At 45.0% G+C, this 211,929-nt stretch overlaps 1 protein-coding gene and 1 long non-coding RNA gene across 7 annotated transcripts; one reads left to right on the forward strand and one right to left on the reverse strand.

The window, feature by feature from the left end:
- Positions 1-4,637: 4,637 nt before the first annotated feature.
- On the forward strand, positions 4,638-208,267 carry CBFA2T3 (CBFA2/RUNX1 partner transcriptional co-repressor 3). 5 transcript variants are annotated; one of them, XM_020989144.2, is made up of 13 exons: positions 4,638-5,125; positions 161,266-161,406; positions 169,679-169,756; positions 170,508-170,609; positions 176,907-177,148; positions 179,082-179,171; positions 188,120-188,301; positions 190,414-190,664; positions 192,875-192,960; positions 194,295-194,493; positions 195,142-195,210; positions 197,272-197,462; positions 199,636-208,267. In XM_020989144.2, exons 1-13 carry the CDS (start codon positions 5,053-5,055, stop codon positions 199,930-199,932), a joined length of 2,001 nt encoding a protein of 666 aa, XP_020844803.1. In that variant the 5' UTR covers positions 4,638-5,052; the 3' UTR covers positions 199,933-208,267. The 5 variants fall into 5 exon arrangements, with proteins under 5 accessions (XP_020844803.1, XP_020844807.1, XP_020844802.1 ...); XM_020989143.2 differs by having other exon boundaries at positions 4,639-5,125; positions 161,263-161,406; XM_020989145.2 differs by lacking the exon at positions 4,638-5,125 and adding an exon at positions 86,859-87,392 and having other exon boundaries at positions 161,263-161,406.
- On the reverse strand, positions 76,763-89,665 carry LOC144455773 (uncharacterized). 2 transcript variants are annotated; one of them, XR_013484516.1, is made up of 2 exons: positions 89,503-89,665; positions 76,763-79,962 (listed from the first exon to the last, which is right to left on the reverse strand). It is a non-coding gene; the product is annotated as an uncharacterized LOC144455773 (long non-coding RNA). The 2 variants fall into 2 exon arrangements; XR_013484517.1 differs by lacking the exon at positions 89,503-89,665 and adding an exon at positions 86,399-86,488.
- Positions 208,268-211,929: the final 3,662 nt, after the last annotated feature.

Here is a 211,929-nt window from a genome sequence, read left to right on the forward strand (position 1 = left end):
TAGGCCTAGATAGCCTTTGGTCGGCCCAGCCCCTGAAGTAATTGTTAGAGACAACGCTTAACCTTGGTACACCCAGAAATCCTTCTCTTTTCAGAGATGAACTGAAACACCTCTGGTCTGGTCTGCGGCTCTTCTCTCCCCTAGCAGCTCTTCCTGATTCACTGCCCGATGGGGATGTGAGAAATCTCTGGGCTCCCCTCAGGAGCTAGAAGTCAGAGAGAAACTGGGGCTAGAAAGAGGGGCTTCCTGGTCCGAAGGAGAGACTTCGACAGCAATGGACTCAGTCAGCTGGATAAAGCCAGACTGAAAGGGTCCTTCGCCAAGAAGTGTTGCCCCCAGGACAGACCCAGCCGCCTGTGGGGCAGATGCCCGAAGCAGGTGCTGAGGGGTGAAGAATGAATGAATGAGCCCTGAGGGACTGCTCATTAGTGACTCATGCTCGACAGGGCAGGTGACAGGGCCAGCAGAGGCCTCATCACTGATAACTCCACCCCACCCCAACCATGCATGCAGGAATCACTCCATCTCCCACCACCGTCCAAGGATCCCCAAAGCCTTTGCCCAGGTTCACCAGGTACTTTTCGGGGGGAAAAGTACCCTGTGGGTGGAGAGGGAGGCAGTAAGTCTTATTTTTCTCCTTGTCGACCATCCCCAGAAACAAAGTAACCATAATAACTCACATTCTTATAGCACATCAGAAACAGTACCAATTCAGCAAATATAGTCTATCAGTTGATAAACATTTATTAAGTGCCTACTATGTGCTGTTAGGAGCCAAAGACGAGAATGAAAACAGTCCCTGAGAGATACAGTGTGCATTAGTATGAGTAAATACAGGATAATGTGGGAAGGAGTGGGAGTGGGGGGTGATCATTAGCAGCTGGAGGAATTGGGAAAGGCTTTATGTTAGGGGCGGCACCTGAAGTAAACCTTGCTGGAAGCTAAGCATTCTAAGGGGCAGAGGCTTAAAGGTGCAAAGGGATGGGGTTAGAATGCTACTCTTTCACAATAAGGCTGTGAAGTAGGAAGTGAAAGTCAGCCTCATCTCCATTTTATTGGCTGAAAAAACTCAGTCCCCTGGGGTTATGTGACTAGTGAACAGTCAGAACTTACGTCAGGGTCTTCTAAATACAACAGTATTATACTATATGACCACTCTCTAGTCTAACTCCCTTACTTGACAGAAAAGAAAACTGAGGTTGTGAGAGAAAGGAAGTGACCCAAGGTCACTACGATAGTCAATGGCGAAGAAATCAGATCATCTGGCTTTCATTCAGTCCAGCTACACCCCTGCGTCAATGTCAAGACCATCTTCTCCAAAAAGTCAAGGGCAATCCCAAAGGTTTCAACTCCCCTAAGAAAAGCAGGCTAGGAGGCTGCTTCCCACAGTCCAAACAAAATTCCACCACTCCTTTTCAGTCATCTAGAAAGCAAGAAATGGCCAGCGGTGTAATTAGGTTCCTCTAGCAAAGAGCTGGGGAGGATTACTTGGGGCCATATTTTCAACATCCCTGTTTTCTTCTTCCACTCCCATTAGGTCCAACCCAACCTTTTTTTTTTTAAACCACAGAGCAGGAATCTTCTGAAAGAGTGACAGAATTACAGTTGTGAGGTGGGGAAGGGTGGGGAGAGAAGAGGGAGGTCCGCACACCCAACTGCAGCTTAACGCTCCTTGCAAGCCCCTGGTTCTCTCACCATTTCCTCCCACAAACTATTATCAACCAGAGGCTTAGCGGCTCTAGAAAGCCACAGCCAACGTCTGCATCCCTGCTAAGAACTGACTGTCCTGAAGGAATGGGAGCAGAGAGTCCTGAGGCTGCCTCGGGGGAATGAAACATAAGAAGGACCACAATTCAACTTCTACACTCCCCTTACAAATTTACAAAGCACTTTCTATGCAATAACTTTGCGAGGTAGGTAGTGAAGACACTATTATTCCCACTTTACAGGTAAGGAACCAGACCCAGAGATAGGGTATGACACTTGGCCAGGGTCATAGACTCATGATGCTGAATGTCTGATTCTGGAGACCAGAGTTCTTTCAAAACATCACTAGGACCAGAACTCAGAAATGATTTCCTTCTCTGGTTCCCAGTAACCTTTTCTTTTTTTCTATTTTCTTCTTTCTTTTCTTTCTCTTTCCTTTTTCCTCTCCTCTCCTTTTCTTTCCCTCTCATCTCTTCTTTCTTCTACTTTCCCTCTCCTCTCCCCTCTTTACCCTCTTTTCTCTCCTCTCCTCTCCCTTTCCTCTTCTCCTCTTTGTTTCCTCTTCTCTTCCATCCTTTCCCTCTTCTCTTCTTTCCTTTTCCTCTCTCTTTTTCCTCTCCTCCCCTCTCCTCTCCCATTCCTCTCTCTTCTTTCTCTCTCTTCTTTCCCACTCTTCTCCTTTCCCTCCCCTCTCTTCTCCTTTCCCTCCCCTCTCTTCTCCTTTTCCTCTCCTCTCTTTTTCCTATCCTCCTTTCCTCTCTCCTCTTCTTTTCTCTTCTCTTTCTCTCTCTTCTCCTCTTCCTTTCCTCTTCTCTTCCTCTCCTCTCCCTTTCCTCTTCCCTTCTTTCCCTATCCTCTCCCATTCCTCTCCTCTTCTTTTCCTCTCCTCTCCTGCTAACCCTAACCAAGCTCACTCTAGCCCTAATGATGAGAACAGAAGGCAGGTCAGGAAAGGAAACGCTGAGACCTCGTGAAAGTAGAAGTGCCCTCCATCTGCAGGGGAAGGCAATCCCCCACAGGTGGTTATGGAGAGCTGAACATCTGTCTGACCTCCTCTGGGAAGAGGGTGGGGACTGCCCCAGCTAGAGAAAGGCTAGTTACTATCCTATGTTTAGTACAGGGAGTTAAGCAACTATCCCTAGTGCCCCACCCTGCCCTAAATACACACACACACACACACACACACGCACACACACACACACACACACACTTCAATGTCATGACTATTTTTCTTCACTCAGGTCGTATTCTCTCAGCTCTGGCACCCAATGATCCCTGTCACCCCCCACCCTCATCTCCTGCCTTTTCTCCCTCAGTGTCTCCCTCCTCCCCATTCTCTTGCCACTCCTCATAGAGAATATGGGCCATGTCATGGAGGGCTGGGGAGGCCGAAGGAACAGAGAAGGAAACTATCAGGAAGTGATGCTCCCTGGGAGGGCAATCCCAACATTCTTCCCTCCCAAATGGCAGAGCTACAGGCAGAGGCCCATCACTAGCCTTTCCAAAGCCAATAGCTCTGCTGTCCTCCTGGAGCAGCTCAGAATAGTCGCCCAAACACGTCGGAGTCTATTTCTTGTTCTTGCTGTTTCCATGGCATTTTTGGGAAGCCAGACTATGTTCAGGAATCATTCGCTCATTCAACAGGTATTTTCAGCACCCTTAATGCTACACAAGAGTGGTCATTTTGGGGCAGAGGGGTTAGGAGCCCCAGAGAAACTAGGAAGAAACTCCAGGGACTCCCGTGTGACCTAGAGGCTGCAGGGACACCAGTTTGGGTGGTGGCAATACACACTGTGAGGGTTTTTTTTTTCTTTTTAAAGCAGGATGAGTTAGCTCCCTCCCCCTCCCTAGCCAGCACCTAGAGCTCCTTCTCTCTAGACTATAAGATCTACCGTGATGCCTAGACAGAAACAAATGAGAGCCTTTCTTTGCTATCCATGTGTGTAAGGATGATATGAGGCAGGAGGGTCCCAGGAGTCCTACAGGAAAGGGGTGGGGTGGGAAAGGGAGGGAGGCTGGAGGATGAAAATATGTGACTATCACTGAGTACAAATAACAGCCTGAGAGAATTTCTTTAGCTCTAGTTGAAAGCTGGGATACTCTTGAGATGGAGGGCCAAGAATTAATAAGGCAGAACTTTCCCAGCATGCACCACCATATCAAAGATGCAGGCCCTTTGGTGGGAGTAAGGGACTTTGATAGAAGGCTGGGGGGAAGTCACAGAGACCTGGGTGGGGCACTGAGGAGAGGATGGTGTGGAGGAGGGGCAGAGAGGGAGAGATTGTTCTAGAGCCTTGGCTGGGCCAGACTTAGGGTGGAGTCCAGGGTTGAATAACATGGTGCCAAGATTTGGGGAGTGGAGGGAAGAAGACGGTGTCAGAGTGAGTAGAGTAATGGGTAAAGGAGACAGCTGAGTTGCAAAAGAATGAGAAGAAACCTGGGGCTCCGAGATCAAGTTCAAGGGCTCCTACAGCCTTCACTATGTTACTGAGGGCAGATACCATCCTTAGAGAGTCCTGAAGGCTTCCCATGCAAAATGGTCCCCTCTGGCCATGAGGGGGAGGTCAAGCTGCTGCTGCTGAGGCTGTCGCTGCTAAGGCTGCCACTGCAGCCCTTAGGCTCCTGCTCTGAGCTCGGGGAACCAGAGTTAACGCTAAGAGGAAGTTGTTGGAAAGTCAGACCGGAATGGTCGATAGGGAAGGCAGAGCAGGGCTTGGTCACAGATGGTTCCTGTTGGGGGAAGAGCAAGGGTGCAGCTGCCCGTTTCTGCTTTCCCCCTCACTCCCCTCACTGCATTATCACTGAGCCACAGCTGGCTGCCTTCCCCTCTGGCCGGGGGAGACCTCTCCCTCCACAGCTTCCCCTCACCACCCGCCCCAGCTGTCACATGGGCACCCTGCAGCCACCCACCCCTTCCCCAAGACATCGAGCCACTGAGTGGGGCAGGCTGAACAGCCAGGAGTACTGGGAGGTGGGAGGGACTCCTATCAGTCCTCAAGTTTTTCATCCCACGGGGGACTCCCCTATTGGGACTGTCCTGCTCAGTTCTCTGAGACCAAAGGACCCAAAATAGTCCAAGGAGAGAGAAGAGCAGGGACTCAGCTTCTGGAACAAGACCTCTGGTTCCAGACTAGGGTCACTGCTTTGTGCCTTGCAAGAGCCTTGAGAGCTCAAGGTCAGGATTGCAGCCTTGGGCATTCTGCCTAGAAAGGCTCTCCTACATCTTTCTCAACTCCACCCCATATCTCTGTCTCTGCCTCTCTCTGTCTCTGTCAGTCAGTCTATCTGCCTCTCTCTCTCTTTCACACACACACACACACACACACACACACACACAGGATCCTCATGTCCCGAGCATCTTCCATGCTGGAGAGCTGCATTCCTCCTCGGCCCAGAGGTCCTAGGAAAAGTGGCCCAGGTAAGCACATTAAAGCTTCAAGAAAGTGGGAGGGAGCTCTGGGGGAGAGGTGAGGGGTGGGGAAAGAGACCAGCAGGAGAGCAGGGCAGGCCAGGTGGGAGAAATACTCCCCACCCACAAGCCACCATCCCCAAGGCTCTCAGCTTTGTTGACATCCCTAGAACTCACCCCAAATATCAACAACAATGTCATTGGAATGGAATGGTCCCTGACAGCTGGGGCAGGTGTTCACTGGCAAGGGTGCCAGCAGGTGCCAGGCATGTATCCTCCCTTGCATTGGCCGAGAGGCAGATGCTAAGACCAGAGAAGGGATGGGGCCACTATGAGGCATGAATCTGAAGAGGAAGATGAGCTCATGCATGTAAGTGGATTCTCGGGTGCATCAGGCTGGATCCCTGATGCTGGATAAACCAGAGGCAAATAACCAGTCCTCCTTCCTAAGAAGCAATGACAAATGGGAGAAGGACTAAGGAGGGGAGAAAATGGAAGGCAGGACAGGAATCATGTGGAACTGGGACTAAGACAAGCCCTCTCTGGTCTAGGCTTTGTGACTAAGGGCAGGTTGGAACCATACAACACAGAAGAGATTCCTGCATAGGCATGGTACTTCTCACTGTTGTCAGTGTGTCTGTTTCTAGTCTTAGAGGCTGTGGAAGGTTGACTTGGTGGTATGGGATGGGAGATGATCTCTTACGGCTCTAAAGGCTCTGTCTCTAAGGTCCCCTATGGCTCTAAATCCTATGAACCTATAATCATGTAACAGACTCCTCCTGGGCACTCCAAGAAGGGGGTGACCCCAGATGGCTGGCCATGCTCACTTACCTGCTTTCCCAGTAGCCACCACCTTCCCTAAGCCCAGCTTGGCTCATTTATTCATTCATTCATCCATCCATCCATCCATCTATCCATTCAGTCACTCATCATTTATTAGAATCTACCATGTGTAGCACATTCCCCTCCTCCACTTCCATCCCTCCCCACCCCATCTTATTAACAAAAGTCCCTGGGATCTGTGCAGGTTGGAGGGAGATAAGGCCTTTAGCCAGTGGCCGAAGGCTAAAGCCATTATTGAAATAGAAGCAGGGCCCTGAGCAGTTGGGGTAGGTAGATAAGAGTCCCCTATGGCTCTAAATCCTATGAACCTATAATCATGTAACAGACTCCTCCTGGGCACTCCAAGAAGGGGGTGACCCCAGATGGCTGCCACTGCTCACTTACCTGCCTTTCCCAGTAGCCACCACCTTCCCTAAGCCCAGCTTGGCTGAATTTGAACTGAGGTTTTTCTGACTCCAGGACCAGTCTAGTTCTAGTTGCCAAGAGGATGGCCAAGTGAGAGCAGCAAGCCCAGGCCAGGGTCCCTATCTCTTCCAAAGATCCAGGCACTTGGTAGCCTGGCCATATCAGAGTCACTTTCACAAGATTGTAGATTTTTAGAGTGCAAAAGATTCCAGAGAGCATTTTCTCTAACCCTCTCATTTTAGAGATAAGGGAACAAGCCCTGGCAGGAGGAGTGATTTACCATACTGGGATTTGAAGCCCTGCTTTTTAAATCCAAATTCTGGACTCCTTCTGCCAGTTCAGCTGAAGAGTGGGAACTTTCACCTTGGACAACAGTCTCTGAGCAATTCCAACGCAGAACAGGAGAATCCTGAAGGACAAAGATGTGTGAGACCCAGTGTCCCTAACCCTGTTCTTGGGAGAAGAGGACGTGGGCAGTGTTGGAACTAAATCATCACATTTTAGCTGGGCTGGGTAGGAGGTTTGAAGCTGGGAGGCAACCAGCCTGATTCAATCCAACATCTCAAAAACTGGCTGAGATAAGTCAGGAACTGAGCATGTCGTAGCTTAGGGCTATGAATGGGAATGCACCACTAAGGGCCAAAGCATCCCCATTATATTGACTTGTGCACATAAGGAAAGATCACCCATATGGAAAATGGTCAAAGTTGGATGGTCAATGGTAATGATGTCAATGATAGGTAGAGAAGTTGGCAGCATTTGAACTGTGGTATGCCAAGTTTCTGGCCCCTTGCAGGATGGGGCTGGACCACATTCTGGCCTTTGCCCAAAGACTAGGAGAAGAAGAAATTGAACATACACCAACTGCCTGATTTCACAAGTATATGGGCAAGGGATCAGAAGACAGTACTGGACTTCTGTCACATGGTAGGAAGTAAAATGGAGCAATGACATCTGGTGCAGTCACCAACAAATGGGTCTGTCCACGTGCTACCTCTGCCTGGCATGCCATAAGTTGCTGGCCCCTGCTGTACATGGGTGGATCTCAAGGTTGATTCTTGCAATAGAAGAATAGTGAAGTGTTTTTATATGGGGTGTTTCTATTCACCTATATATTCCCTATTTCTATATATTCACTATTCACCCCTTCACTATATAAAGTGAGGCTTTTTAGAAACACCATAATCTGGGAACAACTGTATAGCCATGGAGACAGGGACAATAAGCAAAGCTGAAAACTCTAGATTCGATTCAACTTACCCATTTTTAAGCACTTCTTCTATATAAGGTACTCTCCTAAGCACTGAAGATACAAAGACAAAAGGAAAAATAGTCCTTGACCTCAAAAAGCTAATATTGGAAGAGAAGGGTACAATAAGCACAAAGAGGCCAATGTAAGATAATGTGAAGAGAGGGAAAGAGCTCGGATTAGGAGGTGGGAAAAAGGATGGGAAAGGCTTCCCATAGAAGGAGGCCTCCCAGTTGAGCCCTGATAAGGATTCCAAGAGACAGAGGTGAAGAGGGAGCACATGCCAGGCACAAGGTACAGTCTATGCACCAAGTTCAGGTCATAGCAAGCAATCCCTTCTAGTAGTAGAATAATGGGAAATCATTTTAGAAAGGTAGGTTGGAGACAGAGTATAAAAAGCTGTAAAGGACAATCTGATGAGTTTGAATTTTATCCTCAAGACAATTAGGAGTTGCTGAAGATTCTTGGGAGGAAGTTTCTGTCTCTGTCCTCATCCCAACATAGAGCTGATAGGAGGTCACTAAGTTGAGTTTCTGATAATAGGTGCTAGCAAATTCCTTAGCCAGTATCATGATATGGTAGAAGGAGTTCTGGATCTGGAGTCAGGAAAGACCTGAATTTAAATCCTGCCTCTGACATCAGTGTGGATGACCATAGGCAAGTCTCTTAACCTCTTTGGGCCTCAGTTTCCTCTTCTGTAAAATTAGAGTAGTAATACCCATAGTATTGACCACATAAGGCTATTGTGAGGATTGAATTATTAAATGTGTGTAAAGAGTTTCAAAAATCTTAACGTTCAATATAAATGTCAGCTGGCCAAACATCTGTTAAGTTTCTGCCATGTACAACTATGCTAGATGCTGGGGAGACAAAAGGATTCAGTCCCTGCCTTCAAGAAGCTTAGAGTGTAATGGGTAGGGGATAGGGGCGGGGAAGATTTCCATATGCATACATAAGTATGGCACAAGGTAGAATCACAGATTTAGAGCTGACAGAAACCTTAGAGGTCATCTAGAACAACCCCCTTCATCTTACAGATGAAGAAACTAATGTCTCTACAAGTCAAAAGACTCACTCAGCTAGAAAGAGTCAGAGCCAAGATTTCCACACTGGCAAAAGAAAGGTCCAATAGAAATATGAGGAACCTGGGAAGGGAATGATCCCCACCTACGCCAGCTGGGGTTAAGGATATTGGTAAAGTGGAGGAAGTGAACCTTGAAGGAAGAAGAGGATGAAAACAAGCAGAACTGGGGAGGCAGGGAGTTCCCAAATACACAAGGCTGGGCAATAAATCTGTTTGGTTGGGGTGTGTGAAGGGGAACAGTGTGAAATAAGTCTGAAAAGGGAGGCCAGAGCCAGACTGAGAAGTTAACAGAGAAACGTCCAAAGGGAAAATGGATAGAAGGAGGCGGGGAAGATGAAGAGATGTGTGTAATCCATAGACTGGAGCATGAACCAATGTATCATTAAGAACTATTGGTTTTACTACAGTGAATCAGGGATTCTGGGGTCTCTGAACTTGTGTGTGTATGTGTGTGTATGTATACACATATATATGCACATACAGACACATAAATAGTATGCATCTATATTTACTTATGCATATATACACATTATATAGACTATTTTACATATACATATACACACATGGTTCTGCTCTTAACACTTGTTTAGAAAATACAAACTTGTTCCAACATGACTGATATACTAAGGAATAATTCTAGTATGATGTGAATTTTGCATTTGTTTACACACAATTTCATGGTGAAGGAAGACTGTGCCATAGTGAGGTCTGGGCATGCATGGGGTGAGGTTGTGGGGTGACTGCTGGTGATGCACCATCAGAATGTGTTGGCCACAGGGCCTGTAGAAAAAGGAGATGTCTGGCTTCAACTGAGGGAAAAGCATTGTAGTGGTCATCTCCCTTGATCCAGGATGGCATGAGAGCTACCAGGAGGTGGGGAAAGGGTGCTAACACTGAATGGTAGAGATATGGTGTCCTGGCTAGGCCAGCAGATGACCTGGCCCTTTTGACCCTCATCATTCCCAACCCATCTGCCTAGGGAAAAGCCCCAAAGGAGATGGCTCTTGTTTGCTGCCTCTGTGGGCTAGTACCATTCAGGCGGTGGTCCCTGAGGTGCCTCATGGAGGAAACGATACCACCAGTCTCTGATTCCTGGTCACAGGGCATCTATGTTAGAGGTCATGTCATCTAGGTCAGAGGTCATCTATGGCCCTCTTGGAGCAGGGGCCAGTGTTACTGATGACCTGGATCCCAAGGCAGGGATTCCTCAGGTCATAGCCATGGTGGCTTCAAGTGGGTTTCCACTGCCCACTTCCAATTTCAGGTCATTGTCAAGGTAAAGTACCATGTTTATCAGATATCTTCTGGATGTACTTTAAAAAAAATTTTTAATTTTATTTATTCATTTATTCATTTATTCATTCATTCATTTATTTATTTGCTTGCTTATTTATTTATTTGTTGTTTGTTTAATTATTTATTTATTTGTTTGTTTTTTGGTGAGGCAATTGGGGTTAAGTGACTTGCCCAGAGTTGCACAGCTAGTAAGTGTTATGTGTCTGAAGCCGGATTTGAACTCAGGTCCTCCTGACTCCAAGGCAGGTGCTTTATATTGGATATCTTCTGGTACAACTTCTTATCCTTCTTCCATTCCCACCCCCCCAACTTTCCCAACTGTGGAAGCAAGCCAAGCAGCAAACCAAGGCCAAGCATAATTAATTGTTTTATTTATATGTATAGATTCCTTTCTTTTTTCTTTAATTTGTCACTGATGAAGTGTTTTGAGTGTCATGACCCTAACTCCATTTTCCTCATAAGCCCTTTGGTTTTTATTGTATTTTGCATAGTTGGTGATTTTTAGGAACACATGTGTTGTTATAGCAGAATTGACTGCATATCTATCCGTGTGTATGTGTGTGTGTGTGTGTGTGTGTGTGTGTGTGTGTGTGTGTGTGTGTACATAAGGCAGCTAGATGGCACAGTGATAGAACACTGGGCTTGGAGTCAGGAAGACCTGAGTTCAAATCTGGCCTCTGACACATACTAGCTGTGTGACCTTGGGCAAGTCACTTAACCCTGTTGGCCTCAGTTTCCTTATCTGTAAAATGAGCTGGAGAAGAATGGAAAACCACTCTAGTATCTCTGCCAAGAAAACTCCTAAAGGGGTCTCAAAGAGTCAGAAATGACTGAAATGACTCCATGACAATATGTGTACATACATATATACACTAATATGTGCAAATGTATACATGTATGTGTGTATATACATATACACACACATATATAATTATATTTCACTATGATTAATTTCCTTTGTAATCCTATGCATTTTATTTTATGCATTTTAAAACATGATCCTGAGAAAGGGGCCCTGGGCTTCCCCAGAAGGGGCCCAGGACACACAAAAAGGTTAAGAACCCTTGTATTAGAGGAATCCGCCATTTGAAGAGGAAGTAGCTCCCCAAAGTGAAATGAGTAGTACCACCTTGGAGAGTAAGACCAGCTCCACCCTCTCATGGCAGACCACATCAGAGGAAGTGTCCCAAGAGGCAGAAAACCTGGATTCAATAATAAAGTAATAATCAGAGTTCACATTTCTATAGGGCTTGAGGGTTTACAAAATGCCTTCCACCCAACTACCCTGTGAGCTCGGGAATCTAATTATTATTATCATCCCCTTTTTATACATGAGAAAACTATGGTTCAGAGCAGTTGAGTGTCTTCCCAAGTGAGTCATCCAGGGTTAGACCCAGGATTCAAGTTCAATCTTTCTGGCTCCCGGAACAAGGCTCTTTCTCCTCCATATTGATGCTTTTCAGTCATCACAAGAATGGGGATCTTGGGAGATTTTCCCAGTGACCCACTGGGTATTGAGAGAATCACCCCTACTAATGCCAATAGAAAACTATTCTGCAATGTAGAGTCTTACAGTCACCTGAGGCACTGAGAGGTTGAGTCATTGGGAAGAATCACCCAACCCAAGAGTGTCCCAGACAGGACTTAGTGTCCTTGAGGCCAGCCTTCATGCATTCCACCATACAACGCTGCTTGTCTTCCTCATCTGTACAATGGGGATGATAACTTTCATACTTATTCCTGTGAGACTCAAATGCTATTCTATACATAGGTAAAGCCCTTATTGTATATATAGGTAAAGCCATTTACAAACTTATCAGCTCCAGCTACCGTTGTTATGACAGAAGTGCCCAGCCTACCCTGACTTCCAGGGACAATTGAGGAAAGGAGCAGGAGCTTTGTGGGGATGTTTGAGCACAAAGTGGGCCCTGCCGGGAGGGGATAGTTCCTACAAAGCAGGCTAGGCCACTGTTCAGAATGGCAGTCTTCATATCAATCAACAGGCAATCAGTGAGCATTTATTATGCACCTACTGTGTGCCAGGAGCTACAAAGACAAAAATTAAAACCCTTGCCCCCTCAAGGAGTTTCAATCCATCTATGGGTGTGGCCTAAGGTAACTGGGCAGAGTTTCCAGGGGCTCAGGCTACTGAGCCCCCTCAGCTGTGGGACACCCATGTTTACTCCATAGGGAAGATGCCTTATTGTCCCCCAGGGAGAGTGAGTCCAAATGTGGGCACACAGGAAGACAGTCTGACCATGATATGGTTTCATGAATCTCTGAAAACAAAGCCAAAAATTCAGGGCCGCCCCCACTATGAAAAGCATCTGCCGTCCAATTTCCTGCCTTTAGCCTTCTGTGGGGAAACTGGGGTTTCCATTGAGATGGAGCAGAGAAGCTTGTGATTGAAGTGTGAAGAGAGTGGGAGGGAGGCAGGAAAGCCAACTTTTCATATTTCTCCACCTACTCAATTTCACATGTGCCTCGTCTGTCTTGCTCACCCTCTCCTGGTTCTCCCTTCCAGGATTATTATTATTAGTGTTGTTACCATTATCATTCCCCTCTTGGTTTGTGATACTTACCTAACCCAGTTATGAAATTCTGGGAGCCATAGGGCAAGCTTGTACCCAGGTTCCATTCTTAGAACCAGGCTGGTTAGATTAATGGATTGGACCATTCAAGGACAACAATGGCTAATGGGTGTGGCCCAGGAGTCGAGGATCTGGGGTTAATCAGGTCCTGCAGCGTGTGGCTATGTATATTCTAACTTTTGAAATAGGGGTTGTCATATTCAGTGGGGAGCTTTTGTGGGTTCTTGACCAACGGAGTTGCATGCATGATGAATGTGATGGTTTACGGCATAGATTAGGAAAAAAGGAAAGGAAGGAGCCTGGGAGGTCAATTGAAGAAGGGGTAAAGGGGTGGGGGAGGGGAGGTAGGAAGACGTGACGCAATGCCTGAACAAGGTCATGTAAGGTGGCTTTGGGCAATGGCATTGATCCAGATGCAAGGCAACATAGGTTCAATCTAGAGAGGCTGAAGTAGGAATAAAAGAGAGAAGACAAATCCAAAGGAGAAATCAACAATCCTCAGAGACTGATCAGATATGGGAAAGAAGGAAAGTGAGGAGATTGAACACCCCTCTGACATTGTGAGCCTAGGGACAGGGACATCCATGAACCTACTAGAAAGAGGAAGTCCACTGTGTAATGTGATTGGAGGGGCCCGACGATGGTCACCCAAAGATCTCCCCTGAAATTCCACATTTGGAATTTTTGGTTGGCACTCTATTTTAAAATGCAAATACCTCTGGGAGGGGCAACATTTTATCAGAGACTCATAAGATCTTAGAGAAGAAGGACCTTAAAAATCATCTGAGGTCACCTCTTACTCCCCACAAATTACCTTAGCAATCAGCCCTAGTGGTAGTCTAGCAGTCTCTCTACCAGGAGTTCTTAAGCTTTTTTGTGTCCTGGCCCCATTTGACCATCTGGTGAAGTCTATAAACTCAAAATCATGTTTTTAAATGCATAAAGTAAAACACATAGAATTACAAAAGAAACATCATAATAAGAGATAGTTTTTAAAAAACAAACTCACTCAGACCAAACACTTGACGCTTACTAGCTGCATGACCCTGGGTAAGTCACTTAACCCTAATTGCCTTAAAAAAAAAAACCAAACCGAACTCAGGCTAAGAACCATTGCTCTGGATGAACAGCTCCAATGATGGTGAGCTCAGTATCTCACAAAGCATCCTATTCCATAGAAGGCCATTAGAAAGCTCCTCTTCCTCTTTGTTGTTGTTATTCAGGTGTGTCTGAGTCTTCACGACCTCATTTGGGGTTTTATTTGGCAAAGATACTGGAGTGGTTTGCCATTGCTTTCTCCAGCTCATTTTAAAGATAAGGAAACTGAGGCCAACAGGGTTAAGTGACTTGCCCAAGGTCACACAGCTAGGAAGTGTCCAAAGCCAAATTTGAACCCAGGAAGATGAGTCTTCTGAACTTCAAGCCTGGCACTCTATCCACTGTGCCACCTTGCTCACCCCTCATCATTAAATGATGCCAAAATCTGTATCCTTGTAACCGGCCAAGTTCTTCTTCTCCATTGGTCTTTTCAGAGCCCCAGACTACAGACTGGCTTCCTCTTCCACATGAGAGAACTATCATTTTACCTAGGAGGAACGGAGGCCTAGAGAGGCATGTGACTTCCCCAAGGTCACACAACTGGAGAGCTAGGGATGAGACCCAGGTCTCTAGGCCAACAGTCGAGTTTTTTCTCACCATGCCATGCATACTTTAGGGATTGGGCAAATTCTCCAGAATTCCAGTCTGGTGCTTAAACTTTGCTACCTGGCCATCTGGTGGCATCCAAAGAGAAATGTAAAGGATGGAAGAGTCAAGTGTGAATGTAAAAAAAAAAACAACTGAACCCTGTTTTATTTGCTAGAGATGCCCATAAGGAAGAGGCAAAGTGGTAGAGGGGTGCTTGTAGAAGACCTGGGGTCAAATCCTGCCTCCAACACTCACTCACTGCCTGTGGGACCAGGGAAAATCACTTAACCTCTTTAAGACTCAATCTCATTATCTGTAAAAGGAGGATAATGATACCTGTAGGTTGTGAAGCTCAGACGAGATAATGTATGTAAAACCCTTTGCAAAACCTTCCAGTTGCCAGGCATCCTTGTTATGGAGAGCCAGTGTGACCTGAGCAGAGTACCTGGAGTCAGGAAGCACCGGGATCAGCTTTGTGATTTCATTAGCATAGGGAACTCGCCAGTGAGGAAATTCCCCCCCACCAATGCAGGTCGGCACCTTCCTTCTCTTTGGGACATCACTAACTTAAGCTGGGTCACGTGTCTTGGATGTGTCAGACCCTGGTTTTCCTGGCTTCGGGTCCAGCTCTCTGTCTATTTAACTACACTTCGTCTCTGGGAGCCAGGAGGCTTGGTTCCAGTGCCAGCGCTGACCCTTTACTAGCCGGATGACCTAGGGGCAAGCTGCCACATCTCTCTGAGTCTCAGTGTCCTCATCTCCAAAATGGGGCAGATGATATGTGAGGGTTGTTGTGGAAGGCTGAAGAAAAGGGGAGTTGTTATTCAAATATGTTTCTGTGATAGAGCGACTGTAAACAATGCTGGATTGACTTTTGTTCATTCATATTGATTTTTCTCCCCCCTCTCCCTTGGGGATGAGAGGTGGTAGAACTGCAGAAGAGCTAATTAAATTCCCATCATTAAATAGCCGTATGCAGCTAGTTCCACCCCAGCAACGAAGCCATGCTGGCAAATGGCCTACTTAGAGAGACTTGGGTGGGGGAGGGGAGGAAAGGGGTGGCAACCTGGAGCTGACCCCCCCACCTCAGAGGGGCTGAGTGTGCAGTGGGGGGAGGAGAGCAATGCTGAAGTCCAACAAGGTTGTGGCGGCGGCGCCCTCGCTGGCTATAGGAACCTTTAGAAAAGATGTTAAAAAAAAACAATAAAAACTACCATTTAAATACCCTTTTAAGGTTTATAAAGTGCTTTACAGAAATTATGTCAGCTGATCCTCAAAGACCCAGGTGAGGTAGTGACTTCTCTAGGCTTACTGCGCCTCTTCATCAACTCTATGGTCCAGCCAATTGACCTCTCTGGCACGCAGGCCATTCCATCCTCTGTCTGCCTACCTTTGCACAGCTGTCTTTTCCGGCTTGGAATGCCCTCTCTCCTCATCTCCACCTCTCAGAAAACCCTCCTTTCCTTGAAAGCATAGCTCAGTCAGAGCCTCTTTCATGAGATCTTTCCTCCACCCTTCCCCAGCTGCTGGTGCTTCTCCCTTGAAATGACTGGCCTTAGAGTCAGGGAGACCTGGATTCAAATCCTGCCCTGTATAAGCATGGGCAAATCGCAATCTCAGTGCTCCAGTTAACTCTTTAAGACTATAATGTACACGTATATAGCCTATGTGAGATTACTCGCCATCTTGGGGAAGGAGAGATAAAACAATGTGGAACTCAAAATCTTATAAAAGTGAATGCTGAAAACTATCTTTACATGTAATTGGAAAAAAATAAAATACTATTTTTAAAAAAGACCATAACGTACTTCCGTACCAATCTGCTTTGGTAAGGAAAGTTTCCCTACTGGGTGTTCCATATACCAGTTGAATCATAGATCTCATCCAATAAAGAAAGCATCTTATATGTATTTATATGGATGTCTCCCCTAATAGAATGGAAATTCTTTGAGGGGGGTTGGGGGATGGAGGTTGTCATTTTTGGCTTTGTATACTCAATGCCAAGCACAGGGCCTGGCCCATAGGATGTGCTTAATGCCCGCTAGCTGATTGAAGAAATGATCAATTACAATTTGACTCCCATTCCTGAACATGTAGTCTGATTTGGTCAGGTCCTGAGTTTCCCAATTCTCTCCCATGAAAGCACTTTCAGCATGAAATTCATCCTTACCATGAAAAGAGGAGAGGGCAGGATTTCTGAGGAGTGATTGTGACCCTGCCCAATCAGATCTTGGAAGCTATCCAAAGGGTGTCTATTATTTGCATTCTGCTCCACAGCCTGTCAGTGTTCTGCAGCCTTCTCTGATCCTGCAGCCTCTCGGCAGTGTCAGTAGAAGGTCAGAGAGAAGGAGGGTAATTAGAAGAAAGGTTTGAAGCAGGGAGGGAAGCCATTTATAGAAGTGTGGATTCCCAGAGTGCCTATGTTTGAGGGAACCCAGAGCCCAGACCTGATTGCTTCTCACCTTAGTACATGCCTTGGTCTGATAAAGAGGCCCTAGCCAGATGAACTCTGGGTACTGCCTGAGGGGCCTGAGCTCTGGAACCTCAACTGTTGGAGGAGGGGTGGTCCAGATGGAAAGGTGGTTGAGGCTGGCCTGATGGGCTTGGAAAACACAGTATCAGTTGAGCTCTTTGCTCTGGCCTTCCTTTAAATGGCCTGCAGTCTTCAATTTAAGCAGGGGGTTGTGTGCCCAGATCGATTACTGTGAGGGAGATTGGGAGGAGGGGGAGGGAGTGTTGCTGTGTATCCCTCTTTATAAGGGCACAGAGCCGCTGGATGACCTGGCCAAGGTTGTCCAACATGTGTCAGGGGTGGGGCCAGGAATAGAACAGAGGGCCCTTCCGCTTCCCGAGCCCAGAGTTCCATCCTCCTGTTCAGGCGGCTTCCCGCTGGAACAACACGGGCGGCTCGACGCCCGAGCAGGAAGAAGGTTCAAAGTGGCCCGTCTGGCCGCTAGATCCCGGCCCCATCCTCAGGGGCGGCAGGCCAGCGCTATCTGGGTGGCGCAGGAGGCCGAGGAAGCGGCGGCGCCCAGGGTTAAGCCTCCGGCCGGTGGTCACACGGTCCGACGGTCGGGGCCAGGCCCGGGACCCCCAAGATCCTGACGCCCCACCCTGGGCCCGGCTTCCTGTGCAAGGATGTGACTGGGGCTGAGCCACAACTGAACTGGGAAACAGACGGAGGCTGTCAGGTCCTCAGCGTGCACCCAGCTCTCCCCCCTCCCTTCTCCGGCCCTCCCTCGACGGAGGGGTGGAGGTTAGAGCAGGAGCCCCTGATCCTCCCCCCAAGTCCCTGTTAACAGCTTGCCATCGGTGACTCAGTGACTTCCCAGAAAAAGTGGCAATGAGCATTGAGGAACTATCTCCCGAAAAAGGGAGGAAAAAAAAGAAGGGGCGGCGGAAGGTGGAGAGACAGAAACACACAAAGAGGGATAGAGAAAGAGAGAGACACGCACACAGAGAGAAGACAGAGAGAGAGAGACAGAGAACAGAGAGAGTGAGAAAAAGAGACAGAGAGAGGAGGAGGAGGAAAGAAAGGGGGAGAGAAAAGAGGTCGAGAGAAAAGAGGAGAAAGAAAAAAAGAAAAGAGAATGCGAAGAGAAAGAAGAGAAAGGCAAAGCTGGGGCAAAGAGAGAAAAGAGAGGACAGGGAAAAAAGGAGAGAGGAGAGAGAAGCTGCGAGAAGGCCTTTCCTGTAGAACAGATGTCACCTCGGTGGAGGCAGCTGCGCTGAGTGATAACTCGGGAGCGGGTGAGCCGTCTTTCCCAGCCCACTGGTGCGCACCAAGCCCCTTATCTCCATAGTGCATTCCGCATTGAATTACAGAACTGGAAAACCTAGGCAGGCAGAAGGGGGGTGGCGGGGGATGAGGGGCGGAAGGAGCGCTTCCCTTTCACACGAAATTGAAAAGAGAGCGTGGGGCTGCCAGCAGACCAGCTCCTGGGAAGATCTGAGCTGCAGACTGTATTTGAATCCCGGAGCTCGGGAGCCTGGCCCCAGAGCTCACGCGTGGATCTGCAAGAACGAAGAGATTCGGGCCTGTGGAGAAGGAAACCCATACCCACCCCCAAATCCTCACACACACCCCAACACCAGAACAGGCACAAACTAGTGCCCGATGCCGAGGAATTCCATCACACAGCACCCTTGGGGAGAGGAGGGAGAGTGGGGAAGGGGAAGCCCCCTGGAGTGGGGGAGGGAGGGAGAAATCTATAGGACCTTGAGGAGGTAGGCTAGAGTAGACATCAGGATCTATAGAGGCTTTCCCTACACCCACACTCCATCCAACCCTCCTTCAAAATCCTTTCCTGGTTCCCCAGTCCTCTGCTCTGGAAGCATTTAGAAATTATTTAGTATATTTGAAGCATGGCACTAGATCTGTAATCTCTGGGACCTGGGTTCAAATCATGGCTTCTGGGCAAATCTTAGCCTATCTGGGTCTCAGTTTCTTCATCTATAAAATGAGGGAGCTGGTCTGGTCCCTAATTCTATAATCCTAGTTATCCTAGGATATACTAGAAAGGGCTAATGGATATTCCTTCCTTGAGTGGAAGAAGGCCACTGTCTTGACTGTCCCCCCTCCTCCACTCCCATTCTCTGGATTCTATTTCCCCCTCCTTTACCCCCTTTTGGATGTCCAGAGGCCCTCACAAATTAGTTTTCACCTAGAGGTGAAGTTTGCTTTTCATTTCTAATCCTAAACCTGATTTCTTGTCCCTAAGGACTCACAAAATTTCCAAATTGAAAAGCTCCCAGAAGCCATCTCATCAGACTCCTACCCGAAAAGAACCCCTGGACAATCAGCTATACAAGCCAATTCCTTCCTTAGGGAACACACCCTACCAGTTCCCCAAACCACTCCAGAGCCAGACCTTCTAAGTTGTTCTATTTCTCCTCAGAATCTGGGAACTATCAAATTAGGAGGCCCATTAGCAATACAGGAAGTCAGGCAACTAGGTGGGAGAATGGATAGTGTGCTGGAGTTGGAGTCAGGGAATCTGAGTTCAAATCCTACCTTAGATGCTTCCTAGCTTTGTGACCCTGAGCAAGTCACTTACCTGCTGTTGGCCTTAGTGTCCTTATCTACAAAATAATGGGGTTCAACTTGATGGCTTCCATTCAATCACTGTTAGTATTTTTTGTCAGAAAGAATTATGTCTTAGTAAGCACCTACTATGTGTTAGACACCACTGGGGAGATGGAAGAATGTAGAAGACATAGGTAGCCTCTGTCTTCAACTCAATAAACATTTATTTAAGCTCATACTATCATGCAAGACACCATGCTAGGTCCTAGGCTCTCAAGGAAGCCTCTTACAGCCTACTAGAGGGGCTGGGACATCTACACAGAGACACATATCTACACAAAGCCTAGTGTACTGGGGGAAGGGAGCTGGGGGAAAAGGGGTGAGGAAGGGGGATGGGGAAAGGGAACGGGAAAGGGAGGAGTTTGTAATCTAGTTGGGAGACAAGACAGACATGTGAAATGATTAGAGACCAATGCTTGACAGTTAATGATAAAATGCTGACCCGAATATCATAAGCTCCAAAATGCACGGTAGAAGATAAGTCTCTTGCAACCATGAGGATGGGAGAGATCAGTGCATTGCTGTCTGGAACACTCAGGGAGAGAGAGCTTCATGGGAGAGTGGGAAAGGGCAATGGGGAAGGATGAGGAAGGCTTCAGGTGGGAACTGGAGGGAGAATGGCTCACATTTTAAGAGTCCTCCAAGGGGCAAGGGGCAAGAACTGGTGAGGGAGATAGTGCAAGTGTCGTTAATTAGTCAACCAGCACTTATTAAGTGCTTAATAATAATAATAATAATCAGTAGTATTTATGTAGAGCTTACAAAGATCTTTACATTTATGTTCTCATTTCATCCTCACAAACAACCCTATGAGATAAGTAAACACACACTCACATATACACACATACACATACATACCACACACACATATATATATATATATACACACACACTCATACATCTACCCCCACACACAAATGTGTGTGATATACAGAGGTGTATGTATCTATTTATACATATATATATATATGCATATATACACAGACACCTGTCAGGGATCATGCTGGGTATCATAAACAAACAAAAACAAAAGGTAAAAAAGTGCCTGACCTCGAGGAGCTTACATGCTAATGGGGAAAATAGCATGTGAACAATTAGGTACAATCAAGATAAATGCAGAGTAGATGGAATTAAGTGACTAGCTTGCTCATGGCACAGTGATATTTGGGGAGATCACTGGATTGAAGTCAGGCAGACTTGGGTTCGAATCCTGCGTCAGACATTTCCTAGTTATGTGACCCTGGACAAGTTCTTAACCTCTGGGCCTCAGTGGCCTCATCTGTAAAATGGGGGTTGGGCTTGATCACTAAGGGACTTTCCAGCTCTAAATCTGTGCTCTTATGAAGTATAAGAAGCAAGATTCCAAGCCAGGTTGCCCAGCCTTCTTCTTACTTCACCATGACTGCCTTTCTGAATTCCTGTGGAGAGAGACCATTTCAGCTGGGCAGAATAGCATGCCCCTAGGCAGCCCTGTGTGCTGCCCCATCTTGTGAGATGGTTTTTCAAGCCCAGGAAATATCTGGTTCACCCAGAATGCATGGTGAAGATCAGCACACACCCCCAGCTTTGTATAGAGTGTCAAAGGCCATGCCACAGAAAGAATGTTGAGGCCCCCCCAAAGCAGAACTTCCTTGCTGTGTAGGAGGCTTGGGACAGATTTGCAGTCCTGATTCCAGGTTTAGCCACTGGCCTGGTTTCCACGCCTAAACTAGAAGCATAGGACCTGACTGGCTCTAAAGTCATTATGTCTCCCTCCCACTGGAGGCAATGGCCTACAGTTCAGTATCCTCCCATCCTGGCCCTTAGGGTTTGTCAGTGTTTGTCTTTGCAGCCAACAACCTCTCCTTCTGTGCCCTTCACTTCTCCTCCCAATAAGCCTGTTCCCACTTCAGGGGCTCTGTGCCCTGATGCTCCCCTCCCCCCTCTCTCTACTCTATCAAAACATGCTCTCCGGAAAGGATCTGCTCTCCATCACTCATTTCAGCCCATGTGTGCCTCTGAGCCCCTTTGCTCCCTCTCCCAGGGGGAATTTGTAGGGTGAGCCTTCTCTTGAGCTGTGGAAGGAAAGACTTTGCAACCTCAGAGAGGAATTTCAAGCATCAGCTAAGTCACTGGGGGAGGGGGGAGTATTTTTCTGGATGGGGCCCTAAAATCATACCTTTTAGGCAGCCTGGCCTGCCCAAGTGTAAGTGTTATGGAGCCAGGAAGACGGGAAGGCTTGAGGCGGATTAGCAGAGAAGGATCAAAAGCGTCACTAAGTAGCCTCTCCCAGTTCTAGGGCTGCCAGGGATGGAAGAAGGGAGCTACCCCAGGGATAAGCCTCTGCTTCCTGCCTGAACTGAGGCTTGCTGGAAAGCACCCAGCCCTCAGGTGCAACTGGGGACACCTATGACCCAGCAGGGCCTTGCCTTTGACCCCATAGTGCTCTCCTGAACCTGTTTCCTTCCTCCCAAACCCCCCAGCTACCAGTCAAGAGTGGCAGGTTCTTACTGAATGGGATTGGGGTTCAATTTTGTGGTGGCTTCAAGTACCAGATGTTAGATTGCCATCCAGATGTGGGAATCACAGCATCCCGGAGTGGGGCATTGCCTAGGCTACCTCACTGTCTCTAGGTACAATGAACGGAGACAATCATAGGAGCTGGCATGGATACCAGAGAAAGTATAGTATAAGTGCCCCCCCTTTCCTTTTTATAAAGGAGGAAAGTGAGGCCCAGGGAAATGTATCAGGGAAGATGATGCAGCTAATTGAGTACTGAGAAAAGATCATTCATAGGAAGTATTGTGATCTGATCATGTCTAATACTCTCTAAACACGTTTTTACTTGCCATCAGGCCCAAAATTTCAGAGTTGGAAGGAACTTTCAAGTTCATCTAGTCTGACTCAATTCTGGAAAATCAGAGAAAGCCTGTTCTCTGACTGAGGCACTTTGGTGGTTCAACAGATAGAGCACCAGCCCTGAAACCAGGAAAACCTGAGTTCAAATCCTATCTTAGATACTTACTAGCTGTGTGACCCTGGATGAGTCACTTTACCTTTGCCTACCTCAGTTTCCTCACTTGCAAAATGGAGGTAATCACAGAACCCACCTGCAAGGGTTGTTGTAAGGTTCAAATGAGATATTTGTAAAGTGCTTAGCATAGTACCTGGTATGTAGTAGGCACTTAATAAATGCTTATTCCCTTCCCTTGTTCCCCCTTTCTGAGGCAACTCATTCCACTTTTAATAGCTCTAAGTATTAGGAAGTTTAAGCTTAAAGTTCCCTCTTTGTAATTTCCCATCATTTTAAGTTATGATCTCTGAAGTCCAGTGAAAAAGTTCAATCCCTCTTCTAAGTGATAACCCTTCAGAACTCAAAGACAACTATCGTGTTCCCCTGCTCCAGGTTAAACTGCCTTAATTCCTTCAAATGACCCCACAGGTCACTAGCTCTAGGCCCTTCTCCAGCCTGATTGCCCTCTTCTGGGTGTTCTCGAACTTACTCAATGTCCTTCTGAAAATATGGTTCCCAGAACTGAACAGAATATTGCACTGTGATCTGACTTCGAATACAGAACAGCTACTAACTCTTTCTTCCTGGATGCCCTGCCTCTCAATAATGTGACAACTTGTTTGCTGTATCACTTTGATGATTGCTGTGAAATTTGCGATTATTTTTTAGGTAAACTGCTATGTAAGCACTCTAACGCCCCCTTTGTTCTCACAAAGTTGATTTTTTGGACCTAGGTATAAGAGTTTTACATTTATCCCTATTATGTTCCATCTTTTTTGAGCTGGCCCAGTGTTGTACATAGCCTGTCAAGATCTTCTTAGACCTTGACTCCCCCACGTAGTGTATTGACCCTCCCCTCCAAGCTTTGTGACACCTGCAAATTTGCTAAGCATTCCACATAACCCTTCATTCAAATCACAGATACAAATGGTAAATGGCAAAGGGCTGTCCCCTGGAATCTTCCTCCCAAACTGGCAAACTACTCTGGGGATCTGTCCACCCAGCTGGTACTGAAGCTATCTGCTTGGACTTTCATTGGGCCCACATCTCTCCATATCTTCCACAGGAATGTCAGGAGAGGCTACACCATGTGCTTCACCAAAATCTAGGTGAACCCTCTCGAAACCACCACCCAACCTATCATTGTAGCAATACTATCGAAAAAGGAATAAGTGGAGTCTGGCCTGTTCTTAAGGATGCTGAACTGGCAACTTGTGATCACTATTTCCTGGTCTAACCTTCCTTACAATAATACATTCTAAGATCTGCTCTGGACTTGGGCAGACTTAATATGCTAACACAACGTTGGGCTGAGTTGATAGTGAGAGCACCTAGGAGTAAGGAGTTAAGCATCCTGCTTTATTCTGCCCTACTTAGACCATAGCAGAACCTATAATTTGAAGACATCATTCTCTTCCCTTTTTTGAAAATCAGAGCTTTTGCTATTGGTGGGCTCTCTTTAGAGATTGAAGAACCCTAGAACATTAATACCAGAAGAAACATCAGGCCAAGCACAAGGGTTCTGAACCTTTGGAGCACCATGGACCCCTTTGGCAATCTGGTAAACCCTTTTCAGAATAATGTTTTTACAACTCTGAGGTACCACATCCCACCTCTCAGATTGGTTAATATGACCAAAAAAAAAAAAGGAAAATAATAAATGTTGGAGATGTGGGAAAATTGGAACATTAATGCATTGTTGCTGGAGTTGTGAACTGATCCAACCATTCTGGAAAGCAATTTGGAACTATGCCCAAAGGGCTATAAAACTGTACATACCCTTTTATCTAGCAATACTACTACTAGGTCTGTAACCCAAAGAGATCATAAAAAAGGGAAAAGAATTCACATGCACAAAAATATTTATAGCAGCTCTTTTTGTGGTGGCAAAGAATTGGATATTAAGAAGATGCCCCTCAATTGGGAAATGGCTGAACAAGTTGCAGGATGTGAATGTGATGGAATACTATTGTTCTACAAGAAATGATGAACAGGCTGACTTCAGAAAAACCTGGAAAGACTTGTATGGTCTGATGCTGAGTGAAGTGAGCAGAACCAGGAGAACATTGTACACAATAATAGCCACGTTGTGCAATGACTAACTTTTGATAGACTTAGTTCTTCTCAGCATTGCAATGATCTAAGACAATTCCAAAAGACTCATGGTGGAAAATGCTGTCCACATCCAGAGAAAGAATTATGGAGTCTGAATGCAGATCAAAGCACACTACTTGCTCTTTTTTTCCTTTCTTGTGGTTTTTCCCTTTTGTTCTGATTCTTCCTTCATAACATGACTAATGTGGAAATACATCTAATAGGATCGTACATGTATAGCCTATATCAGATTGCATGCCAGCTTGGGGAGGGGGGAAGGGACAGAGGGAGAAAAAAATTGGAACTCAAAATCTTATAAAAATGAATGCTGAAAACTATCTTCACATGTAATTGGAAAAATAAAATACTGTTAAGTGGGGGAAAAGGAAAAAAGAATAATGTTTTTAAATGCATAAAAGAAAATACATAGGATTATAAAAGAAATTAATTATATGGAAATACAGTTATCAAAATATATATTTTAAAAAACACAAATTCATAACCCCAGTTAAAAAGCCCTAATGTGAGTGCAACCCCCTAATTTCACAGAGAAGAAAACTGAGACTGTCTGGTCACATAGCTAGTGGTCTGGGACTTGAACCCAAGTCTCCTGGCATAACCCCACTGGTGGCATAAGGAAAACCTGCCAGCAAGGAGCCTTCGCTGACACTGTTCCTCCCAGCCTGTGAGAGTCTGTCTTCTTATGGTGAGATAACCCAATTGCTCCAAGAAATCTGTCAGGCAGTCAGCAGCAGCAAAGAACAGCCTGTACAGAATTTAAAAGCCTGCTCTGGGCACATCTGCAGTACCAAGAAAGCCAGGGAGCCTGGTAACTGGAAACTCAGGAAAGCAGACTAAGAGACTCCCTTCCTGGGAAACAGCAGAAAGGCTGAGGGAAATTCTCAGGAAGTAAGGGGGCAAAATTTGTGAATAATTCCCCAGGGTCCTTTTTGCTTTAGTCAGACTAAAACAAGAGAGAGGGACTTGAGAGTGGTAGTATATTTCTGAGTAGTTAGTTAGGGGGGAAGGGAACGTGGCAATAAGAGCACTCATTCATTCATTCAAGAAACATTTAATAAGTTCCTGCTATACAAAGTGCTGGGGGAGACAGATAGAAGAGGTAAAACACTGGTCCCTGCCCTCACAGAGCTTACAATCGATATGGGAGATATGACCCATATACAAGTTATCAGAGGCTAGAATATGACATAAGTGCTGTATTTTGTCTTACAAAACAAAGTGTCAGCTGAGGTCTGAGGGGGAAGATCATTCCTAACTGGGAAGATGAGGGTGGAGGAGCGAGGACATTCCACTGATAGCAGATAGCATATGAAGTGAGAAAGTTCAGGGCATTTGGGGAGACACAGAGTAGCCCAGTCTTACTTGAGTATAGAAGAGTATGTGATAAGGTTGGGGGAAGGAGAGTAATAGAGGATTATAGGATATGACCTTAGAGGTCATCTATTCCAACTCCCTCATTGGACATGTGAGGAAACTGAGGCCCATTGAGGTTAAATGATTTACCCAAGGTTATACAGCTGGTAAGTGTTAGAACCAGGTTTTAAACCCAGATCCTTTGACTCCAAATTCATCATTTTCCCCCTACTAATGAATGAATGAATGAAAAAAAGAGTAGTCATTAAGTGCTTACTGTATACCTCAATATGGGATAAGACCGGAAAAGTTGTATTATACCAGATTGTGGAGGGCCTTGAATGGTAGGCACATTTTGGGGGGAATTTTTTTCAGAGTCAGAAGGGTGCTGCTTAAGATTTTTAAGCACTAGGGTGACATGACTAGATGTAGTGAAAGGTAGTTTGGAGGAAGGAGATATTGGAAGTCCTTAAAGGCTGAGGTCAGAGATTTGGACTAGAAATGAAAGCAGAGAGAGGAACATGGGGGAAGAGAGGGGGTGGTAAAGTTTGAAATAATGTGTTCTCTTTCCTTTAAAAAAAAAAAGGGCAAAAATGGACTTTTTTTTCTGGTTAAGAGTATCCTTTCTGGGTCAGTAAATCTCTCATCGTATTGGAATTCACTAGACCACAGTCCAAGTAGTACTATGGCTCAGAGTGTATCCCCTGAGCTTATGTAGTGTATCTCACTCACTAACACAGAAAGTCTGTGAGGTAGGTGCCGTCCTCCCCCTATGGAGGCAACATGCATTAGTGGAAAGAGAATTGGCTTTGGAATCAGGAAGACCTGGCTTCAAGTCCCACCTTGGACACCTATTGATTGTATGACCCTCAGCAAGTCACTGAACCTCTGTCAGCCTCAGTTTTCCTCATCAGTAAAAATGGGGATAATAACAGCACCTAGGTTAATGTGAGGACTAAATCAGGTAATATGTGTAAAGCGTCTTGTAAACCTTAAGGCATTAACTGTTATTATTAACCTCTCAGAGCCCCAGGCAATTCTGTGAGACTAGAGGTTTCAGAGAAAGTGTTGATTGGCATTGGTGAAGGGAGTTTCCTTACTGGGAGTTTGTTACGTCAATGTAACCACAGATCCAGTAAAAAATAAATAAAAACAAATAAAATAAAAGCAAAAAAGCTCCCCTATGCATCATAACTAGACTAGGTCTCTTGGCTGTTCTCCCAGCTCTGGGCATTCTCTCTGGCTGTCCTCCATACCTGGAATATTCTCCCTCCTCTGCCCCACCTACTGACCTCCCTGGTTTCCTTTAACTCCTACCCTCTACAGGAAGCCTTCCCCAACCCCTCTTAATTCCAGTGCCTGCCCTCTGTTAACTATTTACTATTTATTCCTGAATATAGCTCACTTTGTATATACTTGTTTGCATGTTTTTTCCTCCATTAGATTGTAAGCTTCTTGAGGTCAGGGACTGTCTTTTGCCTCTTTTTGTACCCTCCCCACACCAGTGCTTAATATGTTTATTGACTGAATGTTAGATAGATGGATAAATATCTAAGAGAAAGAAATATTCCAATACTTTGCTGATTTGTGATTTCATCAAGTTGTTCTCCCTGTATCTCCATGCTTTAGGAGATGCTTTCACAATGTACTGTGGCTGAAAAAAGTCATCACTTGGGGGCCAACCCCCTGGTGGAGGACAGGTTTGAGCCTGTCCCTAGGCTGGTACTTAAAGCCTTTCCCAGTTGGTAGGATTTAAGACACAGTGTTTGGCTGTTAAAGCCAGCAGGGCCCCAGGATCATCTTCCTTCCATACTGAGGCACAGGAATAAGGCCTTAACGAGCAAAGTTTAAAAAAAAAAAACAACCTAGCACAGTTTTAATGCAAAGCAAAGGAGTAACAATAATGAACACACAACCCCAGACAGGGGATAGTGTCAGAAAACTCATATGTGAATCCCAGACCTGTTTCCTTTATCCGGCCCTAGACTACCCTTCCTGATTAAGTAAAATAACAAATGTAAGACTGGCTTTGAGACCTGGGAAGGTCCCAAGGGCGTCAGCTTTTACTGCTGTACAAGCGCAGCAGGAATTTGGGAAGCTTGGCACAATGAAGAATGAGTGAATCTTGGCCTCTGGCAAATCTGGGTTCACATCCTGCCTCTTCCATACTGGCTATGTGACCCTAGGCAAGTCACTGAACTTCTCAGGGTCCCAAGAGATTTTCTAAGGTTGTTATGTTGCAAAGCCCAGCTGATTTGCCACCTTTGAAGGAATTTTCTCATCTGAAATTCCCTATACCACAGGTGTGGACCTGTTTGAAAAAAAAAGTAATAATGCAAGGTATAAAGAGATGTGTGGAATATTGTAAGGTATACAGAGGTATATGCAATAATGCAAGGTGGGTAGAAATGAATGGAATGATGTAAGTGTTAGGGTCTGCTTTCACGTGGCAAGAGTGAGAGGCAAGAATGATGGCAGGCAGCCCAGTTGCTTCTCTCACATTCAGTCCCTAGCACACTGGGTGCACTCCCTAAGGCTTTATAAGTTGGACAAAAACAAGAGTCAGACAGAATCAGAAGGCACAGAAATGTCAAAATGTGTACCAATGGAGGGTAGGCCCATGTGAGTGAAATCACAGATCCATTGAATCACTGAAATAGGGACATAGGGTGAAAGGGAAGTTATGGTTTGCCATCCTCATTGATGGAAATTCCAGTGCTTTCCTCCCCCTAATGAAACCACAAATCCATTACGGCAAATCAAATTGAAATCACTTCTTAATAATACTTGGGGAGCGGCTATTTAAAGGAAGTCTTTGGTGAGGGGGAGATCCAAGACTCAATTTTCTCTTTTGTAAATCTGGGTTTCCATTGGTCAGATTTCCTCCAAGTAAGATGTGCTTGAATTCAGATTTCTACACTGAGTTGAACGGCTCCTCGTACAGACTGCCGGTCATCCTCACCATCCTCCTCTATCTCGTATAGCTCTGTCCCAATTGTGGGACCAGTCTGACTCTCAGAAATGTCTTCCTTCATAGGTCAATCGGTCAAGAAGCATTTATTAAGTACTTACTACGCCCCAAGCGCTGTACTAAGCAATCTGGATGAAAAAAAAAGAGAAAAGAAAAAACAGATCCCACCACCAAAGAGTTCACATTCTTATGGGAAAGACAATGTACCCATAAGTATGTACATACAAGATCTCTAATGGGAGAGAGGCTTAAAGGCAAGGCACTGCTAAGGTCAGAGGCTCCTGACCTAATGTCCATAGCAGTCTATGGATAGATTTCAGGAGATGCAGGAACTTGGATGGGAAAAAAAAATAACATCTGGATTTTCACTAAGTGATTCACTAATTGATTCATTAATTGATTTCCTTTGAAATCCTATGTAATTTATTTTATTCACTTAAAAATATTCTGAGTAGGGAGGTCCATAGACTTTACCACATTGCCTAAGGAGTCTATGATCCCCAATAAATGTTAAGAACCACTGGGTTTAGGGGACCAGGGAGGCCTCCTGCAGAACGTAGATTTTGGGCTGGGTCCTGAAGGAAGCTAGCAGTCAGAGATGAAGGAGGAGGGTGTTCCAGGCATGGAGGGCAGCCATTGCAAAGGCATGGAGTTGGAAAATGGAGTATGATGCATTCATGTAGCTGGGGCATAGTGCTTGGGGAAGAATCCGGAAGTGTAAGAGAACTGGAAGGAGGAGGCCAGGTTTGGAAAGGCTTTAAATACCACGCAGAGGATTTGATATATGATCCTGGAGATACAAGGGAGCTCCTGGTGTTTGTTGAGTAGGGGAGGTGACGTGTTTGGACCTGAGCTTTAAAAGGAAGATCACTTTGATAGCTGAGTGAAAGATGGACTAGAGAGGCAAGAGTCTTGAGGCGGGCAGAGAAGGAATGGGAGAGGACTAGATGATTCCTAAGGTCCCTCCCAGGTCTGATCGCTACCATCTTGTGACTTTGAGAGATTTAGAAATAACTCTCAGGACAGCTGGTGGCTCAGTGAACAGATGCTAGACCGGAGTCAGGAAGACTTGAGTTCAAATCCGGCCTCAGACACTTCTTAGATATGTGACTGTGGGCAAGGCACTGAATCACTGTCTGCCTCAGTTTCCTCATCTGTAAAATGGGGAAAATAACAGTACCTACTTTCTCAAGGTTGTTGTAAGGATGAAACAGGATAATATTTGCAGAATTTTAAGTTCATAGGAGGGGCTTAATACATGCCTGTTGCTTTCCTCCCTGCTAGGTTTCCCTTTCCTGTACCCTCTCCTCCAGGAATCTCTCCTTTCACTACTGACCTATTCAGGAATCATAGGTTCAATACACCCATTGTCCCTCCCCGGGAAATTAGTAGTGGATCAATTGCAGACTAATGTTGGGAATTTACAAATACACATCCTAGCTTGCAAAAGAATTGGCTTTCCTCCTTTCTGTTAGAAATAGGTGGTACGTTTAGCATCCTAGAAAGTCACTAGCTCATAGGCCACATAGAGATGAGGAGTGTTGGGGAGGAGTGAGATAGAGGAGGTGAACCAGAGAGAGACCAGAGAGAGAGACGGAGACAGAGAGACAGAGAGCTTTCAGAGCCCCACCTACTTCTGCCTGCGTTCTTAAGACCTTTCCCCAAACTCCCTAGATTCTGTTTTTTAAAAATTAATCTGCCTGATTGTATTTAGGAAATCTAAAATCCTGCAGGGACCAGGCCTATACTTATCCAAATTGTCTCCTTCTAGGACTTCCCTAACCAGCTCAAGGTCTCTGTTGGCCAAGGATGCTATTAAAGGAATCAAGGGTGAGGACAAGTTTCTCATGACCTTTCACTGACTTATTTATATTTACCTCCATCTCAAAACAGAGCCAGTCCAAGCCCCCATTGAAGCATATCTAGGATACTTAAGAGATGTTCTCTCTTTGTGACCATGTACATGCTTCTCTTCCTCTTTTTAGGCCTCAGTTTCCTTCTCTGTAAAAGGAAGAGTCCCCACAATCTCTTCAAACCTTACATTTTAAACCCCCAAGAGAGACAAGACCTTGCTTTAAGCACCAGCTCTTGCCACTTAGCTACATGATCTCCATCAAGTCAGATTCTCTCTTGCCTCACTTTCCTTATCTGTAAAATGAGTAGTTTAGACCAGCTGATCCAACTCGGATGTGCTATGCCTCTTCCCAACAGGCTCAGGGCTAGCTGACACCAAATATAATTATCAGAGATTATTATCTGGTGGGAGTGGGAGGAGATAGTGGCAAGCCCTCATCTCTGCCCTGCAGGCTAGGGGAGATAGGAGCAGGCAGCTTCCTGTCGGAAACTGAAATCATCAGGTGTTTCCCTTCCAGGCTGGGTTGGGGCTACCCTGAAAAGGTGGCAGACAGAAAGTCATGCTCCCTCCTTCCCCTCTGTGACCTAATAGAGACAGCTGTGACTTGGGTGCATTTCACAACAACAGGGAGAAACACACACACACACACACACACACACACACACACACACATACACACAGACACACACACACACACACACACCCCCTACTCCCAGAGGCCACCTGCTTTTCCCCTCCATCCAAGAAAGGTTTCCACCGGGTGGCCTATGGTAAGCCTCCCAGGAGGTTGAGCCCCGGACCACCCTTGTAGAACAGATGGGTTTGAGCTGACCTATTAGAGGCAGCTGAGCTAGCAGAATTTACCAATCAGGAAGGCCCAGCTCACCGCACCCTCCCGGGGAGACCCCTTTGCCCTTTGTTGTCCTGGAGGCTGATGTCCTCTGGTTTCCTCTCCATGGTCACTCCTAGGCCCCAAACACACAGCCATCTGGGTTGGAAGGCAATGACCTAGCAGCTGCTGTTGCCCCAACTCTCCCACCTCGCTGGAGGAGTGAAAAGCCAATATCAAAGGTCAGCCTCCTTTTGGAGGCTCCCAAGACAGACAGCTAAGGGCAGTTTGCTTTTTGTCTGGGACCTTGGACAGGAAGGCTCTATGGATGTGAGCTTTCCAAGGCCCCTTCCCACATCCACTCTCAAGCCATCTTTCACATGTTGTTGAGGGTGGGTGGGGGTGGAGGAGAAGCACTGAATTTAGAGTCAGAAGACTTGGGTTCAAATCACATGTGTGTGACTAAGTCATTTCCCTCCCTGACCTCAATTTTCATGATGATGGGGTCGGACTAGATGACCCATAAAGTCTTCATGCTCTTTAGACTCAATTCCCTTCATAGAGCTGATCATGTTCCTCATGCAAAGTCCTTCAGTTCCCAGTTGCCTACCAAACGAAGTTCAAATTTCTTGGCTCGGCATTCAAGGATTTCAATGATCTGGCACCACCTTCCCAGTCTTATCTCTTGCTTCTCCTTTCCAAAGTGGCCTACTCACTCCTCTGTCCTGCCTCAGTGACTTTGTTTATTCTGCTCTCTATGTCTAGAATGTTCAATCTCTCTGCTTGTAGAATCAATGAGATTCTAGATTTCGAGGGAGGAACCTTAGAGGTCCAATCCCAACTTGTCATCAAGAGATCAAGATTCTTTGATTTGGGGCTGTAGGAGCCATATCCATATAGGTTGTCTGATTAGACCCAGCAGGATCTGAATCTAGGTCCTCCCGATGTCAAGTCTAGCATTCTATTCACTGTACAAAGTAAACATTTTATGCCCTGTCCTAAGCCTATGGAGTTGGATAATAAAGTTCACCTGCAGCAGGTGACAGATTTGTGGAGAATGTGCACCATACTTGGTATCAGTAAAAAGTACTAAAGGGCCACCTACGCCCAAATATTTCCCTTTCCCCAATCTAAAATCACCATCATTTGATATAAGTAGTAGAAATAGTGGTGTACTGGCAGCCAGGAAACCTGGGTTCCTTCAAGACTCTGAATGAGGCCATTTGGAAGCTGCTGGTGCCTTCTTCTCCATCAATTAAGCAATCAATCAACGAGCATTAATTAAGTTGGGGCCATCTCCAGTCCTGCTGATTTATATCTGGCCACTAGACCCAGATGGCTCCAGAGGAGAAAGCGAGGCTGGTGACTTTGCACAGCCCTCCCTCACTTCAATCCAATTCACTTGCATGTCGTGGCATCACTTTTCTGACATCACACTCCTCTTTGAGAACAAAGGACAAAAAACAATATTTCTTAACTGCCCGCTGTGTGCCAGGTACCATGCTAGGTACTGGGGACATAGATACAACCAATGAAACAGTTCCTACTTGCAAAGAGCTTAGATTCTAATGAGAGACATTACATTCTAATGTAAGTTTGAAAGTTAACTTGTATCAGCCTTATATGTTTTCTATATGACGCTGTCTGTTTTGTACATGCCTGTATATATATATATATATATATATATATATATATATATATGTGTGTGTGTGTGTGTGTGTGTGTGTGTGTGTGTGTCTATATACATATACACCTACATGTACATATACCTACATGCCTGTGCGCGCACACACACACACACACACACACACTCACACACACACACACACACACATTTTCTCCTCCAATAGTAAAAGGACTGTTGTGTCCTCTGATAGGGCAGGGACTATTTTACCCAACAACCAGCATGGTGCTTGGCACATGCATGGTAGGTGCTTCAAAGCTTGCCGACCTGACTTGCTTGCTTAGTGATTCTTGTCCTTAGCACGACCACTTCTAACTGTGTGACTTTGCACATGTCGCATTTCCCTTTCTCGCTCTCATTTTCCTCTTCTGTAAAATGAAAAGGTAGGATTTGGTAATTTCTCAGGTGCTTCCCTGTACCAGCATTCTTTAAACTCTGGGATTTACTTTCTGGGTGAAGACTTTGCCTCTGGAAGGGCCCTAACCTGGGAAGGACAACGTTAATTAAGGGAAACCTGTCCTTAGCATTGAGATAAGCAGGGAAGACATAATCTGCCCATCCCATGATGCTCCCGTCAGAATCGGACTCCTGGATTGGATTGATTGTTGACGTTGACCCCAGGTGACCATTCTGAACATGGTAGGCTGGGCCTGATTCTAACTCAGTCGTTCAGTCAACAAATATTTACCCACTAGTGTGAGGCTCTATGTTTAATGCTGTATGGAATACAAACTAGTACAAGTCAGGGTCCCTGCCCTCAAAGAGCTTCCAAGGACCTAGAGAATGTCATAAAATAGGAGAGTGAGCCCCACTCTGAGAAGTACCATTTCTCCTCTTTCTGTGCTGACTACCTCAAGGGTATAGTGAAGGAAGTGTTCAGGGAGCACACTCCCCTGGCCATTCTGCTGAATATATTGCTGTAGATGCTAGCTTCAAGTACGACCAGGGACAAGGTACCTCACCTTCTGGGCCTCAGTTTCTCTATCTGGAAAATGGGGGTGAGACTTATTGAGATGTTTTGGTTGTGTCTGACTTTTCATGACCCCATTTGGGATTTTCTTGACAAAGATACTGGAAGTGGTTTGCCATTTCCTTCTCCAGCTCATTTATTTTACAGATGAGGAAAATGAGGCAAATAGGGTTAAGCGACTTGCCCAGGGTCACACAGCTAGTAAGTATCTGAGGGTAGATTTGAACTCAGGTCCTCCTGACTCCAGAGCAGGGCTCTATCCACTGAACTATCTACCTGCCTCTGGGGGTAGAACTAACTGATCTCTCAGATCCTTTGCCCTGCTAAGGCTCTTACCATTCTAAGATGCTAGGTGCTTAGCTGGCACTGGTTTCTATAAGGTTCCTGTGGTGCTGTCCCCAGAAAATCAGGTGGGAGGTGGGCAGAGTGAGGCTTTCTTCTCCAGAAAGGTTAGTTGCTGGTCCCTTCTTTTTGTGCTTTTTTTTTTAGCAGCCATCAGGGTTAAGTGACTTGTCCAGGGTCACACAGCTAGTAAGTGTCTGAGGCGGGAATTGAACTCAGGTCCTCCTGATCCCAGGGCTTGTGCTCTATCCACTTCACCGCCTAGTTGCCTCCATCATTCCATTCTAAGCCAGAGAGAGAGAGAGAGAGAGAGAGAGAGAGAGAGAGAGAGAGAGAGAGAGAGAGAGAGAGAGAGAGAGAGAGAGAAAGTGTTATTCTACCCTTGGGACATGCCAACATCTCCCCACTCCTTTCTGCTGGTCTAGAGTATTTACTGTTTTTACTTTCACCTAAACTCTCCGGGGGCTGCCTTGTGACACACCAATTACCAGCATTTATTCTTAGATAACTGCCTTCCCCTCCCTGCCCCACCCCTCCTCAGTTTCTTCCTCCATGAAGTGAAGTTGTAATGGATTATCCCATGTCTGACACATGTATTCCTTGTGTGACCAGGGGCAAGTCATTTCACCTTGTATGGGGCTAATAAGAGCCAGAGTCCCCACCTCATAGGGGCTTATGAGGCTCAAATAAGATATAAGCACTCATCAAAGGTCAGTGATGGTGATGATGATGATGATGATACACATCCAGTTTTGACATTCTGTGCTTCTATGATATACTATTTGAATGAATGGGTTAGATAGACAGATGAATAGGGGAAGGAAAGAAGGAAAAATGAACTAGAGATGGAGAAAGAAAAGAAAGAAGAGAGGGAGAGAGGGAAGAAGAAAGGAAAGAAGGAAGGAAGAAATGAGAGGGAGGAAGGGAGGGAGGAAGGGAGAGAGGAAGGAAAGAAAAAATGAAGGAAATAATGGAGAGAGGGAAGAAGGGAGGAAAGAAGAGATGAAGGAAGAAAGAAAAGGGAGGCAAAAAGAAGAAAGGAAGGGAGGGAGAAAAGAAGGAAAGGAGGAAGAAAGGGAGAGAGGCAGGGAAGGAGGAAAGAATAGTGATCTACTACCATTAAGACATGTGCTTCGAGTACGATTTCTGATAGTGGTGACGGATTTCACTGAGTCATTCATTCATACTGGTTTTGCTTCTTGTCTGTAGAAACTTGTGAAACAGCTGGCCTGATCTCAATGGTTGCTCCACCCACTCCCTTCCCCACCTTCTAACAAGAATCTGAACATAGGATTTTAGAGTCCAGAGGGCATTAGAGATCATCTCATCCAGCCTCTCATTTTACAGAGAAAACTGAAGCCCCAAGAAATGAAATGACTGGCTCCAGGTCTCACAGGTAGTGGTGAAGGACAGAGCTGGAGTTTGACCCCAGGTCTGCAGACTCTAGACCCAAAGTTCTTTTCACCATCCTGTAATGTCCTATTGGCCCCGAGCTTTGACTATTAAACTGTAAGATCATGGATTCAAAGCTGGGTGAGATCACTGGATCTGAGACTTGAGCTGGAAAGGATCTCTGAAGGCATCTGGTAAAATCCCCTCATTTTAGAGATGAGAAGCTGAGGCTAGGAGAGATTGAATGTCTTGCCCAGACAGCTAGCAAGTGTCTGGGGCAGGATTTGAAACCACATCCTCTCATGTGAAATCCCGGGCTTCTTCCACTCTCCCACACCTGTGATGGGTCTTCTAAGCAGGTTCACTGCCTAGGTCTTCCTCCTCACTAATGAGGCGCTCAGTCCCACCCACACTTATGCTTTGACTGAGCAGACATGTGCAACTCACAGACAGCCTCTATTTGCTAATAATAACTGTTTGTGTTTCCTGCTGGGCCAGCATGATGCCAGTGAAACCAGACCAAGACATCATCATCATCATCAATATGCATTATCACCCACAGAGTATTTGACTCTGCTCTTGGCATCCTGGAGTGTGGGGCCCAGGCCAGAAAGAGGGCACAGAGCCTGCCCGCAGGTTGGCCAAGAAAGTCAGAACATCGTTTCCCTCTCATGTTCTCATCTGCTGATGCAGCTATATGGGGCATGGGGTTATAACACAGATGCTATGCTGTACCCCCAAACAACTCCCCCCAAACTGGCCAGGGGTAGGGAGAAACATGGGGTCACATATGAAGCTTTAAGCCTTAAGCAAAATTGTGGAGCAGGCAATGAATTCAATAAACATTTACTAAGCACATACTATATTTCAGGCACTGAGCTAGGTACTAGGGATACAGAGACACAACCGAAATGGCCCCTGCCCTCAAGGAACTTATTATCTGTTGGGGGCTGGAGATGGGGATGGACCCTTGAGGTGTGGGAACACCTTCTCATGGGCCATCAAAACTTACCCAGCACTCCATTGTCAAAATCTGGATGCCAATATCTTACTTAGGTCAGACTGTCAGTAGGACTTATTAGCACAAATGTGAAATAAGGGGGCAGAGAAGATCAACCTTTGCCTTGCACTAGCCCCTCTTTTTAAATTTAAATTTTCTTTTTTATTATGAACTTAACAATCACAAACAGTTTAACACACAAAGAACAAAACTGATTGTATGTGAAACCACAAGCTTCTGCTAATACAGTTTGTTTTTTAAAAGTGTAAATTAAATTTAATGGTAATAACAAGTGTCTCATTTGCATCTTCTTCTGAACTTATTTTGTGTGTGAATATACAGGCACATATATACATATGTGTATATGTGTATATATACACAATACACATTAGTATATATTTATATATACTTTTACACACACACACACATACACACACACACACACACACACACTAGTTGAGATGCATTATGTAACTAGCCTTAGGGTCAGAAGGTTCTGGGTTCAAGTCCTTTCTCTGTCACATACTGATTGTAAGACCTTGTGCAAGTCACTTAATGTCAGTGTGCTAGGAAATTCACTAAGATTGTAAGTTGCGTAGAGGTGTCAACCTTCCTTCCTCTGTCATTTCCTTCTTCCTTCCTTCTTTATGCCTTCCTTCTTTCTTTACTTCTTTCCTTCCTTTCTTTTTTCCATGCCTCCCTTCTTTCTTTCCTCCTTCCTTCCTTCCTACTTTCCTTCCTTTCTGTCATTTCTTCCTTATTTCTTTCTTTACTTCTTCCTTTCTTTCATGCTTTCCTTCTTTCATGCCTTCTTCCTTCTTTTCTTTTTCCTTCCTTCCTTCCTTCCTTCCTTCCTTCCTTCCTTCCTTCCTTCCTTCCTTCCTTCCTTCCTTCCTTCCTTCCTGCATCTTTATCACCAGCAGCATGGTAGAGTAGTTAGAAAACTGACCTTGAAGCCAGGTCGCTTCAAGATCCATGTCTGACACAGACTGGCTATAGGATACTGACCAAGTCTCAGTGCCTTATATAACTCTAACACTGTAAGTTGCAGATGCCATGGCCTGCATTGACTGAGAGCTCCGTTACTCAGGTATTCCATACACCAATACAATCTTCGGTCTAGTCCCAACCCTTATTACCACCCACAAAGTGCCATTCCCTGATATACACACAAAGAGAAGCCTTGCATTTTAATTAATAAGTTTAGTCAGGCAAAATAAATCAACACATTAGCTGCATCTGAAATTCTATCCCCACTTAAGAGAGATGGAGAAACCCAGCCAGCAAGCTCTGAGCCATCCTGCTGGGGACCAGACAAAGATGAGACCTGGTTTAACAGTTTAGAAAACATGACCCATGAGCAAAGGTTAGGGGAGTCAATGTCATGTAGCCTGTTGATGAGAAAGCTGGGCAGCAGGGGCGACTCACTGTGCTCTAAGGATGTGAAGGCAGTGTGGCATGGTGCCCAGAACTCCAGGCTCGAGGTCAGGGGGCCTGAGAGAAATCTTTAACACTCCCAGCTGTGAGAACTTGGACGAGTCACTGTCTCTCTGAGCTTGAGTGAGGATAACCACAAGCCTATTGGGAGGACAGCACGTTGTCACCCTTAACGTGATACAACATCACTATTATAAGGTAGAGACTGATCAGTTCCCATGTCCAGGGGAGAGAATCAAAGGCTCTACATTGTAGCAAAAGGACCTGCTGGCACTAAGAAGGCCTCCAAAGTCCCTTCAAGCGTAGGACCCTGGGTAAAAGGGAGACATTGGAAATCCTGTCCTTACACCTCTTCTTGATGGACATAAGGGCCAAACTTAGAAGCTAGGCGCCCTCCCTGGAAGACCCAATCTGACATTAACTCCCAGCAATCTAGAGAGATGGAGACAGATTTTACCATAGCATCTTGGGCCTGGCCTGTTGGATAAGAGCACAGGGTCATCTCAAGACTCTTTTAAACTAAGAAAGCCACTAGTTCTCTCCCCATCGGCACACGTGAGAGTCAGTCAATGAACAAGGATTTATTCATTGCTTACCATGTATGTGCCAGGCACTGTGCTAATCACTAGACATGCAAAGAAATGAAAAACCACATATTTTCAGTTAGGAGAAAAGGGAGAGAAAGCACATATGGGAGAAATATTTCCTCCAAGGACAATCTATGGTGTCTTCAACAACTTCATGATCCTCAGTTGTAGGGGGAAGTTCTTGATTTGGAGTTGGGAGGTCCTGGGTTCAAAGCCTGACTATGACTAGCTTGTAACAATGGATAAGTCTCTCTGAGAGCCTCACTTTCCTCTTCTCTAAAATGGAGACAGTAATACCTATAGCTCCAACCTGACAGGGTTGTCATAAGAGTCTAATGAGAGAACGTAGAGTACTTTGCAAATTTAAAAAAAAGACCTATATAAATCTCAGTTATAACTATTTGGGGATGTCAGTTCCTTTAGAATCAATGGAAAGAGCCATTTTTGTCAGAAGGGTGGAGGGCATACTAGTCGGGAAGATTAATATGCTAGTAGGAGATTGACATTTCTGATCAAGGGTTGGGCCAATGAAATCACAGGTCTAGGCTCTATCCTTATCACAACCCACAACAAACACCACCTTTGCTCTCTGGGGTCCCTTCCAATTGTGGGTTATTATGATTCTTTGGAACAAATGCTTGGTTGATTGATCGATTCATTCATTCTTGGGAAGATTTGAAGATGTTGGCATAATGGCTGAGACGAGAGGAAATGCTGTCCCTTTAAAAATTCCTTCTCCCTCCCACCCCTCCTTTTTTCAATTGACATAACATGTGCCTTTAATCCCTGGAGCTCAGGTAGCTCACACAGAGCCATCAATCAAGTGTCCCAGTGACTGACAGAAACTCATTAGGGCATCCTCTCCCCTGGCCATCCATTGTCACCAGGATGGTTGGGGGGAGGCTGGAAGGGTGTGGATCGGTCAGGGTTGTCCCGGCCAGAGCTGCTTATCTCTTTCCCTGTGCTGATCTTGGCCTGATGTCTCCCTCCCAAGCTATCTCTACCTTCCCCCTCCAGATTTGACCTCCCCCACTGGGCACCCTGCCTGCCTCTTGCAGCAGCCTCCCATCCCACACTTAGACTTGCTTTATCTCTGAGCTGGTCCTCCAGTCTGCCTAATCTTCTTTCCCACAGCAAACAAAGCTGACAAGAATGAGGAAGCCAGCCATGGGTGGGGAGGAGGAAGGGGAATGTTCTCTCATACTTACTTATTCATTCATTCATTCATTCATTCATTCATTCATTCATTCATTCATTTCTCTATGGCCAAACCACAGACACCTCTTGCTTTTTTATTTTCCTGGTTATTCTTGCAATTGGAAAGACCCCAGTGGACAGCTTCCATGATAAGCACCAGAACTGAGCAGAAAGGCTCCAAAATGCAGGAGGGAGGGGGATCCATAAGAGCTTTAGGATTTGGGCTTGGTAGGGGCCTCCAATGCCATCTAGTCCAACAGATCTGTCAATCATCAGTTAGCATTTATTAAGCACAGATACAGAAATGAAAAAAAAAAATTCCTGCTCTCAAGAAGCTTACATTTTGTCTGGGGAAATTACAATTACATATAGACATGGATCTGACATTTGAACAGACCTGACCAGGGTAGGATGCTCCTGGTGAGAAGCTCTGTCTCCCCATACAAAGCCTTACCTTTTCTGTAAGTTATCATTTTAACAGGCAACGTAAACCCCTCTGGCAGCAGTCTGGTGAAGCCAACGGACCCTTTCTTGGAACGCTGTCTTTAAAGGCATAAAATAAAACATATAGGGTAAGAAGGAAACCAGTTATATGGAAATACCAAAATATTTTCAAAAACAAGCTCACAGAACCCAGGTTAAGAATCCCAGGGAGAGTTGCCTTAGACTAGAGTATTGAGAGATTAAGTGACTTGCCCCAGGGTCCTACAATTTGTAAGTGTCACAGGTGAAACTTGACCCACCAAGTCTTCCTAACTCCAAGGTCAGCTGTATAGGGACAAAATTTAAACTAAATAAACACTGTGTTTGTGTGGGGGGTGGTAGTTAGAGAGAGAAGGCGCTAGCAGCTGGGGGCATAGGGAAAGACTTCTTGTGGTGGCTGAACTTAGGGAAGGAAGGAAATGAGGAATTCAAGGTGGGGCAGGACAGGGAGGAGATGTCCCAGAAACATTTTTGACTTGCTCTATGACCTTGAGCAAATTATAGAATCATCCACTAGAAGGGACCTTAGGTAGGAATCATCTAATGCAAGCCCCCATTTTACAGATGAAGAAACTGAGGTCCATAGAGGGAGAAGTAACTTGTCCAAGGTCATCCCATGAATTAGAGGTAGGTGTTTTTCAGTTCAGTTCAGGTAAGACTCTGTGGCCCCATTTGGGGTTTTCTTGGTAAAGATACTGAAGTGGTTTGCCATTCCCTTCTCCAGCTCATTTGACAGATGAGGAAACTGAAGCAAATAAGGTTAAGTGATTTGGCCAGGGTCACACAACTAGTAAATGCCTGAGGCTAGAATTCAAACTCAGGTCTTTTGGACTCCAGCCCGGTTCTTTCTCCACTGCACCACGTAGCTGCAGAGGCAGAGTCCAAACATTGAGACTGGAATCAAGGTCTCTTGGCTTGAGGTACAGCGTACTGCCCCCACCTCCCCCACCCCCAAGCACACACTGGGATCATGCCTGTTTGATTTAAACACGAGACGCAGATTCTGGGAGGCTGGAGAGGTAGAGCATAGGGACATTACATAAAATACTTGGAACTTTCCTGCTTAAGTAGACTAGATGGGTTATTCTCAAACAGAGAAGCCAAGGGGTAACAACCCTAGGACCTTAGGATTTTAAAGCTGGAAAGGACCTTACAAATGGTCTTGTCAGGACAGACAACATGCAACCAACTGAGAACAAGAAGGATCAGTACAGGGTAAATTGGAAATAATGGGGGGGAGGGTCAGAGTAAAAGGAGAGGACAGAGATTTTAAAAACTCCAGGCCACGTTTGGAAAACGAAATACCACTAGAAGCTCTAAGTGGGACCATAAGGTTTAATGTGGAAGGGACCTTCAGTGGTCATCTTCTCTTCATTTTACAGATGGGGAAACTGAGACCCAGAGAAATGAAGGCCACACTGATAGCAGGTGGCAAAGCCAAGGTTTAAACTCAGGACTTCTGACTCCAAGTCCAGCAGAAAAGCTAAAATTATGGAATCACAAAATTCTAGAATTCAAGGAGACTTCAGTCCATTGGTTTCTAAAACATGAATTTCCTTCACAATGTTTCAGACAGGTTAGTAGGGTTCCACTGGGATCAGGGGAGTCTAGGGAAGTGGACCCGATCATCAGGAATGGGGGTTACTGTCACCTGTAACAGGGAGATGAGCCAAGCTATGAGCCTGGCACCCAATTCGGTGCATACCACCTGTTAGAATGCCTAAGCGCCAGAACTTGCTACCTGGCTGTCACCTCACACAATGCTACAGTGTCTGCCCTCAGACCAGAGCATGTGTATGTATGCACAGCTGGAGTATTAAGTTCCCAAGTTAAAATACATAAGCACTCTTCTCCACCCGTGTTGATTCAACTTGACAAAGATTGGACAAGAGTTTATTTCCTTATGGGTTTGGAAGTAAACATAGAGAAGAACAAGCAGCAATGGTCTCTATGTCATTGGAGTTACGTTCCAACCTGTATAAAGAAAGTGGTCATCTGTGGCTTACTGTTTGGGGATTTGAACATCAGCTCAGCCCAAATGTGGAAAACAGGAAGAGTCATTCAAAACCAAGTGAAACAGCAAGAAATCTTTCAAACAAATCTACTGGGAAGGAATATGGGAATTTTCTTGCATTGGTGATCGACAAAAATACCATTATTGCTATTATTAGCATTATTACATTTTTATGGGTGGTCAGATAAGTTCAAATTGAAAAAAATATATAGGGTGAGTCTAAGTAGACTATGGCATATTACCAATGAAGATTTGTATGTAAGAAAACATCAAGGAAGTGAATGATCAGAAAAGGAGGCAAGCTAGTCAAGAATAAGACAAGTCAACAAGCATATATAAGCACCTACTATGTGCCGTGCACTATGCTAAGCTGTACGAATCCATATAAAGACGAAAGACAGTTCCTGCTCTCCAGGAGCTCACAGTATAGTAGACAGATGAATAACAGATAGACTCCTTGATTGCTTCACTGATACCCACAAAATATTAAGGCAAATCCCTCTGGCATAACCCTCTAATCCTTCTACAAAGATCTAGTAAAGGACAACAGGCAAGAATTACCCAGGATGAGAGGGTTATAATCTTCATTAGCAAAGGGAATGTTCAACACTCATGAGAAACACAAATCTGGAATTAGGTTTAATTGATAATAGTATCAGACTGACTTTTGCTTAGGTTTGCTATGATTTATTACACTTATTAATCCAACTACCTTGTATTAGTAAGTTGTTAGAGTTTGACTTTCTCATTCTTGTGAACCTAAGCCCACTAAACCTCCTCCTCTTTCAAAGTTCCTCTCTTCTTAGTGTTGGCTAATTCCTGAGCTAATTCCTCATTTTGACTCATGGAAACTTACAAATTGTCCACATGAAGCTAAACTAAGATACTGATGTAGTCAATAGCCTACTAATCAATAAACTTGTGTAATGCCTAGCCAATCAGAGAAAAAGAGTGTTTACTTCTTAAGGATTCTAGTTCCCCATTCACAGAGCCACAGTTTCCCTATTCATGTCCTTATTCAAGGTACCTAAGGTGTGTTAGCCCACCTGGCTAGCATCCTTTGCCACCGACCAATCAGGAATCCATAAACACCCATATTACTGAAGATCTCGTAATTTGCCTCAGTTCCTCTTTATTGACTATAAGAAAGTGCTGTAAACTCTCCACGGCGTCCTTGGCTACTGAGGAACCTTGGCCCTCATTTATTGCCAATTGCTGGTTTTGCTAATAAGTTGATCATGCTGGAATTTTGTTGTCTCAGTTTCTCATTATCTCAGATTTCTACTGCAGCAATTGGCAAGCCAGTCAGGAGCTGAGTGAAGGGAGCCCAGACCCTGCGGCAGATCTCTCTGAGGAAACCCTTAGAGCATTCTGGTAAATAATTTTCACTGAGGGATTTCTCCAAAAGGGACCAGACTAGAGGTTGGACTCCCTGTCAGGAGACTCTTACCAGCAGAAAGGGGGGGGGGGTTATCATGTGCAGAGCAATATCTCCTAAAGCCAGGAGAATCTCTCTTTCAGACAGAGCAATCTCTACTATTAGAAAGAGGAGATCTGCCTCTCTAGTAAATTAGAGATTCCTTCTTACAAATGGAACAAAAACCCTCTTCCACATAGGAAAATCCCTGAAGTACCTAAACCACTATCTTGACAACAAGGCCTTGAAATTGATTTATGATTCTTTAAATTTAAGTTGTGTGCACTAACTTTTGGAGGTGAAAGCAAAGCTCAGAGTATAGAGTGGTTGAAGTAAGTGACTTCCTCTTTTTAAATTCTAAAGCCACTATTTCCTAAGATTAATCTCACACTATTTCCTTGAGAGCTTTTCGTAAGGGAAGGACCCCATTATCATTATCATTTGACAAAGGTTTCATTGAAAACTCTCCCAGCTAGAAGGGACTTAACCCTTGCCAAACTTTAGCGGGGGTTAGGGAGGAAGACTTGCCAATAAGGGCTTGATTGTCTTGTGGAAGTTGTTGTCTTGGGGAAATTCCCTAGGGTATACTCCCAGGGAAATTCTTTTGCCATGGAGGAACCCTTCTTTGGGGGTTACCTCAGGAGAGCAATAAGGTCTGGTAGTACTATGCCAAAGGGGACCCCTCCCCTGGAAAAATCTTTTGTGTCTTGGAACCAGGGGAAACTCCTGGTTCAACCACATATGACAAAACAGGGCAACATTAAATTATATGACCTTTGTCCTAAGACTGCAAGAGATTCAACTGATAAAATTATTTTGACCCAAATTGAGTATCTTTGATAACTGTACTTTGAGGAAATGAAGACTATTAAACAAAATCACCCAAAGCAAATGTACTATGGTTTGACTGGGCAACTCTGTCCAATGGGATGTGTTCACAACCTCCTAAAGGGCCCTTTTCTCTCTATCCTGCTCTGCCTTCTCCTTCTGCTTCTCCATCCTATTCTACTAGGATAGTAGTACTCTATGAATTAGTGGCAATTCCATTGGAGCAGGAGAAACTGGCTACAGGTGTCTTTCCTGTCCAAGAAAGATTTATATATAATATCACTTAGTTGGGAAATGGTGTGCTTTTAAGACTCCACCAAACTTTCTGTCTCTCTGACCACTCCATGTAGAGGACAGACACTCCTAAATTTGATGAAGATCTTGTGGCTTTCATTTCATTTCATTTCATTTAAAATTTTTATTTCAAATTTATTTCATTTCAATTAAAATCCATATTTAGAGTGTGCAACTCAACTTGAGGAGATGTGATTGGTTCAGTGGAAACCTTGTCCTACCCAGGAGAAAGGACTGCCATCATAGAGGCTGCTAACACAAGCCCCAGCAGGCACGGCTCGGCCAGCCCAGGGGTCCTTCCTAATTGGCTTTCCAAAGACCCCAGTTGGAACCCTAATAATCCAGCCAATTACACCAGGCTGTTACAAGATAAGGAATCCTTAATCCAGAGAATGGAGGCACGTGCCATCCTTTCTGATAACTGGAGCAAATTTCAGGAGACCTTTTGGGAAGAAGGGGAAACTCCTACCCATTTTTATGACAGGCTGTGCAAGAACACTAAGTAGCATACAGGATTAGAGCCAATTAATCCAAGAGATGCCAGGATTATTAATGTAGCCTTTGTGAACCAATCCATCCCAGAGATCCATCCATCCTTACACAAAGGCTGCCTTAGCTGGCATGAGAAGGGGATGGGTGAGCTTAAAGGCATCACCTTCTATGTTTCTGAAGGGAGAGACAAAGAAAAGAACAAAAAAGAACCCAGGCACAAAACTCAGACAAACTTGGCCATGGCCCAGATTGGCCCAGCTCCTCTTCATGCTCCACCAGGAAACCACAAAACACATGAATGTTTTCACTGTCAATCAATGCAAGAAAAAAGGTGGGACTCGAAGACTGCCAACAAGGGTAACCTGGAAGAAACCAAAGGGCACCTACTGTATGAAGGTGCAGGGGACCATCAGGGACTCTCAATTTTAATAAGGATCCTTTTGTTTTCCCTGATCCTGATGTCTTTAAACCTGTTCTCCCAGTCTGCCTCTCCCCACACTAATGAGCCCTGTGCTGCTGTTAAGGTCGGTGACACATTTTATGATTGCTTGCTAGCTACTGAAGCTTCTAGTTCAAGTCCTAACTGAGGTCCTGGACCCTGAGTGCCCTTCTACTGGATCATAGAATACTGTGGGAGTCACCGGACAGCTCCAGCCTGTCTTAAAATGATCTCCCCAAAAGGTTACCATTGGCCATGTCTCAGTAAAACGTTCTTTTCTTTGTATGCCCAGTGTCTAGGTAATATTTTAAGTACAGATCTCTTGCGGAAGTTCAGGGCCACTATTTCATGTTCCCCTGACTTTACATCTCCTGGAGGACCCTGTTTCCTTGTTTCCTGTTGCGATAGATTTTTCTGAGTACCCCAAAGATGACTCTCTAAACTTTCAAGGCCCCTCTGAAAAGAAGTTGCTGTCCTTGTTCCCTGTTTCAGGCCTGCCACCTGGCATCCCTGACTCCTTACGGGCCACATCATCCTCAGATGTGGTATTATTGAAATCAACTATCCCTGTCACTATTAAGACCAAAGGAGGGCCACCACCATCTGTGTCTTAATATTCCTCGTCTAGGGAAGCTATTGAGAGTACCTCACCTATTACAGATTCTCTGAGAGACCAAGGTATTATTGTTCCATGCAAATCACCTTGTAATACCCCTGTTCTGACTCTTAAAAAAAAAAAAGCAATTAACCTAGGCCCTCATGGAAAACCTGCTTATCATTTTTGTTCAATATTTCCATGCTGTGAATGCTTACATTATACCTAGACACCTAGTGGTACCCAACCTAGCCACTATTGTTTCTTCCATTCTTTGTGAAGCGACCTATTTTAATGATAGATCTTTGCTCAGCCTTTCTCAGAGCTCCCATTCACCCAGATTTACAATACCCCCTTGCCTTTACCTGGATAGAGACACAATGGACATGGACTTGCCTGTCTCAAGGGTCTCAAATCTTTCAATAAGACTTAGCTTCATTACCTTCAAAGGCTCTGCTGCAGCGCAGTGTATTGATGCTCATCTTCTAGCAGCCTCTGATATCAAGACCTGCCGAGAAGAGCATCATCATCTTCTCCTTCGGCTCCGTCGGAGAGACCATAAAGTCTCCAAATCCAAGGCTTACTGGTGCCTTCCTCAGGTGGCGCATCTTGGTTTCATTTTGTCGGCCAGCAATCCTTCTTTTTCCCCAAGGGGCATACGGGCTCTACAGCAGTTATCTGCCCTGAAGAACAAGAAACAACTGTGTGCTATTTTAGGAGCAGCCACAACTTGCCGACAATGGATTTTATCTTTTGGTGAGATTAAACTTCTGTTTTGACAAAAGACTTTGGTACAGAGTCAACTAAACTTCAACATCAGCCTTAACTGAACCTGAGGAAGCCTGTGATTGGCTCCAGCTTTGGGACTCCGGGATTCCTACAAGCCCTTTTCCCTGTTTGTTAATGAACATAAGGGGGTTGGCCTCAGATGTTGTAAGCCTCTCCTTGCCCAGTATTCTCTTACTCTGCTCAACTTGATGCTATGGCTGCTAGAGTACCACCTTGTCTATGGGCTGGGGCTGCCACCACCCTTTTAGTGGAAAAGACTTGTGATTTGGTTTTGGGCACCTCTCCAATGGTGGTATGTCCCCATAAGGTTGAGGTTCTCTTAATTTGCCATAGAACTCAAGCTTTTTCCGATCAGAGACCTGCTGGATGTGAAGTGACTTTGTTAGGCAAACAGACTATTACTCTGGCGTAGCATACAATCCTACCCTGCTACATTGCTCCCTGATTTACCCACCTCAGGGGAGCCACTACATGTGACATTGTACCTCTGCAGTTGATGTGACTGAAAAACCTCACAATGACTTCTCTGAGGTCATTGTCAAGTTCTGATTATGTTTGGTGTACTGATGGGTCCTCTTCTACGAGAGATGGCATCCAGTACTCAGGCACTGCTGTGCCCTCCAACCATGACATCACCTGGCCAGCCTCTTTGCCTTCTCATCTCAGCACCCAAACAGCTGAGCTAATTGCCCTAACAGAAGTCTGCCATTTTTGCTGATAGGCATGGTGCTACCATCTACACTGACTCACGGTATGCATTTGGTGTCTCTCACACTGTTGGGATGCTATGGCTGAAAAGAGGCTTTCTAACCTCTGCTGGCAAAGCCATTGCCAATGCAGACTTCATTAAGGAATGTTTATCATCAAGGAATAACAGTTAAGACCCTTAAGAGCCCCAGGTCCTCACCACATTTGAGATCAGTGCATCTTTTTTACAAACTAGAATGCTTCCTCTTTGCCTTAAACTGCCTTTGCCAATTTTCCGTCTCTGCATTAACAAAACAAGGAGCAATGATACATTTATATACTTAGGAAACTCAACACAGTGTAAGTATGCGCTCCCACTTCCTGACATAAATAGCACTGAATCATTCATTTGTGCCAAGACTGGAGTTTTCAATAGCACTAATGGCCCACCTTGAAACTACACTTTTGTTAATACTTACTGGCTTCTGGAACATACCAAAAAATTTGTAGATATTGTGGTGATCAGTGACTGGGGGCCAATTTTTCATTTGTGTATGAGAAACCTTTGCCTCTCTTCCTCCAGGGTGGTGTGGAAAATACAGGATTGCCTATGTGGACCCCCGTATCTGTTTTTAATCATTTTGTAGATTAACTTGGGAATAAAACTACTAGAAATCTAGGGGCACAGTGACTTAGACAAAGAAGAGACACATCTGAGACAAGCAGAAATGTATAGAATTGGGTATAACAGTGTAGCCATGGAGAGAGAATTCTGTGGATCCTACTCCCACAATTGGGCATGAATAGAATGTTTCAGTCAATAAGGAATATTTCTGCTGAAATGAAAAACCCACACGTTAGCTAAAACTTCCAGTCCCATCGCCTCCCTTCAGCTTGAAGTGTCCTCCATTGCAGAAATGGTGTTACAACTCTGTCCTGTATTAAACCTTCTCAGTGCTGCACAGGGAGGTGCTTGCACTATTATTAATCAATCTGGTTACTCTAACATTAATAAGTCTAGAGATATTGTCACCAATATCAATGAACTCCAACTAATTATGTCTGAAGCTCACCAGGTAGCAGTAGAGACGTATGGAACAGATAGTGGTGACTGGTGGGATCCCCCTTCGTGGTTTTCTTGGCTATTCTTCTGGTCTTGGGAGGGAAGGAAGGCAGATCTTGACTACTATAATCAAATGGGCTCTTATTATCTTATTATTACCTTTCCACCTTATATTCATCTACGTGATTAAAAAATCAGTCCTAGAAGAGCATTAGATGCTGCCAGAAAGGAAGGAAGGAAGGAAGGAAGGAAGGAAGGAAGGAAGGAAGGAAGGAAGAAAGAAAGAAAGAAAGAAAGAAAGAAAGAAAGAAAGAAGAAAGAAGAAAGAAAGAAAGAAAGAAGAAAGAAAGAAGAAAGGAAGGAAGGAAGAGAGAAAGGAAGGAAGAAGGAAGGAAGGAAGGAAGGAAGGAAGGAAGGAAGGAAAGCTCCTTTTCTACTCACAGAGGTTGTTGTTTGCCCTTCCTTTTGGAAGAGGACCATGACATTAGGGAGGTGATGCCATGACATGCAAGTGACTTGGGTGTAAGTGAGGGAGTGCTGGGCAAAGTCATCAGCCTCACTTTCTCTTCCTGAGTCTTAAAGAGCAGCCTTAATCCCAAATCACTCAGGCTCTCATTGATTGGCCAGCCAATAATAAGTCCCAGGCCAAGCCTTACTTGGTCATTGTTTGGGCCCTGATTGGCTCAGAATGAATGTAAATAGTAAATTGTTTCTATTTTGGCCAGAAACCCTGAGGGTCTTCCCCTCTCATATTGATTTTTTTTTTTTTTGTGCTAGGTGAAGAGGCCATTCTTTATCTCATTTCTTCCCTAGCCTTAATCATTGGATGGGCATCACCTCAGTCAAACTGAGACCTGTTAAAGACCTTAGTTGAAAAAGGCCAAGTTCCCCCACTGCATGCTATCTCCAGTTGTCCTGACGCATATCTGGCCACTGGACCCAGATGGCTCTGGAGGAAAAAGTGAGGATGGTGACTTTGCACTCTCTCACTTCAGTCCAATTCACTTGCATGTCATGACATCACCTCCCTGATATCATGGTTCTCTTCGAGAAGGAAGGGCAAACAACAACTTACGTGTGAGCTAATTCCTCATTTTGACTCATGGAAACTTACAAATTGTCCACATGAAGCTAAACTAACATACTGGTATAGTTAATAGCCTGTTAATCAATAAATTTGTGTAATGCCTAGCCAAACAGAGAAAAGGAGTGTTTACTACTTAGGGATTCTAGTTCGCCATTCGCAGAGCCACAATTTCCCTATTCTTGTCCTTATTCAAGGTACCTACCGTATGTTAGCCCACCTTGTTGTAAGCTGATACAACTTGTGATTAGCATACTCTGCACCAACCAATCAGATATCATGTTGCTAAAGATTTTATAATTTGCCTCAGTTCCTCTTTAGTGATTTTAAGAAAGCTCTATAAACTCTCCACAGCATTTTTGGCTATTTAGGAATCTTAAACCCTATTTATTGGCAATTGCTAACTTTGCCAACAAATTGCTTGGAACTTTGTTGCCTCAGTTTCTTATTATCACAGATTTCTACCATGACACTTAAGATCACAGATTCATTGAATTATTATTATTAATAATAACAATAAAAATAATTCTTGTCTTATTCAATAGAATTCAGATACAAGAAGTCCTGGGACAAGTCATTATCTTGCTATTTACTCCTTTATATTTAATGTTCTTCAGACTGATTGAGAACATAGCTACTTTTTATAGTTAATAAAAATATCAGGGGGCAACTAGGTGACACAGTGGATAGAGCCCTGGCTTTGGAGTCAAGAGGACCTGAGTTCAAATCCGGCCCCAGACACTTGACACCTACTAGCTGTATGACCCTGGGCAAGTCACTTAACCCTGATTGCCTCACCAAAAAGCAAAAAAAAAAATTAGTCATAAACTCATTCTTGGACTATTTTCAGTAGCAAATAAGATGATGAGGATATTCTGTACTTTATCCTGTTACCACAGGTACTTGATTTCTTCTACTAGATTTCTAAATTTTAGAAGCTTTCAATTCCATGCATCTTGGAGATTATGAGCAGTTTGACAAGATGACATCTATTCAAAACATTGTTCTTAAGATTTTCTGGATTAATGATATGCCTGAGTAATTGTGGACAACAATTTGTCTGGTGATAATGCTCCGATTTCTGCAGTTTATCGATTGAGTTCTCAACGATATTTTGAAGTCTGTATTTGTAATATGGGGATTTGTTATCTGCAAGTCCATGAAGGCCAGAATTCTTGTGATGAACAGAATTCTAACAACTGGATCCCATCTTGGTAGGGGATAAATTTTCATAGTAATTATATTTTAATAGATTTTACTGATATCTTTTGTTTTGATGACACCTACATTTCCTACTATGTCCTCACTGCTGCCCAAAAAGCCATCCTTTAGAACAAAGGACAAAAAAAAGGAAGAAAGAAAAGTTCAGCAAACTAATCAACATGTCCAAAAAAAATCCGATGTTATAGGTAGTATTTAGCATCTGTGGACCTCTGATTCTATAAAGGAGCAGGAGGAAGTGTTTTCTCAGATCTCTTCTTTAGGGCAAAGCTTGGTCATTATAGTTCCAACATTTGTTTTTGGTTTTGTTTTCTTGTTACTGTTTTTTACATTTATATTTGTTACATTTTTTACATTTGTTGTAGTCACTGTATAGATTGTTTTCCTGGTTCTGCTCACTTCACTTTGCATCAATTCATATACATCGTTCTGTGCATCTCTTTATTCATTGTAGTTATCACTTCTTACAGCGCAGTAAGATTCTATTACATCTACCACAATTTGTGTAGCCATTTCCCCAACTAATGGGGAAGGAGGAGGAGGCGGAGTCTGTAAAGGAGATTATCTCCATTTTAGAGATGAGAAAACTGAGGCTTAAGCAGGTCAAGTAATTTATCAAAGGAAATGGAAGAGCCAGGACTTACACCAAGGTCACCTGAATCCAAATTCTTCCTAATGGCAATATGTTGTCTATACCAGAAAGTTCTCGTGAGACATTCAGGCTTTGGGATATTCTTGACTTCTATGAAGTCAAAGAATAGTGGCGCTGATTCTTATTCAGGCAGTGGTTTACTCATCCTGCTTTATCTGAAATCAGAATCAACCATCTTAATGGCTTCAAAAAGGATGTGGGCTAGACCCATTGGCTCTGATTTTTTTGTTTTGTTTTTTCGTAAACTTTTTGCATAAGGATCTTAACGTATTGACACATTCTGGTCTTTACTGCAGCTATGATGCAGGCAATGGCTCGTAGAGTTAGATTTGGGAAGGTCCAATCATTCTAACACTTCCCAGGGAAATTCAAGCACTACTAGGTGAGGTGTGTGTGTGTGTGTGTGTGTGTGTGTGTGTGTGCATGAATGTATGTGTGTGTGTATAATAATTATTAAATAATATATACAAGTATACTAGACCTGGAGTCAGGAAGAGTTTGAATCCTGCCTCAGGCACTTATGAGCCTCAGTTTTTTCCTCTACACAATGAGAATAACAACAACAATAATAACCCTATGTCTTAGGGCTGTTATAAAGATCAAATCAGATAAAAATGCATTATTGTTTTCAATAAGAGCTCACATTTGTGTAACACTTTAAGGTTTGCAAAACTCTTTCCCTGAATTGTCTTATTTGATCCTCACAACAATCTGTGAGGTTGGGTCTATAGGCGTTATATCCCTATTTTGTGGATGAGGAAACTGAGGTTCAGAGAGGTTAAGTGACTTGGCCATGGTCATACAATTAGTAAGTGAAAGAAGTAAGATTTGAACTCAGGTCCTCCTTCCTTACAGTCAATCTTTAGTTCTAGACTTCCTCTCAAATCCACTTCGTCTTGGGGAGGGGGGAGGGGAGGGAGGGAGAAAAAAAGTGTGGAACTCAAAATCATACGAAAGTGAATGCTGAAAACTATCTTTACATGTAATTGGAAAAAATAAAATGCTATTAAATGGGGAAAAAAGAAAAGAAAAAAAATCCGTTTCATCATCTGATGATTTTGTAATTTTTTTTTATTGGAACAGTTGTTCCTAGGACAGCATCAACAGAAGACGTTTAAAATGAGTGCAAGTATTCTTCATTCACTCAGCATTACCTGTCTTAATACCTGACTGCATGGCACGCTATCTAGTGTCATTTCTTTTTTAAATCTCACATTTCGAAACTGTCACTTAAAGAAGAATTATTCATGATTTCTTAGCCTGAGGCTTTCCTCAACATTTCCCACTCTCATTTTTTCCCCCCACTTAACTCTCTAAAATAAAAACAATCCACATTTATATAGTACTTCAAAAAAGACCTGTAAGGTAGGAAGTGATAATGTAAATACTGTACTCCCATTTTACAGATGAGGAAACTGAGACTGAACCTTGTAAAGTGACTTTTCCAGCATCACAGAGATAGATAAGCATCAGAGGTAGAATTAGAACCTAGGTCTTCAGCCTCCAGTTTGCATTTTACCCTATTTACCTTGCACTACCCTCTATAGAAACAATCCCAAGTCTCTTTTCTAATCACAATTATGGATTTCATCCTGGAAATTCTCTTAGAATACCATTCTTAAGTCCAAAAATAATCAGTCTTGTGACTGCTCCCACAGTCTGTTAATCTTAGCAACATTATGTCATGGTCAAGCCACATCAGGAATGGATAGGAGACCCCAGGAGCTGGGTCAGCAGGACAAAGCAATGATCAGGGAGCTGGAAGCCAGACTGAGCATTCAACTAGAGCACATGAGCAAGGTTTGGAGTCTGAGTAGGTGGACTGGGGCTAACATTCAGAGGTCTGAGGTAGGGATGGAAAGAGAAGGAGAGAGACAGAGACAGGAAGAGAAGGAAGAAGTGGGAGGAGGGGGAAAGAAAGGGAAGGAAAAGGAAAGTCAGAAAGGGACAGAGACAGAAAGAGCCATTTAGCACTTACCATGTTCCTGGAAATGTGCCAAGTGCTAGGATTACAAATAAGACAGGTCTACCCTCAAAGAGTTTACATTCCAAGACAAAATAAAGGGGATTTGGAAAAGGAAGAGGAAGGGACCCCAGATAGGGGAAAGGCAGCTCATGGAGAGGTAGAGAAGTCTGGGAAATGAATTGGTTTGGGAGTGAAATGGGGCTGCCTTGGCTCTCCTCCTGAAATAGGGTCTGGTTTGGTCAAAGGAGTCACCATTCAGGAGAGTTTGACTTTAGGGCAGAAATTTCTGCAGAGACAGAAAGGTAGGGTTTTTTTTTTTTTTGGGAGGAGAATAAGAATGAGTCCAGTTGAAAGCCTAAGATTTGAAAATAGAAGACCTGAGCTCAAGCTCTGAGCTTGTTATTTATAAGTCTCAGCCCTCATGCTTTTCTCTTCTGTGAAATGAAAGAATTTAAATTAAATAACCTCTAAACAAATATTCTTAAGCTGGGGTTCATGGGCCCTCCCCTAGGGATCTACAGAAAGATTTCAGGGGGTCCATGAACTTGGGGGAAATTATATCTTTATTTCAATATGATTTCTTCTGTAACTTTGTATATTTGATTATATGTATCTAAAAATATTATTCTGAAAAGGGGTCTATAGGTTTCATACAACTGAAAAAGGGGTCCATGATAGTAAAAAGGCTAAGAATCCATGCTCTAAGTTCTCCTAGTTCTAAATCCTATGTTCCTAGGAGAACACTGGTTATCTGACTATACAGGTCAGTACTCAGGGCTCATGCAAGTCAAACAGCATCTCAGCTTTTGGAACAGGTTTGGAAGATGCTGGTTTGGGAGGCTGGGGTCTGCACTACAGTGCAAGGAGGGTGTAATCTCAGGGCAGGTGGTAGATCTGTCCCCTCCTTTCTAACACTGCTCCATAGCATTCCTATTTATCTTTGAATCCCATTCAAGACTAGAACAGTGTCTTGCACAGAGCAGGTGCTCAGAGAATTTTAGAATTTGGAGTTGGAAGGGAGATCAGAAGTCATCCATCTAGTTTAAACCAAGCTTGGGAAGGAATCCCCCTTCTACAGTATCCTGAACGAAAGGCAAGTGTTTGTAGAATGATGGATGAATCACCAACACCTAAGTGTGAATTCATAAGACTGACAAAGTAGAAATTGAGGAATAGAGGATAAATTGACTTACCCAAGGCCACATACACTGGGAGAGCTAGAATTAGAACCCAGACCTCTTTCCACTTGTCTTTCTGGTACTAATCGAACCCTATATTGTTAACTTTTTCAAGTATTTGTTATTTTAAAATAGTGAAGGGATGGGGTATAATCCATAGGAATGAATGTCTAATGGTGGAATTTCAGACTCTGATGCGTGTATGGAATAGGAGAAATATTTGGACACAGGAAGTCTCCATGATGCATTAAATTCATTATATAAGATCCCAATGTAACACCCTCGATCCCTCAGCTTCTCTTCTTTTTCATAAATGATCCTTTAAATTAGAGGTTGATGAGTTTCAGAAAGTGGTCAGTTTTGGTCCTCAGAAATCCTGGTTTGGGGATCTAAGCCCACCTTTTAGGACAAAGAAGATGGCTGCATATATATGTAGCCATAGAAACTCAGCACTTGATCAACACAGGACTATAAATATTCATTCAAATCCAATACAATTCAAGGAACATTATTAAGATTTTATTATTTGCAATGTTCTAGGTGCTGGGGGAGATGCAAAGCTAAGATATGACAAGGTCCTCAGCTCATTGAGCTTATAATTTAGTGCAGGGTTATGACACCTTCATAACTCTTGTCATTTTGAATGGCAAATAGATTAGAGAGGTGCATACAAAGTGCTATAAATGAGATCTGAGTGAGGGAAGATCATTAGTGACTTTAGGACAATATCAGGGAAGCCTTCCTGGAGGAGGAGGCACTTGATTCAGGCTTTCCAGGATAGGTAGGAAACCAAGAAAGCAAAATATATCACTACCTCATCTTCAGTTCAATTTAATTCAATTCAACAAATATTTACTTAAGGAATTATTATATGGAAGGTTCCCTAGCCCTGGGCTAGACCAACACAGATATAAAGGCAAGAGTGAACCATTCCCTATCAGGGGTACTTAGCCTGGGGGTCCATGAGCTTATTTTAAAAAATTATAACTGTTGGTTTCTTTTGTATCCTATGTATTTTATTTGACGCATTTAAAAACATGAGGAGTGGGCAGGCTTCACCAGACTGTCACCAAAAAGGACCGTGACACAGACAAGGTTAGGAAGCCCTGCATTAAATTCAAGGTGTTGATATTATAATGGCAGCTGGGGTGGTGGCTAATTGTAATAAGGAAAATCAGCTCTAAAGATTGAATGATGTCATTAATATAGATAGATCAATATCTATCAATAGGATCAATAGATCAATATGTAAAGCTATGGACTCCTGTTGAGCTTAGAGCCTCAAATCTTTTTTCAGACAAATTTGCTTAGCTAGCCTTCCTCCAACTTTACTTGCAAAGTTGCTTTTTTTTTTTAAAACAAAATGTAAGACTTACATTTGTTTCTACTGAATTTCATCTCTTAAGATGTATTTTAACTGGTCAAGGATCTTTTGGGATCCTAACTTTGTCATACAATGTCATAGCTATCTTGACCCTCTTTGGGTCAAGTGTGGGCAAGTGTGATAAACATGGCATCTAGGACCTAATACAGGTCACTGATGGAAATGTCATGCAGCTAGGGACAAGAACAGACCCTATGGGGACAGCCCACTCATCCTACCACATTGTCATCGAACTACCCTTTGGTTCTGGCCATCCCAGTTCCATGTTCATTATACTCTACAAGCATCTAGTCCACATTTCTCCATCTGATCCACAAGAACATCACGAAGGCATTTATCAAATACTTCGCTAATGTCTGAGCTATGTTCACAGCATCCCCCAATCTACCAGTCTGGTAACCCTGTCAAAAAAATGAAATATGCTCCATATGGCATGGTCTACCCCAATAAAGCCATGATGGATGGCTCTTTGTGATTCTTACTTTCTTTAATATAATAACTGATTTTATTGTTGTTGTTCGGTCATTTCGTGTCCAACTCTTCATGACCCCATTTGGGATTTTCTTGGCAGAGATACTGGAGTGGTTCACCATTTCCTTCCAGCTCATTTTACAAATGAAGAAACTGAGGCAAATAGTTAAGTGATTTGCCCAGGGTCCCACAGCTAGTAAGTGTCTGAAGCCAGATTTGAACTCAAGAAGACGAGTCTTCCTAACTCCAGGCCTGGCACTGCCAATAATAACTAATAGTTAACATTTAGAGTATCTAAGGGTTTACAAAGAGCTTTACACATATCTCATTTGATACTCACAATGACTCTTTGAGGTAGGTACTATTATTATTCCCATTTTACAGATGAGGAAACCGAGGCAGATAGAGGGTAAGTGACTTGCCTAGAGTCAGATGGCTAGTAAGTATCTGAAACTAGATTTGAACTCAGGTCTTCCTGACTCTAGGTCCAGCACTCTATCTACCTAGCTCCCAAGTCAAACTTAGTCACGTATAATTTATCAATTGATTTTTTTTTAGGAGGGGAGCTAGGCAACAGGGTTAAGTGACTTGCCCAGGGTCACACAGCTGGTGTGTCAAGTGTCTGAGGCTGGATTTGAACTCAGGTCCTCCTCACTCCAGGTGCTGTATCCACTGGGCCACCTAGCTGCCCCATAATTTATAAATTTCTTAGTATTTTCTTTTTTTTTTTTTAACTGTGGCCAACAGTTATCCTTCTCCAGTCCTGCTGAACATTGTCCGTAGTCTTTCAAATATCACTGACAGTAGCTCAGCAATCTCATTTGTAATCTGTAAAGACGTCGTGGCTTTCAGTCCCCTAGGATGGATGGAGTACAGCTGGGCTGGGGAGCCTGACGTCATTAAGGACAGCTAGGTACTCCTTTGTAATGGCCTTACTTATCTTGGGTGTCAACTTCCTTTCAGTCATTTTTGTTCCCTTCTTTCGAGTCCAATTATCATTATCCTTGGCAGAAAAAATAGAAACAAAGTAAGAGCTGCCCATCTCTGCCTTCTCTCTGCTGTCCAGACGTAGCTTTCCACCCACCCTCAGCCAAGGATCTGTATTTTGTATCCTTCTTTATCTGCCTTCGATTCCATCTTCTGTGTACGTCCTTTTAAAAAACCCGGATTGGTTAGTTCCCAGAACATCCCAATCATCTCTATAGATGACTCTCCCCTTTCCTCCTCATGGTCATCGTTATCTTTTTTGTCTTCAGATTTTCATTCCTGAGAGTTTTCCAAATCTGAGCTGACTTGTCCAGGATGATTCCAGGCCATAGGATCCTACCTATTCCTATCTTTGAACCCTTTCGAAATCTGTTCTCCTAAAACCACATTTACAGCTCAGTTTTTGTCTAGATTTCCTCTCCTTATCACAAATTCTAAAATGGAGTCATCTCTTTCCTGGGATGTTCCCAATATTTCCACTCCAGAAACCAGTTCCTTGCTGTGGGTGAGACTGAGGTTCAGAAGAGTTCACCTCGTTAGTTCTTCCACCTTGGAAGCACAAAATTATCACGAAGGGAAGTCTGCTTTTTGGCAGAGAGCTTTGACAGATCCCTGACGTCCTTCATCACTACCATACAGATTGTCCTCAAAGCCTTGGGTCAATTTTAACCTTTAACACCTGTATAATGTCCTTATGTATGGCCTGTAATCTGTTTCCCCAACCATTCATCTACTTCCTCTTTTGGTCCAGGTGGTTTGTAGTCTTTACCAATGTCAATATTGGTTCTATATCTGCCTCTGTTGATCTTCACCCAAACGCTCTCCACCATGTTCCCCACCCCCTCTGGTTCCTGAATTTCCTCATATTCCTTAATATACAATACACCCCAAGTTTTAACTATCCTATTCCTTCTGAATGCAGTACATCCTGCCAGTACCATATTCCAGCTATGGGCCTTATCCCCACGAGTCTCACTGATACTTAAGAGGTCAAATTTGCTTCCTTGGATTATAATAATAGTTAGCTATACAGCTAAAATAATAGCTAGCTATCTAGCTACATACCTATGTAGGCAAAAATCTATATATTATTTTGACCCAAGAAGGCAAATTTGACCTCGTAAGTATCTATTTTATCCTCACAACAACCATTGTGCGGATGAGGAAACTGAGGTTAGATGACTGAACAAGGGCCTTTAGCTAGTCTCCGAGGTTGGATTTGGCCTCAAGTCTTCTTGGCCTTCAGTCCAGTGCTCTATCCGTCACCATTCCATCCAGCTGCTCCAGTTTGCCTTGTTTGTTACTCCATACTTTGTACACTTATGTGTGGATAGCTGAAGATAGATTGCTGTCTCCTTTCAGGACACCTGGCTCTGGGGCTAACTAGCTCTGTGACATTGACTAAATCACTTTACTTTCTGGGGACTCAGCTTCTTTAAATGTAAAATGAGACGGTTGGGATGGATGACCTCTGAGTTTCTTCCAGCTCTATGAATCTACAAAAGGACAGAGTTGGGTTAGATTAATGTTACGTCTGGCCTCACAGGTGTTAGAAAGATCCAGAATTATCCATGCTAGAAATAACCCTTGGTTCCTTTCCAATGACATTGATATCTTCCCTGGGTTACAAAAATGGTCCCAATCCAATGACTATAAAAAGAAGAAAGCCTTCTCTGCTTGGAGACTTTTGTATGAGACAAGATAGGAGAAAAATGGGAGGAGGTCTTATAGAGGATTCAGGGTCCATGCTTATGTATCTGGGGACCTGCCTGGGACTTAGTGGTGCTCATGACATGAGGTTAAAAATAGCTCCCTTTATATGTGATTTTATAATTTATAAACTGTTTTCTTCACAACAAAACTCTGAACTAAAAAATTATTATCCCTACATAACACATAGGGAAACTGAGACTCAAAATGGTTCAATGACATACCAAGGTCATTTCTAGCATCCCTTCAAGCTCTGCTATTCTATGTTCTAAGGTTTCTCTCAGCTCTGACCATTCATTTTCTCAGATGCCTTCCAGTTCTGGTATTCTATGTTCCAAGGCCCCTTCTAGGTCTGACATGCTACATTTTAAGGTCCTTCTCTAGAGCTCTGTAATCTCTGATCCACATTCTTTGTTTAAAGGCCCTTCCATCTCTGACATTCTTTGTTCTCAGATGCCTTCCAGCTCTAAAGATGTTATAATTTGTAAGTTCAAAGTCACTTTAACTAGGGCATTCTATTCTCCCTTCTAGCATTGATATTCTATGTTCTAAGGTTCCTCCCACCTCTGACATTCAGGTATCTGAGATACCTTCTAGATCGATCTAACATTCTATGTTCTAAGGTCCCTTCCATCTTTGACGCTGTGTATTCTAAGGTCCCTTCCACTTCTGATGTTCGGTGTTCTAAGGTCTCTCCCATCTCTGACATTTCAGCATTCTAGGTCCCTTCCAGCTCTGACATTTAGTGAGTTGATAAGATAGAACCCATAGCTAAGAAGAGTCACTGAAGCGAATTCATTTCCCCCCAGATCCAAGGTTTTCTGGCTTTTCTAGAATCAAAGAATCTAATTAATGGCGGCAATCACTATTTCGCCATTTCAAAACAATCCCCCTTCCCCTAACCCACAACAAAATGGAGGATCTTTTTTTAAAAATGCTACAAAGGGTTAATTCCAGAAACTTCCTTCACTCTGGGGGATGATTTAAACCAGTTTCCAGACAGACAGAAAGCTGCTGTCATCCATCACATTAACAGCTAGATCATTGTGTTTTAAAGTGTTGGTAATTGCAGCAATACAGAAACTAAGGAGAAGATAAAAAAGCTGGGGAAGATGGAAATGATGAGAGGAGACTGTCATGTCCTCCCCTCCCCCATCTCCTCTCTCCCTCATCCCCCATCCTCCTCCGCAGGCCCCTCTCCCCTCCTCTCCTTCCTCTCCCTCCTCAGAGTTGGGAAGGATGCTAACCCAAACAGAGGTCACTGCATTCCCCAGAGTTCTCCTCTGCCCACTCTGTGCAGTGGAGAAGCTGGCCCAAACCCCATTAGCCAAAAATAGGAAGTAAGAAATTCAGGTGGGTCTGACACTCACACAGCTCATTGATTGCTTCTTTGGTAAAGTCAGGAACTGGGCTGTGATTTCCTACGTGTAGGGGAAGTCCCTTCAACCAAAGCAAGGCAGCCCCATCTCAGCCTCTTCTAGTGGTGCCTATGGTAGCTAAATGATTTGTCCGGTGTCACCCAGCCAGCCTGTGTCAGAAGTGGGCTTTGAATAAAGACTTTCCTCACTCTGGGGGTGGCTCTTTATCCATTGTACCATACACTGGTGTTCATATTCCATGACAGCTGAAATGAATATACTACTTTAATTACTCTGTATTGTCACTTTGGACACTTAGGACAACCTTGTGAAGAAGGTAGGGTGGCTTGGAGCATGTCCATTTTACAGATATGGAAACTGAGGATTAGAATCATTAATGAGGTCATAAACTAGTGACCGAGCCAGGATGCAAACCCAAGTGTTCTGATTCTAAATTCAATGTTCTGGAAATAGAGCTACTCTCATCATCAATTCTCCCAGGAGAATGACACTTTCTTGCCTTTGCCTGCCAGCATTCCAGGGAATAGCTGAGGTCCTCGAAATTTTCCACTTTCTCTTTCTCCTTCCATCACACTTATTTATTAATAAGTATTAATAAACACTTCTTAATAACCAAATGAATTTCACAGGATGTTGGAGCTAGCCAAACCCCTCATTTTATAAATGGGGAAATTAAGGTTCAGGGAGGACATGCTTCAGACTTGCCCAGTGTCACAGAGCCTGGACCAACACCTAATTCTCCTGAATTCAGTCCAGGATCCTTAGATGCTCCAAGAATTATGCTAGAAGGCTCTGCTGACCAAGCCGCAAGCACTTAGTAAGCACCTCCTATGTACCAGGTTCTGAGGATATAAAGACAAAAGTGAAATGGTCCCTGCCTTCATGGAGCTTACAATCTAGCCTGGACAATGACATGTAGGTATATAGACAGAGAGGGATATACTGGAGCCATTCTGCAACAGCTAAGAAGAGATTGCTAACTTTTCAGTGTGAGCACTTACATCTCAGAAATTGGCAAACACTATTGTCAGGGCCTGATTTATCATCTTGTTGCTTGTCAAAACTTAAGAAAATGGCGGGGGGGGAATCTTAATAATTCAGATTAAGCTTAAAGGTGAGTTGAGCTTACAATTTTTGGATGGGGGAAGCTGGTTGTTAAATATTTATCTGCACACCCTTACCCACTCCCCCCCCCCGTCCCCGCCTTTCCTTGATGTAGTAGAAATAGTACTGAATTGTATAGGCTTGGCTCTCTGGGAGAGGGAAAAGAATGTTGGTGACAAAAGAGATCAATAAACATTTATTTTTTCCCCCTTAAATACAGTATTGAGTTGGGAGTCAAAGAACCTGAGTTCAGACTTTTATTTGTCTATTTATCAATTGTGTGACCCGGAGTGAGTCACTTTCTCTCTCCAGATTCCAGTTTCTTCATCTAAAAAGAGAGGGGGGTGGGCTCCATGATCTTTAAGGTTTCCTCCAGCTCTAAATATGATCCAGCCTGTCAAGAAATTACTAAGGTAGAGATCATGTATAAATAGAAAAATTCCCATCTGACTGCCTCCTCCTCTTTCTTCCTAATCTCCCTCTCCATCCTCAAATTTTGTTCTCCCTTCATTAATGATTTTGCTTTCATATCTCAACTCCTCTGACAAGCCTGTCATTTCTAAAGATTTTAGGATTATTTCAAGTCAAAAGGGATCTTATAGATGATAAATTTCAACCCTGTCATTTTACAGATGAGGAAATTGAGTAGGAGGAAGGGAGAGAGGAAGGAAGGAAGCAAGGAAGGAAATGAAGGAAGGAAGGAAAAAAGAGAAGAAAGAAAGAAGGAAAGAAAGAAAGAAAGGAGAAAAGAAAGAAAGAAAGAAAGAAAAAAAGAAAGAAAGAAAGAAAGAAAAAGAAAGAAAGAAAGAAGGAAGGAAGGAAGGAAGGAAGGAAGGAGAGGAAGGAAGGAAGGAAGGAAGGAAGGAAGGAAGGAAGGAAGGAAGGAAGGAAAGGAAGAAGGAAAAAAGGGAGGGAAGAAGGAAAGAAGCAAGCATTTATTAAGTGCCTACTATGCGTCAGGCACTAAGGTGCTTTACAACAGTTCTGGGAGGTAGGTGCTATTATTATCCCCAATTTACAGCTGGAAAAACTGAGGCAGACAAAGATTAAGTGATTTGCCCAGGGTCACACAGCTAGTAAGTATCTGAGGCAGGATTTGAACTCAGGTCTTCCTGACTCTTCCAGTGATCTATCAACTCTAAGAACAGAAAAAACAAAACAAAACAGTGTTTGAAAGGATCTGAGCAGGGTCATCTGGTCCAACACTATCATTTTGTAGATAGGAAACTCATGACCCAGAGGAGCAAAGTGATTTACCCAAGGTCATACACTAGTTGGTAGCAGGGCCAAGGCTGAAATCCAGGGCTCCAGGCTTCTAGTCCTAGTGGCCTTTCACTACACCACGCTGGTAAGTCATGCATCTAACCAGGCTTCATCTTTGAGTGACGTGTAACATGAGATCTGTATCTCTATGAACAGAAAGCAGGCAGGTTTCAAATTATTAAAATTCATATGAGCAGTCAAACCAAAACAAACACAAATGTTTATTTTCCCAGTAGTAAATTATGACTTCAATAGGAGGAAATTGCAGTCCATGGGCACTGAATAGCAATGAAACACACATCACCATCCAATGTACACACACATGTAAAGAAAGCATAGAACTCCTTATCTTATAAAGCTCATTTCCCCCCCTCCCCATTCTGGATTCTAATCCAGCTTGCCCAGTTTCCCCACCTTGAGCCAGTCTCCCAAACACACCATGTGCTTTCTCCCAGTGATGCTATTGGAGAGTCAGATGCCAGCTAGTCCAAATCAGACCTGCACAAGCATGCCCTCTATAACAGGGCGGACAATTGGTCATCTAGCCCTTGGTCCCTAGTGAAAGGGAACCCACCACCTCCTGGGATAGGGGCAGGGGACACAGCCCATTCTACTTTCAGACAGCTTTCATTATTAGGAAGCTTGAGGTTGGTTTTTTTCCCCTTTTGTTGAGTCATTTCAGTAGTGTCTGATGCTTCGTGACCCCATTTGGGGTTTTCTTGGCTAAGATACTGGAGTGGTTTGCCATTTCCTTCTCCAGCTCATTTTACAGATGAGAAAATTGAGGCAAACAGGGTTAAGTGACTTGCCCAGGGTCATGAAGCTAGTAAGTGTCTGAGGACAGATTCGAACTGGTGACTTCAACTCTTACTGAGTCGAAGCGCTCTACCCACTGCACCACCTAGCTGCCCCTTGCATCAAACCTAAATTGGGCTCTTGGCAACTTGTATCAATTGCTCCTACTTTTACCCTCTGGGGCCAAACAGAACAGGTATAATCCTTCTTCCACATGACTGCTCTTCAAATATTTAAAGACAGCACCTCCTCCCTTCCCAGTCGTCCTTGTCCACTGGTTAAATATATCCAGTTCCCACAAACTGTCCTCATGTGACATGAGTTCAAGTCTCTTCATCATCCTGGTTTGTGCTTCCTTCAGATACTGTCTAGCTTATTGATATTCGTCCTAAAATGTGGTGCCCAAAACTGAACACAATACTCCAAATGTGGGCCAACCAGGGCGGAAGACATTAGGACCATTGCTTCCTACCTGCTTAAGAAAATGGTGAGGGAAAATCTTAATAATTCAGCTTTCTCACAGTGGTGACTGTTCTTGAATTTGTAATCCCCTGGTTGTTTCTCAGAAGAATCTGCCTGACTCCACCTCCCCCATCTTAGACTGGTGGTGAGCACGCCATCTCTGCCTTCATCCAAGTCACTGAGAAGAATGTTCACTAGCACAGAGCCAAGCACAGATTACTGGGGTGCTACACCCTAAGCATTTATTGAGGACCTACTATGTTCCAGTCACTGTGTTAAATGCTGGAGACCTCCTTCCAAGTTGACATCAAACCATTATAACACTCTTTGAGTCTGACCATCCCACCAGTTCCAAATCCACATATCTGTATGATTGACCGATTCATATGTCTTGATTTTATCCATAAGAATAGTATTAGCATTTGACAAATGCTTTCCTAAGCATTTGCTAAGTTGCATCTATAACGTTTCCTTCATCTTCTTCTTATTCAGTTGTTTTTCAGTTGTGTCCAACTCTCCATGACCCCATTTGGGGTTTTCTTGGCAAAGATACTGGAGCTGTTTGCTGTTTCCTTCTCCAGCTCATTTTATAAATGAGGAAACTGAGGCAAACAGAATTAAGTGACTTACCCAGGGTCACATCCTTCATCTACCAGTTTAATAACTGTTAAAAAGAAGAGATGGTGAGTCTTCTTGTTTTGTTTTGTTTTCCACTGTGGCTTGTTTTTCACAATGCCCTCCAGGCTTCTCTCTGCCTTTCCAAATCTTTCCATCTTTCCAAGTCTAGCTCATGTTTGACCTCCTCCTTGAAGCCTGCCCTGATCATCTGGGCCTGAGGTAATCTCTCTGTCCTTGAACATCAGTCATTTGTACCAATCATTGAACAATTGTCCAATTTGCCAACACTCTGTACCAATCATTAGATATCTGTCACTGGCCATAAGATCTAGAGACAGAGGTGACCCTAGCAATCATCTAGGCCTCTCTCATTTTGCAATTGAGAATACTGAGGCCTGCAGAACCCAGGTCACACAATCATAAACAATGATAGGTACCTTGGATGTCACTGACTACAAATTCTATCTCAATAAGGATCCCTTCTATGATATCCCTGACAAGTAATCATTGAGGTTCCATTTGAAAATCCCCATTGATGGGAAAGTCATTACCATCTTCTAGGGCTAAATCTTATATTCTTTGCTTAACAGTATGCTGCCTTGTATTATTCATTATTTCACATATACTCGGTTAATCTCCCCAACTAGATGAAGCTATGAGAAGGGTAGGATCAAGCTTTATAATTCTTGGTATCTCCCACATCATTGAGCTGGGTACATAGTAGGTGGCCTTCAACAAATATTTAAGTGTCTGTGATGTCCAAGGCTCTCAGGAATTCCATTTTTACAGACATGATGATTTTGAGAAAGGGCTTAAGACCTTGATGTAGCCACTGGAGAATGCTAGGCTTATGGCTCATCAGGTTGAGATTGTGTTCTGTTCTGGCCACCACATTTGGTCATTTCCTTCATCTTCTCACTCAGCATAGTCGGCACTGAGCAAGTTCAATAATTCAGTTCAAAGGATATTTAAGTGTCTGCTAAGAACCAGTCATTCTACTAGGCAATGGGGTTACAAAGACAAATTAGTCCCTGCCCTCAGATAGCTTGCAGTCTACTGAGGGGAAACAACAACATAATACAAAAATAAATAGGTAAACACAAGGTGCACGTGGGTAATTTCAGAGGGGTAGGGAGTGCATTAATAGGTGAGTAATGGGGGTGCAGTGGGGGAGGTCATGAAAGGCATCATGTAGGTATTTGAGCTGAGCCTAAAAGGTACTAAGCATTCTGAGAAGTAAAGAAGAGAAGGTTGAAAATGAGGGGCTTGGACCAAATCATCTCTGAGGGCAAGTCGCTTTTCAGCTTCTTCAGTTTCCTCATCTATAAAATGAGAGGGTAGAACTAGAAGGCCTCTGAACTCTTTCCTGGTTATAAATCTATTCCATGATTGAAGTTTTGTTTATTTGTTTTTTAACCCATTTGACAAGTAGGTAAGCTGAGAACTGAGGCAGAGAGATGTTGGTTGACACTGGCCAGGTCAAACAGTAAATTAAAGTGGTAATTGGAAGAGATCCTCCAGAGTAAACAGTCTGACATCAGGAGACCTGAGTTCAAATCTCAGTTCTGACACTTAGCAGAAAGTCACTTAACTCCACCATACCCACCAGGACCGGTTTCCCCATCTGCAAACTGTGGATAAAAATACTCGCATTATCACTTTGCAGCATTGTTGTAAGGAAATACTCCATGTGAATCTTAAAAGTGTAATAGAAATGTGAGTTATTAACAACACATAACCCTTTTGCTCTCTCTCTCTCTCCCTCTCCTCTCTGTGCTGTATTTTCATGGGAATCCATGTGTCCCCAGCTGTATGATGAGTGGGTTTGCTTGAGGCAGATGGCTACGTCTGGGTACCAAGAGGAGGCAAAGAGAAGTAGCATGATGTAGGATGGGAAGAGCCAGGCAGAGGAGGGGATGCTCTGGCTGAGCAAATACACATTTTTCCAGCTGAGTAGGTCTCCAGATATGGGGCCTAGGATTTCAAAAAATTCAGCCAAGAGGAGTCTTAAGCTATGGCTCCTTCTTCCCAGCAGGATTAGAGCATGCCACGTTCTCTCTCCTGCTTAGGGCTTGCCAAAATGAGTCTTTCCAGGATTGTGGGCGGGTTGTGTTTTCTTTATCCGTTTGTTTGGAGGGAGGACGGTTTTCTTTTGCTGAGGTGTGCTGGTGCTGGCTGCTGGGATTACAGGAAGCCTCCAGCGTGGGCAGGGTTCATCTGGGCACTTGACAGACTTCATTGTGGTTCTCTGGCATTGTCGATAACTAACTGTCAGTGGTGGGTGACGCATGTGGGGTTGGATATCAATCGATCCCCCCGGGTCATTTGCTGTTCTCTGGCTGATAAACGAATGTTCTCTCCTCTCTCTCTCTCTCTCTCTCTCTCTCTCTCTCTCTCTCTCTCTCTCTCTCTCTCTCTCTCTCTCTCTCTCTCTTTCTGTCTCCTGAGCTCCAGTACACAGGGATACATGTCCTCATTGCAAATACTCCTGGAACTAACTAAAACCCCCATACTGGCTTCCTTCACATCCCCTTCTATGTGTCAATCAGCTCATAGCTATGAAAACCTATCCTCAAGACTCCTCCTACTAAGTAAAATCCAGGCTGGGGCCAAAGGACGTATTTAGTTGGTGGGTTTGGAAGAATTGAAATGGTTTTGTATTATAGATTGTTTATATAGATTTATCATATGTGTGCATATATGATATATAACATACACACAGATATAGCACTTCAGATACAATGCAATTTAATGCACGTGCATGTATGCACATGTATGTATATATGTATATGTATATGTGTACATGCATCATAGACTGTGTTCACATACATTTATTGCATGTGTGTGCATACATGTATGTGCAAACATAAAATAAAGGCGCATGCAAGCGTGTACACACATGCATGTATATGTGTGGCCGTGTTGCACATACAACACATGCATGTATAACATACACATACATGTACATACACGTACGCACATGTATACACATACACATACATATACATAGTGCCATATATGCCTTATTGCCAAATGGTTCAAGGTTACAAACTATATGATTTCCTGCATGGAAATGTCACCAAAGAGGAAGTCTTAGCATCTGCTTTGCCCCTGTCCCCTAAGGACCATGGGACCTTTCCATCTGACTGGCAGCTGACTTGTCTCCTCTATTTCAATGCGAGTTCCTTGAGAAAAAGAACTGTCCCCTTTCCCATTTGTCCCCCCAGTGCTTAGCACAGTGATTTATTTGCACAGAATAAGTACTATTGATTCTCTAGCCCCTGTGATAGTGGCTGGAGAACCAGCTTTGGAATCAAAACCACCTAGGTTTCGAGTCCTTCCCCAATATACACTGTCTGTGTGACCAAAGACAAGGCATTTCACTTCTCAGTGGCCCAAGCAAGTCTCTAAGATGAAAACTTATAAAGGAGCCACAGAGCTCAGTCAGATAGAGGGAGTTTCAACACTGGGAGTCTCCCCTCCTGATGGAATCACGGATCTAGACCCAGACGTAAAGCCTGTACAACCCAGTGCAGCAGATAACTACACACAGGCATTCTTCAGCTTCTGGTGGGAGGAATGTTCCAGCCATCCACACACCTGACTGATGCAGCACCAGGCTCCCATAGAGTCCACCACTAAGCTCCCTTCTGGACAGAGAGCAAAAGGCCATTGCAGCAGCTTCTGGGCTGGAGAGTTGTGTTCCAGGGGAATGAATTCTGACTCTCAGTTCAGTGATATGTCATAGGTCACTGTCATCTGAGGTTAAATAGATTTGTGGAGGTTGACCAGGGCAGTTAACTACCATTGTTTTGATAGGAAAATAAGACAGACGATTTGCGAAGGAACTTTTGAAATATCTATCATTCACAGTATTCCATCTCCCATCTTCTTGCGTTTTTATTAGCAGTGTCCCTCTCCCCACTCATGTCTGCAATGCTCTCTCCTCCTTACTTCCACCTCTTAGAATTCAAACCCCCTGCAAAGCCCAGCTCAGGGGCCACCTCCTACAAAAAAGTCTTTTCCACTGCCCCTATTGTTAGTGATCCTGTCAGCCCATCTTTTGTGTGTGTATGCATGCATGCATGTATGTATGTATATAAAATATAGAAATATATGTTATATATTATGCATAAATATATGTTCTGTATTGCATATAAATATAATATATATAATATTTACATATCTGTGTTTGTGTTATTTCCTCTCAAGTAGAATATGACTTCTTCAGGGTCAGAAACTGTATCATTTCAATTTTTGTATTGTCAGCACCTTGAAGCACACAGAAAGTATTTAATAAAGCACGTTTAATTGAATTGCACACAACTCTTCTGTAAGTTAATCATGCTATTTTATAAAGAACACCCCAGGTCTTCTGATTCCAAGACCAGCGCTCTTTCCACTCCACTGTGGAGTCTTCCATAAATAAATAACAAACTCCTCAAGGTCAAGGTTCTATGCCAGGGGTGAGGAACCTCTAGGTCCTTGAGTGTAGCCCTTTGACTGAATCCAAACTTCATAGAACAAATCCCCTTACTAAAATGATTTGTTCTATGAAGTTTCAATTCAGTTAAAGGGCCACACTTGAAGACCTAGTGCTAGAAGGCTACATGTGGCCTCGAAGCTGCAGGTTGCCCACCCCCGATCTATGCTACGCTGGGTGTGGAGTCTGCTGGTAAATGTTTAACAACTGACTCTTCAGGGAGAAAATGTATGCATAATGCAATTTTAAATTTAATTGGCACTATTAACATTTTCTTTAGCACTTTCATAAATCTAGACAATCAACAAAACAATAAATCTAGCCTTGATCTGTAGCATTTGCTGATTGCCAAGGCGTAAACAATAACATTGAAAATTTAACAATAGGCTCTCCCAAGCAAGTTAGGTATGACTCCAAGCATACCCCTGTATCACCCACAGTGCCTAGCACAGTGCTGAGCACATAATAGGCACTTAATAGAAAACTAATCGATGACTTTCCATCAAATCTTGATTAATCATAATTTTTAGTGAATAGAGATTCTGGTTAATTTTGGTTTTTGATCAGTTGCAGATTGACCATAACGCTCTTGTGGCTGGAAATAAAAATGAAAACCTTAATTCACTTTTGTGCATTTACTAAACATAGCCTTTTGTACAGAGGACCATAGACAGAGCTGGAAGGGATCTTTTTTCGATGATGCCCGGATTTTTCACGAGCTGTCATTCTTTATGTTTGTTACTCTCTAAGACTGGACGGAGAGGGTGTAGCCCAGGACTAGGGGTTGCATGCATGCTGACCCTGGACCAAATCTGTGGAAGCTGCTTTTAAAAATCTCTAATAACAAACAGCATTCCCCCCCTCCATCATTTCCTCCCTTTCCATAAAAGCAGGATGCAGGGGGGGGGGGAAAGCTTGGTAGAGTGGAAATAACACTGCTTTCAGAGTCAGGAGACACAGGTTCAGACCCTGCTCTGCTAATGACTCACTGTGTGACTTCAAAAAAAGTCACATTATCATAGATCTGGGGAGAGAAGGGACCTCAGACTCATTACGTCCAATCTCCTCAATTTACAGATGAGGGATAATTGAGGTCAAGGGAGGGTAGGTGAATTACCCAAGGTCACACAGCTAGTGAATATCTACAGGATTCAAACCTAGGCCCACCCATAAATCTGTCACAAGGTATCAACCCAACTGCAAGGAGGCTTCCTCAAGTTACTTGAAATCATGAGGATATCAATGGATCACATGAGTCACCCAATGCCTATCCCCTTACTCTCACCACATACTCAGCCCATCTGATCTTTTTATCACATCTTTTTCCATACGTTTCATCAGTATATGCTTTATGCTGCTTCTTCTTGATAATACCTTGTTTTTAATATGGTACAGTCTATGCATGTCCACCATGCACCTCTCCACTGCCCTTTCAGTGATCCTTACTTTTCAATTCTTTGGAGACTATAGCGAAACATGATCCACAGCTATAGAAGTCCCTGATCTTTTACTGCAGAGTACACATTTCTATAGCATTTAAATGGAGACCAGCAAAGATGGTGGAGTAGGAAGAAGCAGGTTAGTCCATCTTCCTTTACAACTATTCCAACAAAGACCTAAAAAGGGCACCAGGCTAGGTTGTGATGAGTAAATCTAAGGAGGAACCAGAGTGGGTCATTTTTTCTAGCCTGAGATAACCAATTCAGCCCATGGGCAAGCGACCACGGCAGGAAAGGATGTACCAACAGTGTGGTTGACCTGCCCCCAGAGCAGGACCATGAACTCAGCCTGAGCTCAGCTCAAGGGCAGGTTTACAGTTTTATCATACTGAACCTAGAGTAGGACAGACTCAGATCATGAATAGGGAGACAGACTTGTCACTCTGAACCTGCAGAGCCTTCCAGTTACCTGACCAGAGCTGCTGGAGTCTACGGGAGCTCCACCCAGGGGCAAATCTAAAGCTGTGTTGCCTAGATCCAAATTAGGTGCTGAAAACTAGAAAATCCAGGAGGGCAGCAATCAGACCACATTGGGTCCCAAGGATCACAGGGGCAGCTCAAGCCAAAGCCCTGTCATCCTTGAAGAATGTAGCACTCAATACCCAACAAGTGTCATTGCAGGACCCCAAATAATACTGCCCAAGTTCACATAAGGCCATGACAGTTCCTCCAGAAGTACAAAAAGCTTAGCCCTAACCCAGAGTCCCAAGCAGAAAAGGAAGATTGGAAAAAAGAGTAATTTTTTTAAAAGACTTCCCAAACCAGTATTATGATGCCGGTGTCATTTGTGTCCAAGACACAAACTCATAAGAGGAGAATGACCCCAAACAGCCCCAGACAACGCCTCTGTAGCACTTTAGGGTTTATTAAAGCACTTTGCTCTTAATCACCTGTTAGTACAAGTATTATCCCTATTTTATAGATAAGGAAACTAAGGTTCAAGGAAGGGAAATGGTTTACCAACAGTCACCCAGTAGGATTGCTGGAGCCAGGCCTCCTGGTTCCAAATTCAATGTTCTTTCCATTACACCATGTTTCCTCTTTTGTGGAAAGGGATGGTCTGGCATTCTTTGGTTTGTTAAGGATCCCAACTGATTTGATAAGGGAGGCTGAGTAATCTTACTTGAAAAAACACAGGTTTCTCAGCTCTTTTATTAACGGAATCCCTAGCACTTAGCACAGTGCCTGGCACATAGTAGGTGCTTTAATAAATGTTTATTGGATTGAATTATTGGAGATGGACAAGATAATCTTATACATACAAAATGGACTCTTCTAAATAATTTGTAAAACACTGTCTGAACACAGTCCAGTCAATGGTCTCAGTTGTATTAAGTGTCAAGTCATGTCAAAAAAACACAACAAACATTTATTCAAGGTCCACTATGTGCAGAACACTCTATTATAAGATGGGAGGAGATACAGCTGGATGGTGCAGTAGATAGAGAGCTGGCCCTGGAGTCAGGAAGCCATAAGTTCAAATCTGACACTTACTAGTTGTGTGACCCTAGGTAAATCACTTAACCTCTGTTTGTCTCAGTTTCCTCTACTGTAAAATGGGGATAATAATAGCACCTACCTATAGGGGTAGTTGTGAGGCTCAAATGGGATAAGAGTTGTAAAGTGCTTAGCATAGTGTCTGGCACACGGGAAGTGTTGTATAAATGTTTAGCATTATTATTATTATTATTATTATTATTATTATTATTAATTCCTCTACTTTAAAGTGGGGATAACAATAGCACCTGCCTTCCAGAGTTGTTACGAGGTTCAAACGAGACAATAATTATAAAGCGCTTAGCACAGTGCCTGGCACATAGTAAGTTATATATAAATGCTAGTTATCATTATTAGTCTATAGGACATAGTCCCTGCCCTCAGGGAGCTTACCGTCTAACAGATGGACAAAACACAAATATAGATAACCATAATTTACCACCATCAAGCATTTATTAACCATCTAGTAGGTGCCAGGCCCTATGCTCAGTGCTGAGAAGACAAAAACAAAAATAAAACATTCCCTGCCTTCAAGGAACTTACATTCTATTGGGAAGGACAACTTGTTCATAATTATACCTTACTACAAGCTAAATGCATATGAGAGTTATGAAGTCTGAGGGGGAAAGTCTTTAATAACCAGAGGAGTGAAGGAAGGTGTTGAGAGGCAGCTAAGCATCTTACAAATACTCATTTTTATCCTCCCAACAGCTCTGGGAGGTAGGGGCTATTACTATCCTCATTTTACAGTTGAGGAAACTGAGGCAGACAGGGGTTAAGTGACTTGCCTAGGGTCACACAGCTTGGAAGTATCTGAGGCCAGAATTGACCTCAGGTCTTCCTGACTCTGGACCCAGAGATCTTATCTAACCTCTTCACATTAGAATGTGAGCTCCTTAAGAATAGGGAAGTTTTACTTTTCTACTTGTATCTGCAACACTTAGCATAGTGCTTTGTTCACAGTGAGTACTTAATAAATGCTTTAATAATTCACCAATTCATTCTCTGGCTTACTGTGTGACTTTGGGCATGTTTTAACCTCTCAGGGTGGGCGTCAGTTTCCTCATCTATAAAATGAGAGGTTTGGGTCAGATTACTTCTGAGCTCTAGATACAAGTTTCTGACATCTACTAAATTCCCCATGTGTGCGACTGGGGAAAGAACTCACATAATCTATACATTGGCTTAATCCTCATCTCACATGTACACAGTTATGTACCAGTCCTGGTTCTCAGGGGAAACATCTTCCAGCTCCATAGTGCTTAGCAGCCACTCCTGCCCCGCAATTATTTAGCACGTATTTTAACAATCGTTTTGACTAGTGCCCCCTCAGACTTCATAAGGACTTAACAGGTCAGCATCATAGAATCATAGGGGATAGGGGTGGGGATGGAGGTGGGTGAAGAGAGAGAGAGAGAGAGAGAGAGAGAGAGAGAGAGAGAGAGAGAGAGAGAGAGAGAGAGAGAGGGAGGGAGGGAGAGAGAGGGGGAGAGAGACAAAGACAGAAAGATACAGAGACAGACAGAGAAGAAGAAGAAGAAGAAGAAGAAGAGAAGAAGAAGAAGAAGAAGAAGAAGAAGAAGAAGAAGAAGAAGAAGAAGAACAAGAGAGGGAGGGAGTAGGAGAGAGAGGAAGAGAGAGAAAGAAGAGAGGAAAGAAAGAAGGGAGAGAGGAGAGAAAAGGAGAGAAACAGAGGGAGAGACAGATGGCAGAGAGAGAGAAGGAAAGAGAGGGAGGGAGAGGAAAAGGGATGAAGAGGGAGAGTGAGGGAGGGGGAAAGAAAGAGAACACAATGAATTTTCTATTCTGTGTAATCAGGCTGATGTCCAAGAATCCCTGGGGCAGCTCTGCTCACTCTCTTAGTCCAGATGCCAGAGTTGTATCTTCCCCCTCTGTGTTCCCCTCCGTAGCTGGCAGAACCCACTTCCATAACCCTAACCCAATTCTCAGTCACATAACTCAAGAACATTCCTGCAACTCATTCCTTATTCAGCTATCCACACTGCACTCAGGAAGGGACAAGGAGCCATCTCAGTCCCTTGACTCTTGACTATCATGCCGGCTTTGTGAATTGGGAGACTAAGGCAGAGTGAGCCAGGTATTTTCCCAAAGATGTAACTGGAATGAAAAGAGTTCAAATAGGAGATAAGTTCAGAAACCAGGGTGAGGGGTTCCTGGTGCCTTTAGTCTTGATGTGTAGACTGTCTAGGACACTGTGACCAAGAAATTGCTTTGTTCACAATTGAGAAATGGGATCTTGGCTGCCTGTCTCTGCATGTACAATCATTAGTTGTTACACACAGAGACCATTTGCTAACAGTTATTCTGACTTGAATTACAGACTAATTTTTAATATACCCAGTTTGGGGAAAAGAGTTTTCCTTCAGTTATGCCAGAGTCTCTTCCAATCCATCCTTCGCTCCTAGACTGACATGCTTTTCTCATATTCATTCCCTGCTCTAGAATATATGGGTGCTCCCCAGCACCTTAAGGACAAAAATCCTTTACTCCTTATCTCACTTTCAAAAACCTCAATGATCTGACCCATCTTCCCCCCCCGATTCTATTCCTTACTATTTTCCACCTGTGTAATCAATCGATTAATTATTTGTTGAATGGTGATAAAAAGAAAGACACACAGAACATGGAGTCAGGCAAGCTAACTTAAATCTGAGGTCCGCCTCTGATACCAACTACCCATGTGACCATGAACGACGCATGTTACCTCTCTAAAACTCAAATCTGTTAAAGGAAGTAATCACACTACCTATCTCATAGGAACCTAAATTTAGAGTCAGAAGGAACCTTGGAGACCATCTAGTTCAAACCCCACATTTTACAGATAGGGAAACTGAGGCCAGGAACAGTTAAAGGCTTTGCCCAAGATCACACAGCTGGTAACTGGCACATGTCAGGAACTTTGATAAAATTTCTAAGGGAGTGGTAATATGCCAAAGATATAGCACTTGGACACACAGCTAGAAGTGGAGAAGAGGTAGGCATACAATAGCCCTATTTCCCCACCCTGCCTCCACACAGCTGTCAAGGTAATTTTCCTAAATCACAAGTCTGACATGTTAGCCTATTCTTACTCAGTATGTTCCAAGGGGTCCCTATTGTTTCTGGGCTTAAATATAAACCCCTCTGTTTTACATTTAAAGCAAACTTGTCCCATCCTACTTTTCCATTTAACTACTATCCAACTACTCTATGGTCCAGCCAAACTGGTCTTCCTGCCATTCATAACACATGACAGGCCATCTCTTATATCAGTGCTTTCGCACAGATTGTCTTCCATACCTGGAACGCACTCGCTCCTCCACCTCTGAGAGTCCTTAGTCTTCTACGAGACTCAGTCACCTTCTCCATGAGTCCTTTCCCTGTCCACCCAGCTGTCAGTGTTTTCTCCCCACCAAGATTACCTTGTATTTGATTTCTGTGTGATACACACATATAAGTATACATAAATATGCATGCATATATATATGTATATATGTATATACATTTTATCTTGCCTATGAGAATGCAAGCTCTTTGAGAGTGGAGACCGTCCTGTTGTTGCCTTTATATTCTCAGCACCTAGTATATAGTATCTGGCATACACGCTTAGTCAGTGTTTACTTGCTTATCTTGTTGCCCAAGCTGCCACAAGTAGACAGTGGCAGAGCTGGGATTTGTCCCCCAGGTTCTCTGACTCCAAATCTAACTTTCCTTCTCCCTATCACATACCGTATTTGCTTAATTTCTCTCCCCAGTGATTAGTAGGTCCAATTTCCATATTGTTTTAATGTCTACAGAAAGCAATTTTCTCAAAATCACACCATGAGACCAGTAGTAGAAGTGTGTTTATTCTCCAGGAAATTGGCCCACGAAGGTGAAGCCACTTAGTCTGTGGTAGTGCCAGGACAGGATTTGAACCCAGGTCTTCTGTCCCCAAATTCCACATGCTTTCCACTGCACTGATGCGCCTTAGACCAGTGTAGTGTAGTGGAGAGAGCAGTCAGCAGGGGGAGTGACTTGTGGGGTGTGGGAGCAGTCACACTTTTAGCAAATAACACAGATCCACCTTCTATGTCCAAGGCTTTACTTACATGACATGTCACCTCGCAGGAAGGTCCTTGAGGGAAGAGATCGTTACAGCCTTCCTCTGGATCCCTCTCCGCCCCCCAGTACAGGCCTACGACCATAGTAGGCATGTGGCAAACACCTGTTGAAATTAATGGAATTGAATTGGATACATGGTAGCTTCACTGAGACTTTCTTTTAACCACCTTCTAGGAATCAGAATGTCACCACGCTCCCCTTAAAGGTCTTTGGCTCATTGAAAACAAGGAGGATTGCAGTCAGGAATTTTAAATGCACTGAGAACAGTTGATTGATGGCCCTTTGGAGCCAACATATAGTCAATTTCCTCTGTCAAAACAAATGTTTCTCGTCTCTGTGCTTCAGCCAGGGAGGAACAGTTCTGTTTTCTGGCAGGGCCAGAGGAGTGAAATGAGGATGGGGGGATAAGTAAATGGATCCTGATGGGTCAGATCTGCAAGGAAGAGGCTGATGATAATTCATTCCTGGCTGCGCAGGGGCGGTAGTTATCAGCCTCCGCTTTCAGAGAGATAACCGTCCTATCAGGCAGAGCCATTCCCTGTATCTGCTGCGCCGAGCTAGACATCTTGCCTTTGGTTAAATCTTTGGATCAAAGCTTTGCCTCCTCCTCCTTCACAGGGGCTAGACACGAAGACAGTGCCTATGTTTCTGTGGCTAAAGAATGTTGAACTACAAGGGAGACCTTAGAGATTGCCAAGGCCAAGGTCATACCAGTGGGGAGGGGGGTTCCTGGGTATACTCAACATTACCATTCCCACACTCCCATGTTTGAAGGGGGGTCATTCATTGCACTGGAAGATACCTGACCTGTCACAGTAGGATTTCCCCTGCTAGTGTCCTACCTACTCCCCTAGACAGAATCCATGCCCCAGCTTATCAGCATCTACACTCCCTCCCCAAGAGAACCCATGTCCTAGACCATTTCTTGTTCAGTTGTTTCAGTCATGTCTGACTCTTTGTGACCCCATTTGGAGTTTTCTTGGCAGAGATACTGGAGTGGTTTACCATTTCCTTCTCCAGCTCATTTTACAGATGAGGAAACTGAGGTAAATATGGTTAAATGACTTGCCCAGGGTCACGCAGCTAGTAAATGTCTGAGACCAGATTTTAATTTTCCTGACTCCAGGCCTGGTGGCACTGTATTCACTGCTCCATCTAGTTGCCCCTAGATCATAGGTCAATCTATAATCAATGCACTATATTTAGTCACAGGACCTGGGTTCAAATCCTGCCTCTCCCACTTATCATTTTTGTGACCTTGGGAAAATAACTTAACCTCTCTGGGCCTCCATTTCCTTATCTATAAAACAAAAGGGATTTACTAAAGTCCCTTCTAACTCTAAATCTCTGATCCTTTGAAGGGTCTTCTTCATCCCAAAAGCACTGGGTTGGAGTCAGAAGACCTGAGTTTGTATCTCAGCTCTGCTACTTACTAGCTGGCTAATCTGGGACAAGTTTCAACATCTTTGGGCTTCAATTTCCTCCTATGTTGAATTCAGAGGTTGTAACGATTGGGCGATTTTTATGGTTTCTTCCAGCTTTAAAGCCAATGGTACTATAGTATCCAATGCCAGGTCAGCTGAGACTGAAATAAATGCTGATTGATTGATTGAGAGGGCAGGTTCAGCTATTCTAGAATTCTGGGATTATATGATATTCCAGGGCATGATTGTCTCCATAGACTTTAGTCTACCCCAAGCCTAGAGTATGGGTTATGTAGGCTTTGAGGAACTCAAAACATCTCCCCTATTTGACTTACTCAGAAATATCTCCCCACTGGCTAATTATTTTGATTCAATTCATTTTACACATATTATGGACCAATTATGTTCATTTCTGTGCTAGGCACTGATAGGAGGGAGGAAGGAACAGAAAGAATTGAATACTTCCTGTAGTGCAACTGACCTATGTTACACAACGTTTAGGTAAGACAAATCCTGCGCTCAGGAAGCTGAAAGTCAAATAGGAATATGACCCAAACAGGGGGAATGACTACGATATTCAAAAATAGTAAGTTCATTAGAGAGGTACTAAATAAAGTATTATGTAAGGTTGAAGAAGGAAAACTGGGGCAGCTAGGTGGCACAGTCAGTAGAGCTCTGGCCTTGGAGTCAGGAGGACCCGAGTTCAAATCCAGCCTCAGACACTTAACACTTACTAGCTGTGTGACCCTGGGCAAGTCACTTAACCCCGATTGCCTCACCCCCTCAAAAAAAAAAGGGCAAAAAAAAGAAAACTGTCCTGAAGAAGGAAAACTGTTATAGACTAGAAGATTAGAGAAGACGTCATGGAAGAGGCAGCAATTAAGGGAACCTCGAACGTAGGGAATGGCACGAGCAAAGGTATAAGGGTTGGAAAGTCAAGAGTCTATTCAGGTGGTCAGAGAGTTGTCCAGTTTGGTTAGTGCTTAAAGAATGGGAAAGGGAATAAAATGCGATAAGAAGCCTGGAAAGGTAGGGTGGCGCCCATTTCATGGAGGGCCTCGGAAGCCAGGCAAAGGATGTTAAAGTTTACCAAGCAGGAAATAGGAAACCACTGAAGTTTCCTGAGCAGAGAAGTGATGGGACCTTTCAGGATAATGGTGGTGGTGATGATGATGATGATGATGCAGCAAAGGCAGAGCTCATTGGTCTCCATCTCACTTGGACATGTGGCAATTTTCTTTCTCTTCCCTTTGCCCATCTTTTCTGCTAGTGGTGGCAGGATGTATTCTATGCTCCAAGGAGATACTGGTGAATAATTTGGCAATGGTGGCATTTGCACGCATATAATCTCCTTTACATTTCTTCTCAAGAGTTAGTCCTCTGGGCCCAGGAAACTGAAGTGAACAAACACATCAGGAGTGAGGGCTACGGAGGGTTGCTTTTTGTTTTCAGAAACAAAGGTGGGTGTTGCAAATCTAGATGGCCCCGACAAACACATGCCTGAGAAAAAAAAAATTCAGATACCCATAACCAAGCAGTTCCAGAAGGGATGAAAAGTGTTTCATTGACGATGGGGACAACTCAGTCCACAGGACAAAGGTGATTCTAGGAATGTTGACATAGAAAAGGTTAGAAAGAAAAGAATTTGAGCTTTTCTATTTTCATGATTTCATGTCATTAATATATATCTGTATATGTATATATGTATATATATATTTCCCTCTACTAACAGATTACAACCCATTCGCCCCTTCTCATCTTATACAATTCTTGTCTTTATCATTCCATAAATCTTCCACTGATGACCCACCCAACATACTGGAGATTTTTCCCTGGTTCCCCTAATATCGTGGAGGTAACAGTTTGACACTGATGGAGTGGAGAGGGCACCGTGCTTAGAGTCAGGAAGCCCTGAGTTCAAATCCAACCTCAGACACTAGCTATATGACCCTCAATACGTCACTTAACTTTTTTTTTGTACCTTATTCTCCATGATCTTTTCCAGCTCTAAATGGTGGCACAGTAGAGAAGCTCTGGGCATAGAGTCAGGAGGACCTGAGTTCAAATCCAGCCTGAGATACTTACTACCTGTGTGACCCTGGGCAAATCCCTTAACCTCTCTGATTGCCTCAGTTTCCTCTACTGTAAAATTTGCATAACGATAGCACCTACCTCTCAGGCTTGTTGTGAGGCTGAATGAGATAATATCTGTAAAGCACTTAGCATAGTGCTTGGCACGTAGTAGGCACTTAATAAATGCTCATTTACCTCCCTCTCTTCTATGATCTGTTATCTCTCATTCTCAATGCATGACAAGTCCACCTCTATCTCTACTTTCACCTTTCCTTGCTAATGTATGCTATGCTTCCTTTCTTATGAAAATGATTATTGATAATGTACCATGGCTTGATGACGCTTACCCTATATCTCTCCATTGCTCTTTGGGTCACTTGGAATTTTGATTCTTTTGAGGTCATGATTCTCATCCAAAGAACACAAGACATAATAGGGACTTTGCATGTATTTGTTGCAATAAATCCTTTATGTCCCATAGAATGCCTGTGACAGGGTTAGGTTACTCAGTAAATGGTTGTTGATTGAATTGACCACTTCTAATTTAGGAAATTGATTAGAGCTGAAGCCATGAGAATTCAAGCATTTGATCAGCGTGCCTGCCCATGCTCCAGAGGAAAGCTGGGCATAACGGGAGAGAGAGAGAAATCAGGTAGATTTTATAAAGTCAGATCTATCATCCAGGATGTTCATATATTCCTTCTCCCCTTGACCTCCAACCTTTCATCTCTGCCCAGTTGTATGGATCTTCAATAGATGGGAGTGGCCCATAAAATTATAGGATGATGAGAATACATACTGACTATGGGACCCTGGGGAAGGCACTTAAACTCTCAGTGGCCCAGACAACCAAGATCATAGATTGAAGTATTGACCAAGGGAGTTCCTCAGTGGGAGCTTATACCAATAAAATTATGGGTTTGATTTTTTAAAATCTCTTGTAGGATCATAGGGTTTGGAGTTAGAAGAGACCTTAAAGATTATCTAGTCTACAGCTTTCATTTTCCAGAAAGGGAAACTGAGGCCCAGAAAGTAGAAATAAGTTCCTGAAGGTCACACGAGGTATTGAGTGGAGTAGACCCTGGATTCAAACTGAGGTATCCTCCAATAGAGACCTGTGCTCTTTGTCCTATACTACACTATCCATTTTGTAGCGCAGTTATAGATTCATAGATTTAGGGCGGAAAGGAATCTTGGAAGTCAGCTACTCTATTCTACCCCCTTTTGCAGATAAGCAAACTGAAGCCAGAGATTTACATGACTTACCTAAAGATCACACAGATAGTAAATAGTGAAAATGTCCCTTGAACCCAGATCCTCTGGCATGAAACCTAGCATATGTTTCCACTGTCTATATTTCTACTTTTTAATTGAAATACTCAATACGGTGATTCAGAGAGAATATTAGAGAATTACTCACCAAGAGGTCAGGGCTCAAACTCCTGTTTGCCCACTCTCCACTTTCTTTTAGGCATAGTTAAATTGCTTCAGGCCCTGGGGCTACAGAGCTGTCTAATTTTTATGCATTTTTGGAATGTGATGTGCGATGATTTCACAGTGGGTTTTTTTTTTAATTTCTCAGTTGTCAAGCCAGTGTTTTTGCTACCTGCTTTAATGAATTAAGTTGCAAACAAAAAAATCCAGAAAAATTAACTCTTTTCAAGATAAGCTTTACTGATCAAATTTATGTCAAAATTATGACTAATGATGGCAGGGAATTTTAAAATTGTATTAAATGAGGTGAGAGAGAGCATGGAGTAGTGAATAAGAGAGACCTCCTTGGACCCAGGAAAGTCTGACATCAAGCCCCATTTCTGTCATATGCTGGCTGTGTGATCCTGGGCAGGTCACTTAACATCTTAGTCCTAACAAAGGTGTCAAATTCCCCGGCACAACTCTGGAGTGCAGCCTGACCAGATTACAATATCATTTCATGCCTAGAGCACAATTCCTCCTGACTTTGATTTCCTAGAATCCTTCAAAGCTCAACTCAGATGTTCTGTCTTATGGGAAGCCTTTATTTATGGGAAGTTAATGCTATCATTTTCCTCAAAGTGTCTTGGACTTAATTGTTTTAGTGTATTGTGTGGATGGAAGCTCCTTGAGGGGAGAGCCTTTTACAACATTGTTTTTTTTTTTCCGTATCCCCCAGTGTCCAATAGTAACCCTACCAAGCCCTAGCTCTAGTCCTCACCCATCTCACTCTCAGATTATGGCAAAAGCCTACCCAGTGGGTCTGCTGACCAGGCATCTCTCGCCACTCCAGTCCACCCTTTACTGAACTGCCTAAGTGATCATCCTAAAGTGAAATTGTAATCTTACTAAGAAGTCCAGTGGTTCCCTGCTATCTCCAGGGTCAAATATAAAATCCTTTGTTTGGCATTCAAAACCTCCCTCAGTCTTCAGCTCTAATCACATTTACTCAGTGATTCAGTAACACTGGCCTCTTTGCTGCTCCTGAAATGAGACACAGCTCCAAGCATTTCTGCTGGCTGTCCTCCCTGGACATGGAATCCTCTGCCTCCTCATCTCTGGCTCCTAGATCCCCTGGCTTCCTTCAAGTCCCAGCTAAAATCCCATCTTCTGTAAGAAGGCTTTCCTCATCCCTCTTAATACCAGCATTTTTCATCTGTTGATTCTCTTCCCTTTTATCCTGCCAATGATTTGCTTGTACATATTTATCTGCTTGCTTCCCATAACCTCCCATAACTCCCATTAGATTGTAAGCTCCTTGAGGGCAGGGACTAGCTTTTGTCTCTTTTTGCATATATAGAGCTTTGCATAGTGCCTGGCACATTTTGGGCACTTAATACAAATATCATGAAAATAATGTATGAGGGGGCATAAGAGAGCTCCAAAGTGTCCTAGGAAAATGTAGAGAGTCAAGGCCATTGGTAGAATGGAAGCTCCTTGAAGGAATGCATTTTTGCTTTTCTTTGTATTTCCACAGTGCATATCTATACCTATCATCTAGCAAGGTGCCTGGCTCATAGTAAGTACTTACTAAATGTTTGTTGACTGACTGCCAGGAGGGAAAAGAGGAGGCTCAAAGGAGCATTTGTGGAGGAAATGGTGCATGAGTTGAGGCTTGAAGGAAAGAAAAGGATATGAAAGGCTGAGATGAGGAGGACATTGCTTCCAGGCAGAGAAAAAAGTCTGTGTGAATGCATGCCTTCATCCGTTAAAGGGGCAGGAATAGCCGCTGCCCTCCCCCTTTGTAGGGGTGTTGTGAGAATCAAGGGGAAAGATTTGAAGGTGTGTGGCATAAACTCCTAGCCAAACACCAGACACTGTCTGCCTGCCTTCCTAGGTTACTGTGATCAGCCAAAGAAGTAAGCAGCAGATCTTTACATATACCAGCTACTTAATAAATGTTTAAATTGAATTGAATAATGGATATGAAAGTGATTTGAAGACTGCAAATGTTCTATAACTGTAAAGAACTACTATTATTATTATTGTTACCACTACTACTATTACTATCGCTGTAATTTGGAACCGTCTTAGGGCCCACGGGAGGCAGTCCCTAGAATGACTTTTCCACATGAATTGTTGACAACCTCACTCAGGGCTCCCGGAGGTCACCATAATTCACCTAGGGTGGCAGGGACCGGAATCAGAGCTAATGGATGGACAAGGGGCCAGGGGACTGAGTCTCTGACCTACCCTGAGAAGAGAGAGAGGAAGGAAGAGGGCCTATTGTTTTGTTTTCTGTCGTGGGGAATTGGGGATCTTGGACCCTCGACTGCAGTTTTATGTCAAAGGATATGTAAATGAGTGACCTGCATCTCCAGCGTCGGTTATTTTTAATTTTAATTTTTGCACTGTAGCACTGAAACCCCAACCTCCCTCTGAGGAAGTGAGGGGGATTGGGGAGGGGGGGAGAATTGGAAGGAGAGGGGAGGCGGAAAGAAAGAGCTACTTCAGAGAAATGCAGAAACAAGACTACATTTGAGCATCTGAGATGGTGCCCACAAAATGCTTTGAGTTCTTCAGGGAAGGGAACCGAGGTTGTGGGGGGAGGGGAGGCTTTAGAAGGAAAGGAGGCAGGGCGGGAGGCACTGGGAAAAGAGAGAGCAGAAGTAAGGTACTTGGGAGACAGGGGCAGTGGCTTTGGGGGATTTCTGAACATTAAACGAATAACATGCAAATGATATGCAAAGTAATATGCAAATGAGCGAGGGCCGGAGGGCCATGCGGGGAAGAGAGGAATCCTGTATTTTTTTTTCCTTTTTTTTTTTTTCCTTTTTCACCATTAAAGCTCTGGACCTGCGACGCGACAGAGTATATTGTCTGACATCTGTTGTGGGGGAAGCAGCCGGCGGAGATCTGCCTGCTGCAGTGGGAGAGCGCCCTCTGCAGGCCCCACTGCGCAGAGGCCGGGGGCGGTCGGGGAGGCTGCCAGGGACCTGGGAGCGGAGAGGAGAGGGAGCCGAGAGAGGGAGACAGATAGACAGCGTGGGGAGCCAGCTAGGCTCCGGGGGGGTGGGGGTGGGGTGCAGAATAGGAGGTCCCGCCGCACCTAGGAGAAAGCGAGGAGGGGGAAGAGGAGAAGAAGAAAGAGGAGGAGGAGGAGGAGGAGGAGAGGAGGAGGAGGAGGAGGAGGAGGAGAATAAACAAGAAAAAGAAGAGGCAGGGAGGTGAGGAGGATGGGCGCCTGCCCTCCCCTCTCCTGCTGGACCTCAAACATTACCGAGAAATAAATGCCAGGAAGTGGCCCCGCAAAACTCCGAGGTGAATTTGCAAGACAGAGTTACACGGCAGCTCTGAGTGGGGCTCCCCCCCCCACCCTGCTTCTGCCAAGCTGACAAGCCAGTCCCCCCTCCAAATCCACCCGGAAAGGTGCAAAGAGAAGCCCACGAGGCGAGCGCCCACTAGCCAGAACCCGTCCCCTCCCTCTCTTCCTCCTCCAATCCTTTCGAAAGAAGCTGAGGGAGCCGCGTCGGGGGACAGGGTTGCAAAGACAGCTCGCCAGAAGGCCGCCGGGACTGCAGAAGAGAGCAAAGGTGGGGAGGGCTGGCGAGGACAGAGTGGAGACAGGCTTCCCTAGGGCCAGCCGAGGACTGGCAGCCTCGGGAAGGAGAGGGGGAGCTAGCCATCGCCAAACCTCCCCCTCCCAGCGAGCCCAAGGAGGAGGCGGGTGGGGGAGGCTCCCTACGCCCTCCCCCCGCCGCGCACACGCACTCACACACACTCACATTCACACACGCGCTCCCGCGCGCACGCACGCACGCACACACACACACACACACACTCACACTCACACTCACAGCAGTCTGCTGCCGACTGCCAGCTGCGATCTCCTCCGCTGTCTCTGTCGCCTGGACTCCCCGAGCCCCTCCGAAGGCTGGGGCCAAGCGCGCACGCTTCTGCCGGGGAGCCCTGCGGAGAGGCCGACCGCAGAGCCTCGGAGCCGGCCCGGGAGTTTAGCGTTCACCCGGCGCTGCGGCCGAGGTTCGAGGTACCCCAGAGCTAAAGGGGGCAGCTGCGGGCGCCTGGGCAGCCGAATCCCCGGAGCAGGGTGAGCCTGCAGAGGGGCGCGGGGCCCGACAGCGCCCGAGGCACTCCGAAGTTGCAGGGACACGCACCAGATGGCCGTGGCAAGAGGAACCGGAGGGGAGCGGTGGTGGCTACAGCGGCGGCAGCAGCAGCAGAGGCAGAGGCGGCGGCAGCAGCAGCAGCAGCCCTAGGAAGCTTCAGCTCTCCATGCGCTGAGCTGGACACCGCGGAACAGGCTCCAGCAGCGCGCACCTCCCCGGGCAGCTGAGCAGAGCGCTCGGAGCGCTCGGGACCCCCCCCCCCGGCAACCCGACCCCGGCTCGGGACGGAAGCCGAAGGCCCCCTCCCCTCCTCGCTCCAGTACCTGAGCCGACCCTTTGCTGCTTGACTGGGCCGGCCGCCTCCCCACCCCGCTTGCTGCCCAGAGGACTGAGAAGGGGGCACCGGCGCGGGGTCGGGGAGGGGACGTTCACTCTGTCCATGGCTCGGGAGGCCCTCCGAGCTTGACCTGGGGCGCCCAACCGCCCGCCCGCAGCTAGGGAGAGCTGATGCGCCCCGGGGAGGAGCCCGAGGGCAGGAGAAGGAAGGACCTAGATGGGTGAAGCTAGCGAGGCAGGTGGAGCAGCAACCGCGGCGCAGAGGGGAAGGCGGAGGCAGAGAGAGCGGGGCGGGCGCCGCAAGTTCCCGTGAGAGGCAGATTCAGAGACAGACAAACCCACACACCGACCGAGAGACACCCAGATACCAAAGAGCCGGGAAGCCCGAAGCGGCTGGTTTTGCAAAGCGCGCCCCGCCGCAGCTTCGCTGCCTGCCCAGCACGGGGTAGGGACTAACGATCGATTTTATTCGAAAATCTTTTGTATACACTTTTTTTTTTCCGCTTGGAAAGGGGAAGGGCGCGCATTTGTTGGAGAACCCTCAGAACAGGGCTGGCCGGAGCGGGTGGGGATACTGCAGAAAGAACCGACCTGCCCACCCGAGTCCTTCGCCTGGGGAGCTGGACAGACCGAGCTGGGCTGGGCCGGGCCGGGGCGAGCCCGGCCGGGAGGGGCGCGAAGGGGTCGGGCCACCGGAGTATGGGACGGGCAGCGGCGTCTGCTCTCCGAGCTTCTGACCTGCGGTTTTCCAGAACCTGAAGCTTCCCAGGGTGGTGAGGGGAAAAGACTGGAGATTTCAGCGCTCTCCTCACCTCCACCCGCCCCCCCGCACTCTGAAGATTAAGCCCCCCCTCCTTTTTTTTGTTTTTTGTTTTTTTGTTAACGACAATTGCAAATAAGTTAAGGAAAAAAGAAAAGCCACTTCTGGATTCCTGGTTGTGATTGTGAAGTTACCTCGCATCTCCGCCCGACCTCAGGACAGTAAGTCATCATCTTCTTCCCCCCCCCATCTCCTGTCTTTGCCTTCGTGCATACCCACCGGGAATATGCCCTCCGGCCATATTGCCGCCCCCCACCCAGCTACTTCAGATGCCATTGCTGAGAATGGGGAGGGGGGGAGGTTGGCAGCCTTACAAACTAGCTCTCCCTCCTCTACCACCTCCCCCAGCCTGAGAGTTTGTAAACTTTTTGTTTCCCTGGCAATGTGTGGAGAAATCGCTTGTCTCCCCCTCTCCTCGAAGACATGTGGGATGACCTGGTTGAGCTAGGGGCTGCCGACTACCCAAAGGTTGCCAGGAGAGGGCTGCTTGCCTTCAAACTTCAGCTGGCATAAACGTTTTTGAGGGGGGGCGTGGGAGAGGGAGGTGCTGGAGGGGACGGATGGGAAGGGTGCTTGTGCTGCCTAACAGAGATGCTCCCTTCCCCTTCCCTAGATAAGGGAGACCATGGAGCAGTACAGTGGGCACAGTACAGTGGGCAGGGAGAGGAGCTGGGCTGCCGGTTGCTGGATAAAGGAGCTAGCGCATCTTAGCCCTGGCCCTTCTCTGATTTTAGACCATTGGGCCACTGACACTGGGAGCTGGCTTCATGACCAGCCCTTCAAATAGGACTTCCTCTGGGCAAGATGAGGAAATAATTCCCACTGGCTGGAGAGTGGAGGCCCAGGCCTGGGCCTGACCCGGCATCATTCTGAAGGGTACTTGACAGTGGACAGTTTTAAAGGAGCCCATGAGAGGCTTGTAGCCCTCATAGGTGGGTAGGTTAGTACCTCCTGGTGACTCAATTTAGGTCCTGGTTTGGGGGGAGTATTCCCAGCGTCATTGGGCTGATGACTTTACTTTGGTAAACCTCTATTTGTGGAGGGCTCAGGCTTAGGATTGGGGATATGGGAGCCATGTTGAGGGAAGTCTGAGCAGACTCGGGACAGATGGTTGGGAATCCAGCCCCAGACAGCCCTTCACATAGCAGAAGGCATGGGGAAGGCTGGTGGCTGGTTGGGCTCTGAATACACAGGGGCTTAAATGTAGTACAGGTTTTCTCAAATAGAGGTGACACCCCCAAACTGAAGTCTCCACCTGTCAGGCTGAGAGGAGGTATAGAGGGAAGAGGGCTGACTTCTGATGCCAGATGGTCAGGGCTCAGTTGAGCACAAGGAATTTTTTTTAAATAGAGGTTTTCTTTGGAAATTATTTGTTTCTTTTGAGGGGGAATAGCAGAGAGAAGGCCATCTAGACTGAATAACCGGCAGGCCCTACCACCCCACCCTATAGCCTTCCTGGTGTTAATCCAGGGGTGTGTTCCCTCCCCTGGACATAGAAACAGGAGCCTGCAGATACGGCCAAGTCTCTTCAAGAACAGAGGTAAATGGAACAGGTCAGTCCCCAGGTCTATGATTGGCACAAAGTTTAAATAGCTTATTATAATCTTGGCTAAAACTCTGACTCTGAAAGAAATAGTTTGGTCTTGCTTTTAAGAGATTTGAGTCCCCTAGATGCTTCAGATTTCAGCCAGCCTGTGGCATCCTTTTCAAGATGAGAAAAAGACCAGGAAGTGCCTGTCAACAGTTATCGGGCAACTTTTAGGAAAGATGACGCAGTGAAAGGCCACAAGAGGATGTAAAAGCTTTGGATCCACTCCATGATGTGTCATTTACCACTCCCCACCCCCTTCCTCCAGTCCTTCCTTCCCCTTCCATGGTAGAGACGGGAATAACTCAGTTTGGTCCAATAAAATATCAAAGCTGGCTGCCTAAGAAAAGCTATTTGCAGTAAGAGTTTTGTTCTGGGCCGTCGCCGAAAGCATGTCTAAACTACATTATTTTGAGCTGGACGGCTGAAAAGTTGCCACTCCATTACACCCAATAAATTTAAAATGAAGGGAAAAATAAATTCTTAGAGTAATACCTAGGTTAGTAACAGATGTGCAAAGTCTGAGCAAGCAGAGGGAGAGAGAGATGGTGACAGACAGCAACAGGGAGGGAGAGTGGGGATATGACATTAGAACCAATTTACTGGAGAAATCAATCTCTCATGGGATGCTCCTTCATCTATCATGTGATAAAAAAAAAAAGAAGGAAGATTATGTGAGTTACCTAGAGCTTCAGAGCATGGTCATATTGCGAGAGAAAGCCAGCCATATCAGGCAGCAGCAGCAGCTCAAGACGGTGACCAGTTGGATTCTGTGCAGATGGTGGGAGAGCCAGCCAGGCAGGTGGGACTGAGGAAGACAGCCTAGGGCTGCCTCCCTGGAGCACAGCCCCCTCAAACATCTTACTCAGCTCCTGAGTTATTTGCATAATTGGGTTACCACCTCCAGGAAATATCTTTCATTTGGCTTCACATATTTTCATTTCTGCATGACTGGAAGAAATTCATTTTCCTTCCTACGCGACGATCTGGAGCTGTTGCTGCCAGCCTTGGTCACCTACCCTCTTCCTATCTTTGGCCAGTCTTTGGGGGAGGGGCTGCCAAAGCTGGGTAGCCAAGCCTTCCAGGGCTAATGCTTCCTCCTGGGCTGGGAGGTTTGTGGATTGAGGAAGAAGACAAGGGGACAACTCTGTGTTTTCATCTATAGAATTGCATACCCATTAACAATCTAATAAATGCTTACCTGCTTTTCATTTCGTGCTGTGCTCTTGTCTAGGGATCTTACTATCCTAGAAGGAGGCAGCGTGCAGTAATTCTGATTTCAAATTCTGGCGCTGACTCTTACCAGCTTTAGGACCGTCCATAAAGCATTTCATTCAAGTCTTGTTTGTGATCTGTAAAATGGGAAGAATGGTGTTCTCACCATGTACCTCACAAGGTTACCATGAAGGAGGTGCTTTGGAAACCTTCTAGTGTAATGGACTCTCCAAAGGCTTGGGGACAACTTGCTTGTGAGTGGCGCTGAGGAGAGTGTTGGTCAGGTGTGTCATAATTGAGGACTCTGGGGGTCCCTCCTAACTTTGTGGCTCTGGGCTAGAAATAAGAGTTGTAACTATTCTTTTTAGCAGCATCATAGAGTGGTTAGAGCTATAAGGCATCTTGGAGCTCTTTTAGCCCAACTCTTACTTTACAAAGACAGAAACTAAAGCCCTAGAGGATGAACTGAGTGAATAAATGGGGGGGGGGAAGCATTTTTTTTTTGGTGAGGCAATCAGGGTTAAGTGACTTGTCCAGGGGCACACAGCTAGTAAGTGGCAAGTGTCTGAGGTCGCATTTGAACTCAGGTCCTTCTGACTCCAGGACCAGTGTTCTATCCATTGCACCACAAACAAAAAGGCATTTTACGGTACGTAATGCTTATTACTACGTTCTAAGCAGTAAGGATTTAAATAGAAGGGCAAGACAGTCCCTGTTCCCAAGGAGCCCATATCCTCGTAGAGGGAAATAACACATCTAGGAGGTTGGCACAGCAAGGCAAATGGCAAGGCCCCATGGTTCTTCCGCCAAGCAGATGGTACCGCATCTTTTTCAGTGTCATTTCCATTGATAAAACTCTCTCTGTCACTGCTATTGAACCATTCGACAAGGCAAGGACCCTGGGGTGGCAGCTTTCTTGTCCAGGTCTTCAGCAGCTGTGGCTCCTGGGGTTGCCAGGGCTGCAGCCCCTGGCTTATGCTGCCTCATGCATCTTTCTCAGGATGCTCATCTGCTCCATCAGAGCACAGAGTGGGGAAGTCATCCCTTCTAGTCCCGGGATCACTACTGGTTCGTTTTCTATTTGGGAGCCAATCATTTGTTAAGCCATCAGCAAACCAAAAAGCATGGCTTATGTACTGTGGGCCAGACACACACACACACAAAAGACTAAGACCCTCAAAGAACTTACATTCTATTGATGTGGGGAAGAACAAATTTACCCAGATATGTAAGCTTGAGAGCCTCCAGAAAAAAAAAAATACAACTTGGATACTAAAGAGTCTTGAGTCACATGAGGGTCAGGTGAAGGACCTGGGGATTTTTAACCTCCAAAAGAGAAGACTCGGCAAAGTGGGCCAGAGAATAGAATGCTGGACCTGAAATCAAGAAGACCTGGGTTCAAATTAGGCCTCCGATACGTAATAGCTGTGTGACCCTGAGCAAGTCACTTAACTTTTGGCTGCCTCAGCTAATAAATGAGATGTTGGGAAAAACATTTAGCAGTGCCTGGCACATAGTAGGTGCCACCAAAATACTTGTTCCTTTCCTGTCGTCCCCTTCACAGAGGATGCTAGAACTAGCTTTGAGGAGTTGAGGGGCGCTCATACGGAAGAGAAAGGTTAGACTAGTTCTGGTCGGTCCCAAGGGGCAGAATCAAGACCAGTGGGTAGGAGTTAGAAATAGCCAATGTAAGCCTTGGTGTCAGGAAGAGCTTCCTAACAGATACAGCTATTCCACAATAGAATGGGCTGCCTCAGGAACCAGCGGCTTCTTCTACTTTGGACAGCTTCAAGCAGCGGTTGCATGACCACTTTTCATGGTCTGGATAATGCAGTAGGGTTCTCGATCATTGTGTCAGTTGAATTAAGCTCCCCTGGTCCTCTCCACCTTCAGCATGTTGCAAGAACGCATGAGATCATATCAAGAAAAGCTCTTTCTACTATTTGGAAGATGGCACGACACCATTTTGAGGGATTAGCTATTAACACATTGCAGAGGGAATGTTATGACTGGTTAGTACTGTTGATTGGCTAGTGTCTTAAGCTCGAGAAGGAAAAAGTTGGATATACTTTCTCAGCTATGCCATTGGCCCAGCTTCTGTCATTGGTGCCCCCAAAACTCAAAGGTGGGAGCATTGGGCTTCACTTACTTGGCTTCTGGCTGATCCCTCCAAACTGACAAGACTGTCTTCATCACAAATGCTTCTCCATTGACTAGAAAACCATCAAACATCAGAGCTGGAGGGGACTTTCCAAATACTCTATTGGGGTGGAGAACCTGCAGCCTCAAGGCCACGTGTGGCCCTCTAGGTCCTCAAGTGCAGCCCTTTGACTGAATCTAAACTTCACGAAACAAATCCCTTAATAAAAGGATTTGTTCTGTAAAACTTGGACTTAGTCAAAAGGCCACACTTGAGGACCTAGAAGGCTACATGTGGCCACAAGGCTGCAGGTTCCCCATCCCTGCTCCAGATAGACTAAACTAGTAACATGTTGTTGGAAGACTGATGGATGTGGGCTTGGGTTCACATCTCAGCTCTGATAATTGTGAGCCAGAAAGACCAGCGGTAAGTCACTCAAATTCAGAGTGAGAATCAGTTTCCTTGTCTGCACAATGAAGAAATAACAATTCCTTCCCTCCACCCGGATTGGTATAAGGCAAGTGTTTCATAAGCCTAAAAGCCCAGCCTTAGTCATTTTACAGAGGTGGAAACTCAGACTGGAGAGGGGAAGTCACTTGGCCAAGGTCACACAGAGCCACCTGCAGAACCTGAACCAGAGAACCCAGGTGTCCTGAGTTCTAGTTCAATTTATTTCCCCTAGCTCAAGCAAGAGGATATGTTGCCAAGCCTCTAGTCAACTCCATCCATACATCTCTGCAATTTTGCCACTAGAAGAGTAGAGGGAAGGAAATCCAACTGTGTATATTTTAACTGACATTTATTAAGCACCTACTATGTAGAAAAAGCTGTGTTAAGTTCTAGGGAAGAAGCAAAGATAACAAAACATGGCCTCTGCCGTCAAGGAGTTTTATAATCTCATAGGGATTGGAGAGGAAATGGGAAAGGTGGATTTTGGTGGTGGGGAATTCTGTTATAGCATAGTTTGTAATGAAACAAGAAGATAAATCTATTTCAGAATCAGCCAAACAGTCAGGTAAAATTACAGCAATTCCCTAACGTGGAATAAAAGAACAGTACTGATAATAACTGGTACCTCTATAGCACTTTAAGGAAGCCTTAAGACATGCTCTGGGTAGCCGGTCAACCCTCTCCCCATGCCTGTTTCAGGGTTGCCAAGCAGTTCTGTTGTGTTGAGGTTATGAAAGCATTTCTTATGGACATTCATATGGGACATTGCACTTTTTAAGTATTGAGAATCTTGGAAATCATTGGAAAAAAGTCAGGCTTCCTTCATAGAACCTATTTCTGTTCTCAAATTTGCCCTAGTTAAGCTGATGAAATTGTAGGAGTTAGACCTGAAAGGTTGTTCCCTGTTGTTGTCCAACTCTCTATGACCCCATTTAGAGTTTTCTTGGCAAAAATACTGGAGTGGTTTGCCACTTCATTTTCCAGATGAGGAAACTGAGGCAACTGGGGTGAAGTGACTTGCCCAGGGTCACACAGCTAGTAAGTGTCTGAGGCCAGATTTGAACTCAAGAAGATGAATCTTCCTTGTTCCCAGCCCAGTGCGCTATCCACTGTACCACCTAGCTGGGAGGTACTAGCAGTGGAGGAGACCAAGAAAGGTCTCCTGTAGCAGGTGTGATTTGAATTGAGTCTGGAAGGAAGCCAGTGCTGCTGGATCTGAGAGTGAGTAGAGGGGAGTAAAGGGTTAAGAAGACTCCAAAGGTAAGAGCGGGCCTAGTTATTAAGGGTCTTTGCTATAACTCTACCTTCCAGAGGAATGGTTAAGAATATGCTTTCCATTCCATTTATTTCTTGGCTAGAAATTCCTGGGGAAATGCTGCTGCTTGTCTTCTAGGATGTCCAAAAGGGAACTTGGAGAATCCTCCCTTCAGTCAAGTTCGACTGTTTGTCTGAACCTGACCTCTAAGTAAGTTCGATAGGTGGTATCAGTCTCCCAGAGAACTATCTTGGGCTTCAGCAGCCCTCACCCTGTGCTTGAGGCGGGGAAGGCCATAGTGGTCATATGATACCTTCTCTAGGGTGGACCACACAATTGGGGAGCCCCTGAGCCACCTGCCAATACTTGATAGTAAGAGCCTATTTTAATATTAAATATGATTTATTGCACCACATCCTGCTTGTATAGTGAGTGACTGCTCAGAGAGGGTGATTAATCAAATGCAGGTCCAGGTTCAAAATAGATATAGCTCCACTTTTATTTTTTTTCTGGTTCAATAAACCCTTTTCAATCAGTCAACAAATATTTATCTTGTGTGCCTAGCATTGTGCTAGGTGTTTGGAGGCTAAAAAATTGAGATAAGTCATAGCCTCTAGTAGGAGAGTGAGACAAAGACCCCTTTTTTAAATGAAATTAATTTTTGTCCATGAACACAAATTTACTTTTTCTCCCTTCCCTGGTGGGTGGTAGCATCGAAACCCTTGTAACTAATATGTATAGTCAAGTGAAACAAATTCTCACCTTGGCCACGTCCAAAAAATACATTCTGTGGCAGAGTCCTTCCCCTCTCTGTTAGGAAGTGGTTTGTTTATTTCATCATTGGGCCTCTGGACACTGTTTGGTTATAATGATGATTGGAGTTTCTAAGTCTTTCCAGGTCATTGAGATAAATCCTTCATCAGTTCTCAATAGAACCATATCAATACACAATCGTGCTTAAGAGGTGCAAACTACAGAGCTGCGTGAGGTCACAGGAGGACAGCTGTCACCCTGGGAGAGATCACCAGGGACAGGTTGGGGAAGGGCTGTATAGGGTAGGTAGAATTTCAGCTAGGAAAGAGTAGAGTGACAACATATCGTTTCCATTGCCAAGCTATGCAGTCAGTCAGCTCATATCAACTAACGTTTATTGAACTGTTACCATGTGCCAGTCACTGTGCAAAGCCCAGGCCAGTGGGATGGCACAGTGGCTGGAGCTCTGGGCTGGGAGTCAGGAAGACCTGAGTTCAAATCTAGCCTTAGATCTTTATTGGCTGTGTGAGCCTGGGCAAGTCACTTAACCTTTGGTTGCCTCAGTTGTCTTATCTGTAAAATGGAGATAATATTAGTACCTACCTCCCAAAGTGTTGTGAAGATCAAGTAATGTAATTGTAAAACACTTATCATAGTGCTTGGCACATAGTAGGTGCTATGTAAGGGCTAGCTCCCATCATCATTATAACAGAGTACTTTATAAACGCTTACAAAAACGCCAGTCTCCCCAATGCGAAGAGCATGCATAAGGAATGAGAAGAGCTGAGTTCTGGTTCTGATTCTGCCCACATACTACCCTTGTGATTGAGGGTGAAATCACTTAATCTGGATGACCCTTTGTTTCCTCTTCCGTAAAAGGTCAATAATAACACTTGTCCTGCACTGGCTCTGAAGTCAGAGAGAGGACCTGGGTTCAAGTCCCACCTCTGACCTTAACTGCCTCAGTGATCTCTGGCAGGACAATTCACCTCCTGGGCCTCATTTTTCTGACCTGTAAAATGAGGGAGGGAGGCACCTGAGGTCGCTTCCAGCTCGGTCTAGATCTCTGATTCTACGAAAACCTGAAAGCATGATTAGGAGCCATGTCGTCTGTAGAGAATGGGCTCTGGATCCCTAGTGGAAACATAGCTTGGGTGTGAAGCTTCAGTCTCCCCCTTCCCCAAGCTTTAACTCTAAGGTTTGGGGGTGAGGGGTCTTCCTTCACCAATAGGACAAAGCCATAGCTTTGTCTATCTTTAGCCAGAAACCTAGAATTGAAGTAGCCCTGGTAACAACAACCATGGAGAAGGCTCGGTTCCCACAGCCCTGCCATTTGAAATGGAAACTTATTTTGCTTAAAATAATAAATAATTTGTTCATGGCTTCCACTTCTGAATTCGCCGCTCTGGGAATGACTTGTCCCAAAGGACTGGGGGATGACTGAACCTCGGCTCCTGGACACACCAGCCTGGCTTGCAAGGAAAGGCTTTGGGGACTCTCCCTGTGTTTCCTGTAACATTAACACAGAAGTGAAGACTTCTGCTTTTTAGAATTGGTGGGATTTCACAGTGAGGCAGATGTCACTGAGAGAGAGAGAGCAAAGATGACATTTCTGCCATAAGGAGGAAAATGATGCTTTGATCCCTGCCCCCAGCCCTACAGCCTGGGCTCAGAAGGTTTTGACTAGTTCCCCATTGTATTTTAAGCACATCTTGTAGACCCCAATAGGCTGGTTCAGATGGTTCTGCCCAGTCAGCCATCCCCAGAAAGGCACGGCTCCAAAGGTGGGTACTGGGGCAGCAGAGAAGAAAGCTCTCGTCCAGGGAGGCCTTCGTAGTCACTGTTCACGGTGAGTTCTGTGTCTTTGGCCAGATTAAGGCAGGGCAAAAGTAGCTTCTCTTTGACATAACTGGAAAGAGGAGGGAATGGTAAACATTCCCAGATGCTGCCATGACTGAGGGTGGGAGCAATCAGAAGCCACCCTTAGGGCAAAGCCCAGACTCCCCTGCAATGAGTAAGGGCTACATGACTCATTTAAAAACACCTTGTGTAGGATGCACACAGCCCTTGGCTTTTGAAGATCACACTCTTTTTTTTCTTTTGTTCTGACCACATGCCAGGATATTCCCATTTCACAGGTGGAGAAACTGAAGCACCGGGGAATTAGGTGAACCCCGGTGGCAAATGATCTGCTGTCGACCCTGAGGCCCCAGGTCACAATTACTGCCTAGTAGGTATTAGAAAGTTCATTGTCATTTGGTCATTTCAGTCATATCCCACTCTTTGTGACTCTGTTTGGGGTTTTCTTGGCAAAGATACTGGAGTGGTTTGCCATTCTTTCTCCAGCATTAAGAATTTACTTCTGGGGGGCAGCTAGGTGGCACAGTGAATAGAGCTCTGGCCTTGGAGTCAGGAGGACCTGAGTTCAAGTCCAGCCTCAAATATTTGACACTTTCTAGCTGTGTGACCTTGGGCAAGTCACTTAACCCTGATCGCCTCACCGAAAAGCAGGAAAAAAAAAGAATTTACTTCTAGCTTTACCTCAGCCCTTACCCCTTTAGAAGTCACCTAGAGTGACCCTCAGTATTCTCTCTTTTGTGCAGAATCTTTAACTCCCATTTCCATAGTATAGTAAGACTCACAAAGCATTTTCCTCAGAGTAATCAGATCAGGTAAGTAGTGAGCGTGTTATTTCTATCTTACAGATGAGGAAACTGAGGGCCATTGAGATATTGATCCAAGGTCATGTGGCTAGTAAGTATAGAAATTAGGACTCAACGCTAGGCCTCCTGCCTCCAAAATAAGCAGACCCAGGCTCTGGTCCATTGGTTAGTCAGTCAACAAACACTAGGTTCTATAGCGAGGTGGCGCAGTGTATGAGCGCCATTCCCAGGAAGACTTGAGTTCAAATCCTTCCCTAGATACTTATTAGCTGTGTGATTCTGGCCAGACTGTAGAAGGCTTTAAATGCGAGGCTGATGAGTGTATTTTTTTTAGTCTCAGAAGCAATAAGGTATCATTGACATTTTTGAGTAGTTGGTTTTAATTGATAGAACTGACAATATCACCTACTCCAACAGCCCATAAGCTGTGTGGAGGATGGGTTGGAGAAGGGAAATATGGGAAATAGGGTGATCAATTAGGAGGCGATTGTAGTAATCCAGGTGAAGGATAATGAGGGCTCAAAGTAGGAAAAAGCTGTGTAAGTGGCAAAAAGGACATAGATGCAATAGATGTTGTGGAAGTAGGTTAAATATGACTGGGCAGCGGATTAGATATGGGGATTGAGGGAGAGAAGCTACAAAGATGACTCTGAGATTGGACAGGTGGTGGTACCATCAACAGAAATGGGGAACTTTGGAAGAAGGATAGGTTTGGGGGAAATAGAAGTTCCATTTTGGACAAGTTGAGTTGGAGACATCCAGCAGGCAGGCAGTTGGCCACTGGAATTCAGGAGAGTGATTAGGGCTACCAATAGAGATTTGGGAATCCTCTGAAGAAGAAGTTAGAGTCAATGGGAACAATGACTGTGATTTAATTGGAGCTGATGGATTGCTTGGTAATTATGCATCCAGGAGACAGCTGGAGTATATAGTGGGAAAAGCACTTTGGAATCAGGAGAACTGGGTTTGAGTCAAGTCAGTAAGCATTTGTTAAGCAGGTACTATGTGCCAGGCACTGTGCTAAGTGCTGGAGTCCTGACAATGTATAACTCTGAGCAATCCACTTAGGCTCTTAGAGCCTCAGTTTCCTCATCTGTAAAATGGGGGTGATTATGATGCCTTTCATGCTATTTACCTCAGAGTTATTTTGAAGAAGGTACTTTGTAGGGTGCCAGATAAATGAGTCATTCTTAGCAGGGCCCAGAGCAGTGAATTTGGAGTCAAAGGATGTGGGTTTGAAACCCAGAACAGCTACTTGCCTCTTGGAATGGCCTTGGGCAAAGCTCTCCACAGCTTGGGGTATTCATCTTCTCTTCTGTTAAATGAAGAATTTGGATAAGGTGGGCTCTAAGGTCCCTTCCAACTCTATGGAGAAGCTAAATGGGGAAGATTTAGAAAGCGCCACCACCCCATTCTTCTACATCTGCATCTTCATAAACCAGGCCTGATCCCCTGCCAAAGAGTTAAGGGGTAACATATGTTGAGCACAAACTCCCACTCTGCCTCACCGCCTGAGCCCTCTTCCTCTCCAACTGCAGTGTGGAAGGAACAAAAGTCTCGATACATGTTTGGTCAAGACCCATGGGCAAGCAGGGGTGATTTCCACAAAATGTTGTAGAGTAGGGGATGTCTATTGAAAAAAGAGACCAGGCATCTGGGAAACCTCAGACCTGTAGAGTCCTTCGTTAAGAGCAGACAGAGCCATCTGGATGCCACTAACAACCAATACTTTCTTTGTTGTTGTTATCATACAGTTGTGTCTGACTCTCTGTGACCCCATTTGGATTTTTCTTGGCAAAGATACTGGAGTGGTTTGTCATTCCTTCTCCAGCTCATTTGACAGATGAGGAAACTGAGGGCAACAGGGTTAAATGACTTGCCCAGGGTCACACAGGTAGTAAGTGTCTGAGGCTGATTTGAACTGGGGAAGATGAGGCTTCCTGGCTCCAGGCCTGGCACTAGGGCGCCACCTAGCTGCCCACAAATAGTGGCTAGCATCTATAAAATGTATCATCCCTGAAAAGTGACAATCCAGTTTTCGCTTGAAATCTCTCCATTAGAGAAGAAGCTAAGGTGGTCGGCTCCACTTTGGGGTCGCTCTTACAGTTAAAAACCTAAATTGGCTTCTTTAGCAACTTCCACTCACAGCCCTTATTTCTCCCCTCTGGGACCACTAGAACCAGTTTATTCTATCGTTACTGGTCATTATGGAACTAACTTGTCACACAGAGAAAACAGTATTAATACTCTACCCATCCGCCTCCCCAGTTAAGTAGGCTGTTTGGTGTGTCCATTTTCCATGGGCCTCTCTAATCCTTGAAGAGGTAAGGGGAGTGTTGGGTAACCCACCCACTCACAGTTAAGGGCCAGTCGTATGGAGGAGGCAGAGGAGGACAGCCCTCTACAGATTCACTTCTGCTCTTGAACAGGCCATCCAAAGTTCTCCAAACAAGCCATTCCCCTCAGGGATCCCTCAAAATTCGACTGAGACACAGCCTGTCCATGCTGACTCCTAGTCCTCTGGCATCAAAAGCTCTGTGCCTGTGGCAGGGGGTTGATAGATATACTGATGTGGTAAAAAACATAATTAGGCCTTCAAATGTGCCTGTGGCCCTCCATGTCAGGGAGAGGCCCAAAGCAGGCTTCCCGAAGCTCCTATTTGAGTAACAGAGAATTTCTTGAGGGAATTACACATTCCCAAGCCGTCTCCCACTTTCAGCTCTCAAATATGGTGCTGAAGAACAAAGAAATATATTTTCTAGCCCTTCGCAATTCTCCCAGGAGCTGTCTTCTAGGGTACTTTGTCAGGACCTCTCCTTTGCTCCCCTCACCCCTACTTTGTAACATATTTATCAGTGTGTATGTAGCGCTCATAAGATTTAGAGCCATGAGGTAGGTTATAAAACCAGCTAGTCAAACCTCCTGTTTTGCAGATTCAATTTAACAAGCATTCATTAAATGCCTTCTAGAACAATTACATTTATATAGCGTTTTAAGGTTTGCAAAGCATTCTACAAATGTTATCTCATTTGATCTTCACGACAGCCCTGGGAAGTAGGTGCTATTATTATCCCCATTTTAGAGATGAAGCAGAGGTTAAGTGACTTGTACAGGGTCACACAGCTAAAAAGTGTCTCAGGTGGGATTTAAATTCAGGTCTTCCTGACTTCAGGTCCAACACTCTATCCATTGCACCACCTGGCTGTCTATGTGCAAAACCCTGGGAATATAAAGGGAAAGAAAAGAAGCAGTCCCTGCTTTCAGGAAGCTTCCATTCTACTAGAGAAAAACTATATGTGTGTGGATAGATGGATGGTTGGATGGATGGATGGATAGATGACAGATAGATAGATAGATAGATAGATAGATAGATAGATAGATAGATAGATAGATAGATAAGCAAACACACAATCATTTGAGAAGAGAGAAAGGCCATGTTTAGGAGGTGGACCCTGAGCTAAGTCTTGAAGGAAACCAGAAATTTCAATGAATGAATGAAAACGTGTTTATTAAAACCTTACTGTATACTTACCATACAAAATAGTCCCTGCTCTCAGGGAGTGTACTTTTTATTTTTATTTTTTTTAATTTTATTAATTTATTTTGATTTATCAACAATCACTTCCATATGCTTTTGAGTTGAAAATTTTTCTCCCCCTTCCTCCCCCCCACCCTCCGCAAGATGGCGCACAATCTGATATCGGCTTTACATTTACATTCCTATTAAACATATTTTCACATTAGTGAAGTTGTAAGTAAAAATTAAAACCAACAGGAGGAACCATCAGAAAGAGGAAACAAAATAAGGAGTGTACTTTTTAATGGAGGCAACAACACACGTAGGAGAGTGGTGGCTATGGTGGGATATATTCTGGTTTGGAAAATTATAGCCTATATCAGATTTCGAACTGTCATGGGGAGGGAAAGAAAAAATTAAAACTCAAAAAAGTGATTGTTGACAAATCAAAATAAATTAATTAAAAAAGAAAAAGAAAATTACTGGGATGGTGAGTGGGGCCATGGACAAACAGGTTGACACATCCTTTCCAGGAGCAATGGAAAGATTGATCTGATTATGGTTCATTTTGGGAGGGGGAGAGCAGGAGGAGAAGGTAAGAGAAGGTAGGACGAGGTAAGAGAGGTTAGTCAAGTGAGGTCTAACTGAAGCCCATCTGCATATAGTGGGTCATAATAGTAGGGCCCCAGGTGGGAGTGCCAACCTGAAAGAGTTCAGTTGTCCAGGTCAAGGTCTCTTGAAAGAACAACTGATAAAATGATGAAGTACTCACTTGCAATCTGGCCGGGTCCCACCTAGATATGGTGGGCCAGCTGAGGGCAATCACCAGTCATGAGGCAAAGGTGAGGAAGAAGTGCATTCCGGGGATGAGGGAGCCAGGGAAGAGACAGCCTGTGTAAGGAACACAGCTAAGCAGAGAGAAAACTGAGGCTGAAGAGGCTGGCTGGCCAAGGCTACAAAGGTAGCTTATAAAAGCGCATTGGGCTCAACCTCATTAATCCACATTTAAGCGCCAGCCACAGCCCTATACATATTCTCAGGGATCAGAGTATATCATTTCACTCCCAGCCAAGGGAAATGTGAACTCCCTAAGCGTTCATGGTTTGGATGAGCAGACTAATTGGCTGCCTGAAGAATGATCGATGCCTTGTATCCAGGACTAGGAAGGTGATAAAAGTCCTGCTGGCCCTGGCCCTGGCCAGACCGCATGTAGAATATTATGTCCTCTTCTTGCATTCGGGGCTCTACGTTTTAGGAAGGACGTTAAGCTAGAAAGCTACCTAGGATGGCAAAGAGCATCTGGGTCATGCCAAATGAGAATTCATGGAGGGAACTGGGAATGTTTAGCCTGGAGAAGGCTGGAGGTTGACAGAGGGGAGCAGATAGCTGTATTTAACTGTCTGGAGGGTTGGTATGGGAAAGGGCCATTATACTTGTTTTGCTTGGCTCCAGAACTAAGTGCAAAGAGGGGAAAATTGCAAAGACACTGATTCAGGCTAGATATAAGAAAGTAAAGGTGGCACGGTGGATAGAGCACTGGCCCTGGGTCAGGAGGACCTGAGTTCAAATCCGGCCTCAGACACATAACACTTACCAGCTGTGTGACAAGTCACTTAACCCCAATTGCCTCGCCAAAGGAAAAAAAAAGAAACAAAGAAACAAAGAACCACCTAATGGGTTATTGCTATTCCAAACTGGAGTGAGCTACCTTGGGTGGTAGTTGCTAACCCCTGTAGAGCTTCAGAAGAGATGGGATGACCGTGCAGGAAGGTTGTCATGTTCAGGTAGAGACTGGCTCCGATGGCCTCAGAGGTTCCTTCCAGATTGTGTTAGGGGAGAATGACGAGGCCCCTAGGAAATCAAGAGGAGACTTAGTTTTCTTTGACAGAATTAGCAGCTTTGGTTTCCCAGAATCCAAAGGTTTCAGACTTCAGTACAGTTTTGTTATCGATCAGTTGGAACCTCCCATGTCCAAATTCAGTCCTTTGCTGAAAGGAACAAAAGGGTCAGCCCCTGGTACTCAGCCACTTGCAAAGTGAGACAACTCACTGCAGGTGTTCAAAATTAAAAAAAAAAAAAGGCAGCAGCTAGGGGGTGCAGTGCATACAGCTCCAGCCTTGGAGTCAGGAGGACCTGAGTTCAAATCTGACCTCAGACACTTGACACTTAACCAGCTGTGTGATCTTGGACAAGTCACTTAACCCCGACTGCTTCACCAAAAAGCAAAAAAAATTTTTTTTTTAATGCTTATTAATTGGATGTGTTTCCCACCTGCTCTATGAGGACAGAGGCTTTTACCTTTGTATCTCTAGACCCAGGATAGCGCCTTGTATACAGTAGACACTTAATAAATGTTTGCCAACTCAAATTTCATGGATGCGTTGGGGAAATGGTAGAAAAAGAACAAACCTATTCACTTTGTCCCTCAGTTTACATTTTTGCACAACTGGGATGAAACATCTTGCTAAATACTTGGAGATCATTGTCTGACGGGCAGTGTGCTTATCTGTAAGCCATCATAAAGAACACATAAGTTCTGTGTTAATATCAATAGATCCCATTTGTCCAGCTCACACATTTTAAAATGCTTTACTCATAGTAACCTTGTGAGATAGGTAGTGTAAGAATTATTAGCACCATTTATAGATGAATTAAAGTTACGTGTGCCCATAATCTTGCTCATAAGAATATGAGGCAGATTTTGAATGCAGATCTCCTCATTCCAAACCTAGCCCTGTTGCCACTAGACCAAGATGGCCCCTATAATTGGCTCCTAACTGATAGAACTGGGAAATGAACCCAGTTCTTCTGACTCCATTGACCTTTCTCATGCTCCTCCCTGTTCCTCCATGAAATGTAGGCTGCTTTTTCAAATGCTGTTCACCTACGTATGTTTACACTGGTTGGTCAGTGTTAATTAACTAAACAACTCTGCCCTCATTCAGTTTTTGAAACCACTTAATTGTGATTGCTACTGGTTTCTATCATGTTCGAAGGCTTGCAATAATAATTACAGCTAGCATTCTTAAGGGCTTTAGATATGTTATAGCATTTGATCCTCATAACAACCCAGGGAGATAGATGCTGTTATTATAACCATGGAACAGATGAAAAGAATGAGGCTAGAAGGGGTTAAGTGAGTTACCCAGAGTCACAAAGCTACTAAGTATCTGAGACAAGATTTGAACTTGGGTTTTCCTGATTTCACATCCTTCACTGCATCTACTTCACCTTAGCTTCTTACTAAGTATAAAGTACATAATACTTGCCCCAAAACAACCTAGTGAAGTAGGTCGTGTAAATGTTATTATCCAAATTTTACAGATGAGGTAAGTGAAGCAGTGTTTAGAGAAGTGATTTGCCCTAAGGCACATGTCTAATGTCTAATGGGCAGCTAAGTGGTACAGTGGATAGAGTGCCTTCAGTGACCAGAAGTCAAAAAGGACCTGAGTTCAAATCCGGCCTCAGACACTTAACTAGCTATATGACCCTGAGCAAGTCACTTAATCCTGTTTGCCTCAGTTTCCTCATCTGTAAAATGAGCTAGAGAAGGAAATGGCAAACCACCTCAGTATCTTTGACAAGGAAAACCTCAAATGGAGTCACAAAGAGTTGGTCACAATTGAACAGCAGCAACAAGATGCGTCTGGTGATTATAGTGCTGTTTCTGGGAAGTACCTACTATGTATAAGGCTTTGTGTTAGGTGCTGAGCTGCGAAGATGAAATTATACAGAGTCTGATCGCAAGGAATTTGTCCTCTGATCTTACAGTGGAAAGAACACTGGATTGGAGTGAGAGGAACTGGATTTGAATCCTAGCACTCCATTTGTTACCAATGTTCCCTTGGACAAGTCACTTCCTGTCTCTGGACCTCAGTTTCCCCATCTGTAAAATGAAGGGGTTGGACAGGATGAGTTCTCTTCCAACTCTAAATCCCATCATCTTCTTTATCCTCCTACTCCTCCTAATAATGATGAAATAACCTTAAGTGCTTTCTTATCAGCAAACCCATTTTTTTCTATTTGGGGATTTAGTGTTTTGTTGTTTATTTGTTTCAGTCTTCTCTGACTCATCATGACTCCATCTGGCATTTTCTTGGCAGAGATACTGGAGTGGCTTGCCATTTCCTTCTCCAGATCATTTTACATATGAGGAAACTGAGGCAAACAGGGTTAAGTTGTTTTGTTTTGGTGAGGCAAACGGGGTTAAGTGACCTGCCCAGGGTCACACAGCTGGTAAATGTCAAGTGTCTAGGGCCAGATTTGAACTCAGGTTCTCCTGACTCCAGGACCCATGTTCTATCTGCTGCTCCACCTAGTTACTACCTAGCTGAGTTAGACATTATTCTAAACAAAGCATATGTCTCAATCTATGCCCCAAATGAGTCTATACTCTCCAATGGACAATACTGAGGTGAATCAGCATATAGAAAGATGCATGGACACAGGTCATTTGGTTTTTCACAAAGATGTTTTTGAGTAAGACTAGGGACTAAAAATTAATAAACATCTACGGTTATGTACAAGTATGAGTGTTTGTGGGTTTAAAAAAATTCTCCTGGGCATCTGCTCATAAAAAAATTGAAACCCATTATAAAGTGAGATTGATTTGGGCTTGGGGCCTAATTGGTTGGGAGAGAGAATTTGAGTGGCTTTTCTGATCTCTACCTCACTCTTTCTTTGGATCTAGACAGGGGGCATAGGAGAAAACACAAGCATTCTTGACTTGGGCTCTTGTGGGAAGATGATGGTGATATATTATGAATAAGGACATCAACAAATCACATTTCTTTAGCACTTCAAGATTTGAAAAGCGTTTTCCTTGTATCAGTCCTGTGAAGTAAACCATGCAACTGTGATTATTGTCATTTTGCAGATGGAAAGGCCGAGGCTCAGAGAAGAGTGAAAGGATTTGCCCATATTCACACACTAATAAGTGGGAGAGGGCCAAACTGTAGAACTGGAAGGGAGCATGGAGATCATCTAGCCCCAGGGTTCTTTACCTTGGGTCCATGAACTTTAAAAAAAAAATCAGATAACTGATTTCAATATAATTGATTTCCTTTATAAGTCCTTATATTTTATGCCTTTAAAACGATGATTCTGAGAAGGCCCCTGAAAGGGGAGCCATAGGTTTCCCCAGATGGCCAAAAAGGTCCAGGATACCAAAAAAGCCAAGAACTCCCAATATAGACCAATTGTTTTATTTAACAGAGGCTTAAGTGACTTGCCTAAGGCCAAGTGGCTAATGGTAGAGCTGGTAATAATAATAACTAACATTTATTTAGTGCCAGCTGTGTTCCCAGGCACTACGCTAAGGGCTTTGCAAATATTATCACATCTGAGTGTCGTAACAATTCTGTGTAGGTAGGTGCTACTGAATATCCCCATTTTACAGATGAGGAAACTGAAACAACCAACAGTTAACTGACAGCTAGTTAGTGTCTGAGGCTGAATTTGAACTCACATGTTCCTAACTCCAGGCCCAGCAGCAATATTCACTGTGCCATTCCTGGTTTTCAGTCTATTGTCCATTCATTCATTCATTCATTCATTCATTCAACCAATATTTATTCAGCATGTATAGTAGACTATGGGATTTTGCCTCATGTCCTGATTGTATTGTATTAGTAGACTGGAACTGAGGTAGGGGCCAGGCCTACAGTGGCAAGGGGTAGAGATCGAGAATGTACTTACCCACTTCAGACTTATTTCTTCATCTTTAAAATGAGAGGGTCTACAAATCTCAAGTCAGGAAGACCTGAGTTCAAATGTGGCCTCAGACATTGAGTAGCTGTGTGACCCTGAGCAAGTCACTTAACCTCTGCCTCAGTTTCCTCATTTGCCAAATGGGGATCATAACAAGACCTACCTCCCATGGTTGTTGTAAGGATTAAATAAGCTAATAATTATAAAGCACTTAGCACAAGGCACATGGTACATGCTATATACATGTTAGCTGTTGTTAATGTTAAGGTTAGCATGAGTGTTTGGAGGTAGATAACTGCCCGAAAGGCAGTGTACTTCTCTGTCTGCTTGTTATCGCCCTGTGGCTGGGCTCTTGGGTGGTTCATTTCCTTCGGAAGTCCGTCCTGTCTGAGCTGGAGAGTTCTGTATGTTTGCTGCAGATTCAGTCTTTCATTCCCTGACTGAACTCAGTGAAGGGGGCATTGAGGGAGTGGGAGGAGGCACAGGGGAAAGGGAGCATCATTGCTAAAGAAGGTAGGGGCAGTGTAAATGCTGTGAAACCCCCCGACTCCCACACCAAAACTCACCATCTAAAACGAAAGCATCACTCAAGTATTTTTTGAGGCTGCCTTATGGGATTGTGGTCAGAGTCGCCCAACAGCCCAGGAAAAACCTCCTCTCCCTCTTGCCAGATGCTGGGGAATACTTAGAATCTTTCACCAAATGGTAGCTGAGCTCCTTTAAATCACATCTGCCTAGCCTTGACTAAGACTCTCCCGCTTCTTCTCCCTAGCCCTCTATCCCCGCCGCTCCACACACACCCCAATCCCCAAGTGGCAGCTGAGAGACATTAGTCATTTTTTCTGTGCAGCCAAGAGAGACCTGCGCTTGACCACATCAAAGCTGGAGACCTGGGCCAAATGTCCAGCCCTTCACTTCTCCCAGATCCCGGCCAGGAGGCCCAGATCCACAGCTGGGAGGCCAGACCCACCCAGCTTGCCTCAGAGTTGGGTGAGCTGGAAGATCTGACCTATTTGCTCCCTCACAGCTGGAGCAACAGCAGGGAAACTGTCTGGGTCTTCCCTTCCAACACTTATAATGATGTGGGGTGGAGGCAAGAGGGGGTGGAAAGTCAGCATTTCCAATATTATTATTTGGTTAGGGGGAAAACAAGCCAAAAAAAAATTGCTGCCCAGTGCCAGCTGAAACCAACTGCAGAGGCCTTAGCATCTACAAATTGCCTTTCTCCTCACCAGGCCAGCCTTTCATTAAGCTGGCCCAAAGACCCAGGGCTAAAGCTAAACAAATAGGTCTCCAATTTCCTCCTAGATCCCAGGGAGGGTTACACAGGCCTGAAGCAGCATCCTGGCTTGGGTTTATATATTTATTTTTGATTTTTTCCCCCTTAGTCGGAAAACAATGTTGCAGTTAATTCTCAACATATGCTCTAGTAACATAATAGCCTCTAGTTTTCTTTGACCTCTGGTTGCAAGGGGGGTGGCAGTAAACAGACAGAAACCATGGCGATCACAACCCAGAGCCTGCCCTGCGGTGGCCTCGGGGTTTGAGATTACTGATCGGAAGGCACCGATATATGGCAGCTCCACCGAGTGTTCTAACGGGCTCATCTTGGATCAATTTCATTGAGGTGGGGGTGGAGGTGCAGGAAGCATGAGGAAAGGAGGCTGGAGATGGGAGATGGGCTTCCTTGCCTTTCTGAGCTGGATCTGCATCAGGGCTCTTTCTCCTGGGCTTGGACTAATCCAAGAAGATAGGGCACTCAGGAACACTTTTGTAAGTATTGGTCAGTTATGACCCAGACTTGATTCTGAATCCCAGCTCTGTCACTCACTACCTGTGTGACTTTGGTCAAGTCACTTCCGTCCTCTGGGCCTTAATTTCCTCCTCTTGGAAATGGGTGGGGGAAAAAATAGATGATCAGTAAGGTACCTTCTACTTCTAACACTGTATGATCCTACTCATACTTCTGAAATAGGCAGATGGGAAGGATGCCTCTTACTTCTGAGCTCTCTGTCTCCTCCCATCCTATCTTCTATTCCTTCTCTCTCTCTCTCTGTTTCCCCCTCTCCCTTCTCTTCTCTCTTACTCTCTCTCTTTCTGTTTCCCCCCTCCCTCTTTCTCTCTGTCTCTCCCTCCCTCCCTCTCTTTTTCCTCTTTCTTCTTTCTGTTCTTCTCTCTTTCATAACACCCATATTCCCATCAGGTTGCAGATAAGGGAAACTGAGGCATGGGGTATTGATTGGACTTGTATCAACCTTACTTGGGAAATTACTTAAAGAATTTAGAAGAAAATCCTAGTAGTCCTGACCCTTTAAGCCATAGTTCTCACTACTGGACAACACTACTACACCAAATAAAATTTTCCTACTCTACCCCATCTGGAAACCTCAGCACCCAGAATTTTAGAACAGTGAGTTCAACAAACCTTTGTTTTCTACTGTGTGAAAGGTATTGTACTGGGAAATGATGGCATTTAGAGCTAGAATGCACCTTAAAGCTCATCTTGTCCAATCCCCCTATTTTACAGTGAGGATATTGAGGATCAGAAAAGGAAGTGACTTAACTGAGATCATGTAGGTAGTAATGGGTAGAAGTAAGATCTGGACCTCTGTCTTCTGACTCCAAGTCTGATGATCATCCCATAGCAGCATATTGGCTGGTGCCGCTCACGTTTCTGGAGTGCTTTCCTCAAAAAACCCCGTAAGGTAGTACAAGATTAGGAAACTGAGGCACAGAGGGGTGACATTATTATCCCAAATTCATCTAGCAAGTGGTGGAACTGGGCCTTGAACCAGGTCTTCTGGATCCCAATCCAGACATCCTTCTGCCATACCACACTGATTCTCTAGATGCCTGGTACATTTGTTGAATGAACAAACAACAAATAAATGAATGATAATGCTCAAGAAACTTGTATCCTGCAGTCTGACATTAAAGAATCTATATTGCGGATCCATCTCCCCTCAAATGTCAGTGTGTTTGTTTTATATTAAAACCATGCACATTTCATTTGATAAGTTTGTTGGTTTTGGGGGAGGGCAGGGGAGACAAGTTATTGCAATATATATGAGCAGTAAAGAAAGTGAGCAGGTCACACATAACCACAGGAGAGCTCTGGATGTATCACGTAATGTCAAGAAATTGAGAAGAAGGCCCACAGTATGTTGGATAGACTCTCATGGAGGATTGATGGAAGGATATGGACAGGATCGCCTGCTATGAGTGGGCATGGCTGACTCATGAGCTGCGTCACTGGGGGAGAGGGACGAAGAGAGTAGCCATATGGATGAAATCACATCCTTTGAAATATTGCCATATTGGCCAATGCAAGAATTTGTTTTGCTTGATTATGCATATTTGTTACAAGAGTTCTGTTTTTCTTTTTCTTTTTTTAATGAGGGAAGAGGTAGGAGGGAGAGAAAATAGATTTTTGTTCATTGAAAAAAATTAAATTTAAAAAAGAAAAATTGTCCTATTACACTGTGGTTTTCAGGTCACGGGTTCTAAGTACCATGGAAAAGTCTTGGTTATCTGACATAGCAATGGAGTGTTTTGGTTAATCGGAGTTTCTGGTTAGCCAGTTTGTGCCCTGAAAGTACAGCAGGGCAAGAACCCCTCTCCTTTTGTAGGATGATGGAATTATACCTATGGACTCCCTCTTAGGGGTACCTGGCAGCAGATCGTGTGTGGCACTTACCAGCCAGTAACTCATGTGCCCCCCCAAACTGAGAGCAATCAGCAGCAGTGGCAACTACAAGGTATGAAAGGAGCCTCACAAAAGCACCAAGTCAAGGTTTGGGGCTTTAGCCAGACCCAGTAAACCCAGAAGAAAATCCGCTGTTTCCCTAACATGGAGCCCAGGGAGAAAACTAAACTTTAAACAAAGCAAAATCAAAAGCCTTAAGAAACGACAAGGGTTTTAGTGCAGCAGTTTGATTAGATGTAAGAAGTTTGTGCGAACGGACTGTGGTCATTGGCCCTCCACCTAACCTCATGGTCCTCCCCGGTCCATGGGACACCCTTGGGGTCCCATGACCATGGTTTACCTCTCTCAAAGCCTGCCTCTTTCCCTAACATCGATCCAAACCTTTAGAATTAAGGACTGGACTATCTGGGGTCAGGCTGCCCCCTCCTGGGGTGACTATACCCTCGCACTGCCCCCCCTTACTCCCAAGTGAAAGAATTCCCAGCTGTTGCTCTTGGAAAGCATAAGGAAGGAGCTTATGAGTTAGCAGAAGAAACACTGTATACATGCATGAAATAAATAACAATGCAACTGTCGAAAGTAGAGGTCCAGACAATAAGTTCTATCACAGGATCTAAGACTGGAAGGGGCCTCAAGAGATGTTCTAGTCCAACCCCTCCATTTTACAGATGGGAAAATTGAGAAGAGGGACCTGGTCTGGAAAAGGGGAGAGGGAACACAGTGAGTTGGAAAGCAGCATGGTGTCATGGAAGGAGTGTTGGAGTCAGGAGACCAGGGTTTGAATCCTGGCTCATATATTAATTAGCTGTGTGACCTAGGACAAATTATATCTCCCCACTAAGCCTCAGTTTCCTCAACTGTGAAATGGGGATAATAATGTTATGTATACTATATGTATACTGTGTGTACATATATACACATATACATATGTACATGTTACATATACATGCATGTACGTAAATGTGTATGTATGTAATTTGACCAGATGTGATTTCATCCGTGTAAGGAGCTTCCAGTAATTTACCAGTATAGATTGACCTTGTCTTTGTAGTGCAGAAAAACTGCCTGGGGCACTTGCCTATGGCCACAGAGCCAGTATGTGATAGAAGGGAGGTTTGAACTCAGGTCTCTCTGGGTCTGAGGCCAGCCCTCTCTCTTTCTCTCTATCTGCTACACCTAGATCACCCTGGCTGTCATTGATTGGCCAACAGTAGGTCCCAGTCCTAGCCTCACTTGGTCATTGTTTGGGCCCAGATGGTTTAGAGTGAGTAAATAACAAGTGTTTCTGTTTTGACCAGAAATCCTGAGGGTCTTCCGCTCCCAGATTGATTTATTTTTTTAACTAGGTAAAAGAGGCCATTCCTTGTCTCATTTCTTACCTAGCCTTAATCACTGAATGAGTATTGTCTCATCAAACTGAGACCTGGGAAAGACCTTAGCTTCAAAAGGCCTGTGTCTCCTACTGCATCTGGGGCCATCTCTAGTCATCCTGACCTATATCTTGCCACTGGACCCAGTTTGCTCCAGAGCAGAAAGTGAGGATGGTGGCTTTGCACAGCCCTGCCTCACTTAAATCTAATTCGCTTGCAAGTCATGGCATCATCTTCCTGATGTCATGGTCTTCTTCAAGAACAAAGGACAAAAAAACCCCCCAACTATAGCACATTGCCTCTCCAATATTAATGTGTATATAGTAACAATTGTACTCCCTACTTAACAGGATTGTCAGGAAGAAAATATTTTGCACAGCTTAAGGTGATATACCAACATGTGGCACTGTTATTAAGGTGATTTCAAAATCATTTTCTTTTATATGAAGGCTTCAGACTTGTAGCTTTGGGTCCAGGAGGGCAGCTCTTTGATTCAGCAGAGCATATCACTTACCTCCAAGTACCAAGTGTCTGGGTCAGTCAGTCAGAAAATAAGCATTTATTAAGCACCTACTAGGGGTAGCTAAATGCTGAAGTAGATAGAGCATGGGACCTGGAGCCAGGAATACTTGAGTTAAAAACGGGTCTCACATACTTACTAGTTGTGTGACCCTGGGCAAGTCACTTAACCTTGTTTGCCTCAGTTTCCTCATCTATAAAATGAGCTGGAGAAGAAAATGGAAAACCACTCCAGTATCTTTGCCAAGAAAAGCCCAAAAGGGGTAATGAAGAGTTGAAAAATGACTACATAACAGGTACCTACTATTGTTAAGCACTATGCTAAGCCTAGGAGGATAATATTTAAATGTGTGTGTATGTATGTTTCTCATTATTTTCAGTACTGGATAATGGCCAGAACCATGCTGGTATAAGGGGTCCCAGCACTGCTCTGCTGGTCTTTTCAGCTCTCAAATTAGCAGTAACCCAGTCCATATTTGCAAGTCAATAATTTCTGTTTCTATATGATTGATAGCAACATCTCAGCCACAGGCTTAAAGCTCTTAATAGCTCCTTAAAGGAACAGAATGTACAAAATTCTGAATAGGGTGTCATGCCTCATGTGCAGACCTTAGGTTGGTCTGATTGGAGAGGTAACAGGGCTGAGAAGTTTTACATTTCATTGTGTCCCCAGCTAGCAATCAGCACAATGCCGGGTATATAGGAGGTAGTCGATGAATGCTTGTTGACTAAATGACCTGGGTTCATAGGATCTTAGATATAGAGTAACAAGGGGATTCCAAGGCCATGGCATCTAACCCCCTCATTTTACAGATGAGGAAACTGAGGTACCATAGAGAGCAAACAACTTGTCCAGCGTCACAGACACTAAAAGTGGTATGTGTACCCAGGTTTTCTGACTACTATACCACACTAGTTTGAGGCTCAACTTTGACCCTGATAGCTATGTTATCTTGGACAAATAACATTCCTCCTAGGTCTCACTTCTCTTTTCTTTAAAATAAGAGTTTAGACCTAGATGGTCCCTAAAGTCCTTTCCAGAACAAGTAAATTTCTTTCTAATGTCCTTCTGAGTGTTCTGCATTCTGGTGTGCTAGCTTACACATTCTGGGTTCTGAGGCCTAACATACCATGTTCAAAGGCCCCTTTGGGCTCTGACATTCTGTTCCATGAGTAAGACAGTCTCTCTTCCCAGCTTCCATTCTAGTTGGGAAAGTAGCACATACATAAGAAAACTAACAATACCAATGAGGGAGTTTACTGGAAATGCCCAATGTGTGCTAGAGACAGTAAAGATGGCGGATACCTCACAGTAGAGCAGCCAAGTGAGTATTGCCTGTGCCTCAGAGAGGTCAGCACTCCCTAACAGTGCCCAGGCCTCACAGCAGGCAAGTCCAAACACGTACAGAAGTCTTGGCATCCTGATCCCCCCCTCGGTGGACTCGGCTTATTTGTAGTACAAGAAGAAGGTGGCTGGGAGGGGGAAAGTTGGTTTTCAGCCCAGCAAATAGGAGACAGCTGGGAAATAACAGGCATGGGGTGCGCCTGCGCAAACCTCAACAAGCTGGATCATTTAATACGGGCCTGAACACCTGTTCCTATCAACAGTGACCTCATCCTCTGTACTGTTTGTTACCAGGTAACCACCAGCGAGACGCTGCTGGCACCTGGTGAGGTCAAGGGATGAAGGACAGTCACTTCATAAGGAGAAGCTTGTGATAGCCATCCAAGGGGCTTTCCAGCAGGGGATCCTTGGCCCTGCTTAAAAAGACACCTACTTTCACCCTCTCTCATTCAGTTCAGTTCAGAACCAAGAAGGACAGAGCACCTACACTATAGTGTGGTGCTGGTATTGCTGTTCAGTCATTTTAGTCACGCCCAGCTCTTCGTGACCTCATTTAGGCGTTTTCTTGGCAAAGATGTTTGCCATTTCCTTCTCTTGCTCATTTTACAGATGAGGAAACTGAGGCAGAGTTAAGTGCTAATAAGTATATGAAGCTGGATTTGAACCTGCCAAGTGCTCTATCTACCGCACCACCTCATTGCCCCGGTAGTTTGTGTGTGAACGTTGTTGTTTGTCCTTCCTTCTCGAGGAGACCAATGACATCAGAAGGGTGATGTCTTGGCTTGTGCATGAGGAAAGAGTGCGTTCCAGGCATGGGAGTTAAATCCTGGTAAATGAATAAATACTTTCTAAGGGTGATGGGATCCTATTAGTGATAGCCCACAGTGGCGGTGTATGTAATTAATTGTGGTCAGTAATAGTGTTTCCTTGGCCAAGTGGCTTTGGGGAGTAGGCTAGGAAATAGCAAGGAAAGGGGTCTCAGGGCTCTTTCTCTCCAGAAATATACATGATGCAACACAGGCAGGTGTCCTGCCCATCAGAACACTTTCTGAGTTCCATTCTTCCATAGTAGGAAAGGCATTTAAATTGAGCCATGTCAGGTCTCCTGGGGCGGTAGAAATGCCATAGAATTGAAAGTCATGCGCTTCTGAGCAAGATTCAGGCTCATAGACATTGATTCAGACTCGTAGCCCTTCGCGGTCATAGACAAGCCTATTCCAGCCATTTGTGCTGATTACAGCATCAGGTTGTCAGAGGCCAGAATGGAAGGGACCTAGAAATTCTTCCAGCTCTGACATCTGGGATTTTGCAGAAGAGGATTCAGAAAGATGAATCCAAGTGGATGCCGGAATCCCTTCAGCAGCATTCCTGGCAAATGAATAAGTACTTTTGAAAGATGATGATATTAGAGATATCAGAAGGATTTTCAGCCAGCTGAGCCCAAAAGCTGGTGAGTGGGATTGCTAGAGGTCACTGCCAGGGCAAGGGTAGACATTCTGGTCTCTGTCGCTAATGAGGTCTCACATGCTGCTGACCAGTATGCTAGGGAAATCCCATTTGTGAGATCCCATGACCTTGATTTATCTTTAGATCATCTAGCAACCTGTCCTCCAGATCACAGCTAAGAACTCAGAACTTTCGAGCTGTCAGGAGGTCCCAGGTGCTCAGGTAATCACAACACATTGACCATGACTCTGGCCATGTCTCCATCTACATGCTTGGGGTAGAGGGCTCCTGTAAGTTAGCTCTGTCATCAGCATTGCCCAGGATGGCCTTGTGCTCCCCATTCCTCTGGACCTTTCCTACTCTCTCTCCTGTTTTTTATGCTGTATTTATCAGCATCTCCTTTTTAAGGAGGCATTGTAAATGGGTAGATGGAATAAACACATAGAAGTGGGAACGTTATTATGTCTGAAGTAGTGAATGCATCTAACATTTCCTCACCATGCTTCCTGCATTCAGGCCATCCTCCTTTCTTGGAGTCAGGAAGACCCGAGTTCAAATCTTGCCTCAAATACTAGCTGTGTGACCCTGGACAAGTCACTTAACCTCTATCTTCCTTAGTTTTCCCATCTGTAAAATGGGTGGGGAGGGAGTGGACTTGCTGGCTTCTAAGGGCCCTTCCGGCTCTAAATCTATGATCTTCTTTATTCCAATCCCATTGGAACCACACCCCACCACACACACTCTTTTAGCTCCCCTTCATCTGTTATCCCCCATTAGAACATAAGCTCCATAAGGGCAAGAACTATCTTGTTGTCTTCTATTTGTATCCCCAGTACTTAGCCCAGTAGGTACTTAAATATTTTTTTCCCTTTGATCATCTTCTGAAGGTGCCCGCTTTACAGATCACTTTCATCTCAGTCTCTCTGGCAAACAGGTGCCCTCTAGATGAAAATTCCCATAGAGATGTGTTGACTCAGCAAGGTGCCCCAGGTACCATCCAAAGGTTCAGCCCCACACCGATTGGTGGAGTGAGTCAAAACATGGGGAGGGTTTGGTTCACACCTAGAGTTAGGAACAGCTGAGCACAGCCTCTGAGCAAGTCAGCCTGCAGCAGCTGCGGCTCCCACCAATGCTGCCGGCCGCCACCGCTCTACTTTCTCCCTTGTCCCATCTGTTCCCTTGGACCGCTTCCCAAGAATGTGATCCTTAGGGAGGAGGAGAAAGACAACGAGAAGCAAAAGGCAGAGGAGAGAGGAATTGCCCTGGAGGAATGGCGAATTTGAGGACACCATTGGCATACTTAAAGAATCTAGTGATGGGCTACAGTGGAGAGAAAGCCAGGAACTGAGGGGGGAAAAAGAGACCTGGGTTCAAATCCAGCTTCCACATCTGCTGAAATCCAGGCCACACACTGATGTAACCCTTTGTAGGTCACAACTGAGCTTGAGTTTCCCCACCTGCAAAACAGGGCAAAAATTACCTCCAGTACATTTCTCTTGTATATACATAGTTGTGTGCATATTGTTACTGCCGTTAGAGTGTAAGGTCCTTGAGGGCAGGGATTGGTTTTGCCTTTCTTTGTATCCCTAGTGCATTGTCAGGCACATGGTAGACACTTAGTAATAAATACTCATAGGCTTCATCCTATGGAGCAGATAGATGACTGGACCTGGAGTGAGAAAGAGTCAGGAAGACCTAGTTCAAATCCCTCTCCAGACACTTACTAGTTATGTGACCATGGACACATAACTTCCCTTCTCTCAAACTCAGTTTCCTCATTTGTAAAATGGGGAAGATAATACCACTAGGACCTTCCTCACATAGTTGCTTTGGGGAATATACATTCTCTCATGATAATTCACAAATGCTTTTGAATCTTAGAATACTATATAAATGCCAGTTACAGTAATAAAGTTGTAATAATACTGTCTCCCTCCCTGGGTGCTTTTGAAGGAAGGGCTTCGCAAACCTTAAAGTACCATAGAAATGTGAGATTATTGTTATTACATTAGACCCCACTGCAAGTATGTTGGCTCACTGTCTCTATGGCTGGGAGCCTAACGATGGGTAGGGTGGTTGAGAGCCATCTGAATCCAGTTAGAATCTGTGCTAGGGGCAGTTCCCTCTGCAGGTAGAAAATTTGGGGAAGTTTAAAGCCCTGTGGACATGATTGCACCCACCTGGTATAGTAGAAAGCCATCTCTCTGCCAGGCCACACATGCCAAGAGCGCCATCTGTGCCATCTGAGAGCTGGCATCTCAGCCTGTGAAACATCTTGTGGGCACCTTGGGGTGGATACCTTCAGGGCTTCCAGAGCCATCAGGGTGGATCCCACCCCCAAGGAACAGAGCCCTCCGCCCATATCACCTGAGCAACCTGTCAGAGAACAAAGGGGACAGAGAGGTGTTGTGAAGTTAAGTTGACCTGGCTTGGACCAGAATGTGGTCTGACACAAGGCTGAAGAGCATCCTGTAAAAGACGGTGTATTACAGTAGAAGAGGTGCTGGATTTGACAGAAGTGACACTGGGTTCAAAACCCGCCTCTGCTCTTGATACCTCTTGATTTTAGGTAAGTCATGTGCTCTCTCTTGACCCCAGCATCCCCATTTGTAAAACAAACTATTTGGATTTGATGACCTTCTAGATGGTCCCTCCTAACTCTGTACCAGGGATTCTTAACCTGGGATCCAAAGAGCTAGGTTCAGATTCAGAATCTATGCTTACTAGAATCTAGGTTCCATACTTCTATAACCCTGGACAGATCATTTCTCAGTTTTCTCATCTGCAAATGGGACAAAAATTACCTCCAATTTACCCTGCATATATTTGGTATGTATATAGCTATCTGCATGTTGTCCCCCCATTAGGATCTAAACTCCTTGAGTCCAGAGGCCATGTTTTTGCCTTTCTTTATATCCCCAGTGCTTAGCAGAAGTCCTGGCATTTAATAAATGCTTAATGGATAGATAATGTATAGATTTCAAACAATCTATGAATTTGGACGGGGAAAAATTACATCTTTATTTTTACTAACCTTTGGTTTCCTTTTATGCATTTATGCATGTATTTCATTTTGGAAAACATTTGAAAACATGATTGTGAAAAGGGGTCCATAGGCTTCACTGGAATTCACTAGAATACCCAAGGGGTCTGTGACACAAGAAAAGATTAAGAACCTCTATTCCATATCCTAGCAACCTAAGAAAACTACCATGTGTCCCCTACAACTAACAGTATCTTTCCAATCTACTGTATCCTCATTCAAGTAAGAGTACTGTCAGCACTGAGATCAGAAGAAACAGATACCAGAGGCTTATTCTAGGACGAGGGGAAGAGGAATAAAATTTTCTCAGCTTCTATTTCTTCCCCGCAATCTATTGCGGTCTGAGAATGAGTTGTACAGGGCCGCCTGCTCTTAATAATTCAGTCCCTATTCCAGCAATTATGGCGACAGATGAGTTTAATCCCTAGAAGTGGTTAAAAGGCCACAAAGTAACAAGGGGATAGTGTGTTGTTGGAGGAATGTTTCGAAGGAGCTACCAAGGAAAGGGCTGCAGAGAAATAAGACGATAGTTCTTATTTCTATCATACCTGAAGGTTTATGGAGTGCTTATTTCACAACTCATTGCAAGGTTTATTATTCCCATTTTATAGATGAGGAAACAGAGACTCGAGGGAGAGAAGAAAAATGAACCAAAATACATAAAAAAACATTTTTGTTCATGTTTGTTCTGTTTTGTTTTTGAACTCTTTTTGTATCATGAACCCTTAGAGCAGTCTGGTGAAGCCTCTCGACCCCTTCTCAAAATAATGTTGTTAAATGCATAAAATAACATGTGTGGTATTATAAAAGGAACCCAATGATTAGTGAAAGTGAAGATATAATTTTTCCTATCCCAAGTTCAGAACCCTAAAAATCTATCCACAGACCCCTTTGACTCCAGATTAAGAATCCCTGTACTACACCATGTAAAGTTGTTGCTATATCAGTTATAGAAATTACCTCTCAACTTTATTACTACTCTTCTCCTGGTAATACTTTGGGGCCTCCAAACCTTCAACCCTGTGACCTCCAAAGAATCCAAAGTATAGGTAATTGACAGGGCAGCAGAGAGATGCACAGTAGATGTAAATCAAGCAAGGATAGGCATGATCAAAAACGGTGAGGGCCAGTGGGAGTCATGGCTTGAGAGCTGACATCTGGCCAACCCATCTTGTACAAGTATCCATGAAACATTCAAAGAGGCAATGACCAACCTTGATGCCAGAGACCAATGGTAAAGCATGCTACCTACCTCGTGACAGAGAGGTCATGGACTCAGGGTACAGAATAAGACCTATATATTCCTGACAAGGCCGGTAGGGGAATTTGTTTTGCTCGACCATGCGTATTTGTTACAAGAGTTTTGCTGGGGTTGGGAGGAGGCAGAGAAAATCTGTTTTTGTTAAGCAAGGGAAAGGAAGAGGGGAAGAAAGAAAGGAGGAAAGAAAGAGGGAGAGAAAGAAAGAATAAGGTATGGAGGGAAGGAAGATGGGAGAAAGGAAAAAAGGGAGGGAGGAATCATTTATTAAGCTCCTATTATGTGCCAGGCCCTGCGCTAAGTACTTCACAAATATCTCAGTTGAGCCTCACAGTCACTGTGGGAGGTAGGTGCTATTAATATCCTCATTTTTCAGTTGTGGGAACTGAGACAAACAGGCTAGAAATATCAAAAGAGCCAGAGGAAGGCTCTAGCTCATTGGGCAGACCCTATATGTAAGCTTTTCAGAAGGGCATGGACAAGGATTACCCAGGCTGATAAGACGTGGATGGGTTAGGATCTGCCTGAGGGTGGGAGTGCCCACATTTACGAATGACTTCGTATGAGAGAATCTGAGAAACACTCTCTAGTGGAGGCTCAATGGTCCAATAACATCTGAAATCATCAGTTCCTAGCAGGAGCTCAGGGGATCCCTTTTTGAAAAGGAATCGTGCTTCTGTGGCGTGAATTCAAGGCAGTGAGGTGCTGAGGGGAGAATACTGGATGGGGAATCCCTAGTAGTAGATGGGGAATTCAAGCTCTACCATTAATTACCTGTTCAACCTGTTCAACCCTGGGCAAGTCAATCCACTCTTGTTTCTGTTCACCAGTTAAAGGAGGCTAAGAGTACCTCTAGCCATTTATTTCCTAGACTTGTTATAAAGCTCAGCTAAGGTAACATAGGCAAAAATGAAAGTACAAAACACATACAGATGAAAGGGATTATGACTATGAACATTGAGCTGCCACATATATAACCGTTGGTGGTTTGAAAAGCACAGTCTGGTGTCCACTAGAGCCATAACTAGGGTGAGGCGGTCTGGGCTTTGTCCCACAGCAATGAAGTGTAAAGGGCACCACAAGTACTTATACTTCTTTATTGTAGTAGAAACAGTCAGTTCAGCACCGAGAAGAGGAGATGAGGAGGGGAGGTCATATGTCTTTATATAGCACCTACAGTATAGACAGTATAGTGGATAGAGCACTATGCTTGGAATTAAGGAGACTTATCTTCCTGAGTTCAAATCTGGCCTCAGACACTTACTAGCTCTGTGACCCTGGGCAAGTCACTTCACCCTGTTTGTTGTCTCAGTTTCCTCATCTGTAAAATGAGCTGGAGAAAGAAATGGCAAACCACTCCAGTATGTTTGCCAAGAATACCCCCAAATAAGGTCCCAAATAGTCAGACACAATGTACCAAACGCTGTGCTAAATACTTTTAAAAATATCTCATTTAATCCTCATAACAACCTGGAGAGGTGGGTGCTATTTACAATTGAGGAAACTGAGGCAAACAGAGGTTAAGTGACTTGCCCAGAGTCACACAGATTGTGTATGTCTGAGGTTGGATTTGAACTCAAGTCTGCCTGACTCCAGGTCCACATTCTTTCCATTGTGCCATCAGCTGACTTGTTGAAATGGGGAATCCTCCTCCCGTCCTCATTGGCCATGCCCAGCATTAGCCCCACCCCTTTCAGCAAAGTGACTTTGCTATGTCCTATTTCTGTCTTCCTTTCTCCCAACTGAATTTATCCTAAGGGTTTATTGAGGGAGCTTTTTGTGTGGCTTACCCAGGGCACGTTTGTAAAGGTTGCCCGGCTCTGAAAGGGTGCTCAGAAATGCCTACTGGGCTTGGGCTCATTTGGGTCCTCAGTCCTTAGTGTGTTTCATGGAGCAGTGGCCAGTCATGACATCACTTGCAGGGACTACTGGTGATTCCAGGCATGGTGTGCATGGAGTCTGTTATGGTCATGCTGGTTCTTAAGGGTCTACCAGGGCAAGGTATGGCATCAGTAGACAGCTTCCCACCTAGGAATCTCCCAGGGTGGAGGAGGCACCCTCTAGAGAATTTCTAGATAGTAGATCCAGACTAGCTTATGTATCTGTGTAGCCACCAAAGTCTGATATTTCCTGAGGCGCTAACCTGGGTCCATCTCAGAGTCTCATCATGAGATGCTTCTAGAAGGGAGAAAACAAATATAACCTAGATCTTGGGGCTGAAAAGGCCTTTAAGGGTCAGTTTGGAGTCAGGTAATATGGGTTCAAGTGCTGATTCTGACATTTGATGTCACTGCTAACCTCTTTGAGATGCCATTTCTTCTATAAATACTGTAATGCTTCAACATAATACTTCTGTTACTTTCTAATACTTCTATGAAGTCTGACAATACTTTGCACTACTTACCTGGAGAGACAGAACAGGGTGTGCAGTAAGAAACTGTCTGAGTCAAGAGACCTGAATCTAAGTTCCCCACTCTGCCACCAACTAACTACTTGTGTTCAATCTCAACCTCTCTGGGACTCAGTTGCCTACTCTGTAAAATGAGGGTGTTGGGTTAGTCTGGGAGTTCTTAAATTTTGTGTGTGTGTCCTGGACCCCTTAGGCAATCTCTTTGTACATATTTGTTTTCTTACTGTCTCCCCTATTAGATTGGAAGCTTCTTGAGGGCAAAAGTTGTCTTTTGCCTCTTTTTGTATCCCTAGTGCTTAGCACAGTGCCTGGCACATAGTAGATACTTAAATTTTTATTACTAACTTGACTGACAATCTGGGGAAGTCTGAGGACTCCTCAGAATGTTTTTAAATGCATGAAATAAAATATAGGCTTAGAAAGGAAACCAATTATATCAAAATACAGTTATCAAAAGATTTTCTTTTAAAACAAGTTCACAGACCTTGGTTAAGGACTCTTGGATTAGATGGCTCCCCCCAGCTTTTCTATGAATCTACCTTTATCTCATCAGATTGTTATGAGGAACATGATTTATAACCTCTAAAGTGCTACATCCCTGTGAGTTACTATAATTATTATCTAGCTTCTCCTCCAAACAGACACAGGAATCCCTTCTATGGCCTTCCTGGCAGAAGAGGGAGCACTCTTTGAGGATGGCAGCAAAGATGATGAGATCAGATGGTACTTGAGCCAGCTGAGCGGGAGAGCTGGGCCGTTGTCCTTGACTCTGGACATTGGCAGGACCTTTTCCCCAAGAAATTCAGTAATCAGAAGCCACAGCTCTCTGACCTTTCTCCACAAAGGTGAGAGAAATTAAAGACATTTCCTGAGCTGTTTCAGAGACTAATTAATTCTTCTGCGGCTCTCTACCCACCTCACACGATTGTTTAAGGCTCAAAAATTAGATTATATATTTCAAGCATTTCACAAACCTTAAAGTCTATGTGAATGTTATATTATTATTATAACTCCTTTTAATTATTATTTATACCTTATTTTATTATTTACCTCCTTTTATGGGGTACAGAATTATTGTTATTTTATTATTATTGTAACTCCTTTTAATAAGGTACAGAATCTTGAAGTTAAAGAGGACCTCAAAGGTCAACCAAAATCTCTGTTCCATCCCTGAAAGAACAGTCATAACGATAGTAGTAGTAATAATAGTAACAATATCATTTATATAGTACCTGCTGTGTACCAGGCACTGTGCTAAGCACTTCACAAATATAATCTCATTTGATCTTTACAATAACCCTGGAAGATGGGTTCTATTATTATCTCCATTTTACAGTTTAGGAAACTGAGTCAGAAAGCAGTTAAGTGACTTGCCCAGAGTCACACAGCTAGTAAGTGTCTGAGGCCAGATTTGAACTCGGGTCTTCCTGACTCCAGGCATGGTGCTCTATCCAAGCAGCCCACATCACTCAAACTCCACTTGAAGACTTGCCATCCAAGGATCACAAGATTGCAGATTTAGAACCAGATGCAATCTTGGAGGTCGTGGAGTCTGACCCAGTAGATTTTACAGATGTGTAAAGTGATGTACAAAGAAGTTAAATGATTTGTCCAGAGTCACTTGGCTTGTGTCTAAGGCAAGATCTGAATGCAGGTCTTCCTGACTCTAAATCGAGTGTCCTATCCTCTAGAGTACTTTGACTCTCAGAAGGAAGCCACCTCCCCCCAGCAGCTAATTCTACTGTTGGCCAGTTTGAATTGGTAAGGCGTTTCCTTTGGTCAGGTCGTGCTAAAATGTGCCCTCCCTACCACTTTCCCTCATTGATCCTGCTTCTGCTTCCTGGATCCCTGAGTGTGGTGACCTCCCTGTAAATCAGGCTTGAAAATGACCGATACCAAGCAGGGTGTAAAATTTCTAAACACTGAAAGAGGAGCTGGGCTGGACAGAGGCCATTAAGGTGGAGACAGGATGTCATTATCTAATTATGACTGGAGAGCAAGGGGGAGTGAAGTTGTGAGAAAGAAAGTGGTACAGAGCCCTAGGAGATCGTCTGAAAGCACTGACCCATTCCAGCCCAAGCAATGGAACTCTCCAAGAGCGGTTTCCTGAAAGGGGAGGATTCTGGGCGGAGGGAAGAGGTCTCTATACAGCAGTTGTGAAGAAAGGCAAAATCCCTGGAGCTGGCTGGGAGCCATTGTTTTCACCAACCACCTTAATCCATCATTATCTAGGCATATTTCAGATTCTTGCCAAGCTTGAGGTGGGGAGGAGAAGAAGGGGGGGATTGCGAGCCCGGCTTCCCCTATTCCCATGCCATCCTTTCTGCTGCCTGCGTGTAATTAACAGAGTAATTAAAAACAGGATGAGTTAATTGGTATTCATTTATGTGGCAGATGTTTTTAATTGAGGCACGAAACAATTTACCTGTTTACATAAACAATGGCGAATGAAAGCTTGTAAAACAGAGATTTTTTTTAAAGAGAGAATTGAAATAACTTGTTCATCTCTCAGCACTGGCCTCCAACTTGTGAAAGACAACCAGTCCCCAGATGGGGGAGAAGAGTGATGGAGGTGGAGGGAAGCAAGATAGCATAATGCCAAAAGGAAGCATCTGTTAAAAACAGTTGAAATCCAAAGGAGTTTGGTTTGCTTTTGCTTTTGGTTTTCCCCCCTAAAAGCAGAGAGAGGATTTGCTGTTCCATATTTGTGTGTCTGAGGAACATGTGGTGTAGGCCAAAAAAAAAAAAAGGAAGACCCATATTCAAGTCCTACTACTAATGTGGACAAGTCACTCAATCTTATGATGGCCAAGGCAACTTTCAAAGACCATAAGTTATAGACTCATTGACAGTCTGCACTAGTGGAGCGAGTTTCTACACAAGGAGTCATAGATTTAGTTGAGGCCGACTGTGGCTGCAGGTTCCCTACCCCTGATTAGTCCATTGAGAAATTTTTCCTTACATCAAGCTTCATTTTGCCTCTTTGGAACCTCTACCCATTCTTCCTGGTTCTACCCTCTGGGCTCCAGGCTGAACGGATCTAGAATAGCCTTTTTGCACACAACTGCCTACTTGGTTGACATATGACCCTATAGACTCATATCGAGATTGTGGTCTACTATAACTCTCAGATCTTTTTCAGACAAACAACTGTCTAGTTGTACTTCCGCCACCTTGTGTGTTTAAAGGTGATTTTGTGAACACAAGCAAAAGACTTTACATTTCTCACTACTAAATTTCACCTTCTCAGATTTGGCCCAGTGATCTTGCCTCTCAAGATATTTTTGGGTCCTAGCTCTGCTATCCAGTATGTTAGGTGCCCCTTCCAGCTATGCGTCATGTATAACCCTGATCGGTGTGAGCTGTTTGAAGTCATGCTGGCTCTTGGTGATGCTTTCTTCCTTTTCTGCTTCTTTGATGCTATGGTCTAGACGTTTGCTAAGAATCTAAGTCAAGGTTACTATTCCATAGTTTACTTTAGATCAAATGAATTGCTGTGCGTGTGTGTGTGTGTGTGTGTGTGTGTGTGTGTGTGTGTGTGTGTGTGGTAAGGGGGGTGCTGGAAAGAGTGAGACAAGGAAGGTAAGAGTTCATTTCAGGAAAAGATGTAGTTACAGTGTAACGGGGGGAAGGAAATACTAGGCTGAAGTGGAGTCAGAAGACCTCCTGGGTTGGAGTCCTAATTCTGCTGCTTAGCTGTGAGTCAATTTCCTTCTCTGGGCCTGTTTCCTAGTCTGAAAAATGGGAATAATTCTTAGCTAACCTCCCTTTCAGAGTATTTGTGAGGAAAGTGACTTGTAAACTGTGGATCACCTTATAAGTGCCAGTTATAACTGTTAAAGTCACTAGTAGAAAAAGAGTTCCAGTATTTCCTAGGTGAAGCTTTAAATCCAAATGTGTTATTAAAGTATCAGTTTTTAGGTGGCACAGTGGCTAGAGCAATGGGCCTAAAATCGGGAAGACTCATCTCCCTGAATTCAAATCTGGCCTCAGACACTTACTAGTTGTGTGACCCTGGGCAAGTCACTTAACCCCATTTACCTCAGTTCCTCATCTGTAAAATGAGCTGGAGAAGAAAACGGTAAACCTGTCTCGACCAAAGAGGGGCAGGAATAGCTGGATATACCTAAAAAACAACAACAAGCTAACATTTCTATAATGCTTTACAAATATTATCTCACTTGATCCTCACAACAACCCTGCAGGGGGTAGATGCTATTAATTTTTTTTTCCATTTTACAGATGAGGAAATTGAGTTAAGTGTTTTGCTTAGGTTCACACAGCTTAGTAAATGTCAGGCTGGATTTGAACTCAGGTTTTCCTGATTCCAGGTCTACCTCTAGAGTTTCATTTTCAGCCTGACCAGTTCTTCTCCACATGGATGAATGAAATGAAGCTCCCATGGTGGCCCATTTCTCATCTGCACACCTTCCCACATTCAGGAAGAGTGTGGCACTCTCAGAAATAGATTTCTGTGCCCAGAGGTTTGCTGTGCTTGCTGTCCGGAGGGAACTGCATTTGTCATACTGATAGTATCACATCTCCCATTGTTCATATAGAATGCTTACCCTTCCTCAGACCTAAGTGGTACATTCTAAGCCTTAAAAATCCTGTTGAAAGCTGATGTGACTGCCTTCATTTTAATGCTGAGACATCTGTCCAGTAAAGGACCCATGGCGAGAGTTAGAGATTTGGCTAGGTGAGTCCTTTACCCTCTGTCTTCCTGTTTCTTCATCTGTAAAATGGGGATAATAATAATATCTACCTCCCAGAGTTTTGTGATGATAAAATGAGGTGATATTTGCAAATGTTGGGACTTGGCAAGATGAGAATTTTGCACAGAACGATGTAGAACCAAGGAAGGGATTTGTGCTCCTTGCTAGCCAGAAGGCACGGTCTAGTAGTCAGAATGAAAGTCACAGAGCCCTAAAAACCCTGCTTCTTCTGTTCCTCACTCAGTCCCCACTGTGGTTGGTGGCTTTGGGTTAGCTCTAGAATTTTTCTGTTCCCTAAATCCCCAGCTGTAGGAGAAAAGATATTTGACTCAGTTAGGAAAGTACTGAGAGCATCAGAAGAAAACGCCACGTGGTGATGTCACAAGTCAAGTTCAGAGCTGAAAAAGAAACTCCACACTTCCTTGGGGCCTCTCAAGTTCCTCTCTCCCTTCCCCACCTCTTAGCAGGTTGTCCCAAAGGCATCAAGTGTGTGGCTACTAAGAGACCTCCTTAAGGTAGACAGCTACAGGAGGCAGACATGGAAGAAAGACCTCTTCTTCCTAGTTTCTCTGCACAGATATGGATCACAGGACGTGAGTTCAAATCCCTATCTGATACCATATTACCTTTGGAACCTTGCGCAAATCAGTTTGCCTCAGTTTCCTTATTTTTAAAATGAGAGTATATTAGGTTAGATCAGGAATCCTTAACTTTGGAGGTCTCTGGATAGATTTCAGGGTTCCCTGTGAACTTAGAAGGGGAAAATACATCTTTATTTTTTATTAACCTGAACTGAAATAAAGGGTTTTCCTTCAATTGTGAATAGAACCAATGAACATAATTCTGTGAAGGGGTCTATATTCCCCGAATGCTTTAGATCTATCTCTAAAGACCTTACTAGCTTAAAGTCTAATTCAATAATCCTTTTTCCTCGAGGCTTTGGGAGCCCTCAAAAATCAGTAAGTCAGTCAACACTTATCAGTGCTCACTGTGTAGCAGGCACTGTGCTAAGCACTAGGGATACAAAGAACAGCAAAAAACATAGTCCCTGCCCTCCAGGAGCTTACTTTCTTAGGAGGGAGATGACATGTAAACAACTCTGTACTTGTGTTATGATCAAGGGGCTAACAGGGTGGGGTGGGATGGGGGGAAGAGGGAGAGAGAGAGAAGGGGGTGGTGCAGGGCTGGATACTGTTATTACATCAGAAAGAACATTGGATGAAATGTTAGGAAACCTGGGCTCCAGTCCAGGCCCTGCCACATTCAAGCTGTGTGTGACTTGGCCTTTCTGAGTCTATTGCCCTGTAAAATGTAAATTTTACAGCTGTAAAATGAGGGAATTAGATTAGACAATAACAAAGATCATAACTTATTCACAAAGTCCTCCTCTGATGCCTCGTTGTGGTATTGAAGCAATCTTATGTTCTTCAAGTGATGCCAGCAGAGCCTAGGCCCTGGCAATCCTACCCAACTGGAAAGCCTTCAGCTACCAACATGGTGACCTCAGCATCTCTCTGAGGAGTCGTCTGGCTAAGTTCTAGAATGCTGGCCACCAGCTGCTCATTTTTCAATCTCAGCCATTCTTGAAGACCATCCACCAAGCTAAGAGTGGTTACAGTGTGAGTTGGTAGCCCACACCAAGGAAATCAAAGATTCTCAAACTGTACAATTAATTACAACTCCCTTTTCTCTAGTGCTTTGAGGCTTATAAAATGTTTCCCATAAAGTCATAAGTACTAGATAGGCCTGGAAAGGTTCCAGAGCAAAAGCATATATGATTGGTTTTCTCGGTAGTGGTGGTTCTGTGTGTGTGTGTGTGTGTGTGTGTGTGTGTGTTTTATTGCTTGTTGTTTGTTAATTCATTGGGTTCTCCCTTGTTAAATGCTAAGAGTACAAGGGAGGCAACATGGCCCCCATGGAAGGAGACCTCTGGATGTATAGTCTAAAGACCAGCTCTGCTTCATATCACGTGTATGATTTCAAGCGAGCTAATTCATACCCCAGGTTCCTTATATGCAAAATGAGGGTTGGACTAGATCCTGAATTTTTAAACTGGGGTCCACAACCCTACCCACAAAGGGAGTTAGGTTTCTAGGGGGTCTGTGAACTTGGATTGGAAAAAAATGACAGTTTTATTTTCACAGAAAATATAGCATTACTTAATATATCATTAATTAGTTAAAAAACATGATTCTGAAAAGGGATCTCTAGGCTTTAGCAAGTGACAAAGAGGTTCGTCACACAAAACAGGCTAAGGACCCTTGGGTCACATGACCTCTGGGATCCCCTCCAGCATCAAGTCTGTGGCCCTGTGTTAGATTTTAACCTGGCATCTAGACTCAGAACACAGGCAGAGTTCACAGGCCCAGAGAACCTAGTGCTGAAAGGGCCCAGGTGTTCTTAGCCATTTTTGTGTCCTGGAACCAATGGGTGACAGTCTAGGGAAGCTTCCCTTTCTCAGAATCATGTTTTTAAATACATAAAATAAAATAGGTTTCAAACCAATTCTCCAAAACTAAAGATGTATTTTCCCCTCTCATCCAAGTTTGCAGACTCTCTGAGATCTGCCCACACACCGCTTAAGGGCTCGTGCACCTCAGGGTAACATCCCTGATCTAACCCAGCAAGCCATTTCACAGAAGAAACTAAGACCCAGGGTGGTTAACTTACATGTCCAAATTCCATAAATAGCAAAAACCTAGATTTGAACCCTCTGACTCATTTCAAAGAACAGAGAAAGTGGAAGTTGTATTTATATTGATGTTTGGGTAGGGAAATGAGAGTTAAAACCAGCCTGATGCCCCCACCCTTCCCCACTTCCTTGAATCCCAAAGTAGGGCCTCTTTGGATGCACAGAACAAAATGATTGCCAGTTGTGGGCTAAACGCAAGCCATCTGCCCAGTGGAGGTAGAGCAGCCGAGTTCAATGGTTTACCAAGGTCCTGCTATGGGTGGACTGAGTGAATTTGTTCTCCAACCATCTACTTGTTCACCCATCTTTTTGTGCACATTCCTCGTAACCCATTTGGCCAGCCTGCCAGCCATACATTCCTAGTGCATCCATCTGTCCATCCATGTTCTCAAGTCACATACTCATTGTGGCCCATAGATAGAAACAGTCCTGTGTGCACACGTACACATATAGTACGTGTGTGTGTGTATGTATGTATGTATGTGTGTGTGTGTGTATATATATATATATACACACACATATATATGTATATATGTGTATATATATATATATATATACACACACATATATATAATTTGCACATGGGTCTGTTCTTACATGTGGCTGTAACCTCTGTGTATGTGTATATGCATACATGCATGAATAAACCCTTGTCCACCATGGCCACCCACCATCTCCACTCTTCTAATTTAACATTGGCAAAGCTAAGTGAAGATCCCCAGGACATTGTGATACACTCAGGATGTCACTTTGCAGAGCTTCCAAGAGTCAGGATGCCCGTGTTGAAGCATGGTTCCCTCCACACTCTTGAAGTGGGTATATAGCCCTTTATCCTCCCCAGTCTCCCTCAGCCAGCCTACACATGCCTCCTTCTTTGCCTGGCCCTGGCTTGGCTGCCTGCTCCAAGTGCTTCCTCTGCAAGTCCAGATGGAGCAGCTCCATCCCCCACGATCTTATCAGGGAGTTGTTCTTGGCTCCAGCCGCACCAACAGCTGAGGATGAGGAATGCTCTTCCTTACTCGAGGTACTATAGCCCTGGGACAACGTTGCTCCCAGCATCTGGATTTCCTTTGCAGCCATTTGGAGAGCATGGAAGATTTTAATTCCCTCTATTTCTTTCCACTCTTGTTTGTTAACTCCGCTTGTTCCCAAGATGGAGAGAGAGAGAGAGAGAGAGAGAGAGAGAGAGAGAGAGAGAGAGAGAGAGAGAGAGAGGGAGGGAGAGAGAGAGAGGGAGAGAGAATCATCGTCTTCTAGGTAGAGCTAATGATCTTCCAGCTGATAGATTTCAGGAAGTCTATGAGCATGGATGGGGAAAAAACTATGCCTTCATTTTCACTAACCACTAATTGAAGTTTAGCATTTCTTTCAATTATTTACAAACAAAATTCTGAGAAGGGTTCCCAGGGCTTCACCAGACTGTCCAAGGGGTCCATGATGCACCCTGATCTAGCCAGACCTCCTCATTTAATAGGTAAGGAAATAGAGGCATGGGGGAGGGAGATCACTTGCCCAGTGTGGCACAGCTAAATTAGTAACATAGTAGGGACCCAAGCCTTTTAATTTCCAGTCTAATAACTTTATCTCTATGCCACACTAACTCTCAACAAAACCATTTCCCAAGGAGCATTTGTCATTCTTGTAGCATCCATGCCTCCAGCTTTGGTTCCCTTATAGACCCCTGATCCCTGACTCAGTGGTCTCCAGGACCAGGGCCATACTAACCTCTTCTCATGGTTCATTTGATCAGATTTTTCCACCCTTCACCTTTGTTTGATGAGAGAGCAAAGGTTATGCTACCCACACCCAAGTTTGGATTGGACTTCATTCCTTCTGGCACCTACTCACCCTGCTATATAGTATAGGAATGCCAAGGAGGGAAGAGGGGAAATGTGTGCTGAGTTCTTAGTTTGTACTGGTCCCTGTAAGAATGGCTCTTAAAGCAGAGCTGAGAAATTCCCCTTCAAGGTCAGAATTGATTAAGCATCAACACCCCCAGGAGTTTCAGAGAGTGGAGTGAAAGAGCAGGAAGTGTGAAGGTGAGGATCTTAGGTGATGAGATGTAGTATCCTATTTCTAGTAGATCAATAAGACAGGGTCCTGAGCAAGGGTCTATGACCTTGCAAGTTGATTTGAAGGACCTTTCAAAGAAGGGTCATTGGCCCTAAAGCTGGAAGGAGCCTCAGATGTCATCTAATACCAACCCCTTGTTTCATGGATAAGGAGGCTGATATCCAGGAAGGGTCTTGCCCTAAATCATGAGGCTAGTTAGTGACAAAGCTGGAACCAGAACCCAGATTTCCTCTTTCAGCATTTTAAAAATTATATTGTGCTGCTAAAGAGCTTTATTATTGTCCCTAGCATACATAACAGGCAGTTTGGGGAAGAAGGAGGGAAGGAAGGAAGGAAGAGATTAGGGAAGGAGGAGAGGAAAGGAGAGAAGGAAAGAAGGGAAGGAAGGAAGAAATGAGGGAAGGAGGAAAAGAAGGGAAGAAAGGAAAGGAAAGAAGGAGGAAATGAAGGAAGGAAGAAATTAGGGAAGGAGAAAAGGAAGGAAGGAGGGAAGGGCAGGAGAGAAGGAAAGGAAGAGGAGAAAGAAGGAAGGAAGGATGGTTTCCTATAAGGCATAATCTTAAGGCTTTTTTATGGGAGATAGAATGATGTGGTGGAAAGAGTTCCAAACTTAGAGCCAAAGACCTGATTTCCAATATCAGCTCAACTGTTGACTATTTGTGTGACTTTGAGTCTGTTTCTTTACTCTCTCTGGGTCTCAGTTTCTTCTTATGTAAAATGAGGAGGTTGAGCTTAATGGCTTCTAAGCCAGCTCTAGACTCATGAGCTTCTGGTCTTATTCCTTAAGATGGCTTCGGTATCATAGGGGGTCTTAGAGAGCAAATAGTCCAAGCCCTTCATTTTACAAATGAAGAAATTGAGGACCCAGGCCTTACAGACAGTGTGTGGGCCAGGATTCACAACTAGATCCTCTGACACCAAGTCTAGTGTCCTTTACATTAACCCATGCTACATACTTCATAGTACTTTATCATTTTCCAAGATTTGAATGCCCGGACTTTTGAATGTATGGAGAATGGCTGAACATATCTTTCTAAAAGAGGCTTCCCTAGAAATCTATAGACTCAAGATGACTCATTCTGTTTGGCATGGTTTATTTAGCTGGTATTCTGCCAGAGGACAGGGCTGAATAGATTTGTTAAGAACCTTTCAGCCCCTAGGTAAGGTTCTATGGGAAAACTAAAAGTGATTCGGTCTTACTCAGTTACTTTGTGCCTGAAAGAAACTAACCATCAGAATCATGAGGAACCAGTCAAGAGGTGACTGATGAATCTTTTGTCCATGATCCATTTCTGCCTGATCAAGACACATGCCACCAATCCTTTAAGTAGAATGAGAATTACCCTTTTTAGGTTTTTCCACCCTTTAGGTATAAAAGAGTATGGTGGGAAAATCTATCAGCAGAAAGGAAGAATCTGTAGCAAAGTGTTGATACCTCTCTCTCTCCCTCCAGGAGGTAAAGAAACAATCAAACAATTAAATTATACCTAATTTTAGAGGCTAATGTATCTTAGGGCTGAAAGAGACTTTAAAGGTCATTCAGTCCATTCACCCACCCATTAGATTCCCTCTAGACCAGAGACGTAGAACATGTTTCTCACAACACTCCTGAGTATGGCCTGAACCACATTAACATGTAATTGGGAAGTATTTAACAAAATAAGTGAAAATACAATAAAACATAGATGTTTACATGTGGTTTTTAAGGCAGTAAGTGGCCTGTGGGAATCATTGCATATGATTTAAGGGTCCTCGTTTCTATTTGAGTTTGATACCACTGCTCTGGACCATGATCATCCAGTAAGCCTACAGTGACAGGGAGTTAACTGCTTAATGAGACAGCCCTTTCCACTCTTGGAAAATTCTCATTGTTGGGAAATGCCTCCCCTTGCCCCAAATTACCATATTTTAATATGTTGCCTCTTCCTATAGAATCTAAGCTCCTTGAGGGCAGGGATGGTTTAATTTTTGTCATATATTCATAGAGCCTTGTGCGTAGTAAACATTTAGTAAATGTTATTGATTCATTGATCAATTGATTATACAAAACCAAAAGTGTCCTTCTTATAACTACAACCCACCATCTGCCCTGTAGAACAAGCCAGAAAGGTCTACTCAAATGAGATAATATCTGTAAGTTGCTTAGCACAGTGCCTGGTGCACAGGAGGCACTTAATAATGTCCATTCTTTTCTCTTCCCCACTCTCTCTTCCATAGGACAGCCCTTCCAGCATCAGAATACCACTGGCCCCACAGAATTGTATCCTCTCCAAAAGGGCTGTTCCTCTGCCCTATAAAATCTCCATTTCAGGAGAGCCAGAGTGAAGGAGGCAGCAATAGGGGAAGCTGCTCTCCTTACTATGGGCCAAGATCGGATGGTCTATGTGAAACAAACGATTTGGAGCCAGGGTCTTGGAGAAAGCAGGGCGGCAGGGACATGACCCAGTTCTTCCTCCTTGCTGGAAAAAGCCATTGGAAAACTTAAGTTGCCCCATTATAAATAGTACATACATGAGCTAGAAAGGCTTAGCCCTTCTCATCAACATCACCACCTGCCACGAGTCAGTGCCAGCCCCCTCTTCCCCACCCCCCAGGTAGGGATCATAGTGACTTCCCAGAAAGGGGAAGAAACCAGGTAATGGGGACTGCCTTCATCCCAGGGGACAGTAAGCAGCAAGGCTGCCGTGGGACTATTGGCTTGCAGCTCTGTTTGGGCTGCTCTTTGCTAAGGAAGGCAGCATTGAACAGTGTTAAGGACACTGGATTTAGGGCCTTAGGACCTAGATTCAAATCCCACCTCTGCCCCCAACAACCTGTGGTACCTTAAGCCTGTTACTTCTCTCTGGGCCTCAGTTTCCTCCTCTCTAAAGTGGTAGCATTAGACTCTAAGGTCCCTCCTGCTCTAGATCTATGCTCCATCTATCCTAGGCTGCAGAAGACAGAGGGTTAAAGGCACTAGTGAAACAACATGAGGGACTCTAGGTCACAGTGAAGGGGAGAACTGGGGGTGGGGTGGGAGAAGGATCCGGCTTTGGCATTGGGTTCTCTTCGGGTAGTGGGAGTTGAGGGTTGGGGGTGGGGAGGACCCATCTGGACCAATGGAGTCGAAAATACTAATCCTTTTATTTTTCTATTATTACTTATTCATCTGGACTGTACAGGCCTTAATGGAAACCAGATGTAGGAAAACTGACTCAGGCTGCAGCAACTGGGACATATTATGCCCTTTATCCCCACCCCCACACACCCAAAAAAAATTCTTGCAGAATCAGAGTCAAGTAAGGGACCAAAGATCCGCATCAAGAGTAGCCACCCTTCATGACACTGACCTTGGGAGTGGGGAGAGAGGGACTTCTAGCAAGTGGGGTTCATTAAGACATCTTCCCATTTCACCCCAGACTAGAGCAGCACTCTTCCCACCCAGTCTGCCCCTCTTCATACACATCAGTGAATTGCATTTTAAGGATTTAAGTTGATGAGGACTAACATTGAATAACTCTGAGAGTAATTTAGATGTCCCTCCTCTGGGACCCAGGCTCCTGCTGGAGGAGGTCTGCTTCCAACTTTCCCCACATGCTCAGAGAAGGAGGAACGCTTGGCCACCAGGACATCGAGGGTTAAAAGGAAAGGTTAAACATCTGCATTCCAGCTAAGGAGCCCAAAGTGTTGGGCTTGGCAGCACTCCAGGGACACAGAAAGCAGGAGCCTTGATTTCAGTGAGGTCAGCAGAGAAAGGAGTGAATGTACCAGGGACTTGCTGTATGGTGGTGAGTGAGGTCACTTCTTTCACTAGGTCTGGTTCTTACCCTATAGGTGAGTGTATTGCCTTTGTCCTGCACCTCAAACCTGTTTTGGCAGGGTTAGGGAACCGTCACTAGGATAGCCCTTTGAAGATTGCATTGTCCAATGACCTATAATGAAGCAGGCCTCCCACCTCTTGGTACTAGGTCATGGACTATAGGCATGCATTTTCAGACATGGCTAAAGTGTTGATTTGTTTTGCTTAATTGTACTGCTTTGTTAGAAAAGAAGGTCCTATGGGGTAGGAGGTGTCACTGAGAATCGACAGCATTGGTTTTTAAGAAGACCAATAAAATATTTTAATAAAAACAATGGTGTTAGTGACCAGAGTTAGAGCCGTGCTAATGAGCCAAGGTGTAGTGGGGGTAAATGACACTAGCCTAGTCACCAGGTGGTATGAATGAGGCAGCTGTGGCCATTGTCCAGATTTTCTCATCATATGGGGTAGTATTGATGCCACCTGTAGGCACAGTACAACAGATATGGAGAAAGAGAAGGTACTGTGTCCCATAAGAAAGCCTAGGTAAGTTACGTGGTGGAGGGGCAAGATCCCATCAGATCAAAGAGCAAGGCAGTTGTTAGATAAATCAGTTTACATGTGGAACCCATGACCCAGAACAAAAACTCTGGTCTTACATGAACCAAGTTCAATCTTGTGAGCATCTCAACAATCACTCTCTTTTTGATAGCCAAACCATATGATGCTCTTCGCAAATCACAGAAGTTGGGTGCAAACCCTACCTAGGATTGCCAGTGGAAACATTGGAATGTGTCTTATGTGTAGGTCTTTATAGAAAAGATAAAGACTCCTCAACTCCCATGAAGGCACTTAGGCTAGCAATATCTCAAATACAGATGATTTATTTCAACTGACTGAAAACAACACGCAAAGGAGACACGCTCAAGTCCATAATAGATGTGGCACAAACTCTTGGCTCATTCTTCCTGTTCCCACTCAGACTCCCATGTTAGGTCTCCAGAAGTAAGCCACTATTTCTCTGCTCTGTGTTCTAGGGGTAACGCTTGAGGAGTTTGGGGTTTTCTAATAGTGACACTCATGAGCCCAAATATGGTACAACCCCCCAGGTTAACTGACCAGTTGCCATGTCCCCAGTATCAATTAACCAAGTAGCAGCAATTAGCTTTTACAGAGGAATATTTACTGAGAAGGTATAACAACATCCTCCCTGAACAAAGGGCACACTCTCCCCTCTACACACTCAATCTCTGAGGAGGGTGGGTTTCAGGTTTAAAGTTGTTGCTAAAAAGCATTCTCCCCTACCCAACCCACCATGGAGGTGGGAGTGGGGTTAGTTTCTGGCTCTGAAAAGACTTTTCTCTCTTTATGGGAGTCTCTACTAGGTTCCCACTGAGGAAGGAGACATGGTATTCCAAGAAGGGAGGATAGACAGGAAAATCAAGCTGGTTCAGGAGACTGACATGATTACAACTGAGAGAGTATTGGAGAGTCATGGAAAGTAATATTGGAAAAGTAGAGGAAGGCCAGATTATAAAGAGCTTTGAAAGACAAACAATAAAGTTTGTACAGTGGGCAATGAAGAACAGTTATAGTTTGTTGAAGGAGAAGCTTCGTGCCGGTGGTCCCCTGGGTTGCAGTAGCCACCAGCCTCTGGGAGCTCACTTTCCAATTAAGTCAAGTCAACCAGCATCTCTTAAGTACTTACTATATGTCAGGCACTGTGCTAAGCACCAGGAAAAGTGGGGGATGGGAGGAAAGTGTCTACCCAGAGGCATGGAGGACAAGTCTAGAGAGCCATGAGCAGAACTGAGAGAGAAGTAAGGGAGTGAACATGGAGATAGCCTTGGTACTTCCTCAAAATGGAGGTTCTGGAAGCAACTTACCCGTTTGAGCTGGGGAAACGGGGCAAAGGGCAGAGGGCTCTTCTGGAGTGAGAAGGACAAAGAGGCAGCTTCTTCTATTCATGATTGTAATCTTGCCTGACAGCAGGCTCTCAGATTCAGAAGAAGAGGCCTGAACCCATACTTGGAGCACTGTATTTAATTCTGGCCATGCCGTTTTAGGAAGGACAATGCTAAGCCTCTGAGCATCCAGAGGAACCCAGCCAGGATGGTGAAGGATTTCAAGATCATGCCATATGGAGACTGGTTAAAGGGACTGAGCATGCTTATGCTGGCAAAGAGCAGCCTGGAGGGGAATGAGATACTTGCCTCCAAACATCCAAAGAACTGTCATTCACGTGCAAGAGGACAGAATAAGGAACCCTGGATGAGAGCTGCAGAGAGGCAGATTGGGGAATTTGCCACCAATTATCGCTGTCCAAGAGTGAAATGGGCTGACTCGGGAGACAGGAGGTTTCCTCTCTCTTGAGGTCTTCAAGCAAAGCCCTAATGATACCTTGTCAGGGGTGTTATGAAAGGGATTATTGTTCAGGTATCAGTTGAGCTAATGACCTCTGAGGTATAGATACCTTCCAACTCTGATGTATGGTGATTCTATCAGTAGGATCCTCCTTCTTCCTGTATCAACAGGCAGGCAGGAGCTTTCAGGCAGAATAAATGCCTGTGTTCACCTTGAGCCTACCTCATGCTCACCATCATGGGTAGGGCATGCGCGCGCACACACACACACACACACACACACACACACACACACACACACACACACACATACCTGTTCCTACATGCATGTATGACTTCCGTCTAGACTGTAAACCAGGGCTGGGGAACCTGAGGCCTCGAGGCCACAGGTTTACCACCCCTGCAACCTTAGCATTTTGTGCAGGTGAAGACTACTGGGGAAGGTCACAGATAAAATAGATAAAGTGGGGATGAGAATAATAATACCTCATATGCCCATGGAGTTTTAATTTTTACAAAGAGTTTTTCTTGTGAAAGTTGGTGTTACAGGTAATGCAAGTATCATGATTTCTGTTTTACAGAAGAGTGGACTGAGACTGAGGAAGAGGAAGAAAACTTTCCACAGTTTACCCCACCTACCCGAAAGAGTTGTTGTGAGGAAAGCACTTTGTAAACCACTGAGCGCCGCTGTGTCTTTATCATTAGCTTCTGTGAGCTCCTATCAATCACTCAGTCCTTCATGTATAACTAAAGCAAGAAAGGCTTGGGGGGGTTTCTGGGAAATGTCTCTTTCCCAGGGGTAGGCATAAGTAGGAATCTTGAAAAAGTGGAACATTATAGCTGTAATTTCATGGACATGACATCCCAGGGGTCCATCCATCCCTTTAAGGTCCACTGGAAAGGTGCCACTAGGGGAATTTTGTAAACTAATCACACGGCAGATATAAATCTGTCTCACTGGCCCCTTCTGGAAATCTTTGGAAATGTGTATCTCTGGAGGACTGAATGAGGTCCTTATTATTTCCTAAAAATGGCAGTTGCTAGGGAAGGCGCCCTGTTGCTATAAAGTCTCACAGTGTTCAGTTACAGAACTTGGATTCTTCCTTCTTCCTTATTTTCCTTCTATTTCAATGATATGTCCTCACTTTCTTTAAGTGATAACCAAGTTGCATATGGCGGTTTACCTATGTATCTATGTCTCCAAATCTAGCAAAGTGCTTGATATACAGTAGGTGCATGATAAGTGTTTGTCAAATGAACAAATGAACTTTTCTAGATTTTATGAGTTCCTAAACAGAGATTATATACAGTAACTGCTATCAGGGATTTTACAGTCTAATGTGGAAATCAAAGCCAACACACTCATCCCAGCTGATGCTGGAGAAGGTGCTGATCAAATGCTGATGATAAATTGAAAGGGCTGTTACTGAGTGGAGAGATTTGGAATTTGGATTTGTATCATGCTGACTGGTTATTTTATTTTATTTTATTTTATTTTATTTTATTTCATTTATTTTATTTTATTTTATTGATGCCATTTATTTTTTATGTCAGGTTTACTTCTAAAAGATTTTTTAAAAAGACAAAAAAAAATTCAGCAAAGTCAACCAATACAGCAACTGAACTTGTGTTCTGTGAATTCCATGTACCATTTTATACTCATAATGCACTTAGGCAGTGAAGGAAGGGAGATATATTTTTTTCAACTCTCTCTCTAGGGTTGAGCTTGGTCATTATAACTACATAGTATTCAACTTTGTTTTCTTGAGCTCTCCATTTACATTGTATCTACTCATTACACATACATTGTTTTCTTGGTTCTTCTTCACTCTGTATCAGTTCAGATGAGTCTTCCCATGTTCTCGGAATACTCCATATCTCTCATTTCTAATGATACAGTAATATTCCATTATATTCATGTGCCATAATTTGTTTAGCCATTTTTTCAACAGATGGGTTCCTACTTTGTTTTTTAGTTCCTTGATTCTACAATATGAATCGATATAAAAAAAGTATTTTTTAAGTGCTTACTCTGTGCCAGGCATTGGGTATACAAACACAAGCAAGCAAGACAGTTCCTGCCCTCAAGGAGCTTACATTCTAATTGGGGAAGGTAACTCATAAAGGGGAACTAGAAATGGTAGGTATATAAATGGAGGCATGGTTTGAAAATTGGCAGGAGCCTAGTTCCAGACAAAATAAGGTGAAACTTACCTATCAGCACCCAGGATCCCAGGGTTGCAATGAATATTTTTGCAACTATGGGACATTTCTTAATGGGGTTTTTTTTGCTTGTTTTTTTGTTTGTTTGTTTTGGAGGCAATCTGGGTTAATGACTTGCCCAGTGTCACAATAGCCAGTAAGTATCTGAGGTCAGATTTGAGCTCAGGTCCTCCTGACTCCAGGGCCACTGCTTTATCCACTGTGCCATCTAGCTGCCCAGTTTCTTCATGGCTTTTAATTCCTTGGGGTATATACCTAGCAGTGGGATCTCTGGGTCAAAGGTTATGGACATTCTATTCATTTTTTAAAATCATAATTCCAAATTGCTTTGTAGAATGGTTCAGCCTCTTCATAGCTCCACCAGAGTGTATCTTTGCTGATTTCCTGGGTGTAAGAGTTAAATCTCTAAGTTGTTTTGGTTTGTATTTCTCTTATTAATTATTTAGAGCAGTCTTTCATATGGTTGTTGATAGCTTGCGATTCTTTTGAGAACTATCTGTTCTTATCCTTTGATGTACTATCTACCAGGGATTTTTTATGGTCATATATTTATGTTAATTCCCTGTCGATGTTGGATATCAGAGAGGAAGTGTGACATAGTGGATAAAGAACTCTGGCAGGAGTCGGGAAAACCAGGGTTTAATTTCTCTCTCTGACACATCCTTGCTCTGTAACCTGGGGCAAGTCTCAGTGGCCTAATCAAGTCTCTAAGACCCTAACCCAAGGAAAAGGGGCAAACTTATGGCTGAACAACTTTGTTCACTGGAAGTTCCTTATACCATTAAAATCCTAAGTCTGGTCCAAAATCCAAGAAAAGTAGACCCTCTTCAGAGATATTCAATGCAAAATGTTTTCCCTCAATCACTAATTTCTCTTTTCTTTCCTGGCTATTGGCTAGGAAATTTCAATTTCATCTTTTAAAAAATCTTCCATGATTATGTCTATCCTTTGTCTAGTTAAGAATTCTGTGAAAAGATACCTCTAGCCATTTCCTTGTAGCTTCTTAATGCCATGGCCTTTTATTTGTGTATCCACATGAAATTCTTTGTGGTAGATGGTGCTGCAGAGAGGGGCATGTGTGGATAATTGATCAGCTGCATTGAGTGGGGAAGAGATTCGGCATTGGATTTGTATCATGCAAACTGGTCACTGAGTCACCAGGAGTTCTTCTGGGAGGAGACAGGGTTGAGCTGAGATTTGAAGGCTGTGAGTGAGGATGTGGTTATGGAATGGGAGGGGGGAGGAGGCTTTCATGTGTGGGGAATCCATATTTTGGAGGATCTGGATCTCATCAAAGCAGGCATTTCCTTCACTGGTGTGGATCTCAAACCCCTCATGCCTTTTTGTCCAGTGCAATCTTTGTTCATGTCTTTCTGTGAATCCTCCAGAGAGACTGTATGCAAGGGGTCATTTCTCCTGTTCATTTCATGGGTAAGGGACAGCTTTGGCAGTAGTTCCGAAATCAGCCATTTGACAAACATTTATTAAGGACTTACTGAATACCAGGCACTTGCTAAGTGCTAAGGATACAAAACCAAAAACAAAATATGTCCCTGCTTTCAAAGAGTTTACATTCTAATGGTAGACACAATATGTAGATAGATAGATAGAAAAATAGATGGATAGATAAATGGGTTTTGTATTTCAGTCATTTTCAATCATATCCTATTCTTTGTGACCCAGTTTGAAGTTTTCTCAGCAGTGATACTGGATGGTTTGCTATTCCTTCTCCAGCTCATTTACAGGGTTTAGTGACTTGTCCAGGGTCACACAACTAATAAATTTCTGAGGCCAGATTTGAACTGAGGAAGATGAATCTTCCCGACTCCAGGCCAGACCACCTAACTGTCATTGACAGATAGATAGATAGATAGATAGATAGATAGATAGATAGATAGATAGAAAGAAAGATAGATAGATAGACAGACACACAGACACACACACAGACATACAAGATATATACAAAGTAGTTCCAAGGTGACTTGTGGAGGGGAAGCACTAGTAACTGAGGGGACCAGGAAAGGCCTTATATAGAAGCTAGTACTTGAGATGAGTTGTGAAGGAAATCAGAGATTCCAAGAGGTGGCAGTGAGATGGAAATGAGAAAGTCATTGGAAAGAGAGAAAGAAAGAAAGAAAGAAAGAAAGAAAGAAAGAAAGAAAGAAAGAAAGAAAGAAAGAAAGAAAGAAAGAAAGAAAGAAAAGAACGAAGGAAGGAAGGAAGGAAGGAAGGAAGGAAGGAAGGAAGGAAGGAAGGAAGGAAGGAAGGGAGGGAGGAAGAGAAAAGAAAAGAAAGGAGGAAGGAAGCCATTGTACCTGGGAGAAGGCTAACTTGACTAAATCAGAGGGGATAGAGAAGGAGGAGGGCTGAAAGTGGGTAGATAGAACAAGGCCAGCTGGTGGATGACCTGAAGACTTCTCTCAGCCATGCTTTTTTGAACAATAAACATGATCACATCCATTGTACACACTTACCTATACTCCATCAAAAGTGTGAGAGGCAAGAAAAATTATGGGAGTCAAGTCTCGAAATGGCCAGTTCAAAACCCTTTACTTCATGGGCCAAGAGAGTCCATGGTATTGCACCCAAGGGATGCTCGGCCCCTTGCTCAAAGAGTAATATAATCGAAGCATCAGTCATGCATGAATGAAGAGAAGTAGGATTAAAAGGTCAGCTGTGCTCACTTGTGAAACTCTTTCTTGTAAATGCCTGAATCTCCAAATGTTGTACCTTAGTGAGATGCTACTAGAGTGAGTGTGTAACCCTGACTGTTGGACGCTTTGGGGAATAGGAGGTTGGTAATATAGAATAGTGGTAACACAGGGTGGAGAGCAGAAAGAGACCTCTGAAGTCATCTACCAAGGATCTTGAAGCTGGGGATCTAGAAGTGAAATATCTTTTAATTTTTTGATAGTCACATTTCAGTATAATTGGTTTCTTTTTTTAATTCTATGTATTTTATCTGCTGCATTTAAAAGCATTATGCTGCGAAGGGATCTGTAAGTTTCATCAGTCAATCAAAGGAGGTCATAACACCAAAAAGGTTCAGAACCTCTCATCTAGCCCAGTCCTCTCATTTTACAGATGAGACAACTGAGGCCCAGAAAGATGAAGTGCCTTGGCCAAAGTCACAGAGACAATAATAAGGGACAGAGTGAGCATTTAAGCCCAGGTCCTCTGACTCCAGAGTCAGTGTTCCTGCTATTGTACATGCTGCCTTTGGGAAAAAAAATTGTAGGAGGTAGCAAGGGACCAAATGATTGATGAGGAGACTTGAAAAGGCACATTCCAAGTTATTTCCCGTCCCTACCACCCCAGCATTTGAAATCTGTTGTCCTCCATGGACAGATTAATGCTGGGCAACATTTGCCTGGGAACTAGATCAGATGTCTGGGAAAGGAAAAGGGTCTCCCTGAGGCCCCTGGGGAGTGGTGCGTCAGGGTCTTGTGGCTCTGGGAAGTTTTTCAGAGCAGTGGGAGAGTCCAAAAAAGCTGCCTCTTCGGTCTCAAGGCAGGAAAGAATCTTGGTCTGGCAGCCTGAGAGAGACCAGAAAGGGAAGGAGGAGTCTGGGGGCCGAGAAAATCAGCCAGAAAGATGTAACCAACTCCACAATACTCAACCCAGGAAAGAGACCATAGAGCCGAGACTTAACACTGGCTTCCCAAGTGTCTACTCATTTTCTTCATTAAAGATTTGTCTTTTGGGCTAGCAAGGGAAAGGACCCTGGATTTGGGGTCAGAGGACATGAGTTCAAGTCCCATTGCTACCACTTACTTTGTGAAACTGGGCAAGTCATTGCCTTTCTTTAATTCTCAGTTTCCCTCTCTGTAAAATGGGGATAATAATACCTACCCAACTTATCTCAGAGAGTAGTTGTGAGGAAGCTTCTTACATACAGTGTGAGCAGTTGGTATCATCACATCCAGAACACCTGTGACCAGATTGGACCAGTACACTTCTGGTGACCCATCATCTCCATTCTGTACCCTTGCCCTTTTCTTTATACGTGCCCAGTGACGTTTTTCCAAACTGCTGTCATTTCCCTTTCCTTACTGAGGTACATGTACTAGATAATGGCTGAACGTTACCCCTCCCAAGGATGGTGAGGTAGCATGGGGCATTGGAACAAATGTGGACTTGGAGTTACAGGACCTGAGTTCAAATCCAGCCTCAGACACTTACCACCTATATAAACTTGGACAAGTCACCCCCTCTGGGTCCTTGGTTTCCTAACCTATAAAGGAAGAGGAATCAGGAAGGCTTGAGTTCAAATCTAGCCATAGATACTTGCCAGCTGTGTGAACTTGGGCAACCTTCTCTGGTCCTCAGTTTCCTAATCTGTAAATAAGAGGAGTCAGGAAGACTTGAGTTCAAATCCAGCCTCAGACACTTACTAGCTATGTGACCCTGGGCAAGTCACTTCATCCTGTTTGCCTCAATTTCCTCATCTGTAAAATGGGGGTCATAATAGCACCTATCTCCCCCATAGGATCAAAAAAGATGATAGTTGCAAAGTGCTTTGCAAACCTTAAAACTCTATAAATGCTAGCTACTATTATTCATTACTAATATTGCTACTACTAATTACTACTAAAATTACTAATGTTACTACTAATATTAATGCTCTGTGCTTCCCTGGACCACTTTGTGGTCTCCCTGAGGCACTGCTTTTAGGTATCTCTGTGACTGGATGAGAGGGACAGAGTCAGAGAGGCTTCCCAGCTTCCCAGCAGTCTAACTAACAGCCCAGGGAACTTCTGGGAAAGAGTCCTGAGTTCTGGAACCCAGGGGGCAACGAGAATTCCTTCTGGCAGAGATGTTATTTTTATATCATGTGAATAAGTGCAAGAATCAGAAGTAGGGGGGAGGGGAGGGGAGGTTCAGAGAGCCCGCCCTCACCACCAAGAACATCATTGTTTGAATTGGTTGGCAAAGCTGCCGTGGTATTTACGTAGCATTCCCACCGGCATGTTTTCACCCTAACACAATTACAATTCTCATCTCTGCAGGGGGAGTGATACAAGGGGGGGGGTTAACATTTGTAGCAGATCGAGTTTAATTCACTCTGCAAAAGCAAAAACTGATAGATAATGCTGTCCCTCAGGCTGATCATTGTGTCTCTTGGGGGAGGAGGGGACGGGTGAGGGAAGGAAGCTTGCTCCAAATGGAGACTTTTCTCAAATGAACATGTGTGAGCCATGCGTCATTATCCTTGGTGAGTGCTTTGAGATCTGGGAAAGAAGAATTTCAAAGGAGGTTCAAAGTATTGTTTTTTATTTACCTGTAATTATTCAAATTCCAGTCTGGGGGCTTTTCTTCTCATTTTCCTCCCCCCTCCCTTCTCTTCTAAATAGTCACACAGGGATGAACATAACTCCTGCCCTCTGCTTTGGTCACCATCTCCATGATCATTCCCTTTCCTTGGTGTTCTTTTCCTTCCATTCCTTTCCAGGCTTCTTCCGGTGCCTCACCTCTTCTCTCCTCCCTTCTCCTCCCCCATCGTTCTCTCCCTCCTCTCCTTTTCTCTCCCCTCCCTCCTTTCCTCTCCCATCCCATCTTCTCCTCCCCTCCCCTTCTCTCCCTCCTCCTCTCACTTCCCCTCTTCTCCCCTTTCCCTCCTCTTCTCTCCCTTCCTTTCCCCTCCCATCCCATCTTCTCCTCCCCTCTTCTCCCCTGTCCTGTCTTCTCCTCTCCTCACTTTCTTTTCTACCAAGACAATAAAGCTTGTAAACAGGTGATTCTACATGTGATTAATTGAGCTAAGCAAGAACGCCAACAACCAAGGAGATCAAGGTTCCCCATGGTGGTGGAATCTGAGCTGAACCTCGGAGAAACCTTGAGGTTCTAAGAGGCAGATTCGAAAGATAAGTGGGCTCCAGGCATGATAGAAAGCTTGTGCAGAGGTGTGGAGATGGGAGATAGAAGGACTAGCTCAAGGAACAGCAAATTGGCCAGTTTGGTTGCAACAGGATGTAAAGGAGAGTCTTGGGCAAAAGCTTGGCCAAAGGCAGCCTGGAAAGGACTTGAAATGCCACACTGACCATTTTGCACTTTTTCCTAGAAGCCTAAATAGGTCCTTAATGTTCTCAATCAGAAAAGTGTCATAGTCAGGTTTGTGCTTCAGGAAGGCGATTTTGGCAAGATGTATTGGCAAACAAGGCTAAGTGACTTACCCAGGGTCACGTAGCTAGTAAGTGTCTGAGGTCAGATTTGTTGATTCTCACAATAGCCTTATGACATAATCAGTCAATCAGCTAGCATTTATTAGGTGCCTACTATGTGCTGTGTACTGTGCTAAGTGCTAGGGATATAAAGAAAAGTCTTCCCCTGGAAAAAAAAAATTTCTACTGTTAAGGAGCTCAGAGTCTCAAGCGGGGAGGGGTAGAAGCCAAGACAATGCACAAGCCACTGTGGACAAATAAGATCTAGCAGAATACATTAGGGGTAGTCTCAAAGGAAAGGCACTAAGATTAAGGAGAACTGGAAAAGCCTTCTTGAAGAAGGTGAGACTTTACCTGAGACTGGAAGGAAGCCAGGTGTTAGTGATGAGGAACAGGCAAATTCTAGACGTGGGGGACAGGGTTGGGAAACACAGTTACCCCTTCCGCATCATCCCTTCAATCCGGAAAATCCACATAAAATATTTTGGCTCTCCCTTTGTACCAGAGAAGAAGTCTGAATTTTTTTTCTTTTTCTTTTATGAGGTGTTTACAGTACCTTATTGTAAAATTTGGGTTGATACTATACTATACATATATTTTATGCATTTCTGAGTCTCTAAACTTTCTCTGTGTCATCTGCTGGCCTTTGACTGTCGTCTGCAGCTTCCACAAAACTCCCCCGAAATTCCCATTTAATTTCTTATGCCAACCCATGAAATATGGAAACTGTGATGGGGAAAGTCAGGATGTGGAAAGGATGACTGTTGAATGTAGTTAAGGAATAGCCAGGAGGCCAGGGCCACTGTATCACAGAGTGTGTAGAGGGAAGTAAGGTGTAAGAAGACTGGAAAGGTAGATAGGGGCTGGGTTATAAAGGCCTTTCAAAGGCAAACAAGATTTTATTTTTGATCCTGGAGGTAATAGGGAGCCACTGGACTTTATTGAATAGGAAGCTGACAAGGTAGATAGATGAACTGCTTTACAAGCGAGAAAACTGAGTCTCAGAAGGAATAGGGATCTTATCAATAGTCACACAAGGATGAATGTAACTCCTGCCCCTTATTTTGGTCATCCATTCCATGGTCGTTCCCTTTGCTGTCTTCTTCAGTGCCGAGGTGGGTTGAGTAAGAGACTACTTCTAAACCTGACCCCACTCCCCATCCATACACCTCATTCTTCATGACCCACCCACTCATCCAGGATGAAGTAATCTACACTTATCCTTCCTTCCAGCTGGTGGTAGTGTTTGTTCCTGTCAGTATCTACTTTCTCTCTCTTCTCCCCAGCCCTGAAGACCGAGATATCCTTTCAGAGCAGTGTCTTGAGGGAAGGGACGTGGGTAGGCATAGACCTGACTTCAGACTCCCATTCAGTTGAGAAACTCCCCCTAAATAGAACCCATTTCTTTCTCTGGCATTGCTGGAAGCCTACCCTGAACAGTATATTCGAAGAGGGAAAAGAAAGTTCAGATGGTTCAACCTACCCAATGGATATTGGCAAACCCTACCAAGCAGCTTCAGTCTCTGGAGCCCCTTCATAAGGTTACTTCAAAATAGAGCCCCTCTCTCCACTAGCCCATTGGAGAATTCTTCACAGAACTTCCATTTGGGGGAAAGGCCCCAGATTGGCTAGCCTTGATTCTCTGGACTCAACCACCATGCCTTCTCGAAGGCAGACAATGTCTTTCTTTTCCATATTTGTATCCCCAGTGCGTAGCACAGTGCCTGGCACACAGTAAGCACTTAATAAATGCTTATTGACTGACAAGCCCTGAACCATTGACACCTTTGGCTACCTGATGTCCCGATCTCAAAGACCCTGTTGGGAGCTCCTGAAGTTCTCACTGATACCCACATTTATCACTCCAAATGGGTTACCCTACTGTTAAGAATCCCTTCTGGTGACATCCCCCTATAGTATACCAACCTCTGATCTTGGCGTGACCAGTTAGATAGTGTTGAATTTGAGCCTAACTAACCTAAGAAGTCCCCTTTTCCTGCATAGTAGCCCCAAACCCCATTCACCCATTCAAGGCTGCAGTGGCCTACTTGTCAAAGAACGAAGGCCCTGGGGGGAAGCAGCCTCCAGAAATAGAGCTAGAATATAACTGCTCTCTAACTGGCATACAGTGCTTACTCTGTGGCCCAGAAAAAGACTGGCAATGGCTTATATGGCTCCTCCATTTTCCCATGGACTCTGGGTCTCCCTCCTCTCTGCTCTAACTTTTTAATATCCTCCGTGGCGAAAAGTTCTAGGTTAATCATAGTGACTAGGTGAAAGAAAAGTCAGGAGGACCCAGCATTCCCTTTGAGAACTTGTACGTGGGCCTATTGAAATTGCTTGTGGGGATATGCAAATATGGGCATTGTCTCTTCCATATACCTGAATATGGCCAGCAGGAGCAAGCTGCGTTCCCACATCTGGTCCCCGCCCTCTTCGCCCATGTTTATTACTCCATGTTCATCACTCCCACTTTTACCACTAGGCTGGCTTTTCAAGCATGACTCCCTTCAGTAAAGTCTTGCTGTGTCCGTTCTCACAGTACCCTCGCCAGCTGGCACCAGGTCCTCCCAACCCTGCAAACTTGCTCTCTCCAGTGCCCAGGGCCCTCCTTGGCCAGGACCTCTCATTGGATGCTCTCCATGGAAATCAGTGGGCATTGGGCAAGGGCAGCTGTGGACAGGGGGAGGGCTCGCCGCCATTGCTTCTGTTATGGAAGCCATGGTTTGAACCCATTCCTGGTCCCTCTGAAGCAAGACAAACAAAATCTCATTTTATAGCAGTGCCAGAGTCACAGTCTGGTATTATGCTTAGCACTGTGCCAGGCACACAGTAGGTGCTTCATAAGTGCTTGTTGATTGCTTGCGTGTGGAAAGAATTGTGCGTGCCAGATGTGGAGTTAGAAGACGAGAGTTCAAATCTCAGGTCTGCTCCTTACTAACAGAAACCTTCGGGAACTTCCTTACCTCCTATGGCCCACTGTTTCTAGCTCTGTAAAATAAGAGGTTTGTCTTGGACCAGCTGTTCTTAACCTTTTTTTGTGTCTTAGACCCCTTTGGCAGTCTAGTGAAGCCTATTCCTTCTCAGAATGTTGTTTTTTCTTTTTGATACACAAAATAAAATGCATAGGATTACAAAAAGAAACCAGCTATATTGAAATAATGTTGTCAAAATATTTAAAAACAAATTCATGGAGCCCTAGAAATCTCCAGAACTCTTGGGGGTCCACGGATCCAAGATTAAGAATTCTTGAATTAAATGATCCCTGAGGAACCTTCCTAGTTTCCTGTGATCCTATACGATTTTCCAGCATGTTGATCTGTCTCCTCAACCCCTTCCTTATAACCCTTCATGGAGTGGACTTTTGGAGTAGAGGGAAAGCAAGCCCCAAGAGCAGGGGTGGGGAACCTGCCCAACATGATACCACAATTGGGAGCCTGGTCATTTGAAGGGCATTGGTGTCACTGATACACAGCCAGGAAGCTGGAAAAAGCAAAGAAGGGTTTGTCGGGGCAGATGTTGAACTCAATTTTAGCGTAATGCAGCATGGAAGAAGGTTACACCCAGGGACAAAGAGGAAGGGAAGGGGCCCCCAGGAACTCGGGCCAGGCCAGAGTTTATGCAATGCTGTTCTGGGACCTCCCATTCCTCTCAGCCTAGTGGGAAAACTGGCCATGGAAAGTCAGCCCTCCCTCCAGGCAGCCTCCCAGAAGACTAGCACTTCATTCTCTGCATGCTGATTTGACCTCTTCGAAAAGAACCCAGGCAGCTAAGCTGACCAGCTTCTTCTCCCTGCTGTCCCAGCTCGCAAGTGATGGAAATAACAGAGAATGCAGCTGTGTAAAGCAGTGTCTGCTGGTGGGTAACGCACCCTGAGACAGAGCCAAAGTGACTGTTCAAGGCTGATTTATAACAGGTAAAATCAGCCTGCCTTGGATGGCAGTCAGCCGTCTGCTGGCCGACAGGGTGGCGAGGTTGTCCAGGAACTGAGACTCAAGCTGGCCTCAGTCCAAAGCCTTCTCCACAGCAGGATGCTTTGGGTCTGGAAAGTGGGAGCTTTCACCAGACATGGAAACTGACCTTGGCTGAAGAACTGGAGGGGAGGTGGACTTAAAAGAGGGAGAGGGGGGCAGGAAACAGGGGCCTAATCCCAGACAAGGCTACCACTGTCTGGGAAACTAATTAGAAGGCCTAGAAGAGTGGGGCTCCTGTTTGGCCCTTCCCCAGTCCCTAGCTCCAGGTCTCCAGGTTAGGGATGGAGCCTTGTGGGGGCTCTCACTGGCAGCCAGTCCCCTGAGGTCTGTTGAACTTGGCCCAGCTCGGAGCCTGCTGTCACTTTCTCGATGGTAAGCAAATAAATGCAGGAATAAGATTTCCCTGGAATGGGGAAAGAGAAAGGAAGGAAGGAGGCTCCCTTACTCACTAAGAAAAATGTGTTTGCTTATAGTTAAGGAGGGTAGCCAGCAACTTAATGAGAGAAATTTCCTAAATGGACATCAATCATTCAATCAATGAAGTAAATTAGTATTTGTCGAGTAACTAGTCTCTGCCCAGTCAATGTTAGGCATACAGTAAAAATAAATCCTGCTCTCAGCTTTCATATAGCCTAACTAGGGAGAAAAAAAGAGGAAAAAATCATTCAGAAATGCAAAACAGTATACTAATAAAAATAATGACATTTACATGGCACTCTAGGCTTACAAAGAACTTTACATGCAACCTCTACTGAACCTCCCAACAACTGTGAGAGGGAGATTCTCCATTCTCATTTTAGGGATGAGGATGTATGTGGTATATGGTGTTCAGGGAATTCCAGCGCCTCTGGTGGGAGGGCTTCCAGAGTCCTTTTCATGGGTGCTCATCCACCTTTGGTGTCTACCTGATTCACCTGACTCTCACCTGTGGCTCCAAGAAGCAGCAGCACGCCCAGTAGCCATATTCTGGTAAACTGTCTCCCCTGACAGGCTAGACCAGATTGAAGATAATCAAGAGCCTCAAACATGTCAGGGAGTTAGAGGGACGTCTACCCCAAGCATGTGAAGACGTCCCCCCGGTGGGGGGACGGGCGGATGGAAACAGTTTGTTTCAAGAGCCACGAAAGTGGATGAAGCAGGCTCTGTAGAGCACTTAGAGCCTGGTTAGGCACTGAAGACACCAAGATCATCCACTACACGCTGGGCCATCGCCATGACTCTGTAAGAGAGAGTGAGGCTGACGACTTTGTGCAGCTCTGCCTTATTTCAATCCAGTTCATGCACAAGTCAAGACATCATTCCATGTCATTGGTGCTCTTCTAAATAAAAACAAGATAAGGAAATTGAGGCTCAGTTAGGGCAAATGACATCCATTTATGGAAAGCCGCTTAACTCACTAAATTAGTCCCTTTAGCAACTCTGCTGGAGGGCTAAGAAGCCTCAGATTGGACATAAATTGTGTCTAGCAGGCTTCCCACACTGGTAAGGCTTAGGGTATGGGCCTGGTGACGAACCCACCGTGAATGTCTGTCTTTAGCCAAGTCTGGAGAGAATTGCCACCAAGCTGGCTGAAAGATGTTGGCTTTCGCCTTCACAAAAACTTTCCAAGGTGAAGTCACTGAAGGCTTACAATCTGTCACTGAAGAAAGTACCCACACCCAAGATCAGTCTATCAGTCGGCCAAATCTTCGGGTATGCTTTAAGTGTCTCCTAGGTGCCTGCAACTGGACTAGGCCAGTCGCGGGCACCTAGGAGCCACAGACAAAAGCAAATAATCCCTGCCCTCAAGGAGCTTACATTCTATCAGGAGAGACAGAATGTACCTATAATGATCTCAGAAGTTTGACCATATCTGTGAGTACCCCTCATGTATGAATGTAGATCAAAGCTAGAAGGGAGCTTAGAAGTCATCCAATAAAACCTCTTCTTTTTACAGATGAGGAAACTGAGGCCCAGAAGGGCTGAGTGACTTTTGAACAAAGTGAGATTCAAACTCAGGTCCCAGGATTCTTACTTCAGCTCTCTTTCCACTTTACCATCCATATTCTGAGCTCCAGAAATATTTATGGAATGAATGAATGAATGAATGAATGAATGAATGAATGAATGAATGAATGCATGCTGGAAATCAAATCAGGTCAGGCCAGACATATAATGGGTCTGTTTCCTTTTCCTTGGAACCTTCAGATCCAGATCGCCTCTATGTAAGGCTGCCTTGTATAATCCATCCTTGAGGGATATCTGGGGCCTTGGCATTAGCCCCAGATCCCCCACACAAGTGCTGGGATAGCTTTGAGGAGAGTTCCAATCTAATGTTTTCTGTGATAGCCAGTCAGGATGGGAGACCTTGTTCCTCACTGAAGTATAGTGAGAGGGTTGGCTATGACTCCACGCGTAAGGAAAGGGTCAATGCCGTACTCTGAATTTGTTTGCATTCCTTTTATAGACAGTAACACCACCTTGGAATAGGGCAAAAGAGCTATATGGGAAGGGAGGTGTGTGAGACTCTGTTGTGACTCCCATCCTCCCTTGGTGATCACTTTACTGATCACAGCCTAGGCTCGTGACATCTCTGGTTACATACAGCACGCTGACCAGAGAAAAAAAAGCAGCTGGCTGGGAGAAACTCTTGGCTTCATCTGCCTCCCAAACAGCCCCTTCTCTGTGGTTTGATCCTTATGGGCTCCCAGAATGGAAAGAAGGCCCAGACTCTGGGCCAGGCCAGGCCGCAGGAATAGGACAGGGGCCACAGATCGTCCTCCAAGAGCTTAGCAATCAGTTATTGAGTATTCATTGAGCATTTACTGTATGCAAGGTTAACTATTAGGGGTCACAGGCAATTTGTGAATGTTTCTAAGACATGATCCTTGACCTCAAGGAATTTACATGTGACTTATAAAATTATTGAAAGACAGAGGCTAATTTATGTGGTGAAGACAACAGTCCAGCCTAGTCCAGAGGAGAGAGAAATCACTGAAGGCCAGAGGAGTCAAGCAAGGTGGGCCTTGAGTTGGGCTTTAAAGGGTGGGTAGGATGTAGATAAGCAGAGGAAAGAGTGAAAGGTACACTGGGCAATGGAACAAGGTGAAATGAGGTGGAAAGGCAGGAATAAGCATGGCGTATTTGTGGGAAGTGAGGAGGCTGGCTTATTCAGAAACAGCCTGTGATTGTGTATGCATATATATACATGTATGTATAATTGTATGTATATGTACAGAGAGAGAGAGAAGGAGGGAGAGGAGGAGGGGGAGGAGGTTGGTCTTTTCGGCCATGTCCAACTCTTCATTTTCTTGGCAAAGATACTGGAGTGGTTTTCCATTTCCTTCTCCAACTCATTTTAGAGATGAGGAACTGATTCAAGAAGGGTTAAGTGACTTGCCCAGGGTCACACAGCTAGTAGGTGTCTGAGGCTGGATTTGAACTCAGGGAGATGAGTCTTCCTGACTCTAGGCCCAGCCCTTTGTGCACTATGGCACCACGCTAGCTGCGCATTTGATAAACTGAAAGAATAGACTCAGAAGGAAGAGACTAGCACTGAATGGAATTGGGAAAGACTTCTTATAGAAAGTGAGATTGAGGAACAATCCTTTCTGCCTCCTGTCAGAGGTGGTGGACTCTGGAGAGTGCAATATACATGTTTAGAAGTAGCTGACACGTGAATTTGTTTTGCTTAACTATGCATATTGGTTATAAAGGTTTTGTTTTTCTTCTCAATTGGAGGAGAAGATTTCTGGGCGGGGAAACTAATAATCATGTTGCTTCCAACACCTCCTCCCCCCCAAAAAGAGATGGTCATTGAAGCAGTTTTTAAATGCACAGAAGGGAGCAGAAGTAGGTCAGTAAGGAAATATTTTCAAGCCAGCCAGCTTCAAAAGCAACATGATGAATTTATTATATACTTTTTAAAGAGCAGGCTATACGTAATGCAGATTCATGGTTGCCCATAGAAATCATGGCTTTCTGTTCTGCTTTGTACAGGAAAATGTCCATTTTTTTTAGTGTTCAGTTTCAGAATTTTAAAAATTAGCTTTTACAAAAGGACAGTGACCAAGGTTGGCCCTGAAGAACAGCTATGATTATGAACTTCTCACCCATCTTTGCAGAGGTGGGGCCTATGGGTGCAAAACACTGTATACATTGTTAGGGTCTGTTCATTTATTAATTAGCTTTGCAGAGTTGCTGCTGTTCTCTTTTCCTCTTTTTATTCTTTATCACAGGGGATGGTTCTTTGGATAGGAAAGCAGAGGACACATTTAGAAATGAAGGTGGTATTTTTAAAAATATAAAAATAACATTTAAAAAAAGAAATAGGGTATCAAATTGCTTGCCTTCTCAATGAGGGGGCAAGGGAGAGTGGGTAGGAAAAGAATTTGGAATTCAAAATTTTTAAAAAAGAGACAAATGTTAAAAATGTAATTAGAAAAAATAAAAGATTAAAAGGAAAGAAATAGAGACCCAATGAAAGTTTTTGAGTGGAGGAGCCAGTGAAAGTAGCATTTATTTATTCATTCATTCATTCATTTTGGCTATGCAATGGGGTTAAGTGACTTGTCCAGGGTCACACAGCTTGTAAGTGTCAAGTGTCTGAGGCTGGATTTGAACTCCGGTGTTCCTGAATCCAGGACCGGTGCTCTATCCACTGTGCCACCTAGCTACCCCCGGAAGTAGCATTTAGAGATGATTACCAGTAATATGATACAGTAGCCAAGAATGTTACTTCTAGGAGTCAGGAGCCCTGGGTTCCAATCTAAGTTCTACCTGACCTTCCACAGAACTATAGAATGTTAGATCTGGGAGAGACCTCAGGGATCATCTGGCCCAGCCCTATCATTTGGCAGATGAAGAAACTGAGGCCCAGACAGGACAATGACTTGCCCAAGATCATAAAGCTAAATAGTGTCAGAGCTAGGCTAGGGTACTGAATGAATGAATGAATGAATGAATGAATGAATGTATGAATGAATGAATGAATGAAAATCATGTATTTAGAACTCATTTTATGAAAGCACTGTGAAAAGTGCCAGATACAAGTAGAAAGGCAAAATATTTCTTGCTTTCAAGGAGTTCACATTCTAATAAAGGGAAATGATGTATGTGGAAAGTTTCAGCTGCAAGTCAGATGGAAAGGTCCTTGGGGTACAGTGGCAGTAGATGGTAATGCGTCTTCTTTCATGACTTTTTCATTAATAAAAACACATCTGTTCTGATGCTGACCATTTGACAGTAACAAGGACCTTGGAGGCCAGAACTTTCATTTCTGGCTCCTGGGTAGCCATGGTTGCTGGGGAGGTGAGGACTGCACCACCCACAGAGGCAGTTGGCAGGTCCAACTTTCCCAAGGGCGGCTTCCCTGGACTCTGGGGGCCACCTGGAATTAGGGCTAGTGGTCTGGGGGATGCTGCTGCTACTGGGCAGCATCTAGATTGTCAATTTCAATTCTTTGAGCCTCAGTTTTCTCACCTATAAAATGGAGCTAATAATGCTGCTAGGGCTCACCTGCCCATTGGTGGCAGTTGGTCGGCGTTTGGTATTTGTGGTAGTGGGGATGGTGTGCCCCTTACCCACCGGGGTTACTCCCTTCATTGCTGTGCTACAGTGATAGAAAACTAGACTTGGAATCAGGAAGACCTTACATACTTATTGGCTGTGTGACAAATCACTTAGCTTATCTCAGCCTCAGTTTCTTCACCTATAAAATGGGAATAATAATAGTACTTACCACACACGGTTGTGGTGAGGATCATATGAGTTAACATAGGTAAAGAGCTTTACAAACCTTAAGGTGTTATCTAAATACTAGTGAAAATGATGATGATGATGTCGTCATCTGCAGGCGACAAGCTGGAAGAAGCACAGGTAGAGGATAGGACTCTTCTATCCCCAAGGTTCTTGGGCTCAGGGTTCTAGGCTTTCTCCACTAAGACTTAGGGGCAGCATCAGTTGAGTTAGATTAATCCACCTGGGTTAAATTATGGCTACCACATGCCTCCTCTCTCCTTCAGTGCTTCAGCTAGGTGGGCTAGCCTGCCGTTAATGGTGGCATTGGTCTGTAGGTGGTGGTGATGGTGGTTAGTGAAGATGGCAGCCTAGCTGCTCTGGATGATGACTGCTAGGCCAGGCTGGGAGTAGGGCAGGTGGAGGGGGTGGGGCTTACCTGCCCATTGGTGTTGATTGGTGTAGTATAGAAATGTTGGATTTCGAGCCAGGAAAGAACTCATTCTAATTCCTACTTACAAGCAATGTTACTCTGGGCAAGTCAGTTACCCTATCTGAGCCTCAATTACTGAATCTATAAAATTGGGATAATAATACCCACAGTATTATTCTCAATCTGTTATGAGTCTCTAGTGAGATAATGTGTGTAAAGTGCTTTTTGATCCTTAAGGTCACCTATTATTATTGAACCCAAGTTTCCCTCATCCACTTCTCTTTCCACTCCACCATGCTGTCCCCTACAGCTCACTCTGAGCCTTACTTTCCTTATTTGTAAAATGGGACATATCGCCATCCATGCTACCTGCTCCAGTGGGCTTTGTGAAATTAAAGTCCTAGTCGTAAAAGTGCCTTAAAAGGGATAAGATGGAAGGCCTAGAGGTTATTCTCCAATCTAATCTGGCAGAGAGAGGGAGAAAGAGGAGAGAGAGAAGGAGAGGGGAGGCAAGGGAGAGAGGAGAGATGAGAAAGAATGAGAGAGAGAGAGAGAGAGAGAGAGAGAGAGAGAGAGAGAGAGAAGAGAGGAGGGGGAGAAAAGAAAGGAAGGGGAAGGGGAGGGAGAGGAGAGGGTGGAGGAGAGAGGAGATGAAAGAGAGAGAGAGACAGAGAGAGAGAGAGAAGAGAGAGAGAGAGAGAGAGAGAGGAGAGAGAGAGAGGGAGGGAGGGAGGGGAGGGAGGGAGAGAAGAGAGGAAGGGGAGAGGGAGGGAGAGAGAAAGAGAAGGAGAGGGAGAAGGAGAGAGAAGACCAGACAGAGTGAGAGTCAGAGTCAGCCTTGCTTTGGACAAATCTGAGACTTTGTTTAGACAGGACCAGGACCTCTCTGAGGGCTGTTGATTCTAGGGCACTCGTGCCAGATCAGATGGAGACCATGTTAGATTTAAGTGGCCTCCAGGCCAGGAACAAGCCCCATGGGTCTCTGGGCCCCATAAGGACAGTGACACCTTCTCCCAGATGCTGGCAGGGCCTTCCCGGCCAGGCGAGGCGAGGTTTTCCATGTTTGGTCCTCGGTGGGGCTCCACAGGCCCAGGTCCAGCCGTATAACCCTTTGACAGATCCCCACAGCTGTGGCCACACATGTGCTAAGCCATCAGAGAAGTGAGTCCTCACAGACAGGAGAGAGAGAGAGAGAAAGAGAGAAAGAGAGAGAGAGAGAGAGAGAGAGAGAGAGAGAGAGAGAGAGAGAGAGAGAGAGAGAGAGAGAGAGAGAGAGAGAGAGAGAGAGAGAGAGAGAGAGAGAGAGAGAGAGAGAAAGAGAAAGAGGGAGGGCCGGAGGGAGGACCAGAGGGAAGGGGGCAGCAAGGCAGTCAGCAGAGAAGGAGGGAGAGCAGCCCGGCTGCAGCTGATTGGAGCAGCAGGTGCTGGGGCTAGACCTTGTCTAGCTGGGATCTGTTTACTGGTGTCTCCTCCTCCAGTGCCCTCCTCCACCCTTCTGCTCCAGGGCCTCACCCAGCCAGGCAGACCGTCCATCCCACGGAGTGGGAGTGTTCAGCTCTGTGGCCTGCTGTGGGCTCAGCGTTGCCCCAGACCCTTTCTGCCCTCCCGGGGTTTATTATCTTGGGTCAGAGAGGAGAGGGTATCAGAAGATCGGTGCAGCCTCCCTCCCCCCACTCCCATTGTAGGAATCCCCTCTGCTGCATGCCCGACAGGTGCCCAGTTTCTTTCTCTGTAATACCCTAGGGAGACTCTCTCACAGGGCTGTTATGGGGGAAGTACGTTGTAAACCTGAAAATGCTAAATAAATGTGAGTTATCACCGTGTACTTGGAGCTAGAAGGGCCCTTAAAGGCAATCTGGTCTAACCCCTCCCCCACCTTCCTATTTTACAGCTGAGTAAACTGAGGCACAAGAGGTCAAGCAATTTGCCAAAGGTCATACCAGTATTACACACATCACAGTTGGGACTGGAACTCAACTCCCCGACTCCAGAGGTTGTATTCTTCCCAATGCTGTCTTCAAGGTTTCCTCTGGCTCCAGATCCTGTGTTCTAATTCTTGCTTGGACCATCCTAGGCCCTCACTAGCTCCCAAGATACACTATTCCATTGCTGGATAGCCTCAATTGCTAGAAAGTTCTTTCTTTCCTTGGGGGGAGACAAGATTAATGTATTTGAATCGGCTACAAAAATATAATAAATAAAATTTATTTATTAAAATAAATTTAATTTTTAAAAAGCTAGCATTTATAGAGCAGTTTAAGGTTCACAAATATTCTCCTAGATGCTATTATTATCCCCATTTTACAGAAGAGGGAACTGAGGCAGGTGGAAGTTGACTTGCCCAGTGTCACGCAGCTAGTAAGTAGTGTCTGGGGTCATTTTTGAACTTGGGTCTTCCGGACTCCAAGTGCAACATTCTACTGCACCCCTTCGCTGCAAGAGAACATATGACCAGAAGCACAGAAGGAAAGGGGGGGGAAGGCCAATATTAGAGGAGCCCAGGCAGATTACATAAGTGTGAATGACCAGAACTAAGTATTCAAGTGTGTAGTCTCACTATATTCATGTGGGGAGGAAGGTGCCCCTGTGTCCCCTTAGGAGAAGAGTTATCTAAGATTTGAGCATCCTGTCACTGACCGACTCAGTTTCCCCATATTGCTGGCTGGCAAACAGGACTCATTCTGATGCTTCTCAAAGTAACCAAGGAGGAGAGACAGAGAGACAGAGACAAAGAGACAGAGAGAGAGAGACAGAGACAGAGAGAGAGAATATGAATGTCATACCAGAAGAGCTGGCCCTGCTTTTCCCTTCCTCATGGAAGAGTAGGCCAGGGATTGGTTGCTCATTAAGCAACCTCTTAACAGTTTGGAGTGTATCCAGAGGACAAACAAGATGGCGGTAGGCCTGGAGACCTCACTGTACAAGGAAGAGTTGAAGGAACTGGAGCTGTTTAGATTGGACAAGAAAAGGAATTGGACTATTTCTCTTTGGCCTCCGAGGGCAGAATTAGGAACGATGGAGACAAATTTAGCAGATTCCACCTGAGGAAAAACTCCAAAGTGGTTATCTGAAAAGAGAGTTGGCTCCCCATCCCTGGCGGTTTTAGAAGCAGGAGCTAGCTGGGTTTTGGTCAGGATTTGTGCTAGATCGGGGTTAGACTGAATGCTTTCCGAGGCCACTTCCACTCAGAGACTGTGTGATTCAGAAACTAGCCTGCACTGGTCCACACACAGTCTTCTGCCAGCTGCCTCTCCCTCAAGGAAGTCTGTGGGTACTCACACAGAGTCAGACCAGCAGGCCGAGGCTGGTAGCCAGGATCCCAGAGAGCACTTCACCTCTCTGACCATCACTCTGGTCCTGTGTAAAATGAGAAGGATGAGTTATAGAGATAGATGGATGTGTGTGTGTGTGTATATGTGTGTGTGTGTGTATATATATATATGTGCATATATGTATATATGTGCATGTGTGTATATGTGTATATGTATATGTGTGCATATGTATGGATGTGTGCATATGTGTATATAATGTATAAAACGAGAGAGATGAGATAGAGATATATGTATGTATATATGTATATATAATATGTAAAATGAGAAAGATGAGATATAGATATATGTATGTATATGTGCATATGTATATATGTGTGTGCATGTGTATATATGTGTTTCTGTGTGTATATGAGTGTATGATGTGTGAAATGAGAAAGATGAGATATAAAGATATAGCTGTATGTATATGTGTATATATGCATATATGTGTATGTATATGGTGTATATGTGTATGTATGTGTGTTTTAATGTGTACATATAGACACATGTATGTGTGTGTATACACACATACACACACACACACACACACACCCCAGGTTGTTGTATCACCAGGCTGTTGTTGTGGGAATGCGGTCTAAACCTTAAAGTCCCATGGAGAAGGTGGGATAGGGAAGTGATCTGTGAGTTCCTTAACATAAGGACCTCCAGGATGAGGAATCTCACTCTAATGATGCAGGTTGAGGCCTTCTCTGAAACTAACTTGGCAGCATGGTGGTGCAGTGGATAGAGCTCCAAGCCAGGAGTCAGGAAGACCTGAGTTCAAATTCAGCCTCAGACACTAGCTGTGTGACCCTGGGCAAGTCACTTCACCCTGTTTGCCTCAGTTTCCTCATCTGTAAAATGAACTGAAGAACGAAATGGCAGTACCTCTGCCAAGAAAACACCCATGTGGTCACAAAGAGTCGGACACAACTGAACAGCAGCTGCGACCTATGGTGTTAAAGAGTTGCTAAGGGCAGAGATGTGAGCTCTTGGCCCACATGAGGGCCACAATACTCTGAACTGCAGCTTGATGTAATCGGGAAATATTTAACCAAATAAATGCAAAATTCAATAAAATAAAGATAATATTCGTATGTGGTTTTCTAAGTCAATATGTGGCCCACAGGGATGTTTTATTTAGTGGCGCCTGTTTCCTCTTGAGTTTGTCTCCACCATCCCAGGGCACTGAAAGGTTTAGTGATTTCCCCAAGGTTACACAGGCCTCAAAGGCAGGGCTCCAACCCAGGTCTTCTGGCCTCTGAGGCCAGTCTCCATCTACTATCCCAGATCCCTCTCAGATAAGATGTGAGTTATTCTTGACGACCTCATATAGTCGTGAGGAAAAATAAACTTTACAGTATGACAAGAAGGTGAGTCATTACTTTTATTTCTAAGAGTTTAAGGAATTATCTGTGTCCCACCAACCATCAGAGCTAGAAGGGACCTTAGATGTCATCCGATCCAGCCACCCCCCATTTTACAGATGGATAGAACAAGCATTAAGCCAAGATCAAACTCAAGCCTCCTTAGTTCCTGGGCCAGGGTTCTCTCCACTACACCCCACCACCGAGGAATAACACTGATCCTGCTTTAGCTCTATCGCCTCTTTAGCTCCCGTGGTCCCCATCCACCCAAGTCACCTCAGCCTTCCCTGGACTCTCTCACCTTGGAATTTGCTTGGCTGTCCAGAGAGTCAGGTTCTAGAAAGGAGAAGCATGTTCCCACAGCAGGGAAGGAGTTAACACCAGAACACCCCACCCCCACCCCAGTGGCTGCTGCCTCCCCAGTCATTAAGAAAAATCTGAGTCTCTAATCCCCAAGCTGTCACCTGGAGCCCAGGCCCAGCAGAAGCCTGGGCATCCACAGAGGCCTGTGAGAGAACACCTGGTGCTTATCTTGGGTGTAGCATGAGCATGCTTAATTAAGCTGATGGGCGGGAAGAGTTCTTTCATTAAGAGCTGGGGGCAGGCTGGTGTGTTTGCTGGTAGCAGTCTTGCCCAGGTGTATACAATGTAGATGTTGCACCAGGATGTAGCCACCTGAGAACCAACACACTGGACAGTCCTGGATGACACCTGCGGCTCGGGCTGGAGACAGGAGGGGGATTCAGGTCTTGTCTCCAGCTCTCACTGACTTGCTTCCCCTCTCTCTCTCTTCTTCCATCCTTCCCCTCTGCTCCCTCTGGTTCTTCCCCACCCTCTAGCAGATAGTACAGAGAAGAAGGCAGCGACGATGCCAGACTCACCGGCTGAGGTGAAGACGCAGTCCAGATCAACCCCACCCAGCATGCCACCTCCAGCCGTCACCCAGGGAGCCACACGGCACCCTTCCTTCACACCAAACACAAGTAAGTAGTCACGCTGCGTTCACCTTCACCCGGGAGGCTAAAGTGGGAAGCACCATGATGAGGAGACATTTATAAAATGGCAGGGAGTTAGAGATGGCTAGAGTCATCAGACAGAGTCTGACTTTCTTATTTTACAAATGGGGAAACTGAGGACCAGAAAGAGGAAGCAATTTACTAAAAGGCATAGAGCTAGTTAGTGATGGAATCTAGACCAAGACGGAGTTCTCTTGGTTCTCAATCTGATACTATCTCCATTGTGTCACTGGGCTAAGTCATTCTTCCTGATGAGAAGTGCCAACCTGTGGGAACTCATCTATAAAATGAGCCTATTAGAACTGCAGAATGTCTAAGGTACTATGAGTGAAGGCCTTCAGTTGTATTAGACAGATGAGTGTGCTAAGGATGTGTTGTTTTTAATCTCATCTTGTTCTGAACCAGGACTCCAGCCATCTCCATCCCATGTGACCATGTGTCCTCTCCCCTCTTCCAGCTCTCTGTTATGTGCTATCTTCCCCCTCTTAGAAGTAGAGGCTCCTTAAGAGTGAAGAGCAGCCAAATGGCTTGTATTTGCATCCCCAGTGCTTAGTGGAGTACCTGGCACAGAGGATGCACTTACTAGATGTTCCATCAATCTAGAATAGAAAAAAAGGTAATTTCAAGGGGAAGGATATTAGAGGATATTACCCCTGGCCCCTCAAGAAAAGCATTGGGCCCACCTATATGCAGCCTTCAGCCTAGGACCCCCAAGGCGGCTGTCAAAAATTATGCCCTACTGAGTGGCAGGTCAGTCTGTGCCCATATCCACTCTTCAGCCTAGGAGCCTCAAAAGGGCTGCCAAAGTCAGGCCCTACTGAGTGGTTGGTCAGTCTTCCTGGATCTTGATACCAGATAACCTCAGGCTGGACCTCGGTTACATCAGAGCACTGTGTTCAGAAGGAGATCTGTCCTCATGTTCATTTTTTTAAAAAAAGGTTTCACTTCTTTATATACCCCAATCATTTCCTGATATATAGCTCCCCATCACTCAAAACTGCCTTATGATGAAGGAAAACAACGAAACAAAATCAGTCAACATAACATCTGTATCTGATGGGGTATGTGGCTTTCCAGACCCTTGGATGCCCACCTCAGCAGAAAGGAGGGAAGGGTGTTTCTTCATCTGTTCTCCTGCTTTAAGATGGGTCATTGCAGTTGACCAAAGTTCAGTGCTCTTTCTCTTTATGTCATTGATCATGTTGTTAAAGGTTCTTTGTTTCACTCTGTGTCAGCTCTTCCCACACTTCTCTGAATTCTTCCTGTTGGTCATTTCCTGTAATGATAACATCCTATCACATTCATCGGCCCTTCCCGTATCACTGAGCATCTACTTTGTTGTTTCCTGTTTGTCTGGGGGGGGTTTTGCACTGCCATTGATATTGGGGTACACAAGGAAAATTCCTTTCTATCTTTGACTTGCTTGGGACACGTCCCCTGTAGTCCTATTCCCACTCCAAATAAGTGAGTCGATCTCCCAGAAGCATCTCCATCTTCCATATCCCTACCTAGGTTCTAGGTGTCAAAATCATTTTTTGAGGATTTCCGGGGGAATAAAAAAATAGGACTATATTTTATCTTTATATCAAAATGGACCTTTTTATCATGGAGAATGGGGTAGAATGAAGATGGTGCTGTTATGGGGAAGAGGACCCTCCTGCCACCTTTGTGGAAATGATGATAGCTATGGAAGATCTTTCTGCAAAGAATGATCACTCATCGTCAAAGGCTTCTCCACCCTCCTCAGCAGAGAACAGCTGCTTTGTGGACTAGCAAAGTGACCTGGAGTTGGGGATTGGAGTTCCCACCTTCCTAGGTAGCATAGGAGTTAGAGTGTTGAATTGGAAGTCAGGAGGACTTGAGTTCTAATCCTTCCTCAGCCTCAGTTTCCTCATCTGTAAAATGGGGATGACAATAATAGCATCTACCTCCCAGAGTTGCTGGGAAGATCAAACAAGATACTAGATGGGCGTCAAATGCTTTTCAAGCCTTGAAGCATAAAACTAATGTTAGCTGTCATTATTAACATCGCTGTTGCATCTGTTTTACAGAGGAGAAAATATAAGGCAAGAGACCTTAGCAATGAGTCCATATCATCCCGTTGATCGCCATAGCAAGGATGGGAATCAAAATTCACACCCTTATCCCTGGTCCATGAATCTTCCTCCATTGCCTGCTTATGAAGCCCCTTCCATCTCTAAGTCTTTGCATTTTTGGTTAACTCTGATCTCACCAAATTTTGGCACCTCTTTGGCCCTCCTGGGACCACTTTGTAGGGCTTACTTAGGAGGAGCAGGAAGCTGGCCCTGAAAGAATAGGACACTAAACTCTCTAGGAAGCATCTTGGGGGATCATCTGCTGTCCACCTCCCTCATTTTACAGATGAGGAAACTGAGGCCCAGAGTGGATAAGTGACTTGTTAAGGTTACACACAGTTGCATGTACTCTGAATACAGTAGAGTCCTGAGGTCCTTCTGTGAGCCTGTGCATTGGCAGGTGTCCGGGCCTCACACTCCAGAAGGGCTATTGATGGATCGACTTTAGCATCCCCTTCCCCCCATGCCTGCACCCCATCCCCCCAGGCTCCTGGCCGTTGGGTTAGAGGCATCAAGATTTAGAGAGATAATTGAAGAAGAGCTTTATTGAATAGGCTTCACCAACAAACATTTTAATCGATACAGGAAGGCAGCCCAAGTAAGCAATTAGACTGCTTCGGGTAGCTCTGGATGAGCCAGCCCAGCTGGTAGAGGAGGCAGCTTGGCAGGAGATCATGGGCCCAAGGTACTCTGGGATGAGCTGAGCCAACTCCCACTTTTCAGACTCCTTTTATAGATCTGAGGTCCCTTTGAGAGTCATGTGCCCCCAAATTGCTAAGCGATCTGCCTGATCCTCCCTTCTCTCCTCTGTTGGCTAGGAAAAGGAGTTTCTGTAAAATTGCTTAGATTTTAAATGTCCCCGAGGAATTTCCAAAGTCTGCTAGAAGGTTAAGAGCTGGAAGGGACCTTAGAACATAGAATGTCAGAGCTAGAAAAGGACTTGGAATACAGAGTGTCAGGGCTAGGAGGAAGCTTGGGCTATAGACTATTCAATCTGGAAGTAGTGTTCAAGAGGCTGGTAGAATGGGGAGGGAATTAGGCCTGGAGTCAGGAAACCAGACCTGGGCCCTACTACTCACTCCCTGTGTGACCATGGGAGACACGCTTTCTGAGCCTTAGTCTCTTGTCTTCTGTAAAAGGAAGCTAATCAATTCCACTTGTAATCTCCTACAAGGCTGTTGTAAGAAAGGCTCTCAGAGTGCCATAGCTAAAGGAATCATCCTTACCCAGTCTACCCTTTCTTTTTAAAGATGGGGAAACTGAGACCCAGAGAGGGAAAGCAAGTTTGCCCAAGGCCACACAGCAACTAAATGGCAGAGCCAGAATGGCAGAACCAGTTCATTTATTCAGCTTCTACTGTGTGTGATGCAATGTTCTAATAAGAGACGCACTTTTTCAGGGAGCCTCCAGTCTGATAAGGCAGAACAAGATGGACACTAATGACTATTTCATAGACTAGAAACCACATTTCCTGACTCTGGGTCCAACAGTCCTTGCTACTACAATTGCATTGGATGCTTAGGAAGATGAAGGCACAAGGCAGCCCTCACCACTCTGCCTTAGCCATAGCCTAGGAGTCCAGCTCTGGCCCCTGGGGGCTCTTGAAAGCTCTCCCAATTTCTTCTGCAATACAGCAGTAACCTTTTGGTAGCAGTGGAAAAGGCATCCAGAATTAAGATCCTCACAGTTCAAGCTCAAACATAACTTCTCTTTGCTTATTATATTTCAAGGAGAAGTGTCAGGGCATGGGGCGGGGGAGGCAGACTATGTGTGGAATAACACTTTGAAGGTTAACTAAGCCTATGCCATACATACATTTATTCATTGAGAATCCATTAGAATGGGAAAGAAAGAGGAATAAACATTTATTTAGCACCTACTAAATGCCAGGCACTGTGCTAAGCACTTTACAAATATTATCTCATTTGATCCTCACAACAACCCCAGGAAGTAGGTGCTGTTATTAACATTTTATAGATAAGGAAACTGAGGCAAACAGAGATTAAATGACTTGCCCAGGGTCACACAACTAGTAAATGTCTGGAGCCAGATTTGAACTCAGGCCTTCCTGATTCCAATCCTAGAGCTCTATCCGTAGACGTAAGTGCTTCTATGTTAGTTGAGTACCTACTGGGTGCAGTTATCCAAGTTCTTTTAAGGTCTTTAAATGGAGGCTGAATGAACACTTGAAAAGTATGCTTTGAGGAGGGTTTGGGTTGACTGTCCTTGGACCCTTCCTCCTCTGAGCATCAATCATAGGATCAGAGGATTCAGATCTAGAAGGAGCCTTAGAGATCATTGAGTCCGAGGGTACTTATACTGAGGGGGTCTGTGAACTTTTTAATTTGATAGCTTTATTCCAATTTAATCAATTTCCTTTGTAGCCCTATGTGTTTTATCTTATGCATTTAAAACTGTGATTCTGAGAAGGAGGCCTCAAAGGGGCCCACAACACCAAAAGGATTAAGAACCCCCAATGTAGTCCAGCCCCCCCATTTCACACATGAAGAAACTGAGGCCCAGAGAACTGAAAAAAATTGCCCCAGTGAGTGTCCGTTCCAGAATTCGAACCCAGGTGTTCTGCCTCCAAAGCCAATGGTGGTTCTTTCCTCCATCAGACTGTGAGTCTCAGATTCTAAGGAATATTGAGGGGGTGTCTTTTTTTTTTCTTTCTCCTCTCTCCTCCCCCTCCCTGGCCACTGGTCTAAGGCAGTACAAATGTTAGTTTGGACTCCAGATGTTTCCTAATTAGGAATTGAGTTCTGATAAGCTGTGATCTGATGGGTTTTACATTTAATCCAAGCTTTGGAACAGATGTGATGGCTCTGTGTGTGTGTATATGTCCCTGGGTCCATGCCCCTCTCTCCCTCCCCCCATTACTTCCTCCCTGAACATTTCCTATCCTGAATTTCACACACTCAGCCCCCTGTTTTCTCTGCAGCCAATTTACTGGAACCAGGGCCACTGTGTTTAAAACACACAGGTGGTCCTTTCGTAAATGGTTATTTTTCCTCTCTTTTCCGGTGAACATTGAAAATCTGCTACCTCTACTCCAGCCACAGACTGCCTCAGAGCTGGCCAGAGATTTGTTCTCTAAGTCATTTAATACCCTAAAAGCCTAGTGGTTAACCACTTCAGGCGCCTGGGTGCCCAGAAGGCTGAAAACAGCTCAGGGATGGATTATTGGGGGGAACAGTTTCAGAGAATGGCAGGTGGTCCCCAAGTTGACCCCCCACCCCAAGACTAGAATTCAATGATTTCATTCAATAAACTTGGATTAAGCTTGTAGTGTGCTCAAGGCAGTGCTAATGCAAAGATTTTTAAATTGTATGACCCTACCTTCAAAGAGCTTACATTCTAAAAGAGAGAGAGACACAGAGACACACACAGAGAAAGAGAGAGAGAGAGAGGGGATGCCCAGCGTACACAGGTAAATATGATACAGGGTACGGAGTGATGGGATCAAGGGAGAAATCTAAAGTGCTCTAGGAAAATTTGAAGCAGTAGGCAATACTTTCAACTGGAGGGTCTAGAGAAGGCTTCGCCAGGAGGGTGCACGTGAGGCAAGCCTTGAGGGGAAGAATTCTGCAGGTCAGGGTTGAGGAGGGAGTGGGGACTGGGGACAGGGTTGGGGTTGGAGAATAGCTCTTTGGCTAATTGTACTGGACTATATAATATGTGAATGGTAGTAACATGAAAGAACGCTAGAAAGGTAGGTGGGAGAGTTTCAAATGCCAAACCAGATAATCCTGGAGGCAGTAGGAAACTACTGAAGCAGGAGCATAACCCAGTGAGGGGCAGCTACGTGGTTCAATGGACAGAGCACTAGCCTTGAGCCAGGAAGGTCTGAGTTTAAATCCGACCTCAGACACTTACTAGCTGTGTGACCCTTGGCCAGTCACTTCCCTTCTATTTGCCTCAGTTCTTCATCTGCAAAATGAGGACACGCTAGAAAAGGAAATGGGAAAGTGCTTCAGTATCTTTGCCAAGAAAATTCCAAATGGGCTCATGAAGAATCAGACGCAACTGAAATGACTGAGCAACAGTAACAATGATCCAGTGCCTTAGGGGGCTGTTACCGTGGTTCACGTGTAGTAGCTGTGTGAGTAGACAAAAGGGGACAGATGTAAGAAATAGGGTGGAAGCAGAATTGACAGGTCTTGGCAACCTATCAGCTATAGAAGATGATAGAAGGAAGCTGGAAAAAAAGGAGGTTGGAGGAACGAAGAAGTTTCATTTGGGCAATACTGAGTTTGAAATAGGAGTGATACACCCAGGCGAAGATGTCCAGCAAGAGGTTAAAAATGCTCAAATGAAGTTCAAAGGCAAGACTCAGGCTGAATCTATAGGCAGGTGCTGTTATTAGCCCCATTTGACAGATAAGGAAACTAAGGCAAACAGAGGTTAAGTGACTTGCCCAGGGTCATGCAACTTGTAAATGTCTGAGGCCAGATTTGAACTCAGGTCTTCCTGATTCCAGTCTTAGAGCTCTATCCATAGCACCACTTAGGTGCCTCTATGTTAGTTGAGTGCCTGCTGGGTACAGTTCTTCAAGTTCTTTCAAGTTCTGAGTGGAGGCTGAATGAATTATTATGCCAATGATGATTAGTTCCATGGAAGTAGATCAGATCTCTAAGTGAGAAAGTATCAGGGGAGAAAAGAGAAGAGAAGAGTGGGAGACAGAGCATTGGGGGGACGCCCATATTTCCAAGATGGGAATGGAATAAAGAAAGGGAACTGAGAAAGAGCAGTCAGAATAAAGGGAAAGAACCCAGGGGAGAAAGAAGTCATGGCAGCCCAGGGCTGAAAGAGTATCCAGGAGGAAGGGGTGATCAATGAAAAGGTCAAGGCTGAGGATTGTCAGATTTAGCAATCAGAAAGTCATTGGTGACCTTTGAGAGAGCTGTCTCAGAGTCGAGGGTTGTGAAGCTACACTACAAGAGGGATAGAGGAAGGAGTGTGGTGAAGCCATGAAGGCAGCACGGTCCACACTGCCTGTCCCTTTGAGTTACAGCGTGGCAGGTAGCTTTGGGGCCGGGGTGGGGGGGGTGGTGACAGAGGAGAGGGGGAAAGGGGAAAAGACAGGGTCAAGAGGAAACTAGGGCCCTGAGTCAAGAGGGCTGGATGTAGGAGAGCAAAGGATGGCTCAGAAGGAAAGAAAGGTGACCTCCAATAGAACTTCTCTTCCTGCCATCTCTCAGTCTTCTGATGAGTCACTCAAGCAAGAGCCAGTGTAGTGGATTGAGACCTCACCTGGGAATCAGGAAGGCCAAGGTTCAGAGCTCTAGCAAATACTAGCGATGTAGCCTCAGGAAAGTCATCTACCTTCGAGGAAACTCTCCAACGCTATAGTTCGGGGGTTTTCAATTATCATTTTACTTTAAATTTACTGTTCAGTGACAAACATTTATCTTCTTTCCCTCCCCTCCAATTGAAAAGAAAAAAGAAACTCTTGTGACAAACGTGTAGTCAAAACAAATTGCCACGTTGTCCATGTCCCAAAATGTGTTTCCAAGACAATGAGTTGCAGAGAAGGCACCCCTCCCACCCTGAGAGAATTTCCCTACCCAAAGCCCCCTGTGCCAGTGAAATCCTTCCTTTTGTTCCTCTTCTGCTCATAATAAATGTCTTCTAAAGTTCTCTCTCTCGAATCCATCCAAACTTCAGCATAACCCTCCTCCCATGCTTTTGGCAGTTTGCAACCTCTACTTTCCCAGCCCTGAATGGGACTCATAGATCCCAGTTCCTAGGGCACAGTTTTAAAAAAAATTAACCTAGTTTTAAGAGAAATGCCTGTGGAGCAGGTAATACAGGGGTGCCTATCACCAGGGGAAAACTAATTTTTTTAGCTTTTGCAGAGCATTTCAGAGACCCACCTTCCTCTTCCCCCATTCCACTCAGGGCCTTGTACCTCTTATAAAGGCTCAGACCCACGAGGCAACAGCAGCCAGGCACAGCCCCCATCCTCACTGACAAAGACACCTGTGATTCTCTGCCAAATTCCCAAAATGCTGTACAGGCAAGGGGCGGGGGAGGGGAAGTCAGGGAAGTGTCCCCATCAGGCAAAGTAAGCCCCCACCCCGGACCTGCCTCTCCCAACCTTTCCTGACAGCATGTGTTTTTTTTTTTGCTTTTGCTTACAGATCGAGAAGATGGGCCTCCCACGTTTCTGCCCCCTGGCCGATTCCACGGCTGCTTGAAGTGGTCTATGGTCTGTCTTTGTAAGTAAAATAATAAAAACTAATCACGGAGAAGGGGCTGAGGGAGACCCAAGTGGGACATACCTCTGCAACATCCCCACCAAACAAGATCAAGAAGAAGAATCCCTCCTTCATCCCCATCCCAAAGCACCTTCCCAAGAGCCCTAGGGAGTGGCCTTAACTGGCCATTCATTTGGGCAAAGGCCTACAGAGGCTGAATTCTGATCCTCGGCCCTTCAGGAATGAGCAGGGGAGAGAACAGTAGGACTCGGCAAGGTCATTGGCATTGGGGTGAGGGGGAAGGGTAGTTATCTCTCGGTCCCCTTTGGCTTTCTGGTTGTGTATGCTCTTCTCTTGGGTATCTGTGGCAGAGAGGGAAGGGACGTTTGTGAGTGAGTGGGGCCAGGCTCTCCTCCCTCGAACTCCTTGAAAATGCTCTTATGACCCTCGCCAGGGAGGAGCATTCGGCTGACACGTTAGGAGGCGACAGGGTGGATGGCAAGGGTTGATAGAAACCTTCGGCTTAGCAGAACTAACTAACTAGGCCCCTTGTGGGGTTTCCCCGTTTCCAATCTGCCCCCCTTAGATTGGACTCCAGGCCCGGGTGGTATTGGGAGAGTCACCAGGATGCAAGCTTGTGCTCACCGACTTTCAGCCAGGGGACATGTGTGCAGTTTAACTTAGTAACACACCTGTCACTGGAATGAAAGCAGTTGTGGCCATGTGGTTATTTTCGGCGTCTCTTTAGCAAGTTGCTGATATTACCCCGCAGCTAGAGCGAGCGAGAAAGCGAGTGCGAGCGGGAGCGAACCTGAGCAGGCACGGGAGAGGCAGGGCTGCTGGCTTCCAGGACGACCCAAACACGGCGGGCAAGGTTAGTAAGCGAGCAGAAGGGAGGGAAAGAGCCCCAAGGTAGCACCCGTCCCCAGCAGACGTGTCCTGTCCTTGGGCCGTCCAGAGGACAGCTCCCGAGGAGCCAAGGGACGGGAGGGAGCCTTCCGGGAGGGGACAGACCAGTCTGGACACAGCGGTGGCCGCCCTTCTCAGAATTAGCATCTGAGCAAAGCAGTGGGAACTCCGTTCCTCTCTGGTGATGTCTCCCTTGGCGATGGATAAGTATATCTTAGCTGAGTCTTCACAGTTGCTGGCCTTGCCTCTGGATATGTGTGTGTGTGTGTGTGTCTGTGTGTGTGTATGCACACACGTGTATGTATGTCTGTATTTCTAGAAGGTTATGGATTAGGAGAGATAATTAGTTTATCAGTAAAGGATCTTCTGAGTCTATTTAAAAACTACTCTGGACAAAACCTTAGAGAGAGAAGTGAAGAAGTGGAGCTGGTTTAACGGGCTTTTTCTTCCCTTCATTTGCTGTGGCCCTGGGTATACTCTAGTGACCCTAGAACTGGAATGAAACCCTTAATGAGAGATAATCCCTCCTCAACCAGTCCCTGTATATAAGTTAAGTATTCTAGAGAGTCGCCATGTTCCCTGGGAGAACTGATCCATAGCTGGGTAGAATGTCAGAGCGAGAAGGGGTCTTCCACAGTCGAAGATCATTTTATCGAGCCCCCTTCTTTTTACAGAGAAAGGGATCAAGGACCACAAAGGGGGAAAAGACTTGTCCAAGATTCATGGAAGAGTGGAGATTAGAACCTAGGCTTCCTGATCCCAAGTTCTCTCTACTTCACCTAATTCCTATGTCTTAAAATCATCCTAACTCGAAACTATGGTCCAAGGAGATGTCATCTAGTCTAACCCCTCGCTTTTTCCAAGCCGTGTTAAGACCAAATTACTTTTAACACATAAACATATCACACCAATGCTATAGAGACAATACATATTCAACTATTCAGGTATCAGTCAAGCTATGCACACCTGTCTTTGGGACAGAAAATGCCTGGAAAGCAAGCAACAGGGAAGTGAATAAAGAGTCTGTCTCAAAATCAGGAAGACCTGAGTTCAAATTCCACATCTGACACGTGCTGGCTATGTCACCGTAAGCAAGCCACTCAATCTCTGCAGTGCCTTCCCTTCTGTTTCCTGTTTTTTCCTGTATATAGCTTATTTGCACATATTTGCTCCTTCTTTCCCATTAGGTTGTGAGCACTTTGAGGGCAGGGACTGTCTTTTACCTCTTTTTGTATCCCTGGTGCTTAGCACAGTGCCTGGCACGTAGTAGGCACTTAATAAATGTTTATTGACTGATTCTCCATTAGACATTTTCAATCAATAAATGCCCCTAGACAACTTTCTAATTGAGCAGGAACCAGTCTTCATTAGTAGGGAAAGTTTCTAACACATTAATGAAACCACAAGCCAGGTCCAAAAGAGGGGGAGTGGTAATAGGGTCCATTTAATTAAAACCATTAATGGGCCCACACCCTACAGGGTTCTGAAATGAAGGTTCTTAATCTAGGGTTCACAGACTCCCAAAAGGTACATGCATAGATTTCCAGAGTTGACGAATTTGGAAGGGGGAAAAATTGCACTTTTGTTTTCAATAACCTACAACTGGAATTTTAACATTTCTTTCAATTACTTAAAAACGTTATTCAGTTACTTAAAAGCATGACACAAAAAAGGGTTAAGAACCCCTGTTCTAGAATAACCCTGACAATCAGTCCCACCCCTCCCCCCTCCTGCCAGGAGGCATGGGCAGTTCTGGCTGAGGGTCAATTGGCCCTAGCCTGAGGTTGCAGCTGACTGGCTGGACAGTCAAGAGCTCAAATCAGATCACAGGATGATGCTGACCCGTCTCAGTCCTGAAGTTCAGAACAGGTTATAGGCTGGAGTCTTCCACCTATCCCAACACCACTCGGCAGTATTACAAGAGTCCCCGACTCTTCCCTGCCTTGAACATGGGATCATAGAACTTGGAAATTGGCAAGAACCTTTGAGATCAACTCCTCCAACACCCACATTCTGAAATTGAGGAAAAGGGCCCAGAAATAGGAAAATGATTTACCCAATGTCACACAGCTAGCAAGTTGGGAAACAGAACCTGAGCCTTCTGACAGTGGGTAGGTGATCTCTGTAATTGGCCCCACCCAGAGAAGTGATCAGACCAAAAGGTTGATTGGAGCTGGAGAGATTCTGGTAGACTCACCAGCACCCCTGGAAGTGGGCTTGGCATCATATCAGCAGCAGAGTGTCAAAAATAGGTACTCCCTGGCCCTCTGGGAAATATCATTTGAGGATTAATGTAGGGTAGAAAGGCAGCTGCCCCTCCACCATGTTCAAATTCCCCCCCCAAAGATACTTAATAGCCATGTGTTACTGAGCAAGTTACTTAACATCTCTGAGTCTCAGTTTCCTCATCTGTAAAATGAAAGTGTTGGATTTGATGACTCCAGGGTCCTGTGATCTCAAGTTAGACTCTCTTCATGTCACATGCCCAGGAGTTCAAGAACATACAGGCACATCCATGCATGTACACCCCTGCTTCCAGAAACCCAACCTTACACAGTGATTTACTCAGGATTTGAACTCAGATCTTCCTGACCCCAAGTCCATCTCTCTATCCACTAAACCATCTAGGTGCCTCAAGGATTTGTTGTATGATCTGAATGGCCAGGTTGTGTGGGTTCAGGGGCCTTCCTCTTCTAATGGGGCTATTCCTACAGAGAGAGCTTCCATGTGTTTCAAGGGACAGTTGAGCCCAGAGCAGAAAGGGCAAGAACACAGCCCCAAAAAGCCAGGATCCCTGGGCCAAATAAATGATGCCTTTTTCAAGGGGCAAAAGAAGAAAATTAGTTGTCTTGTCTGAGATGGTAAGGTGGTAAATAAACCAACAGTGTTTTAAAGAGGGGAAGAGGTGTCCAGGAATTAAGTGACTTCAGTGCATTGACCCACTGTGGATCTGCCTGTCCTCTGCCTACCCTCGGCAGATGTGGGGAACACATAACTCTTTGGAGGCCAGCTAGGTCATGGATTCATCAAAGGCCCTGAGGAGGAAGATGAAGCAGAGCTTGCTGCCTGCCAGTCAACGTCATCATTGAAAGAACACTTGCTTATTAGCTCCCTGGGTGAGCATAGCCCTACAGTTAAACCAGAATGATACGGGGCTTTTTTTGAGGACCAAAGACTTAATTCTCTCAACGTTGATTTCTAAGGGGAAGAAGTATCCCCAGCAGACGCACTGAAAACAGCATTGTGGACACACATGAACACACTGTCAAAAATCGGTGATTTTACCATTGTTTAAAGTTTAGCAGCTAAGCTTTCAAGAGGTCCTTGGGGCTCAGACACATTATGTGATATGTTTATGGTCACATAACTAGCGTGTGTCATAGGTCAGATTTGAACGCACATCTTCCCGATTCCAGGGCCACCCACTCTGCCTACTACATCACACAGCCTCTCAGCCAGTAGGAAAACATCAGGATGTGTTCTGATACCCTTGTGGCCTTGAGATTGGCAGGAATGTGACCGCTAGTGAGCAGGCAGGTGATTTCAGACTGTGTCATCTACATGCTGACCAGGGCTGAGGTGAGGGGTGGGTGAGTGATGTGAATAGCTTTCCGCCACTTTGGGCTGAGATAGGAGCTGCTTATCCTCTGAAGGCCTTTCTCTTTCCAGAGAACTATCTCCTGGAAGCATCCACTTCAGGCCTCACTAGGATACTGTGGGCTTCCCCAAGGAATGGTCCAGTCCCTGACCACAGTCCACTGAACTTCAGTTCCTGCTGAGCCCAGCTCTGTCTCCATAGACAGCTGTGGCTAGGACTTCAAGGTCCCAGCGATCTCTCCTGTTTTCTCTCTTACTCTCCATTGGTGCTCCTTCCATTTTTGATTCTTGGTTGGATCTGGTAGACCTGGTGGCTGCTGGGGCCCAGTGCTTTGCCAGCCTGGGGACTCTGAGGCTAGTTGGGGGTGAGGAAGTCAAATGTAGGTAACATGGAACCACTGACCATTAAAGAGGAAAAGGCCTGAAAGAGATGAGAGGTTATGTGATGCTACCTCTCACTCCTAGGAAAATCTTCTATTCCACAGGCATGTATTAAGTGCCTACTGCATGTAGTATAGCATTGCTAGGTGTTTCAGGAGTTACAGAGCTTAAACAAACTAGTCAATTCCTCATGGAGTTTACTGTCTGTTGAGGGAACCAATCAGTCAACCTGCTGTCATTTATGAAATGCCTACTATGGGCCAGGAACTGTTAAACTGCTTGCATTCTGTCAGAAGAGAGCAGATAACTCTAGTACACTTTGTGTGATCTGCGCATTAGAGAATTGTCACGTAGAGTGGTGTGTGAGGTCTAGGTCGGGGGTGTTTGTTACCAGCTGAGGAAACCATGGAAGGCTTCATTGTGGAGGTGGCATTTGAATTGGGCCCAGAACAACGGGTAGGAGTTGAGAGTGGAAGGGAAAACGTTACAAGTATAGAGAACAGTTCCTATGATGGAGTAGAGCTGGGCTTTGGTCTGCTGGGATCAACCCAGATCCCTCGACAACCTTACCCATCCCAGCTCACCCCAATGAAGGGGCCAGTGGAGGTATATAGAAGACTCATGGGATTAAAATGTAACCCATTTAGGCCAAGTATCTGAGTTTAAGGTACCAGAACCCTGAGAAAGTAGCTACTGGCAGAGAGTTGGGGGAAGGAGTTAGCTAGCAACATGAGCTGAAAACTTAAGTCAGATCTCTCATTGGTCCCTGGCTAATTATATAGTCCCCACACCTAGAGAAGCCCCTCTTTTCCCTCCTGCATGTTTTATCATCGTCATCCTCACCACCACCATCACCTTCGTCATCCATCTCATCATAAATTTGTCTAATTCTTTGCTAGTTAACAAAGTACAATGTATATACAATCTCCTTTGATCAATATTGCAGACATTTATCGAGTGCCTAAATATGTGCATGACCCAGCAACAGATGAATTGTAAGCATGGTTAGGACCCACAACAAAACGAAAGCACACCCAGAGTGTAGTTTTCCTGCATAAGCAAAGATCCCTCCTCACCCCCAGCACTTTCTTGCCTACAGTTTCTCCTTCAGTAATTACACACATTTCTGGAGAGATGTCAGATTTCTATGGAGATTTACAGATATGCTCACAACAACCCTGTGAGTTCAGAAGTGCAGGTATTATTACCCTCCCATTTTGCAGATAAGGAAATTGAGACCCTGATGCATATTGCCCTGGGTTACACAGCTAGTAAGCATCAGAGTTGGGATTCAAACACACATCTCCTGACTTTGAATGCAATACATTTTGAGGTTTCTTCTCTGCAGGCTGGGAGTAAGTAGCCCTCACTCCTATAATCTTGGCTCAGATGCTTTCAAACACCCTAAAAGTTCCCTGTTTGTAGTCAACAGGTTTCAGAAAAAGGTTGTGGAACATGGTAATGTCCTGGTGCCAGGGAAAGATCCTACTGCCTATAAAATTAAAACTGCTTTGCAAACCTTAAAGTACTTAGTGAATGTGAAGTTTTGGTTACTAATTATCATTAATTACATTGTTAATAATTATTGATAATTAATTGTTACAGTATTGCCAGGAAGATGTGCAAGATAGAATAGGAATGTCCTCGTGTTTATTTTAGGATAGGGGTGCCCCATCTTTTTATGCTGAAGCTTCTTTCCTTTCCCTGAAGCCTTATATTCACTGTAGGTGGCAGGGAAGGTGTTGACCATAACATCCTAGAGCTGTCAGGAGAGTACTCACCAAATGACTGTTCTGTCTTCCACGTTGGGAATTCTGATAAACCACCGAGAGGAATGTGTGGTGGAGAGAGGGGTGGGACAGAAGCAAATGCCTGGAAGATTTATCAGTTAAATCCTCGAGATTTACCTAGAGGTCCTGATCTTCTAGTGGCAGAGCCTCAAGTAGGAGGTTGTTACTGTCGTCATGGGTATGGAATGGAAGAGAGATAGCCCAAGGACCCCCAAGTTATCTCATATGATGAGGACCTTGAATGCTTAGAGCAGAACAATTCCCAAATGATAGGGCTTAGAATTTCTGTTTTATAAAACATTTAAGGTGGGAAACCCACTGCCTTGCACATAATAGATACTCAATAAATGGGTGCTGAAGTGAGCTGAATTCAGGAAAACTGACTCGCATCCTCATTTACCATAATGTCCCTGCATCCCTGCCTCCACTTCCCACCACCCAAACCCCTCAAACCCAGCACCGACTGACTTCTCCGGCCTCTTCTCTCCTTGCAGTGATGAATGGAAGTAGCCATTCCCCAACGGCGATCAACGGAGCCCCATCGACCCCCAATGGGTTCAGCAATGGCCCAGCCACCTCTTCGACAGCCTCACTGTCCAACCAGCAGCTCCCGCCAGCCTGTGGTGCCCGACAGCTCAGCAAACTCAAACGCTTCCTTACCACCCTGCAGCAGTTTGGGAATGACATCTCCCCTGAGATCGGGGAGCGGGTCCGCACCTTGGTGCTGGGGCTGGTGGTAAGCTTTGGCTCACATTTCAGGAACAGGTGGCTTTTTTTGATGGGGGGGGAGATCATCCACCTAATCCCATGCTTGGAGCTGTGCCAAGGGTCACTGGCATCAGAGGCCTGGGTACCAGCCAAGGCACACTCCTTGCCCCATAACTCCAGGAGCTCTGAGAGCCCAGCCCAGCCCCCCAGGATGGGGTGGCTTGGTGGTCCCTCCTGGACTAAGTGGTCCCCTGGTTTCACTCCACCAAGGAGTCACTTCCACTTACCCACCTACTGGTATGTTCCTCACCCTGATAGACAAGAGCAACCATTCTCTCTTAAACTACATCCAGAGTGACCCTCCCTGCTTCCCCAGCTCAGGCTCTTTTTTCCAGTTATAGAAGGATCTGAGGAGGTCATCTAATCCATGACCTCACGTTCCAGCAAAAACATCCCAGAAAAATGAAACTGCATTCCATTTCCGAAGTGGTATTACAAGGAAATGTCAGTGTCTGTCCATAATTCTCTTCCTGTTTCTCAAGAAAACTCTCCCTACTTCTCAGCTTTAGTAGATCGAGCACTGAATTTGGGCTCAGGGGATCATGCATTCCAGTTCCTCCTCAGACACTAACTAGCTTTGTGAATATTCAATTTCTCTGAGCTTCCATTTCCCCCAATATGAAATGGGAATGATGATAACAGCTGCTGATGTGGTTGTCTCAAATGAGATCACGTACATGTCAAGTACTTTGCTTTGAGACACTACATAAATATGAGATTATTACTATTCCTCTTGTTTTGCCTTTGATGAAAATAGAGAATGCTCTGTATCAGAATCCCTCATGTCATTGTATTCCTTTGTCTCTCCTCTGCCTTCTCTTTGGGATAAAGAATACCGGCCAATTAGTACTTTGTAGAAACAGAATCCCAAAGTGTTAGAGTAGAAGGGACCTTAGAAATTGCCTACTCCTCCCCACTGACTTTACCAATGAGGAAATGAGGTCCAGATGAGGGGGAGTAACTTAGCCTAGGTCACACGGTGAGTGGCCGAGACTTGACCCAGGTCATCTGACTTCCAAGTCCAGGGATCCGCACAGGAATGATTTTCTGGCCCATCCTTCCCTTTGGTGGTTCCCCTCTTTGCCTGACTCTGTTTCACAGATCAGCCTAAACACCTAGTTTATGAGTCTATTTCCTTCTAACAAAGAATAAGATGTGAGTGAGGAGGGAGACCGGTCTGGCATCCAGAGAAGACACCTCTGTGGTTTCTGAGAGCCTGGACAGAAATTAGAGAAGGAAAAGATAGCCATGCAAACCTGCAGCCTAATGATGGAGATGAGATAATGAGCAACTTCCCTCCCATCCCACTTTGGGATTGTGACCAGTGAATAGGGTGCCTCATGTTCCAGTCTCTTGAGTATAGGCGTCCCAGTCCCACCTACTTCTCAGCTTAGGAAAGACATCTTTGGAGGAGGTACCCATTAGATCCCATCTCACAATGAGACCATGTGGTCAAATAGCACAGGGAGGCTCTCCAAAGGAGCAAGGAAGCTGTCGTTTTCTTTGTCTGGAAAGCAATCTAAGCCGTTGCTCCCAGTGGCCAGCCTCATCTCTGGCTCCTGGAGCTGAGTTGTAAGTCATTCCCAAAACAGTGAAGCTGGCCCCAGGAGGTAACAGGGTACAAGGAAAAGAAAGGAGGAGGAGGATTCCAGCCCCAACAATTAATTGCAAAACCTTAGGCAAGGTGCTTCTACGAAGTAGAAGGAGGGTAACCTGAGAGGGGATGGCACAAGCAGATGAGGGATGGAAGGTGATTCCCCTGTGTACTAGCCGGCCCATTTCCTTTACAAGAGAGAGGATGGTACCTTCCATTCCAGGGTTACCAGGAGGAGTGGACGTGATGCCAGCAGACGTGGGTAGGGTGGAACTGATTCGGGTCCCGTTCTTCCTCTTTCCTCCAGAATTCTACCCTGACAATTGAGGAGTTCCATTCCAAACTCCAAGAAGCCACCAATTTTCCTCTGCGCCCATTTGTCATTCCCTTCCTGAAGGTAAAGACTCCTCTAATTACCCTTGTTTGCTAGAGTCCTATGAAGGGTGAGATTTCTTCTCCCACCTCAATTCTCTCTGTCTGTTTGTATGTATGTATATATTTATGTATATATAGTTGTATGTGTATATTATACATATATGCGCAGAAGTATATACACACATGCACATGTGTATATGTGTGCATTGTGCATGTGTGTATTGCATGTGTGTACATGTATGTGCATGCATATGTAATATGTGTGTTTTATTATTGCTCCTACCATTTTTTTTTGCTTCACTCTCACTTTCTAGAGACTCCATCACCCACCGTGCACACATTATGTATCCCTCATTCCACATCTAGAGTCCACCGCTTCTCAGCCAAGAGGAAAGAGATAATAAATGATCAGTTTCCCCAGAAGTCACAATTGGTCCCAAAGTTCTGACGCCTTTTAGTATCATATTTTTTTTTAACAGTGTAGAGGTCGCTGTGGAAATTAAATTAATCTATGAGCATTATTTAAGGGTTTACTTACTATGTTAGCCCAGGAACTGGGCTAAGTGATGGTGATGAGAAAAACCCCCAATCCCCATTTTATATTTGGTGAAACATATACATAAATAGGGCTAGACCGAGCAGAAGGGAGATGACAGAGAGGAAGGTGCTAGCAAATGGGAGGAGGACTGAGAGAGAGCTTCTGCAGAAAGTGGCGTTGGGGCTGCATCTTGAAGGAAGCCAGGGATTCTACGTGGCCAAGATGGGGGTGGGGGGAGAGAGCATTCCTGGCATGGGAGACAGTCAGTGTGAAATGTCGGGCATGAGAGATAGACCGTTATGTGTGAGTAGCAACAAACAGGCCAGGATTGTTGGACGCTAGAGTGTGGGGAAGGGAGGGATATGGAAGACGGGAGAGCTAGGAAAGGATCGGGTTGTGGAAAGCATCGTTGTTGTTTTTGTCCTCCTTCATATTCTTGTCCTTGTCCTTCTCCTCCTTCTTCATCTTGTCCTTCTTCTTCTCCTCCTCCTCCTCCTTCTTCTTCATCTTCTTGTCCTTCTTCTTCTTCTTCTTCCTTCATTCTCAGAGAGGGCCAGTGACATCACAAAGCCTTTAGATTAATTAATTCAAAAATTGTGATCATGGCAGAGAATTGGAATGTAGGAAAAGCCAGATTCCAGGGAGAATATTGTGAAAAGCTTTCAGTGCCAAACCAATGACTTCATACTTGCTCCTAAAGGTAGCCAGGTAATTACTCAATGCTGCAGTTCATTGTGGGGGGTGGGGAGAGAATATGTACGGTGATATCCAGTGCAAATTTGGAAGGCCAGATGGAATGTGGTAACCTTTAGAATTCTGAAAGCTCCCCAACATCTTTAGTATAGCCTAATGGGACCCTGACCTGAAGTTCAGAGCTGAATTTTAGGAATATCTCTTTGGTTGTTGAGTGGAGGATGTATTGGAGTGGGGAAAGACTTGACTGAAGCAAGAAGACCAATTAGGAGACTCCTCCAGTTCTAGGCTGTAGTCCATTCTAATAAGTCATAGTTGCTTCAAACCAGTTCGAACCAGTGGGAGCCCCTGAAAGCCTTTTTTAATGGGTTCAATCCAGTTTAGACCCAGTCACTGCCATTGCCCTGAGAAGGCTTTGTCTAACATTCAGCATCTTTGTCAAGTGTATACTCCAGACTTTCTTTTTAGAAATCATAGACCCTTTGGATGTAGATCTGGAGGGTCCTTAGAGATGGTCTAATCCAGGGATGGGAAATCTGCAGCCTCAAGGCCATATGTGGCCCTCTAGGTCCTTAAGTGTGGCTCTTTGACTGAATCCAAACTTCAGTTCACTTGAGGACCTAGTGGGCCCCAGGGGCCCTTGAGGCCGCAGATTCCCCACCCCCGGATCCATCTCCCTCCTTTCACAGATGAAGACACTGAGACCCGGAGAGAAGCACCTTTCCCTAGGCACTGTGATCCTGGCTGGGCAAGTCACTTAATCTCTGTGTGCCTCAGTTTCCTGAACTGTAAAATGAGGATAAAAATAGCACCTACCTCTTGAGGATTGTTGTGAGGATCAAATGAGATCATATTGGGGGTTTTCTTTATTTTTTCTTTTCCCACTCTTTTTAAAATGTTTTTCTCAATTACATATAAACAAAACATTTTCCCTCTCTCCCCTCCCCCCTCTTTGAGAAGGCAAGCAATTTGATACAATTATATATGTTCTGCCAGCGTATAATGTTTACCAAATTGCTTGCCTTCTTAATAAGAGAATATTTGTAAATCGCTTAGCATAGTGCCTGGCACACAGTAGGCACTTCATAAATGCTCCTTCCCTTCCCCTGAAGATGCACAGGTATTGGGTAACAGAGAGCCCAGATCTTCTAACTCCATTCATTTCCCATTTTTCTGTCCTCTCTTGGTCTGGCCTGAGGGAGGGTCCTGCCTCATCCTCTTGTGTCAGGGTCCCATTAGGCTATGCTAAAGATGTAAGGAGCTTTCAGAATTCTAAAGGCTACAACATTCCATCTGACCTTCCAGATTTGCTTTGGCCCCACCCACGTTCAATAGGACCTTCTAGGTGGTCTTAAGGAGACACTGATTTAAGCTTGAAACATATAGGAAAGCTGTGCTCTTTGGCATCGATCCACCGTGGAACCTGGCCAGGGTTCCAGCCCAGGGCATCCCATCATCCCTGCTTTTTTTCCGGGAAGCTCTTCACCCACACTTTTCCCCCTCAAAGGGCTGGTCTCCACCGCTGCTTGGTGTGGTTCTGTTTTGCACACGCACTGGGCTCCTCCCTCGTTTTTCCTCCTTCCTGCACACACACCCACTCACTGCCTTGCTCACACTCACAAGCCAAAGGCAAAGCTGGAGCTGTTTGCAATAAAGTGAGGGTTTAGGCCCATCTGGTAATCATTTGCAATTCATTAAAGCCCTTCCCTTTTCTTCTTTTAACTTAATGCTGAGTCTGCCTCCTTCCCATCTTTGGGGACACACAGCGCGCTAGCATTTCTGTCAGATCAAATATTTACAGCAGATGTTCTGGGTCTGGCTTCAGCTGCCCCTGTTTATCAGAGGAGTAGAGGGAGGGAAAACAATCTTTTGCATCTTTATTATTCTTTCTTTTTTTTCCTGACCCCCCTTCTCCTCATCGGTCAGGGCTTCCCATGGCTTCCCATGGCTTCCCAGCCCACTCTGAGCAGGACCTCAGAAAATGCTTCGGGTCCCCCTAGAAGGCCACCGCCATATTGCCTCCTCTCTGTATGAGAAACAAGTTAGAGAAACCCCCCTAGGCTGCTGAAGAGGCAAGATCTCTGCTGGAAAGAAGCCACAGTGGGGCAGGGGAAGAGGCACCATGCCAACCTGAGCAGCAACCCTCCCTCCAGCGCTTAGCACAGCGTCTGGCCCACAGTAGGCTTTTCATAGCGCACAGTAAGTGCTTTATAGTTGTCTGTTGACTTGACTTGACTGATGCTTACTATTGCTTTATAGGACCTGAGACAAGGTCCTCAATGCTTCTGTGCCTTGATTTTCCCATCTGCAAAAATAGCACAATAATGTCATACAGTAGCTTTCTTGCCTTTGGGCTCTCTTCCAGACATACGCTAGCTAACTTGGCTTTCCCATCCTGACCTTGTCCAGAAATTGCCAGTTAGTTGCCCAGGGCTATGACATGCACCAAGGGAACAGAAAGAATGAGGCTCTCTTTCATCCTATGTGGTCCTGTGGGGGTCAAGCCAGGTTGGGCAAAGACAAAACAAACAAAATGTTTCCCAGTTGCGTTTTCAGAGGCTGTTTGTAAAGTTATTGTATGTTAGCTATTGGGCTCTGTCTGGGATCCTGGTCCCTGTCATCACTAACTAAGTCCACTCACAGTCCTCCATATGGGTGGATGACTTCATCCCCCTTTCTGCTGCCAACCTAGAACCCTTATTTCCAGGCATTAAGTGACTCCTCTTGGGCCTCAGCTCCTCTCATCCGAGGACGCCTCTTGCCACAGATGGGGTCTGCAGGGCAGACTCCCAGGCCTCACTAAGCTCCCCTCCCCTTGCTATAGTGTGGTAAATGTGGCGTCCATGCCAGCTCACCAGCCTGCCCCTGCCAGGAAAGGAAGGTTTTTCACTTCTCTGACGAGGGGACCCTGGGGATCTCCAGGCAGACGCAGTTGCCTTCTGACCTGAACCCCAGGGCTGGCCTTAGATTGTGTGTCCTTCTCATCTGTTCCCTTCCCCTGGTTTTAGGTTGCTTGGCTCATCCTTTTTCAGAAACTGCCTCATTAACACGTTGTTGAATGGAGCTTGGCCTTTCTGGAGCCAGGGAAATCACTTTACACTATTCCCCTTGCTCCATGTGGGCACCCTGGTTCCAGCTGTTTCCAGCCAGGGATCCAGATGCTTTCCATTATCCTAACTGCAACCAGCCGGGCCCGGTTTGTTTCCCATACTCTCTCTCTCTTTTAATTATTATTAGTATTATTCCTCCTCCTTTTTAGTGGCGGAGGGGAGGCTGGTTAGGAGAAGAGGAGATAGGGGAGAGGGATGGGAGGATGTTTGTAGCCTTCAAACCTACAGCACCACATTTCCTCAGCTCACACTCCTAACATGTTCAACAGATGGAGGTTTGGCTGGCGTTCAGCTATCTAAATAGAAAAACAGGACGGGCAGGGAGAGCAGCTTGACAAAAAATGCATTCTGCCGCTTAATCGTCTCTGGGCTGGATGCTGTGATGGGGAGGCGGGGAAGAGGAGAAGCTTTGGAAGTCCATGAGAAAGTTAAAAGTCTGCTTGGGGGCTGGGGGAATTTATTTATTTACAAATACTTAAAAACCACTGACTCTTCCACATGGCATCCTTCCCAGGCCCGCCTCACCTACCCTAGAGATTCTTTTTCTGCTCATGCCTTCCTCAGAGCCTAGACTGGTGGAGGTCCTGGAAGGAGGTACCCTGGGAGGACCATTTGATGACCCAGTGGGGAGAGATGTAGCTCAGAGATTTCTATTGTCTTTGGGGTGGGGGTTGGGGAGGGGCTCAAGAGGTCTTGGGAAACATGCAGGCAGAGATCCAGAACATGGACTGGGGGTAGAGGGAAGATTGTCCTTGGGTAGTAGGCCTCCTGAATTCTCTGTGCTGTGAGCACAATCCCATGTCAATAATTCTTCGCCTGGGTATCCCCCTAGCTTCAGTAGAAGGCACTAGGGACAGTCCAGTGCAGGGCTGTAATATTCAGGCAAAGGGTAGGAGCCCCCAAGGCAGCTTTATCAGCTAGAGCAGTGCTCTAATGCTAGCAGCTCTTAGTTCCAATCAAAACTGGAAACCAGGAATCACTCTGACCTCTCCCCCACACTGGGGGAGATATCATCAACTCTCAGCCACTAGAAAAGTCTATCTAGTTCTCCCTAGAAGAAGAGGTCACCAGCCATTACTAGCTCCACTATTCACACATTTGTTAGACACCAGGGCTAAAACTAGCAATTTTTGCATGGAGGGCAAGCAATGAAAAACCACTCAGTTTAGTTGGAAGTGGAAATCCAAAGACACCATAAAGCAGCTGGGGCAGGGGAATGGGCATAGGCCAGGGAGGAGATTACTTGAGATATGGACCCACGATGGTAGTGGTGGAGGGGTGTGGGGAGAAACGGCTAAAAGAATAATTACCTAGTAGTTCTTGCTAACTAGATACTGAACTCACTGGTTTTTATCCTATTGAAAGTATTTTCAGCATCCCCCAAGTTTTGGCACCCGGCAGCAAGGCCCCACTTTAGTTTTGTCTTTATTAAGTACTTGCTTATGTAAAGCCCTGTGTTGGGGACCATAAGGAATGCAACATCTTAGTTGGCCATATAGTCCAATCCATGACTAAATAAGAATCCCTGCTATAGGATTCCAATAAGCGGTCATCTGACCTCTCCTTGCATTCTTCCAGTAAAGAGGAAATCTCCTAAGACAGTCCACTTTTGGACAGTTCTTATTATTAGGAAGTTTTTCCTTTTCCAGCCTCTGAACTCCACAATCTCAAAAAAACCCACATGAATTAAGTGCCTGCTATGCCCTGGAGAGACACAGTCCCTTCTTACGTTGCTCTATCTCTCCTTGTTCCTGGTTCAGCCCTCTGGAGTCACCCAGGATAAGTTTGAATTCATCTTCTATAGGAAAGTCCTTTAAATACTTGAAAAAAAGCCATCATTCACCCACCTGTCAATATCTTTTCTTCTCTTGGCTAAATGCCCTCAGTTCCTTCAATCAGTCCTCAAGTGATATGACCTGCAGTCCACGCCCCATGCTGGTTGTATTTCTCTGGACAAGCTCTGATTTGTAATGCCCTTCCTAAAAGATGGTCTGACTAATACAGAGTCATTCTAAACACTGGGCAGCTCTCAATGCAGCCTAGGACTTTGGGTTGTTGTCCAGTCATGTCCAACTCTCCATGACCCCATTTGGGGTTTTCTTGGCAAAGATACTGGGGCGGTTTGCCATTTCCTTCTTCAGCTCATTGTACAGATGAAGAAACTGGGGCAAACAGGGTTCAGTGACTTGCCCAGGGTCACACAACCAGGAAGTATCCGGGGCCAGATTTGAACTCATGAAGATGAGTCTTCCTGACTCCAGACCCAGAGCTCTATCCACTATGACACCACGCAGCTGCTCCAGGACTACATTAGCCGTTTTCAGCTGCCGGATCGCCCCGTTGACTTATAATCTAATACAACTCTAAGACATCTTTCACACAAATTATTGACTTTTTTCATATAAGTATAGGACTTTCTATTCATCTTTATGGAATTTCATCTTGCTCATTTGGCCCATCATTTTAGCCTGTCCTGACTCTGTCATCTAACAATTAACTGTCCCCCAGCATTTAGTGAATCTTCACTAAAGGCCTCGTCTGTCATCATCAATCAGCTCATGGCCTCACCTTGAGTCTAGTCATTTCACCAGTTCTGATTTCCCCTAACTGTATCAACATCTGGTCCACATCATTCCATTCTTGTCCTCAGGGATAGCATGAATGAAAGATGGGTGGTGAATGAGTGACCAAGGGCAAATCACTGAGTATCTCTGAGCCTCAGTTTCCTCGTCTATAACAATTAATTAAAAAGCATTTTTTAAGTGCTTGCTGTGTGCTAGGTACTGTACTCAGCCCTGGAAACACAAAAAACAAGCAAGCAAAAAATACAAGCAAGCAAAACAGTTCCTGCCCTCACGGAGGTTACATTCTAATGGAGAAAGATAAAACATAAGGAGGCACTGAAAGGGGAAGGAGATTGTATTCATGTAGGACTAGGGCCTGTAGGGTAGCTAGGTGGTGACATAGTGCACAGAGCACTAGCAGTGGAGTCAGGGACCCTCATTTTCCAGAATTCAAATCCGGCCTCAGACACTGGCTCTGTGATCCTGAGCAAGTCACTTAACCTTGTTTGCCTCAGTTTCCTCAAGTGTGTAATGAGCTGGGGAAAGGAAATGGCAAACCACTCCAGTGTCTTTGCCAAGAAGACCCCGAATGGGGTCACAGAGAATTGGATACAACGGAGCAACAACAATATGGATTATAAATGACCAGGAGGTGACTTGAAGGCCTGGTTCCAGGCAGGAGAAGGTAAAAGGTCATCAATCATAACCCAGGGTCCCAGGACCATACCGTCTTAGTATTCTACCTTAAAGGGTTGTTATGAGGATCAGATGAGAATAATATATATATTTGTAAATATATCTAAATATAAATATATGTAAATACAAAAACCTTGGCAAATCTTAAAGCAGTATAGAAATGTCAGCTGTTATTATTATGTTATTATTATGAGCAGCACAGACAAGTGTCTCAGGAGTCCACAGATCATACAGCTTTGTCTTAGGATAAGCTTCTTGTAGGAAGCAGGATTTGACACAGGCCTATCTTTTGCCTCTTCTTCTATCTCTAGCACTTAGCACGATGCGCGGCACACAGCAGGCGTGCAATAAACGTTCATTGATTGACTGAAGAGTAGTGAAGATTTCGATAGGTCATAAAATGGGACGTAGCGTGTGAAATGACGTGAGCAAAGACACATGGAGATTAGAGGGTGGCCAGTGAACAGAGGTCCCTCGGGGACTCTCATCTCAGATGAATTGTGATCAGTTTCCTCTTCTGTAAAATGGGGATAGCAATAGCACCTACCTCACAGGGCTGTGGTGAGGATCAAATGAAATGATTGTAAGGTATTTGGCACAAAGTAAACACTGTATAAATGTTTGATAGTAGTAGTAATAGTAATCCTGGTGGTAATGGTAGTAGTAGCAATAGTAGTGGTAGTAGTGGTGGTGATGGTAATGGTAGTAGTAGTGGCAGGGGGCAGCTAGGTGGCGCAGTGGATAAAGCACCGGCCCTGGATTCAAGAGGACCTGAGTGCAAATCCGGCTTCAGACACATAACACTTACTAGCTGTGTGACCCTGGGCGAGTCACCTAACCCCATTGCCTAAAAAACAAACAAAAAAAGAATTATCAAGTAGTAGTAGTGACAGTGGTTATAGTAGTGATAGTAAGAGTGGTAGTGGTAGTAGTAATAGTACTGGTAGTAGTAATGGTGATGGTAATCGTAGTAATAGTAGTAGGGGCAGTGGTTATAGTAGTGATAGTAATAGTAGTAGTGGTAGTAGTAGTAGTAATAGTAATGGTAGTAGTAGTAGTAGTGATGGTAATAGTAGTAGTAGTGGTAGTAGTAATAGTAGTGATAGTGATGGTAATAGTAATGATAGTAGTAGTAGTGGTGGTGGTGGTGGTGGTGGTAGTAGTAGTAGTCAACTTCTTTGAGGAAACCAAAGCATGAAGTAGTAGAGACGCTCTTAGGCTCACTAGATGGAGAGATGGAAGGGGATTTCCAGATGATCTGGTTGAAGCACCTCATCTTACAGAAAAGGAAACTGAGGCCCCGAGAGAGAGCTGGCCCTCCCTTCCCCACCCCCCACATCAGTGAGTTAAACCCTCTTCTCTCCCACAGGCAAACCTGCCCTTGCTGCAGCGGGAACTCCTGCACTGCGCCCGCTTGGCCAAGCAGACCCCAGCCCAGTACCTGGCCCAACATGAGCAGCTCTTGCTAGATGCCAATGCTTCTTCTCCCATCGACTCCTCCGAGCTTCTCCTGGAAGTCAATGAGAACGGCAAGAGGAAGACGCCAGACAGGTGAGGAGAGGGAGGAGGGGGGGAGGGGGGGCCAGGCATTACTCCCATCAACTCGACACTTTTCAGCCTGCATTTTAGCTCAAGGGAGGAGGCAGTGTGGTTCAGTAGAAATCAAGCACTGGTCCCGGAGGCAGAGGATGTGAGTTCCAATCTCGCCTCTGTTGCCTGCTAGTCATTGAACTTCCCTGGGCCTTGGTTTCTTCATCTGCAGAATGAGGCGGTCAGGCCCAAGGTCTCTTCCAGCCCTAAATCTGCGATTAGAGACAGCAAAGTAGAACAATGGAGAGAATGCTGGGCCTGGAGTCAGGAATCAGGCATGTAACTCGCTGTGTGACCTTGAGCAAGTCACTTAACCTCTGTTTGCCTCAGTTTCCTCATCTGTTCAGTGGAGATAGTAATAGCACCTACCTCACAGAGTCACCGTGAGGGCCACATGAGATAATATTTGTAGAGCGCTGAGCATAGTGCCTGGCACATCATAAGCACTATAAAAATGTTGGTTATTATTATCATTATCATTATTGTCCCCCCCCTTTGCAGATTACAATTTATCTCAGACCAATCATGGTAAAGGACAAGTGAATTATAAAGTAGGTCGGTTAGTCGTCTTTTCCACTCCAGAGAGCACAAGGCCAGGGAAAGAATATCTCGGTTTAAGTTGAATGCAGAAGCCCTGAGTTCAAATTCCAATTCTGCCATTTACTAGCGGTGTGAGTTTAGGCAAGTCACTTCACTGGGCCTCAGTTTCCTCATTTGTGAAGTGAAAAAGTTAGACTAGACAATCTCTAAAGTTTCTCCCAAATTAAGCCCTATTTTTTTGAAAGTTCTGCCTTATATGCAAGTCAATTTCAGGACTTAAAAGACCCCTCTTGCCCCACCCCACCCAGGAGCCCTCCCAAAAGGCAATGTGGCCAATTAAGGATAAATTGATGGAAAGTGGAGGGAAAGGATGTTTCTGGTAGGACTCTTCTAGCCAAGGTCAACCTCCAGGTGTCGAGGCTTTCTTACCTAGGATGGTATGCAGAATGCCAGAGGGTCAGGGTAGAGAGGATCCCCAGAGTCTTCAAGGGGCCTGGGCTTGAGCACTCCCTGCCTGAGAGCTGAGTGGTGGATAGGTGGGGGAGTGTCACTGGGGCCTGAGTCCTCCCTGCAGGGTCACAGAGGTAGTTGTCCCCAAGTAGCACATGCTGCGGCTCAGAGCCCAGGAGGGTGTCTGGTTAACGGCGGCACAGTGGCTCCCTCTTCCTGGCTCCCTCCCATGGAGGGTCAGACTTCTTAATGAAGACCTGTATCTCATAATTCCAGTCTCCAGGGAACAGGGCTATGTTGAGGCTGGCATGCTACCCGCCTTGCCTAGGGTACAGACCAGAGCTGCTGGGTTGGTGTGCTCAGGAAGATGATTCACATATCTCTCTCTTTCTCCTTCTTTCTCTTTCCTTCTCTTTCTCCCTTCCTCCTCCTCCTCCTCCTCCTCCTCCTCCTCCTCCTCCTCCTCCTCCTCCTCCTCTCTCCTCCTCCTTCTTCTTCTTCTTTCTTCTTCTTCTTCTTCTTCTTCTTCTTTCTTCTTCTTCTTCTTCTTCTTCTTCTTCTTCTTCTTCTTCTTCTTCTTCTCCTCTTCCCCTCCTCCTTCCTCTTCTTCTCTTTCTCCCTTCCTCCTTCTCTCCTCTCCTCCTCCCCCTCCTCTTCCTTCCTCTTCTTCTCTTTCTCCTCTTTTCTCCTTCTCTCTTTCCTTCTCTTTCTCCCTTCCTCCTCCTCCTACTTCTTCTCCTCCCCCTCCTTCTCCTCTTCCCCTCCTTCTTCCTCTTCTTCTCTTTCTCCTCTTTTCTCCTTCTCTCTCTTTCCTTCTCTTTCTCCCTTCCTCCTCCTCCTCCTCCTCCTTCTTCTTCTCCTCCCCCTCCTTCTCCTCTTCCCCTCCTCCTTCCTCTTCCTCTCTTTCTCCTCTTTTCTCCTTCTCCCTCTCCCTCCTCCTCTTTCTCCCCCTTTCCTCTTTTTCTTTCTTTCTCTCATTTGTTCTCCTTTATACCATGTATCCTGGCCTGTACCTGCTTGTTCCTGTCTCTGCCATCTTGGCCTCTGCTGTCTATCTATTTGCCTCCCTTCACACTGGGCCAGGACCAAAGAGAATGGGTTAGACCGAGACCCGCTGCACCCCGAACACCTCAGTAAACGGCCATGCACCCTGAGCCCTGCCCAGAGGTACAGCCCCAACAACGGGCTGAGCCATCAGCCCAACGGGCTGCCCCACCCCACGCCTCCCCCACCTCAGCACTACCGCCTTGAGGACATGGCTGTGGCCCACCACTACAGGGACACGTACCGGCCCCCTGACCCCCGAGAGCTGCGGGAGCGCCATCGACAAGTTGGTGAGCAGACCCCAAGGACCTTCCCTGCCCTGGGCCAGAGTAAGGGGTTTGGGTGGGAGTGATGGAGGGTTGCACAGGAAAGAAATGGTCCTGCGGGGTATGAAGAACAGAAATCACCCAGATGAGAAGGAGAAAAAGGAAGGTCCATAGGACCCCAAGAGGGACGAAATAGGAGGCAGAAGTCGCCAGGGAGTTGAAGGAAAGACCTTGTTGTTGGGCATCAGCCTTTGAATGAGAAATAAGACTGGAGTCCATGTTCCATGAGTGCCGAGGAGTATAGTATCTCTGATCCCTGCTTAACCTGAGTATGTGAGGAGACCTGTCATCCTTCTACCTCCTCTGATGAAAAAGAAGCCCTCAGGAACAGAATCAGGTGTACAGCTCCCTGAGGGAAGAGCTCAGAAGCTACATTTTCCCAGTGTCCCACATTCCTCCCCAACCCCGAGCTAAATATTGCAAAGCATGTGATGGTGTCATGGACACTGGGCACGTGTAGGGGACCCAGACTCTCCAGAGCCTGGGGCTGGGGCAGCCTTGAGCACCATAAACCTTCCAACACTGTACAGAGCCTGGGCATGGTGTGGGTAAGCAGTGTGTGAGGTTCAAACAGAAGAATTCCAGAGCCAGACACCACCGGCCTAGAACCTTCGGGTATGTGGTCATCCAACTGATAGGCCACATCCATGGGGGCAATGCTGGTCTTTCCCAGGAGTGAATCTCCAGTTATTTGCTCTCCATTTTCTTCAAGCAGAGCACTGTTATAGGCACTCTGGAGGGCTCCCCAGAACATGGAAAACATACAGAGTCCCTGCCCGCTAGGATATGAAAGTCTGGTTGGGGAGAGGTGTCACATGACTTATCCACATGGTGCCCTGGCATATAGTAAAAGCTCAATAAATATTTTATCTATATCTAAAAACATTTCAGAAACGACCAAGGAATATACAAGTAAGCATCTGCTAGTTCTGTGCCAGCAGACTTGAGGGGCCATAGCGTAAAGGAGTGACCAGAAAGCGGGGAGCAACTAGAGACTCAGTCCTGGGAAAGCTCAGCATGAGCCTCTCCCTGGACGGGGCCTACTAGCTGGCTGTCCTCCTCCCCTCAGGGTTCCAGGCCCAGGCAGCAGGTGATGGTGTCTGGCTCCTTGAATCCCAGGGTCAGGCAGGTGCTAATTCCCACCAGCTCCTGCTAATGCAAAAATAAACGCCAGTTGTCCCTCCAGATTCCAGCCACTATTTTGGTTGAAGTGTTGGCTCGAGTTCCTGATGACACACAAAGTAGGACAGGGTAGCCCAGCCCAACTCAGGGAGCTCCACCTTCTCCTCCTTCTCCTCCTCACTCCCCTCCCCCAACTTTGCAAGAGAGTGAGTCATGGGTAGGGGAGCCCAGAGAAGTGTGCCGGGCCCTCAGAGGGTGTGGGGTAAGCATGCGACTCTACCCACTCTGGCCAAGTGAGCGATAACCCATCTCTACTGAGCACTTAGTTTGGGAAAGATGTCATCCTAGGCACCGGGGGGGAGGGGAAGGGGAAGGCAGGGAGGAGAAGGAGGAGAGGGAAAAGGAGGAAAGGAAAGAGGAAGAGGAGGAAGAGGGGAGAAAGAAGAAGAGAAGGAAGAGGAGAAGAAGGAAGAAAGGAAGAGGAAGAAGAGAAGGAGAAGAAAAGGAAGAAGAGAAGGAGAAAAGTGGAGGAGGAGAAGAAAGAAGAGAGGAGGAGGAAGAAGAGAAGAAAGAAAGGGAAGGGGAGGAGAGTGATGTATAGGGGAAAGAGGAGGAGGGGGAGAAGGAAGAAGAGAAGGAAGAGAAGGAAGAAGAGGAGAAAAAGAAGAAGAGAAGGAGAAAAGTGGAGGAAGAGAAGAAGGAAGAGAGGAGGAGGAGGAAGAGAAGGAAGAAGGGGAAGGGGAGGAGAAGAAGGGGAGGGAGGAGGAAGAAGAAGAGGAGAAGAAAAGGAAGAGGAAAGGAGAAAGGTAGAGGAGGAAGAGAGGAGGAGGAGGAAGAGAAGGAGGAGGAGGAGGAGAAGAAGAAGAAGAGGAAGGGGAGAAGAAAGAAAGGTGAAGGAGGAGGAAAGGAAGGAGGATTTTGACTAGGACAAGGACAGGATATGAGAATTGCTTTAGATTTGGGCAGATCCATCTGTGCAAGATGGATCAGTTACCACAGGACCCTTTCCCCTAGAATTGTGTTCTCAATACCTGCCTTTCCCTCTCTCCCAGCTGTACATGGCTCCCGGCAAGAAGAAGTGATTGACCACAGGCTCACAGACCGAGAGTGGGCAGAGGAGTGGAAGCACCTCAACAATGTAGGTAACCCCAAGTCAAAGACTGCCCCACAGAAGGCCACACCAGGCTGTCTAGGGCCAACAGGAAATGGACAGTGCTGCCTTGTAGGTTCATGGTAGGCTTCCCTATGTGGGGGTGCAGTGAACACAGGTGTTCCTGGGCCACATAGCCTGGTGGCACCTTCCAAAATCTCCGAGTTCTCTTTGTGGTTCCATGGGTCAATCCTGTGCACCAGGTTCCCTGCTCAAGACTTGAGAGATGTAAGAGCACAGTCCTCAACCCCATGGGGTTCGGACCTACCCTGGACCAACTAGCCAGTCGGCATCCTTTATTGAGGGCCAGTGATGGGTGCCATCCCATCTTAGGCATTCTAGGGGGAGGATACAAAAGAAATAAAGACATGGCCCATTCACTTTTGTTACTATTATTCTGTTATACTGGAGAGATGGCAGGATGAGGGGAAGGCAGTAACTATAGATCTATGTTCTTGTGCCAAGCTATTCCATCTAAAATAAGTATTAAAAATGTCACCCTCTAATATATAAAACAGACATTAAAATAACACCATCCTTCATTGAGGAAAATCACTACCTTCAGCCTTACATAAAACCATTACATATCTCATTTATCCTTACAACAGTCCTGTGAGGAAGCTAGTACAAGTCATTATTGTCTCCATTTTACAGAAGGTGAAACTGAGGTTCAGAGAGAGTGATGGGAAGAGCCACCAGTAATAGGGATGATTTCTTACTTACCTAATCCTTGCAGCCAAGACTGTTCTTCTAAAAGAGGGGCAGCTGCCTGGACTGTCTGTTTCTGTGGATCATTTTCATCTGTAGAATGAAGGGCTTTAACTAGATGATGCTGGCTCCTTCTAGTCACAAGTATGCTGGAGTCAGTTCATACTGGCTCAAGAAAGCCAATTGTTAAATTTTCAGTGTGAGTATTTAAACCGAAGAAATTGGCAAATGCTACCTATCAGGAGCTTGATTTGTTATTTTGTTGGTTGCCCAGACTTAAGAAAGTGATAGAAAAAATGTTAATCAGATTAAACTTAAAAGTGTGTCTCACATACATCCCCGCCCCCGCCAAGAGCCAATTGTTAAATGTTAACAGGTATTTATTTCTGAGAGCTGGTTGTTAAATATTAACCAATACCACCCTCCCTCTAGCCCATGATTGCATGCCCCACTCAGTAGAGCAAAGCCAACTTGCTTCCATGGGAACTGAACTATGACCTTGGCCTCTGCTCTAACTAAGCAGCTGAGTTAAGCATTCACACATCTTTAAGTGGAGAGAATGAATGGATCACCATCTCCTGCGGCTCATCTCTGTATCCCCCGTCCCCTGACAGCTCCTGAACTGTATCATGGATATGGTGGAGAAGACTCGGCGCTCTCTCACGGTGCTGCGCCGCTGCCAGGAGGCTGACCGGGAGGAGCTCAACCACTGGATCCGGCGCTATAGTGATGCCGAGGACATGAAGAAGGGCCCCATCTCTGCCCCATCCCGCCCACACAATAGCTCCTCCAACTCCGAGGGTCCCCAGTTAGGTAATGCTACTGCGCTGGACTCAGCTGGGTCTGGGAGGGGCAAGGGGACAGAGAGAGGATGGCCCAAGCTCCCCCAGGACTCTCAAAAGAGACTTACCCAAAGTCACCCCAAAATGAATGGAAAGACCTACACTAAGATCAGGAGCAAACATTGCCCTGAGGCCATCTTGGTTGCATTGGAAGCCAGTCTGGCCCAGGCCCTGGCATGTAGAGAATCCCATAGGGTTCTTTCTAGCTGGTCCTGTAGGACCCTTCCAGTTCTCCCGGAATCAAAATTCTATGATTTCATGATTCTAAATCATCCTGGTCTATCCAAGGGCCATGTTGATCTGGGCTAGTGCCTAAGCCAGAAAACTGCAAAGATAATGCTGATCAGTAGCGAGATTCTGTCATGGGCCAGCAATGCCCAGAGCCCAGCCCCAGAGGCACCTTCTTCAGCCAAAGCCTGAGCCTGACTCTGTCCAAGGGCAGAGACTGGGAGAAGCAGCCTGAGTGTCCTTCTTCCTTTCAGGCACCATGGTAATAGGGCCCAGTCACTAGGAATGGCAGCATCAGCTTTCTGAGGGGGAACCAGTGTGCCGCTGTAGGGCTTGAGATCTTATCACTTTTGATCTTCAGGGCTGATCCCTTTTCATTCTCATTTTTTAGAAAGTCACCGGGAGTTTGTACCCCGGCCTCTATCCGGTTATATGCCAGAAGAAATCTGGAGAAAAGCTGGTGAGTGTTAAAGGGGAACCCTTTTGCTATCCTAGATAGTAAGAGTAAAGAGCAAGTCAGGTCACACACACACACACACACACACACACACGCACGCACACACGCACGCACACTCACCATCTTGCCAGGATCACAACATATCACTTAAATAAAGCCACAAGCAATTCCTGTGGTGGATAGAACACTGGATTTGGACTAAGGGGCCCTGGGATTAAAGTGTAGCTCTCTTACTTACTATCTGCCTGGCTTTGGGTAAGTTATTTTTCCTCTCTTGGCCCCAATCTGCTCATCTTTAAAATTAGTGATTGGATTTTATTAAAATAAATCACAGCCGTTCCAAAAGGACTCATAGGTTTGAAATGTGATTTCTTCACAACTCTATGAAGTAGAGTCATTATTCTTATCCCCATTTTACAAATGGGGAAACTGAGGCTCTGAGAGTTGAAATGACTCGCTCGTCATTGTGTGACCACTCTAGGTGGGATTTAAAACCCATATCTTCTGATCCCAAGTCTACCATTTTTGCTGTGGTATACCATACTGTGCCTCTAAATTATCTCTAAGGTTCCGTCCCATTCTAAATCCTATAATGCTATTTTTTAAACACAAGACCCCCAGGCCTGGAGACTTCAGGTGTCATCATGCGGGATCTTCCCACCATTACCTACCCTCCCGTATATATGCGCCCCTCTTTGTTTTATAAGATCCCTGAGTTGAGCTCTGGCCCCTTAAAGAGGTTTTCACCTGGAAGGGGTCTTGGAAATCATCTACTTCCACTCTCTCGTTAGATAAATGAAGAAATTGACTCTGAATTGACTTGTTCAGTGTCATCTAGCAAGTTTAGATCCACACCTCTAGACTTGCAACTCTGGTCTCTTTCAACAGACCAAGCTTTTCATCTCCTAGGATGAGTTATCCTATTGAAAGATGTGGTTTTTTTTCCAAAGGGACTTTCTATTGTTGTCCCTTGAGATTTTCTGGGTCCCTGGAACCTGCTAATTTAGTCACAGTGCCACAGTGTGAGCCAGAGAGCATACAGATACCATGAAACAGCTGCCCCACTGGAATGCATGATGGGGCTTGTCCAGAAGCCTGGAACCACTCTGGGTTGGAGAGTAGGGTGTGACCGTGGGCTTGAAGGATCCCAGCCTCCACTTGGAAGCATTTCAGAGTGAATATGGCATTGGACCTGGGAGTAGGAAGACCTGAGTTCAAATCTCACCTCAGACACTTACTAACTGTACAGCTGTGAGCCAGTCACTTCACCTCTCTCTGCCTCAGTTTCTTCATTTGTAAAAGAGGATGAGAATAATAGCGTTTACCTCCAGGTTGTTGTGAGGATTAAAATGAGATAATATTTGTAAAGTGCTTAACCCACATACATACACACACACAGAGCTTTCAGATAAGTCTCAGTGTGCTTACCTATCTATACCTGCATGCATGTGTGCACATTCATGACTATGCATATACATGGGCATGGAAGACAGTGTGGTATAGTAGGAAGAGACTGGTTTTAGAGTCAGAGAAGAAGAATACCTAGCATTTCTATAGCACCTACTAAATGCTAGGCACTATGCCAAGGCACTTTACAACTGTTAACTCATTTGATCCTCACAACAACCCTGGGAGGTAGATGCTATTATTATCCCCGTTTTACAATTGAGGAAACTGAGGCAGACAGAGGTTATATGACTTGCCTAGAGTCACACAGCTAATAAATTTGAGCTGGCTGCTGGATTTGAACTCATATCTTCCTGTCTCCAGGACCAGCATTCTACCCACCACATTTCCCAGCTGTTCCAAGAAGACCTAGGTTCAAATTCTGCCTCTGATGCCCATTTCCTATGTGACCCTGGAGACATCCCTTCCTGGGCCTCAGTTTCTTCATCTGTCAAATGGCAGAGTTAGACTTAGTAGCCTCCAAGGTCGCACATGTTCACGCCCACAAACACGCACCTCAAGTCTGAGTTCACCTCCCCAGGCCCCCTGTGTGAGCCCCATGCGCGTGGCCAGCCCAGAATGCTGACTCAGCAGCCCTCCCCTCGCGCTGCCTTTCAGAGGAAGCTGTGAACGAGGTAAAGCGCCAGGCGATGTCCGAGCTGCAGAAGGCCGTGTCCGACGCAGAACGCAAAGCCCATGAAGTCATCACGACCGAGCGAGCGAAGATGGAGCGGGCCCTGGCCGAGGCCAAGCGGCAGGCCTCCGAGGACGCCCTGACTGTTGTCAATCAGCAGGAAGACTCCAGCGAGGTAGGGCCATGCTCATTTCCTTCTTATACCAAATCTGCCCCCTGCTCCCCCTGCCCTCGTAGGTCAGGGAGGACCACAGGACACACAACACCCACCTACAACCAAAGACCTGTTCCACAGCAGACACAGGGACGGGTGACAGGGATTCCTCTCGTCTTTCTTCTTTTGTTCTCCGACATCTTGGGGTTCTGGTCATGCCCTTCTTCCTCTTATTGCCTCAGTGTCCACAAGCACAGGGCTTGACAAGGTTAACAAATAGGTGTCCGTAGATATACTTTGTGGATTAATAGGAATTGTCTTCTTTCTTCTTTGTTAAAGAAGAAATGGGAGTAAAAGACTGACGTATCTGAAGAAGGGTTTCTCCCAATAGTGGACAGAGTTCCTGACTCTGCCCAGGGTGTCCCCCCCATCACTCTCTGAAGGACCTGGATTCAAATCTCACCTCTGATGCTTATGCCTTGTGGGCAAATCTCTTCATGACCCCCCCCCCCACCTCTTCCAGCGCTCAATCCCTTGATCGGTAAAATGTGTGGCTTGGACCATATGGTCCTGAGGTCCCTTCCTGTGAGGGTCATTTTGAATTTTCCTTGTGGAAACTCTCCTTTCCTTGGAGGATGGGCAGGGGGGAGCCCTTTAGAAACACAGTCTCCTCTGCCTAGACTGGTTAGATGTGGTCCTGAAGGCCTTGGGAGACTTGAGACAGCAATGGCTTCTCCAACTGAATGAGTCCATTCGCTAGGATCCCTCTGCTTCATTACTGCCCCCTCCTTACTCCTTGTGCCATGTTCCTCTCCCCATACTCCTTTGAGAAAACCCCCTTCCCTGAAGAGCACCAGTACGTACAGCCTATACCAGAGATGTCAAACCCCAATAGAAAAGGGCATCATTAATCCATACATAGGGGCAGCTAGGTGTCACAGTGGATAGAGTGCCCCACCTAGAGTCAGGAAGACCTGAATTCAAATCTAGCCCCAAACACTTACTAGCTGTGTGACCATGGACAAGTACTTAACTGTTTGCCTCAGTTTCCTCATCTGTAAAATGAGCTTGAGAAGGAAATGGCAAATCACGTTAATATCTTTGCCAAGAAAACTACAAATGGGGTCATGAAGAGTCAGACATGACTAAAAACAACTGAATAACAAAATCCACACACAAGGCTTCCTGTGGGCAGCATATTAGTTTTAAAATGTAATGTCATCTGTGTTTCATTGTATTTGACTTATTTTGTTATGTATTTTCCAATTACATTTTAATCTGGTTCTGGCCAGTCAGGAGTTTTGCACTCTACCTTTGGCCTAACACCATCCCCAGCCCCTGGGAAGTAGCTGGTAACCCCTTGAAATGATCCTGAAGGCCTTCCAATTAAGGCAGCTCAGGGGAAACTTTAGGGTAGCCCTAAGACACTCAGCCAGCTACTGAATCCTCCTCAGTGGCTCTATAATCTCTTCCCTCTTTATTACCCAGCCAGGTTGGGACAGTTATGCCTGGGACTTTGTAAAGCAACAATATGTGAAACCCACAGATGTTCTCAGGTTCCAGGTTTGGCCTTTCCCAGACTGTCACTGCAAGAGTAAGAAGGGAAATGCCTTGTACTGGTTCATAGATACAGGGTGCTAGAGCTTCAGAAGACCTTCATGGTCATGGAATCATAGATTTAGAAGTCATTTGATCTGATCACATGAGAAAACTGATAGAAAGAAGAAATTTGGCCTCAGGCCCCGTGAATCCAAGTTCAGTACATTTTCCAAGCTAATTATTAGAACTGGGAAGGCATTTAGAGATCATTTAGTTCCAAACCTTTCATTGTCCAGATGGGGAAACTTGAGACCCATGTGGGGCTTTGCACATTATAGCATATAATGCTTGTTGGAGTCCATTCACATCTCCTGACTGATTTGATTCAAAACCACCCTCACAAAACAGTTATCCTCATTTCACAGAGTAGGAAACTGAGGCCCAAAGAGTGTCTTCCCCAAGGCCAGCCAAATAGATCAGTCTGAGGGCACATTTCTTCAGTCCTGAGACTCCATATTGCCCGCCCTCTCCTCATGGTCTCTGAGCATCCTTAGAGGAGAGGAATGAGGGAGGTGCCTACTCGGACCTGGTAGGTCAGTCAAGGCTCCCCACACACACACACACCTGACACTGCCCTCTGTCCCCCCACCCCCAGAGCTGTTGGAACTGTGGGCGCAAAGCCAGCGAGACCTGCAGCGGCTGCAACACTGCCCGCTACTGCGGCTCCTTCTGCCAGCACAAGGACTGGGAGAAACACCACCACGTGTGTGGCCAGACGCTCCAGGGCCTCCAGGCAGCCGCGGGCTCCGCCCCAACCAATGGGGTGGGCCCCGCCCAGCCGGACGTAGTAGCCGTGGCTGTGGCCACCAGCCCCAGCGAGAGCAGCTCGGCAGCCGCCTCCCGCTCGGGCACCCCGGCCACCCCAGCCCCCCTGGAAACTGCCTCCCGCTAGCCCCATCCAGGGGGAGGAAGATACAACGGGATCCGAGAACCTACAAAAGTCACTGCTGCTAACTGCTTTTCTCCAAAAGAAAAAAAAAAATGCATTCAATGCAACTTCCTCAGCTACCTGACGATTTCATTCGACCTCCAAACGACCTCTATCTCTTCGAGTGATCCTCACAGATCTTCAAAACTGGGCTTTAAAAGTGGATTTCACAAAGAAAGTACAAACCTTCTTCTCCGTTAATCTGTCTTTCTCTGTCTTGTCAGTTTCCCTCTTGTCTCTTTCTCTCTTGTCTCTTTCTGTCTCCTCTCTTTCTCTCCTCTCTCTCTCTAGATCTCTCTTACACACTTTCTTGTTTAATTTTTTTTTTTAATAATTTGGTGGCTTATATTTTCAGTGAAGGATTTTGTTTGGGGAGGGTGGGTAGAGGGGAGCTTGTTCCTTGGTTTGGGCTTGCGTTGGTTTTTCCCCAAAAGAGCTACTCAGAAATGGACAAAGAAAACTGTGGGGTTTTCGTTTTTTGAGTGTGGTTTTTTTTTCAATGAAAAGGGAAAAAGAACTGTTCTTTTTATAGTTGGATATTCTGCCAAATTGCCCCCTGCGTGATGGGAGGGGCAGGTGCAGCAAAGACGGTAAGAAGGATTACAATTTCTGATGCAAGAAATGGTTTTTGGTTTTATTTTTGTTTTATTTTTTATTTTTTTAATGTCAAACTCTTTGGCTTTAAGTAAAATCCAAAAAAGATTTTTAAAAACAAAAGTAAAGGAAGCTTACTTGTAAACTACCTTGCTAGCTAGCCAAGAATACCAGATACACCTCTGCTCCAAAGGAAATCCAAAAAGCAAACTCTCACAAGAAAACCAATCCAGACTTCTTTTTTGTCACTGCCAAAGTATTTTTTTTTCTGTTTTATTACTCTTGGGTTTGTTTGATTTGGGGCTGGTTGGTTGGTTTTTGGTTCTTGGTTGGGGTTTTACATTTTTCAGAGGGGGAACAGCCCCAGATCTTTTTTTTTTTAATCAAACAAGGACACTCATTTGTCCCAACCGAACAATGGTGACTGCTCAGCTGGTGAGTCGTTGGCACCAGCAGTGAAGAATGAGGCCCCCAGCCCTATTTTACCCGCTCAGCTCTCAGGCTTTGGATCTCCCTCCCCACCCCCCACCTTTCTGCCAGACTATGGGATTTGCATCTGTGGCTTCAGAGTTTGGTTATTAAACAGGAGTAAAGTAAAAAGGAAAAAAAAAGCATCATCAGGATTGACCAAGCCAAGCCCAGGAAAAAATTTTAAAACCCAGTTTGTGTATGGACGTGTGTGCATGGGTGCATATATGTGTGAATGTGTGTGTGTATGTATGTATGTGTAAGGGGAAGATACCTCTATTTTCCCGCCCTCAATGGATTTTCAACGCATTTAATTTTTCTGATGATGAAAAAAAAAGTGCTAAAGTGTTCCTTTCCAGAGAGAGCATTGTTCTGAAAAAAAAAAAAAACTGTGACAATCTTTTGGATTGATTCTTGACTGCTTTTCAGAGCATGAGCAGATAGCAACTTATACCAATACTTTCTGCTTCTCCTTTTCCTCCTCTACCTCTCTTCTCTCCATTTCCCCCCCACCCCTTGTCACAGTATCTCCTTATTGCTGTTCTCCTCTCTTCCACACTTTTGCAGGAAAATACAACAAAACAAACAACAACAACAGAAAAAAAAAACAAACCCACCTTTGTATTCTGCCCCTCATCCTACCTTCTGAAGACTATTTTGATTGCCTGTATATAATCCCTTGCTTTTGTGTCCACTTGTCCCCCAGATGTTTTTTCCTCTGCTCCTTTGATGGCACATGATAGGTCTTTTCATTTGAACATTTTCCCTGTTACTGGCACCTTTTTGCCCCCTTCCCTTGCCCCCTCTGCCCCTTCCAACTCTCACAAGGATTCCTAGGAGGAAATGAAGGAGAAAGAAAATTAATACTTGTACTTAATGGAAGAAAAACAAAAGAGAGACAATGTAGACTATTTTGCATTTTCTTGTATCATTGTACAAAGTACAGAGGACGGGAGTGCAATATGGAGAGTGGCCCAGCTACTGAAATATGGGGGTTTCAAAAAGATTCCCAGCCAGGAGTCAAGAAGTCAATATTGTACGTTAATGTGAATGTATATAGTATTTGCAGAGGTCCAAATAATGATATTAATGATGATGATAATAAAGAAAAGATGTTTGCCAAATAAAAATAAGAGAAACCACTGAAGTATGTAAAGTTTAGGAAACAGGTTTTAAGAAAAAAAATCCGAAGTGTGGTCCTTGGGGAAATGATGGATTTTTTTGTTTTGTTTTGCTTTGTTTTTGTTTTGGTTTTTAATTGTTGTTATATATCCCAGAGTCACAAAAATCTGTTCTTTTTGTAATGAAAAGGGAGGAGTAAATTGAGTCACTGCCAACAGGGTCATTGTCCAAAGGAAATTCTGGCAGATGAAACTCGAGTCCAGAAAGCAAATTGGGTGTATTGGGTGGGATAAGGAACCTATTGATATCTTTATACACACACACACACACACACACACACACACACACACACACACACACACACACACACACACACCCCCACCCCTCTGCAGTGCAGGGCTCTGCTTGTCTGACCATTGAGTACATACATAGAGGCTTGAAGGTTCCATAGGTATCCCAAGAGCTAAGACTTCTTTAAAATTACAATAGCTCTGTAGGGAGATGCAGGGCTAAACTTATTCCCCAGTTTCCTCAGTTTTTGACTTCTGTTCTTCTCCCAAGCATTGAGTCTGTTGACTGTACCAGTATCAGATGTGTGTATGCTAAAGATCTCTCCCACTACCTCTCCCAGTTCATTTTCCCATGCATTCTCTTCCCTCATGACCCATGATTCCTTGTCGTCTTCCTTCCTTCCCCTGTAGCTGAGTCCTTTGAAACTCCTTGGTGTCCTGAAGCCTGTTTACTTTGGAAACAGATGTGTTTCCCTCTGGGCCACAGGGTTTGAAGGATGGGTTTTGGTGCCTTGGTTTAAGAAGATCGCTAGGCAGATAGGGATAAGGACATGACTGCCATTTTGCTGAGCTGGGCATCTTGATCTAAATGAAAACCTAACAGTATCTTCAGTCCTGATCTCCAAGGAACAAGTCAGTGAGACTGTGTGGTCAATTCAGGTGGATTAGGGCCTGCCTATCTTCTAACTCAAAAAGAGACAGAGAGAGCTCAGGCAGTGATTTTGGCTGGGGGAGTGTCCTTTGGAGAACAACATGGCTGGGTTCAGGACAGTATTCTCACTGACCCCAAGTCATTAGCTGTTAGGACTTGTAGAAAGAAGGCACTAGCAGCTTAAGGTGTCAGAGGCCCAACCTTGTAAGGTGGGATCATTAGATATTGGCCAATTCCCTATTCAACTTGAGTAGAAGCATTGTTTTCTCTTACTCTCAGGACGGCAGTTTGAGTTAAGTTTTTGGATCTTTTTTGGATAGTAGAGGAAACCCAACATCTAGAAAGGAAATGAGGGAACCTTCTCCCCTGAGCAGATTTGTTCCAGGGTAGGCCCTGTGGCACCCTCACTTACTAATGTGCCCAGATTGCATTTCCAGTGTAAAATCCACCTAATCATTTCCATTAGGTTACTTCCTCCTTGTGAAGCCCTAGAATCATGGAAAGTAGCAGCTTTCCAGCCAGAAGGCAGAGCATGTTTCCATGGTGCCAGGCCACTTATCCAGCCATCATTACTCTCTCCCTTTCGCCACCCTCCCCTCCACCCCAGCAAAGTTAAAAATATATATGTAGGTCGCCCCACAAACCACCCAGCAAATAAATGTGCTGTTGACCTTTGGGTGGATTCCTTGCCCCGTTTGCTGGTTCTGTTGCTGAATGCCCCTCCAGTAGCACAGGAAGAAAAATATTTGCCTTTTCTTGGCAAGTGACCATTAGAACATAGTTCCTTGGTTCTAGAAAAACATGGTATTGAGGTGAAAGGGTGACTGCTCAGGTTATTTGGACAAACAGAGCTGGCCTGATCCCAGTCCCTGATCTCTGTTTTGAGGACTTTTTCCTAAAGAATGGTTGAGCTATCTAACATGAGATCCCTCAGGTTGATTACCCAAGAGGGTGCATTGAGGAAGGGCTGGCCCCCTGGGGAAGGCTTTGGTTGATTCCAAGTGGAAGACTGGGTGTCTTCATTCTAACGGGGGTCACGTTGTTGGAAGGCTACTGGTATCTTCTTTAGATGATTAGGAATTAATCCTCAGAGATACAGTTTGCCACTCACCACCCTCGTCCCAAGCTAGCTCAGCCAAAGACCTTCTAGTGGAACCAAACCTGAAATCCCGACATTTTGTGGGGATAGGAGGTGGCAAAGAGGGGATGTTGATAATTTTGCTTTCTGAATTGCCAGTGACAGTGTGTTTTCAGAGGTTCTTTTGGAGATTTAGAGAGAAATTGAGCAATGTTAGAATGCAGTATAACCATTGTAATTGATACATCCTCTAATCTTCGTACTGGTCATCAGCCATTTTTACTTCATGAAAAAGACAATATGTCAAGAAGCATTTCTGATATGATCCACTGAAGGGGCCTGTCAGTCCTGAGTGCTGCTGGGTTGACTTTCTAAGCGTTCTCTTCTGTCTGACCCCTGGCCTTCCTATGCCTCTCTGTCTCTGCCTCTGCCTCCTTGCTCCTGCTCAGAAGCTGTATCCTACCTTGCTACCTCCAATGTGCTTAAGGACCATAGACTAAGAGGTGTGGTTTGCTCCCTTGTTTTTTCTTTAAAGCCACTAGTCAAGATCACACTCGCCATTGAACCAAAAGCTCTGTGAGTGGCTACCGCTCCCAGAGCCCCTAGCAGAATCCCAAACTCAAAAGACAGCTTTAACTAGCATTCAGAGGCCAAAGCCAAAGGCAGGAGACAGTGGTCAGGCAGGACCTCAGAGGACAGACAGCTAGGCATGGTGATAGGAGAGGGTTCCTCTCCCCTAGATCATTCAGAACGAGAACACTGTCAATTTCCAAGGTGCAGATAAATCACCGGATGGAGGCTAATTCTATTTCTGTATTCCCCACCTTTGCTCGGGATCCATGACAGCTTGACCTAAGTCTCCTCACTCCTACCCACAGAGCTTCAGAATTTCCCTTCCCTCACCATCCCCCAAGCCACGGTTTCTCAAGGTTGGAATAGGTGTTCTTTCTCTTTTCATTGCTACCAGGGACCTCAGTGGTAGGGCTATCTCTGATGTCTTCAATTTGCTCAGTTTGTAGGATTCACGATTACTAGGTCATACATCCCAAGGCATGCTGCCTCGTCTGAATTAACCCAGAATTTGGGACCCTGCAGCCTATTACAGAAAGGATTACAGGAAGGCTTGGAGAAGCTCAGACCAAATAAGGTAGAAGAGAATGCCCTTTTCCTGCCTTCCTAGAGATCCAGAAAGTTACTTGGTCTTTCACATCTCCTCTTAGTTTAGCAAAATAGATGTTTAATGGACCTCCATCCAAAAGCAAAGAGACCCCAAGAGCCCAGAAACATCATCTGGGTGCCATCCTCATGGCTGGACCTCTCAGCTCTTTCCCCTTCCTTTCAATGATTGATGCAAAACAGATGATAGGGACCAGAACTTATTTTACAACTTTGTGGAATTGGGAGACAGAAATGTGTGCCCAGAAGGCCATGCATGGAGTTGGAGTGAGGAAGAAGTTACGCTTGTACCTGCTCCTGGCTCCATGCTGGGATGTTGCCCTGACCTAAGGGGTGGAGAAGAAAACTCGGGTCAGTGTGTTGGCCACTGAGCTGGGGGCAGCCAGCAAGCTGAGAACAGTACTGCCCGGGAGTCTTTGGGTCTGCCAGGGTGAGGGACCCAGAACAGGTTTCTGGTCTGAGGCAGGAAGAAAAGCAGCTGTAAAGCTAAGAATTGGTTTTGGATCTGTTTGGGTTTTTGGTGGTTGGGGTTTTGTTTCGGTTCTTGTTTTTTAGTGGGAGGGGACCCGTGGTTGGTCCTTAGGCCTCCTGCTCACGGATTATTCCCCACAGACACTCGGGCTGACCCCAAAGCACCCATTTCTGGCATCCATCTGTCCTTCCCTCCCAAATTAGAGTCAACAGATTCCCCACGGTACCAAAAGATCTGTGAGAGACCCTTGTTTTGGAGCCCCAAAAAGGCACAAGTTCTGAATACCTGGTTGACCCCATTTGTTGGCTTTCAGGACCACAGGTTACCAACCTGCACAGGAGAAATAGGGCCAGTGCCTCAGGAAATGATTCATTATTGGGAGAAGCTCTTTCATGATCTCCCAATAATGGCCCCTGAGCCAACAAGTGAGTCAGCCTACAAGCATTTATTGAACACTTACTCTGGACCAGGCCCCATGCTAAGCACTGGGGATATACAACAAGAGAACTCTGCCTCTAGGAGTTATGGCATTGCTTTTATCTTTGACTGGAGCAGTCGGTCCGGGCTAATTTTCGATATCTCCCGGGATGAGGCTTCCCTTGAAAAGATTAGGGATAGTGATTCCCCGTCTTCTAGTAGGAGGAGAGGAGCCCAGACCCAGCTAACAACTGCTTACAATTGTGATGAGCATGGGCCTGGCTGGAAAGAGCAAGGGCGCCTTTCTTGGGGACTGGTTGGTGTTGATGGAGAAGGCCCTGGGGCTTGCTGTCTTGGGAAGCAGCCCACACACCTGCTGAGAGGCCCTATGATCACAAGCACCCCCTGATCCCCACTCCCACCTCAGGCCTGTCTTCTGGCTGGCACATTCCCTGGCAAGAAACCTGACACTGGTTGGATGAGATCCTTTTCTCTCCCACTCATGTCCTCCAGGGTCACTGCTCCCGGGACTAGAGGGTAAACAATGGGAAGGGCTGAGCGACAACCTTCCTCTTTCAAGATGGCCCTGCTGACCAAGTGAGGCCTCAGGCCAAGCTTCCCCTCCTCAGCAGCTGCCGAATTTCCCTGAAGTAGAGTAGAGGTTGGCCTCAATTCATCCCCACGCCCATCTGCTTTCATAGGGCAATGGCAGCTTTGATCTCGTCTCCTTCCCTTTGAGTCAGGGAGAGGAGACCCTTTAGTTAGCTGCTGGCTTAATGAACGGTGGTACCATGTATTCCCTAGGAATCTAGATGACTTCCATCTTGGGCTGGTCACTCGTTGGCCTTCCCTCTCATTCCCTCCCCTTGAACGTTGATCCTCTCTCTTGGGCACCCTCCTTCCCTGTGTTCTGATGGGCTGTCCCCATTCTGAGGGCTGAATGACCCCTTCCATTCCCTCTTTCCCTCAGATTTGAGGCTTCTGAGGGCAGGGTCCGACAGCCAGCTGACCTGGGCTACTCACTGTAAGAGCTTACATCCCAAAGCAGGGTTAGAGTAGGGCCCTTTTTTCACAGAGTGGGGATGAAGGGGAATCAGAGATCAGGGGAGAGGCAAGAGAGAGAAACTGAGGGACCGTTTGCTCGCTTCTTAAAGTGGCACGACATCCATCTTATAACCGTGACGTGTATGCTCTGAGTGTCAGGAAAGAGACGCCAAAAAAATAATAGTAATAACCATCATAATCGTAATTATCAAGCAAAGTCTTAAATTAAAAGAAAACATTGCTTCACAGACTTTCTGCTTCAATCACCTCAATTCAGCAAGCCCTGGGCTCCCTTCCAAGGCTGACAGATCTGAGTCCCAAAGATGCTTCAACAGCAGCAGTTAATTGTTTCAGCTCTAATTGGACCTGATTTCCTTCTAAATAGACTTGAAAGCACTTGGTGTTTTCTCTACTGGCCTCTCTTCCCTCTGGGCTTCCCTCCCTTCCTAGATCCTTCCCTCCACATTCTTCCCCTGGATAGATTCCCTCTGAGAGTCTCCTGGTGGGAAACGGGAGGGCAGGGTGAGGGAGACAATTACTCTCCCAGAATACCAGCCGAGATACATACTATACAACCTACCAAAATGCAATACTTGAACTAAAGGTCCTAGCAGGAGGAGGCAGGCTTGGGGAGGGCCAGTGGCGAGGGAGGATGGGAAAGAGCCTTGATATGGAAGCCTGGCAGATGATTGGTTTGGGGCCACCACTCTACCCCTCCCCCACAAGAGTCAAAAGCTAATTTTTAAGAAAACTAGAATTTTAATAAAAAGCCCTTGTTCCCCTGCTGTTCTTTGGGCCCCTTGGCCTCTCTAGAGAAATGACGCTGTGTTAGGAGTCCGCGGCATGCTGTCCCCTCCCCTTTGCTATGTCCTGCTTTCTCTAAGTGTACTGTATGTTTGACCTGTGGAAGCTGTAAAACATTATGATTCAGGTTATGTCTGTTCTTAACTCTGTATCTGTGTAATAAAACAAAAATTTAATTATCACACGGCTCTGCCCCCTCCTTGGATGCTAACTCCTGGTGGGACACTAGAAGCTAGCCAACTTCATTTCTAAAGATGAAGGCATCATCTTCAAGTCCGTCTCATGGAAGCTGGGGTCGTGCAAGACCACACATATAGTTGTGAATCCAGTCATTCTGACAGGCAGGACTAGATGATCGCTAGAAGCAGAGAGATGGAACTGAAGACACTTCTGACCCTCACAGTGTAAATTTACCCAAGAGGCACAGAAAGTATTGCAGAATACTTCCCATGAGCTTTCTAATGGGGGAAAAATCAAGAGAAATTCACTTCTGGTCCCAGCAAGGGGACCAGAGAGTCAAAAAGAGTAGAATCAACATTCCCAGAACCAATAGTTTCTATTTTCACCCCTACTCATACTCAAGTACATATTTCCCTATAGTTGTCTGGGATATAGGCAGCTCTAGGGGAATTATTGATACTCTAGCTATATCACCAACTGGAAAAAAAAAAGGTTTAGTTGAAAGAAGAACAGAAATTCTTCCCTAAAGTAGAATGCATTACAAAACATCATGGGATCGTGGGAGATGGGGACCTTTGAGATCATCTGGTCTGATCCCCTTATTTCATAGGCAAGGAAACTAAAACCCAGAGATAAGGTGCCTTACCCAAGGTCACGCAGGTAGTAAGTAAAGGCATTAGGTCCTCTGACTCCAATTCCAGTGCCCATTCCATCCTGCTATGCTACATCATGAAAGGTATTATTTCAGTGTTGGTCAGTGTCAGCCACCCATAGGGGACCAGCAGAAAGTTCTAGGTGCCTCTCATTCATCAAGGCTCGGCCTAGATTAAGCAGAAAGAAGATTTCCTTGGCCACCACTTCTTGAACTCAAGAGATGTGAACTAGGGAGGTGTTTGGATGCCTCCTTGGTCTTTGTGTGATCTGCAACTGGATACCTACAATCATGAACAACAGGGGAGAATAAAATGGAACCCAAGCTAAAGGCCACCAGTGTGTGGGTGGGTGGGAAGAGGAGATAGTGGTTATCTTGGAACTGGGCAGGGGGAGGGCAGTGTAAGGATGGGGAATTAAAAGGGACTGAGCCAGTCTTGTGCATGAGGAACATGGACAGCCATCTATATGGGATGATTTAAAGGATGCTGAGAATTCCTGTGCCCCCAAGTCTCCCCAACTATTTGTCAGTGCCTGAAATCCCACCATAAATGTTTTATTCCTTGGGGTCTCAAAGGGTTACTCATCTTTAAGATTCCCTCATAAAATGTCCACACTAAAGTTACCACCCCTCAGCAGAAAATAGTTGAGGAGATAGAACTGATGGTTTCTTGAGGTCCCTTTCAACCCTAGGATGTAAGTGTGAGACCCTGCAAAAGTCAGCTAAAAGGACAGGAAAACTCAGTTTCCCCATCTGTAAGATGGGAGTAAAACCACTTGTGCCACCTACCTCACAGTGTTGTTGTGAAGATCCAATGAGATTATATACAGAAAGGTTTTTTGTAGCAATAAGTCCTACATAGATAAGAACTGATTTGGTGGTGGTGGTTGTCATTAAAGATATATAATTTTGCCAAGGTCTGGCCATGGCTATGGAAAGTCAGAGTTGGGGGTGTTGATGCTGGGAGTTGGTGACTAATGAGGATCAGGCCCATGGTACTAAGGGTCACCAGGCCATCCCTTACTTACCAGCTCCCAAGTCTCATTATAGAGTGTCCCATCTCTGGATATCTTTCCCAGGAAGCTTCACAGCTCTGGCCAAGCCATGTAAATGGGCACCAGTTCATAGGGCTGGGACTGACAGATAGCAATGCCTGCAAGCAAATCCCGTACTCAGTAGATCCCAACCACTGATGCTACAGGCTTTCAGATCACATGTGCCACTATCCTTTGGCATTCCCAGGGCACCTACTCACTGGGGACCATGAAGAGGCTGGGGTCAACACTGGGTGGGCTGAGCAAAAAGAGTTTTCAGTCCTCTGGTGAGGAGAGGGTTTGAGTCATAGCATGAAGGAGTGAGGGTAGAGAAAAAGAAAAACTTCCTAAGGAATAAAGTTGTTAGACGGTTGAGTCACTGTCTTAAATTGGAGAATTTCCTTCTCTGGGTGGGGCACATCTTCTGATGTGAGAGCTGGTGGAGAAAGAATATTCTCTTTAAAAGCAGGACAGATTTCCTTCTTCACACAATTGCTAAAGTCATCTTCCAAAAGCATAACTGATCACATCATTCCCTTGTACACAAACTTCTCATGGATCCCCATTGCCAACTGCATGGAATACCAGTTCCTTCACCCAGCAACCAAATGATGTGACCCTTCCTTCATTTTGTCTTCTCCCTTACATTTTAGGTTATTTTTTTTTCGATCAGCAAAAATCCACTTTCTCACTGTCCCATCCCACCCCACCCCTGACTGAGAATGAAAGAAAAACAAAACTCTTGTTACAAACATGTATAGTCAATCAAAACAAATTTCTGTGTTGGCCATGTTAAAAAAAAAAAGTCTCATTCTATACTCTGAATCCTTCACCTCTGTACCAGGAAACGGGTATCATTAATCAGAGTGCCTAATTTTTTCAAAGTTGTTTGCCTTTACCATATTGTTGTCATTGTATAAATTGTTTTTCTGGTTCTGTTCATTTCACTCTGCATCAGTTCATACAGGTCTTTCGAGGTTTCTCTGAAGCCCTCTCCATCATTTCTTACATCACAATAGTATTCCATTGCATTAATATGTCATGACTTGTTCAGCCATTCCTTAATTTATGGGTGTCCCCTCAGATTCACATACTTTGCCACCTCAAAAGGAGCTATAAATATTTTTATATATCCTTAGAGTTTGTTTTGCTTAGAACTAACCTCTCCCTTAAACTACCCTCCCTCTAATTTCTCCTTTCTCCCTTTTCCCTCCTATTTCCCTGTTGAATGAAATGTATTTCTATACTCAGCTGTGTATATGTGTCTTCTTCATTACTTTAACTAGTTCAGATGAAAGCGAGAGTAAAATATCAGCTGTTCCCTCCCTACTCCCTCCTCCTTATTTCTGTGCATATCTACTTGCATGCCCTAATTATGTCTGGTAATCTTCCTTAACTGTCATTTCTGTTAACCTCACCCCCCTTGTATTCCTCTTCCCTCCTTTGTCCCTTTTTCTCTTAAGAGCAAGACATAATAGAACCACTACCAGGTCTTGTCTAATTGGGCTCCCTCTCTGACCCCTGATGATGATAGGGTTCATAGGGGACGTCTGTATCATTTCTCTGTGTTTAAATGTAAATTTACCCTTGTTTAGTCTTTTATCTTTGTTTACCTTTTTATGTTTCTCTTTTCTCCTGTGTTTGTACTTCAAAGTGTTTCCAAAGCTCTGGTCTTTTCAACAAGAATGCTTGGAAATCCTCTATTTCATTAAAGGTAAATGTTTCCCCTATACTGAATTTTGCTGGGTAATTTATGCTTGGCTGAAAGCCTATGTCCTTTGCCTTCTAGAATATCATATTCCAAGTTCTCTGCTCCTTTATAGTGGTGGCTGCTAAATCATTTTTGATCCTGAGTCTAGCTCCTTAGTACTTGAATTCTTTCTTTCTGGCTGCTTTAACCTGGAAGCCTCTGGATTTTGTCTATAATATTCCTGGGAATTTTCATTTGGGGCTTTCTTTCATGAAGTGACTAGTAGAT

Source organism: Phascolarctos cinereus, unplaced genomic scaffold (assembly GCF_003287225.1).
Source record: "Phascolarctos cinereus isolate Bilbo 61053 unplaced genomic scaffold, phaCin_HiC Scaffold_2;HRSCAF=192, whole genome shotgun sequence".
Lineage (NCBI taxonomy): Eukaryota > Metazoa > Chordata > Mammalia > Diprotodontia > Phascolarctidae > Phascolarctos > Phascolarctos cinereus.

Bases quoted from the DNA above. Each gene is read 5' to 3' on its own strand.
- CBFA2T3 (XM_020989143.2), top strand. From the start codon at position 5,053: ATGTCCCGAGCATCTTCCATGCTGGAGAGCTGCATTCCTCCTCGGCCC. The intron at 5,126-161,262 runs GTAAGCACATTA...CCCACCCTCTAG, and splicing joins TCCTAGGAAAAGTGGCCCAG to CAGATAGTACAGAGAAGAAG. The intron at 194,494-195,141 runs GTAATGCTACTG...CTCATTTTTTAG, and splicing joins CTCCGAGGGTCCCCAGTTAG to AAAGTCACCGGGAGTTTGTA.